Raw genomic sequence first — 271,241 nt, forward strand, 5'->3', positions numbered from 1 at the left:
AACTAAAACTAAACGGAGCCACAGCTGGCTAAGAGTAAAAGGGGAAAATCACAGGGAGTCAAATAATAGGGTAAAGCCACACTTGGAATACGGCATCCAGTTTTGGTCGCCACGATGTAGAAAAGATGTGGAGACTCTAGAACAGTGGTTCTCACCCTTCCCAATGCCATGACCCTTTAATACAATTCCTCAAGTTGCAGTGACCCCTAACCATAAAATTGGTGTCTCGGTTCCTAAGACCATAGAAAATATGTGTTTTCCTATGGTCTTAGGCGACCTCTGTGAAAGGGTCATTCAACCCCCAAAGGGGTCCCGACCCACAGGTTGAGAACCACTGAGCTAGAAAGAGTGCAGAGAAGAGCAACAAAGATGATTAGGGGACTGGAGACTAAAACCTATGAAGAACGGTTGCAGGAACTGGGTATGTCTAGTTTAATGAAAAGAAGGACTAGGGGAGACATGATAGCAGTCTTCCAATATCTCAGGGGTTGCCACAAAGAAGAGGGAGTCAAACTATTCTCCAAAGCACTTGACTGTAGGACTAGAAGCAATGGGTGGAAACTAATCAAGGAGACGCAACTTAGAACTAAGGGGAAATTTCCTGACAATGAGGACAATCGGTGGAACAACTTGCCTTCAGTGAATGCTCCAACACTGTTTTAAAGAAGATTTGATAACCATTTGTCAGAAGTGGTGTAGAGTTTCCTGCCTAAGCAGGTGGTTGGATTAAAAGACCTCCAAGGTCCCTTCCAACTCTTGTTAGTCTATTCTAATATCCTAGAAGAAATGAACAAATGACTTCACTAATGTTACTAAGGAAGCTGCCTGGGTTCACTGTGAGTAGGATTGGGGATGTATGTCCTTTTACAGGTAGTCCTCAACTTGCAACAGTTCATATGTTCGGAGTTACAATGTATGACCATTTTTCACACTCATGACTGCCTGCAGCGTTCCCCATAGTAATGTGATGCTTGGCAATTGGTTCATACTTATGACGATTGCAGTATCCTAGAGTCATGTAGTCTCCTTTTCAAAGTCAATGGGGAAACCAATTTTACTCATTTAAGAACTGCAACGATTCACTTAACAAATGTGGTGAGAAAAGTTGTTAAATGGGACAAAACTCACAACAAATTTCTCACTTAATATAAATTTTGGGCTCAGTTGTGGTCGTATGTTGAGGACTACCTGTACTTCTCTGTACAGCAGAGAAGTACAGCAAATCAAATATCTGGCTTTTTTATTATTGTATCTTGTTTGTTTTTAAATTGGACTATGTACACAACAGTCCCTCAAGCTTTCATGTATTATGATCTTGTCAATTGCCGCTTCTTCCCAGCATCCAGAGACTCAACTGCCCTAGATTATTTCCTGATTCCAGGCATCAGCTTTAATTGAGCCCTTCACATCTATAATGACTTCTCACACATTCCCAGAGAGAAATGGGAAAACTACCTGAAAAACTAGCTTCTTCACCTGAAGTAGTGAAAGGTCTTCAAAGAAAAACCAGAAAATCCAGTTGCCTCTTGAAAAAGCACCTTTGGGGCAACCGTGACCTGCATGACTGAGAATCTCCATAGAGAATGCAAGGAAAGATAATTCAGAGCAAATGCTCTTGAAATCAGACAACTTGATTAAATTAATTTAAAATGTATGCATATTCAGTTGGAAGTCTGTTTATCTCATGAGACCTAGTAGCCTTCTGTTAGGTCATTCCTACAAGAACCACTCTAAGGGAATACTTTCAATTAATGGAGATGGCCCGGAATATGATGGTTGATAGTGTCAAAACACATTGAAATGTCAAGGATCCATAGTGTTACACTCATTCACACCACCAACCAGGAGACAAAAGCAATTTCGTTGTATTTAAGTACAATGACAATAAAGATTATACTTATACTAATCTGACTTTGCTAATTTGTGACAGATTTTAAATCTCTTTGAGCCAATAAATGGTTTTGTGGTGTTCAGGTCTAAAAGGATTATATTGAGTCACTGAATGTTAATGGTTAGTATGACTAATTTACATGGTATAAAAATGCTGTTTTGGCAATTAACAAGCAGCACAGATGTTTTTTTTATTCCTTTGCTATTTTGATCCCCTTCTACTCTTTCCACACTGATCATTCCATTCTTTCCACTGTGATGATCCCATATCAGTTCGCAAAGATTTCCTCAAATTGATTATATTCCACAGGATCCTCCTGACAAAGTGATTTTAAATATTCTGGCAATTTCAACTAGAGAAGCTAGTCTCCAGAGGCTGGGGAGGGTAAAAAATGTGCCCCCCTAGGCCACGCCCACCCAGCAACAGGGAAGCAAATCCGTTGCTGCAATTTTTGAAGCCCACCCCTGCATATATGCATGTATATTTTCATTTTAAGCATATTGCCCCAGATTCCAGAGCAAATCATAAAGATACCTGCAGATTTCTCTCCATCCACAGATTACCCAAAGTCCTCATTCTTTGCATGGAGCTTTTTGTACATTCTCCAACACAGAATATACAGTATATGAACAGCAGTTTTTTTTTTAGTAAGCCTGTTGCAATTCAAGTAATTAAAAACTGTTAATGATTAAACAGGGCTTCATGTGCATCAACCTTGACCTTGACATTCCTGTTTTAATGTATATTGTAATTTATTATAATTTATTGAATTATATTTTATTTAAATCTAAAATGAGAATGACAATTCACATAGTCTCTGAAGATGTACTCAATAAGGTCAGAGGGACGTATCTGGAAGCTATAATTTTCAACATATGTCAAATTATATCATATGATGACTAACAGCATATTTTTCCCTAATGGCAAATGAGTGCATGGGGCAGAGCGTAAAACGTTATTACTTTTATAGAGAAGTTCAATGTTAAAGAGGGTGTAGATTGCCATAATTTCTATTTTTAACCATATACATGAGAACCATCAGTAGCTGGAAGGTATTACCACATATTTCCAAATAATGAAAAATAAAGTTATGTTTGCATAACAGTGTGTTACCTTTTTAAGTGTTACCTGAAAGAGTATAAAGTTGGATTAGGAATATAAATTGAAATATGTGATTTCTGGTAATCTTTAATGGACTTTTACTGATCAAAACTGAAACAATGAAGTTTTAAAGATTTGTTTATAGACAAGAGATGAGCTATGGGTAGAGACTATTCACTGTATTTTAAAAGAAAGTGATAAGTTACTAAAGTTGTTGTTTATACTTGTGATGAAGAGGGAAGTCATTTCTTTATACATTTATTTTTCTTTGTTTTCTATTCTTCCTTTCTGCACTGTGTATGTTTTCTTTTTATTCTTTGTATTAGCTCTGCAATTGTAATTTTTAATAAAACTACTATTAAAAGAGAGAGCGAGAGAGAAAGATGAGTTGAAGATCCTGGGGCACAAATGGCTTGCCACTGCCTTTTTTCTAGGATGTTTTCTTATCTTCCAGTCTATTTTCTGGTGGTCTCCCATCCAAAGATTAATCAAGTTTAATCTTGCAGCCATATTTGAAACAATATAAATTATGTTCTAAATAAGAAATATGCAAAAAAAAAATCTTCTGTATTTGTTCTACAGAATTGGCAAGTCAAATTCACGAAAATCCATACCTTATCAAATTTAAGAATTGATCAAAATCCAAGACACAAGTTGTAAAATCAAATTTTATTTTGATTTTTACATTGAAATGCCTGCTGTTCAAGGAAAAAAATAAAATTTCTGACTCCATATTAAACATTTTAAATTCATTGTTTTAAATAACTGAGGTTCCTGGTTGTCTAAAACACAGCCAGCAAGGTTTTTTTATGCACAGACAAAAGGCAAGAACTCCTTGTTATTTAAACATTCTATCAGTCTGTGTCAGGGGTGTCAAACTTGCAGCCCGCAGGCCGGATGCGTCACGTGCTGGCCACGCCCACCCATTTTAGCGAAGGGGTGAAAAGTCACGATACATCAGATGATGACGACGAGATGATGCGAGTCTGACACCCCTGGTCTATGTGCTTAGATTCAGAGAACATGTCTCCTTATTACTTTAAATATACCTACAACTTATTCTTTATTTCAGACACCATATTGATTGCAGTTAAGCACTTACGGAACCAAATTAAATGTGATGAATAAATATGTCAAACTTATGCTATTTTAAATAAAGGAGATGTATCTCATCCTCAGGAAACAAACTTAAATGGAAAACTAATTCAACAAAAACTTCCATTTTCTATTGCATCTACTTTCAGTTATCTGTTATGTGCGCATCTATTGACTATTTATTATTTACTGAACACAATCTGACACAAAATTATACACCTTATTTTTGTGCTGAACAGACCCCACCATTATCTCTCACATAAGAATTTGCACATCTTATAGGCTTCTGCATTCCTTAAACCTTCTTATTTTTATGTATTTGTATCTTTCAACAATTACCTGGATCCCCAAAGAGTGAAATATCTTAGTAGGATTAACGTCCTCCCTGCCCCTAAAATAGGCATTTTTCAAGGAATTAACTGCCACTCTCCTTTTCAGAGAAACAATGAAAAGTTATTTATGACTGGGTCAATCATAATTTTAAATGACCACTTATCCCTCAGATTTATAAAATTGAATTAATTCTTAGCCTAGTAGTACTCTGGGAAAGTAAATAGGATTCCATATTGCTTTTTGCTCTGTTTTAGAAGCAGATTCAATGTAGCCAATTAACTTGTAGTACAATAAGGCAGGGGGTAGGGAGGGGGGAGAGAGAGAGAGAACAGAAATAATAAATGAATATTATGAGGAGCCAGAAAAAGAGACTCCCATTAAAAATATACAAGTGCCAGAAATTAAGATTACATATTTTGCAGACTAAAGGGAACTTCATGTTCGTCTGCAATTTAATAATTGTAGGCATAGAAATGTTTTTTTTTAAATCATCTAGATATCCAGTCACATGAACCATAATGGTTAAGAACCATAGCGGTCCTAGGGAAAGAAATAAAAAGAAATGAACAGGTTACATTTCTCATAAGCAAAATCGCCATATTTACATACACAGTTTTCGTTAACTTTGCCACAAAATGAGATCTTAACACATGAAGTTTTGTATCCCTAAATTCAGAATTTACAAAACAATTTCTCAATCCTTGGAAAATTAAGATATATTTGTTTCTGAAAACTCTACAGGCATAACTATTGGTTACCGTATTTTTCGGACTATAAGACGCAATGCACTATAAGATGCAGCTAGATTTAGAGGAAGAAAAGAAGAAGAAATAGTTTTTGGCCTCCACACGTCGCCTTTTCGCCCGCCCTGGCCTCCAGAAACACTTGGCAGGCCAAAAACAGGTCCATTTTTGGCCGCCTGAACCTTCTGTCCATCCCATTTTTGGCCTTCAGAGTACTTCTGGGGGCCAAGGGTGAAAACGTGAAGCGCAGAGGGTTGGGGAAGCCAAAAACGGGATCATTTTTACCAAAAATGGGCCATGTGGAGAGTTCAGGAACCCAAAAATAGGCCCATATTCAGTCTATAAGATGCACCAAAATTTTTGCCCACTTTTTTTTTGGGGGGGGGATGCGTTTTATACTCTGAAAAATATGGTAATTAGCTTGGTTCGTAGGCAACTTAATGAAGTAACCTGAAAAAGTGTAAGAACATTTTGTGTTCTTCATTTATTTCACAAGAGTTGTTGACTATCCTAACAAAAAGAGGCTTTCCTTAATTTTTTTAGCTACGCAACAATCCTTCTGTGGCTCTGCATATATTCTCATTGTCAGGTTCACAGTTCTTCATACCAAATGACAGGATTAAACAGTGAGGAAGGCAGCATATGGGACCATTTCATTTGGGAAAGATTCCAAATTCCTAAGTTTACTAACCTGAATAGAGGTCATGACTCCATTTGCCAGGATGGAAAGCTTTCCAGCCACAGACTTTACTCCTTGTTTAAACTGAGTCATATCAGGAGCAGAAGGCAAAACATTTGAAATATTGTAATTGCCTAAAAGACAGAGAGAGATTAAAAAAAAGAAAGGTTTTGGCACGTAGCTCCAAAAAAAAAAAAACCATTTGAAAGGAATAAACTCGACACGACAAATTGAATAAAGTTGATTCTTATCTAAAACATTGTTTTATCTTTGAACAAATAGCCAGCTTCTTATGTAGTTTTTGGTCAGTACTCCTTCTACGCAATAAAGCCTTTCTTTTTAAACAACCGAAGATAATATTAAACCAGAGAAATAAAGCTTGTAGTAACTCCCACAAACTGAAACACAGGGAGTAAGAGAGAGACTTTGCCTACATTGTTCCCAGGCTACAGGATGGATTCCTTCAAAGTGATCACTTTCTCCACCTTTAGATAACCTATAAAGCTTACCCCTCTTTAGCTGGGCTTTTAATGGTTAACGTTTTCCTTATTTGTGTTCCAAATAATTTGTTACTGCTTTTCCTTTTTCTAAATTTTGCATAGCTGTGCTTTAAATTCAAAGCCACCTTTGTAGTTTTTTTTGCAAAAAATGGGGAAGTGGTGTATCACTTTCTTCAAAGATACTGCAACGTTTTGACTTCTCAGTGCAGCTTGCAAGTAGCCCTTGAGTAATGCCCACTCAGTCAGCAACTGTTCAAAATTACGGTTGTGCTAAACAAAGAGGATTTAAGACCCGTCCAGTTCTGGCTATTGCAATTACCCCACAGTCACATGACTGTGATTCAGGGGCTCGGATGCTTGTGATTATGATGTAATGAGCCATGATCATGTGATTGCAATTTACAATCTTTGCATCCCAGCATTTCCTGCTGGCCTCCACAAGCAAAGTCAATGGGGAAGCCAGTAGGATGTCAAAAATGAGTACAGCCACTTTTTTGTCTATGATCCATAGCAATTGCCCGTAATGCTAACTGCCTTCTGCACACCCACCTGCGCTCCCTAGGCCCTGCCTGCAGCAATCGCCTTTCTACGCACCTTCCTGCAGCATCTCTGCATTCTTCTTGCACACTCATCCCTGCTCTCTTGTGGCATCTACCCCTGCCCACAGCACTCATACACTTCCCTGTTGGCCTGGGACTTCCCTATCTTTTCTGCTTCATGATCTGTGAGGTCTTGGGGTTACAACAACCATCAAGACAGCCAGGATCGCCTTTGCTGAGCAGTGCAGTCACATGACATCTCTCTTTAATGACCATTTTGCTTAGGGATGGCAATTCCAGTCCTAATCGCTGTTGTAAGCCAGGGACTCTCTGTACCGCCCTGAAATGTCCAGATGATTTCCCCATTCAAGTACTAATCAGATATTTTCTGCCTCCTAGCCTGAAGTATATAACTAAGTAAAAGAGGGAGGCTATTTCATTGGAAATGAAGTTTCAGAGTTTAGAGCAGCGGTCCCCAACCTTTGTGACATGGCATCCAGAGGTAGGGGTGGAGGGAATGACCCAGGCTGCACAGCAAACCCAGTTTCAAAGTTACAGCCACCGTACGGTTCGGGAGAGAAAGAAACAGAATGAAATCTGATCACAGGCAAGAAAGAATGTGCGGAGGTGGCAGCCCAAAGAGCTTGCAAACAAAGAGGCAGCAAGGTAACATGAGCAATACAAAGCAACATTCTCTGTTACTTTGCCATCCCACACTCTCTTTGCAGGCTGGCAGTCTAAAGAGCTTTTATTTGGCATTTTATTCAGTCAAATAGTATACACTGCAGTTCCTCTTCCCAGGTTCCCCACAACCAGAACTTTGTCAGATGGGTTGGGTTGAGAGAGAGAGCTTTGTGGCTGAGGTTGGACATGAACCCGAATCTTTTCAGTGCCAGTTCAATACCTTAATTGCAACCTCATATTGGGTTTCTGTCAGTGGTGGGTTTCAAAATTTTTTAGAACCTCTTCTGTAGCTGAGGCCTGCTTTGTGGGAGTGGCTTGCCGGCCATGTGACCGGGTGGGAGTGGCTTGCTGGCCTTGTGACTGGGTGGGTGTGGCCAACTTGTAAAATGTGGTGAAACTCACTTAACAACGCTCTTGCTTAACAACCAAAATGTTGGCTCAGGAACTCTGGCATTTGAAGCACGCAAGTCTTAAAGCTGTCAAGTTACAAGACCCTTGCACCCCTAACCCTTTAGAAAAAAAAAAACCCAGGGGTGTTCAAACTTGACAGCTTTAAGACTTGTGGACTTCAACTCCCAGAATTCCTCCTCTCGCTCTTCATCTTGATGATGTGTGGACGGCGGGAAGAGGGAGCTGGAACCGGTTCTAAATGGCACTGTAGATTTGTGGAACCTCTTCTATAGAAGAGGTTAGAACTGGCAGGACCCCACCCCTGGTTTCTGTATAAAGGTAAAGGTTCCCCTCACACATATGTGCTAGTCATTCCTGATTCTATGGGACGGTGTTCATCTCCATTTCAAAGCCAGAGAGCCAGCGCTGTCCAAAGACGTCTCCGTGGTCATATGGCTGGCCTAACCCAACACCGAAGGGACATGGAATGCTGTTGCCTTCCCACCAAAGGTAGTCCCTATTTTTCTACTGCTAGGTTGGCAGAAGCTGGGACAAGTAACGGGAGCTCACCTTGTTACGCAGCAGTAGGGATTTGAACCGCCGAACTGTCAACCTTTCAATCGACAACCTCAGCACTTTAGCCACTGAGCCACTGCGTCCATCTATATGAACACTACTCATTTAAATTCTTTTAAGAGGCAATGGTGGAATGATAGGGCCAACTGCCTTGTCACTCGACTTGTGTATAGGCACAAAAGTCTTCACGGAAAATACTAAGACCCTTAAATAAATGTATCTAGAGATGCACTGTACCTTATTTATTTCCAAATAAATACTTAGTACATTATAGTTAATAAGAATAGCAGGTTTATAAAACTGGTAATACTTGAAACTCAAAGCTTTTTCCTTCCATACCTGATGGCTGCTTCTTTTGTTCTTCAAACAAATCAGCTGAGCTTATGGCAGCATTTCCGGAAAGCCTTTCTAACCGAACTCTAGCTTCATACTATAGAGAGTGAAGGAGGTTTCAGTCATAAAGAATATGTCCATCTTTCCCATCTAGAGAGTGATTTCCAAAATGCCAATCAAATCAAGCATGCAGATGGCTAATTCTCCAACATTCATAAAAAACTAGAAAAATATAGTCCATTATAGTAACCTACAAAACCTACAGGAGCTATCCGCAAGGAGTATTAATTAATTAATGCGTGTGTAATATTCTAATTTTCTGAGATTGTGGATTTGGGGTTTTCATGAGCTGTAAGCCATAATCATCACAATTATGACAAATCACAGCTTGAACTATCTTGCTTTGCATGTAATGAGTCTATCATATATTAGTTTCACCTTTTAAGCTGCATTACTGAAATAAATGAACTTTTGCACGACATTCTAATTTTTTGAGTTTCACATGTATAGCACTGAACATTTTCCCTGAATAAATTAATCCTTCCAAATACAGTTTAAATTCCTTATTCTGTTGACATTGAAATCATTTTCCCTTGGATCCTTCCTCTTGATTTTTCTTACTGTTTTTCCCCTTGAAAAATTTAGATAGTAACTGAAGAAAATATAAAACATAATAATGTTTGTGTAATTCCATGGCTCAGTAAATCTCAGGAGGTCTCTAACCTTGGGAGTAGAGATGGGAAGGCCTATTCCACATCTTTTCTTATTCGGCCAATTGTATTGCGATGGGATGACATTCTGAAACCATAAACAGTGAATAATTTCAGAATGTTTGGCTATACTTACTTCAGCATGGTCTTGCTTTCCAAAATACATATCTGATGAAATAGCTTTTGCATTGCCAAATTTCTTTTGTGCTTCATCTGTGCTTGCAGAGTTTTCATGCTCTGGTTTCCTACGAGATGATGACCTGCAAAATGTTTTAACATGATTATATCTCAGATCAGGGTGGATCAATACAATACAATACAATACAATACAATACAGTATTGGGGCATTCACAACTTCTGGAGGCAAGCTGTTCCACTGATTAATTGTTCTAACTGTCAGGAAATTTCTCCTCAGTTCTAACTTGCTTCTCTCCTTAATTAGTTTCCACCCATTGCTTCTTGTTCTACACTCAGGTGCCTTGGAGAATAGTTTGACTCTTCTTTGTGGCAACCCCTGAGATATTGGAACAATGCTATCATGTCTACCCTAGTCCTTCTTTTCATTAAACTAGACATACCCAGTTCCTGCAACCGTTCTTCATATGTTTTGGTCTCCAGTCCCCTAATCATCCTTGTTGCTCCTCTGCACTCTTTCTAGAGTCCCCACATCTTTTCTACATCGTGGCGACCAAAACTGAATGTAGTATTCCAAGTGTGGCCTTACCAAGGCATTATAAAGTGGTATTAAGACTTCACGTGATCTTGATTCTATCCCTCTGTTTATGCAGCCTAGAACTGTGTTGGCTTTTTTGGCAACTACTGCACACTGCTGGCTCATATTTAAATGGTTGTCCACTAGGGCTCCAAGATCCCTCTCACAGTTACTACTATTGAGCAAGGTACCACCTATACTGTACCTGTGCATTTCGTTTTTCTTGCCTAAATGTAGAACCTTACTCTTTTCATCATTGAATTTCATTTTATTAGCTAGTGCCCAATGTTCAAGTTTGTCAAGATCCATCTGTATCTTTAGCCTATCTTCTGGAGTGTTGGCTATTCCTGCCAGCTTGGTGTCATCTGCAGATTTGATGAGTTCCCCATTTATTCCCTCATCCAAATCATTGATGAAGATGTTGAAGAGTACTGGGCCTAAAACAGAGCCTTGGGGTACTCCACTGCATACTTCCCTCCATGTAGATGTAATTCCATTGAGGACTACACATTGAGTGCTGTTGGTCAGCCAGTTATGAGTCCATACGATCAAAATTGATTTCTTTTTAAAACATTTTTTAAAAATCAGATGTTTTAAAATTTAAAATTTGATTTTTTTTTATTTTTATCAATTTCATTTTAATAAAATACCTTTGGAGTAAAAATCTATCTAAAGATAGTTTTCTATTTAAGATACATTAATAGTTTAGCTTATTCAGCATGAAATGGAGCTTGGTTATAGTTAGCATGAGAGGCTGTATATTCTGCAATATTGGGACTGTCAGTGAGTCAACAGCAAGCCAGAGGAGGAACTGCTGCAGGACAGAGATGACAGTTGTTCTTTAAAAATTATAATTTAAATTGAGTTGATTTAAATCAAGCCTTTTTATTAGTGTTTTAAATTGTGATTTAAATTGACTTGATTTAAATCAAATCCACACTCTCTCAGAGCAATAAAGAAATTTGTATTTTACAAATATCCTTAATACAGGTAGACTTCAACTTATAGTGGCTCATTTAGCAACTGTTTGAAGTTAGGATGGACGTCCTAAAAGGGACTATGACCTGGTTCTGAAGGCCACCCCTTACAGTCATGTGACTGCATTTTGGGTGCTAAACAGCTGGCCTGAATTAATGGCTGTTTCCAGTATCCCATAATCACATGACTGTGATTTCTATTTTGGCTGAAAACTGGTGTTTGCTCCTCTGGTTTGCTCCGCAAGGCAAACCATGGGTTCACTTAATGAGCATGGCAAAAAAAGGTTATAAAATCAGGTAAGTCATGTGGGTGACCTGTTTTATAACCGTCGTGACTTAGGACTTAATGGGCAAGCTCTATTATGGCTGTAAGTAGAGGACTACATTCATTGTGAATGCTATCTTAAGTATGACAGATTCATAAAGACAACTACTTGTTATCTGATTTTTATACTACTAATGATTATACACAAAAGTTGCAATTGTAAAAAAATTATGTTCAGATTGTCCTCCTCACTATGGAATCATTTATGATCAGCACTGAAAACTGAAAATAAGGGTGCAGCATTTATTATTTAAGGAATTTGGAGCTTTATATTCCCTTGATGTTCCTCCTTTCTTTCACAATCACAAGTATAATCTGGTAAAACTGGAAAGCAAGGCATTTTCAATTCTGCTATAAAATCTACACTCCGGATCAGGGATCTCTAACCTTGGCAACTTTAAGACCTGTGAATTTCAACTCCCAGAATTCTGGAAATTGAAGTCCACAAGTCTTAAAGTTGCCAAGGTTGGAGACCCCTGCTCTGGATTGTGCATGCATTCCACTGGCCACTTCCTCATTAGAATGTTTTCCAGAGTTTTCCGATTCCTATCTGCTTTGTCAAAGTATTTTGTCATATACTCATGCAATTTGCTGAAGCCACCAGAAAGCAAAATGTTTTTAGACTCTTGACTCTAAATCCTTCACCACTCATTCCCATTTGCAGAGACGCTAATATAACATTTAGATTTCAAATAGGTAGGTTTCTTTGTTATGTAAATTTTCATTCAAATTCTGGAATTTGAATATTCAAATTCACCCTTATTTTGCAAAGGTGATTTCATAGTGGCAGGTCAGCAAGCAAAGCAATTGACTTCATGTTTACGTCATTATAAGTGTTGATGTTTTGTAAAGAAAAGTTACCTCTCTGAATAGCTTGTAGGCTTGGAAGACAAAATCATATCAATGTCCCTGCTGGTGCTGCTTTCTTTCTTCCAGAAAGAATCAGAATTGTCATCCCATTTAGAAAAAGCACTACTTCTCAAGTCAGGTGTATCAAAATATCTGAACAATCAGGGAAAACAATTCATTGTCATTTGAAGTCTAAGGGGGTAAAATAGGTTATCTTTGGATCCATTCCTCTACAACGGCAAGGACTGTTGTTTTACTAGAAAGCACTGTGCTCTTAATTAGCAAAGGCCTGCTTGGACAATCTAGTTTTCTCCTATTTGCTTACCCCAATTAGCTAATTATTTCTTGCCTGTACCTTAAATACTTGCCCAATACATGCATGTAGCTAATCCTCATTTCATATGTAACCTTACTGTAAGATGCCTAGAGTCACTGGTTGAGAAACTGAATGAATGACTTTCTCTGTGCAATTATTTCCTGATCTTAGATTCCCAAAGCAATCTAAGAGCTGCGGTGGCACAATAGTTAGAATACAATACTGCAAGCTACTTCTGCTGACTGCCAGCTGACTGCAATCTGGCAAATCGTATCTCACCAGCCTTAAAGTTAACTCAGCCTTCCATCCTTCCGAGGTGGGTAAAATGAGGACCTCAGCAAAATGCTGACTCTGTAAACTGCTTAGAGAGGGCTGTAAAAGCAGTTATGAAGTGGTATATAAGTTTAAGTGCTATTGCTAAGCAATCCCAGACGGGAGAGAGGTTGAAGGACTATAAAACCTGGCTAACAATAGCAGTCCTTTGTGGGAGATTTGCCATGGTATGCCCTCCTTGTTGCTCTCCACTGCAGCAGGTAAAGGGAAATTTCCTCTATAAGAATCTAAAATTATTCAATATTTTTTTTATTTCTTTTATACTGGTTTCTGTCATTCGTACATCTTTGGTGCTAGATTTGCAGCCACTTGAGCTGACAACACTTACCTATTTGATGCAATGTATGCTTAAAATTTGATCTCATTTATACTTTGCTCATAGTTCAATAAAAAGAAATAAACATAACAAAAAACAAAATTTTCTTTTTCTGCACATTTAGGACTCCATAGTATTACTTGGCATATATGGACCACCCACTCACCACTCCTAGCAGCCTTCCTGCTACCCTACTGCAACCGCAAGTAGGCATATTCAAAATTGTATCCTTTGTGGAGACATTTTTGGAGAAAATTTAAGAGACAAAGTGGATGTGTAGAGTAAGTTTCACAATGCTTTAAGACAAAACAAAACAAAAAACTAATTTTCCTGCTTGGGCATATTTAAGTAAACACCTTAAACCTTGAAGAACTTAAACCGTTCCTTTTGCACTTTAGCGTTCAGCCAGTGGTGTGGGAAAAATATTGCCATCACTTACACCAATGATATTAACATCCAGAAAACACCTTGTCTCCTAAATTTTCCAATCCTAAGTAACAAATCTACTCTAAGGAAGATGGAGCTAGGACCATTTAAGTGATTTTAAACCCAGCTGCTGAGTAACAGATCAGCAAAGTGTCAAAAACACTAAGCATTTCCAGGACACCTAGGAAAAAGGACACACAACTTTGAGTCAAGCTTGCACCTTGGTGCTATTCTGCTATTTGTTTTTTCTCGAAGTGTTCATCTTCCCAATCTAGGCTAAAATCCTGAGATTTCCTGGTGGTCTTTCATCCCAGCTCTTAAACAGGGTTGACCCTTTTAATATTTAGAGCCCAGGCAGTATTGCTGTTATTTGCTGAAACTCTGTGTCATTAGAAAAGAAAATCTATATGTACCTTAAAATGCGGTAATGGATGCACATGCATGTTAACAATTATTTTCAAAATTTTTTAAATGATTACCTTGAATTGGTGCAAGCAAAATAGAAATCATCTTCATCGTTATACTTTTTTCTCGATTTTGCACTTGTTGGTGTTTCTTGCTGTATGATCTGCATATCTGAACTTACCGAATGGGAAATACCACTGGAGGGAGAAATTGAAATTGAAAATGTTATCTTTAAAAAGAGGGGAAAAACAAATTCAGATTGAAATCAAAAGATGCTTGATGCGCTATAACGGCAGCCAGCACAGTCCAGAACAACAAAGGAAATTTTGCAGCAGAAATCCTATTTCAGACCACCTAAGGGTGGACAATCTGCAGTGTGACCCACAGAACTCCCACTGTGGTTGCTGCAGTGTGAAAAATAGTGTAAACCTAAAAATCAAGGTTAAAAAGAAACTATGAAAAAATATTCAACCTATTGCCCTCATGTATAATGTGCCCCTCCTATTTCTTTGGCCTTATTGTATATTGTATCCTTTAATCACAAAAAGATTGCCAGAAAGTCCTATCTTACTCTGTGACACCAATCTTAAAGCATCCTTGAAAATACTTTTAAAAGTTTTCCCAAGAAGCTGTTGTTTGGGGTACTGTTCTAAACTTTTGATGCCTGACAAGAAGTTTAGACAGAGGGGGAGCACCCAACTCACCCTGAAAGAGCACCCTTTAGAGGTGAAGGTGCTGGACCTTGAGCAAGAAGATCCAAGTACTATACCAGTGCCCCCCTCGGCAAGGGAGGCTTCCTGAGAGACTCTAGGACAGCTCCTTTCCTCTCATCCCAAGAACCAGAGTGGTCCAGGAGTAAAGGTGTTAGGCCAGGCGTGAAGAGACACAGATTCTAGACCTTCTTCAGCCATGAAAGCTCCCTGGGGGATTTTGGCCCAGCATAGAGTAATACTAATTTATTTGTTTGTTTGTTTGTTTGTTTAACATATGGGGATGCTACATTAGCCAGGAGACTACAATGCTAATACAGAGTAGTACAGGGGTGTCAAACTGGATTTTTCTGAGGGCCGGATAAGCATTGTAGTTCTCTGTGGGCCGGCTGGGGGTGGGGAGACTTTACAGACGCCTCCTGCAGCACTCTGTTGACCAAAATGGGGCACGGGGACAGGCATGAGGCCCCTTGTGCCCTGTTTTTTGTCTGGATGTCCTCCTGCAGCCCCCTGCTGGTCAAAATTCATCGCGGGGGGCGTTGCATAGCCTTGGGATCATGTTATCACCTTTTGCGACCTTCTGACAAACAAAGACAATGGGAAATCCAGATTCACATAACAACTGCAGTGATTCACTTAATAATTATGGAAAGGTGTAAAACAGGGCAAAATTTACGTAACAATGTCTCACTTCACAACAAAAATTTTGAGCCTCAATTGTGGCTGTAAATCGAGGATTACCTGTGTTAAGAGAGGTCCAATGAAAAGTGCATACCTTCTACTATTACTGAATCCCATGCCAAGTCTATCTATCTCTGTTTTCTTTTTACCAGGCATATTTAATTTTTCATCCTTCATTTGAATTTCAAGATCTTTGTAGGCCAGTCGTAAAGATGATACCCTAAAAAAGAAAAGCCCACATATAACTTATTTATCTTGAATAAATGCCAGAAATTTTTCTTCATAATAGTACAAAGTAATATTTTTTCAATGCATAAAACAGAAGTACATGACTTAATTGAATAAAATTCCTTTCCTTATCATTCTAAAATCAAAGAGTTCTACCTTTATAAGGTAAAGGTTCCCCTTGTACATATGTGCTAGTCATACCCGACTCTAGGGGGCAGTGCTCATCTCAGCGGTTCAAAGCCGAAGAGCCAGTGCTGTCCAAAGACATCTCCGTGGTCATGTGTCTGGCGTGACTAAATGCCGAAGGCGCACGGAACACTGTTACCTTCCCACCAAAGGTGGTTCCTAATTTTTCTACTTGCATTTTTACATGCTTTCGAACTGCTAGGTTGGCAGAAGCTGGGACAAATAATGAGAGCTCACTCTGTTATGCGATGCTAGGGGTTCGAACTGCTGATCAACAAGCTCAGCGTCTCAGCCACTAAGCCACCCCCGTCCTTTACCTATCTTTATAGGAGGATTCAAATTTAATCAGACTTTGTAATGGGCATTGTATATTATTTTGCTTCTAAAGGATTAGTGGCAAAGGAATAATAAAGAGCAGAACAATGGAAAAACCTAATTGAAAAGAACCACAGGATCAAGGAGAAACAGAATGTATGGTGAAAAGCAGAATTTGAGATAATTTAAAGCTGTAGTAAGAAAAAGAGTTTCTGAACTCAAACTCCAGGGAACAGGACACATCTACAGTCCAAAAGTCAATCAGGAAAAATTGTGGCTATTTTTGTAATATTGCACAAGAAAAGCAGTTTTTCCTGAAGTGGCATTTATGTTATGGCTGCCAATTCTCTTTTCTAAAATAGAGGAGAATATATGTAGCTCAGGGTAAAAGTCCTTGGTGCTAAGCTTGGTGTTAAATCCCTGCTTATCTAGGTGCTGAAAAGGATATATTCTGGTCTTTTTGTTTTCTTCTTGATTTTTATTGTCTGTTTTGAATGGTGTGTACATTTTATCTCAATAAACCTAAAAGACAAACCACATTTTTAAAAATCTCTGTAAACCTAAAAAGAGAAATCCCATCTACGCATTTACACATATGTAAAGATACATATTATTTTATCTATTTGTACCCTGCCTTTATTATATTTACAAAGAATTCAAGGCAGCGAACATATCCAAGGCACCTTCCTCTTCCTATTTTCCCCACATCAACAATCATGTAAGGTGGGTTGGGCTGGGAGACAGTGGCTTCCACAAAGTCACCCTGCTGGCTTTCATGGTTAAGGCCGGACTTCAACTCACTTGTCTCCTGCTTTCTAGCCTGGTGCCCTTAACCACTTGACTAAATTGTCTCTTATATACAGATATGGGAAAGCCAAGGGAAATTATCAAAACCACACAAAAAAAATGAAAGTTAGAATATTTTGGGCATGTGATGCGACACCCAGAAAAATATGGCATACCGTATTTTTTGGAGTATAAGATGCACCAGAGTATAAGACACACCAAGGTTTTGAAGAGGCAATTTTTTAAAAAAAGTAGGTAGGTAGATAGAGGGATAGAGAGGGAGAGAAAGAGAGAGAAATACAGTAGATAGGTAGGGAGAGAGAGTGTGTGTATGTAGGTAGGCAGAGGGATAGAGAGAGAGAAATAGAGAGAAATACAGTAGATAGGTAGGGAAAGAGAGAGAGTAGGTAGGTTGGTAGGTAGAGGGATAGAGAGAGAGAAATATATATATACACGTATGTATATATATGTGTGTGTGTTTGTGTGTATGTATATGTATATATGTGTGTGTGTATGTGTGTGTGTATATATATATATATATATGTTGTATTTGTACTGATAAATAAATAAAGGGAGACTAGTATAGATCTATTTCGAGCTAATTAGCTCTCATCAGCTAGCCATACCCTTACTGGGAGATATATATATATATATATCTATATATATATATATATATTCACAGATTTTCACGGGTGTAGGTATGCTGGTCTTGTTGTATTCGGGTCTTTTCCCATGTAAAATTGAGATTGTCTTGGCAACGTTTCAACGAGGTCTCACTCGCCATCTTCAGGCTGGGTTTTGGGCTTAAAGTGTGATCGGAGCTGCCATCTTTCTATAAACCCCCACCAAGATTATATATATATAATTTACAAATCAGATAGCGACTGTAAAAACCAATGGAGAGAAATGATTTACTTACAGACCTACAAATATGGATATAGATGGTAACTGCAAGCAACATTCCTCTTAGAAGAATAATGTTTGGCTGGCTTTCCAATCTCCTGCAAAGCACACTACAGGAGCCTAGTGACAGGATACTGATGAGTTGTTGATTAAAATGTGTGACATTATAACAGGGAAAGATGGGCATGACTTGCTACCCCCATGCACTGTTTATGATTAAGTCCTACCTTTTCCAGAAGGATTGTGAAGAAAAAGCCAGAAACAATTGTTTCAGATGTCAGTCATTAGAATTAAACTGTGCCTGCACCTAACTATGGTTAGTTGAAACAAATGTAGTTTTACATTTGCTTGCTTCTGCTAATCATAGTTAACAGTAATGTTTTATCCTAATTTAGCTCTGCTGCTAAACTTAGTTAGTCTAAAATGGAAATGAACTTCTTTTTCTTAACTGTTTAGGTGGCAGGAATATATACATCGTGGATTTAATGATCATTTAAATTAATCCCTACTAACAAACACTCCCCTTCCCATATTATTGCCCCTCTCAATAAGTAAAATATAATGCCAATTTAGAAGACACACTGAATAAAAATAATCCTGAATGTTTCTTAGTATTGGAGCATCTTCAATCTGAGGGCAGCTGCTGCAAGTTATAAGTAATTAGAACTCTACACAAATCATAACAGTTGAATAGTACAGTGTATGAAGACATACATATTAGGAAAATAATATGAATCAATTATATCTGATTTTCATAACAAATTACTAGTTTAGCATTTACTCTTGGTATATTTAATGAATCCTTTGTAATGGTGTGGAATAGAAATGAAGATGTATAAAAATGATCTAATAGGAAAGTATCTTAGATTACCAGATACTTTGTTAAATGTATTAAAGAGATAACAGGTAAATGGAAACTAATAGATTACTAATTAGACAAATGACAGCTAACTGAAGAAATCAATTGTCTATGAAGTTCTGTGGTATTAATTCCTATCTTGAAAGCCATGCAAATATGCTACGAAAGCTTTCAATAAATATTGTTTTGAGTTTTCATTTACAAGACAAAAATCACACTTACTGTTATTTCTGTCTGACAGCATTAACAAAATCAAAAATATCAGAACATAGTTCTTCAAAGAGAGATGCAATCATTTTTCCGACCTAACTTTTAGCAGAATTTTAGCAAATTGCAACACAAGCATTTAATCAATGTAACAAAGAAGAAAAGTAAAGTCATTAAGAATAGCTTGGCATCCCATTTTGATAGCTTAGTAAATTTTTGTAGACATAAAACCTGGATAAACATTTCTACAATTGATCAAGAAAAGTGTGTGCTATTTAGAGGAATATTTCCAACTGGCAGCTCTGTTTACAGCAATGGCTATTCTATCCATGAAAGTAATGGAAAAGATATATAGGATGCAAATAATACACAATGTAAACGTTTGCTCCATTTTCTCCTTGCAACCTAAAATAATTAAAAGCATATTCACGTTTTAATGGAATTTTATTATAACTCTGTTCAGTTTCAACTGATTATGAAGCGAATTCAGATTTATTCAGAAATAGACCCATACAGTGCATAATTATGTGGTAAAAGCAGCCTATTAAGTTCTAAGGTATTGGATCAGGTTTTGAAAAATGGTAACATACTATTATTTAGTTCCAGGAAGGAAAGGCATTTTATTCCGCAACTCATTTCCGACTACAGGGGACGGCGTTCATCTACGTTTCGAGCCCATGAGCCACCACTGTCCAAAGACATTTCCGTGGTCATGTGGCCAGCATGATGTCGTGGAGCACTATTTTCTCTCCACTGAGGTGGTATCTATTTATCTACTCGCATTTGCATGCTTTCGAATTGCTAGGTGGGCAGGAGCTAGGTAAAGTCTTGAACCCGGGCTGTCAGCTTTCCAGCCTACAAGCCCAGCATCTTAACTGTTGAACCATCATGCTGCCTTAGTTCCAGCGCCTATACCAGGGGTGTCAAACTCAAGGGCCGCAGGCCGGATCTGGTCTGCAGGGTGCTTAAATCTGGCCCGCGGGGCCGGCCTGGAAATAACAAAGGACTGGCCCGCAGTGCTGCTGGCAGCCAAAACAGGGCACGAAAGGGTGCATATGCCCCCCCTCGCACCCGTTTTGGCTGGCAGGGTGCTGCAGGAGTCATCTGTCCCATCTCCCACCACCAGTCGGCCCACGGAGAACTACAATGCTGATCCAGCCCTCAAAGAAATCCAGTTTGACACCCCTGGCCTATACCAAAGTAAAATAGGCATCATCCCTAAAGTTCCTTGTATCAGAGAGTATTCAAACATTTGCTATTTCAAATACCCATTTAAGTCTGTACAGAGAGAATCTAACAGATGCCAAGACAATTCTACTTACAGTGGTTCCTCCTTCTCTGTTGCTTTGCCAGCTTCCTTCAGTTTATCTACTGCCTGTGCTTGCTTTTCTATCTCGTTAAAACTCTTGCTGCTCAGTTTCTGGGCCCCCAAACCACATTTCTTAGCTCCAACCTTTAGAAAGAAAAATGAAAAAAAAATTATCACAATATAAGAATGCATGTTATTTCATGTTTTCTTTCTTTAAGGGCAAAACGGAAAAGAAACAGCTCTAGTAAAGGCAAGGGAAGCCATACCAGCAATGTCTGGCTTCAGCATTCGTGATGCTTTGCAATTCCTAGGGCAGCCTCAACTGTTCCTGATTTGTGAGCGATGGGCCATTATTACATTTTGATTGCTGGATGAGGTAAATTTACAATTAGTAATTTACCACAGTATTAAAAAAAAGTTGCCGATTCTGCTTTGAAAGCAGTTAATGAACAATTCAGATGTCAAATCTGGTACAGCGACGTTGTAAAAATGAATACAAAAAATGCATTCTAATTGCACCGTTTGTGTGGCTAGATATAAATCATATGAAATACAGCTTACCGTATTTTTGGACTATAAGACGCACCCGAGTATAAGATGCACCATGATTTTGAAGAGGTAATTTTTTTAAAAAAAGTTTTTGCACTCTGCAGGCCTTCCAAACCCTCTGCACGCCTCATTTTTTGCCCCCCCCAAAAGGGAGAGGGGCTTTGGGAGGCTTGTAGAATGTTCCAGGGGGGGGGGCAAAAACAGGCAAAAATTGACACATTTTTTGCAAAAAGGGGGGGCATGCAGAGGGTTTGGGAGGCTTGTAGAGTGCTCCTGGGGGTTGGAAGGGGCAACAACGATAAAAAACAGCCTGTTTTTTGCTCGTTTTTGCCCTCCCCAGCCCTCAGGAGCACTTTGCAAGCCTCCCAAACCCTCTGCACGTCCATTTTTGCAAAGGTGGCGGGGTTTCAGTAGGCCAAAAATGCTGTATTCAGTTTTAAGATGCACCCAGATTTTCACCCTCTTTTTTTGGGGGGGGGGGGGGGGGGAAGGTGTGTCTTATACTCCGAAAAATACAGTACTTCTAAATTACCTTATAGAAAAGAAGACTAGGCATGCATGGAATTAAGAAAACAGCTGATCAAATTACTACCGCTTGCTCCCGAGTCAGTCCTATATAGCATGGCAATAAGACTGGCAAATGTTTCTCTAAATAGATGTCCCAAAGGTGCTTTTTTCAAGAGGCAACCGGGCTTTCTGGTTTTTCTTTGAAGGCGTTTCACTTCTCATCCAAGAAGCTTCTTCAGCTCTGACTGGACGGTGCTGGAAAGTCCAGCTGCCTCTTGAAAATAGCATCTTTGGGTCAACCATGACCTGGATGACTGAGAATCTCCATAGACATCTAAATGGATGTATAACCCAGTCCAGTGATATCTGTAGCAAGCACAAGGAGTCCAATGAGACCATAGGTACATGATGCCTTCCTCATTATTTAACAACTGTTTCCCATTACCTGACTGATGTAAGTTGTTGAATATGCATTATGCCATCATCACTTGCTTTTCATAATTTGCCTCCATACTATTGTAGTGGAGGCTCTGTGGGCCAATTTAAGAGCACTGGGTAAGAATGCCACAAGGTTCAATTCTCCCCCCGCCCCAACATCCCTGCCTCGCTTCAACTACCGTATTTTTTGGAGTGTAAGACGCACCGGAGTATAAGACGCACCGGAGTATAAGACGCACCAAGGTTTTGAAGAGGCAAATAAAAAAAATGTTTCTGCACTCTGCAGACCTCCCAAAAATGGACGGTTTTTCCAAAAACGGGTCTGTTTTTTTTTTTTTTTAAAGGCATGAATAGTCTTTAGGAGGCTTGTAGAGTGCTCCCGGGGGTGGGGTGGGGAGCAAAAACCAGTCCGTTTTTCATCAAAAAAATTACATGAATAGCCTTTAGGACGCTTATAGAACGCTCCTGGGGACTGGGCAAAATTGAGCAAAAAACGTGCCATTTTTCATTTCCGCCCTCCCCAGCCCCCAGGAGCACTCTGAAAGCCTCCTACAGGCTCTGCACGGCCATTTTGGTGGAGGGGGCGGGGTTTCGGGAGGCAAAACATGCTGTATTCAGTGTATATGACACACCCAGATTTTCACCCTTTTTTTTGAGGGAAAAGGGTGCGTCTTGTATAATACTCCGAAAAATATGGTAGTTAATAATAGGATGTCACTTTTTACGAGAGGGTGACCTGCATATAGGCCTAACTACTGAGGACTAATTTGATTAAATTCAGAGCTATACAACTCTTTATATATTAACTTTCACAACCACATAAAAAAGAGCATGAATCTCTTGAACATCCCATTAAAAGAGAGTCTTGAAAATATCAGTCTAAATACTTACTCCCTTTTTTCCTTGGTTTGGTTTCTTCTTCATCACACAGCTGAGTTCTGTAAGAAAAATACACAGCCTATGAATTATATACAAGATGAAATTATCATTAACAATGATATCTGTAAAAGTATAAAACACCAGAATTGCCCATTTAACTTAAAAGAATTAGGAAAAGCAATACAATATAATATGGAATTGGTTTTCAACATTTAAAAATAATATATAATCATCCAGAGAAGGGAAGTCTAAGCACCTGCATATAAATCAATGCATTTCCAAAGTTCTGTATTTTTGAAGAAAATAATTTAGTATAAAAGGGGAAATATGTTTCTCAAGAATGTCTATATAACAGTTTTTTCTTAGGGGAAACTAAGATGATATGTTAAGTTGAATAAAATAACTGAATATTTGTATGCAAGTGAATCAATTAAATCCCTCAACAGTTTACCAACCGACACATTAAATAAACTGCAGTTTTTCAGAATTAGAAATCTGTCCCAACAATCTTTCCTCCAATGTGGTAAATCTCACCAACAAGTTATCTTCATAAAGCCAAGATGGAGTAATATCATATATCTTGGAGGTGAGTATTGTTATGAGGATGGTTCAACTGATGGCGGTGCCAGGCCAGTCCTTACTGATCTCAAAAGACAGGTAGGAGTGACCTGACAACAAGAAAACCCTGGAATATGGATGAGATTGGAAATCCCCCATTTTAAATGAACAAAAAATAATAATCTGGAAGGAGGCAAGCTGAGTTGGTAGCCTTGCCAAGAACATTACATAGATGCAGTCCTTAGGCACTGAGCTTGATTTGGAAATTTCAGTCTTTATAAGTACCGGTAATTCCTGTGCCGCTAAGGTCAGGGGAATTAACTTTTGCGTTAATGTTTATGGAACTATGCAGGCCAAAATAGATACCTCTTGTTTTTCAAAGGAAACAATGACATTAGGACTAGAATAGGGGTGTCCCACTTCCTCTTTAGCAAAGGGGGGGGAAGTAGCAATACGTCATGTGATGACAACCAGGGGTGAAGTTCAGCAGGTTCTGAGAGGTTCTGGAGAACCGGTAGCGGAAACTTTGAGTAGTTTGGAGAACCGGCAAATGCCACCTCTGGCTGGCCCCCGAGTGGGAAGGGAATGGAGATTTGGCAATATCCTTCCCCTGCCACGTCCACCAAACCACGCCCACAGAACAGTAGTAAAAAAAATTGAATTTCACCACATTTGACAACCCTGGACTAAACTAAAGGGTACGTGGTATATTATTAGCTGATAGCTGCAGTGGTTAGAACTGACTTCAGCCACTTCAGCTGACTGCCGGCTGCCAGCAGTTTGCAGTTCAATTCTCACCAGCTCAGCCTTCCATCCTTCCAAAGTCAGTAAAATGAGGACCCAGATTTTTGGGGCAATATGCTGATTCTATAAACCGCTTAGCGGGGGCTATAAAGCACTGTGAAGCAGTATATAAGTCTGAGTGCTACTGCTATTAATATTACAGCAAACAAAATACATATTTATTACTACCAGTTCTGCATAAGTGGTTGATCGCCTTTTTAATGCACTTGGACAGAATAAGTAGAAATGATAGTAGTACGGTTAGGGTGTGGGTGTGTGATTAAAAACAACGGATTGCTGAATTAGTAGAATGTCACTATAGAGTAACCAGTTAATTTCATATGAGACAATGGATGGAAAAGCTAAGAGGGAGCAAAAGGCAGTTGACAAAAGTAAAAGGAATGAGAAGAAAAAGAAGAGGAGATAATTAATACATAGAAAAAATGCAACCCTTGCACAAAACCAGGTAGTGATTCTGTAAATCATGAAATTTTGTACCTCTAAGTATCAACTTAGTATAATACAGTTTTAACTGCTTATGAACAGTTCTCCAAATAAATGAAGGCCAGAACATAATACTTCCCTACATCTAAGACACAACTGTCAGGAAAACATCTGACAAAAGAGAACAACAGGAATATCAATATGGGAACCTTGAATATTTTGAGTGTTGCCAAAGCAAACTTAGAAGAAATTATGCCATTTCTCACCAAGAAAATCCACTTTTGCTACAAGATTTAACTATTAATGTTATCCACAACTACTACTGCTGACCCAAGTCAATGGATCAGATTAAGAATTAGATTCTGTATGCCACTCTAAACTGCTGAAAGAAAGAAAAATAAGAAAGCAGTGCTTTGTTCTATGTAAATAGTGAGAAAAAATTATGGCATCACTTCTAGCTTCTAATAACTTCCTTCAGTGCAGGAGAAACTTGAACCCCATGTAACAGAATAGAATAAGATTCTTCCTTGAAGTCAAAGACCTGAATGGCCTACAAGCAATGAACTGTTCAGAAAATGTAACAGATATCAACACAATAAAACAGATAACAGAGCCTTCATCATCTGTTGCCAGTTCCCTGTCTTGTCACTTGCATGCAAACTAGTTTTGGATCTCCATATGAAAGTCACCTCAAAGATGTAACATGTTAAATACGGGGCTACTGAATAAATCTCACTGCTCTTTAGTTACATCAAGAAAAATAGTAGAAAAAGTCGGTTCAGAAGCAAGAGAAAATTTAAAAAGAAATTAGAAGCATGTAGATATATTTGCTGGAAGTGCTAAACACAAACTAAGTAAATTAATATAATGCTCTATTCCACAGAAGTATGTGGAAACTGAAGCAGCAAAACAGGATAACTAAAACATCCAGTCACCTTTGTTAGGTGCGGTGCCTGAAGTATTTACCTTCTCCAAGTTGGCTAAAATAAGAGATAAAAATATATATATATCACTAACTAAATAAACATATGCATTTATACAAGAATGCAGCTGCATTTGATTCTAACAGCCAATTTACCAAATTGCCCTTCACCCACACCCCAGGAAATAGATATGCTATTTCCGATGTTTGGGAGTTGTGCCATTTCAGAATGAAGGAAGAAACAATTTAAATTTCTCCATCTTGCCAGAATTTCTGATCTCCCAAAAGGAAGTGCGGTTGTATTCTGTTTGTTCATTTAAATTTTATATAGCTTAAACATGGATGCAGCATGTCAGCTGAAAAACAAACATCAGGAATGGAGACTCAGAATACTCTAAGTGGAAAGATATTTCTGACTCAACTGCAAACATGCTAAAGAGAACATCCAGAATCGTGGCTCTATTATATGATGCTAACAATTACATCCTCAAATAAAAACAGCTACAAGTAAACCAGAAGCTATCGGAAGAAGCTCGTGTTCTAAAACATGTCTCAGTAATGTATGTGTAGCAATAATGTGTAATTCTGACTCATGCCATCTTCCGAACTGTAGTAATAGTTAGCTGTTGAGGACTAGGATAATTATTACTATGAAACTGCTGACAAGTCAACAAACACAACATAAGATTTGTACTGTTTTTTTTTTGTCCATCCTGCTACATCTGTAGACATTCAGAGATATTTTCTTCTGTACTGTTTACCTAAAGAAGCTTCAGGCGATACACTAAGGTAATCGACGCTTGGTCCATATTCTGGATCTTCTAGAAATATATATATAAAACAAAACAAAACAAAACAAAACAGCAAGCATATAAATGTTAAAGATTGGTACAGTTCTAAATCCTTGATCCACATACAGTCAATTCAGCTTCCTGTTTTCCCAGTCAGTCAACTTCTGTTCTTACCTATTTGAATTAAAGGCAGTGGCAGTATGCTGAAAATTTATCTTGATCAGAACTGATTACAATAGGCAAATTTAAAGTATATTTTTATCAGAAGCAGTCATATTTCTAGAACTTTTCATGTGTGACAATAACTGGCATGGGTCATAAAGCAGCAAAACTCACCTAGTTTTGAGTAAGTAGTTTTGTATATGTTTTTGAAAGCACTACAATTGATAAAAGCTATTTATCCAACAATCTTATAAAAACACAATCAACAGGATTTAGGAATTTTTACATATTTGCTACCTTTTGTCACACATTTTAGAAATGAAGTTGATAAACTATACCATCTTTGCTTTCTGAATTATTTTCTGAAGAACTCTGCTGTGGATTAATTTTTTCCTGTGGTGATAATTCCTGTGGGTCAATAACCTACCAAGAAAACAAAAAAAACACGTTATTAGCAGTGTTGAAGTCCAAAGAATTAAAATTAAGCTCATCAGAATTAGTTTAGGTACAGACTAATGTTCATGTATATAATATATTAAGTCATATTATAGGTTAAGAAGTTCTTCTGACATCTCATTCAGAAATACAGCTGAAAAATCTATCGGATATGAATAATGAGGAAGTTTTAGTTTCAAGTCCAGGTAGTGAGTGCAGTGAAATATTTTACTATCAATTTGCTTGTACAAAAAATGCATTTACCAGTGGTGGGCTGCTGGAGGTTCGCAGGGGTTCGGAAAACCTCTAGATAAGATTCTGTGCAATTCGGAGAACCCCCAAATCCCACTCCTGGCTGGCCCTGCCCACCCAGCCCCACCCCTCCCAGGAATCGCCATGCGGCCCGTTTTGGATGCAGGTAAGTGCAGGGCGTGCGCAGAGGCTCGGGGAGGGCGAAAAATAGGCTTACTGGAAATTCAGAAAGGCTGGTAGCAGGCCCATTTCCGGCCTCCGGAGTCTGGGGAGGCCGTTTTCGCCCTCCTGGAGACTCAAGGAAAGCCTCCTGCGCCCAGGGAGGGCAAAAACGTGCCCCCCGCTGTGGTGCAGGTGGCCGACTAGGCCATGCCCACCATGGCCACGCCCACACAGCCACTGGGCAGAGAACCCCTTGCTAAAATATTTGAAGCCCACCCCTGATTTAGTCTGTAAGATTTCTTCTAACCCAAATTAAATGGATTTGTATTTGGTTTTAGTGAGCATGTGAAGAGGGACTGAGCAAGGGCTTGAAGGGAATTCAACTGAGACGAAACAGGACAAGGAGAGAGGAGACAGCAGAAGAGCCAGGAAGGTGGAAGGGCTGCTGACTGCTCACTGTGTGACAGATATTGCTTGTTGCTGATTCCGTTCTGAGACAGGTTCAGGGGACAAATAAAGCAGCCAACGTTTCAATCAGCAAGCTTACGGAGTGAACAAACAGGATCTTTTTTTTGCATGAAGGCAAACAGAATTTCTTTTTATGACCTGCAGAGAATGTGTCATGTTTGCTTTCCTTCCACAGACAGAATTTATACACGTTAGAAATGAAGGCCGGTTGCTCTCCTGGAAGAGGAGGTGAAGCACCCTGAGGCAAAGCGGTTCGTCTTCTGTTTTATCAAGGGAAAACGATGAACTCTTGGTTCAGATATAGAAAGCGCTTGAAGAGGGAGAAATGGCATCGAGGAACTTCCCAGGTCAAAGAAGGTAGTCAAAAGAAAAGAAAGAAGAAGAGGAGGAATGCGATGTGTGTGTGTGCATGTGTGTGTGCGTGAGAGAGAGAGAGTGTGTGTGAATGTATGTTATATATGGATTAGAGAACAAATGAAAGTATACAATATCATCAAGAGAGTAAAAGAATGGAAATGGGATGGTCACATACAAGAACGGATGGCCGGGGGGACCAAAGCAGTGATAGAATAGATCCCACTTGATAAAAAGTGCCCACAAAAGAGATCTAAAACAAGATGGATCAACGGCATCAGCAATTATTGTGGGCCCAATTGGCAACCTGATGATGGTGTTGGTGATGAGGAGGAGGCGGCTAGGCATTTAGAAAATGACTGCTTGGATTTAGTACGGATTTGTCAAAAATAAATTAGGCCAGTGAATATCATATGGCCCTGGGATTGTGATGGACCTAGCATATTTTGATTTCAGCGATCCAATAAATTCCCCGTTAGGTTCTACCAGAGAAGCTGACAACAGGTAAATTAGAACATTACTATCTCTAGATAAAAACGAGATGGCTGAACAACTGTAACCATGAATGGATTAAGCTGGAAGGCATCGGGCTGCTTATCACAGGACTTTGTTCTAGGCCAGAGATAGGAAACTATGGCTGGCTCATGCATAGTGGGAGTTGAAGTCCACAAGTCATAAAAGGGCCATAATTCTCCACCTCTCTTCTAGGCTTTGTGCTACTCAACACAAGATTTCAGGAGGGTCTGGAAATCAGCATAAAGAATTTTAGCACGGTTTATGTCACTTCAACGGGAAAAATCAAAGAGAGAAGCATAGGATGAGAAGCAGTACTTACTGTTCCTTTTTATTCTACATTGATCAGAATGTACCTAGACCAGGGATGGCTAACCTTTTTGTCGTCGCGTGCCAAAAGCATGTGCATGCATACGGACGTGTGTGCCCCTGCACCCTTAACGCAATGAGTGTGCAACCCCCCGCCTCCGTGCGCATGTGTGATCCCCCCGTGCTCCCTGCAGCCTCCTGGGACCAAAAACGGGCCGCGGGGAGGGTGCGCTGTATCCCCCACCCCCGTGCATGCGCACACATCTCCAGCATGCATCCTGTCCCTCGCGCATGTGTGACAGAGCCCTAAAATCAGCTGGCTAGCGCAAGGCGCACACACGGTGGAGCTGAGCTGGGGCAACGGCTCCTGTGCCCGCAGAAAGGGCTCTGGATGCCAGCTGTGGAACGCATACCAAAACCCGTCCAAGATGACTGAGAGGCTAAAAAGAAAAACATTAGAAGAACTGCTCGAGACATTGATTTACGTAACTTGGAGAAGACTTTAGGGAGACATGATCAACTTTCAGCAGTTTACTGTGACATACAGGAATGTGACAGGGGTGAACCAATATTTCGGTTGCCGCTGAGACATCTCTAATGATGCCCACGCTATCTTACCTCCTATTGTTCACATATAGACAAAATTCCATGAAATGAAAAACTTTTCAGTTATTCTATACCCGAGTGGAGACGTGAGAGGCAAAGAAGTCTTCTTCTTTCTCTTGAGGTGATAAAGGAGGGGCTCCGGAGCCATCTATCCATAACTAAAATCCACAATAACATAAACATAAAGTGAGACGTTTGTCGGGATTCTCTGCTTTTCTGTTTGTTCAAAGTGCTTGCACTACCTTTTTCGCCTGTTTCCTAATGTAGGAAAACTGTTCAACCGGTTTTTCTGAAACCCTTACACAATACTGGACAAATTGGCTGTGAACAAGATGAAATTGAAGATGCTTGTAATTATAAAGCTTTAAGCTTTTGGGATCCAATTCAGAAAGGGTGTTCTGGAGTGTATCCATTACAGGAAATCCTTGACTTTACAACCATCCATTTAGGGATTGTTCAAAGTTACAACAGCAGTGAAAAAAAAGTGACTTATAGCTATTTTCACATTTATGACTGTTCCAACATCCCCATGGCCACGTGATCAAAATTTGGACTCCTTGCAACTGACCTGTACTTATGACGGTTGCAGTGTCCTCGCTCATGTGACCTTCTGACAAGGCAAGCACAGTCAACGGGACAGTCAGAAGCACTTAACAACTGTTTTCCTAACTTAACAACTGCAGTGATTCACTTAACAACTGTGGCAAGAAAGGCTGCAAAATGGGGCAAAACCAGGGGTGGGCTGCTGGGGATTCAAAGGGGTTCAGGAGAACCTCTAGCTGAGATTCTGTGCAGTTCGGAGAACCCCCAAATTCCACTCATGGCTGTCCCCACCCACCCCACCCTGCCCCTCCCAGGATTCTCCATGAGGCCCATTTTGGATGCAGGTAAGTGCAGGGCGCGCACAGAGGCTTAGGGAGCGTGAAAAATGGGCCGGCCGGAAGTTTGGGAAGGCCGGAAATGAGCCCGTTTCCAGCCTCCAGACAGCCTGGGGAGGCCGTTTTCGCCCTCCCAGAGGCTGGAGGAAAGCTTCCTGACTCTGGGGAGGGCAACCCCCCCTCCCATCGTGCAGGAGACCGACTAGACCACATCTGCCATGGCCATGCCCACCCAGCAACCGGGTAGAGAACCCCTCGCTAAAATTTTTGATTCTGGGCAAAACTCATTTAACTATCTTGCTTAGTAACAGAGATTTTGGGCATAATTGTGGTTGTATATCAAGAGCTATCTGGATAGCTCTTTAAAGCAGATGGACTTCTGCCCAGGTTCTCAGCCCCAGCAACTAGGCTCAATCATTTCAGTCAAACACAACCGTTTTTGCAAATAAATTGTAGGGATCCAACCAGTTGTATGAACACAGCCGTACAACAAGAACAGTATGGTGTATTTTATCTTTGCATATGAACTGGTTATAAAAAGCAGAAAAGCAAAGCTTAAAGATAATAGCACTGATATTAAAAATACAATATTGCTTTCTCTTTTCAAATAACCTGCAGCCTTTTGACATATATGAATACCATGATGCCAATACCATATCATGTTAGCTTTATAAACATTCAGATGACTGAACAAGACAAAATCAGTAAAATATGTACATGACTTACATCTGTGCCATATTTCCGTGTTGCCTGAGCTGCAAGAGATCTAATCTTCTCTCGGTAGAGGTGGGCAGTACGACTGCCATACTTGGCATTGGTATCATTTGTGACGCAACCATGCTGATGAAAGAATGCAGACTAAAAAGAAAACATCGAGAAGGCGTGCTTTTAAAATAATATATTTAAAAATCCTCAATGTCATTGCTGACTAGTTCATTTTCTCAGAAGGCTGAAGAATACATAACAACAGAGTTGGGAGGGACCTTGGAGGTCTTTTGGTCCAACACTCCCCCCCACCCGCTCCCTCTCACAGTTACTGCACCAGGTACCACCTATGCTATACCTGTGCATTTGGTTTTTCTTGCCTAAGTACAAAGTCTTACTTTTCTCAGCACTGAATTACTGTTTGTTGGATAGGGTCCAGTGTTCAAGTCTGTCAAGATCCTTTCGGGTCTTGAGCCTGTCTTCTAAAATGTTGGCTACTCCCCCCAGTTTGGTGTCATCTGCAAATTTGATGAGTTCTAATTTTCTCCCTTCATCTCAACCATTTATGAAGATATGGAAGAGTAGTGGGCCTAAGAAAAGAACCCTACTGCATCCTTCCATCCATGTCAACGTAGTTCCATTGAGGACTACACGTTGAGTGTGATTGGTCAGCCAGTTACATATCCAGCTGGTGGTGATACTGTCGATACCAGGAGTCTCCAACCTTGGCAATTGTAAGACTTGTGGACTTCAACTCCCAGAGTTCCTCAGTCAAAGCCGCCATGTTCACTATCCATACTTCTTTGGTTTTCTTATAGACAATGATTAAGTTTGGTGTTTATTCGCTTTCTTTGGCTGTTGCTACACCCTGGGGGCTCATATTCAAGTGATCATCCACTAGCATTCCAAGGTCCCTCTCACAGTTGCTGCTTTTGAGCCAAGTTTTGCCTAATCTGTACTTGTACCTTTGGTTTTTCCTGCCTCCGTGTAAAACCTTGCTTTTCTTAAGTGTCTTACAACAGTAGCTCTAATTGCAATTGTTAGGTAAATGCTGCATGGTTGTTAAAGAGGTGACATCATATGATTGCCATTTGTGATCTGCCAGCTTGCCGGCTGACGCTGCTTATTTATCGAAAGCCAGTAGTGAAGGTTGCAAATGGCAATTAGGCAACCCTAGGAGGAGGATTGTAATTGCAGGCTTGATTGCCAAGGGCCCAAATCGCAGGGATGCTGTGTCTTCATTCATCACCATCGAAATTCCAGTTGCTGAATGAATGATTGTTTACCGAGGAGTACCTGTCATCAAAGCTTAATCCATAATAGAATTGTGTGCATCAAGAGAATTGATGAGGTGCCATGAAGTGGATATTGACTCTTAATGACCAAACAGATGGACCTTTTCCAGGATGATCTGTCCTCAGCTGGCCTCTTTTAGCTCTTCCAATAGTGCACAGATTCCCGCTGTGAGATTGAATCCATCCATTTTGCTGCTAGAACAAGGCTGAGCTTGAGGGCGGGGTCAAATGCATCATAAGTTTGGAGTCCCCCTTCCCCCCCATGAATTATGTTCTTATCTAGCACCAGTTTGCCTTTTCCGTTAGCAGTTCAGATCCTTGTATATAGGTAGCATAAAATAAACTTGGACTTCTTCTGAATTCTATCCCAGTTCCAGGTTTCTTGCGCTTAACATGAGTTGCTCTCTTTTTCATTCCACATTTCCCAACATGATAAACTTCTCGATAAAGCTGGATGTTTGCATAATGCAGGGGTGTCCAAACTTGGCAACTTTAAGACTTGTGGACTTCAACTCCCAGAATTCCCTAGCCAGCTCTGCTGGCTGGGGAATTCTGGGAGTTGAAGTTCACAAGTCTGGGGAATTCTGGGAGTTGAAGTTCACAAGTCTGGGGAATTCTGGGAGTTGAAGTTCACAAGTCTGGGGAATTCTGGGAGTTGACGTTCACAAGTCTTAAAGTTGTCAAGTTTGGACACCCCTGGCATAATGTATCCAAAATATGATACAGGTTGTCCTTGATGTACGACTATAATTGAGCCTAAAATTTATATTACTAAGTGACACGTTTATTAAGTGAGGTTTGTCCCATTTTACAATCTATTTTGCCACGGTTGTTAAGTGGATCACAGCAATTAAGCTAGTTGTTCAGTGAATCTGGCTTCCTCACTGTCTTTGCTTGCCAGACGTTCACAAAAGGTGATCACTGCAAATGTCATAAATAGGAGTCAGTTGCCAAGCATTTGATCACGTGACCATGGAAATGCTGCAATGGCCATAAGTGTGAAAAATGGGCATAAGTCACTTTTTTTCAGTACCGTTGTAACTTTGAATGGTCACTAAACAAATTGTTGCAAGTCAAGGACAACCTGTAATTTGAGCTTGCTCATTGGTGTGGTGAGTAAGAATTCTGGGTTGATTTATTCTATAATCCAATTCTTTATTTTCTTGGCTATCCTTGGTATATCAGGAGTCTACCTCATCAAGACTGTTTTAAAGAATAGAATAAAATAGAATAGAATAGCATAGCATGAATAGAAGAGTTGGAAGGGACCTTGGAGGTCTTCTATTTTTTTTTTTCAAAAAGTTTTATTGGTTTTTTTTAAAAAACATTTATGTGGAAAAGGGTAAGTGGAATTACAAATTTTGGCAGTTGCAAGTGTGGCAGACGCCCCCTCCCTCCAAACTCCTAGGTTACATCAAAATATCAGATCTTAATACATGATCATAAAAAATCAGCATATTAATTCTAGAAAGAATAATTTTCAATCAATTTATATAGTTATAATATATAGTCTAGTTATAAATTCATTTTTACTTTCGGTCTGTTTATAACATTGTGATTTTCTTATTTATTTTTGTGACCTGAGCTTTCTTGGTGTTGACCCTTCACCCCCCGCTGGCAGAGCTCCGGCCCCTCCCGTGTCCTGTATGACCGTTGTAGTGTCTTCTGTTTTTTCTAGGTTGGCTTTATTTTTTTCCATAAAGGCCTGTGCCTCTATGGGTGTATTAATTCTGATTCTTGTCTCCTCCCAGAATATCAGCATACCTTCAGGCATCAACCATCTAAACCACACCCCCTTCTGGTATAATTTATTCGCCAATTGCGAATAGCTTTTCCTTTTTTCCCTAATTTTTTTGGGAATCTGCTTTAGAATGGTTATCTCCCTGTCACAGTATGTCAATGTTTGCCCCCTTTGTACACCCAGAATTTAATCTCTTGTGGTTTTCCTAAGGAATTTAATGTGAACCTCCCTGGGTACATTATGTGTTCTGGCATATGCTGAATTCACTCTATAAGCTAGGTCTATCTCCCTTGGAGGTCTTCTAGTCTAACCCCCTGCTTAGGCAGGAAATCCTACACCACTTCAGACAAATGGCTATCCAATCTCTTCTTAAAGACTTCCAGTGTTGGGGCATTCACAACTTCTGGAGGCAAGTTGTTCCACTTATTAATTGTTCTAACTGTCAGGAAATTTCTTCTTAGTTCTAGGTTGCTTCTCTCCTTGATTAGTTTCCACCCATTGCTTCTTGTCCTGCCCTCAGGTGCCTTGGAGAATAGCTTGACTCCCTCTTCTTTGTGGCAGCTCCTGAGATATTGGAACACTGCTATCACATCTCCCCTAGTTCTTCTTTTCAACAAACTAGGCATATCCAGTTCCAGCAACTGTTCTTTATAAAACATCAATATTTCAGGATCCAACTTTTCCTTCCTTAGAATGGAATGCCTTGGGGAAAACGACTGCCTGGATGATTCTGATCATAGATGCAAACCAGCATCTGAATATCTTTTCCAGGGCATTCACTGCTACTGTCCTAAATGATAAGACTGTAGTTAGCTCCTTTAATGTTGATAGCTGATCCAAATGGCAGGAGTTATCCATTATTTCAATATCTTCACTATCAATTCTGTTGCTAATCAGTTGTCATTAATTTGCTCTTCTTTGTATTTCATTTTAGTTCCATTTTTTACTGTGCTCCTTTACTTTCAATACTGTGGCTTCCTGTCCAGTGTACAGATTCCACATGAGGACAATGAGATCTCAATTTTATTAAGTACATTCCACAACTGAATATTATCAATACAATTAAAGGTCTTTCCATAATCAATGAAGTACATATTTATTTTCAGTATTCTATACTTTCTCAATTATCCAGTCTTCTTCAGTAATAATGTTTCTGTTTCTTCCCTTTATTTGCTGAAACCAGTATTAATATCTGGCAACTCTACATATGGTCTTAATCTAAATCGGAGGCATTTGTTTGGCTAGCAGGTGAAATTAGGAATATTGTGCAATAGTTTGCACACTCTGTTTAAGATTATATTTTTGAATACTAGTATGCAGACTCACTTCTTCCAATCTTTTGGCCATTGGGTTTTTCTCCACATTTTCTGGCATAATACAGTTCAAACCTTTACCGATTTTTCTTCTATAATTGAAAATATTGGGGGGGGGGGGGGAAACCCTACTCTATTCAGGTAAGTAACATAGTAGCAGTACTACATATCAGAATTTGGACATATAAGTGATGAGATGAATTTAAAGTTTGTCATTTCCTATTTAAATAAGTTCACCCAAGCATAGCTTCACATTTCTAATTAGTAAGACTGAATGCCAACATTTCTGAACCTTTGCATTCCACATTAAAAATCTGCATAATTTAGGCAAAAGAGTATAATTTATTATTTCACTCTTCTAATTTTATTGCTGTTTTGGATCATTACGGAGCCAGGGCACCTCCGCCACCGCCATCCCAGCCTATTTTTTTCCGCGGCTTCCAACCGGAGTCTTTTGGCAGTGGCCACTCTAGGCGCAAGCTCTATGGTTGTGGGCCAGCTGCCTGCAGAGCGTACAACCATAGAGCATGCACCCAGAGTGGCCACTGCCGAAAGACTCAGGTTGGAAGCCGTAGAAAAAGCCAGGCTGGGATGGCGGCAGCGGAGGTGCCCTGGCTCCGTAATGAGAGCTGGGCCATGCATCCTGAGGCTGGGAGTCGGGTGATCAAGAGCAGAACAGCTGCTCGCGCAACCCCCCTCTCCAGCGGTGCAGAGCGCCATTCACTGGCATTTGGAAGGCACCAAGCCGCAGGAGCCGGGCAGCAGCGAACAGGCACTCATGCGGCTTGACGATACCCCTAGGTCAGTGAATGGTGCTGTGCCCGGCTGCAAAGGGGGTTTGCCAGATGGCTGCTCGTGAGCGTGGTCACTTCATGGCTGCTGCGACAGCGCAACACAGCCATTCGTCCATGAGGCTGTGCCCGGCTCTTTGGGAGCCCACTCACAAGAGAGCAGCCACCCGGCAACCCCGAAACAATAAACCCTCCCCCCATAATAAAGCCCAAGCCATATTTTGTAGGTAAAAAGAAAATAAGACCCTGTCGTATTTTCGGGGAAACACGGTAGGGATTCGAACCACCAAACTGCTGAGCCTTTCTGATTGACAAGCTCAGCCTCTTAGCCACTGAACCAGTTAATTACTGCTTCCTAGAAACCAGGAAAAAAAACCAAGCAAGTTTTAATGTACTTACAGCATTTGCATTTCCTCCAACTTGCATGCACCTCAACTGAAACCATGACCAGTTTGAGTCTAATTCTGTGGATCTAAAACCAAAAAAAATAGAAGTAATTTCTGAAGAACCATTTAATACCAATAGCAATTTAGGCTTATATACCTCTTCATCGTGTTTTATAACCTTCTGTAAACAATTTACAGAGTCAGTATATTGTCCGTCCCCCCCAAACAATCTGGGTCCCCCTTTTACCGATTTCAAAAGGATGGAAAGCTGAGTTAACCTTGAGTTGGTGAGACTTGAACTGCCGAACTGCTGACAGTCGGCAGTCAGCAGAATTATCCTACAATGCTGCATTCTAACCACTGCGTCACCATGGCTCTTTTTAAAAAGCAACAATAAAGCAGCGCATCTTTTGAAGCAACAAGGAGGCTTGGGGGCATGTTAAAAATAAAACAAAAGCCAAAGAGGATACAGACCCATTGAAAAAACAAGGTAGTTACTCTTCATCCTAAAAGGAACCTATGTGAAATGTCTTAAGTCAACATTTTAGCAATGTTTTGGATGAGCAGGTTATGAAGGAAGGATGACACAAAATTAAGAAACGCAAATTGTTTAGATGAATATAATGAAATATGGTTATTCTTTATTAAAACCATTGTAGAGATGCAATATAGATGTTTGAAAACCACCCAGAGACACTTAGGCGAGATGGGTGATGTAAAAATTTAATTAAAAAAACAAACGAATAAATAAATAAATAAAATAGAACTATATATACACATACACACAAGGAAAATTTATATCATGGTTATTTTGTTCTCCTTTTTTCTATCATTTTTCCTTATTCCATTTAGTTAAATAAATAAAAGCCACGAAACAAGTTCGAAGAAGGTGCCAAGTGGCTTGAAGTATGGAGTGAAAGGAGTAGAACGGAATTTGATAGAGAATTTAAAGTTCTTTATCTTTGATAGGAAAAATGTATTGTCCTTTTTGGAGTATACGATGCACCAAGATTTTGAAGAGGTAAATTTTTAAAAAAGTTTTTGCACTCTGCAGACCTCCCAAACCCTCTGCACCCCTCATTTTTTGTGAAAAATGGGGCATGCAGAGAGTTTGAGAGGCCTGCAAAGTACTCCTGGGGGTTGGGGGGGGGGGGCAAAAATGATTTTAAAACGGCCCATTTTTTGCTTGTTTTTTGTCCTCCCCAGCCCCCAGGAGCACTTTGCAGGCCTCCCAAAGCCTCTGCATGCAGGGACAGGGTTTCAGGAGGCCAAAACTGCTGTATTCAATGTATAAGATGCACCCAGATTTTCTCTCTCTTTTTGGGGGGAAAAGGTGCGTCTTATACTCCAAAAAATACGGTAAGCTCTGGGTATCCTTGTCAACACAAAGTTAACATTAATTCAGTGTAGTGTGATGCTTTTGCTAAAAACAGCTGCTGTCCTGGCATGTATTATCAAAAATATAAGTTCATATCATAGAAAAAAATGGTTCCAATCCATTTTGCTTTGGTCAGATTTTACAGTTACAGATTAGAACAAGTTGAGAAGCAGATTTCCCAGATGGTGAACAGCCTGGATATCAAGCTCTATATGGAATGGTTAAGGATTTGGTAAGAAAGCTATGATAGTCTTTTTTATTATCCCAGATGTAATATAAGAAGCAGATCTTTTCACCACAATTTAATTGATTAAACGGAACTGAGGAGAGCAACAGGTTGGTAATCTCTTCCATATTTTACACAGAAAAGGTTTATAAGAAATCAAGCATCTCCTTCGCAATGCTTGCTGCATGGTTTTTGAAAATACTGCGAACGGGACAAGAAGAGCCGGGAAAGAGATAAATATTCAAAAAGCATTATTGGCATATGAAACAAATGAAATAATATTCAACTTGAAGGAGAGCCAATGAATTACTGAAAATATTTTAAAAGCTAAATAGTCAATTGCAAAACAATCCCCCACTCAGTATGTGAGTATTCAACTTTACAGGAGTTAGATTGTCAAACAAAAATAGCCAATCTTAACAAAAAACTTTTCAGAAAAAAAAATAGCCAAACTTGGGGAAAGCTACTGCTATATTTGGTACATAAACTTCACCCATTTTAGTTGGAAACGACGAGTATAGGATTGTTCTTTATCAGATCTGCAAAACAATACTCACAGTAAAGTTGAAGATATTTTAATTTATGGAGAGAACTGCAAAGGAGTTACTATTCAAAGGAGTTAAAAGCATAAAGTCCTAAGACATAATAGAAGAGCTGCAATTGATATTTGATACTAGTACAGCTAACAAATCATGCAAACATTTTAAGAACAAACAAAAGCTATGGGAAACATATGTCAGAGTGACCAAAATCAGAGTAAATATTAACCAAAGCTTAGCTTGAAAATGAAATTTTCATCTGATACTCTATATTTTGAAATTCATGTAAGATATACTTTAATGAAAGATGTGCCAGACTATTTCTATTTATTTTATATCGGTGCACCAGAAAGACAGCCAACAAAAACAAGAGTGTTTCGAACCAAGAAGCATCTTTTCTACAAGATGAAGAAATGTATATGTACATATAGACACAAAAACTGAGGAAAATATCTCCCCCCTAAGAATGAACCGCATGCATTGCTAAATGAATTGCTTACCGAATGAAACTCAAGTGAACGCCAAGTGAGCGATGTGTCCCAGAGCAGTCAATACAGAGGAAAACTCCATATGTTATGCTTGCCCAGCTTGGATTTTTTGCTCCACAGTCAAAACATAACTAGAAAACAGTCACAATTTAATTGTTATTACGCAGCATACTTTTGTCTCCTAAATAAGTACGATCTGCTGGTTAACCTACTTGCAAGTTTCCGTGGCACAATGAGGTAAGGGAAGTAACAGAAATACTAAAATCTGACATCTAACATTTAAAATCTGACATTTAAAATATTTTTAACTTAACCAAATATATACAGGTAGCTCTTGTTTAATGATTGCCTTGTTTAGTGACCATTTGAAGCTGTGATAGTGATGAAAAAGTAACATTAAGACCAATCTTCAAATTTGCAACCTTCTGTAAAGGTCTACAAAGCAAAGGAAAGCTGAAATCAGGTGTTAAGTTTCAATTAATGAAACAAAGCCTTCAAATACAATTCAAGTGGCATGTATTTCTGTCGTTGCACCTCTTGGACATTCCTAAGGGGTGCACAGATAGATGAATGGATGGATGGATGCAGATTCAGACATACATATTTGCAAATCAATAAATACAATAAGCAACCTATCATATCCACATGTTGTCTGCAAGGGAGAGAATTCTAAAATATTCAAACAATGGCTTGAAATTACAGGGAAGGCAACAAGTTAATTAACCACCCTGATTAACTGCAAGGTTTCTCCAATAAATTACGTATCTCTCTGATAATTAGGCTGTAGGTCAGAAAAAATGAAAAGTATACCCAAAATTATTTGGGTGCTTTCAGTTCCCGCTAACTTAAAATGGATATGACGACTACTATAGTACAGGTAGTCCTCGATTTACGACCATAATCCAGCCCAAAATTTATGTTGCTAAGTGAAACATCTGTTAAGTGAATTTTGCCCCATTTTACCACCTTTCTTGCCACAGTTAAGTGAATCACGGCAATTATTAAATTAAACATGGTTGTTAAGTGAATCTGGCTTCCCCATTGACTTTGCTTGTCACAAGGTCACAAAACTGGAATCACAGAACTCAAGGACCCTGCAGCTGTCATAAATAATCAGTTGCTAAGAGCCTGAATTTTTATCACATGATATGGGGCTGCTGCAATAGTCTTAAGTATGAGAAACAGTCATAAGTGCCTTTTTTCAGTGCTGTTGTAACGCTGAACAGTCACTAAATGAACTGTGGTAAGTCGAGGACTACCTGAACATACACAAAGGAGATTATGATTTGGTAAAACAACTTATTGACACTGCTGCATCATGCTAGCTTTTCTTACCGTCCAACAACTGCATATGAACATATGTTTCAACCAACATTAAAATGGCACAAAATAGGAAGACTTTACAGACCTTGGATTACTTCAAAAAGCAAAGCAGGGTAAACCTGATTTAAGTCCTGGACACAAGACCATCACAGGTCTCAAGGCTGTAAGCTAATGGGAAGTTAAAATAATTCTTGAAATAGTTAATGCCCGGTCATTTTTGTACTGTGGCCCAGATAACTACATGTAATAGATCCACTAGGAACTGCATTTGATTTTAAGAAGATACTACTTTTATATAAGATACTATTTAAAGAACCTAATCCAAGTATCTCCAACAAAATAAACATGTTTTCCTATTTCTCAGCTCTCCATAGGCAGCTGATCGATCACTGTGAAAATAGAAGACAAAAAAAAAAAACTCAAAGGCTTTTGGTTTGATCCTTCACACTTTACTGGTCTTCAAGATAACTTGTTGGCATTTCTTTGAGAGCAACAGTGAACATATGAAACCCAAATATTCCCTTTTACTGTAGCCCCCACACCTTGTTACGAAACCAACTTGGATAAAATAACCTTGGTCTCAGAATGTAATGGATCCACATTACGGACACAAACTATTGCATTAAAATTCTGTTCAATGCTTAATTAAGTTCAACTAAATAAATTGGCTTGCTCTGCTTCGCAGCTTCCCTTTATTTCTTCATCTTAAAGGGCATTGTATTCTTGTGAACATAATTCATATAGAGCCGTGATGGCGAACCTATGGCACGCGTGCCACAAGTGGCACGTGGAGCCATTTGTCAGGGCACGCGAGGCGCTGCCCTGTCAGCTGGCCAGTGCGCATGCGCGCGCTGGCCAGCTGAATTCATCTTTTTAAAGCTATTTTTCGCCTTCCCCAGGCTCCAGAGGCTTTATAGGAGCCTGGGGAGGGCGAAAAGAGTCTCCCCGCCGCCCCGGAGGCTTCAGGGACCGTCCCTGAAGCCTTCGGCATGCTTAAAACCACCCTCCGAGCAAACCGAAAGTGACTTCCGGTTTGCTCGGAGGGTGGTTTTAAGCACTCCAAAGGCTTCAGGGAAGCCTCTGGACAGTCCCTGAAGCCTCCGGAGGGCCTCCGGTGGGTTGGGGGAGGCCCTTTTCGCCCTCCCCAGGCTCCTATAAAGCCCCTGGAGCATGGGGAGGGCAAAAAAAACATGTAAAAATGGGGGGTCGCGCATTTTGCGCGCATGCGCACTGGGGGGGTCGTGCATTGCATTATGGGTGCGGCACGCCCTGCGCTCCCCCCACTTGTGGCACGCGAGCCAAAAAAGGTTCGCCATCACTGATATAGAGCATTCCATAAGCATTCCTTGCTTAATTCTTGGGAAAAAATTCTGAAACATTCAAAATGAGTGTGCTGCTTCAAAGTTATTTTCAGAGAATGCAAGGGGATAGAATTACTTGATACTTGATTAATCTAATAAAAATAATTTCTGTCTAAACAGTCAGAAGCAAACAAATACCTTAAGATCAACTGGCACTGAAGCTTGCATTGCAAAAACAATTGTTTCTTTTGACACACACACTGAAAAGCCATTTTCAGTCAACGCATCAATTTCTAGCTTAACATTAAAGACTGCATTCCACACAGTGATGTAAACATATGCTACTGGAATCGAAAAAGTGAACTTTGAACTCAGATTCCAGCACAGAGGAAGTGAACATTAACATTATTTTAAAATGATATGGCTAGCAAAGATTTAAATATGCCATAGAAAATATTGTCACAAAGTAGCAACAAAAAATCATTAAAATATTTTTGCCTTGGATTAATATTATTATATTTTGGAGACATGGAAAGATCAGGAAAACCAGCATGTTCTCATGAGTATATAATTACATTAAGTGATTGCTTGCAAATGAATACTGGCTAGAATGTGAGACTGTCAAACGATGGCAACATCCCACAATATACACTGGGGCCAGGAATTAATAGGATTGGAGTTTAGGTGCAACACTTCTGAGTGAAAAAAACAAGACATCTATGCCAGGAAGTCTCTGGTGTTCGTTTGTTTTTTACTATTATTCAATATTGAAAGTGTGCAATCTATTCTGGAAAGTGCATAAGATTTAGTAACTTTGGGAAAACCACTGTGACACAATAGTCGAGTCTTCTTCTAGATGTAGCGATACAGACTCAAAACCATTCTCTTGCACAAGCTGGCTGAAGTTTGCTACTGTGATTTTATTGCAATATTTTCTTCACACAGCTGAGTAAAATTTCGCTTTAGATGCAGCTGAAATAACAGGCATGATCCAAGTCTCAGCATTATTATTATACAACATGCTTTTTTCTCTTGGAGGACCTGAGTGGGGATGGCACCAGTATCTACATACCACCACCCTGCAAGGTGCAGAGACTGGCTTTAAAGTCTTCTACCTGAACGGGGTCTTGACCTTGCCTCTCCCAAGTTCAACACCCAAACCTGTACCTTTATTAGCAGAAAAACAATCTAATGATATTGAAGGCTTTGTGGATACATCCCTATCTAGTCTAGTCTAGAGAATAGAATAGAGAATAGAATAGTAAATAGAATAGAGTAGAGTAGAATAGAATAAATAGAATTCTTTATTGGCAAAGTGTGATTTGGACACATAAGGAATTTGTCTTTGGTGCATTCAGTGTACATAAAGGAACTAAAATAGAATACATTCATCAAGAAGCATAAGAAACAACACTTAGTGATAGTCATAGGTTACTAACAAGCAATCAAATCATATTAGGAAACAAATAAAACAATACAAATTGTAAAGATACAAGCAACATGGTTACAGTCGTAAGTGGGAAGAGATAGGTACTAGGAAGGATAAGAAGAATAACAGTAATACAGTCTTAGTAAATAGTTTGACAGTGTTGTGGGAAATAGTTGTTAAGCAGAGTGATGGCATTTGGGAAAGAACTGTCCTTTTGTCTAATTGTTCTGGTGTGCAGTGCCCTATAGCATCATTTTGAGGGCAGAAATTGAAACAATTTATGTCCAGGATGTGAGGGGTCTGTAGATATTTTCACAGCCCTCTTTTTGACTCGTGCAGTTTACAAGTCCTCAATGGAAGGCAGGTTGGTAGCAAATCAATTGTTTATTGCTTATTGTAGCCTATGACTATCACTAAGTGTTTTTTTATTCTTGAGGAATGTATTTTATTCCCCTTATGTACACTGAGAGCATCTGCACCAAAGACAAATTCCTTGTATGTCCAATCACACTTGGCCAATAAAGAATTCTATTCCATTCTTTCTCCATATTCTATTTTATGCTATGTTCTATTCTATTCAATATTCTATGTTCTATTCTGTTCTATATTCTATTCTATGTTCTATTCTATTCTATATTCTGTTCTGTTCTATTGTATGTTCTATTGTATGTTCTATTCTATTCTATTCTATTCTATATTCTATTCTATATCCTGTTCTATTCTATTGTAGCCAATATTCTATTCTATTTTCTATTCTATTCTAAATGATAGTGCTAGAGAAATGCTTAGCCCCAATGTCTCCCCAGACGGTTCATTTCTCCCCGATTTCCAAGTGTATGATTTCCTACAGCCCCATCCAAATATGAATTCTATTTATAACCCCCCCCCCCCCCAATAAAGCAGTAAATCCTGTAAAATGGATCAACCCATCCAGGCAATGAATGATCCCTTTGGGAACAAGCTGCCTTCTTCGGGGATGTCGCTCAGCAATCTCCCCACCTTCAGGGTTTCATGAGGGTCTCTCTCCCCCCCAGCCCCCCCCCCACCCCTCAGGATAAACACGCTTGGGCTTCCCGGCTCCCCCACACACAACTCCCACTCGCTCCGCCTCTCGCCGCCTTGCAACGTGTCACTCGGAAGCCCGACGCTTCGCTTCCTCTGCCTACCTTGTTCGTGGCGACGGCGCGGAGCCGCTTGAAGACAGTCGCCAAATCGTGCTTGCTAGGTTCGCACATCCCTCCGCGGCGCCCCTATTTTAGGGGGCTCGCTGCCGCTTCAAACGGTAACGCCGCTCCTCCTCCTCCTCCTTCTGCCGTTGCTTTCGCCGCTGCTGCCAGACCGGCAGAAACAAGAGACGGCGACGCAGGCGCGTCGAAGCACCAGGAACCAGGCCGTTTTCGTCCCACCACGCCCCGAGCCCCGCCCACCAAGGGGCAGGGCCCCGGCGCGCTCCCTCACACACACACATCCCACGTCGCGGAGAAAAGCGACCCAGAGAGCCCAGGCGTGCGCGACGGGTCCCTGCCGCTGATTTGTCCGCCGCGGATTGGAGGGCGTCCCTCGGACGATCCCGCCCACCCTTCTTCCCCTCACACCCCCACTAGCCGCACGTGATACAGGAGGCGTCCCGTTGCTAGGAGAGCTTGGAGAACGGAAGTCCGGAGGCCTCGCGGATGACGTCGTTCGTGGGCGGGGCCTACGAGCATTGAAAGACGGGTGAGGAGAGTTCGGCTTGTCTTGTCTTCGCTTGAACGTTGGAAGGCTGGATGGATCGATTTAGGGTGGGGAAGACCGGCAGAATAGCTCCCGGGGCGGTAGAGAATCTCGACAAGATCCGGAAAGAGGGGGAAAGCCGGTTGTTCCCAGGCGAAGGATGCGTTCAACGGTCGACCTCGGTTTGGGAAGGGGCTTCGGTTCGCCCCCTTCGAGTACTTTCCCTCCCCCCTCCTCTGCCGAGAATGCCAGCAGACGGCTGGAGGGGCTCCTGGATTACCTGGAAAATCCTCTGCCCCGAAAGGAACTCGGAGTTGATCTTTTGCGGGGGTTGGAATTTAGGATTGAGTAGGTACAGGTAGTCCTCGAGGTACAACGCTTCGCTTAGTGACCAGAGTTACAACGGCACTGGAAAAAAAGGGACTTACGATCACGGTTCACACTTACGACCGTTGCAGCATTCCACATGATTTACATTCGGATGCTTGACAACCAACAGACTTATAATAGTTGCAGTGTCCTGGGGTCATGTGATCCCCTTTTACGACCTTCTGACAACGGCAGGGATTCACTTAACAAATGTGGCTGGAAGAGATCTTAAAATGGGGCAAAACTCGCTTAACAAACTGCTCACTTAGCAACAGAAATTATGGTCGTAAGTTGAGGACTGCTTGTACTGTTTATGTTGTCATAGGCTGGACGAAGACAATAGCAAACGACTTCTCGATTGTTGTCAAGAGCGTTCTTGAAATCACCAGGAGTTAAGCTTGGTATTGTTAACTAAAACAAGAAACTATTTGTAAACGATGTTTTAATTACTGCTCTTCTGAGCAGAATAGAAGTCAAATCATGGAATGATAAAATGAACAATGATGATCTTCGATTGTCAACAAACATGCATTATTTATTTAGTTGTTTATATTTAGAGGCTGCCAATCTGCCTCATAGAATGACTTTCTATCCCATCTTTATTATTTTTATGCATAGTTCAAGGCTTTATTTTCGCCAGTGAGTTGTAGAAGAATATACTTTTATTTTTATTTTAAAGTAAGTAAACAGCAGCAAGCTTCAGTTACTCTTTAGAGGATAACTAACTTTGCTCTTGTTTAATGAAATACAAACAAGCAACATACAATAAAGCTTTCCCTAGAGGTTTTCTGACAAAACAAGAAACTTTTCTTTTTAAAAAAATCATTATTAGCTAAGTATAGAGATAAATATTTCTGCAGAAGGACTAGGGGAGGTATGATAGCAGTGTCCCAATACTTGAGGGGCCGTCACAAGGACAGGGGAGTCAAACTATTTTCCAAAGCACCAGAAGGCAAAACAAGAATCAGTGGCTGGAAACTAATCAAGGAGAGAAGCAACCTAGAACTGAGGCAAAATTTCTTAACAGTGAGAACAATCAACCCGCCTTACCGTCATAAGTTGTGGGTGCTGCATCACTGGAGGCTTTCAAGAAGAGACTGGACAGTCATTTGTCTGAAATGGTATAGACTCACCTGCTTGTGCAGGGAGTTGGACTAGATGACCTCCAAGGTTAGACATGGTGTAGCGACTATTACTTATTCTATTGGATGGATTTATTTGGGCTCATGACTTTTGTTGCAATTTGGATGAGGGGACAGCCCCCCCCCCCCCATGTACACCTGGTCCTTTCAGACCTCTTAATAGTCTGATAACATCAGTCATAGGGTTCTTGTCCCATATATGAGGGTTAGGAATTGGGAATACCTCTCTTATAGTGGTTTCACACCTTCCTGAGTAGACGATCTTAGGCAATTGTGAGAGGAGTTACGTGTGAGTAGGATACCTCAGGGATCATATCTGCCCTGTTCTTCATCATCTGCAAGAAACCACTAGGAAAGTTTATCATCGGGGTGCTAATAATATCTAGATTTACATTTTCATACCAATCCAATCTAGTGACATTGGGAAAACCTTGATTTGGCGTCTGGAAGCTATGAGGAAGTGGCTGGGAAGTAAAAGTGCAATTTAAATCCTAGCATGTTGAAGGTGGACTACAGCGCCAGCGGTTTCTGCTTGAGAATCAGTTGGCGCTGTAGTGGGGCAAGTGTTACCTAGCTTTGGTTGGTAGATCAGGAATTCCTGCTATAACTCTTTGTGTCACTTCTAGAATATACTAATACACAGCAGTGCTACACATGAGCAGTACCCCATATATGTTCTATGGCAAGGGTGTCAAACTCAATTTCATTGAGGGCCGCATCAGGGCTGTGGTTGACCTCGGAGGGCCAGGTGGGCGTGGCCAACTGGATGAGTGTGGCCAGCTTGACGTCAATCATTGGGCATAGCTGGCTTGGGTGGACGTGGCCAGCTTTATGCCACTCCCCAAACTGCTGGCGTGTTTCCTCTTCGCATTGGGTAGACCAGGCTGAAGCCATGCGGGCCGGCCGCTTACAATTTCCAGGATGGCCCCACGGGCCTGATCTGACCACATCAGACAGGACTTGGCCCACGGGCCTTGTGTTTGACACCCCTGTTCTAAGGGAATTTGGATTTAAGTAAAGGCACCTTTTCTTTTCCCACATTAGTTATTGTGTTTGGGGCTTACTCAGACTAGTCATTATGCATCCAGTACCTTGAATAAATAAGTTTAATTTATCTCAGGCTATAACCAAAAGAATATACAAATACAGTGCTTATGGTTAAAATAATATAGACCTTACGTGGTACTAAAAATTGGTTCAATTTTTTATTTTTAAAATACTGTACTGTCAAAAATATTGTGGACTAATTCTTGACCATTTATTCAAAATTTCCATTTCTGAACAATTATGCTGGAATACCAACACGACAGAGATCGAATACCCACTTAATATAATTAATCTTCAATATCAATAAATATGTAAATTTCCACAGACAAATGGAATAGTCAGGAAGCACTTACAGTATTTTCAGTTTCAACTATCATTTCAATTACAGTGTGATTCCCTAAGACATCATTCTACTGATAAGTTCTACATTTTCTATAAAGCAACATTTGAAACAAAGTTCACAATTTCGCTGTTTAAATTGCCTGCAAATCTATAGAGTCTGACACTTCTACAGCCGATCCGCAAACCAACCAAGTTTGTACAGTGTTTTGCTACAATAATCTACATCGGATTAATGTTAACTTTGGAATCACGTTTTAATCAACAATTATAGGTCTTTAGAATAAAACCCCAATATTATCATTTAAGGACTTAGATCACAGTATACTTTTGTTCTTTTTTTAGTGTGCTTTGGATGCATTTCCTGTCAAAAGAGTCGAAAGGTACACAATGAACTCTGGTCCCAGTGTCAGTTACAAAGCTGTAACAAAGGGAGGACAAACTCACATTTGTGCAAGAGTGGATGTGAGACTGTTCATGCAGACACTTGGGGGTAGGCACAGATGGAATGATAACTACAGTTGATTATAATATAATATGGAATGGAAAACTGAGTTGTTACACCTTAAGAGGAAGGCTACATTCACAGTAGACGGGATGGAGCACAGCTAAGTCTTTTACCTTATACCTAAATGTGTATTTATGAAACAGCAAATTTAAATATGCCTGCATTTTAAGTTGCTTTGCTGACTTTAAAAGCTGCTGTTAACTTTCCACTGAAGTTAATAAAACATTGATATTCTGGTGTCAGATTCAATCTGAAATCTAATGCATATACAATAGATTTTCTAATTAACACATGCTCCTTAATTTTAATATCAAATTATATATACATATATAGACAACTTAAAGAGCATATCAGTAAAAAGGCAGTACATTTTAGACTCTGGCTTGAAAAAATAAACCTCACATTTAACTTTCCAAATCACATAAAATCAGTAACTTACAGAACGTAAGTTTTATAATTGTATATTGTTTTTATAATGACATTCTTAAAATATGGGGAGATCTTTAAAATGTACATGATGTCCTTTAGGAAATCGAGATTTCAAGTGTCAAAATAATATTCACCAAGAAAAACGAATCCTTAAATATTTGCAGATAATTCTACTGGAATCTTTGCAATAGATACTGTAGTATATATGGCATTTTACACTATTAAGCCATGCTGACAGCATGAAAAAAAGGAGTACAGGATTGAGAGGACAATACTTCTGAGTCATTATTCATGTAACAGCTAATGAAGTAGTAGACCATGCAGGAATGAAATGCTACATAACTTTTAAGTTTTAAAAATGCATTTTTCACAGATTGCTAACAAATGCAGCGTTGCAATTAAAAACAATCTAAATTTCAAATGACGAAGATCAAGTCGCCACTGATGGAACGAAACCGAACTTAAGGCAACATCCAAAACAAAGGAAATGAGGCACTGATTTTAGCAAATTATGGAGCAAAATTTAAAAAGTCATCGTAAAATATGATAAAAATGAATGCTGTCACTTTCTTGCTGGCTTTCTGCTATCTTTAAGATGTCAACCTTTTCCTAGGTTTCAGCCTGAAGCATTGGAGATTGCTGAAGGAACATAGGAACCAATCAATTTAATTGCATTAAAAGATATATAGATAGATCAATAGATATATTTCAGTTCCTCTTATACTGAACCACAGGCATCATGTTGACTGATAGTAATTATATCATGTTCAGGATGATTGGTCACTGGATTGGTTCTACATAATTTGCAGGATACAGCCCAACTTGTCCATTGTCCAGACGACCTTTGCACCATCCTTGTTCATCTTCATCTTCTATTTTAGTTAGTTCTTCTCCTACGGGAGAGAAAAAAAGTAGTCTGATAACCCATCTATATACGAGAATGTGAATAAATGTTGTCCTTCTATAGCAGTTACGGTCTTCACTGTTTCTACTAGTAAATTATAAGAAATTATTTACACCCTGCAACAATTCCTCTAACACCATCAAACAACATTGCCTATTTCAGGTTGTTGGGAAGGATTCTATATAGGTGAATAAAAATGCCAAATTCAGTTTGCATATTTGGCATCCTATGCAACCACTCATTATAACAATACTACCATATACAAGTTTCTAGGTTCTATCATATCAAGACTTAAAATGGCATCCGCACATTCATGCATGTGCCTGCATCTTTCAGTTTGGGCATGTGCATGCGCAGTTTGGGCACTTGATGTCTACAAGGTTTGCCATCACTGAACTAGACACAAGGACCATTTTTTTCCGAATGCCATCACTCTGCTAAACAACTAATCCCCTCAACACTGTCAAACTATTTACTAAGACTGTATCACTATTATTCTTCTCTTCCTTCCTAGTATCTATCTCTTCCCACTTATGACTATAACCATGTTGCTTGTACCTTTAAAATTTATATTGTTTTGTTTCCTAGTATAATTTGATTGCTTATTAGTAACTTATCACTTTCACTAAGTGTTGTATCTTATGATTCTTGATGAATGTATTCTATTTTATTTTTCTTTATGTACACTGAGAACATATGCACCAAAGACAAATTCCTTCTGTGTCCAATCACACTTGGCCTATAAAGAATTCTATTCTATTCTATTATTATATTATATCATTGTCTCTTCTTTATATACACTGAGAGCATCTGCACCAAAGACAAATTCCTTGTGTGTCCAATCACACTTGGCCAGTAAAGGATTCTATTCTATTCTATATCTATTTTTACAGATACAGGAATTCCCATATGACATGTGTGCAACTTCATACTTTGTACCTGCGAACTTCCTACAAATTTGAGTGGGAAGGTAATGTCTCTCTACCAGCTGATTTCTAAAAAGCACCACAAACTTGCTTAACAATATATAACTATGTAAAATTAGTATGAGTTTAGCGGGAAACCTGAATCCGGCTCACACTTTGTCCCAAAAATAGGCTTTTTGGGGTGGGGGTGGGGTGACCAATAATGGAATTTTGAAATATGTATACCACTAAAAAGAGGATGTATGTAAAATTATAAATAGGAAAGATGTTTGTTGGAATATAATTATCAATACCAGCAATAGATGGTACCTTGCTCAATAGTAGTAACTGTGAGAGGGATCTTGGAGTCCTAGTGGACAACCATTTAAATATGAGCCAGCCGTGTGCATCAGCTGCCAAAAAAGCCAACACAGTTCTAGGCTACATAAACAGAGGGATAGAATCACGTGAAGTGTTAATACCACTTTATAATGCCTTGGTAAGGCCACACTTGGAATACTGCATTCAGTTTTGGTCGCCAGGATGTAGAAAAGATGTGGAGACTCTAGAAAGAGTGCAGAGAAGAGCAACAAAGATTATTAGGGGACTGGAGACTAAAACCTATGAAGAACAGTTGCAGGAACTGGGTATGTCTAGTTTAATGAAAAGAAGGACTAGGGGAGACATGATAGCAGTCTTCCAATATCTCAGGGGCTGCCACAAAGAAGAGGGAGTCAAGCTATTCTCCAAAGCACCTGAGGGTAGAACAAGAAGCAATGGGTGGAAACTAATCAAGGAGAGAAGCAACTTAGAACTGAGGAGAAATTTCCTGACAGTGAGAACAATTAATCAGTGGAACAGCTTGCCTCCAGAAGTTGTGAATGCCCCAACACTGGAAGTCTTTAAGAAGATGTTGGATAGCCATTTGTCTGAAACGGTATAGGGTTTCCTGCCTAGGCAGGGGGTTGGATTAGAAGACCTCCAAGGTCCCTTCCAACTCTGCTATTGTATTGTATTGTATTGTATTGTATTGTACTGTAAATATTAAATGAAGTGTGCTGAGATGCTAAAATACACCATGTAAATTAATTAGAGAGAGTGGAAAGGAAAGGTAGAGGGAAGGAGAAAGAGAGGAGACAGGAGAGAGGGAAATAGGAGGGAGAGTAGAAGTAGGAGAAAAAGAAGGAGTGGAAAGAGGAGAGAGAAGGCAAGAAGAAGAGGAAATAGAGAAGAGAGAGATAGTAGAGGAAGGAAAGGCGGGAGAGAGGGAGAGGAGATAGGATGGCGGTGAAATAGGGTATAGTATGGTGTATTGAAAGCAGAAGAGCAAATAATAGCTGTTCTGGGTCGAGGAAATGATATAATAATGGACAATACAATTTTTGTTTTGTTCAGATGTAATGGTATACTTGTAGTTACATATAGGGAATTAAAATAAAAAACTTTTTCAAATAAAAAATAAAAAGCACCACAAACCTCCCGAAAAACAGACACATCATAGACTTGAAGTTTCTTGCATTCCCTATGGGAGAAAAAATATGTAACACGACTAGACGGGACCTACCAGTCTTAAAGCTCAATTCATCATGCTCTTGGCCTTCATAATCATAGAGGGCTCGTACTCTCACTTCCACCGTAGAGGAAACATCTTCATCAAATGGATTCGATTCTCCTTGGGCGTCATTGGATGAAAACGGATTGCTGGTCTCTTCATCAGACCATTCAGCCCCCAAACTCTGGTTTTTCTCATAGCTGCTAACACTAAACACAAAGAACACATTATTTTAGCTTGGCTTGGCTGAACTATTGGGCAAGAGCTGTTAATATACCACTATCGCGGCCCACAAGGGCTCCTATTTAATCATGAGATGGTTTGTTATGTCAAACAACCAGAGAAAAGTCAGTATTAACAGTACACGGAGAAGCATATGTAGAGTACGTGTATAAGGTACGAACCAGCAGTTCAACACCAACACTGGGAAGAGAATTCGTTTAAGGAAAAATGTTATGTGATAAAGAGAGAGATTCCTAAGGGAACAGATCCAAACGAATATAGCCAGTGGTAAAAATTCCAGCAATGGTTTCAAAGCACGCTACCAAAGACCATGTCTGTGGAATCAGTGAAGGAAAAAAAAACCAATCCGAAAACGAAACAGGAAGAGAGCACGGGTGGGTTAGTCAAGTCTGCAAAAGGTACGTAACCTCTGAGCAAGGACTTCATGCACACAATGGTTTTGGAGAAGCCCAGAGTTGGAAACCCTGGATAGAGAGAAGTGTAAGCAAGAGGAAAAAAAAAAAGAACAAGTTGAGAACAGTCTTTCACCAACTTTTTGATTTTATTGTCCTCCTTTTCACTGACAGTACTTCCAGAATCGTCTTCGTCTTCAAAGGGATTGTAACTTGACTGTACTGACTGCACTGTGTTACTCGGGACACTAAGGTTGCTATTTGGGAGGGAAAAAAAGGGTTAAGGCGACCCTATCATTTCAGGGAGCCAACACACACATAGATTATAAACAGGTGACAGCAGAAATATACGTTCATCTATTTCTTGCGTTTTGTTATTATTTTTATTATTTATTTATTTATTTATTTATTTGCACTTCTAGACCGCCCCCTCTCCCAAAAGGGACTCGGGGCGGTGTACAGTCCACACAGCAAATACATCATCCACAGTAAAATTCATTAAATAGATAAACAGATGAATAAATAAATAAATCTTTAAAGAGAAAAGTTAGCATGTCTCCATCTTCCTTCTAAGATGGACGTTTTTAATTCATTTCTCCTCAGAAACAGTTTTTCTCAGATACAAGAGTTTATTAAAAAGTACCGTATTTTTCGGAGTATAAGAGCACCGGAGTATAAGACGCACCAAGATTTTGAAGAGGCAAATTTTTTTAAAAAAAACAGTTTTGCACTCTGCAGACCTCCCAAAAATGGCCTGGTTTTTGTGAAAACGGGCCCATTTTTGTTTAAAAAAAGGGAATACCTAGCCTTTAGGAGGCTTATAAAGTGCTCCTGGGGGCTGCGGGGGGGGCAAAAACGAGCAAAAAAAAAAGGGCACTTTTTCGCTTCTTTCTGTCCTCCCCAGCCCCCAGGAGCACTTTGGAAGCCTCCTAAAGGCTATGCACGGTTATTTTGGTGAAGGGGACGTCTTATACACTGAATAAATGCTGTATTCAGTGTATAAGACACACCCAGATTTTCATCCTTTTTTTGAGGGAAAAAGGTCCATCTTATACTCCGAAAAATACGGTGAATCAAATTCAGTTTATACACTGGAAGACAGTGAACAATGAACTGTAATATCTAATATAAAAATAAATCTGCTAAGCAATAAAAATGGAGAGATGCTTCAGAGTTTATGGGTATAAGTACAATTACCAGCAACCTGAAAAGGCCCATGCTTCAGGCCTTATTTATAATATAAATGGAGCCAGCTACTTGGCTAATTTCATGCCAAGAAGGACTGTCACTAAATTTAGCTTTAGGATAATCCCTTTTGGATCTTTGAGTATTTGAAAGCATTTAAAAGTAGCCTCATAATGCAGCACTCATTTTGCAAAGTTCCTATTGATTTTGACAGGTCTTAACTCCCAAGGAAAGCAGCAGTGCATCTCCAAGGAAGCATGAAGTTAAGAGAGAAAAGCATTGAGCAGTTCACACCTATCACAATACAATTAGAATCATAAAACTGGAAGGAACTTTGGAAGTCTTCAGGGGTCTTCAGCCTTGGCAACTTTAAGCCTGGAGGACTTCAACTCCCAGAATTCCTCAGCCAGCTTCGTTGGAACTCTGGGAGTTGAAGCCCACAAGTCTTAAAGCTGCCAAGGTTGGAGACCACTGGACTAGTCTATTCTGCCTAAGGCAAGAGACCTTATACCAGTCTGGACAATCAGTTGTCCAATCTTTTCTTGAAAACCTCCAGCGATGGAGCAGCTCCAGGAGGCAATGCCATCAGTTAATTCAGGGGTGTCCAAACTTGGGAACTTTAAGACTTGTGGACTTCAACTCCCAGAGTTCCAACGAAGCTGGCTGAGGAATTCTGGGAGTTGAAGTCCACAAGTCTTAAAGTTCCCAAGTTTGGACACCCCTGGGTTAATTGCACTGTCAGGAAATTTCTCCTTAGTTGATGGTAGGATCTCTCTTTAACGAGCTTCCAACCTTTGAGTCTTATCATAAGAGAATAAAATGAAATTGAAGACTTCCAGACTTTAAGGAGAATTTTATATGGACGAAACCCTGCTTGTTAAATACGTCGTTCATTTATCAGGATATTTTTCAGTGTACTGGAATACATGCCGATGTACTGAAGGACAGCACAAGATCGCAAGTCATTAACAAACCTTTGAGGCCCTGTATGGTACAAGGCATTTATCTCAGAAACACATTGTGTTATGAAAGTTAAGCAAATCACTTAAAACTTTAATGAAGCCACAAATTAATTGGAAAAAAACGTATTCACCAGAGATGTCGTTAAGTTATGCTTAGCCAGCCCCCTAAACACTAACATGTTAAGTGGGATACTCCTAGCCTAATTTCTACACGTTGGCAATATCTGGAATAATAACAAGAGTTACAGAAATTTCTGTGGTTGCAATTATGACTGCAGGACAGCCCCTCATAGAAAAGTGATTTAGGACACATGGTCCAATTCCCAAGCACAAGAGATGGCAATTGCCCCTTAATATTAACGCACTACAGGTAGTCCTCGACTTACGACCACAATTGAACCCAAGATTTCTGTTCTTAAGTGAGACATTTGTTGAGTTTTGCTCCATTTTATGACCTTTCTTGCCATAGTTGTGAATCGCTGCACTTGTTAAGTTAGTAACACGGTTGTTAAGTGAATGTGGCTTCCCCAGACGACCACTTCCCCTTCGAAGGTCACACAAGGTGACCACATGACCCTGGGACGCTGCAACCGTCATAAATATGAACCAGTTGCCAAGCATCTGGTTTCCGATCACAGGACACGGAGCTGCTGCAATGGTTGTAAGTGTGAAAAACAGTCCTAAGTCATTTTTTTCCATGCCATTGTAACTTTCAACAGTCACTAAATGAATTGTTGTAAGACAAGGACTACCTGCATTAAAATCCTGTTCTATTTATTAATATACGTATGCGCTGACTAATAGTCCTTTCGAATTCATGAAGCTAGATAATTGAATGTAAGTCTATTCCTTGTTTATGAAATGTTAATAAAAGGAAACCAAAAACACCTTGAAAAAGAACACACGCACACACATTGTCAACTCCTAATGTTGCCATAGTGAGGAAAGGGAGGGAGCGTATTCCACGCGTACTTTTGGCTAGAGTCGGATCTCAGATTACCGCAGCAGACTTGGGAGGGGTGCACCTCATTGGGTAATGTGATTTATGACACAGACTGAGGGGAGGGAAGGAACAGGGGTAAAATTCAGTATAAATCAAAATAAGGCTAAGGACTGACTTCACAAACAAGGCATTGCCAAAATGCTCCTAATAAATGACTGGTTTTCTTTTGAAATTTGACTCGAGACTCATGAATCAATTAGGGCATTTTTTGGAAACCTGACACACATATTAGGAGCTGGGGGAAAAATTTTGCAAAAGTCTGTCTTGGCAGCTTAGCTTTCTACACACTAAGCCCCCTTCAAGGAAAGAAAAACTGGTGTAATGCTTTAGTACAACCGTTCGTTTAGTGACTGTTCAAAGTTACAATGGCACTAAAAATGTGACGTACAGCTGTTTTTCATAGTTACGTTTGAGGTATCTCATGATTACATAACCAAAATTCAGAAGCTTGGCTCATATTTATGACGTTGCAGTGTCTTAGGAGGTCAAACCGATCAAGTTTGGTGACCTCCTGACAAGCAAAGTCAATGGGGAAGTTGGATTCACTTAACAACAAAGTTACTAACTTATCAACTTGCAGTGATTCACTCAACAACTGTGGCAAGAAAAGTCATAAAACGGGGCAAAACTCACTCAACAAATGTCTCACTTAACAACAGAAATGTTGGACTTTGTTGCGGTTGTAAGTCAAGGACTAGCTGAATAAGTGCTGCTGAGCAATATTTTTGGTCTAGGGACCTACGGTTTGTATGGGTCATTGCACAGGGGCCACAGCACCAGAAAGGAGGGGGAATATAAAAAAAAAATTGGGGGGGGGAGTGAAGGTGAAATTTTAAAATGTTATGATGTCTGCAACATTTGGGGGCATACATTTCACCTTTTAAAATCCTTTCCAGGGTCATCAGAGATATGTTACTCTGTAACTCTGCTCATATCCCCTCCTAACCCCGATCGTAATTTTTAAAAGTGTGTAAATTGGAAATTAAATTGGGAATTCCCAAGATTCCCAAACTTGCTTTACAGTATCGTAAAGAGACTTTACATGCTCTTCCATTATTTTATTTTGTTCGTTTTGTTTTGCTTGGGCATAGTGGTACATGAGAATGACGGCCCTTGAATTTCCCTTACAGAAGTCTATCATTTGACACAAATGGACATAATATTAGAACAAATAATAATTAACTAATGTAGAAGATTCAAGCATTCAAAAAAAATTGAATCTGGGGCTACAAAGCTTGGGATAAAAGCTCTATTGGGCAAGATATAGTATGCTACTATTCATCCACCACTATTATCTGGCAGAGTATAGAAACCATTTTCCTTTGTTACCCAATTAGACCCAATTACTGTCCTGTACAGCTGTTGTCTCTTTTGTACATTCTTGGCTACAAATCATACTTTGACTATTATCATCAAGTTTAACACCACGATGTCCAGGTAATCTTAAGATTATTTCTCATTTTTCCTTGAGATAGTGGAACTTAAAACCCAAATTCTTCCAATTGACCTAGTTTTAAAATATCCCAAATATTTGCACACCCCAATTTGAAACTTCAGTAAATAAAATTTAAAAAAAAACCATCTACCTGCTATTTTTTTGCGGCGACTGCTGATCCCCCGTTTGGTTAATATTGGTCAAAGTCACACCATCTGCTGCCTTTTTTTTCTCCCTTCTACTCAGAGAACGGTTCAGATCAGCTGACCAGTCCTATTGCAAAGAACCACAAAAACATTTGAAGAAATTTGCTACCAGAGAACATCAGCTTGGAGGTCTCCATTATATTCAAAGACAACATGGTAATTTCTACACAGCTAGGACAAAATCCCTTCTTAATTCCAGGCCTGCTTTTCAGTAAAGATGAATGTCCTCTACTGTGAGAGAGATCCTAAAGAGAAGCAATTTATTAACATTAGAAGGCAACAAAACGAGTTTGAAATATTACACTTGGGTCAAAATTACATCCACCCAAGTAGGAAAGATCCTGTTTGCTAGGTTTATCACAGACGAAAGATGTAATGTATTTTGCCTCTTTAAGCAGTAGTTCAATTGAAGTACTCATCTCAATTGTGCCTATTTTCAGTTTCCACATTTCTAGCCTACTGAAATTAATGGTTTGTCAATGGAGACACATTATATTAAGGATCCATGTCTATGGTTTAGAACAGGGGTGTCAAACTCAAGGCCTGCGGGCTGAATCCAGCCCGTAGAGTGCTTAAATCTGGCCCACGGGGCCGGCCTGTAAATAACAAAGGACACAGTGCCTCTGGCAGCCAAAACGAGGCATGGAGGGGCAAGCATGGCTCCCTTGTGCCACGTTTTCAGCCTGGATGGCCTCCTGCAGCACTTTGCCGGCGAACATGGGGCACGGTGTGGTAGCACACAGCCTACCTATGCCCTGTTTTGGCCAGCAAAGTGCTGCAGGAGGCCATCCAGGCCGAAAACAGAGTACAGGGAGGGTCGCACATGCCCCCCCCCCCACGCTCCGTTTTGGCTGCTAGAGGCACTGTGGGCCGGTCCTTTGCTTACTACCGGTTTGCAATCCGTGCGCGTGCGCTGTTCAATGTAAATTGTTCTTCGCGCATGTGCAGAATAATTTACAGTGAACTGCGCACGGGCAGTCACTAAAAACTAAAATGGCGGCAGCCCAGCAACAGCGAGGGAACCAGTTCTGGATCGTGGCAGGCTAGTTGTTTGACCCAGACCTGAATTCCATTACCAGTTCAGCCGAACCAGCAGCAACACACCTCTGGTGGAGGGGAACTACAATGCTAATCCGGCCTTCGAAGTAATCCAGTTTGACATCTCTGGTTTAGAATAACAAATGAAAGCATTGTTTTGCCCCAGTGCTTTTCTACATATCTTTCTTATTACCCCATCCTGTACGTCAAATTTTCTCATACAAAACATGAAAGAAATAGTATGCCCTTAACACACCTGATATACCCTGAATCATATAAGCCACTGGTTCTCAACCTGTGGGTGGGGACCACTTTGGGGGTCCAACGACCCTTTCACAGGGGTCGCCTAAGAACATCTGAAAACACATATTTTCGATGGTCTTAGAAACCGAGACACCAATTTTATGGTTGGGGGGGGTCACCACAACATGAGGAACTGTATTAAAGGGTCGCGACATTGGGAAGGTTGAGAACCACTGATATGAGCAGAACCAAGGACTCAAGGTTCAAAATGATCTCCGGCATTTAGTATAATTTAAGATTAGGCATATAAAATGTTTATTTGTACATCCTTTGACCTGACATGCCTGTATCACAGCTTCTTCTTCAAAGAGCTTTTTCAAAGGATACTGGCAGAAAGTTCGTTCCCATCTGTTTCCTTTAGGGGGCAGATGTCTGATTTTGGTCCTTAATGTCTTAATCATAAGGCAAACTTATGATTTGGAAAGCCTGCGTCTAAACTTAAGTGTATAAGTGTATTTGAAATAAACCATAATAGAAGGAAGTTGAAAAAGTATACCTAAAATTGAATATGATGCAATGGGTTTTGATGATGATTTATGAAGTTTAAATAAGAAAATTAAAATATTGTGCTACATAAAGTTAACACTTACTTCATCCTTGTTGCATGAAAAGCAAATAAAATGATCGTTAGGAAAAATGATATTTTATTCTAACTCATTTTAAAACTTTTATATGTTTGTTTTTACAAAAACTTGCTGTTTATGTCATTTGAAATAAATGCACAGATTAAAAAGTATGCATGAGATTAAAAGCTATGTTATCCCACTTGAAACAAATGCAATAGTATATTAATACTTCACAATTAGATGAAACACAAAAGACATTTATTTATTTACAATTTATCATATGCCTACTAATTAGAATTAAAAATTAGTGCTATATGCTGGATTTTACCATTAATCAAAAATTAACATGATACCCAATTTCTTTTGCATATTATTTTACCAATATCCTCTGCTCAAATGTATCTCCTCAATCAAATTCTGGATCATTTCATAGCTTTCCCATAACATCCATATAATTTAACGCTGCAGCCTAATTTTATAGAGGTCATCAAGCACACTACAACCAATTTCGTTGTATTTAAATACAATGACAATGAAGATTATACTTATACTACTTTAGAAAAAATACTATATTTATCTGTCAAAGTGCTCCAGAATTTAAGACAATCTTCTCAGCATTAGACAAACAAACCTTTAAATACTAACAGTTATCTTGTTATGTACACCCTGGGTGATCCTTTCTGTTCCCCCTAAATAATCATGTGCCTGTCTGTCTGTCTGTCTGTCTATCTATCTAAATGGCTGTGTGTGTGTGTGTGTGTGTGTGTGTGTGTGTGTGTGTGTGTGTTCCAGCATAACTCTGGAACGCCTCGAGCAATTTCAACCAAATTTGGTACACAGATGACTTACTCTCTGGAGAAAAACACTGTGGGGGTAAGACACTCCTAACACCCCTCAGGGTATGTGTTCTGTTAAGATACAGCCTGTTTTGCCATATTGCCATACTGGCTTCTACTGTACAGCGCAGTGAAGTTGCCATGGTAACAGCTTCACAGTACTCCACAAGGGAACTCCCTCTGGTAATGGGAAAAATCCAACATTAGAAATTCCGTTTGGTCCGGGCAACGCCTGGTTATCAGCTAGTACTATATAAAATAATACTTGTAAAGTATCATTCATATTAACTTTGAATCCAGGGAACTTCAAGGCTAAATTTTGTCCTACGCATTTATGTATTTTAGATTTGTTGAGGCCACACCATTCCCAAAAGAATCTGGCCAGCTTACTGTACATTGTATCTAGTATAGGTATGTAGTCCTCTGCTTATGACGCCAATAGGAACAGGAATCGCTGTCACTAAGCAACACTGTCATAAAATGCAACACCATGTGATTGCGTTGCGCACAGCAATCATCTTTTCCAATTCTATGATTCTGTCTCCACTACCGCCTGGCGTGATATTTTTTCGATTTCCATGAAGTTTCATAAAAGTCTCCCATTCTAGAATGAACCAGGATGAATGCTGCTTATATTTCCAAGTTCAATCAAACTACATTTACCAACACTTTCATTAAAAGCCGTCTCCCTATTTTGCTTCCTAGATTTGTGGTGCTGGGGAAGAATATGTGTTCTCCCTTCATGCCTATGGAGACTCTCAGTCCTCCAGGTCGTCCGAAAGGTGCTTTTTTTTTTCAAGAGGCAACCCGGATTTCCTGTTTTTTCTTTGAAGACGTTTCTCTTCTCATCCGAGAAGCTGCTGAAGAAGCTTCTTGGATGAGAAGTGAAACATCTTCAAAGAAAAAACAGGAAATCCAGGTTGCATCTTGAAAAAAAAAGCACCTTTGGGTTATTCTCCCTAAAGTTAGGCACACCTGTGCTATTCTTCTAAGAACCAAAAGAATATATTTCTTCTCTCATAAGCTTTACAAGAGAAGCTTCCAGAAATTGCAAGAAGGACCACAAGCCAAGTAAAGCCTTTACCTCAAACTGGGGCCAGTTCATAGACATGCCAGGTCCCTGGTTAGCCCTGAACCACCTTAGATCTTCAACCGCATCCGCTGTTTTAATGCTCTGCTCCATTTCACGATAAATATTTTTATAGCTGCAAGAAGAACATTTTTTTACAAATTATTACAGATCCAATTAGAAGAACAGGGCAATCCTTACTTTGCCCAAGGGTCATTTGAGAATTTTCATATGAATATCTACGAATGAGGACATCTCTCTATTTATTTTTTTCTAATACCAGATAACTTCAAAGTATATGAAAATAAAAATTGAACCAACATGCCAAGCCAAAAATAAAATACATCTAATTAAAATGTTGTTGGGAGCATCAGAAAAAAGCACATTATTTGGTTCGATTTTTGTAGCAAAATTACAATTTTAAAGTTTTGCCAAAGTTTACACAGGCCATTCATAAGTATCGACAATATGATTGTGCAAATTTACACAGCCAGTGACAAGAGAATTAACCCAAGGGAATCTGGTTCAGCAGACCTTCGTCAATTCTTGTCTTTCAGTTACTTTTGTGACCTCAATTGATCTTTCACATTCAAAATCAAAAGCTAAACGGAACTTCTTTAAAGCAGACGTTACAATGACATTCACGGAAATTAGATATATAGAATACACTACCCCTGATTCTCAAAACTCAATTGTCTATGCATTGCTAAAGAATATCTGATGTTATATACCAGTATGCCTTACAACAGGGATGGCAAAACTTTTCGGCACCGAGTACCGAGATGGTCATGTGGAAACGTTGCGCGAGTAAGCGCATGCCAGATCATCAGGACCGCACCCTGGAGAAGCCAAACTCCTGGGTTCTAGCAAGCATGATCAGCTGGCTGGCACGCATGCTCAGGCCAGTTTTTGGCACTGCCACGCACACAAAGGTCAGTTGATCATCACATGTGCGCCAGAAATCTGGAAGATAAACAGGCAAGGCTGTGCATGCCAGGCGACATGGCTTCGTGTGCATTTTGAGCACGCGTGCCATAGGCTCTCCATCACGGCCTTACAATGTATGAACATAAAGAATTCCATTTTGTGACATGCTGGACTAACCCATGTTTCACATGATTTGAGTTTTGCTCTCCGCTATGTGAAAGTTAAGAGTAATTGATCATTTCCAGATTCTTGTTACTGAGACCAAGGAAAAGCCTTTTCAGTTTTTCTTTCTCATACTTTTTAAACCTTTTACCTCTCTTCAGGAGGATGACTATAAATTAGCAAATTTATACAAACTTAAGCCATTATTTCTTTAGGACAGAGGACAGTTCTAATAGTTACGCATTGGTAATCTTACGGATTACTTTTAATCGTAGTATTTTTTTAAAAAAAAATTAAAAAACAATAGGTTTTAATAAAGATTAGAATTGACTGCTAAGTTACTTAGCCTTATAAGTATTTTCTTACAAAGTTAAGTACAGCAATGTAGTTTTTAAAATATGTTTATATTGATTTTGATATGTTTACAAAGTAAAATGGTAAGCAGTACCATTTCACAAGCAGGGCAAATATTTTATTACTAATCTATAGCAGCTCTAGAACTAGGCATTCAAAATTCTCTTTAAGTTTTCATGGTCCATCAAAATAAAGTCAGCAGGCAGTCTTACCAAAGGCACACTCTGGGACAGGACATTCTGCCAGCACATGGATTTTCTCAATGGGTGCCTAAGCAGGGCTCCTGTTTTGACTGAGGCTTCCCAAGAGCCTGAAACAAACTCTTTGGCCCAACAAAAACCCCTTTTATTAATTTACCGGGAATTCTGCTCATTGACAGCCGGCAAAGTCTTTCAAGGGAGGATTTTTTGGTCACAGACCTTACCTGGCTTGGAGAGCTGACAGGCCAATATCTGCAGAACTTGGCAAGGAGTCTAAGAAAGTCACGAACCAATTAAGCGAACTAATTGTCTCCTGCAAACTCCCCTCCCCTTTCGCTCCTCTTTTATTTCCTCTGGGAGGGGCCATTCATCATAGTGGCCTTACTCCCAAGTCGACCCTTGTTCTTTAGCTGTTCCCTTCGTCTGGCAGCTCTGCGCATGCGCACGCTGGAAACAGGCTCCAGCTGTTCGTCTGCCTCACTGATGCCTGACTCTGAAGGCATCTAATAACTGTCAGACGGCTCTGGCCCCCTCCCTGCTTCCGACACAGAGCCCTCATCAGAGCCTTCTCCAGACTCCAGGACTGGCCCATGTTCCTCCCCAACCTCCTCATTGTCTGAGCCACAACAGCCCCTGATCTCATTTTAGAAGCCAGGCAGTTTGATAGAGCAGGGTAGGTGATCCAGCAAAACTACACTTTGGGGCTTTAAAAACGAAGTGCTGCCCACAAGCACAGCAGGTACCAAATATACAGTGCATTCTTGACAAAGTATTGTAAATGTGCACCTTGCATTTTGGGAGAGAAAAAAAAACTAGTGCTTCAAAACCATTTTTAAAAAGAATGCTATTTGTATCCTGCAGCATCCTCCACCTTAATTCTTACCTTGAAACAGTAGACAAGTCAAGATGTTTCTGAACTTCTAGCAACACTTCCCGGAAGAAACGCAGGCGTTTTTCCTCGAACTGCTGGCACTGTTCAAATACCTGCTCCATGTTTTCCATATACTGAGGGGTGGTACTGTCCAGCTCTTTAAGAGACTTTTCATACTTCTCTTTCGTCTTTAAAAGTTAAGTGTATCAAGTTGTCAATATGAAATATATAACTTTCCAATGGCTACATAATTAGACAACGGTATTTTCATTATTCAAATCATGCTGCTCTCTCTCTCTCTCTCTCTCTCTCACCAAAACTTTCCTTTAGAGAGGGACTATCTGAAGTCGTTTTGGAAATAAAGAAGGACCTGTATTTGAGATGACAGATCCAAATACAGGTAGTCCTCACTTAACAGCAGCAGCGGTTGGGACTGGAATTTCCATCCCTTAAGCTACGCGGTCGTAAAGGGCGACATCACAGAACTGCATCACTTAGCAACGGCAATCCTGGCCGTTCCTATTGCTGTTATTAAATGAGGATTGCAGGTCGTTAGGTTAGGACCTCACATAACCATGGCGGGTGAGTGGCTTCCAACAAGCAAAGTCAATGGGGAAGTCAGCAGGAAGTTGCTAGTCCTGTGGGGCTTGCAAGCAGGAGAACAGTTAGGCGAGTGCTAGGGAAAGCGGGAAGGAGAAGGGGTGCCGGGGCACCATGCAAATGGGTGAGGGGGGGACACAACGTGGTGTAAGTGGGCGGGGAGGAAATACTGCAAAGTGCAGAAGGCTGCCCAAGTGGCTGCTTTGGTGCGAGAGTAGCGGGCAGGTGGCTGCCGTGGAGTATGGGAGGATGTTGTCACGATTCCATCGGAGCCTGGTTCGGAGGAGGAGTTGAACCAGGAAAATCCAACAGGGATGGCACTCTTGACATGTTTAGAGAGGCCAGGGGCTGAGGACGATGCTGTCTCAGGCTCCTCAGGCATCGGGAGAGATGGTCGAGCTGCCTGCCTTCACAGACCCCGGGGAAGATCGGCTGCTGACAGGCAGTGGTGCTGAGAGGCAGCAGATCCCCTCCGATGAGGAACAGCTGCCTCCTCTACTTGATCCAAGGGCACAGAGAGCAGAGCTTTGGCAAGCTCAGAGAAGGGCTGCCAGGCTACTCAGGAGGAGGCCGCCACACCCATCCTCACAAGGAACACCTGGAGTGGAGTGACTTAAGGAGAAGCCATAGGAAGTTACTGTTTGCCAGGAACAATTGTTTGTTTTGTATTACACTCTCCCGGCTTTGACTCGTGCCTTTTGCCTTGCTTCGAGGCCTGCTTTTCGCCTTTGCTTTGAGGACTGCTGTTTCTTTTGCCCTAACTTTTCCCCTTTCCTTTGCTTCACCTTTGCTTTGTATCCTGTGGTTAGAGTGCAATCCTGCAGGCTACCTCTGCAATTTGGCAGTTCAAATCTCACTAGGCGCAAGGTTGACTCAGCCTTCCATGCTTCCCAGGTGGGTAAAACAAGGACCCAAAATGTTGGGAGCAATAGGCCAACTCTGCAAACCACTTAGAGAGGGCTGTAAAGCGGTATATAAGTCTATGCGCTATTGCTATTTGCTTTACGCCTGGACTTTGGCTTGTGGACTTTCCTGGTAATATATGGGCTGTTCTTTGGGGGACTGAGGGTGGCTGCCTTCAGGGAAGTGTTGGGGTGGAGCCTTACCGGCCGCTGGAGGACCGTTTGTTAAACACTTCTTGAAAGAAATAAAGGCCTCTCTAAAGGCCCGTCTTGCCTTGACCACCTGGGTCATAACCGATGTACATAGAGTGCAGGCATTCACTACAGAGTGCAGGCAAGGGAATGCAAGGAGATGCACACTCCATACAAAAGGTCAGATCTTGCAGTCTGTAGCCGGGTTCCTTGGGGGGAAAAAAGTGGTAGGGGTAGGAGCAACGTATGAGGAGAGCATCTTGTAAGTTTTCCTGCCAGCTTCCCCATTGATTTTGCTTGTGAGAAACCGACAAGGAAGCTCCAACTAATGGCCATACGACTTAAGATGCTACAATCATTGTGCAAGCCAGTTGCCAAGTGGCTGTAATCACGACTGTGGTAGTGTTGGGATCACCAGAACAAGGTTGTAAGTACCCCTTGTTCAGCGCTGCTTGTTTGGCGCTGTCATAACTTTGAATGGTTGCTGAAAAATCAGTCGTTAACTGAGGACTACCTGGAAGTTAAAACAGTGCTCACTAGAGGAAAGATCAATCAATCTTCAACTATGACACGGAAGCACACACGGAGAGAGAGATGCCCTCACATGGCCCTCCTTATATAGACAGCTTCTTAAAGTGGCAGTAACCCTACTGACTCATTCTCATTTCATCATCTCGGTTTACAGCCTTACAACAGCTGGTTAGCTATTAAATCTCAGTACCTTAATACTCCTCCCATTTAAAGCTGAACAGCTGAATGCTTTAACATATTCATGGTGCTTTCTTTTTCCATTATATCCTTGCCTCCTGCTTCGGTTCCTACTCTCATTGCTACTAACACTACTAACTTTGCCTTTTGATCTTGTTCAACTGCAGTGATTCACTTAACAAATGTGGCAAGAAAGTTCGTAAAATGGGGCAAAAATTCACTTAACAAATATTTCACTTAGCAACAAAAATTTGGGCTAAACTGTGATCGTAAGTCGAGGACTACCTGTATATAACAGTTCACTGTATCTTCAAGTTGTAACAAGTTTGCGTTCTGTTTGCAGCAATTAATGCTTCATATCGTTCAGTTTAAATCATCTACTGTTCCCTCTTTCTCTCTCTCTTCTCACGTGACTGTGCAAACACCTATCAAATATGCGGTAACCGAACATGCAACAGCATTAAGATAAATAAAATACGGTCCTTTTTCTTTCCCTGGGATTCATTCACATCTTTATTTATGAATCAAAGGGGAGGCACATTTACTATAAAAGGCTTACAGATTCAGTATGACAGAAGTAATATACAGTTCTCATTAGAAGTAAAAATTGTGATGTTTTCAAGAATTCATACGATTTACCTTAAGCACATCCTGTTTGCTTTTATCAATTTTGTCTTGCAATTTTTTCAGCTGTTCTGGATTCAGCGCTGGGTCCGCTTTGCTATTAGCCTCCCTGGAGACGGCAATTTTTTCTTCCTTGCATGCTGCGTGATGTGCTTTCTTAGAAGCTTCCACCTATGGAAGATGCCTTTTAACAAATGCAAAATCACAATTTCCCAACCCACCCACCCATAGCAAGCTTCAAGGTGAATATTATTACAATTAATAGGAAATGCATCTTGAAAACGATTACGGTGTTTTAGAGCGTGTGGATCATAAAGTCACAGCCTCGAGAATATGATGCTGATGAGGAAACGTAGAAGTCACTGAATCTCTGCCTGACTCAGGTCACTTCTTCTCACTCGGAAGCAAAGCTTTTCAGGCAATGTGTGCAAGATGGTTTTCCCCATCCCTCCAGATTTGCTATACTGGTATCTTAAAGAAGACTCTGTGGAGCAGGGGTGTCAAACTTGATTTCCTTGAGGGCCGCATCAGGGTTGTGTTTGACCTCAGGGGGCTGCGGTGGGCGTGGACAGGGTGGGTGTGGACAGGGTAGGCATGGCCACCTTGACGTCACTTGTGTTGGGAGTGCCTGAGGTGCAGTGGTGGGATTCAAATAATTTAACAACCGGTTCTCTGGCCTAATGACCATCTGGGTGGGCGTGGCTCGGTGGTCATGTGATTGGGTGGGCGTGGCCAACTCAACATCATACACGTTGATGGGCGCTTCGCCTTAGCTGTTACAATGAAATAAGGGTTAACAAGAGAGGCGGTTTCTGTAAGCAGGGCAATAAAGATTAGCCTAGAAACAACACCAGAATGTTTCCTTCCTGCCCTCCTTACAGGATTAGCCTTGTAAAGTGGAAAAAAACAAAATGAAATTTCTTCCAAGAACCGGTTCTCTGAACTGCTTAGAAAGTTAACAACCGGTTCTCCCGAATAGGTGCGAACTGGCTGAATCCCACCTCTGCTGAGGTGGCACTCAAACGGGTTCCCAAGCTCTGCTTTCGGCTGGGATGGCCTCTTGCAACCCTCTGCCAGCGAAAATGGAGCTTGGGAGGGCCCTCCTGAGCTTTAGTTTCACTGGCAGAGGCACTGCAGGCCGTGTCCTTCACTGTTTCCAGGGCGGCCCCGCGGGCCAGATCTAAGCACCCCATGGGCCATTTGACACCCCTGCTGAAGAGGAAAAATTGCTATAGAATAACTACCGTATTTTTTGGAGTATAAGACACACCTTTTTCCTCAAACAAGAGGCTGAAAATCTGGGTGCGTCTTATACACTGAATACAGCATTTTCTGCCTCCTGAAACCTCACCCCTTCACCAAAATGGCCGTGCATAGCTTGTAGGAGGCTTTCCGAGAGCTCCTGGGGACTGGGGAGTGCAGAAATGAACAAAAATGGGCCATTTTTTCTCAATTTTGCCCCCCCCAAGAACACAGTATAAGCTTCCTAATGCCCTTTCTTGACAAAAAACGGCCCGTTTTTGCTCGTTTTTGCCCGCCCCCGGAACACTCTACAAGCTTAAGGGCTATTCATGCCCTTTTTTTAAAAAAAATGGGCCAATTTCTCCGAAAAACAGGCCATTTTTGGGAGGTTTTCAGAGTGCAAAAACTTTTTATTTTATTTCCCTCTTCAAAACCTTGGTGCGTCTTATACTCCGGTGCATCTTATACTCCGAAAAATACGGTAAGTAGTGTTACTGACTTTATATTAACATATACATTCAAAGCTTCCTTGGTTTACCGTGTTTCCCCGAAAATAAGACAGGGTCTTATTTTCTTTTGTGCCTTCCCCCCAAATAAGCGCTTGGCCTTATTTTCGGGAGGTCTTATTATTTTTGAGGTGCAGGACGCCCTTAACCTCGGCCTGCAGCCCGCAGATCAGCGGATCCAGAGAGGGCCAGAAGTTCTGTCTCTGTTTCTGGCACACTCTTGCCAGCCCTAGTGTCCCTGGGCCTGCTACCCTTTTTGCAGCTGCCACTAAGAGAAGGGGCACTGTAGCTAAGGTTTGCAAGAGCGGCCTCCGCAAGGCCATTCCGCGTGGATGGCACGTGCATGCGTGGAACATGTTCCCTCTCCCAGGAAATGGCGGGGACCGGCTGCGCACGTGTTTAAATATTTTAGATGTGGGCTTCTTTTGGGGGAGGGGCTTATTTTAGCGCATGTGCTCAAAAGCCCGATTGGGCTTATTATCCAGGGAGGTCTTATTTTCGGGGAAACAAGGTATTAATCCTGATTTTATTAGTATGTTGTATGGTAAGATGCCATATTTTGTCTATGGGGATTCTCAGTCATCCAGCTCTCAAAGGTGCTTTCAAAAGGCAGCTGGACTGGTTTTTTTGAGGAAGAAGATGTTTCGCTATTTCTTAAAATAAATAGTTCCTGTCCAAAAGCAGACCAACGGCTTCTACACTGGAATCAGTTCAGCCCCGCTTGTTTGAGTAGAAAGCAAACAAGCCATACTTGGAGGCAGCCCAGGCCACCCAAGTGACTGGGAAATGCAGTTTTAGGTTACTCACCTCTTTTAATTTTTTAGCCCATGGTTTCTGAGCCTTCCTAAAGCCGTCTTCCGCTTCCTTCGTTTCCTTAAATCCACCTATCATTTGCTTGTGAAAGGAGTCCTTCTGCCAGTTCTTTATCTTTTCGAAATCCTCGTTCATTAGAGCACTTTTTACTTCTAGGTGTAATTCGCTCACTTTTTCCGCTTCAGTCATAAATGCATGCCAAGCCCTTTCAACGGTCCCATACTGTGGCCCTGAGTGGAATGGAAAAAATGATCTATCTGCAAAATACACACACACACACACACACACACACACACACACACACTAGAAAAACACGTTACTGTTCTTACTATCCCCAAATTACCTCAGGTTGGACAGGAAAGGGAATGGCCAAATGATTAAGGATTTTGTTATTTTGACAGAAGCAGGGTGAGGAAGTAGTGGCACAATGTACACTATTATATAATGATTATATCATGACTATATAAAGATAAAAAGGGACGCAGTGGCTCAGTGGCTAAGATGCTGAGCTCGTCGATCAGAAAGGTCGGCAGTTCGAATCCCTAGCGCCGCGTAACGGAGTGAGCTCCCGTTACTTGTCCCAGCTTCTGCCAACCTAGCAGTTTGAAAGCACGTAAAAATGCAAATAGAAAAATAGGAACCATCTTTGGTGGGAAAGTAACAGCATTCCGCGCACCTTTGGTGTCGAGTTATGCTGGCCACATGACCACGGAGATGTCTTGGGACAGCGCTGGCTCTTCAGCTTTGAAACGGAGATGAGCACCGCCCCTAGATTCGGGAACGACTAGCACATATGTGCGAGGGGAACCTTTACCTTTACATAAAGATTATATAATGACTATGACCAATTGTAAATATCCTAATCTCAAAGTGAGGTATTGCTGTGCAATTTTAGGTATCTTAGATGAAACTTTATCTGAGTTTATTTTAGGTATCTTAGATGAAACTTATCTAACTTTATCCATTTCCTTCTGGCTTCCATATGTAATTTGCTTTGTTTGCATTGATTGGTGAACCCAGAAAGATTATGACCATATGCAGGATTCAGAAGACCAGTTTGTCTTCTCAATGTACTGGTCTGATGACGTATTGCAACAGTACTATGCTTATCATAAAATTCTGAGCTAGTTCAGACAGCAAAATATGGAAGTCTCAATATGCTGACGGTGACTTTATCTCACCGAGATAGAGAACTTACTAGACAGAAGGTGGCCCAACATCAAAAAGTAGTTCAGTTCACTATTATTTATTGAACAAGCCACAGATATATTAGAAACAAAACACTAGAGCCATGATGGCAAACCTATGGCACACGTGCCCAAAGGGCCACACGGAGCATGTCGACTGGCACATGTGGCATCACCCGTTCTGCTTCCGAGTTCCTGGCATGGGTGTGACGATCAGCTAGCCGTCATACATGTGGCAGTTCTGGAAACTGGAAGAGCTGGTCTTCCATTTTCCCGTGTGAGCATGCGCACTGGTCAGCTGTTTGTCACACATGCTTGCACGCCAGTAACCGGAAGACTAGCTGTGTTGGTGCACATGTGCCTCCCGGAAACTGGAAGTTCATTTTCCAGCGTGCACATGGCCCCTGGGCAGCTCCTCTTCCTGGTCGCGGCCACAACACGTGCATGCGCTCCCTTTCCGGCACTCGGTGCCATCACTGCACTAGAGAGTCAGCCACACTCCACCAGGAATTATCCAAAACGAAAGACAAGATACAGAAGGACGAAAGAAACAATGTAATCCTCAAAATCAACTGTAACCATTGCAACCGATTCTACATGGGACAAATATCACGTCAACTAAAAACCAGGATCCACGAACACTGGCTGGCAGTCAAATGCCACGATCCCAAATCTTCAATCTCTACCCACACTGACACAAAAGAGCAGCAGTTTGATTGGAGCAACACAAAAATCATCAGCGGAAGCAGTAAGTTCCGTCCCAGAAGACCAGGATGTCCTGACAAAAAGTATTTCCCCTGGTATAGCCAACAAAGGAAGGAGAACCTGTGGCTTAGAGGTGAATACAGCTATGTAATATGCCAGTAGCCCGGGTTCAAAATCCCAGAAGGGTATGGCTAGCTGATGAGAGCTAAATAGCTTGAAATAGATCTATATTAGTCTCCCTTTATTTCTTTGCCTGTAAAACATAAACTTAGCCATTTTGATCTAAGAGGGAAGTGTTCTTGTGGTCTTTCAACCTTTCTGGAAATGTTCCAAAGTAGAAACAAACTGTTTTAAAATTTAAAATACCCCCAAGTTTGATAAAACAGGCCTGGAGGTCCAAAACATATGCATGATCATGTTTACCTTTTTCTACAAGTTGTCTCCATCGTTTTGCCCATTCGGTTAACTGTTGGGCATAAACCTTCTCTATTCTTGCACGCTCATGAATACAGTTCATAAGATCACCACAAAGTCTGTATCCATCGTCGATGCGCCTCACTGTCCGCTTGTAATTTCCAACCTGTCAAAAGGGTAAAACATTTACAAATACAATGTCAAAACTAGTTTCCAATTTGGTGAAAACCGACTGAACACATTTAAGATGGAATCAAATTGTCTGCGTTTTCTTTAACATACATTATTGAACTTCCAGTAATAAAACTAAACTTGTAAGCTTGATTACCAGTTTCTGATTATCTGAACACCTGCTTTGGCTGCAGTCAAATAAAGCCCATTTCTGATCTCAAATGCTATCCAATATTAGTCAGTTTGGTGTAGGAGGTTAAGGCATCAGGCTAGAAACCCAGGAGAATAGCAATAACACTTAGACTTATATACAACCACACAGCCCTCTCTAAACGGTTTACAGAGTCAGCATATTGTCCCCAACAATCTGGGTCCTCATTTTACCTCAGAAGGACAGAAGGCCGAGTCAACCTTGAGCCTGGTGAGATTTGAACTGCCAAATTGGAACCAGCCAGCAGTCAGCAGAAGTAGCCTACAGGACTGCACTCTAACCACTGAACCACCTTGGTTCCTCCTGCCTTAGGCATGAAAGCCAGTGAGAAAAACTGGCTAAGTGACTTTGGCCCCGTCACTCTCAGCCCAATTCTACTTGAGCTGTAAAACTCTCTTTTTGAAGTAGTTGTCATTTCAATCGATCATTAAATGGTTAGTCATAAATCAGAGACTATCTTTAATGTTTTAATCTCATTTCTGATAAGACGAATACCCCCTATCATGAAATTTATCTTAAAGACTCCTTTAAGATAAATTTAAAGAGTCCCTTGGACTGCAAGGTAATCAAACCGGTCAGTCCTAGAGGGGATCAACCCTGACTGCTCTTTAGAAGGCCAGATCCTGAAGATGAAACTCAAATACTTTGGCCACTTAATGAGAAGGAAGGACTCACTGGAGAAGAGCCCAATGCTGGGAAAAATTGAGGGCAAGAGAAGAATGGGATGACAGAGAATGAGGTGGCTGGTGGAGTCACTGAAGCAGTAGGCATGAGCTTAAATGGACTCCAGAAGATGGTAGTGGACAGGAAGGCCTGGAGGAATGTTTTCCATGGGGTCACAATGGGTCGGACACAACTTTGCAACTAACAACAACACCTGGGTTCCTGTTTCAAGTTCAGAACACTGAAAACATTTTGAGCTCATCGTGTTTTATACAACCCACCTGTCAACATTCTGTTTCAGACACACTTAAACAAAATTATAATTACCTCCCAAAAGCTATCACTAAAAACCTCAACAGAGTCCTCATAGGAGCCAGACATCTCAAGCCACTTGGTCTCAATGCAGGGTCCGTAAATCCTGGTTCTTCAAATTCTGCAAATTAAAAAACAAAACATGGTTTAATAAGAAACACATTTTCTCTCTTTTCTTTTTATAAAAAAAATACAATTTGCTGTCTCTTTTATCCTATCAAACATGGCCTTAAAAAATCCTGGTAACAGCTAACACTAATAAAATATTAAGGTCCACTACACATTTAATATGGGACACTGTGGCTCAGTAGCTAAGACGTTGAGCTTGTTGATCAGAAAGGTCGGTAGTTCGGCGGTTCAAATCCCTAGCACCACGTAACGGAGTGAGCTCCTGTTTCTTGTCTCAGCTTCTGCCAACCTAGCAGTTCGAAAACATGTAAAAATGCAAGTAGAAAAATAGGAACCACCTTTGGTGGGAAGGTAACAGCGTTTCGTGCTCCGTTGGCATTTAGTCATGCCAGGCACATGACTACAGAAACATCTTCTGACAGCACTGGCTCTTTGGCTTTGAAACGGAGATGAGCACTGCCCCCTAGAGTCAGGAATGACTAGCACAGCGATGGCAAATCTTTTTTGGCTCGCGTGCCATAAGCGGGGGGAGTGCAGGGGGGTTGTGCATGGGTGTGCTGCACCCACAATGCAATGTGTGACACCCCCCAGCATGCATGTGCGCATGACAGGCGCAACCCCCCACTTTTTGCATGCTTTTTTCACCCTCCCCAGGCTCCAGAGGCTTTATAGGAGCCTGGGGAAGGCGAAAGCAACCTCCCCCCCCCCCCCGGAGGCGCAAAAAAACGTAAGTGCAAACTGGAATTTCAGGAACAGACTTCCAGTTTGCTCATAGGGCAAATTTAAGCCCTCCGGAGCCTTTCCTAAAGGCTCCGGAAGACTAAAAACGACCCTAGGAGCAAACCCGGTTCCTGAAGCCTCCGGAGGGCCTCCGGGGGGGCGGGGGAGGCTGTTTTCACCCTCCCCAGGCTCCCATAAAGCCTCTGGAGCCTGGGGAGGGCGAAAAATGGCCTCAAAAAAAGGCTAAAGTCAGCTGACCAGTGCGTGCATGCACACTGGCCAGCTGACAGGGCAATGCCTCGCATGCCCTGACAAATGGCTCCGTGTGTCACCTGTGGCACGCGTGCCATAGGTTCACCATCCTGGGACTAGCACATATGTGCGAGGGGAACCTTTACCTTTACCTTATGCATTTAATGTTAAAACTGAAAAACAAAGGCCAAAGTCATGTTGTATCAGAATAGCAGAGGTCTTGATGAGATCTTACAATATAGCAGCTGCCTACGGTAGAAGTGAATTTTTTCAGATAGAGCCACTTAGATCTCTCTGAATGTCACAAGCCACGTCAAAGCCTGGGCACAACTGGTGCTTTCTTGACTATTTGTCAGCGGACATGAACTGTGACACTCTGCCCCAAGAATCCGTTCCAACAATTTCATTCTTGAGAAATGGGGAGGGACTAATTGAAACAACAATTACGTCTCAGAAAACTGCAGAGGAATCAAGAGCTGTAATGTATACGTGTTCCTTCCACTACATAAAATTGCACTCTGAGATCTGCTGATACATACAAATGTCTACTTAGCTTCCAAATTAACATAAAGCTGACTAATCGCTTCCACAGCTTCAGCAGGATTAAAAAAAAAAAAAGCTTAATCTTGAAGTTTAACTTGCAAAATAAACAATCACTTTTTTGACTCTTCATCCCTTATTTCTGCCTTGAAATACAGTTTTTGCTGATTGTATCTAAAAACCCAATAGCTAAGATTCATCAGAAATGTCTTGCCCATTCAATACTATTCATACTATTACCATTTATGTCCAATACTGAGCATACTCCTTAGTAATCTTGTTTTTAGGCTATGCAATGGTCTCTATCGGCATGAATTGCATTTTTATTTTGATTATCTGAGCATATTTGGGAGGGAGGCGGTGGCTCCGTGGCTAAGATGCTGAGCTTGTCGATCAGAAAGGTCGGCAGTTCGGCGGTTCGAATCCCTAGCGCCGCGTAATGGAGTGAGCTCCCATTACTCGTCCCAACTTCTGCGAACCTAGCAGTTTGAAAGCACGTAAAAAATGCAAGTAGAAAAAGAGGGACCACCTTTGGTGGGAAGGTAACAGCTTTCCGTGCACCTTTGGTGTTTAGTCATGCCGGCCACATGACCACAGAGTTGTCTTTGGACAGCGTTCGCTCTTTGGCTTCGAAACGGAGATGAGCCCGCCCCCTAGAATCGGGAACGACTAGCACATGTGTGCAAGGGGAATCTTTACCTTTAGACTAGGCTGGATATCTGGCTCAACAGTAGTAGCTGTAAGAGGGGGTTCTGGGAGCCCCAGCAGACACGCACTTAAGTATGAATCAACAGTGTGTTGCAGCTGCCAAAAAAGCCAAAGCAATCTTCGACTGAATCAACAAAGGAATAATATCAAGATCACATGGAGTGATAATACTGCTGTATATTGCCTTGATAAGACCACACTTGGAATACTGTGTCCAGTTATATCACCATGATACCAAAAAAAAAAGAAATGTTTAAACTTTAGAAAGAGTGTAGAGAAGACCAAAAAGATGTTTAGGGGTTTGGAGGCTAAAACATTTGATGAACGGTCGCAGGAACTGGGTATGTCGAATCCAGGGGTCAGCAACCTGTTGCTCGAGCCGCATGTGGTTCTTTCATTCCTCTGCTTTGGCTCCCTGTCGCCAGTCAGCACCACATTTTGAGAAGAGCTTCCGGTTTGGAGGGGGGGGGAAGCAGGGCACGCCAGGAGGAGACTCTATGGCAAGAGGCGGGTTTTCTGGTCAGCTCCACAATTGATAGGGCTTTCGGTTAGGACGGGTAGAGGAAAAAGGACGCCGTGCTAGGAGGAGACTCTATGGTCTCTATAGTGGGGAAACAGGATTTCCAGTCGGCTTCAGAATTGAATGGGGGGGCTTCCGGTTAGGACCTTTTTGGCTCTTTGAGTGTTTAAGGGTTGCCGACCCCTGGTCCAGTCTAACCAGAAGAAGGATTAGGGATGACATGATAGCAGTCTTCCAATCTTTGAAAGGCTTTCACAAAGAAAAGCAGGACATTCTAATTCTCCAAAGCATTGAGGGCAAGACAAGAAGTAAAGGATGGAAACTTATCCAAGAGAGATCCAACCTAAAACTACGGAGAAATTTCCTGACAGCAAGAACAATTAATCGGTGGAACAACTTGCCTTCAGAAGTTGTGAGGGCGCCATCACTGGAGGTTATTAAGAAGAGACTGGACAGTCATTTGTCTGGAATCAAACAGGGACTCCCAAGTCCCTATATCAGGGGTGTCCAAACTTGGGAACTTTAAGACTTGTGGATTTCAACTCCCAGAATTCCCCAGCTAGCATGGCTGGCTGGGGAATTCTGGGAGTTGAAGTCCACAAGTCTTAAAGTTCCCAAGTTTGGACACCCCTGCCCTATATGATTCCAGACAAAGTGGCAGCGAGTTGAAGTAGAAGACCTCCCAAGTACCTTCCAACTCTTGTTATCTTGCAGAGGGAGACCTCGATTTACAACAGTTCATTTAGTGACCATTTGAAGTTACTAAATAAATGACTTATGGCCATTTTTTAAAACTTATGATTGTTGCAGCATCCCCATGATTGCGTGATTAAAATCCAGATGCTTGGCAACTGTCTCATATTTATGACAGTTGCAATGTCGTGGGGGGACATGGGATCACCTCTTCCAACCTTCTGACAAGCAAAGTCAGTGGGGAAAGCCAGATTCACTTAACAACTGTGTTGTTTACTGAACTGCAGTGATTCACTTTAACAAGTATGACAAGAAAGGTTGTAAAATGAGGCAAAATTCACTTAACTGTCTCAGCAACAGAAATTTTGGGCTCCATTGTGGTTATAAGTTGAGGACTACCTGTATTCTTTATCTTTGGTTATAGAACAAGACACGCCTTGTAGATATTAATTGCAAAGTCATTGCTAACGAAATACTGTACTGAAGCTGTTCAGTAGGATAGGTACACCAAGTGGTATGCTAACAGATCAGGCTACAAACTTCTCTGCATTGCTGAAGCACTTTGATATGGTAAAGGAAAGGTAGACCAAGAAAGATGCAGATCCAGAGAATTTCACTACTTTGTCGTGCCAAGGAAAAATATGCAAGATCTGAAGTCATCCACAATACTGCAAAAGAAGAGGAAGGTGATATGAGATGAATAAAATCACCTATGTGGTATTAAGGCCCAGAAGAAATCCCAGCAAGATTTTCAATCCATTATTTAAATAAGCTGGAAGTGGCAAAGATAAAATTGAAAATTGCAAACAAAATGGTTGAAAATGGAAATAAATGGAAGAATCCAAAAGATTGGGAGAGTTTTAATCCTATATGTGTTTAAACATATCTTAAAATCCGTCATATCATATTTAAAATTATAATTGCGCAAATCACTTAGAACTTTTTGATTTACTTGTACATTAATGATAAAAACATACACATTTTTCAAACAGAGACGTCAAAGCATTTCTATTAATAAACCACTTTCTCATGGACTAAGAATAAATTAATCCTCAAACCTGTTCCCAGCACTAATGCTATGCAATGACGAAATAAAAATAAGCATATTTAGGAAAATATTATGAAGTCATGGCAACACTATTCCACAACAATTTCTGCAGATTTTTAACAAGCAGATAATGAAGCATCAACATTAAACTAGTAATGAGTCACTTCACTTTCTTCAAACATGGTAACTGATTAAAAGAAAAACTGTATTTTAACCAGGATTTAATTTCAGGATTTCATTTCATGTTTTCTCACAGTAAAATACAATGTATTTCATTTGAGATACAGTAAAAAGGTGATATTAAAGAGCCCAAACAATGCCAAGGTTTTAAAAGTGCCATTTCTACAAAGTAAAATGGGCAAGAAGACTGAGATTCAGCTTTTCAGCTAAACGATTTAATTTTTTAAAATGTGCACCATTACGAATACAAATCAGATTACTTTTAAGAATCACACATTTGGTAACTGCTCTGAATACTAAAGAAGAAATGAATCAAGTAAAAATTAGAATAGCTGAAGCAGTTCATGTAGTTTTGTTAATTATGCAGAAATAGTTTGCTATAGTTTCTGAAATGTTTTTGCAACTTCCCGATTCATCCTTTGCAGTTGGGATTTTCTGCTCACCGAAGATCTTCTGATCTGTGGAAACACAGCTCAGGTTCCAAAGATCCAAGATCTATTACTACAGCCCACCAAATAGTTTCTTTCCGTGCCTTGAGGAGAGCAAACTCCTCTAGCAAGATGCAGAGTAGGGATCTCTGATCCCAAAGTTCTCCTTTCCTGCACCTCACTGGAACAATTCCTGTGGAGTTGAACTTCTCCATTAGGATGCAGAAGCAGAATTCAGATTTCAAAGATCTGTTCGCCTTGAGAAATAGTGGGTGCCTCCATCACAGGAGGCTTTTAAGAAACTGGACAGTCACTTGTCTGGAACAGTATAAGCCTCCTGCTTGAGCAGGGGATTGATTGGTCTTTGAAGACCTCCAAGGTCCCATCCAATTCTGTTATTCTGTTGTTCCTATCAATGCCAGCTACATTATTGTGAGGATTCTAATACGTCTTATCCATTCCTCACTGTTCCAACAGTGGTGAAGCCAACTCACATTCTCCTTCAACTCTCATCCAACTGAGGTCAAAGGAGACCAACCAAATCCCCCCATTCCATAGATCAGGGGTCAGCAATCCGCAGCTCTGGAGCCGCATATGGCTCTTTCATCCCTCTGCTGCGGCTCCCTGTTGCCGGTTGGCACCACAATTTTGAGAGGAGCTTCCAGTTAGGTGAGGGGAAAGCATGACGTGCCAAGAGGAGACTCTATGGCAAGGGGTGGGTTTTCCGGTCGGCTCCACAATTGATAGGGCTTTCAGTTAAGGCAGGTAGAGGAAAAAGGACATGGCGCTAGGAGGAGATTCTATGGTGGGAGAACCGGAATTCCTGTCGGCTCCAGAATTGAATGGGGGGCGGGGGGGGGGCTTCCGGTTAGGACCTTTGTGGCTCTTTGAGTGTTTAAGGTTGCCGACCCCCGCCATAGATGAACAAAACATGAGCTTTTAAAATAGCTACAAATATTTTGGTTGCTTGAATAATCAAAAGTATTTTAAGCTGATTATTGGCCAAATGAGCCTCAGATGTCAGTTGGCCAGCTGTCTCTCAGCTAGCAACTCACCTGATTTGTGTCCTGCATTTAATTTGTACATAAGACCCCCTCCTCCTATTTTCTCCACAAGAACAACAACAACTCCTCTGTGAGGTGGGGTGGTTAAGGGAGTGGGTTCTATAAAGGGCAGATACCATCAAGAAACCATTTTAAATGTATAACAAATTATTAATACTCCCATTGAAAACCAAGCATCCACATCCTGAGAAATCATGTTGTTGTTTTTTAAAGTGGAGGTAAGTCAAGGTTGTCCTTGACTTACGACCATAACTGAGCCCAACATTGCTGTTGCTAAGTGAGGCAGATGTAAAGTGAGTGTTGTCCCATTTTACGGCTATTTTTGCCACAATCTTTAAGTGAATCACCGCACTGGTGAAGTGAATCATGAAGTCAATAAGGAAATGGCTTCCGTCATGGACTTTGCTTGTCAGAAACAGGTTGGGAAGGTTAGAAATAATGATCACGTGATCCCAGGACAGTGCAGCTGTCATAAGTACATCCCAGTTGTCAAGCACCTGAATTTTGATCAGGTGACTATGGAAATGCTGCAAGTGTCCTAAGTGAGGAAACTGGTTATGTCAGTTTTTTCAATGCAGTTGTAAATTTGAATAGCAATAGCACTTAGACTTATATACCACTTCATACTTTTACAGCCCTCACTAAGTGGTTTACAGAGTCAGCCTATTGCCCCCAACAATCTAGGTCCTCATTTTACCCACCTCGGAAGGATGGAAGGCTGAGTCAACCTTGAGCTGGTGAGATTTGAACTGTCAAATTGCAGGTAGTCAGCAGAAGTAGCCTGTACTACTGCATTCTAACCACTGTGCCACCATGGCTCATGAATGATACTGTACACGTATTTTATGTACTATAAGCACATTTTTATTTTGGGGAGCAGAAAGGATCACTCAGGGTGTACAAAACAAGATATCTGTATATATTTAAAGGTTTGTTTGTCTAATGCTGCTTTTGGGGGTAAGAAGATTGTCTTACATTCTGGAGCATTTTGACTGATAAATATAGTGGTTTTCCTAATGTACTCTGCTTAGTGACATCAATAAAATTAGGCCACAGCCTTAAATTATATGGATGTTATAGCATAGTTATGAAATGAACTAGAATTAGATTAAGAAGACACACTTGAACAAAGGATATTAGTAAAATAACATGCAAAAGAAATTTGCATTAGTATGTATCATGTTAATGGTTGATTTATGGTAAAATCCAGCATATAGCGCTAATTTTTTAATTCTAATTAGTAGGCCTATGGTACATTGTAAATAAATAAATGTGTTTTGTGTTTCATCTAACTGTGAAGTATTAATATACTATTTGCATTTATTTCAAATGACATAAACAGCAAGCTTTTGTAAAAACAAAAAGATAAAAGTTTTAAAATGAGTTACAATAAAATATCATTTTTTCTAACAATCATTTTATTTGCTTTTCATGCAACAAGGATGAAGTAAGTGTTAACTTTATGTAGAACAATATTTTAATTTTCTTATTTAGACTTCATAAATCATCATCAAAACCCATTGCATCATATTCCATTTTAGGTAAACATTTTCAACTTTCTTCTGTTATGGTTTATTTCAAATGCAGTTACTTATTTAAGTTTAGATGCAGGCTTTCCAAATCATAAGATTGGCTTATGATCTGGGTCCCCATTTTTACCCACTTCCCATATAAAATTCCAATAAATTTAAATCTGAATTTTGTTTCACTTCAATTATACTGATTTGGAAAAATAGTCAAAGTAGATAAGTTGAGAATGAAAACTGTCAATGCTTCTAACAAGCAGGAGAAATTGTAGATTAGAAACCTCTAATCTAACAAATTTCATATTTGAATGAATAGCAATAGCAATAGCACTTAGACTTATATATGGCTTCATAGTGCTTTTACAGCCCTCTTTAAGCGGTTTACAGAGTTAGCATATTGTCACCTCAGAAGGATGGAAGGCTGAGTCAACCTTGAGCCTGGTCAGATTCAAACTGCCAAATTGCAGGAAGCTGGCAGTCAGCACAAGTAGCCTGCAGTACTGCACTCTAACCACTGCCCCAACAAGGCTCTTGTCACTAAACGAATGGTTATAAATCAAAGACTACCTCTGTTGCCTCCAATTTTTTTAAAAAAATTCTATTTTCCAAGATGTGGATGCTTGGTTTTTAATGAGAGCATTAATAATTGGTTATACATTCAAGGAGATATAAATCAAGGAGAGAAGCAACTTAGAATCAAGGAGAGAAGCAACCTAGAACTGAGGAGAAATTTCCTGACAGTTAGAACAATTAATCAGTGGAACAACTTGCCTCCAGATGTTATGAGTGCTCCAACATTGGAAGTTTTTTAAATGTTGGATAATCATTTGTCTGAAGTGATATAGGGTTTGCAGCCTAAGCAGGGGTTTGACTAGAAGACCTCCAAGGTCCCTTCCAACACTGTCACTCTATTCTATTCTATTTAAAATGGTTTCTTTATGGTACAGTATTTCACTTATACCAATGATTCAAAACTGAATTCTCTTTGCACATTTGGTAATTTCTTGTTGACGGCTTAAAATCCCAGTGGCTCAAGATGAAGTCATTCTTTCTGCAGCACGCAATCATTTTTTTCTCCTCCTCTTTAACTATTCGTACTGCTTACGTACTGTACTATGTATCTTAACCTCCCTTTTCTATTTAGTGAAATATTTCTAAAAATAGTATCTTCAATCTTTGATCAAAAACTATTCCATTTGCTTGTTTCCTCTTTCTCCCAAAAATAAAATATACCCACTTTTGGAAAGACGGTTCAAATCCCTGACCACTGTTTTTCGCAGAGATTTGATTTTTATTTTTATTTAATGAACATAAAAATATCATTCGTCTGGCTTATAGCCTATTGGGAAGACAAAGAAATTAGAGCAGATTGTTTTCACTCATTAACAATTGATTAGATTTAAAATTATGTGAGCAACTGGAATGTAAGTAAGTAATTAGGTAATTAAAAGAAATATTTCACTAGAACAAATATCCTACAGCACTGCCTGGAGAAAACAAAGTAAGCACTATCTCAAGGTTATGCAAACATTCCAAAGATAATTTTGTAGCTCCAACAAGCTTTAATCCATTGGAATGAAGAGAAATGACTCACTGATCAAATATATCTTAAAATATGCCAAGGACATTTCTCTTCCTTAGGTATGAAATATTCGTAAGTTACAAGCTTCTCCATGCTTGTCAGGAGCCAGTTGTGAAAAGTGCAAATGGAGATCAGGTGACCACAGGATTCTGCAACAGTCATAAACGCTCATTGATTGGAAGAGCCTGAGAGTCAGCTGTATGACCACAGGAGCGCTGCCATTGTAAATGCGAGGACTGGTCACAAATTTACACAAAATAAGCACATGCATAATGGACACAGCAGAATATATATATATATATATATATATATATATATATATATATATATATATATATATATATATATATATATATATATATATATATATATATATATATATATATATATATATATATGTATTTGTGTTACATATAAGTAAGTAAGGGTATGGCTAGCTGATGAGAGCTAAATAGCTCGAAATAGATCTATACTAGTCTCCCTTTATTTATTTATCAGCACAAATATAACACACACACACACACACACACACACACACACATATATATAGGTAATCCTCAACTCACAATCATTCGCTTAGTGATCATTCGAACTTACAACAGCACTGAAAAAAGTGACTTACAACTGGCAGTTATCATCACTGCAGCATCTCTACAGTCAGAGGATAAAAATTTGGACACTTGGCAACTGGCATGTGCGTGCGTGTGCATGTGTGTGTATACACATACATACATACATGTATATATTTGCACTCACCGTGCTTCTTAGGTTGGGCTGTTTTTTTCCTTTTCAATAAAAACAGATGCAAAGGAGGAATTAAGCAGTTTTGCTTCCTCCCTACAGCCTGTCACCTTCTTGCCATCTGCTTCCATTAGCCCGCAAAACCCAGCCTGAAGATGGCGAGTGAGACCTCGCCAAAACGTTGCCAAGACAATCTCAATCTTACACAGGAAAAGACCCGAATACAACAAGACCAGCATACCTACACCTGTGAAAATCTACAAAATCTATATTTTCATAGATTTTCACAGGTGTAGGTATGCTGGAGACATGAGAGCAGTGTTCCAATATTTGAGGGGCTACCACAGAGAGGAGGGGGTCAAGCTGTTTTCCAAAGCACCCGAAGGCCAGAGAAGGAATAATGGATGGAAACTGACCAAGGAGAGATTCGACCTGGAAATAAGGAGGAACTTTCTGACAGTGAAAACAATCAACCGATGGAACAGAAGTTGCCTTCGGAAGTTGTAGGAGCTTCATCACTGGAGGCTTTCAAGAAGACACTGGACTGCCATCTGTCAGAAATGGTGTAGGGCAGTGAGGGCTAACATTTTTGTTGTTGGGTGCCAAAAATGCAAGCGTGCATGCACAATAGTGTGTGTATGTGCTGGCACCCCTAATGTAAACACTCTCTCACATGCACATGCGCACACAACACACCTCCCATGCTCCCCCCACACTGCTCGCCTCCAACTCTTGGTATTTCCTCCGGGGACTAGGGTAGGCCGAAAATCAGCTGGTTGGCGTGAACATGCGGTCTGGAGCTGACAGCTCGTGTGCCAACAGATATGACTCTGTGTGCCACCTGTGTGCCATCACGGGTGCAGGGTTGGACTAGATGACCTACAAGGTCCCTTCCAACTCTATTAATCTGAGGATGCGTGAAGATTAGGAAAGCGATCCGTTTTGTGCACCAGCTGTGACCTTTCCTGGATTGTGACTCCCTGAGCTAGACAAGACGAGAGTAGCCTAGATATCTCTCGTCCTGACTACTGCAATGCACTCTGCATGGGGCTACCCTTGAAATCCATTTGGAAGCTTCAGTTGGTGCAATTGGTTTGTCCTGTTTATGCTCTTTTCGTTTCTTCCTTTTTATTCTTGTAAGCTGCCTAGCCTTGCAGCGAGATAGACGGCAAATACATTTAATAAACAAACAAACACATACCTACACAAACAAACGTGTGTTGTAATTCAGCTCATTGAATTATGAGAGCAAGCCAATTTTCTATATTCTATCTCCAGTAAATACTCATATTCATGAAAAAAGTAAACAAAAAGAACAGTAAGTTAGCGATAATTTATATTCTCCAAAGTCTGAGCATTTAAAAATCAGCAGTTTTGACTAGCCCAAAATCCCACTAAACTAACCAGTCAGCCAGCATTTTATGTCAGTGGTTAGATCCCTCAGTGTGGAGATGCAAATATCAAAGAATGTCAGCAATACTAGATTTGGAAAACAGTCTGATTACCATCTCAAAGATATAAATTCAAGTGATGCTCAGAAAAAAAAACTTACTAAAATCCACAAGGGATTAATCAAAAGTAAGTTAGAAAATATACACAGAGTCAATCCACTTTATCTTTTGTTGCAAGCTCCATTTATTTTTCCTACATATGTATATGTAAGTGTGCAATCTTGATTTGCAACAGTCTTACGATCAATCTTTTTCCATTCTGCCTTCATTTTATTCATATTCTATGTCTGGAAGTTTGGCTTAGGTTGAGCGATTGGTAACTCCATACTGGCTACCAGCCCATTTTATTTCTAGGCAGTCCAAATAAGTTAATTTGAATGCTAATCATTATGTTAATGTAATTTAAGGCTATGAATTATTAGTTTATTAGTGATACAGTTGAGGCACACTTAATACTTAGATGGTACAGATTTTTATTTCACTGTTTTAATTTCATATTACTGATACATTCTTAGGTTGCATAATTTTTCAGATTAAAAAAAAAACTATGCTAGGCATTGTTTCCATACAACGTTGTTTCCATACAACAGCTGTCCTGCTTGAGCAGGGGGCTGGACTGGAGGATCTCCAAAGTCCCTTCCAGCTTATTCTATTCTATTCTGTTCTGTTGTGTTGTGTTCTGTTCTGTTCTATTCTAACTTTTTAACTATCATTGTTTTCACAAAGACTATGGCAGAATTATTGCAGGATCTACCCGAATAGTTGGAGATAAGTTTTAACTTAACTAAACATTAAGGCCATACGCTGGCCATTTCTGAGAGCATGCGAGGCATTGCTCTGTCAGCTCCAGCGCCCATGTATGCGCTGGCCAGCTGATTTCGGCCTTGATTTTTAGCTGTTTTTCGCCCTCCAGAGGCTTCCCTGAAGGGAGAAAAACAACCCAATGCACAAACCGGAAGTTCAGAAACCAACTTCCGGTTTACGCATTGGGCTGTTTTTCGCCCTCTGCCAACTTCAGGAGGCTTCCCTGAAGCCTCAGGAGGGAGAAAAATGGCCCAACAGGCGATCCAGAAGTCCATTTCCGAACTTTCGGTTTGCACATTGGGCCATTTTTCGCTCTCTGGAGACTTCCCTGAAGCCTCCGAAGGGCGAAAAATGACCCAATGCACAAACTGGAAGTCGGAAAATGGGCTGTTTCTGGCTGCCGCAGAGGCAGGGGGAGGCTGTTTTCACCCTCCCCAGGCTCTTAGAAAGCCTCTGAACCTGGCGAGGGCGAGAAATGGACCTACAGGCCCAGCAGAAGTCGGAAAATCGACTGCTTGCAGCCTCCGAAGGGCTTTGAGGGACCATTTTCACCCTCCCCAGGCTCCAAGAAAGCCGTGCGCGCAGGCATGGGGCAGGGGGGTCATGTGTGCATGCGCAGGTGTATGGCATGGGGGGCATTAAAGTATGAGGGTGGGCATTAACGTGTTTTGGCACCGGAGGAGAAAAAGGTCAGAGGCTCTAAATCTCAAAGATACAGGAACATGCTAACCTGCCTTTCCAGTTGGACTAAAAACTGTTCTTACACAAGATTAAGGTATTTTCCTAGACATTCTTTAGTTCATAGACAGGCATTAATTTCAGTCTTTCTGAGGAACATAATAAATCTGCATGGTTTCCTTCTGAGAATAGAATAAACCTCTTATATATGTTTTCGTAGATTTTCACAGGCGTAGGTATGCTGGTCTTGTTGTATTTGGGTCTTTTCCCACGGAAGATTGAGATTGTTTTGGCAACGTTTCGGCGAGGTCTCACTGTGTGTACGTGTGTGTGTGTGTGTGTGTGTGTGTGTGTGTGTGTGTGTGTGTGTGTGTATTGTGTCACAACCCCTGATATGCCCAAATATGGGAGGGAACACACTGTTTCCCTTTGTCTGTCTTTCGACTCACTCCAGGAGACCATCCAGGCAGAAAACCATATTTTTAATGTTGCCTTTGTTATATTTGTGTTGTATTTGTGTTGATAAATAAATAAAGGGAGACTAGTATAGATCTATTTCAAGCTATTTAGCTCTCATCAGCTAGTTCAAATCCCAGTAAGGGTATGGCTAGCTGATGAGAGCTAAATAGCTTGAAATATATCTATACTAGTCTCCCTTTATTTATTTATCAGTACAAATACAACACAAATATAAAAAGGCAACATTAAAAATAAAAATATGGTTTTCTGCCTGCATGGTCTTCTGTGATAAGCCGAAGGACAGAAAGAGGGAGTAGTGACCTTCCTCCCATATTTAGGCATACCAGGGGTTGTAACACAAATACATACCTATTTCCCTGGCTCAACTGATAAGGAAGTGAGCCCGTGGCTTAGTGGCTAAAACTCCTGCCTAAGATATATACAGCCCGGGTTCAAATCCCAGTAAGGGTATGGCTAGCTGATGAGAGCTAATTAGCTTGAAATAGATCTATACTAGTCTCCCTTTATTTATTTATCAGTACAAATACAACACACACACACACACACACACACATTATATCTTTAAAGCAAGATTTTATAACTGCCAACGGTAACTGCTTATATCAAAGTAGAGCAGAATATCATGCAAAACACTTGGTAAATTAGTTACAACTGCTTAAAAATTCTACAGTCTGTCAAACCATTAAACTGTAATGTCTCCCTGGACTTTCAACTCAATTATGAAATAGAGTTGCATCACACATTAAGATACTACTGTTATTGACCCAGGTCGCTTCCTAGGCTGAAGCAGCAATCAATAGAGTCCTTTATTGCTTTGATTAAAGACCACACCAAATAACCCTACCACAGCTGGTAAGACGCTACCCCACACTAACCTGAAGGCAGCCACCCTCAGTCCCCCAAACAAAAGCCAGTAAACAATAAAGAAAGTCCAAAGAAAAGGTGCAAGGTCCAGAGTCAAGGCCAAAGTCAAGTCCACAAGCCCAAAGGCAAGCCGCAGGCAGGAGCCACGAGTCAAAGCCGGGGGAGTGTAAGTCAACAATTGTTCCTGACAAAGACAACTCCCCCCCCCCCAGCTTATCCTTAAGTCAACCTACACTAGGTGTTCCATATGAGGAGGTGCAGCCTTGCAGTCCTTCTCTGGCCTTGCCTAAGCGCCACTCTTCGTGCCCTTGGATCAAGTGGGGGAGGCAGCTGTTCCTCATCAGAGGGGATCTGCTGACTATCAGCACCACTGCCTGTCAGCAGTGTCTGTGAGGGCAGGCAGCTCTCTGTCCCGTTGACCACCTCCCCCAATGCCTGAGGGGCCTAGGACATTATTGTCCTCAGCCCTTGGCTTCTCCAAGCATCCCAAGGGAGACATGCCATTCCCCATCCGACCGTCCCGGTTCCAACTCCTAACCGGGCTCCGATGATGTCATGGCAACTACGGTATTTTAAAGGATGTTGCCAAAAAATACATCATTTCTAAATATGCAAATACTCGGATGTATGGAATCCTGTTAGAAGGTAAAATCCTCCACATCAAAGCCAGTCAACACGCTAACCGTGTCCATGCCTGACCCCAGGAAACTACAAGTCACAAAACAAAGAACCAACTTGAGCCTTTCGACCGAGTTTGACACTTTGGATGAAACTGATAGGAAGTTGGCGGATATCAGTAACTCAATAAGAACCATCAGAAATTCCCTCAGGATATGAAAATCCTTTACTTTCACATACACACAAACACAAATTCCCCAAACATGGACGCATCACCCAAGGTCAACACCAAGGCACCCAAAGAGGATGAAACTGGACAAATGTGACTGCCATTCAAGTAAACATTTCTTTCATGATATCAGAGATTACGCCAATTAATAAATTAAAGACCCCTTTCTCTGAGAGCTACCTTCAAAATCTGCAGGGGGGATGCTTGACCTTCCCATTTTGGGCTGTTAATTACAATTTCCAATCATTCCTAATTGGCAAGCTCTGTTGCTCGGAGGAGCATATATATAGAAATGTAACTTGGGTAGCCAGCTTTCGACTCCCTATACTGCACATTATGCTGTTGAAATAAACTTTGCTCCAAATAATCTCTCCAGATTTGGTCTGGAGTCGAACGCGGAATTTTCTTCTAATACTAGCCTATCTTTCCAGAAGGCCTTATGAATGCACTCTTTGAAATCCTACCATTTTGTGCAATGTCTTTAGAAAGAAAATGTGATGTGCAATAATAATATACAGCATGTCTGGCCTTCCTCCTGAGCATAGTTTCCCAATACATTCGTGGCTGGGATTTCCTGTAAAAAATTGCAGTGTTCTGATTACACAATAGGAGGATAAAAAATGTGGTGCAAGTATGGTGGTATCTGTATATATAATATTCCCAGTGCAAAATGAAAATGTAAAGGCAGTATCACTAAATTTAGGCTATGCAAGGTTATTCACTATGACCTCTCCGGGTCTTTCCGTCCTTGCAAACCCCGTAGCTTCAATCATATCTAGTATATGCCAATAAAACTACCATCTATCTCTCCCTCTCATCAGTTTGATCATGTCTCTCTAGATCTTCCACCATCTTTCAACATACTGCTTTGAATGTATGTATGTATGTATGTATGTATGTATGTATGTATGTATGGACCATATTTTTTGGACTATAAAACACTCCGGACTATAAGACATACATTAACTTTAGAGGAGGAAAACAAGGAAAAAAAATCTGCCTCTGCCTCCGCAACTCGTTTGCTGCCGCCATGGCCCATTCACCACTGCCGCCGTCTGTTTGCTGCGGCCTATTCGCCGCCACCATCCATTCACTACCTAGAACAGCTGATCAGCGCCACATCAACCCCTCCTCCCCCCGCCACAATATTTGAGGTATAAGATGCACAGACATTTCCACCCACATTTTGAGGGGATGGGGAGTGCGTCTTATAGTCCAAAAATACGGTATGTATGTACGTACTGTATGTATGTAATTTACTCACTGATGCTCTTCATTTAATCTACCAACCTACTTTCTCCCCAAAATGAAAATTATCGGACACTTGTGACATTTTGCTTGTGTCACCTTGTTCATGAAATTCCTTTTCCACAGAGAGTTTAGATTGGGTGTTTTGTACATATTAAGGCCCAATCAAGAGCTTATAATAATCAATCATGTTCTTAGAATTATTATTGCCCTTTGCTTTTACTGTACTTTCATTCATAGGTCATGCAGTTTCCTTTTCGGGTTAAGCGATATTATGAAAAGCCCAGAAAAGGAGTAAAAATAGTCAGCTAAAGAAATTGAAGACATGAGATAAGAAACAGTAAAGGAAATACAACTAAATCTAAACCTCAATATACAATCAAAGTTTGCATGCAAAAGCAAACACAAGAAAAAGATCCATAGCACAATAAATATAATTTTAAAACTGCAAGAAAATTTCAATACAATTAATAATTAATAGCATAAGGGAGGAATCAGATGATTTTTAAGAGCTATAGTTAGCAATATTTTTTTGTGTGACTTTCTTAGATGTTTCTGAAGAGGGATCAGCCTCCTGGTCACAACGGCCATCAAAGATGCTAACAACAACACCTCTTTATACATTGTAAAGGGAGGGGGTGGCCCAGTGGCTAAGAAACTGAGGTTGTTGATCAGAAGCTTGTCAGCAGTTCGGCAGTTTGAATCCCTAGCGCCGTGTAATGGAGTGAGCTCCCGTTACTTGTCCCAGCTTCTGCCAACCTAGCAGTTCAAAAACAAGTAAAAATGCAGGTAGAAAAATAGGAAAGATAACAGCATTTCGTATGCCTTGGGCATTTAGTCATGCCGGCCACATGACCACGGAGACATCTTTGGACAGTGCTGGCTCTTCAGCTTTGAAACGGAGATGAGCACTGCCCCCTAGAGTCGGGAACGACTAGCACGTATGTGCGAGGGGAATCTTTACCTTTACCTTATACATTGTAAACTGTTCTCATTTCTACCAAGTTGCTTAGTATATCAACTTTTTTCTGTTAAACGTCTCATCAATTCCATCCAATTGCTTTTTCTCGTTTCTCTACCTATCCACTCATTTCATCCTCATTCGTTCTCTTTATTCATTTGACAATTCATTGTCAAACTGTCATTGTGATTTGACCAGGAAGATATCAAAGGGATGGATAGCTTCTGCCTTTTAAGCTCAACCTTTAACAACAAGCGAAAAAGCAACCCAGAAATATGCGCAAGCCAGGGCTGGTTAGAACAGCCATAAAAAAGCCCTTGGAAAAGTTATTCAAATGCTGTGGTCAAATCCTGCACCAAAATCATGCAAGCTGCAGAAATTCTCGGTGATATTATGGAAGTAAACGTTGGACTTTGGCCAGCCAAGGAAACAAACCGAAGGATTATCAAACCAATCTACCCAGCGTTTTCACTCCAGGCACAAATCATCAGAGTCAAATTATCCTACTTTGGACACATCCTTTACAGCGTCAACTCTCTGGAAAAGATCAAAGGAAAGAAGAGGACAACCAGCAGCAAGGCGGGTGGATTCGGATACAAAGGCCATGAGTGTACACACTGGGAGGCTTGAAAGAACAGGTTAGGAATGCCTCATCATGGAGAAGATCTATCTATGCAGTTGCTAGGAGTCAAAAATGACTTAATGGCATATACACAATCAATCTATCTCTTTCTATGAGAAAAAAACTCCGCAATGTATTTCCTTGCCACTGGTTAACTCACCAGCCTTTGTATTTAATCCTCAATCGTTCAGGAAATTTTTGCGCAGATTCATCTTGTACAGCGACTGTGTCTTTTCGGGGAGTGGCAGACCATTCTCTCAATAATTCATCATGCCTTAGCTATCTCTTATTTGGAGTAATGCAACGGCCTTTAAATAGACTGCCCTTAAATACAGCATTATCTAGTCCAGAAAGAAGCCATGCAAATGTTACACTGGCGCTCTTCAATATGCTTATTAGATGGCTCCGCATTGTTTAACTAGTTACCAGCTGCTTTTTGGGAGCAATTCAAAGGGCTACAGGTCCATCTTTATAAGCCATTCAAGACCCAGCCCTGGATATTTAGGGATTGCTCATCTCCAATTGTTTCTGTCCACCCTATAAGATCAGATAGGGTTCCTGTATTCTGGGTTCTATATAACAAAATAGTATCATTCTTATTAGAGCCTGTACATCGAGTCCCTTTGGGGAGAGGGGGCGGTATAAAAGTCCAAATAAAGTAAAGTAAAGTAAAGTAAGCCTACAGTAGTCGTGCCAAATCTATGGCACACATGCCAGAGGTGGCACGCACAGCCGTCTCTATGGTCTCTATGGTCGCTCCAGCTCCGCTTTGGGTCTCTGTTGCGCATGCGCACGCACTTCCCACCAGCCAGCTGGTCTTTGGGTTTCTGCTGTGAATGTGTGGGGCGGGCATGTGAGGGGCGTGCATGCACACCTTGTGGTTTTATCGGGGCATGGGTGCATGCGCCCTTACCTTGCAGTTTGGGTGCGCACGTGCACTTTGGGCAGTTGGTGCCTAAAAGATTCACCACCACTGGCTTAGGGACATGCCTTATCTATTGTTGAACCAGTTCTCTGGTATGCCCTCTCGTCTGTTTTTCTCTGACCCAGCTGACCTTCAAGAAAACTGTAAAAAGCCCGGTTATTCCAAGAGGCCCAGGCTAGAATATGAATATGTTCTTTTCAATTTCTGCATTCCTTACTGTAATGCTATTATGTTACAGTGCTTATTCCTCTATAGTTTGCTGCCTTGCTTCTAATCGGACAGCTTTTACACAAAAGTCAAAAAAAAATGTTTGTCTAGCTCGGGGGAGCCCATAGTAGAGCCCCACACACCGAAAAGGGGCAATATATTGGATATTCTGGCCAAAAGTCATTTAGGAAAAAGCTGGTACACCAAATTGTAGCCAAAACAGCACAGAAGCTCATGCAAGATTCTATGCACAAGTGATAGAAACTTGACAACAATACCCATACTTCCAAAAAGTATGAGGAGGTGTAAGGTTCACAGGTTAACAGAATTTAATCAATGTTGTTTTAGCAGAACTTGAGAAGAGATTCAACTGTCATGTTTTTAATAAACAGTAGGTCAATAAACTATGCTTTAAAACAGAAATGACTGCTGGAGGAAGCATCATTAGTGGTGGTGGTAGGGGATTTAAGAGAATCTCAAAACAGCATAACTGTTATGAAATAATCAGTTTCTATATTTCTATTAGAAATATTCTATTAGAAACTGAAATAATCCATTTCTATATTTCTATTTCCAATTTGATCCATTTGCTGCTGTTCAAGCAGGATCTTCCGACTTATCAGGATTAAGCCTCGGTTTATCCATTCATATTTACTCCTTCGCAGAGTTCATTTAACACTTCGTACTATATGTTAGAATTTATAATCTACAAACTCAGTCGAGATATAAAAAAGCATGAAAGACCACAGAACTTTCAGGATTTCAAATTGCTATTGAACAAGAGTTTTGGGGGGAAAAACACTCAATATCACTACCTATAGATAACCCTGCAAGAAATTGTCTCCACATTCCACATTGGTCAAATCTCCCAGATGGATCCCATGGTTAATGGCATGAAATATAGAGCATTCAATAGGAGCCCACTCCCCTTACTATTATTAGTAATCCTAACAAGAATCTGAAGACCGACAGTCACGATGTTAACATAAAATGAACAATTGTGGTCAGCAAAATCAAGATAGCTTACTGATCTGTATCTTCGTATGTCTATTCTTTTACCCTATTTGCCATACCTTGAATAATATCATACTTCTTTTTTCTTTTCCATGGTTTGGATCTCATCAAATCAAGGGTGTTTTTCCACCAAATATCTAAACATTACTAGGTATCCTGGACCTATAGGGTTAATTTTGAATCTAGGTGGTGTTTCTTCTAAAATTGCAAATATGTCTCATTCCACATATATAATTACTACTGTATTTATCCCCACATCTACAACTTTGGCTTGTAAACTATTTTTTTTTCCTATTCAACCATCCTAATTCTCAGACTGCCTGGACAGGTCTCTGCAGTTTTCTTGAAAAGGTTCTTCAGAAGTAGTTTGCCATTTCCTCCTTCCTAGGGTTGAGACAAAGTGACTGGCTCAAGGACACCCAGGTGGCTGTGTGCCTAAGTCAAGACTAGAACTCAGAGTCTCCTGGTTTATAACATGGTGCTTTCATAATTAAAAGCCAAATCCAAGACAAGGTTTACGAGGAAAAGTTGAAAGATAGGCTAACTAAAGAACTTTTTCATTAACTGAATGCCAATCCAGATTGATAGATTCAGTGTTAGCACATTATTCTAATGTTCATACTATTGAATCATATTCTAAGCTACAGACTGTATGCATGCAGCCTCTGGTTTGTTAATGTTTGGTATATCATGCAAACCCAGATAATTTTATAATTCAATTAACCATGGTTAAGGTAACCAGAGGTGTGATTACAGACCGAGCAGTGAGCAAGTGCTTCAATTCCAAAGCAACCATCAGGCTGCAAGGTAGAATATATTTGTCTAATATATTCCATGCAAGAAGGAAAATATTATGAAATCAATGAATACTAATTTATAATCTTTCTCATTAAGCCAGACTACAAGTAGTCCTCAATTTACAATCATAATTGAGCCCAAAATTTATTGCTAAGTGAGAAATTCATTAAGTCAGTTTTGCCCCATTTTATGACTTTGCCTGCCACATCTGTTAAGCGAATCTTAAATTAGTAACACAGTTGTTAAATGAATCTGGTTTCCCCATTGATTTTGCTTGTCAGAAGATCACTAAAGGGAATCCTATGATCCCAGGACACTGCAACAGTCATGTCAGTTGTCATGTCAGTTGTCAGGCATCCAAATGTAAATCACACATGACCATGGGGATCTGCAACTGTCATAAGTGTGAAAAATGGTCATGTGTTACTTTTTTTTCACTGCTGTTGTAACTTTGAATGGTCAACTAAATGAACTGCTGTAAGCTGAGGACTACCTATACTGCCAATCTTTGTTATTACATTCTCATTAGCCGTGGCGGCACAGTGGTTAGAGTGCAGTAATGCAGGCTACTTCTGCTGACTACTTGCAATTTGGCAGTTCGAATCTCACCAGGCTCAAGGTTGACTCAGCCTTCCATCCTTCTCAGGTGAGTAAAATGAGAACCTAGATTGTTGGGGGCAATATGCTGACTCTGTAAACCTCTTAGAGAGGGCTGTAAAGTGGTATATAAGTCTACTGCTACTTCTAACTGAATTCACTGCCAGGAGTTCGAACCTCATCAGGCTCAAGGTTGACTCAGCCTTCCATCCTTCCCAAATGAGTAAAATGAGGACCCAGATTGCTGGGGGCAATAGGCTGACTCTGTAAACCTCTTAGAGAGTGCTGTAAAGCGGTATATAAGTCTAAGCAATATTGCTATTGGTCATTAGTTTTTACTAACAACATTTTTTAAAGGAAACTTGTCCATTTATCTCTTAGATGCCAGAAGACTCCTGGCCTTTTAAGCTTTCTCCTTTTCATCCTTTTATTACCACCGATCTTCTCCTGAAGGAGTTTTTTTCTCCCTTCATTTTAAACCAGAAACGAGTTTTGACTCACAAGTCATCCAGGCAATTTTGCAGGCTGAAGGTGCAACCCTACACACAGACCCACAGACAACCTCGACCCGTTGCCACAAACGGAGGGCTGGGTCAGCCACCACTCCCACTCCTCCTGGCGGAGGGTGGGCTTATAGGAGGAATTCCCCCCGCGAGGCAAAGCTGGATCCTCGATCCGCCCTCCCCAGCCTTGGGCGAGGCTCATTGGCCGATGACCTTGAACCAATCGACTTCTTCTTCGACCTACAAGGAGCTCCTTCCAAAAAGGGGGGGGGGGACCAAAAGGTGATCACAGGAGGATCGCGAGTGGGAAAAGTCCACTTTCACACTTGTCGGACGACCGGCAGCCTCCACCACCCTGCCAGATCCCCCCCCCCCCGGGATCCATCCCACTAGCCTGCGACCCATCTTCGCTATAGGCTGAATGGGAAAAGTCTCTCGACAGGAAGCCGATCTCCCTTCTTCGCTTACTTACCGGTCCACGAAGTTCCCCGGCTCCAAGCGGCGAAGAGGAGGGTCCGCCTCAGCCCTTCGCCTCCACGGCGGCTTCCCCGGGGCAGCTCGAATGGCCAAGCAACTCCGATCCCAGCCCCCGCCCCCCTCCCTCCCTCCCTTCCCGTCGCCAGTTCGGAGAGGCAAAGGACTCCTTTCACGGCCTCCGCCGTTCTCTCCCGGGCTCTCATTGGCCGCCTCGAGAAGCGGCCCCTCCCGATTGGATGACGGCGAGAACTGCAGGATATCCGCATCCGCCCCGCTTTTAAGGCGCTCCCTTCGCTTCTGGTGTGGCTTATTTTTATTTTTTTTAAAACGAAAGGACCCCATCCCGTTGGTTCTCCTCGCGAACCAATCGGCTTCAACTTCCTACTTCGACGGCGGAGAAGTAGGACGCATGCGCGGAGCGAACCTGGAAACCGGGCTGATCACCGTTTCCAAGGCTTGGATTTGGTGGGATGGGAAGATCCTTTTCCAAGGTGGTTCTCGGTGATCTCTGAACTTGGTGGTTGGCTTGTACGCACGTTTTGTTACCCGGTTAGGTAACCAAGCGCCTGCAAGCAAACCTCCAAGCTAGGCAGGACCAAGGAGTCCACACTCCGACCCTGATCTATAGTGATTTTCTTCTAATTGGATCCCTTCTAATTTTGTAAACGATCCCGTCTCCTGTTTAGCCAATCAGAGTCGTGCTTTTTTTCCCAGCTGCTAATCGACGTTAAATTTCTAGATTTATTATTTTTTTCCCCCAAGAGATTGTTCAACTTTGCTTGGGATCCGAGTTGTCCAAGGAGAGGATTGTGGAAGCAGCATCGAAGTTTGGCTGTGACTTGATTTCTTTATTCTCCTCCACCCTTAGCTTTCATTCAGGTAGGAGGAATGACGAATAGTTATAAATCAGCTCACAAGAAATCGGACTAGTTTCAATTACAACAGCCAGCCAATCAAACAATCCAAAATCAGACCATGACTCAGAAGTATCTGAACGAACAACATTCAGACTAAATTGCATCACATAAAAAGGTATTTAAAGGCTTGTGTTCTGACAGACGAGCACAATTCAAAGTGCACTGATGAGGTCTCCTCAAATAGTGACAAAACTCAACCAGAGCTCGAACCAACAGCCCCAACCAACAATGCATAGATTCGAACCTCGGCCTTTGAGACCAGCAGACATCCCTGGGTCTCGGGAGCTCAGCAGGACGAGAAGATTCCGGGAATTTCAGCACTAGAATCTTGGCTGAGAAAATGAAAATCCAGAAAGGCGGCAAACGTTAAGCCAGTCTCATCTTGTTGCTAAATAATTTGTATGAACATACTAGGAGTCACACTTTAAAGCTTATAGGCTCTAACATCTCCACGTCTGGAACATCAAAGCCATTCTAGGAAGCTACAGAAAAGCCATTTCAGGGTAAAATAAAACATTCTACCCAGGCTTACATTTCAGGAGGCACCCTTATCCAGAAAGAAAAAGAAGCTGGTATGATACAGATAATCCCTAACCAATTGCACTTTCCTAAATTGTATTAACAGTCACACAAAGTTTGGTGACCTCCTGAGCGTATTACTGAAATATACTGCATATGGGGGCCCTTAAAGAGCATCCAGAATATCTTGTTCAAGAGCTATTTGTTAAAAGTCAGCTCTCTTAAAGTCCAAAACACTAGTCTGACTAGTTATCTGTGGTTGCATTATGGTGAATTCAAGTATGACATTGACGCTTTTCCTCAAAGTTCCTATAACTTCTCCCTCAATGATTTCATCCCTATTGGTAAAATTAAGTCCAGTATAACTGTCCCTCTTGTTCCCTCCTCTTATCTTTTGTATGACGAAGTTGTTAGCTAGCCATGAATTTGCAGGATCCAGTCTGGGTCAGTTACCAGGACCAGAGGTTTACTCTTCTGAGCGTTCAGCAATGCTGGAGCCCATCTTGGGGGAATTCAAGTTCCCTGAAGACGGGTTCCAGCACAAGTCCTAAAGCTTGGAAGACTAAATCTCTGGGCCTGGTGTGTGACCCAGGTTGGATCCTGCGACATTATCCTGGGACATGTATATGTGCCTTCATTCATGTCAGGAACCTGTTTGATCTCACATTCCCTGCAGAGTTAATGTCAGAGTAGTTAAAATCCCCCATTACTACAGTGACTAATCAGCTGCACACCTCAGGTAACTGATTAGCAAAGAGCTTATCTATTTCCTCACATTGGATTTCAGTGAGAGAACAGTTCCTGAGAGGCAAGTATGATACTTCTAAGTAAAAATAATAGTGTGGATAAAACCCATGTTTTAAGAGGTACAATATTTATTTGTCAAATCTACTGCAACATGTCAGCATTTGGGTGTATCTGCCAGATTAGCCATTGAAGAATTATTTTTAAAGTTCAACTCTAGTCTTTAGCCAGTAGAAGCAATGCAGCAAATTGTGGGGAAAGAGTTGTGTGTTTGAGGCCTATATGCAGAGCAATCTGTGATATACCCATGATGGCGAACCTATGGCAGAGCCCTCTGTGGGCACATGAGCCGTCACCCCAGGGTGGCTCCACCGTGCATGTGGCACACCTCCCACTCACCACCTGATTTTCGGGTTTCTGCCACGCATGCATGGGGGACAGAGAGCATGCAAATGTGTGTGCCTCTGCGGGGGGAGTGCCCCGTTTTTGGTGCCAGGAGGCTTCAGGGAGGTCTGCTAGGCCCAAAACAGGCCACGGGGGTACGGCGCCCCCTCCATGCCCCATTTTTGGTACCAGGAGGCTTCATGGAGGCCTGCTAGGCCCAAAACAGGCCATGGAGGTACAGCGCCCCCTCCGTGCCCCATTTTTGGTACCAGGAGGCCTCAGGGAGGCATGTTAGGCCCAAAACAGACTATCAGGGTATGGCGCCCCCTCCATGCCCCATTTTTGGTACCAGGAGGCTTCATGGAGGCCTGCTAGGCCCAAAACAGGCCACGGAGGTACGGCGCCCCCTCCATGCCCCATTTTTGATACCAGGAGGCCTCAGGGAGGCATGTTAGGCCCAAAACAGGCTATCAGGGTATGGCGCCCCTTCCATGCCCCATTTTTGGTACTAGGAGGCTTCAGGGAGGCCTGCTAGGCCCAAAACAGGCCCCAGGGGGGATCGCATGCATGGGGGGGGGGGGTTGCGCACGCATTGCATTATGGGGTGGGCATGTGCGCACGTACTTTGGCGCATGAGGAGAAAAAGGTTAGCCACTACTGTGATATACTATCACAATTAACCTCTCATAGCATTCCCAATAGAAAGTTTAAGATACCTTTTCACCCAAGCATATGTTATTTTTAAATTTTTATTTATATTTAATTTTGAAGAGAACAACAGCATGCCTTATAAATAAATAAAATTTCTAATATATTGATACTGGTTTGCAATAAATACTTAGGCTTTGAACAGTTTGCTTTAGAATTCTAGAACAATTCAGAAAAAAAATACTAATCTTGGAATGCATATTTCTGTTGCAGTGCTTGAGATAGCAGTTGTTGCTTCAAAGAAAGTAGTTTGACTTGGAAACTATTTTGTTTGTATTAATTCATTGCATTTTCTACTATAACATGCAGCATGATAATCTTGCATTAATAGTAAGTTTGCAATAACATTACAATGGATCCTGTCATCTTTGAGCAATATTCTTTTCTCTGGACTAGTATTTAGCAAATAAAATAAAATAAAATAAAAGATATCCACACAGAATTTCCAAAAAAATAATAATCTCAATTTATTCTACTACTTCCAAGTCCCTGTTTTTCCAGGATCTCTGGCTCGGTTTCCTTTAAATCCAACAGACTGTCCAGAGCGGCTTCGCAAATCCCGATCTGACATTTCACTTTGTGCCATCTCTTCATCATATCTAACAGAAGAGAGATAAACATCAATGTCTGATTTGGATCAAAAGGCTTGATTTTTTTTCTCGAGTTGAATTGCAACAGCTGCCGGATGAAGAAATTGTAGACAATTATGGAGTGCTCCAACCATGTATTAGGCAGGAGAAATCTCCTCAATACAGAACACCAGATGAGGAAAACAGCTTGTTCTTTTATTTTCTTTATTTAAAGTACGTAAAGTTTCAATGTATCCCCTTGAGGATATTTCAAAAATAATGAATCCATATAATATAATCAATAGCTCTAACATTTGGGGAAAACACTGACTCCTATTCACAAAGTTAAGGGATAATCTATATACATGGCTGCCACTCTTTTATGTATACAGATCAGTGGTGGGTTCCGGATTCCGTTCTAACCAGTATGATTGAAACGGCCCCGGCGTCACCAACATGGACGTACTTACGTGCGACGCTTCCGCAAGCCTCCGCAACACTCCAGCTGCTCGGCACAGCGTTGCGCAGGCGCCCTACACACCGTGCGCGGAAGCACCAAAGGCTTAAAAGACAGGTAAGGAGCTCGGGCGGGCGGATGGGCCCGCCAGAGCAGGCTCCGGTACACCCGTACCGGGGCATACCACCTGCAACCCACCACTGATACAGATAGACCTCAACTTACAACCATTTGTTTAATAATCATTCCAAGTTACAACAGCACTGAAAAAAAGTGATGTATGATCATTTTTCATACTTACAATCATTGCAGCATCCCTGTGGTCACATAATCAACATTGAGGTGATTGGCAACTGGCATATATTTATGACAGTTGAACTCTTCTGGGATCACGTGATCACCCTTTGTAATCTTCCCAGCCGGCCTCCAACAAGCAAACTCAATGAAGGAAGCCAAATTCACTTAACAACTGTACAACTCACTTAACAACTGCACTGACTTGCTTAAAAATTATGGGAAAATGTTGTAAAATGAGACAACGCACTTAACAACCACTTTGTTTAGCAACAAAAATGTTGGTGATTATCGTAAGTCGAGGACTATCTGTACACACAAATAACACACGGATAAAAGTAAAGGTTCCCCTCGCACATATGTGCCAGACGTTCCTGACTCTAGGGGGCGGTGATCATCTCCATTTCAAAGCGGAAGAGTCAGTGCTGTCCGAAGACTTCTCCATGGTTATGTGGCCAGCATGACTAAATGCCGAAGGTGCATGGAATGCTGTTGCCTTCCCACCAAAGGTGGTTCCTATTTTTCTATTTGCATTTTTTACATGCTTTCGAACTGCTAGGTTGGCAAAAGCCGGGATGCTCACTCTGTTACGCGGCACTAGGGATTCGAACCGCCAAATTGCCGACCTTTCTGATCGACAAGCTCAGCGTCTTAATACACACACACACCACATATCCAAGCAAAATAAGGAAAAATATCTTCCTCCTACAAGAAAAGGGATTAAGTATGTATTCTAAATAGCAAGGCAATAATGGTTAAGACATCATTAATTATACTTCTCTTGACTTACAACTAATGAGGATTCATTGTGAAACCTTCATAGATAAGTAAGATCTTGGCCCAACAGAACTCTAGATATTTGTATCTCTATTCTTAAACACTTACAAAATTTCATAATTCCCAAGAGCTTCTTTGGGGGGCGGTTTATTCCATTTGCAATCAGGAATTTCTCCATTGGGCACAGCAATATTAAGCGTGTCATTTATCAGATTGTACTTGAGTATACGGTCATTTGCAGTACTGGAAGTAAGAGATGGGGAAGCATTAACCTATGGAGAAAGCAGGGAAGAGAAAACAGATACTGTATTTTTCAGAGTATAAGACGCATCGGAGTATAAGACGCACCAAGGTTTTGAAGAGGCAAATAAAAAAAAAAAGTTTTTGGTCTCTGCAGAACTCCCAAAATGGCCCGTTTTGTTGTTGTTGTTGTTTTGTTTAAAAGGGCATAAATAGCCTTTAGGAGATTTGTAGAGTGCTCGGGTGGGTGGGGGAGACGAGCAAAAAATGGCCTGTTTTTTTGTGAAAACGGGCCCGTTTTTTGTCAAAAAAAGGGCACACATAGCCTTTAGGAGGCTTATAGAGTGTTCCTCGGGGTGCAAGATTTCTGTCCTCCCCAGCCTCCAGGAGCACTCTGCAAGGTTCCTAAAGTCTATGCACAGCCATTTTGGTGAAGGGGGCAGGGTTTCGGGAGGCAAAAAATGCTGTATTCAGTATATAGGATGCACCCAGATTTTCAGCCTCTTTTTTGAGGGAAAAAGGTGCGTCTTATACTCTGAAAAATCCATGGTCACCATTTGCTAAATAAGTAACAGCTTATGAAATAAAATCACTCCAAAATTTCTACTTCAGATAAAATAGGGAGTGATCTGGTAGCACTGTTTTTTCTGATTAACAGATCTGCAGCTTACCGAATCTTCTACCTTCTAATAACACCTGTTAGTTGAAAAAGTGCTACCGAAGTCTTCTGATTTTTTGTTACCATGCACTAATATGTCTCTCTTCCTACTAAGTATACAGTAATTTAGATTTCTATACTGAGCTTGGAATTTGAAATAAATAGCCCCTTCCAACTTTTGGATTCTAAGTGTGCAGAGTTCTATCAATAGTAATTCAGTGATTTAACACCTTCCTTACTGATTCAATAAGGCCAATTACATGAAGCACTTAGAAAAGATTCTAAGTTAATTAAGAAAACATTAAATTGAAGAATTGAAATTGCTTGGGAAGTTATTTTTTATGATTTATGAGTTTTCTCAAATAAGTACAAAAGTGTTGGAATTTCCTTTACAGATTTTGTGTTTGATTGATTTTGCATTCTATGCCTTTCTAAACTGTCTTTCAACAACTAAAAAAAAGTAATTCTTTTTTCTACAGTTCTGAAAAACAGCACTTTAAAGACAATGTAAATTTATTTACCTCAATAAGCCATGGCTTAAGCTTGTCATCAATAATGATGTCATATCCGTAGCATTCAAAGCAATGTTTATCGTTGTTCATCACAGGCTGTAAGTAAATGAATGACGAAAGAAAGTAAACATGAGAAGAAGGATGTGTGATCAGATCATCTTCACAGTGTATTGCAGACTATTTAAAATAATGGATAGAAGACATTTCAAATATAATCTGGATATTTACAAAGAAGTTGTGCAAGTTTATCGATCATACAATTGGTAACAATACAAATCCTTAAATATAAATAGGAAGAATATGAAGTCAAACAAGATTCACAATTTGTTTGTGAACAAATAAATAAAATGAAGACCTACAATTCCAGAAGGCAGATTGTTCTACTGCTTAATATTTTGGCAGTCATGAAACTCCTCCTTTTTTGCTCTTAGTAGAATACTCTTGATTGAATGTCCTTATCTTTTCCTTATTTAAACATTCTCAGGAAGGCTATCAAATTTTATGTAGCATTTTTATTTTGAAGGCTAATACACTTGTAATTCCTAATACAGAAAGCTATATTGATAGCTTTCTCCCATAATCTAATAAGATGGTTTAGATTCAGTAAATCATTCACCTTGAGCTATTTTTTTAGAATCCGTATTTGTAGCTGTACATCTTTTTGCAAGGTTGCTAAATGTCGTATTTTTCCAGATTTTATTTTTGTTTATAAAGATCAGTGGAATGCATACCATAAAAATATTGTCCTATATGTATTTATCTGAGTATATTTCTGCATAAATACCTCCACCATCTAGCCTATAAATTTTACATTCTTTTTTTAAAGTCAGAGACCAGTACATGCAAGGAAGGAAGAGGAGGAGGAAATATTTTTGGTTTTTTTACTGGTTTTAAATATGTATTGTACTTTTATATCACAAAGCTCCCCTTATGTTTGACATTCAACATGCCAGAATAGCAGAAAATGTAAAATAGTGGGTCACAAAATATAAGGAATAAAAAATATGTCAAACATTTACTATGATACTTCTTCAAGTTTCAGGAACAAATGTATCTTGTATAAATAACCATTGGAAAGAATCTGAATGGTCTTTTGTATTACTTAATAATAATAATAATAATAAATAATAAATTTTATTTGATTAGCCGCAACCCTCTCCCGAAGGACTCGGGGCGGCGTACAATCAAAAGGATAAAATACACATAGGACACACATACATACGAAAAAACAAGGACAATTACATTTGTGCATGAAGGAGAGTGGACTTGTAAGTGAAGGACAATAAAGACAGCTAAAAACACAATTAAAACGCAGTTTAAAATCCCCTTAAATAAAATTGCTAAATTAAAAACCCCTCAGGAGCGTAACGAAGTTATGGTTGAGCCAGGCCAGATATTTGAAAAAGGTGGGTCTTGAACTTAACTTTCCTTCACCATAAACTTGTTTTTCTACTCACTGCAACTGCTTTCAATGACTGTACAATTATCCAATGTATTTCATCAAACAGCTTGTTTGTGACATCTTTCCCTCGAGTGCTTTCTAGATACAAACGCAAATTATTGACTGTCCATTTGCCGCCGTGGATGTGGTTGTAATCATCCTACAAAGATACATCAAATTATCATTTTTACTTTCAAAAGACTTTTCAGAACCAGACGTCTTCATTAAATTGGATTGCGCACAAAAACAACCACCAAAAAGTATAGACTTTATGTAGACTTTAATACATTTTTATCCTGTCAGGACACATCCTAAAGCCTTTTAATATTAATTGAAGGACAAAATTGAGAAATTCCACGCCTAATAAACAGAATAATTAAAAGATGATTTCAATCTAGGTGGGTTAAAATGTTTATGTTGTAGGAGAGCAAAGGTCTATGTCAACTGTTCATTGGCTACTTGTTTCAAAAAAAGAGCCCTATAGTTGGGAAAATGGATTGTTAGTTAAAATGTACAATAAAAAAAACTAAAATAGAATATATTTCAAATAAAAAGAAGACAAAGGAATAGCCAGTAACAAAACAGTCAGGAGAATACAAAAATGTTTCATCTCCATGATGATAATTTTGGCATTTAGAAATCTGTTTTTTATGTGCCTTCAGGCAGCAGTTGGAAGCAGCTGGCTAAGGGGATGAAGCATTCTGTAGTTTAGCGTTCATATGATAGATTTAATCCTTCATATTCTAGAATATTGCTTTATGGTTTTTGTGGCCTAAAGTCCCAGGAGGCAGCTGCATATAAATTATTACAAATAAATAAATATAGAACAGAAGATAATATTTTTTATATTATCAAGATTTCGTTGCCGACAGCAGCCTTGGTGAAACGCTCTCTAGTAGTTTTGATGTTTTTAAATATTTTTCGTGACTCATTGTGAATTACATACACAAGGGATGATATTCTGAATATAAGTGAGCAACTTTATTTTTGTTGCACGTTTTAATTAATTCCAAATAATTTAGATCTGTATTATAAAAGGATCTTACCCCATGTTTCTGAATGGCAACATTTGTAAGATGGACAAACATGTTATCCAATTCGCTTGTACTTGGGGTATATTTTACTGTGCAAAATCGGCAAAACCCAAGTTTATACCTTAAATACAAAGAGAAGACATATAATAATTTAAATATTCTTAAAGAGACAGCTTCTTTGACAGCAGTTACTGTGATCTTTCTTTTTTTCCCTATTTAATGCGAGTTTGTAACATGTTTAACTTCATGTAATTGATTTTCAATGCAAAGGGGAGGGTATTTTTTACTTTGATCTCTTTCTGAATGTCTTGTTACTATTTTAATCTTTATTGTTTCCTATTGTGTTGTTGTTTTCATTTATCAATTGCACTGACAGAGGTTATTATTTTAGAGTCCAATTCAAATTCAATAAGTGGTGAACCAAATATGGTTCAATACATAAAATGGAAATCTGGTGGGATTTGTTAGAATATAAATAGAAAAAGAACATAGAAAAGAACATAGGAAATTAAAAGCCTTTGATCTGCCCCACCACCACTACTCTCCTTTCAGCAACCTCCATCCCCTGAATAAACATACAATCCCAACACTTATTCTAGCAGCTCACTGGCTCCATCAAAAATCCCCAAGATAAGGAAAGAAGCCAAACCCCATCATAATAATCCACCCCGGAAGGATCTTCCTTCCTGGACTTCACACATCCTCAGCTCAATATCTTATACACATCTAAACATACAACTCACAATCAAAGCCTAGGGCCGTGATGGCGAACCTATGGCACACCGCAGGGCCTTGTCTGCTGCATAGCGAGCTGCCACCTCAGCTCAGCTCCACCGCGCATGTGCATGTACCTCCCGCCAGCTAGCTGGTTTTCGAGTACCTGCTGCACATGCGTGGGGGCAGGGCACATGTGGGAGGTGCGCATGCATATGCGGGGTGGGGGTTGCATTTGCATGCGCAGGGGCGGGGGTTGCAGGGGTCGCGTATGCATGCACAGGGGGACCGCAGGAGGGTCACGCATGCATGTAGGGGGATAAGGAGCGCAGGGGGCGGCACATATACCTCTACTAGTACAACTCTAACATTGTAGGCCCAGGATGGCGAACCTATGGCACGCATGCCACATGTGGCACGTGGAGCCAGTTATCAGGGCACGCGAGGTGTTGCTCTGTCAGGTGGCCAGCGCACGCATTCGAGCTGGCCAGCTGAGTTCAGCCTTTCTTAAAGCCATTTTTTGCCCTTCCCAGGCTCCAGAGGCTTTATAGGAGCCTGGGGAGGGTGAAAATAGCCTTGCCCCCCCTCCCCCGAGGCCATCCGGAGGCTTCAGGAGCTTCCCTGAAGCCTCCAGAGTGCAAAAAAATGGCCCTACAGGCAAACCGGAAGTTCAGGAACGGACTTCTGGTTACCTCATAGGGCCGTTACGACCCTATGAGCAAATCGGAAGTCACTTCTGAACTGGAGCAGCAGTTAATCAGGTGAAAATCTCTTTATTAACCTGTTTAAACAGGTTAAGCTAAACAGACATCTATCCTGAATGGCTGGATTTTTCAGTACTGGTCTTGCTGGCCTAAATGGCTACTTTCAACTGTAAGGTAAAGGTTCCCCCGCATATGCGTGCTAATTGTTTCCGGCTCTAGGGACGGTGCTCATCTCCGTTTCTAAGTCAAAGAGCCAGCACTGTCCGAAGACGTCTCCGTGGTCATGTGGCTGGCATAACTAAACGCCAAAGGTGCACCGAGTGCTGTTACTTTCCCACCAAAGGCGGTTCCTATTTTTCTACTTGCATTTTTTATGTGCTTTCGAACTGCTAGGTTGGCAGAAGCTGGGACAAGTAACGGGAGCTCACTCCGTTACGCGGCGCCTTCTGATCGACAAGCTCAGCATCTTAGCCACTGAGCCACCGTGTCCCTTTCAACTGTACAATTCTACAATTCCCCACCCCCACTGTCACCCAGCAAATAGAACAAAAACTGAACTTACATATAGCACCTCAAAGGACGGTACGTAGATACTAAAACGTACAAGCGTAGATCAAATTTCTTCCCACCAATCAGAAGTGGATTGCTGATGTACAGGGAAATCACGTAGGCTTCTTTGGTGGACTGAGATACAAACCTAAAGATATATATATTTCATTATTTCAATGCATTAAATTAGTTTCCTTCTTTTAAATGTAATCAAGGCAAAGCCATGTACATGTAGTTTTCTTTTTCTGCCAGAGCCATGATGGTTTTCAACCACGGGCAAAATTGTACGTAAGCATCCATATGTAAGTTTGCTGCTGGCTTGCTGCCTTACTGCATTGTAAAGTGCTTCCTTTTTTTCTAAAGATAGCATGGAAACACAGCACACAGACAACATGGGGAATGAGTCATCTTTTCATCCATCCCCATCTCCCCCCCTCCCCAATCTTATTAAAAAGGAAATAAATTTTCTTTTCCTTTCGGGAAAGAAAAGGATGCCACAAAGTAATTGATTTCTTTCATTACTGAATCTTTGTGTTGTGGATATTTAATGGTAGTTTTGATATATTTTCTCTCTTTTTTTCTGGGAGGGCAAAAACTGCTTCCCCCAGGTTCTGGAGGCCCTCCGGGCCCCGTTTCCGCCTTAAAGGAGGCCCGTTTTACCCCCTCCCCGAACAGTGGTGGGTTCCGGATCCTGTTGCAATCGATATGCTGCAACGGGGCCCAGCGTCCACCATGTGCACGCGTGCAGCACACGCATGCGTACTTACCGCCCATGACGCTCCAGCTGCTCAGTGGAACATCACGCCGGCGCTGTACGCTCCGTGTGTGCGCGAAAGCCCCGATTGGCTCAAATACAGTTGAGGAGTGCGAGCAGGCCCTCCGGAGCACCATACCGGAATGGTACCCAGTGCTCCCAGCAGGCACCGGTCCGCCCATACCAGGCGTACCCACCACTGTCCCCGAGCCTCCGCATGGGCCCTGCACTTATCTCACATCCAAAACAGGCTGCGTAGAGACTCCTGGAAGGGAAGGGGTAGGCGGGGCAGGGCAGGGACAGCCAGGGGTGGGATTTGGAGATTCTCCAAACCAGCTGTAACATTAGCTACTGGTTCTCCTGAACCTGGACGAACCCATAGCAGCCCACCCCTGCCTGGGACTAACAGGCTTCTGATCGAAAACAGGAGGCAGGGCTATGGTGTGAAAAGTCAGAAAGTTTTGGGAAACTAGGTTTTGAGACCTCCAGGATTCTATAGTAAACCTTTTTGCTATAATTGTGCATTACAAATTTCAAACACATTTCTCAATCTATGTATTCGTTCCTAAATATGTCCTAAGTAGCAATCAGTTTCAAGTGCCATGAATACAGAGAACTGCCCTTCAGGCATGGGAGTATTTATCTGCATCTGGCAAAAGGATATGCATTTAATAATTTTTCCCCATATGTTTTAATTTAATGTTTCCTAAGCAAATTTCCTTTTTAGCAATAGCACTTATATACCGCTTTATAGTGCTTTTGCAGCCCCCTCTAAGTGGTTTGCAGAGTCAGTATATTGCCCCCAACAATCTGGGTCCACATTTTACCCACCTTGGAAGGATGGAAGGATGAGTCAACCTCGAGCCAGTGAGAAAGTCTTCCTTTTTTTAAAACCAAGTCTTTACGACAAACTAATTAAATTAAGACAAACTCAATGCCACAACGTAAGTGTAAAGTGCAAATTTATTTTAGGTTTAACATATAAAAGTGTCTGCAAAATTTTACCATAAAACTTTATCAGGTTTTTAAAGAAGTTACAAATTAGTTCCTGATGAAGGCTAAATCTGGAATAGAACTTATTTAATCAAATGTGGTACAATGAGGCACAATATCAAACGGAAAGATTTTTTTTCCCCCTAAGAAACTTACGTAGATGTTTTGCTGTCTCGAGACCATTTTTTAATTTGGGAAAGCTTATTGATGAGAAAAATTCCTTTCCCTTGAGCTTTTCCACAAGGTTTCATAATCCATGTACTGGAAGGGTTTTTTCGGAATTCTTCAACAAATAAATTATAATCAGCCGGAAGCATAAAGGTGACAGGAACAAAGTCTAAAAGGGATACAAGAGAGTTTAAAATAGAATATTAAATCAAATAAAGAGACAGACAGATGGTAGAGGATGAGCCCTCTGTTCAATTATTTACCCATTTCATTCTTTTTTAATTTAAGATAGGATGAAAATGAGCATCAGAGCTCCCTCTAACTTTCCAGTTTAAAATAAAAATAAACAGAAGTGGAGGTAACTCAGTTTAATTCCATGAACAAATTACATAAAATGTTGTATGACAATCACTTTTTTAATCTTAAAAGCCTCACGTGAATCTAAGAATATGCATAACATTTTCCATGTTTCATCTTTTAAGATGAGGATAGAAACAACACCAGAATGTTTCCTTCCTGCCTTCCTTACAGGATTAGCCCTGTAAAGTGGGGAAAAAAAGAAAATAAGATTTCTTCCAACAACCGGTTCTCCAAACTGCTTAGAAAGTTCACAACCGGTTGTCCCGAATAAGTGCGAACCGGCTGAATCCCACCTCTGGATGCAGGCAACCATGCCTCCTCCTCCTGCTGAAAAAACTATCTACCAAACCGGTCCCTGGTGCCCCAAAGGTTGGGGGCCACTGCTGTAAACCACATAAAGCAATGGTATTGACCTTCCTGCACTATAGTTTGACTATACAGCCATGTCACCCTCCCCACTTTTTTCTGTGGTGTTAACCTACTCATCAGTTTATGCCAAGTCCCAGCATCCTATACCCCAGCCACCAATGGAATCCAGCAGATGCAATGCCATCCCCGTCCTTTCTCCCCACTAAATCTGTGCTGGTATTTTTCACACATTGCTTCCTTGGTCTTCTGTTTCTCCCTTGTTAATCCTCAGTTGGTTTGTAAGATTTTTGACTGGCATGGCTGTGTGCTCCTGTTGCTTCCCACTAATTGCAGCAGTACCTGTGGCCGAAGGCCGTTTTGTAATTAGGGAGTGGGTGCAATTGCAATTAAGAAAGGCGTTCGAAAGACAGGATGCTGCCAAACTTTTTTTTTAAAGTCTGCCCAAATCATGCTAACACGAAGGCATCCAACAATGTTTCGTTCTGTCTCCTAAACGCAAGGAGTATTGTTAGAGAGTCTGATGGCAGATACTGTGATTTCCAAGAATGAGACAACTGATATGTAAGTTACAATAAAAGCAGATTGAAACAGCCGGGAAAACAACATGGAAGTGTTCATGAAGTCACTACAAGTCAAACTTCTACATCTGCACCAGAAAATTATGGCTAATCTTTGCCCTGAAAATAGGATTGCAAATCAGGCTCTGATCATGACTTCTGTCCTGATTTCCAGGAAAAGAAAAACTGTATTTTGCCCAGAAGGGACATCATGAGGGACCAAAGTCTTAAGCTGGACCATAAAGGCAGCAATGAAAAACAATTTCTCCTCCATTGCCAAAAGGTTGCTCCATAAAAGTGTGTCCATGAAGTTGAGTTTAGTAAAACCTAAAGAAAACTTTTAAGCAGATGTAAGGATGCAGCCTTAGCATACCTGGTATTCAAAGTTAGATGTAAATAATTCTAATGATCTAAACCAACTCACCTAAATAAAGATATTTTCCATTCTCATCCTTCTCTGCAAGAGGACTACCTTCTTTTTCCAGTTCTTTTCTGTACCTTTTAATATTTTTCACCATTAAGTCCTTCCGGGTCAGCTCGTAATGGTTAGGGAAATGATTGACAATCTGGTCATCAGAGAGACGATAACCAGTTTCTACACTGAAAACATTCCGAATAGTCTGTACGCTCATCCTGTAAAGACAAATTGATTACTCAGGATGCTTCCAAACGCTGATTCAGTTTAGTTATGCATCCAGTGTTTTATTACCACTTTTTCATCCTTAAAAAAATTGCAACAATAAAAGAAATCTAGTCCCGGCGAAAAATTAAAACTACTGTACAATATATATTGAATAATATGCAAGTGCCATAAGTCATGAAACATGTTGGATCATCACAAAACAACTAAATCTGCAATAGAAATAAAGATCATGGGTTCAATATGTTTAGCAAAAGAAACTGAAAAAAATTTAAAGGCATAAAAGAAAACTGTTTCAACCCTTCCCTGCAATCACATCTCCGATAATCTTTCGCATTTGTTTTGATTATAACACAAGTACAGGCGTTATTAGCTATTTGGATGTAATTCTACCTCTGAGGAATCAGGGACACGAAGCACTTGGCACAATGTTATCTTTGAAGCACAGAAAGCATAGGAAACCAGGAGGGAGTTTTAGAAATTTAACTTAATTTTCCGAGTATGATCAATTGTGGGGGGAAATAGAGTTTGTCAATAGAATGAGTGTTTCCTAAAATTTAATTAAAAAGGACTTTTATTGAATGGAATAAAATAAATTAAAATAAATAAAATAAGGGTTAACGTACTTATCAAAGCATCAAAAGGCAGAACAAAAAGCAACGAATGGAAAACAATCAAGCAGAGAAGCAACTTAGAACTAAGGAGAAATTTCCTGACAGTTAGAACAATTAACCAATGGAATGGTTTGCCTTCAGAAACGGTGGGTGCTCTTATCACTAGAGGTTTTTAAGAAGAGACTGGACAGCCATTTGTCCAGAATGTATAGGGTATTCTGCTTGTGCAAGGGGTTGGACTAGAAGACCTCCAAGGTCCCTTCCAACTCTGTTATTCTGTTGTATTCATGTATAAACTATTGATGCACTAAATCCACTGAGCCATTCTGATATGCTTAAGTGTACAGCAATTTAATAAATTGAAATTTGCTTTGTTTAGTTTAAAAAAAATAAAAATTGAAAAAATAGTTTATTTTAATTTTTAGAAATTTAAAAAATTTTAATGAACGAAAAAAAAGGGGGGGGGCAAAGCCACAGAAAGAGACTGACACTTCACAACAGGGAAGGTAGTGATGAATTTTCAAGGCAGAGAACAGAGGGCCAAGAACTTAAATTTTTAAATTTTCGCACTTTTTAAATTTTACAATTTTTATTTTTTTTCTTAATTTTTTTTAAAAAGAAACAAAACAAGAACAGCTATTTAATTTTTAGAATTTTTTTTTAACAAACTAATTCAAAAAAAAACCAAACACTAAGTCATGGAAAGAGAGTGACATTGTGATGACTTGCAAAATGTCACGTTATAGCTTATGCCCACAGAAAAACCAAACTATGTATGTACCAAATGTAGATTATATGAATTATTAGAAGAAAAATAAAGGGTCTAAAGGCAACTGTAGCTACTCTGAAACTCAACCAACCAAGTAAGAAACCCCAACCTACACAAAAATTAAACACAATAGGGAACAAACAGCATCTTTAAAAAATGACCCCATATATGAACCTAAAGAAGAAAAATGATACACCCAAATTGAACATGATAGGGAACAAAGTAGCTTCCATAAAAATTGACCTTATATACCAGTGATGGCTACCTTTTCCGGACTGAGTGCCCAAAGCGTACAGGCATGCTCCCAAACCCCCAAAATGCAATGCGTGCGTTCTCCCCATGCATGCGCCCCGGCCCCTGCACATGCGCCCCTGCACGCGCCCCCCGCATGCACGCACAGCCACTTGCACATGCCCCGCCCCCGCAGGCCCCCCGCAATGCGCACATACCCCCCCACATGCACGACAGAGACCCAAAGACCAGCTAGCTGGTGGGAGGCAGGCGTGCCTATGCAGCAGAGCTGAACTGGAGCGACGGCTCATGTGCCATCAGGAAGGGCTCTGATGCATGCCATAGGTTCGCCATCATGGCTACATACAAACCTAAAGAGAAAGACCGATGGAAACATGACACTTTTAGAAGAAAACAACAACCAAGAGCAAAGCCCCTACTGTTTCCCCAATCCCATGCCAATGAAGCCTTCTGGAACTGAGCAATCGTTTTCATGGAGAAAAATAAGGTTTTACACTTAGATAGGAAAAACCAAACGTACAAGTACAGATTAGGTGAAACCTGGCTCAAAAGGAGTAACTAGGAGAGGGATCTTGGAGTCCTAGAAGACAATCACTTAAATATGAACCAACGATGCAGCAGCAGCCAAAAAAGCCATTGCAATCCCAGGCTGCATTAACAGAAGGATAGAATCAAGGTCACATGAAGTTTTAGTACCACTTCACAAAGCCTTGGTAAGGCCACACTTGGAATACTATAAGAATTACTACCATTGAAATTAATTAACCGATAAAGCCGTTAGCAAACCGTTAGCAAAAAGTATGATTTTGGGACAATTTTCCTAAATCCTGGGAGAAGGGAGACTAATTGCATTTCCTTCAACAAACTGGTGTTGAGCACCCAAAATGTGACCACTTGACCACAGGGGAGCCCTGACCATTAGAACTTTGAATCGGACTCGTAAGTAGTCCTGAAGAGCTCCATCATAACTTCAAGCAGTTGATAAGCGACTAGTCGTAAGTCAAGGACTATCTGCCATTAATCAATCACCTTTAAGAGCTGTGTACTTAATACTCCATGATATACATTAAAAAATGTGGCTTACCAGTAGAAGTTCCAGTCTTCGTTTTCAGCCACTGGGATCCACCCTCGCTTTTCAAAATTGTTTATTAATACAGATTTCTCTATGTCAGTCACCCATTTTACTTTTCCTGCCATTATCCTAAAAAAAAAGCCATCAATACACCCCAATCAATATCTAAAAACCACACACAACAGGCACTATAAATACCACACAGAACAGCACACACTCTGCTAGAGAGAAGTTCCCTGAAGATGGGCTAAAGGCTTCTTGAAACTAATAGCACTTAACTATTATCACTTTGACAAAGTAGACTAAAGCAAACTTCTTGGTAAGATAGAACAATGCGGGTTAGACAATGATGGATTTGCGGTTGGCTGACCTGCCACACTTACTGTGTAGTCTTCAATGGAACTACGTCTATCTGGAGGGAAGTATCCAGTGAGGTACCCCAAAGTTGTCGGGGGCCCCAGTATTCTTCACCATTTTCATAAATGATCTAGATGAGAAGAGCGAAGGGAACTCATCAGATTTCCAGATGACACCATTGCTGGGGGTGGGACTGCTAACACTTTGGAAGAATGACTCAAGATTCAGAAGGATCTTACAGACTTGGACGCTGGGCCCTATCCAACAAAATGCAATTTGGGGGTGAGGAAGGTAGAGTCCTGCACTTAGGCAAGAAAAACCAAAATGCACAGATATAGAATAAGTGGTACCTGGCTGAACAATAGTACCGTATTTTTCAGACTATAAGACGCACAGGTGTATAAGACGCACCAAGGTTTTGAAGAGGTAAATTTTTAAAAAAACGTTTTTGCACCTTTTGCAGGCCTCCCAAACCCTCTGCAAGCCTCATTTTTTTGTGAAAAACGGGGCATGCAGAGAGTTTGAGAGGCCTGCAAAGTGTTCCTGGGGGCTGAGGGGGGCAAGCAAAAAACTGCCCATTTTTCACTCGTTTTTGCCCTCCCCAGCCCCTAGGAGCACTTTGCAGGCCTCCCAAACCCTCTCCATGTCCATTTTTTTGAAGAGGGTAGGGTTTTGGAAGGCCCAAAATGCTGTATTCAGTCTATAAGACGCACCCAGATTTTCACCTTCTTTTTGGGGGGGAGAAAATGCGTCTTATACTCTGAAAAATACGGTAATTATGAGAGGGATGTAAGTGACCTAGTAGAACAGCATTTAGGTATGAGCCAGCAATGTGCTGAAGGAGGCAAAAAGTCAACGTAGGGCTAGGCTGCATCAACAAAAGGACAGTAGTAGGATCATGAGAAATGATAGTGCTCCTTTATAATGCATTAGTGATGCCACACTTGGAATACTGCGTCAAGTTCTGGTTACTATGATACAAAAAAGATGCTGAGACCCTACAAAGCGTGCAGAGAAGGACAACAAAGATGAGGAAGAGTCTAGACTCTAGAAGCTAAACTATACAAAGGATGGTTGCAGAAACTAGGTATGTCTAGTCTAACGAAGAGAAGGTCTACAGGTGACATAGCTGTCCTTCCAATACTTGAGGGGCTCCCAGAGGGAAGAGGAGGTCACTTTATTCTCCAAAGCATCTGAGAGCAAGACAAGGAGTAACAGGTTGAAGATTGCTAAAGAGAGATCCAACCTATTCAGTTATCTGTCAGTGAGAACAATTAAATGGTGGAACTGCTGCTGTCTACCAGATGTTGTGATACTCCAACACTAGATGTTTTTAAGAAGACACTGGACAGCTACTTGTCTGGAATAAAATAGGATCTCCTGTTTGAGAAGAGGACTAGGAGACCTGCAAAGTGCCTTCCCACTTAGTGCAGAGAAGAGCAACAAAGTTGGTTAGGGGACTGGAGGCTAAAACATATGAGCAACGGTTGCAGGAACTGGGTCTGTCTAATTTAATGAAAAGAACGACTAGGGGAGACATGATAGCAGTGTTCCAATATCTCAGGGGTTGCCACAAAGAAGAGGGAGTCAAGCTATTCTCCAAGGCACCTGAGGGTAGAACAAGAAGCAATGGGTGGAAACTAATCAAGGAGAGAAGCAACTTAGAACTAAGGAGGAATTTCCTGACAGTTAGAACAATTAATCAGTGGAACAGAAGTTGCCTCCAGAAGTTGTGAATGCCCCAACACAGGAAGTCTTTGAGAAGATGTTGGATAGCCATTTGTCTGAAATGGTATTCTATTTATTCTATTTCTTTTTTATTTATGATTCTATTCTATTCAAAATGGTATAGGCCTTCCCGCCTGAGCAGGGGGTTAGACTAGAAGACCTCCAAGGTCCCTTCCAACTCTGTTATCCTGTATTGTCATTCTATCTGTAAGATGCCAGAACTGGAAGACAGAAGTGCTGGAAGCTCTTTTAAATGACCCCCCGTGGCTTTCGGCAGACAGCAGAGCGCCCTTTCCTCAATGGGAACCCCAAGAAAAATGTTCCATATATATATGTGTGTGTGTGTGTGTGTGTGTGTGTGTGTGTATGTATGTGTATATATACACGTATGTATATACACATATCTTTGTGTATGTGTGTATGTGTATATGTGTATGTATATATATGTGTGTGCATGTGTGCATATATATGTATATATGTATGTGTATATGTATGTGTATGTATGTATGTGTATATGTATTTGTATGTATGTACGTATATGTGTATATATGTATGTGTGTGTATGCGTATACACGTATGTATATACACGTGTACGTGTGTATGTATATATGTGTATATGTGTGTATGTATGTGTGTATGTATGTGTGTGTATGTATGTACGTATATATGTGTATATATGTATATGTATGTGTATGCGTATACACATATGTATATACACGTGTATGTGTGTATGTATATATGTGTGTGTATATATGTGTATGCGTATATATGCATGTGTGTGTATGTGTGTATATATACACGTATGTATATACACATGTGTATGTATATATGTATGTGTATGTTTATATGTATGTGTATGCGTATATATGTATGTATATACACATGTATGTGTATGTATGTATATATGTATGTGTATATGTGTGTGAATTGCACACGCACGGATTTGCTTTTACTGTATACACGAAGCCCTGTTTCGTTATGACTTCCATCGCTAAGGAAATCCTCCCTATCCGCGCTCCGAGTCCGCCTCCACCCCACGCCCACCCAAAACGGCCTCGGAAATGGGCTCTCGCTCACCGTCCCTAACCGAGAAGCGACGCCGCGTTCTTTATCTTCGCCGTCTCGGCCCCTCCTGTTTCGGGCAGCGCTTCCGGAACGTTACCAGACAACCGGGACGCCGCGCGAGTTCCGGCTCTGGGAGCGCCCCCTGCCGTCCCGAGCGAGAGGATGCAAGAAACGGCCCTCCGTTGGAGGCTCAGCGACTCTCGCGTTTCTCGTTTGGGACAAAAGGGGGCAAAGCTTAAGCCTCCTCGTGCAATTGTGCGGGAGACCCAATCAAATGCAAGACCCAATCAAATGCGAGTAATACTTTTTATTAGTATGATTTTTTATTAAGCTTTAGTTAATTTTTTACTACCACTATAAAATGCAAGTGAAAATAAGAAAGTGGAGAAGAGTGAAAAGGGGGAGAGAAATGTAAGGTAAAAGGGGAAAACATTACTTCTGTCTCTTCACTGCACTAGAATAAAAATATAAAATTATAGCCTCAACATTTACTTTTGCATATTTAACATTTATTAGCTATTTTTATAGCAACAAACTAATCAGCAAATCAATATTTCATTTTTTTTAAGCTCAAGTGCAAGATCTAGAATGGTATCCAAATAAAAATGAAGTTTGATGTATTTTTTTCTTTGATGTAAAGTGGTTAATTTAGCCATCTCGGTTAATTCCATCAGTTTTTCAACCATTCTTCCATGATGGGAATTAATGTATCTTTCCATATTTGTCCATAGAGCACTCTTGTTGCTGTCAACATGTATAACAAGAAAATTCCCCCCTTTCTTTTCCAAGTTCCATTAAATCTGAAGAAAAGTCTCTGGTTTGATGTTTATAGTCATTTTGAGAATCTTTTGTAGTAAAATATGAATCTTACCCCAGTATTTCTTTGCTTTGTCTTAAGCAAAGATGGAAAAAAAGATCTTTCTTTATAGTAATATTTCCAACACATTTGTACATCTTTGACAATTTATTAGGTGTTAAATATCAACGGTATATCATTTTATAATGTTTTCTTTTAGATTATAATTCAGCATAAACCTCAAACCCTTCATCCACATTTTTTGCATTGTTCAAACATTATATGATACCCAAAGTTCTCTGTTAGTTGAAACATGCATTATTACACGTTCATTTTCCAAAATCAATTTCAGTAACAATTTATAAACCTTGGTATAATGTGTCCATCATTACCACACAAATATGATTTCAAATTCATTTTTTACAGAGTCAAACCTATTTTTGTCTAGTTTAAATCTTTCTTTCAATTGTAAATATGAAAGCACCTAAAGCAATACTTAAGAGAAAACCCCACTGTTGCTTCTTTATTAAAAAAAAAAACACTTTTCTTTTCTAAATTGTCAAAATGTAGTGGTGTTATATTATAGGTAGAGACTTTAATTGTATTGCAGAGGCTGTTAGATAAAAATATGTCCCAAAATACACTCTGCAGACAAAAACATAATTCATTAATGAGGTTTTCACTCCATTTTCTCTAATTGATGTTTGAAAGAAAATGAATTCAATAGCTATATATTATACATATTATTCCCCCAAATCCAAGATATATTCTAGGAATAGATTATATATTTCTGATTCTTTAAATTTATCAGTTATTTCAGTCACTTTTGGGTTTGCTGGCCTATTTGATCATGCCCCATTATCCAGGATGGACATACAAAACAGGGAATTTAATCCATTCAATTTAGATAAAACTGATGCAGTGAACTGAATTAAAAAGCCATCTCACAATCTTATCATTAAGTGACAATTGAAACACCTCTAAGCAATTACTATATTGGTGGGGGGGCTACTATGAGAGGAGTTTGCATTAAAGCATATTCTTATTTAAAAAGAAAAATGCAGAATATATGCTAAATTTTCTTATCAAATTCAATGGACTGCATCATGGCCTGGAACTGGCTGACCATCTCAGCCCACTGGCCTTGCACTCCCACAGGTCTTCCCTGTGCTTGCAAAGGCTATGCTCATAGTCCTCAGTGAGGTGCTTCTGCTGAGCCTCATTCTCCGTCAGATCCAATTTGAACTGAGCCAGCTGTTTTGCCAACTCTTTCTCGTGGTGGCTGCTTAGCTCCAACAACTGCTTCCTGTTGGGACCCTAAGGAGCCCAAGCAGGGAGGCAAGGAGTGGCTGGGTGGGGAGGGGCGAGTAGAGGCTGGCGAGGCGCCCCTTGACATGAGTGACATCGAGTTGGCCACACCCACCGAGTCACATGTCCACCTAGCCACGCCCACCCAGTCATTAGGCAGATCATATTAGTGGTCTGCGGGATTTAAAATTATGAATTTAGTGGTCCCTGAGGTCCGAAAGGTTGGTGACCCCTGCCCTGGAGGCCTTAGGCCTGTTTCCAACCCTATTGGGTCCCACCCTCGGTCACTTAACTTTTAACTGTAGATATCATTCTGGAAGCTCCAAAGATCCTTTTGGGGAAGGACAGCAAGCTGCTCCCATCTCTTGACCGCCTCGCAGGCCACGTGGCTCCATCCTGGAAGCATGTGCTATTTGGGGAGTGGCTGCTCTGGTATTAGCTTCACTTTGCAAATTGAACTTTGCACATGTAATAAAATATTTAAAATGAAAATCAGGAAATGGGTAAATGTAAAGTTATCACGGCTGGAAAGAATTACAACCACTAAAACAGTACTCCCTTAATTATTATTTTTATTTCATCCTTTGCCAGTTCATTTAATTTCATTAAACTTTTGACGACAACAATAATATTTATTGATTTTTATACTTTCTGGGAAAAGATTTGAGGCTTTGTAAAAAGAAGTGTTATATTTAAAAAATAAAGGATTAGAATGCCAAACCTATCTTTTTATTACAAGGCTTTCCAGTTACAGAATGCCACATGGTTATTAGCAGAGGTAATCTGAGTTAAAATGGAAGCCAGGGAAAGCATTACTGAGATAATAATTTTATTTTATTTTTATTTCATTTTATTTATTTCGTCAAGCATGAATTAGGTAACAGATATAAGTATAAACATGTTTATGAATACATGAAATGAATACGAATACAAGGCAATGATTAATGGTGTTACTTAAAATTAAAGCAACTTTAAGAGCCTTGGAAAATCCTCTGGGAAAAATTATCTTTTTTATTTGATGCCCCAGATAAGTGTTTTTTTTAATAAAGAAATAACAGTGTGGTTTTCTCTCTATTGTTTATTTGGTTTTCATTTTATATGCAGGATGGAACAAGCCACAATTGTTTGTAAATTATGAATTACTGTATGGGTGAACCACCTGTTGTTTAAGGTTAGAGCAGTGGTGAAATTCATTTTTTTTTACTACTGGTTCTGTGGGCGTGGCAGGGAAAGGATACTGCAAAATCTCCATTTCCCTCCCCACTCCAAGGAAAGGATACTGCAAAATCCCTTGGATATTGCAAAATCTCCATGCCCACCCTGCTCTGGGGCCAGCCAGAGGTGGTATTTGCTGGTTCTCCGAACTACTCAAAATTTCTGCTACCCCAGAACTGGTCAGAACCGACAGAATTTCACCCCTGGGTTAGTGTCACTTTTTAGGGTGTGTTTTTTCATGGTTAGCATGTCATACTTTCCCTGTTTGTAATCTGGATAGGAAACAGTTGATCCCAAACACAAGAAGCTTAGACTTCTGATTAATAGCCTTTATTAGAAAGAAGGTTAAGAATACAGTACAAGAACTCCAGTGAATGATCTCAGATGAAAAAAAAAAAAAACCCACCACAATATACTATTAGAAGTTAAGACGTTCATTTCCAAACTAGGCTACAATAGACAGTAGTGACATTTGTGGAAGGATCAGGAACCGGTCAATAGCAGAACCCAAATCAGTAGGCTGACATGATGGACGACCACATTGGGACCATTCCTCGCCATTCTCTTATAGATCTCTAATTCAAAAGCTTGAGCCAATCATTAACCATGAAGGTGTGAGGCATTAGCCTATATAGCACATGCAGCACTGGCCAGCTGACTTCAGCTTTCATTTTCGGCTGTTTTTCGCCCTCCAGAGGCTTAGCCTTCGGAGGGGAGGGCAAAAAGCATGTCCATCGCACGGCAAAAGCAGGAGGAGGGCGGGGGTCGGCACGCATGCGTGCGGGTGGTCGCGCACATAGAATTATGGGTGAGGAGGGCATGCCTGTGCACGACCCCCCCCTGCGCTTTTGGCACGCGATGGGGAAAAGGTTAGCCATCCCTGGTCTATAGCATACACTACTCCCCTCACCTGTTACGTTTTTTATGAGCATACCTCACGTGCCATTGCCCTCCCCTCTTACCTGTAGCTAACCACAGACACAGCACCTGCACTAGACCACTTTCGTCTTTGTTTCACACACGTTTTGCAATGCGCTCATTTTACCCATGGCAGAGCTAGCTCTTCATTTTACCCATGGCAGAGCTAGCAAAATTCCCAGATCTTAACTGGCTAACGTCTCACCCGTTCTTAGGGCTATTTTATATTGTATTACGTTATAATGCAACAAGTTAATAGTTTTATTTGTTTACAATAAACTATGGTGGCTGAACCCGTCTGCTTCCTTGTGCTTTTGGAGGGCAAAGGATAGAGTTGTGTTTGTGTGTTTGTGTGTGTGTGAAGCTGGCACACTATATAAAGCATCTCATCCTTCTTTTGCTAAGGCATCCTGCAAGTAGAAAAATGAACTTGATTTGTTACCTGCAAATTCTGTATTAGGAAGAAATGGGGCCATTTGTCTTGCTGGTAGTGAGAGAATATGTTTGGCCAACAACAACTAAACTATGAACGTCTTGCATTATAACGCAATAAAACATAAAGTTATTTCTCTAGGAAGCATTTTCTTTCATCCAATGGTAGATAATCCGCAAAAGGGAACCTGGAGCTTCATAGCCAGAAACGGAAGGGGACACCCAGCCTGGCTTGGTTCCTGGGCCGCCGCTGGACGGGGGTAGGAGGGCAGGGCCAAGCGGGGCGAGGCGGGGGGCTGGCTAAGCGACGTTGCGGTAAATCCCGCGCCCGGCTTCGCTCGGCCCTCCCTTCTTGGTTTTCAATCGCCGCAACGAGATTTAGCGGCGATGTTGTCGCCTGCTTCCGCCGGCCTCTCCCAGTCCTCGGTTGCGTCTGGCGCGGCTGCAGGACAGCTGGCGCTCGGCGGCGTGGAGAGGAGAGGAGGCCGAGGTGAGACGCGCGGCTGCCGGTTGGATGGGGACCTGAGGAGGGGGCAGTCCCGGCAGGGCGCAGAGGGGGTCGGTGGGGCTGAAAAGGGAGCGCTGGAGTAGTTGCCCCGCTCTTGAGGATTCCCTTTTCCTTCTCTTCCTCGCTCCTTCCTTCTTTATTCCTTCCCGCCTTCCTCCTCCCTCCCTTGCTTCCTTCCTCCTTTCTTTCCTCTTTCTTTCCCCTTCCCTTCCTCCCTCTTCTACTACTTTTTTCCTTCCTCCCTCCCTTCCCTACCGCTTTCTTCCTTCCTTTTCCTTCCTTTCTTCCTCTCTCCCCTACCCCTTCGTTCCTTTTCCTCCCTCCCTCCCTTGCTTCCTTCCTCCTTTCTTTCCTCTTTCTTTCCCCTTCCCTTCCTCCCTCTTCTACCCCTTTTTCCTCCCTCCCTCCCTCCCTCCCTCCCTTTTCCTTCCTTTCTTCCTCCCCCCTTACCCCTTCCTTTCCTTTCTTCCTCCCTCCCCTACCCCTTTCTTCCCTCCTTTTCCTTCCTTTCTTCCTCCCTTCCCTACCTCTTCCTTCCCTTCCCTTTCCTTCCTTCCTTTTCCTTCCTTTCTTCCTCCATTCCCTATCCCTTCCTTCTCCTTCCTTTCTTCCTCCTTCCCCTACCCCTTCCTTCCTTCTCCTTCTTTCCTTTTCCTTCCTCCCTCCCTCCCTCCCTCCCCTACCCCTTCTTTCCTTCCTTTCTTCCTCCCTTCCCTACCCCTTCCTTCCTTCCTTCTTTCCTTTTCCTTCCTTTCTTCCTCCCTTCCTTACCCCTCCCTTCCTTTCTTCTCACGTCTGAACAATTTCAACCCCTGGAGGTTTGTGCTGGTTGCGAAGAGCCTCCGCCCTAGTGATGGGGAGGGGAGGACTCTCCAGGTTCTGAAAACATCGCCCTTATAAGGTGCCCAGGTGCAGGAATATAAATATTGTGTAACACATTAACTTAGGGATCTGCAGCATTGACTTGACTCATTCCTTTGAGGGAAGAAAACTTTTGGTTGGGAAAAGTTGATCCTTTGAAAAAAAAATTTAAAAAGTCCGGTTTTAATGCAATCGCTGGGCGAACCAAAATGCTTCAGGCTGTTTGACAGGTGCCATCTTATAAATAAATAAATAAATATTTATTTATTTCTTAGCCGCACCCTCTCCCGAAGGACTCGGGGCGCACCCTCTCCCGAAGGACTCTTAAACATCGCATTCCTCTTTTCCTCCAGCATAGGAGGAAATGCTTTTTATAGGATGTCTGCTGTGACAGGTGGGTGCCTGTTTGCATCCCGCAAAAGCAGAGGAAAGAAAACAAACTTTTTTTTCCCTAAGAGATTTTTGTAGAGTTAAATAGATTAACAGAGAGATAGTTCTTTTGCTGAGGTTGGTGTCAGTGAAAGGAAAAAGGCAGAGAGACTCCATTTTGAGATCATTTGGCCCATCAGGTGCCAAAAGGGGCATTCTGCCCCAGGGAGTCATTGAGGAAGGCTGGCCTGTTTATATTGCACCTGTTGATGGAAAACAGGAAGAAAAATAGCTGTGGTTATGTGAAAAACACCTATGAATTACGCCTCCACCCTAAGGCTCATCTAGTTTCACTTCACTTTGCAATATGTTTTCCAGTCAACGGGGGTAAATCATGCCCCCTCTTTTACTGCTACATATATATATATTTTGTTACCTGAGAGATTGGCAACATGACTTTTTAAATATAACGTTATCCTGCCAGCTTAAGTGTATTTTTTTTAACTGAAAACAGGATTGCAAAGGCATTGCACAATTTTCAAAAGCAGATTTTGTATGCTTTTGCATTCTTTTTTATAAAGAAGTTTGGAAATTTAGAAATCAATATAATACCTGTTCAGCTTGCATGCTCTTTACATTTTTGTTCTCATAAACAAAAGACCTTAAAATAAGTTAGATGTTCTAAAGTCCCAGTCAGACAAGCCACTTCAAAGAATATCCTGTAGAGAAATTAAAGGAAATAAATTACCAGGGTTTGGGGGGAGGGTTTTTTTTTTTTTTTGGCTTTGTTTGTATTCCCATTTGGATTCTCTTCCTTGGGTCTTCTTGGGTTGCTTGCGTTCACTTCGCAGTCTGAAATGCAAATACCTAATTTTATATTCTGAAGGGAGGTTTCTTTTTTATCCGTGGATCATAGATCAAAGAAAAAGGGACCGTCAGACCTTTTTCCGCATGAGAAAAAGAGAGCCATTATCTGCTCTCTCTTTTTTTTTTTTGGAAGAACTTGTGAACAGTTTTGAAAGGTGTGCAAATGCCAAATGAGACTCCTTTATTGGGAAGTATCTGTTGTGGTGATGCAAAATGAGGCTCGCTTGCTGGGGAGGGGTGGAAATAAAAAAAAACCTTGAGGGTTGGTTTTCTCCAGCCTGCTCTGACCCACCCCACCCCACCCCAGTCCAAACGGTCCCTCACCACACAGCGTAACACCTCCCCGTGGCCAGTCAGCCTCACCACCTACCCCCGGAAGCTTCGCTCCTCTCCCCCACACTAAAATCCAAGCTAAGCCCCAGAGCAAAGCAAACCTCCCAGCCCCACTTCTCTGCCTGCCAGCTGGGGAGGGTCTTCCCAAGCTGGCCACTGGGGAAGCAACCAAAGCAACAGCAGCCATCCGGATGGCGCGTAAAGACGCAACAGGACTGGGTACGATTAAGGCAGTCAGCTAGGACAGTTGCAAGCTCAGGCAGGCAGGCAGACAGGCATCTGTCTGACTCAGCTGGCAGCTGCCTTTTCTCCCCGGTGACCCTACCTGCCACTGAATCAAGCCTTGGACCCCCCGAGACTACAACTGACACCAAATCTAGGTCTTTCCATGCCTTGCCATCCTACACCATTGCTGCCGGCCGGGTGAGTTGCGGGGCTGCTGGCTTCCATCTCCCCTCCTGACTTTGTTCACCCGCCTGCAGCCTTGCTGGCTTGCCCAGGCTTGTAGAAGCTGGGTGAGAGCGACCAGGCACTGGGAACCGGGGAGAGGGGGATGTATCAGAGGACTAGCCAGGGTTTGGGGCTCCTGGAGAAAAGGGGTCTCTGAACGATCCAAAGCCAAACACTTTCTAAGCTCTTTCACCCTTCAGAACTCCAGTTGCAGCAATCGGCAGAGGCAGCCTCGGGGACCCGTCACCCCATCTGCCCTTACGCTGTCCCGAGTCTTTCACCTGCTTCAGGTACTCACCCTCTTTCCAGACACCTCCTGCTGCTTCAACCAGAATTCCAAAGGGCGAAAGAGCTTCAATGGGGACAATTAAAGCAATGGCTGTGCGTCTTCTCACTCCCGGCCCACCCTTGCCTGCCTGCCACAGATGCCCACAGCCCCCTGTCTGAGACCCGTTTCTCTGTCAAGAGCACAGAGTCCTCCCATCCCAATTCTCCACAACGTTTTCTCCCTCCTCATGCCTCCACCCCATCCCCACACTGGAGGAGGAGCCTGGACATTTTCCAGCAAGGTGAAGAAAGTCTCTCATTCAGCCCCATCTGTTGTCGTCTTCTTGTGCCACATCCATCGTCGGACGTTGGCGATCATGTTGGCAATCCTATTTTTGTCAACAGCCGCATGAAAAAGTGCTGATGAGTTTTGTCCAAATCAGTCCCTTAGGTTTTGAAGCCATGATGTTCTTCTTCTGCTTGGACCTCGTTTGCCTTCAGTTTTTCCCTGGAGGATTAAGTGAAGGATGCTGTATTTTTCTGGGTGTCACATCACATGTCCAAAACACTCTAACTTTCGCTTTCTAATGGCTCTGATTATTTCTCTTGGCTTTCCCAGGCGGCTTTTCACCACCTCATTTGTGATTTTGTCAACCCAGCTTATACGTAACTGCCGTCTGCAAATCCACATTTCAAATGCTTCTAGTTCCATCAAGTGGTTTTCTGTCAAAGTCCAACTCTCTACTCCATTAGAGCAGAATAGAAAAGATGTAACATCTGACCAGCCTGATTTTCAGTCTTAGGGTTATGTCGTGACTGCAGAAGACTCTTTTCATTTTGAAGAATGCTGTTGGAGGTTTCTCTATCCTTGTCTTTACTTCACTGATCATGCTCAAGCTTTCATGTAAATTAAAACCGAGGTACAGACCCAGGAAATTTCAGTAGTTCAGAGAACTACTGCAATGCTCTCTACATGGGGCTGCCCTTGAAGAGCACCCGGGGGCTTCAGCTGGTCCAGAATGCGGCCGCACGGGTTATCAGGGGGGTACCTAGGTGCTCCCATGTTACACCCCTTTTAGACGGCCTGGACTGGTTGCCGGTTGTTTTCCGGGTGCGATTCAAGGTACTAATTATGACCTTTAAAGCACTCCATGGCTTAGGCCCAGGGTACCTGCGAGATCACCTACTGCCACCAGTAGCCTCCCACCGTCCAGTGCGATCCCACAGAGTTGGCCTTCTCAGGGTGCCGTCGGCCAGACAGTGTAGGCTAGCGACTCCCAGGGGGAGAACCTTCTCTATGGGAGCGCCTTCCCTCTGGAATGAGCTGCCCCCGGAGCTTCATATAATCCCCGACCTCCGGTCCTTCTGACGCGCCCTAAAAAGTTGGCTTTTCCAGCAAGCCAGCCTGGCCTGTTAATTTTATCTAATTTTAAAAATGTTATTGTTATATTAATTGGGTTTGTTTTTTGGATTGTTTCTAATTTCCTTTTAACTTTGGTGATATGTGTTTTTTTAATGTTGTACGCCGCCTTGAGTCCTTTGGGAGAAGGGTGGCATATAAATCCAATAAACAAACAAACAAACAAACAAACAAACCGGCAAATGCCACCTCTGGCTAACCCCCGAGTGGGGTGGGAATGGAGATTTTGCAATATCCTTCCCCTGCACTGCTAATTGTCCTGCACTGAGAAATGGCTGGGGACAAGTGTCCCTCGGTAAATCACCTGGGACAAGAGTGTGTGGAAGGAATGTGAGTGAAGAGTCCCAGGGGAGGAGGAGCGCCAGAGGAAAGGCAGCGAAGAATGAATGGCCGCGGTGGGCCAGCAATGGTAGGGTGGCAGCGTGAAGTGGGTACCACCATGTGGCCGCAACCAATTGTCCCATTCCGTCTTATCAGGCAGTTTCACAAGTATTAAAAGGGGAAACGAGGATCCCAAGTGGTTTTTAAGACTCATGTTGCATTTTAAAACTTTGCACCCTCAATTTTTGGGCCCCATTCAGTTGACGAGGCTCTGAAGACTATCAAAAAGATTTGAATGGTGCACATAGCCAGGCTGTACATTTTATGCCTCTTCTTTATCCGGTAGCCAAGATGATTTGCATTGCAAAAATTAGGAGCAGGAGGAAAAAAAAAACACCGTAGGAGAATGGGCTAAGTTGGAAATGTATAAATGTTCGTTGCAGGGGAAAATGTGTTTTAAAAGTTAAATTCAATCTTTGTTAGGAATTGTTTGAAATATAAACAATGACTCAAGATCACTGACTTTGGCGTTGTCACAGGAAATAACACATGGAGGGATGAGAAGACAAGCTGGGAAATATTCTGGGAAATAAGCAACAGAAAATAGGGTTTTTTTAATTGATATGATTGATAAAATAATAATTTCTTTCCAATACGGAGTACGTTTAGTATTTGCAAAGGTGTGACAGTATCATTTAAAAATAATTATTTACACTTCAGAGGAATATATACATATTTCTTGAATAGCATGTTTTATTATTTAAAGGAACCTAGCCAGGATTGTGTGTCCAGACAGCATGGGCAAGCTTATATGTAGCAGATTCAGTTGCTTCCTTTATCCATGAGATAGCTTTTTGCCTTTTAATGTTATGTGTGAATGCAATGATTACATAAGTATACCTATTTGGTATTTTATTTACTGCTTCTTGAAATGCAGTAAAACTCTGGAAGATTTGTGCTCTTGAACCTTATTGTTTTCGCTCCACATTATAAAATTATTTTACTTTATAAAGTAAAGTGCTAGTTTTACTTTACTTTATATTTCTTTCATTTGTTTCACAGGAAACTTATGAACCTGCCATCTTCAAGCGTGGGCTTAAAAACCAGCATACCTACACCCGTGAAAATCTACGAAAACATATATATATATATATATATATATATATATATATATATATATATATATATATATATATATATATATATATATATATATATATATATATATATATATATATATATATATATATACACATACATACATACATACATACACACAGACACACAGACACAGACACACACACACACACACACACACACACACACACATATATATATATATATATATACTGTTTTTGTTGTATTCGGGTCTTTTCCCGTGTAAGGTTGAGATTGTCTTTGCAACGTTTCAGCGGGATCTCACCTGCCATCTTCAAGCGTGGGCTTAAAAACCAGCATACCTACACCCGTGAAAATCTACGAAAACAAATATATATATATGTATGTATGTATGTATGTATGTATGTATGTATGTATGTATTAGTGTTACAACCCCTGGTATGTCTCCCTTTATTTATTTATCAGTACAAATATAACACACACACACACACACACACACACACACACGCGCATATATATATATATATATATATATATATATATATATATATATATATATACACATACATACATACATACATACATACATACATACATACATACAAACATTATATTGTAGAATTCAGTTCTGTAGCTAAGCAATGAAAATAAATCAGCACTTGTTAATTGTTTTCCCCCTATTTCTACTACAGAGGGTTTATTCTGTAGTAGAAACAGGAATATAGTGAATAGAATAGAATAGAATAGAATAGAAGGAAACAAAAAGGATAGGATAGGAACCTTAAAGGACTTCTGGTTCAACCTCCGCCTCAGGCAGGAAACCCTGTACCTGTGATGGCAAATCTAGCTCTGCTCCACCGTGCATGCACCTCCTACTAGCCAGCTGGTTTTCAGGTCTCTGCTGTACATGCACAGGAGGAGGGGCGCATGCAGGATGGGTGCACGCATGTGCAGGGGGTGGGGAAATGCGAGGGGGGGTCATGTGCGGGGTGCATATATTGCATTATGGGTGTCTGCACGTGCACACTTTCGGCACACAGCGACGAAAAGATTAGCCATCAGTGCCCTATACCTTTTCAGACAAGATGAACATACTCTGATTTTCTTGTGTTTTCTTCAGGCAGATGAAACTGTGGCTCAGACAGGACAGATCTCTAGGCACTTTCTTCTCTCCACCTTTGAAGACATGAATGCAGTTCTGGAAGAGGAGCCCCCCAAAAGATCTGTGTTCATAACAGACTTTGCAGAGCAAGTGGAAATGAATATCAGGTATTGCATATTTTGGGTGATTAGGCACCCCAGTTTTGTAAGGCATCCATCCTAGACACTGGGCAAATCAATACAAAGCAGAACCATCTCCTAATTTCTAGGCTCCTATGTCAGCTGGCTGGTAGCACCAGGGTGAGTAGCAGGAAGTTATTGTCGTTTGCAGCCACAGCACAGAAACAGTTTCTGTGTTTGCTGCTCATTGTTCCTGTGTGAACATAGAATCGTAGGGCTGGAAGGGGCCTCAGAGGTCTTCTAGTCCAACCCCTGCTTAAGGCAGGAGCCTAACACCATTCCAGGAAAATACTTGACCAGTCTACTTGAAAACCTTTAGTGATAGAGAAAACATGACTCCAGAGGCAACCTATTCCATTGATTTTGCTATTAAATCTTTGGTTGATGATTGTAATAGAATTTAAAATTAAATACACTGTTGCAGCTTGGTCTGCAAACTGATCCTTGGATCTCCTCAGCAGGAAATATCCCATCATACCTTTGTTCCAGGGCTGAAATGCTATTGGTTTGGACCGGTTCGCCCGAAGTGGTAATAAAAAATGTTACCAGTTTGGATGAACTGGTATTTCCGACGATCAGCTGGGCAACGATCAGCTTTGACACGCAATTTATATTAACTAGAATCATCGGATTTCCTGCTTTTTAGCTAATCTCATGTGGCACAGCGGATCCCCCACCCCCTCACTGCTCTACTTACCTTTGCAGACTTGGAAGGCTTCAAAATGTTCCTTTCTTAGCGCTGCTCGGGCGCGCCTCACATGTTCAGTAGCAGATTTCAGAGGATTACAGCACTGCTTTGCTCAAATTGGTTCTTGGGCATTTGATCTTTATGTGTATTCATTTTTCAGATCTATAATCCAAGTTGGTCACCAGCTTGCAGTAATTGGAGATGAGTGTAACAGGAGATACAGTGGAAAATTGAAGGATCCATTATTTCAACTTGCTAAAGGGTAATATTCAATATTCTAATTCTTACGTGTTTAGGAATATAGTTAGAATATGAATGGGAGATTATTTTTGAATGTTCTCGAACTTTTTTAAAAAAAAAACAATCTTGCAATTACAAGCAACAGAGACCTTGACACTTAAAAATATTTATCATTTATTTATTATTAATTTTAGATTAATGATAAATAGGGACAGAAATGTTCTGTATCAGTTAATTCTTTGTCCCCGCTGTTCAGTTTAAATGTTTATCCAGAAAATCTGTGATTTTAATGCCAAGTAACTCAGTCCCTTTCTTGGGTGGATGCAAACCATCTCTTGTAGTTTTTCATTGGACCAGCTGCAGACATCATGACTAATAAAACCAAAGCCTTCCCTTTTACACCACTCCTTTAGCCACACATTAAACTCCGCTACACTCTGGCCAGAAGTTGTGAATGCTCCAACACTAGAAGTTTTTAAGAAGATGTTGGATAACCATTTGTCTGAAGTGATGTAGGATTTCCTGCCTAGGCAGGGGGTTGGTCTAGAAGACCTCCAAGGTCCCTTCCAACTCTATTCTATTCTATATATGCCCAGTTGCCTATCTCACGTGAAAATGATGTTTTGGTAAGATAAAGAAAGAATTTACACACCTTAGATGGCCTGGAGCTCCTCATAGCATTCCCTTCTAAAATTGTGGCTAGTACTGCTGAATTTTGACACATTTTTACCATGATGCCACAAGCGCATGTTTGTATTGCATGTGTGTGAAAAGTAGGATATCTAATTTAGAGACTATTTACATCCTATTACAAATACAGTATGTAACATGCTGACAGAAGTAAATTTTTAATAAATGATAGAGCAACCATAATTAACAGCATCACAGTAAACTAAGAGAGCCAGTGTAACAATTTTTGCCTCACGTAGCATTCCTTTGAAGATTTGATATTTTGTTTTTAATCATGCATTTTGGGCTATAATATATCCTGGTATCAAAAACCTGAAATATTTGGCACAAATAATAAAACAGAGTGCAAGATTGAAAAAAGGGGCCTGTGCTTAGTTCCCTTTTTTAAAAAAAATATTGTTATTTTATTAAAAAGAAAGTTAAAATACAAAACTCCAAAAATTATAAAACAAAAAAAGCCCATAAACAATCAAGACATTTTTAAAAAGTTCATTGAAAAGAACAGAAAACAAAGGACCTTGCTATCACACCAGATGTTTGTTTTAGTAAAACCTATTTATTGCTTGCTTACTGCTTATAAGAACCATTATATTTTAATAATGAATGTTTTGTTTCCTTTTAAATAGAATAGTGGCCTGTGTTTTCCAGACTCGGTTTAGGGACATGAAAACCGTTGGGAGTGCTTTGGACAAGAGCTGGAGAAAGAAGATTATTGACTATGTCTGGGTAAATTTCATTTATTTTTATTATTGCAGTCATAATTATACTGTTAAACAATGAGACAACTAAATTAGCAAAAGAGTTTTTGTTTCTTATAATGCAATTCTGTTTCTATTCTGTTCCTCATTGCTTGGTGTCGAAAGAAATGGATAGCTGTTGATGAAGGTGCAAAACCCTCCCATATTCTGGGTGATAACACGCTGCCTTCCAGTTGATGGTAGATAAGAGGTAGATAAGATAATAAGTTGGATAACCTATACCAGTGATGGCGAACCTATGGCAGGCGTGCCACAGGTGGCACACGGAGCCATTTGTCAGGGCATGCGCGCGCTGGCCAGCTGAGTTCACCCTTTTTTAAAGCCATTTTTCACCCTCCACAGACTCCAGAGGCTTTATAGGAGCCTGGGGAGGGCGAAAAGAGCCCCCCCCCCCCCGCCCTCCTGGAGGCCCTCCGGAGGCTTCATGAGCTTCCCTGAAGCCTCTGGAGCACAAAAAAACGGCCCTACAGGCAAACCGGAAGTTTGGGAACGGACTTTCTGTTTGCTCGGAGGGTCGTTTTGACTGCTCCGGAGGTTTCAGGGAAGCTTCCTGAAGGTCCCTGAAGCCTTCGGAGCGCTTAAAACGACCCTCCGAGCAAACCGAAAGTGACTTCCGGTTTGCTCAGAGGGTCATTTTGACTGCTTCGGAGGCTTCAGGGAAGCCTCCTGAAGGTCCCTGAAGCCTTCAGAGGGCTTGCGGGGGGGGACTGTTTTCGCCCTCCCCACAGTCCTATAAAGCCTCTGGAACGTGAGGAGGGCGAAAAAAGCATGCAAAAATGGGAGGGGATTGCACCTGTAGTGCGCGCATTCACACTGGGGTGTGTGTGGCACATTGCATTATGGGTGCGGCATGCCTGCACATGACCCCCCTGCGCTCCCCCCACTTATGGCACGCGAGCCAAAAAAATGTTCGCCATCGTTGACCTATACCAGTGATGGCGAACCTATGGCACGCGTGCCACAAGTGGCACGCGGAGCCATTTGTCAGGGCACGCGAGGCGCTGCCCTGTCAGCTGGCCAGCGCGCATGCGCATGCTGGCCACCTGAGTTCACCTTTTTAAAAGCTATTTTTCGCCTTCCCCAGGCTCCAGAGGCTTTATCGGAGCCTGGGGAGGGGGAAAAGAGCCTCCCCCGCCCCCCCAGAGGCTTCAGGGACCATCCCTGAAGCCTTCGGAACGCTTAAAACCACCCTCCGAGTAAACCGGAAGTGACTTCCGGGTTGCTCGGAGCGTCGTTTTAAGCATTCTGAAGGCTTCAGGGACCGTCCGAGGCTTCCCTGATGCCTTCGGAGCGCTTAAAACGACCCTCCGAGCAACCCGGAAGTCACTTCCGGGTTGCTTGGAGGGTGGTTTTAAGCGCTCCGAAGGCTTCAGGGAAGCCTCGGACGGTCCCTGAAGCCTCCGGAGGGCCTCTGGGGAGGCTCTTTTCGCCCTCCCCAGGCTCCTATAAAGCCCCTGGAGCCTGGGGAGGGCGAAAAAAGCATGTAAAAATGGGGGGGTCGCGCGTTGTGCGTGCATTGGCACTGGGGGGGTCGCGCATTGCATTATGGGTGCGGCACGCCCGCACTCGACCCCCCTGCGCTCCCCCCACTTGTGGCACGCGAGCCAAAAAAGGTTCGCCATCACTGACCTATACATTACTAAAATGTCCGTACCTTTTAAATGGGTGAAATGGTGCATCCTAGGACAAAATGTTTTGGATCAAGGTACTTCAAAAGGGCTAACTTACAGAATGCACCCAAAATCTGGGACCCATGCCTACCATGGAATTGAAATTTGGCAAATTTTACAAAATATTTATGACATAAAATTATAATGAAGCATTTATGGCATAATATAACTTAAAACATTTGCTACGGTCAACTCCTGATGTTTGACTTTCAAGACAGATACATCTTTTGAATACCGGTAGTCCTCCACTTACGACCATAGTTGAGGCCAACATTTATATTACTAAGTGAGAAATTTGTTAAGTGAATTTGGCCACGTTTTACGACTTTTCTTGCCATATTTGTTAACTGACTCACTGCAGCTGTTAAATTAGTCACACGGTCGTTAAGTGAGTCTGGTTTCCCCATTGACTTTGCTTGTCAAACGGTTGCAGAAGAGGATCGCATCCCGGGACATTGCAATGGTCATAAATATGAGTCAGTTGTCAAGCATCCAAATATAAATTACATGACCATGGGGATGCTGCGATGGTTGTAAGTGTGAAAAATGGTCGCAAGTCACTTTTCCCAGTGCCGTTGCAACTTTGTACGGTCACTAAATGAAAGGTTGTAAGTCGAGGACTAACTATATCTCCCTGAATTTTAAATAACTTTTCAAATACATTAGAAATTCAGCCATTGTTGAATATATTGAGATATCTGGTTAGAAAATATATTTGAAATGGTGGCCCAGTGTCATGGGTTGTCTAGTAATGAGATACCGTATTTTTCAGAATATAAGACGCATCTTTTTTCCTCAAAAAAGAGGCTGAAAATCTGGGTGCATCTTATACACTGAATACAGCATTTTTGGCCTCCTGAAACCCCGCCGCCTTCGCAAAAATGGCTGTGCATAGCCTTTAGGAGGCTTTCAGAGAGCTCCTGGGGCTGGGGAGGGCAGAAACGAGCAAAAAATGGGCCGTTTTTTGCTCAATTTTGCCCTCCCCCCAGCCCCCAGGAGCACTCTATAAGCCTCCATAAGGCTATGCATGCAATTTTTTTGACAAAAAACAGGGCCATTTTCGCAAAAAAACCAGGCCATTTTTTGCTCGTTTTTTGGGGGGGTCACCCCCCAGGAGCAGTCTGCAAGCCCCCCCAAGGCTATTCATGCCTTTTAAAAAAAACTGGCCCATTTTTGCAAAAAACGGGCTGTTTGGGGGAGGTTTGCAAAGTGCAAAAACTTTCCCCCCCCTTTCGGAAAGCTCTTTAACTGATTGATGAGAATTAGATTGATCAAGTGCTGTGCCAGCAGAAACCAAGTCTTAGGTGCTGCAGATTGTCAGCAATTTCCTTCTCCAGCACATGGATAAATACACCTGGAAACATCTACCTGCCTACCTACTCTCTCTCTCTCTCCCTACCTACTGTATTTCTCTCTCTCTCTCTCCACCTACCTACCCACTTTCTCTCTCCCTATCTACTGTATTTCTCTATTTCTCTCTCTATCCACCTACCTACCTTACCTACACTCTCTCTCTCTCTCTCCCTATCTACCGTATTTCTTTCTCTCCCTCTCTATCCCTCTATCTACCTACCTACTTTTTTAAAAAAAATTGCCTCTTCAAAACCTTGGTGCGTCTTATACTCTGAAAAATATGGTAGGAGTTGGAGGTGTAAATTCCTAAAAGCCAAATTAAAGTTTTATACCGCATTATTATTTAAAAAGCGAGACTGATTTAGAAGGCTTTGCGACCTGAGGGAAGAACCTTCCTGCTTTTGTATGCTCATAAAAATTTAAATTTTTCTTCCCACATGCTCTTCCATTAAAACTCATAAACAGAATATGCTGTACTGATTATCATTCCCCTTTCGTTTGTAACTTTTAACAATTCTTAATCAGATTTTTTATTCTCCCCACAAACAGCTTGTTTGGATTCCTCTGAATTGTGCATTCCAGAAATGGTGGCCGGGCCTCCTGATGGCCGCTTTTACCTGGTGGCTCCTTGAGCTGCAGAACTGACGCTGAATTTCCATAGATGGTCATTGCTGGACATTGACCAGTCTGCGACTCACCCTGGAGGTGGCCTTGACTTTGTTTGCATTCTTAAAAGTTGCCTATGAAAAGCTGTTTTTTTTTCTATTTAAAGTGTAAGGTAGTGCTGGGTCACTGCTATTTTTCATACTTTTAAAAACAGAATTATTAATATGGGTTTGTTGCTGGGTAACTACCTTGTTTTAATATATGCCTGTAGGGTTAATTAATATCTGTCTTTTATACATTTATAAGCTATCTATTTCATGGAGAGATTTTATGTATTAGAAAGATAATGGGAGGAATGCTGGCCATCCTTTTAAATTGTATTTGCAGTATAAAATGTCAAAAGCAATTTGTAGTCTTACCAACTTAAAAATAAAACTAATGTTCCATTTATAATTCTTAGATGTATTGGCTGTTTTGTGTGTCTTTCATGCTCTAGGCAATATTGCAGAAAGGGGATTTTCATCCTTGAGCTGTGTTTTCAACCAGGAATATGGTGATTGTTTTCTTTTTTTTGTTGCTATAGTCCAGTGATGGCGAATCCGGTTTGCTCGGAGGGTCCTTTTGACTGCTCCGGAGGCTTCAGGGAAGCCTCCTGAAGGTCCCTGAAGCCTCCGGAGGGCTTCCGGGGGAGGCTGTTTTCGCCCTCCCCAGGCTCCTATATAGCCTCTGGAGCCTGGGGAGGGCGAAAAAAGCATGCACAAAATGAGGGGTCGCGCCTGTAGTGCACACATGCACACTGGGGGGGGGGGAGTTGCACATTGCATTATGGGTGTGGCACGCCCGCACATGCCCCCCCCTGCGCTTCCCCAACTTATGGCACGCAAGCCAAAAAAGGTTCAGAGAGATCAATGCTGCATCACCTCAAGAAGGAATGCTTGCTTCAGGGGTGTCCAAACTTGGGAACTTTAAGACTTGTGGACTTCAACTCCTAGAATTCCCCAGCCGGCTGGCTGGGGAATTCTGGGAGTTGAAGTCCTCAAGTCTTAAAGTTCCCAAGTTTGGACACCCCTGGCTTGCTTCCATGATACTTGGATATCAATTCCACAAATAGTTCAAAATTAGGACTCCAAAACAAGGCAAACACAGCACATAAAACCATGTTTAACTGGGCTTCATTCAGAAAGTACCAGTGGCTGGCAAGACCATATATGTAAACACCGGTCAAACATGCTTACTTAAATGTGTGAAGAATAACACATTGATAGTTCTTCCCTTTTGATATAATCAGACGCTTCCACTTACAAGTTTCTTTCTCTTGGCTGCATTTTCCCCAGCCTGACATAAAGTACATCAGTGATGTAATCGGGACAAAATTATTTATTGCCTGACATCGTTAAAGATAATGGGCCTGATATGCACACGTGAGCATTTAATCTGTTCCAGTAGAGCTGATCAAATAGGTTTCCATGTTATTGAAATCATCATAAAAATATAAGCATACTTATGGCAGGGAAAATATCCAACCAATGAACAATGGTGATAGCTTCATTCAAGCTGCCTTTAGGAAGAGCTTAAGAACATTATTGCTGATGTACCCTGGAAAACTGATAAGCTAAAGAATACCCCAAAGAAATCATTATGTGCTTCATTGATTATAGAAACGTCTTTTTATTGTGTCAATCTGTGGAATACGCTCAGAAATGCCAGAATACTTCATTATCCTCATGAAATGTACACGTCAGGAAGCCACACTATAGACAACCTTGTGGAACTGGTTCTGGGTTGTCAAAGAATACAACCAGACTAGCTCTACATACCGGTGTTGTCATATAAGCTTACATTTTACTAGCTCTACATACTGGTGTTGTCATATAAGCTTACATTTTACTAGCTCTACATACCGGTGTTGTCATATAAGCTTACATTTTACTCAGGTGAAAGAAAACGCTCCATAAGGTCAGGCAGACTGCAAATGTAGTTTTTACTCTTCACTTGTGTCACCGGGACAACTAAGTGAAGGGGATTAGTCCTGCTAAATAGGTACATATCAAATACATGTAAGGCACTTGCAGCCAAATATGTTAATTTGACGAGAGGTTCAGAAATACAATGGAGCATACTTTCAACTCCAGGCATGGCAATAAACCTGTGCAACGAAGTTAAGCAGGCAGCAAGTTACTTTCCATTTCTTGCAAGGATCTCTACGTTTCTTCATCTGTTTCATCTTCAGAAACATCAATATTACTATAATATTTTGAAGCCTTTAAATTGCAACCTCTTAGAATTGCACCTAACTGTTTTCCAGGTCCCACTTCATATGTATAAGGAAACATTTTTCCTTTATTCCTTTCATAGATTGTGTGCATTATTTGCTCCCATTTTACTGGTGAAACCAATTGCTCCACTAAACAACGCTGAATCTGTTCCGGTTGCCTGTATTTTTGGCTATCCACATTTGAATAGACAGGGATGAGGGGTGGTTGGAAGCTGACTGATTCAAGAGCTTCGGATAAAGGTTGCATTGCTGATTTCATTAGGCGGGTATGAAAAGCACCACTCACAGGTAGCATTTTTAGACGTGCAAATGAGAATTTCCTTGAATTTTTCTGTAGAAATTCCAAAGCCTAAGATTAAAAAATAAAAAATAATAATTATTTCACTCATTTAGAACTGCTTTAGTACACTTCACTTTTTAAAGAATTCTGAATAAACAGCTGCACACTGATGAAACGTGATCCCAGAAAAACAAGAGAAAAAGATGTTTCAGAAGCATGTAACTGGTCAGTATTACTACAAGCACAAAAAATTAGGCCAGAAATATAAAAGTCTTAATGTACATTCATCATTGTTAGAGATGTAACCCTAGGCTTGGCTTGGCAATGTTTATTAAGCTATGATTATGTTACTGTTACTTTAAATGTTAGAGAAATGTAATTGGCTTGTTACCTCAAGCAGCTATAAGAGGGAGCCAGAATGGCTGTTAAATCTCTCTCTCTCTGTTTTGTTAGAAGCTGATCAGGTGTATTTTGAGGTATTGTGGTTTGCTACTGTTTAGCTATATTTTGTATGTTAGACTGACTATTTGATAACTGAATTACTGAACCGTGTATGACTTGGTGCTCAGCAGAGTGATGGCATTAGGGGGGGAGTTTTTGGGTCTAGTTGTTTTGGCATGCAATCAGAGCTTTTATTAATGCAACTAATTAGTTATTGTTATTGTAATAATTATTTGTACTTATATAATATATAAATGATAATATTTATAAATTATAATATACAGGTAGTCCTCAACATATGATCACAACTGAGCCCATAATTTATGTTGCTAAGTGAGAAATTTGTTAAGTGAGTTTGGCCCCATTTTACGACTTTTCTTGCCACATTTGTTAAGGGAATCTTAAATTGGTAACAAGGTTGTTAAGTGAATCTGGCTTCCCCCATTGACTTTGCTTGTCAGAAGGTCACAAAAGGGGAACGCATGACCCCGGGACACCGCAACCGTCATAAATATGAACCACTGGCCAAGCATCCAAATGTAAATCACATGACCATAGGAATGCTGCAATGGTCATAAGTGTGAAAAATAGTCATAAGTCACTTTTTTCAGTGCTGTTGTAACTTCGAACAATCACTAAGCAAACTATATATATGTGTGTGTGTGTGTGTATTACAATGGTGGGTTCCAACCGGTATAGCCCGGTATGGCCGTACCGGTAGTCGTCTGGAGCAGCGGCCACCATAGCGGTACGGTGGCTCATTTGTCCCACCCGCATTCCATATCTGTTTTTGAAGCAACCGGGGCAATTGCGCATGTGCGCCCAGCGTGCGGCTCCTGCGCAACCTCCAACAACCAGCTGGGTGTTGCAGGGGCAGTGGGGTGTGCATTTTTGCACGGCGCACGTCAGGTGCATGCACAGCACATGTCCGGCACATGCACAGACAGACAAGAAGCAGTGTACCGGTAGTGATGGGAGGAGCAACCCACCACTGGTATACTATACATTACTATTATCATTGCAGTAATTATTATTGCAATTAGTAATTAATTAATGCAATTAGAGCATCTCAAGCTGGGAAAGATGACTTCTTCTCTGAGTCATCTTTACACCGTCACCTACAATTGCTTTTTAATAATACCTGTAAGTGTCCTGCAATGACTCTGCTGTCTGGAAACAAGTAGTTTGAAACTTCACATACAGGGTCTTCTATGCCCAACGTCTTGCAGTATTCACGAGCTTCCAAACAAGCAGTTTTATAATCGGAATCTCTTCGGCCAACAACCGAGAGCATCCCACTTGGTATGGCTTCGGACGCCTCTTGCATGGCTTCAGCCCGTATCTTGACAGCATACAGGGCTGCGGAAAAGAAAAAAAATATCTCTAGAGCAGCTTACCCAAGTTTAAGATTGTTGCTACAGAGCAAAAATGGCTGTGGCAGTAGAAAACCTAAAACATATTTACACAATCACAACTACAAGGACCCACCACTGTGGTCATTGGAAGAAAAAAAGCAGATGATATAATCTTATGTATTTCTTCTATATTGTATTCATAGTTATGCAATGGTTTCCCCCAAATGTATGTCATATATTGTGAATTTAAGTAGTGATGTTTTTTACAGCGTCAGTATGAAACAACTCTCTCTTTTATATATCTGGCACATAGAACAGGGTATTTAAAAATGGGTGTTTTTAAAATTGACGTCAATATATTGTTAAAAATTGCCTCTTTATATGAGAGAGGGGGAGAAAAATCTTGATAGCAATGTATTGGTTCTTGTAAAGAAAAGTGCTGGAAATTAACTTTTAAAATCTCCAGGGAATTCTTTTCATGTCATATTTGGCTACCACAGATTTCTCATGCAGAAGATATTACAGAGCCTTCTCTGCGGGCACACCAGCCGTCGCCCCAGCTCAGCTTCACCGTGCATGTGCTGTGCACCGGCCAACTTGTCTCTGGGTCTCTGCTGTGCATGCATTGGGGGTGGGGGACACTTGTGCATAAGCGCGGGAAGGTGAGGTGCATGCATGGGGTAACTCGCATTCCGTTCACGCCACACCCCGTTTTGGGCCTGGAAGGCCTCCTGCACCAACCTGGAAGCAGGGGGTGGGGTGCATGCGCAGGGGACATGCATTCATGTGCGTGAGCATGTGCTTGGGGGGACACTCACATTGCTTTTTGGATGCGTGTGCATGCGCTTTGGGCACTCGGCACCAAAAAGTTTTGCCATCACTGTCCTATATTTCAGACAAGTGACTGTCCAGTCTCTTCTTTAAAAATCTCCCGGGATGAAGCACCCACAACTTCTGTAGGCAACCTGTTCCACTGTTCAATATAAGTAAAGGGTCTCCCTTCCCCAAATCATAGTAAGTGAGGAACGTAAAGAATCTTAAAGACCTTCTAATCCAACTCCCTAACACAGGAAATATGTTTTGTTTCAGTTCTTTCAGTATGGTATTTCCCTCCCTCACACTTTCACTTTGGTTATCAATTGCTGCAGCTGTGCAAAGCATTTCCAGGATATTTTACAAAAAAAAAATGCTGGCACAACCAAAGCCTTTTTCTTCAAAGCCCAGAGGAAGTCGTTCTGAAAGGATACTCAGCCTGTTGCACTGGCAGCCCCAACATAAATGTCACCCAAATACCCTTATGCACAACTTGAGAAAACCAAATCACGGTAAAGGAAGTTGAAATGACATTATTTGAAATAATGTCTGCCTGTGTAAGTTACAGTTTTCTACTCATCCATTTAGAATTTGACAAATAAACACAGGAATCCTAAGGAGGCTTTGCAGGCATAACTTCTGACTGAGCAAAACAGACAGTGAAACAAATGTATCTTTACTTCAAAATGCAACTGAATTTTGGAGACAATGAAGCCAAGTGATGAGAAGACATGAAGCAAAAGGAGATGAATAGATTTACTATTTAAAAGCTTACATCATGGATTATCGTAGACCAAAATTAAATAGAACATCCCACCTGAATTACTTTTTTTACGAAGAAACCTGCACTAAATATTTCACTTGATTCTTTAAATTTAAAATTTCACAAGAATTGCTTTTGAAGATTAAGGTTTTAAATATACTAACACAATATATATTCATTTTTTTGGCAAATGCATAACTGTATTGAAAATGAATGCATATACAACATATTTCAAGTGTATCAAATGGATGCAAAGTTCCAAGGATGTGCTGTGTAAGGTCTATGAATTATAATTCCTGTACTTCAAAGAGGCACTTCTACATCTGCTTTTTTTCATCGAAGCAAACTCTGCAATAAGTTTTCATATTTCAACAAAAGTAAATCATGAGCAACTTTTCTTATTTAACTTTAGTAAATAAAAATTTCCCTTTTGACATTCTTGGAAAAAGTAAAATCAGGATTTTGTATTTCATCAATTTGTAAAACGAACAAACAGAAATATGTGAATCAACAAATATATCAGAGATATATTAAACAATAGATTGTAGAATGTAACATGTACACTAGAACGTAAGATACATGGGAGGCCCAGTACTCTCTTGATACTGTTGCATAAGGGTACAATGCATACTATCGTTACCACCTCCCTCATTCTGCCACCTTGTTTTATTTTTGCTAATCAAGAATTTTCTTAATCACACATTTTAGTCACACATATTTTAGGAGAATTATAATGAACTTTTTTATTCCTCATGTGCATTCCTTTAATGCACATATTTATTTCAGTGCCAAAGTGTTGTTCAGGCTGGGGTAGCCCTAAGCGGAACAAAAATTGCGTATCCCAATGTTACAAAAAGAGAAAATAAAATATTTCTGTATATTGATACTTGCTTTATATACCTTCTGCATAATCTATGGCTCCTGCAAAAACAAGGGCAGCATATTCTCCAATGCTGAATCCAGCAGCCGCAACACAGCTCTCAACAACCTGTAAAAAAAATTTTTTTTAAATCACTTTTGAAAATATGTTTAGAAAAAATACACCGATGACATCATGTAGTTTATAAGGAAACACCTGCAAGAAAAGTACCAAGCTCAGAGAGTACCTAGGATCTTAGGTATTCAGAAAGATAAACTGTACAATTTCTAGAAAGTTCTAAATTGAAAACAATCAATCGGACTTTTTGCCTAATCTTAAAACACTAAGGAATGAATGCTTTGCTCTCACAAGGAGAATTTTCAGGTATTTCTTTAGGCCTTAACATCTTTAGCAGAACACAATTCCAAGAATCAATATTTATATGAAACACGCCAGTGCCCAGGAGCATCTTTGCCTCCCCATTAGTCTCAGATAGGTGAAAATGATAATGATAAAACATCTTCTGTAACTGTCTTTAGGAGAGTTTTCTCATTTCCATTTTCAGCTCCAAACTCAAAAGATTCTCAGATTGAATATTGTCTCAATTAAGCACTGTCTGGTAATATATGTATGTGTTTGGGTCTAGTATTTCCCCCCACCCCAAAATTACAGATGTATACATATTGCAAAGCACAGGTAAATAAATAAACTGAGATAAACCCAAATAATCACAGCTCTTCTGCAAGTAGGTGTAAATCTGTTGATCATATACAGATAGCCATCACTTAACATTTATAATTGTGAGCTGCAACTTTCACTGATCAACACAGTTGTAAAGTGTGACTCTCCCAGAGTCACAGCAGCGTCCCACAGCCCTGTGGTTATCAATCTCCAGCCAGCTTCCTCGTTTACATTTCCCCACAAACGGGCAATCACAAATGGGCAATCACAATCACGTGACTGTGGATACTGCATTGTAATTGCAAGTTGTTTTTCAACTGCCCGGGTACAATCACATGATCCTGGGGGCGTTGTGGCAGTCAAAACTACAAGGAAGTGCTCCTCGTTCAGGGCTGGGGAAACGGGTCGCTCAGCAAGCGGGTGCAAGAACTACCTGTAAGTCATTCAGCTTTTATGTTGCAATTTTAAGAAATCAGGGGTTGCCATACAGTTTTGAAAAGTTTTCAAAATCCTGATATATATATATATATATATTAGCACTTGTTAAAGATAGTTAAAAAATAAATATACTCCAGCAACATGAGTTAAGTTTAGTTAACTTTTTCAGGCTGACCTTCCGTAATATGTTACCTGTCTGTTTCCAGAGAGAGAACACTTGTTCAGATCTCTCAACAACTTCACCTGGATTATTTTCCAAATACTACAGCTTCTCTCTGGCTGGCGAGATCGACTTTAGCCTTTTAAAATCATTTTGATCGATATTCCCCCGTCAAACAGCTCGGATCCAAATAATTCTAATCTGCCTCTTCAGAGTTTACCCGTTTACCTTAAACAGAATTAACCCTGAAGCCAGTGGTTCCCAATGTGGGGCCCACAGGGTGGGGGCAATTTGATTTTTAATGGGGGCAATTTGAACCTTGTTTAAACCAGGTGAATGGCCTCTTGGGCTTCCTCTGCATGAGTAGAGTTCACTTTTTGAATAAAGTACGAATTATATGTCACAGGGGGAGTGGGGGGAGGCATCAGGATTTTAGAGATGCTTTGGTGGGGCACGCCCCCCCCCCCAAAAAAAAAGGCTGGGAACCATTGCCTTAGAAGTTTCGCACCCTTGCAAGGGAGGCTCCCGATTTTAGGCAAGAACATAATATGCCAAAGAGATAATAAGAGATCATGATTTTAGGCGAGAACATAATGTGCTAAGAGATCATAAGGTGCCAAAGCTTAATTGTTACCTTCCACAGAAAAAAAATAATTTGGATTCCCTTCTTTTAAGTGATAACCGCTGCAGGGGTGGATTTTGGGAGAACACTCCCTGAATCCCGAAAAACATCATTAAAAAAAAAACCCTCCATCAAGCAGCTTGGATGTCTTCTGCCGCGGGAACAGCTCAGAGTCCTAGAACTGGAAGGGACCTTGGGAGGCCATCTAGTCCAGCCTCCTGCCCGCAAGCAAGGGGCTGTTGGAAAGGCTCCAGGAACGGGGTCCCCCAACCCCCAACCCCCCAAAAAACACCTTCGGATTCTTTTCGCTCCTCGCCTTCGGGGCTCTCCCCCACCCAGAGACCCTTCCTCACCCAGGGCTGCTGATGGTGCAGCTTCTCCACGGCAGCCAAAGAGCAGACGAAGACGGCGGGCTGGCTGTGGACGGTGCGGTGCAGCCGGGCGTCGGGCCCGTCCCGGCAGAGGCTCCACAGGTCGTAGCCGAGCACGGCTTCGGCCACGCGGAAAAGCTCCCGCACGTTTGGGTAGCGCAGCAGCCCGCGGCCCATTCCCACGTACTGGCTGCCCTGGCCGGGGAAGAGCAGCACGGAGGTTTCCTCGGGGGCGGCACGCTGCGTCTTCCGCGGCTGCTCGTCCGCCTCGACGGTGGCGTTTTGCAGCAGCTCTTGCACGTCGGCCACCCCTTGACCTCCGGGAGGCTGAGTGAACGGCTGCCGACCGAGCCAGCGCCGCGGAGCCAGCCGTATTGCCATGCTAGGCCCGCGCAAGCGCATCCCGGCGGTTGCCACGGCAACTCTTCCTTCCCGGACTAGGCCTCGTTTTAAAAAAAAAACGTCCGCCAAAAGATCATGAAAAACCTTCCCGCTTTGCCGGGAACGGAGGTTCCGCGGCTCACAAAAAAGCGTGACGTCAGTCCGGGCGCAAGCGCAGTGACGGCCCCTTCCTAGTTAAGCCTCTAGGAAGGGGGGGGGGGGGGCAGGCAGGATAGGAGAACTCTCCACAGGCAATTCGCCACAGGACAAACTCCACGCAGGAAAATTCAGCAATTCAATTTAATTATTTGAAATATTTTTTAAAAAATATTTTACTTTCTGTCGTTTACATTTTATTTAATCCCTCCTTTGGCACCCTTTCTTCCAGAATACAATAGAACAGAACAGGATAGAATTATGAATAGGATTAAGAATGGAATGGAATGGAATAGGACAGAATTAGGAATAGAATTAAGAATGGAATGAAATAGAATTAGGAATAAGAATAGAATAGAATTAATAGGATTAAGAATAGGATTAAGAATGGAAAGGAATAGAATAGAATTAGGAATAGAATTAATGGAATGAAACAGAATTAGGAATAGGATTAAGAATAGAATAGAATTAATAGGATTAAGAATGGAATGGAATAGAATTAGGAATAGGATTAAGAATGGAATGAAATAGAATAGAATTAGGAATAGAATTAATGGAATGAAACAGAATTAGGAATAGGATTAAGAATAGAATAGAATTAGGAATAGGATTAAGAATGGAATGAAACAGAATTAGGAATAGGATTAAGAATAGAATAGAATTAATAGGATTAAGAATGGAATAGAATAGAATTAGGAATAGGATTAAGAATGGAATGAAATAGAATTAGGAATAGGATTAAGAATGGAATGAAATAGAATTAGGAATAGGATTAAGAATGGAATAGAATTAATAGGATTAAGAATAGGATTAAGAATGGAATGAAATAGAATTAGGAATAGGATTAAGAATGGAATGAAATAGAATTAGGAATAGGATTAAGAATGGAATGAAATAGAATTAGGAATAGGATTAAGAATGGAATGAAATAGAATTAGGAATAGGATTAAGAATGGAATGAAATAGAATTAGGAATAGGATTAAGAATGGAATGAAATAGAATTAGGAATAGGATTAAGAATAGAATAGAATTAATAGGATTAAGAATAGGATTAAGAATGGAATGAAATAGAATTAGGATTAGGATTAAGAATAGAATAGAATTAATAGGATTAAGAATAGGATTAAGAATGGAATGAAATAGAATTAGGAATAGGATTAAGAATGGAATGGAATAGAATAGAGAATAGAATAGAATTCTTTATTGGCTAAGTATGATTGACCGCACAAGGAATTTGTCTTTGGTGCAGATGCTCTCAGTGTACATAAGGGGAATAAAATACATTCCTCAAGAATAAAAAGATAACAACACTTAGTGATAGTCAAGGTTACTAATAAGCTATCAAATCATACTAGGAAACAAAAACAATATAAATTGACAGATACAAGCAACATGGTTATAGTCATAAGTGGGGAGAGATATTTCTTCAATATTAGTGTAACTCTTAACCAGCAGCGAGTTGTCTCATGGTGTGTTGCCTTGTAGCACTGGGGTGCAACTTTATGACTTGTGGACTTCAACTCCCAGAATTCTTCAGCCAAAGCTGGCTGAGGAATTCTGGGAGTTGAAGTCCACAAGTCATAAGGTTTCCAAGCTTGGGAGTCCCCTGCTGTAGCGAGTTCGTTATGGCGAGTTGGCCGTGATGGTTTGACTGCGACAAGTTGACTGCAGCAAGTTGTCATAGACTTCCCCAGGAAGATGTGGGAGAAATAGGTTGCTCTGAGGTGCTGAAGGGCTTAAGCATTTGTTCACAGGGATGGGGCATCCTTGCTTGGCTTTGCCCTTGAAGTTCTTTCTCTCAGATCATGGCGTGTGGCAAAGCCAACTCGAGACCGGGCAAATTGGCTTTGCTGGAGTTTGAGTGATGGGACAATTCTGGCTTTCAGGAGTAATAATTCTCTGTTCCTTCTTCTGTCACGCCTTGTGCTTCAAACTTCTTCCATTGGCCTTGATAACATAAAAGATGGCATGTGTATAACCAGCTATTGAAGTAAACTGAGGCAGAGGAGCAATGTGATGGTAGCAGGATGGTGGGAGGCTTCAGGTTACGTTATTGCTACTATTATTATTTTATCATATTTCCACTCAAGGTGGTGAACACACAGGTAGTCCTTGACTCACTACCACAAGTGAGCCCAAAAGTTCTGTTGTGACGTGAGATATTTGTTAAGCGAGTGTTGCCCCCATTTTGCAACCTTTCTTGCCACAGTTGTGAAGTGAATCACTGCAGTTGTTAAATTTGCCACTTAAGGCTGTTAAGTGAATCTGGCTTCCCCATTGACTTTGCTTTGTTGTAAAAGGAGATATCACATGACTTTGGGACACGGCAATAGTCATAAACCCGTTGTAGACCCATTGCCAAGCATCTGAATTTTAATTATGTGATCATGGGGCCGTTACATAGTTGTAAGACTGAAAAATGGTTATTATAAATCACTTTTTTGCAGTGAGGTAACTTTGAACAATCACTAAATGGATTGTTGTAAGTCAAGGATATGTTGTAGCCCGCCAGCAGAGCTGGCAGCAGATTCGGACAGTGAGGAGGTTGGGGAGGAACATGGGCCGGGCCTGGAGTCTGGGGAAGGCTCTGATGAGGGCTCTGTGTCGGAGGCAGAGAGGGGGCCAGGGCCGTATGCCAGTTATCAGCTGCCTTCAGAGTCAGACATCAATGAGGCAGACAAATAGCCGGAGCCTGTTCCGAGTTGCGCATGCACAGAGTTGCCAGACGAAGGGAACAGCTAAAGAACAAGTGTCGACTTGGGAGTAAGGCCACAGGTGGATGATAAATGGCCCCTCCCAAAGGAAATAAAAGAAGAGCAAAAGGGGAGTGGCGTTTGCAGGAGACAATTAGTTCGCTTAATTGGTTTGTGACTCTCGAGACTCCTTGCCAAATTTGGCAGAAATACGTCCTGTCAGCTCTCCAAGCCAGATAAGGTCTATAAATCCCCCCTTGAAAGACTTTATTGGATGTGAATGAGCAGAATTCACAGTAAACTAATAAAAGGGGTTTTTTTTCAGGACAAGGAGTTTGTTTCATGCTCCCGGGAAGCCTCAGTCAGAACAGAATACCGGTACTGACCTCCTGCTTCCTCTTTCCCCCCACAAAAATAACCTGTGAGGTACATTGAGCTGATGGAGGGACTGACTATAAGCCATTCAGCTGACTTTCATGACGAAGGAAGGAATAAAGAATGCAACCTTTGGAGATGCAACCAAGGAAAGATTGGTTGCTCTCTTGAAAGAAATAGAAACTTATACTTTGGGCACACAAGCAAGCAATTAATAGAAAAATGCCAATGATTGGCAAGTTGAAGAAAGTGGAAGTCTGTTAAACCAGAGAAATTACTGGAATGTTCTTGAAAGAGCTGCAGACGGGCAAAGAACAAGAAAAGAATTGAACTAAAAAAAATCTTATCAAGTGAAACTTGCTTCTATATGTTATATATACGAATTGTATAACCATGTTGTTTTCATGGCAGCTGTTTGTAAGGATATAGCTTAATTTCCTAATCTAGCCTACAGCTCTGGGAGTTCCTGGCAATCTGATCAAAATTCAGATCAACTTTGAAAACGTGTCTCTATATTTTTCCTGATAGCAGTGCAGAAGATCTAAAGTCATTCCCATGGCCTTCTGAGCTGTTTTATTTTAAAAAAAAACCATACAGGTTTCTATAGTTACAAAGCAACTTCATATGCAAGTGTTAAGAGATAAGTAAAGAATTAGAAGTTCCTATAATGTATTGCCTGGACAATGGGGGAGGGTGTTTTAACTTCTTTAGCGTGCCAGTTGATCTTCATCTATGACTTATAAATTACAGCAAATATTTAGTGACTTAGCCTTACATAGTAATATTTAGAATCTATTGGACTTCATTAAATGTGATTAAAAAAAGAACGTCATAATGGCAGCACCGCCCCAGTACAAGGGTGTAGCTTCTAGCAACCGGCCCCCATATATATGTGGGGCATTCCAAGCCGCACCCCAATTTTTCCGAACTGCCAGTAGGAGAGGCATTCATCTCCTTCAGCCGTGACTTGGAGGAGGGTGGCAGCGATGCCAGGTAAGCTATTTTCCTCCTGGTGGTCTCCAATCTTTGACTCTTGCAGTGAAAGGTGTGCCTGCCCACATGTTTTTTTAAATTCCTCAATCAAAAAAGACTTCAAAAGTTTGGCCAACTAAAAGAAGTGGGGAGAGGTCCCCTTTCAGTCTGCCACAGATCTCTCCAAGCATCCTGGAGTCCTTCAGGTGTTCCTTCAATTGTTCCCAATGGGCTATGTAGCCACATTTGCTGTGTATTTTAGGAAGTGCTTACAATCTTCTGCAAAAACTCCTTGTAAAGTACTCTAGCAGGGTCTCCTGGCCCAGAAAAGGTACGCTTATCTGTATGATGTACCCAGAAGGCAATTAACCGAGAAATACTCCAGATTAGATGTTTTAGCTGGTAATACAAAAAGCAATGGGGATGAAGAAAAGGGATCCTTCCACCAGTGGCTTTTTGGGGGAGACAAACCTCACTTCTTTTAGGGAGGCTTCCAGGTACTGAAACACTTCAAAGGTAGTTTTGCCTAGCCACCTGTCAAGCTCTCGACAGCCAAATAGCAATAGACTATTATATATGTCACAACCATGTGTCTCATAGAGGCTTCTATAACCAGATTGATTAGAAGATAAGCAATTATAATAGGTGGCAGAAATTGCAGGCTGAATACTTCCACTTTCCCCTAGAGCCTTATGTAACCCTCCTAAAGAGAGCATATTTCATTCTCTTGGTTTGAAAAAAGAGAGAAGTGTGCCGAGATTCTGAATTTGCAGTGTTTTTCAAAAGCCTGTGCTTTTTCCTGGGCACTGAAAAGACCTTAACCTCAGCCTCAGTTGTTCTCAAATACACCTTGTGCTGGGATGGGGGATCACCTCTCCAAGGACTAAACTGAGAAGTTGAAAAAAAAACTTCAGAAAGAAGGCACCGGCAAATCTTTTCTTCACGGTTGCCAAGAAAACTACAGGAGCTTGTCCATGAAATCACCAAGAGGTTGACTCAAGATAGTCTTTTAAAAACTGAATACTGTATGTTCTTTTTTAGTATCTAGATGGGAGACCACCAGGAAAAAATACGAATATAATGGCATATAATTTCCATCAGTATGTGAACAATACTATATAATTACAAGGAAAGCAACGTAGGAGATTTTATACATATTCTAACTGATCTCCAAATGGAGATTGGCTGACTGGCAAACATTATAAACATTTTTATTATTGTAATGATTAATCCCTGGCTATCTGAACAGAAGCGAAGAGCTGGATTGTTCTGTTCTTTTTTTTAAAAGTGTTTTATGCTGGGTTCTAAATCTCTTGCTTTCTCTGGATGGGTCAACATAAAATGTTTGTGTATGACTGATTTAAAATACTCTTAAGGCTTAATTGTTCAAAAACTGAACTTTTGGGGAATTCTTTAAAGATTCATATTACAGTAAAGAGAGCTAATTCTCTTTATCAGCTACTTAATTTTTAAGAAACGTGGATAAATAGTCCCCCCTAGAAGTAAGGGATGTTGTTGTTAGTTGCGAAGTCATGTCTCACCCATCGTGACCGCATGGACAACGTTCCTCCAGGCCTTTCTGTCCTCTACCATCCTCTGGAGTCCATTTAAGCTCATGCCTACTGCTTCAGTGACTCCATCCAGCCACCTCATTCTCTGTCATCCCATTCTTCTTTTGCCCTCAATCTTTCCCAGCATCAGGCTCTTCTCCAGTGAGTCCTTCTCATTAGGTGGCCAAAGTACTTGAGTTTCATCTTCAGGATCTGGCCTTCTAAAGATCAGCCAGGGTTGATCTCCTCTAGGACTGACCAGTTTGATGCCTTGCAGTCCAAGGGACTAGCAGGAGTCTTCTCCAGCACCAGAGTTCAAAGGCCTCCATTCTTTGGCGCTCAGCCTTTCTTATGGTCCAACCTTCACAGCCATACATTGCAACTGGGAAAACCAGAGCCTTGACTATACACACTTTTGTTGGCAGGGTGATGTCTCTGCTTTTTAGTATGCTGTCTAGATTTGCCATAGCTTTCCTCCCCAGGAGCAAGCCTCTTTTAATTTCTTGGGATGTAGGTAATATATAAGGATATAAGTATGGAATATACCACTTTAAAAAAGCAAAACATGGCTCTTCTTTCTAGCATTTAATGAAACGTCCCCAAGGGCAGCTGGGACCTTAATAAAAGGAATATGTTAGGCACACCCTGGTTGTCAGAAACTCTTTCTAACAACTAGAACAGAAATTGCCCAGGTGCAACTGCAACAATTCCAGATGCCTCTAGGTAATCCTGAACATTTATTCCTGTCAATGACTGGGTTCATCTAGCATATTAAATAGACTTTTCAGGAAGCCATTCTCTTGAGCTCAGGCAAAGAACTAGGATATAAACCTTGGCCTATAACAACAGTGTCATTCTTGGGCAACAAGACAGCATTTTTGCCACTGCCTTGTCCTGGGATGTTTTTTCAATGTCCTGGTCTAACCTAGAACCTGGTGATTTCCCAACTTGTTTGAAACCAGCCAAGTTACTCTCCGCCAAAGTTCCCCAACCTTTCAAGGTTGGCAGCCTGGAGCAGGGAGGAGGGGATAGTTTTGTGGGAGAGGCAGGTGCGCATGCATACGAGAAAACCCATTGCTCACACGAGTGGGTCCACGGGTGCCCATGGCACTCACACGAGTGAGGCCCCAAGCACCCACCACACTCATGTGAGTGGAACTGTGAGTTCCTGTTATGCTCACATGAGGGGGGCTATGTGCGCACTCACATGGCTCAGTTGTGAATAGGCCGCGGCCCGGTAGTTGGGCCACAGCTCACAGGTTGCGGACCGGACCTTTGCTCTACACAACTCGTGAATCCGTACCTGGTTTGGTTGGGCTTACTCAGTGCAAAGATGCCATTTGTATAAGTTGAAAATCTGGGTGCGTCTTATACACTGAATACAGCATTTTTTGCCTCCTGAAACCCTGCCCCCTTTACCAAAATGGCCGTGCATAGCCTTTAGGAGGCTTTCAGAGGGCTCCTGGGGGTTGGGGAGAGCAGAAATGAGTGAAAAATGGGCCATCTTTTGCTCAATTTTGCCCTCCCAGCCCCCAGGAGCACTCTATAGCCTCCATAAGGTTATCCATGCCTTTTTTTTGACGAAAAACGGGCCCGTTTTTGCAAAAAACAGGCTATTTTTTGCTTGTTTTTGCGCCCCCCCCCCCACTGCCCAGGAGCACTCTACAAGCCTCCTAAGGGCTATTCATGCCCCCTTTTTAAAAAAAAGGGTCAATTTTCATGAAAAACAGGCTGTTTTTTGGGAGGTTTGCATAGTGCAAAACCTTTTTTTTTAATTTGCCTTTTCAAAACCTTGCTGCGTCTTATACTCCAAAAATACGATATTTACAAATCTAGCACTGACCCGTCTGACAGCTGGCCCTTTTATAGGGAGCTGTCAGATGGCTCGGCCAATCGGCTTTGATTATTTCCCCGCTGGAATGGAGCCCATTTCTTGGCTGTCAGTATGTAACGCTTCCCCTGGAGTGGGGAGGGAAGAAAGATTTTACAGTATCCTTCCCCTGCCATGCCCACCAAGCCATGCCCACCAAGCCATGCCCACCAAGCCATGCCATGCAACGGTTCTAAGTCTTCCTTTAATGTGCTGTTTTCCTGGCTTTTCTTGAAATTGTGCATTTTGCAAAATCTATTTTCATTCAGTTTTCTATGTGCTTTCATTTCAGGAGCCATAATGGAAGGGATTTCATCCTGGATCCCAGCTATTGGCTTCACAATCTTGCCTAATATAGGGGGTTTTTTGACAGCCCCAATAGTCAAGAGGGCGATGAAGTGGTATAGATCCTTGAAGCTGCCGCCCTGGCGTCCACCCAACTGGTTGTTTGGACCTGTGTGGGGAATTTTGTATACATCAATGGGGTAAGCATTCTCTTTATTTGGTTAATTACAGAGCAATTTGTCTGTCATGGCGAATCTCTAAAAATTATGTCCATGTGGTTAGCTGATGTCAGTCCATGGAGTAAAAGTACCCAGCTTTTAACTGACGTCAGTTGAAGCTGCTGCCCTCCATTTAATTACTCAATTAAACAAATTTGTAGGTCAGCCTAGTTATTCTAGGAGACTCACCAAGGGCTAAATTAACACTCAAGGAGAAAACAAGTAATTACAAGCGACAATACTAAATTCTCACATTGGGGAATTGTGGCATCCTGAATAGTTTGGAGTCAGATCATCTTTTCCTCCCATGTTTTCTTGCCCAGATGCTCAGGAGACCCAAATAATAGGTTACCTCATCCAAGAAGAACTCACTTTGAACTTCTTTTCAGTCCCAGCTTCTGCCAACCTAGCAGTTCGAAAGCACGTAAAAATGCAAGTAGAAAAATAGGAACCACCTTTGGTGGGAAGGTAACAGCATTCCGTGCGCCTTCGGCATTTAGTCATGCCAGCCACATGACCACGGAGACATCTTCGGACAGTGCTGGCTCTTCGGCTTTGAAATGGAGATGAGCACTGCCCCCTAGAGTCGGGAACGACTAGCACATATGTGCGAGGGGAACCTTTACCTTTACCTAAGTTCTTTGCATCGTTATTGCTTTCTGTTGCCTCTTTGTTCCGATTTTAATTTTCAAATTTTAAGGATTGTTACTATGTTTTGTTTCATTTTTTTCACTTTAGTTTTGGGGTAAGCCCTGTCACAGGTCCTTCCTTTAACTCACATGCAAATTATTTCCCTACTGTGTAAAAAAAAAGTCAAGTCCCCTTTGAGATAAACTCAACTCTTGCTAATTTAATGGATATATCCAAGCTGCTTGCTTGGATGTTTTGTGGCAGTCTACTCTAAAGTCCTGGGATTTCCTAAATATAGTAATCTCCCATTCAAGTATTAACCAACAACCCCTGAATGCTAGGAGTTTCAAGAAGGGTTTTTTGTCAATCCTACCTGAAAATTTTAGGGTTTGAAATTGAAACGAAGGAAATGTTTCTTCATTTCTTAAAGGGGTTGCTTGTCTTCGAATGCATCTTTCAGCACCATCTAAAGGGGGAAAAACCCCTGAAATGATGTCATCTAAAAGAAAATTTATTTCATTCTTTTTCAGATAGGCGATCTCCCTTTACTGTATGTCTAGATAAATTCCATGTCAACATCTGATAAAGGATTAAATATATGCACCAAGGCCACATTTTAAGGGACATCCCAGTTCAAAATGCTCTATTTTTCAGTTTCTATATTTAGCTGAAATCATAATGCGCTTCTCACCCTACCCAATCCTGGCTCAGCTGACAGCATCTAGCTGGCAGGCTGATCTCAAAAATCTTAAGAAGGGTTAGTCTTATTTAATATTGGATGGAAAAGTACTAAGCTAGACTGGGAGGCTGTGGGAAATGAGTTTCCTATGGCTGCCTGGACAGGTTTCTACAAAGACCAGTTGAGTTTGATTTCAGAGTGCCTTTGATCTTAGCTGATCTTGAAAAAACAATCATGGTCGGGCTTAATTAGTGGTTCCCTGGAAAATCAAAGAAATGCCAGGGCTTAGACTCCACAGAGAGCCCCAGGAAAACGCCATGTCCTTGATTAACTTGGTTATTATTACGCAAATTGCAAGACTATTGCATATGTAGGAACAGAATTGAGTTTGGAGATTTGTGATTGTGGAGAAGAAATATGATACCAGCATTTTTCTAATGAGTTGTAGAAAAAAGAATGAAAATATCTCTTTGACGTATATTCCATATACATATATATATTATACATATATATACATATATATATACATGTTTTCGTAGATTTTCACGGGTGTAGGTATGCTGGTTTTGTTGTATTCGGGTCTTTTCCCGTGTAAGGTTGAGATTGTCTTTGCAACGTTTCGGCAAGATCTCACTTGCCATCTTCAAGCGTGGGCTTAAAATTTTAAGCCCACGCTTGAAGATGGCAAGTGAGATCTTGCCGAAACGTTGCAAAGACAATCTCAACCTTACACGGGAAAAGACCCGAATACAGCAAAACCAGCATATATATACATACATATATACATATACATATACATATACATATATATATATATATATGCTGGTTTTGTTGTATTCGGGTCTTTTCCCGTGTCAAGTTACAACTTTACACGGGAAAAGACCCGAATACAACAAAACCAATTGGAAGTATCTTCACGACGTTTCGATGAAGTCTCATTCATCATCTTCAGGCTGCTGCTTCCGGCTTGGTGCTTCCAGGAGCAATGTGAGATCTCAGCCGGTTCCTCTTTTTAACTGCCAGTGGGGGTTTGTGCTGATTGGGTGGGAGCTTGGCTGCATTCTGATTGGGTGGAGGTGTATTATATATATTATATATATATATATATACATATATATATATATATTATATATGTGTGTGTGTGTGTGTGTGTACACACACACACACACACACACACACACACACACACACACACACACACACACACACACACACACACACACACACACACACACATATATATATATATATATATATATATATATATATATATACATATACACACACACACACACACACACACATATATGGCTCTGTTTGTGTCTGTGTGTCTGTGTCTGTGTGTGTATGTTCCAGCATAACTCTGGAACACCTCGAGCAATTTCAACCAAACTTGGTACACAGATGACTTACTCTCTGGAAACAAATACTGTAGGTGTGTGTGTGTTCTGTTAAGATACAGCCTGTTGTGCCTTAAAATGGCTTCTACTGTACAGCACAGAGGAATTGCCATGGTAACGGCTTCAGAGTAGTCCACAAGGGGGTTCCCCCTGGTAAGGGGAAAAATCTAACATTAGAAATTACGTTTGGTCCGGATATTTGTGAATGTCTAATACAGGATTGGGATAAACAATACCTGGGCAATGCCGAGTTAACAGCTAGTTGGTCTTAAAAATCAGTATATGTGGTTTATTTTCTGACTGTATCTTCCATCCTTATAGATATGGATCTTACCTGATATGGAGGGACTTGGGAGGTTTCAATAAAAGGTCATTTGCTCCACTGGGACTATATGTGGGACAATTAGCCTTAAACTGGTCATGGACTCCCATCTTCTTTGGACAACGCAGAATAGGACTGGTAAATATATGCACACTGTACATGTCATTTGGCTCATTGGAGCCTTGAGTTGTGTGTCTGTGGGGGGGGGGGGGAGAGGGGTTCAGGACAATACAACATAAAACAATTTATGTGCCACAATACTATTTATTGCAGAGCTTGGGGAAACTGAGTTTCCTTTTATAAACAAACAAACCTACCTACCTACCTTCTGGCCTGTCACTCAAATACTGCCAATAATGCAAAATATGTTCTGTCTACTAAGGAACAGTTATGGAAAACCCAACTTTTAAAATATTATATTTTTCAGAGTATAAAACGTACCTCCACCCCCCAAAAGTGGGTGAAAATTTTGATGCATTTTATAGAGAGAATACGGGCCTGTCTTGGGGGTCCGAAACCTTCCGCGTGTCATGTTTTCGCCCTCTCCAACTCCCAGAAGCTCTCTGCAATGCTCCACCTATCCCATTTTTGCCAAAAACGGGCCTGTTTTTTGGGCTCCCAGACCCTCCGCGCATCACGTTTTCGCCCTTCTGGAAGTCTGGAAACTAACCAAGAAGAGAAGCAACCTGGAATTAAAGAGAAACTTCCTGACAGGGGGAACAATTAACCAGTGGAATACCTTGCCTTCAAAAGTCAATGGGTGCCCCATTGTGAAGGCTTTTAAGAAGAGACTGGACCGCCACTTGTCTATAATGGTCTCCTGCTTGAGCAGGGTTTTTTACTAAAAGACCTCCAAGGTCCCTTACACTTCTATTATTCCATGTTGTATGTTCTAAAGGGCATGGCAACTTTAATGTATTTCCAAAAGCACCTTTTCCATATACACACAGCAGGGAAATGCACACACCTGAAGTTTACTAAGGCTTGTGAGATTGTGCACGTCATTTCCGGTGAAGTGGGAGTGAAGGGCCACCTCTTTGTAAACCAGCAGGTGAGAAATCACTTTGGCACAAGCAGTGGTCTGCATTTGCTGATTCTATGCCCCTTGAGACCTTCCATCCAATGCGAAAGGCAGCCTCTATTCAATTCTTGGGTTGCTTCCAGGTGGCTTTCAATTTTACACCCTCTTGCCTCACTGACACAACTTTTGTGGGTCTCCAGGAGCTCAAAACGACATAGCCAGCACTGCCTCTTCCCACAACCATTCTGGGATTGAGTTGAGAGAAAATGAGTGAGGGACCAAAGTCCCCTAGCAGCTTCTCTGGGACCAGCCCAAATTCCTCCCGATCATCTCCCACTGGCCTTTACTTAAATTGGCTGCTGTCTCAGCTCCCTTTCTCCCAGCTCTGTCCACCCATTGGGGGACCCTGCAGTGATCAGTGCAATGCCACCTGTCAGGAGAGAATGGTGACAAAACAAATGTACTGTAGCACTGTTCTTTCTTACTTTTAATTCAAGAGTAAAATATATCTTCATTTTTCTATTTCAGGCGCTGGTCGTCCTATTTCTTATTACAGGAGCAGCAACGGCTACAACGGTGTCTTGGTATCATGTGAACAAAGCTGCAGCATGTTTGATGTATCCATATATAGCTTGGTTAACGCTTGCCTTTCTGCTCAATTACCGCATCTGGAGGGATAATCCCGATAAGAGAAACTAGGGTGCAGTTCTTTTAACTATAGATTTTCCAGTTAAAGTTTCACCATCATTAACTGCAGTTATATAATCCCACTATTCCATTGTTTGACTTAGTAGATCATGTTAATAGAGATTTGGGAAATGAAATAAAAAAGGGGAAACTGAGTCCGTATCTGTAATCAAGTTGATATTAAGCCCACAGAGACTTCTATACGAGCAGAAGCAAAGTGCTGCCGGAGACTGTCCAGGCCGAAAATGGAGTGGTGGTAGGGGACAGTGGTGGGATTCAATTTTTTTTACTACTGGTTCTGAGGGCATGGCAGGGAAAGGATACTGTAAAATCTCCATTCCCACCCCACTCCAAGGGAAGGTTACTGCAAAATCCCCATTCCCTCCTGATCAACTGAGACTCGGGAGGCAAAGAATAGATGGGGGCATGGCCAGCCAGAGGTGGTATTTACCAGTTTTCCAAACTACTCAAAATTTCCGCTACCAGTTCTCCACTGCTCAGAACCTGCTGAATACCACTTTTTTGGGGGGGGGGGATTTTGGCCGGCAAAGTGCTGCAGGAGGCATCTGTCCCGTCTCCCATCTCCCCACCCCACCCCGGCCGACCCACAGAGGACTACAATGCTAATCTGGCCCATGAAGAAATCAAGTTTAACACCATTGCTCTAAGCAAACGTCCCCATGAGAGCACTGACTATTTCTACAAGGAATTCTCCTTATGGGGCAACTGTGTGCAAACCAAATTCATGAGTTTTCTAAGGAGACGTAAACAATTCATCTGGTTTATCAAGACCACAAAATGCAGAAGGTTCCATTTTGAGCATCTGGGCATCATGCTGTCTGATCCAAGTGATGCATCCAGTCCAGGTTGTTTCGAACACCTAGGAAAGTTCAACAACAACTCTCTCTTTGGTAAAGGCGCCCAATATATGCCAGCTGTCACAAACTGTTTTGAAGCCAAGATGTTGGCACGGCTCCTATAGGAGCTCAGTTAAACCCAGACACCAATTATGATAAAATAATCAGGATCTAAACCATCTTCTTAGGAAAGATACACTATGTTGCCAAAAGTATTCGCTCACCCATCCAAATAATCAGAATCAGGTGTTCCAATCACTTCCATGGCCACAGGTGTATAAAACCAAGTACCTAGGCATGCAGACTGTTTTTGCAAACCTTTGTGAAAGAATGGGTCGCTCTCAGGAGCTCAGTGAATTCCAGCATGGAACTGTGATAGGATGCCACCTGTGCAACAAATCCAGTCGTGACATTTCCTCGCTCCTAAATATTCCACAGTCGACTGTCAGCTGTATTATAAGAACGTGGAAGTGTTTGGGAACGACAGCAACTCAGCCACAAAGTGGTAGGCCACGTAAACTCATCCCACATCAGTGTGTGACCTCACAAATGCGCTTCTGGAAGAATGGTCAAAAATTCCCATAAACACACTCCTGAACCTTGTGGACAGCCTTCCCAGAAGAGTTGAGGCTGTTATAGCTGCCAAGGATGGACCGATGTCATATTGAACCCCATGGATTATGAATGGGAGGTCACTGACAGTAAGTTCATATGCGAGTAAAGGCAGGTGAGCAAATACTTTTGGCAATATAGTGTATTCCGAGTGGTGAAATGTGTGACCTGGTCAGAAGAAAGAATTCTACATTCAGGCTCTTTTGGCAAAAAAAAAAAAAGATCCTAAAACAATTCAGAGTTTAAAGAATCTGTGCTTTACCAATTGCAAAGCAGACCAAGCATGTTCACAGGTCTTTTTTTAACTCCCCAGAATGATCTGTAAAGAAATGAAAAGAAACGGCTCTTATAATGGCATTACCGTATTTTTCGGAGTATAAGACACACCAAGGTTTTGAAGAGGCAAATTAAAAAAAATATTTTTGCACTCTGCAAACCTCCCAAACATGGTGTTTTTTGCGAAAACGGGCCTGTTTTCTTAAAAAAAAAAAAAGGACATGAATAGCCCTTAGGAGGCTTATAGAGTGCGCCTGGGGGATGGGGGGCAAAATTGAGCAAAAAACATCCCGTTTTTTGCTCATTTCTGCCCTCCCCAGCCCCCAGAAGCACTCTAAAAGCCTCCTAAAACTATGCATGGCCATTTTGGTGAAGGGGTTGGGGTTTCGGGAGGCAAAAATTGCTGTATTCAGTGTATAAGACACACCCAGATTTTCAGCCTCTTTTTTGAGGGGAAAAAGTGCATCTTATATTCTGAAAAATACGGTAATTAAAAGCTGACTGGTGGACATGCATATATTTAATATTGGCAACTGAGCCATTGTTTGAATTTTTCATCCTAATGGAAACATCTCAAAGAAACATCTTTGAGATATTTTGAGAGCACCTTTGGCTTTTCCCACTGCATCTTTATCTTAAAATTCAAATATTGGACGTGACATCAAAGTCAAAGTATTCATACTTTGCTGGTAATTCTTTATTTTAAAAAAATGAAATAACATTGGTCATATGAGCCAGCTGAAGCTTTTGAGATGATTCTTTCATATTATTATTATTTAAGCAAAGCATCTTAAAGGAAGGAGGTGAGAACATAATTCCATTGGATAAAATAATGGCTTCAATTACATCAAATGCAGTATAGCAAGAAAGTAAAGCAGGCTGAAAAACGCTGTACAGATATACTTCCACAGGGAAAAAATAAAATAAAAACGTGCTAATTATAGCAAAAAATAAAAAATGAAATCGGTTTGCAACTAAACTTCAGTGATCTTCAATATATATAAAAGCATCCTTTGTGAAATCGACAAACTGAGCAGACTGATGCGAATGTTTTCAAAAGCAAACTACTTCTTGCATGTAAATTACACATATTTTCTATATGACACAAGGGACATTTTGCTCTGGCCGACGGTAAAGGAAAAAAATATTTGCACAAGCAGCTCATAGAACTGAAATATACCATTCTTAACTACCAAATTATGCTAGGTGGACCTAAACAATAGAAGTCACATGGCAGTTGTTGGGCTCATCCAAAAACAGAGTAGAGAAAACATCATTGAAGAACGAAGGATGATATTTGCATGCTCTGTCACAATCAGGGTTGAAATTCACCTCTAGTATCTGGGGTTGCATATGTTGCTTCCCTAGAAGACAGATAAGTACAAAAATACCAGGTGAATTATATAAAAAAAGGAAAAGCAAGCAGAAACTGGTACTAATCGGAAACGGGCCAATCAGATGAAGCCTTCCTCTGCAATTCCCTAAGGAAGAAGCCCTCCCCCCCAATCGATTTTCCTCTTGTCACAGCGCTGCAGAAGGAATCCTTTCCCCTCCCCTTTTCCTGGAACAGAAAATGCCTTTCTCTAAATTGCAGTAGCTCAGGTGTCAGGCCTGCAAGCCATCTTTTCTTTTGAATCTTTGGCCTGCTACACTTTCTATTATTCTACTATGCATTTTCTATTGCGGGAAAATGGGAAGGGGGATTGTAAGGCGTTAGATGCGATGTAGCCATAACAAAATTCTTTCTAGAAAGCCAAGGTCATCTTTTGTCTTTGCACCTGACCGGGACTGGATGGATGGAACTGCCAGCATGGCAGTGGGAGATTGGACCATGTGATGGACTTGTGGGTGTGGGAGCACGATCTTGAACTTTCAACTGGGTGGGGAAAACTGGGAAGATTTCAGATTAGGGTTTTCCCAGATATGCCAACATGGCTCTCTTAATAAATTGGAACTTTGAGGACTCATTTGCTTTGGACTCTGATTTACTTTTGGATGCTATTTGGAACCCTGACATCATGGGTGTCAAACCCGCCACATCACGTTGCCGTCACATGAAGTTTCACAACTTTTTTCCCATTTGTGGAGCTGGGGAGGGTGTGGTCTATGCGTGATGCATCTGGCCTAAAGGGCCGCCAGTTTGACACCCCTGCAATCGCCCTCCTTTTCACTGTCAGAGACCTTCAGGAACTTCTTTGGCTTGGGATAGTTTCAGCCAGGCCTTGCACAGGCCTCGGCTCATTTCTTCTGCAGCTAACAAGGCTGTCCTGAAGACCTCTGTAGCCAATAGCAGAGCTTTGGTGGGAGTGAAAGGGGAGTGGAGTTTGCAGGAGACAAGTAGTTTGATTTGTGACTCTCCGAGACTCCTTGCCAAGTTTTGCAGATATTGGCCTGGCAGCTCTCCAAGCCAGAGAAGGTCTGTGACAGTAAATCCTCCCTTGAAAGACTTTGCTGGATGTGAATGAGCAGAACTCATGGTAAATTAATAAAAGGGGTTTTTGTCGGGACAAGGAGTTTGCTTTGTGCAACTCTCGTTCAGAACAGACCTGGCTGCAACTATCCGAAGATAAATAGGAGGGCAGCTCCACCCCACCTCCCATCCTCACCCTAGCTTAATTTTTACCCGTGCACCCTAGAGTAGCTGGGGTCTTAATTAGGGCTTATTTTGGGGGGGGGGTTATATTGGGCGCACATATAAAAATCAAGCTAGGACTTACTTTCTTGTGTTGTATTTCCAGGAAACATGATAATAACAGGAATAAATACCCCGCCCAGATGGTTGGGATTATATTCCAGTTTCAGAGGTGGGTTCCTACCGGTTCAGCCCGGTTCGGCTGAACTGGCAGTGGTATGCTGGCCTGGGTCGCAGAATTCGCAGCGACCCAGGCTGGCCACGTCCCCGGACCAGTTCCCGCCGTCGCCTTTTTTGGGAGTTCTGTGTATGTGCAGAACAATTTTCATTGAACTGGACATACGCGCAACAGCGTGTGCCCAAAGCGTGTGCATAAGCGAATCGGCAGTAACGCTGGCTAGGACCCACCCCTGACCAACTTTATTTATTTTTGACACTTTGTTGAGTTTCAGAACAGTACCCCAAACCGTCTGTGGGTAGAATGAAACAGGCGCGAAAGACTCACCGTTACCAGATGGTTCCCATTTCAGCATCAGGTCAATGGCATAGACAGCTCGTGAAGACGGATAATCACAGATGCCAAGGGGTGCCGGCTTGGCGCAAGCTGCTCGGAATAACTCAACAAATGCCTTAAAGATGTCTTCCTGAGGACAAGAAGAAATGCAGAGGTTGATGCACCTGGGCACTTTTTCATGTTTAACAATCAAGAGGGGTTAAAACACGACTTGAGATAGGATGGGTATCTATGCATTTCCTTTTGCAAAAGGACAAGCTGCCAACACTGACATGAACTTCTTGACATGAACTTCTCCGACAAGAATTCCCCAGAGCTCCAACCAGCATGACCTCCCCCCCATGCGAAGTGGGGATTAGGAGAGCTGGAACCCAAAACTTCTGCTAATGCTGATGTAGGGGGTATTTGAAGCAAGAAACAGCCTATCCCTTGGTTTTGGTCAACCAAACTTGGTACACAGATGATTTACTCTTTGGAGAAAAATAGTGTGGTGGTAAGACACCCCTAGGGGTGTGTGTTCTGTTAAGATGCAGCCTGTTGGGCCTTAAAATGGCTTCTACTGTACAGCGCAGGGAGTTGCCATGGTAATGGCTTCACAGTACTCCACAAGGGGGTTCCCTCTGGTAAGGGGGAAAACCCAACATTAGAAATTAAGTTTGGTCTGGACATTCTCCCCCTATAAATAAATACCCGTGCAATCCTGGGTTATAAGCTAGTTTATTGATAAAACTATTTTAGATTTAAAAAATAGTTTTCTTTAAAACAATGTAGTGTAGGGTAGCAATAACATCTCCACTTGGGATGTCATCAAATTTGTGATCTTGTAGATATGGAGCAAAACCTAGTGTGTATCACTACCCCAACTGTACAAACTAAAAGAGTGGATTTATTTTGGGCAACACAGTTTTTTGCACACACCCACACACAAAACATGAATAGTGTGGCATCTGGGTATTGTTAGTTTTGACACGTAATAATAGTTGTAATATTGATAATATTAGTTACATTAATAATACCCATATAATTATAATATTATAAATATTAAAAATGAAGTTATTAACACGTTAGTATTTGCTCCATCAATGCATATAATCCTACATCATTTCAATATATCATTCAATATTTTAATACACAATACTAATAACAATAGTAATATTGTTTAAGTATACATAGTAAAATCATCTTTCAACGTTTACCTTTTACACCTACATATTCTTTTTCAAATATTGTATAGGAATATGCATAATAATATTTTCCCCCTTTCTAATTTCTACCTCTATTCTAATTCTTAATAGAACAAATCTTATATTAGGAAGTATTCTATTTCGAACCATCATCTCTTGCCCGTTTTAGTATTTCAATTCTTGTGGTTTTTTTTTGACATGTCTCCCATACTTCTCCCTTGGGATTTTGTATCTCTAGGCATCATTTGTATTTGATCTAAGGGCAATACAGATGGTCCTTTGTTTAATTGACCATTTGTTCAGCAACTATTCAAATTTATGACGGCACGGAATAAGTAGTATGCATAGTCCTTGACTTATGACCGTTCATTTAGCAATTGTTTGAAGTTCTGACTGGTCCTTGCGCCTGGGAGCATCACAGGGGGCCACGATTCAGGCGCTTGGCAATCAGCATGAATTTGAGACAGCTGCAGCATCACTTAATCACATAAACACCTGCCAGCTGACTTTTGACAATCTTTTTTTTTGAAGACTATGTTTTTTCTTCTTGCAGTTTTAAGGTATGGTCTTATTTTTTTAGCCTTTTCCCTAATTTTGTAGCCTTGGGATCCTTCTTTCTTTAAAGAGTCCTTTTATATTAATTTTTTAAAGGATCTTTTCAATACTGCATCATTTGCGTCCCTTCTTTTAAAATTAGACTTCCGCTCCCTCTTGTGGTTAAAGTTGAAATGATAATTAAAAGTTTACTTTTGCTTATTTTTAATGACTTTTTAAACTTTTAAATTTAATGGTTTTTATTCAAATTAGATTTTAAGTCATTTGTAACAGCAAATGGAAGCAAGGTAAGAAAAAAAAAATTAAATCAAAAGTAACTTACTTCAACAGTTTTCCAAGAATATTCTGAGTACTGCTTCTCAAAAAGTGGAATAAATTCATTATAATGGATCTGCAAATAAAAAACAGTTTGATTACTATTTTCTCCCTGGCTTTTATTTTAACCTTCTGAGGTAGAATTTCTTCTTTCCTCACTTGTTCTATAAAAATCTGAAAGACTTACGAAGAACATCTAGCATTTCAAGCAATGAATCTCATGGCTGATTTCGAAATGCTTACTCAATGTTATTAATTTTACAATACAATACAATAGCAGATTTGGAAGGCACCTTGGAGGTCTTCTAGTCCAACCCCCTGCCTAGGCAGGAAACCCTATACCATTTAAGACAAATGGCTATCCAACATCTTCTCATAGATCTCCAGTGTTGGGGCATTCACAACTTCTGGAGGCAACTTCTGTTCCACTGATTAATTGTTCTAACTGTCAGGAAATTTCTCCTCAGTTCTAAGTTGCTTCTCTCCTTGATTAATTTCCACCCATTGCTTCTTGTTCTACCCTCAGGTGCCTTGGAGAATAGTTTGACTCCCTCTTCTTTGTGGCAGCCCCTGAGATATTGGAACACTGCTATCACGTCTCCCCTAGTCCTTCTTTTCATTAAACTAGACATACCCAGTTCCTGCAACCGTTCTTCATGTTTTAGCCTCCAGTCCCCTAATCATCTTTGTTGCTCTTCTCTGCACTCTTTTTGTCAGTTTGTCCAAAGATTAAGGCAAAGAAACTCAGCTTGGTCAATCAGCCTTCCTTTCATCGTAACATTTGGCTGTCTCATTACAGATTAACTGTACTGTGCCTCAACAAGTTTTTCTTGGAATGTGTATTAAAACTTGTTTAGCACACTCATTTACTCAAATATCAATCCATACTGTTGTGTTATGAGAAACAATACAAACTACAATTCCTGGAATGATATTTTTTAAAGCTTTGGTAGATATTTTACACACGTGATGGCGAACCTATCACATGCGTGCCACAGGTGACACACAGAGCCCTCTTTACAGGACCGCGAGCCGTCACACAGCTCAGCTCCACCTTGCATGTCCGCCTCCCGCCGGCCAGCCGATCTTTGGGTCTCTTCTGCGCATGCCGGAGATGTGCATGCATGGGGGAAGGGGCGCATGCATGCGTGGGGCATTGGAGAGCTCACGTTTTTTTGTTTCAGGAGGCTTTAGGGAGGCCTGCTAGGCCCAAAATGGGCCGCGAGGAGATGGGGCTCCAGTCCCCCCTGCGACCCATTTTTGGTCCCAGGTGGCTTCAGGGAGGCCGCGCACATGCGCAGGTGTCATGCAGGGGGTTGCCAGGGGGTTGTGCATGCATGCGCAGGGGGGGGGCGCATCACATTGTGGGTGTGGGCATGTGATTTCAGCACGCGAGGACAAAAATGTTAGCTATCACTGTTTTGTATCTTCTAAGAAATAAAGGCAGCACTACGGATATTTCTGGACCATCTTTTAAAGTTAGATGTGCTTATCTTCCAAATATCTTCCATAAGCACTCCTGCCTGATTCAGTCCTACGGCCTCACCTTCAACCTAATATGCATCGTGATATACTAACGTCATCACAGTTTGACGGTAACTTCTCATTTTCCTTTATCATTTACTTACTTGCTTTAAAGGTATCTCAGGGGCGTAATTCATAACAGTAAAATGCTTCTCATAATCGTCTAAATCGTCAAGTGAAAATGGCCTTTAAGAGGGGGGGGGGGGGGGAAACCATACAGGGACACAAAGTTAGTTTATGAAATTCAGAAATCTCACAAGCTTAATACCGCTGTAGAAGCTGATGATTTTACCTATTTGAGAACCGGAGCCAAAACACATCGTAAACGTACAGTTTGAGTGGGTTAACTGATCTCAGCATCACGATATATCGGACATCAAATTTAACCAGTCCCACATCTTCAAGGTGAAACAAAACCGGATTTTCAATATATTTAGACACTACCTAAAAGAGCAGAAATTGTTTTTTTTTTAAAGATAGAAATAAATGTTGCTTAGAATACAGCCAATCCTGGGCAGGCAAGATAGCTTACAATTCTGAACCAACTCTTCCAAAACAAGATAGCGGCTACAGATTCTAAAGAAATTTAAAACATGCCATTTTGAAAGATGAGAAACTCGAAACCCTCTAAATAGGTGAACTGTGTCAACTTCCCAGAATAATTAAAACAAAAAAACACAGTAGAATTTAGGAACATAAAGAGAAAAAATGAATGCAATCTACATAATACTTAAGAGTCCTTGACTTACAATCGTTCATTTAGTGACTTTTCAAAGTTTCCCACTTATGTCCATTGCAACATCCCCTTGGCCACATAATTTATTCATTTATTAAGATTTATTTAGGTGGTTGCAGTGTCACAGGGTCATGTGACCTCCTCCCCTTTTTTGACCTTCTGACAAGCAAAATCAATGGGGAAGCCAGATTCAATTAACAACTGTGTTACTAACTTACCAACTGCAGTGTTGCAAGAAAGGTTGTAAAATGGGGGACAAAACACACTTAACAACTGCCTTGCTTAGCAACAAAAATTTTGGGTTCAATGGTGGTGATAAGTCAAGGACTGCCTGTAGTAAACTATTTCCTGTAACCTTTAATTGGGTGAAGTGATGATGTACCTTAGGGCAAAACATTTTCAAGCAAGGTACCTCAGATGGGCTAAGTCACAGAATGCACCCAAAATCCGGCATCCTAATGAGTCCTGTGTGGAATTTTGCAAATTTTACAAAACATGTTATGACCTCAGTAGGATCAGTTTACGACACGATACAAAACGTCACAAGGGATCTGCCATTTGGGTTCTTTAGCAACCTCGAATCCATGGGTGGGCAGTACCGTAACAGAAGTGATGGCTATACAAAATATACCCTTGCTTGCTCTAGGAACGTACTGCATTTTCTGCAAAGTACGCAATTGTACTATATATTTTACAGCAGGAAGAATGAGATGGTGGGAAATAAGGAACTGAAAGTAAGAAATGGCTGAGAGCTTCAAATGTACATGGGTGTTTGCAGAAAGTGACGGTCAGTAAGAATGTAGGAAAGTACAAGGAAGTGAAACTATGGAATGCGTAAGGTAAAGGTTCCCCTAAACACATATGTGCTAGTCGTTCCCGACTCTAGGGGGCAGTGCTCATCTCCGTTTCAAAGCCAAAGAGCCAGCGCTGTCCGAAGACGTCTCCGTGGTCATGCGGACGGCATGACTAAATGCTGAAGACGCACAGAACGCTGTTACTTTCCCACCAAAGGTGGTCCCTATTTTTCTACTTGCATTTTTACATGCTTTTGAACTGCTAGGTTGGCAGAAGAATGCATAGGTCAGCAAAAAAGAAGATGTAAGAAATGTGACTTCAGATGAGAATGGGATCCTTTGCCCAATAGGAGTCCTGGTAGGACCCGCTATCTGTCATTTGGACCCCATTGCAATGGTTCAATAATGTAGGTTTTGTGGTGGACTTGCATTGCTATGTTGGCTATTCATGTTCCAAATTGCTCATGAAATAAATCTCTGCTCTTAAAGCAACATTCATTGCTTGTGGTTTCCCCTTTTTTTTTTTTTAATTGGAGTACTTTTACGACAGCATCTTTTGTTCTGACCTTAGGGATGCTCTCTCTCTGTCTGATGATGTTGTTAAGATTCTTGGTGATGTGAGTGTCCAGACCTCTGGCCAGATTCCATGGTTTGCAGATCCAATGGTTGTCTTTTCCTCTAGATTAGAATCCACAGAAGAAAGGACATTGCGTTTAATGTTTCAAGGTAAGCGTCTTTTCCTCAGATCAAACTTTTTAATCATGGTATCACAAGTTTGCATGTTTGTTTTATTTAATTCCAATCCTTTGATTAAGAAACCCACATTATTCCTGTAGAGATATATGTAGAAAATCAGCATGGCACATGAATTTAGGGGTTGGACCAGGACTGAGGAGACAGGATCAAATCCATTCCTTAGCCATGGGGTCTCACAAGGTGACTTTGAATTAACCGCTCTCTAGGTCCAATCTACCATTACGGGAAATTGGAGCGGGGAAAGCTGTTTTGAGCTCCTGGAATAAAAGGCACAGTGTAAATCTAAATACGTACCTATAAACACATACATAGAAATTTAAATAAATGCACTAGTCCCCGGTCAGCTAGTAACCATCATAATTACAAGATGAAGTATCTGTAGCAGAAATACCTCTTTGCTATTTGAATGCTTCCACGGGAACTGGATTCCTACTCATGTGGAAGCTTCAAGCTGTTTATGCCGACTGATGATTCTGCTGTGCCCATGAATTCCCATCAACATATAGTAACATCAGCATATCTGATCTAAAGGGAGAGGCCCACTCATGCTAGTCACATGTTCAACTGAAGGTATGTGAAAAGGGCTATTGTCAGGGGTGTGATTCAAATATTTTAGCAATCAGTTCTCCGCCCAGTTGCTGGGTGGGCGTGGCCATGATGGGCGTAGCCTCCTGCACCATGGCGGGGGTGGGGTGGGGGTTTCGCTCTCCCCAAGCTCAGGTTTTTCTCGAGCCTCCGGGAGGGCGAGAATGCCCCCCCCCCGGCTTTGGGAGTCCCGTTTCTGGACTTCCGTAACTTCCAGGAGACCCATTTTTCGCCCTTCTCAGGATCCCGAGGCTTTCCTCGAGCCTCCGGGAGGGCGAAAATGGTCTCCCTTGGGCTAGGGAGGCCCGTTTCCGGACTTCAGGAAGGCCAGTTTTTTGCCCTCCCAGAGCCTCCGCACGGGCCCTGCACTTACCTGGCATCCAAAATGGACCATGTGGAGACTCCTGGGAAGGGTGGGGTGGGCGGGCCCAACCAGTCCTTGCAACTACCGGTTCGGTGAACCAGATGTAAAATTAGCATCTGATTCACCAGGAACGGTCCGAACCAGCTGAATCTCACCCCTGGCTATTGTCTAACGTAAGGTAACCGGAGCCTGAATCAATAAGAAACTTGAGTTCTAGTAAGTTTTGTGATGGACTTGTTTTCTCTGTAGGCAACACTTAGGTTGGTGTGTGTGTGTGTGTGTGTGTGTGTGTGTGTGTGTGCAGGCAAGCAGGCAGACCAGCAGGGAGGGAGGTACAATATGTCTATATCTAATTTTCTGTCCCTTTCTCTCTCCATGTTATAAAACTGGAGAACTTCAGCGGCATCACCCAGAATGAGGCATTATCCCACCTCCCGTCTCTAGGAAAAATGAGTATTCTTGGAGGTGTCATAAAGACTCCTTTTATTTCTCTCCATCTGACATCTGCAAAGTTAAGAATGAGAGCTAACATTAAGGAAGATGAAAAGGCATAGCTGCCCTGTACCTGCTTTCACACTGCCGAAAGAAACTGATGAACTGTGGCAGTTCCGTACAAAGGTTGAAAGTATGAGGCAGCCATTTCGGGCCCTCCGAATCCCCAACTCTTCTTGAAATGGAGGCCAGGCAGTCCTTCACCGTGAGGAGATTTTCACACGGAAACTGATTCACCATCACGCGAGGTTTTTCTTCACTTAGTTTTCTGAAAGAGCAGGAAGGCATTTAGCACGGGAGACGCCTTGGTCAAAATATACAGATACTGAGTAGGTTGAGAATAATTGTTACTTGCAGGGAAATAGCTGTGTAACCTGTAATCTTTGAAGTGGGAGAAGACGTAGAGAATGTCAGCCTCTTGCTCCAAGTCCGTAAACTCAAAACGGGGGTGACTCAGGTACTGACGCACCTGCTGGAGATCGGTGTAAACTCTAAGAGAAAGATTGGGGAGGCAAACAGAGATGATGCAATTCGGAAGTTGTGACACACCTGATGCTCCTGAGAAATATTTCTATTCTACTGTGGAGAGTAATTTGTATACCTCAACCCTTCTGAGTTGCTGTCAGCCAGCAGTCACCAATTGGTTTTCTGTGAACAGTGGTGGGTTCTGGATCCTGTTCCAACCGGTATGGTTGGAACGGACGGGGCATCACCCACATGGACGCACACCCAAGTGCCAAAGGCTTAAAGGACAGGTAAGGAGCTCAGGCGGGCGGGCCCTCTGGAGCACCGTACCGGAAGGGTACCCGGTGCTCCGGGCAGGCTCCGGTATGCCTGTACCGGGGAGTACCGCCTGCAATCCACCACTGTCCGTGAACCACTGGTGGTCCGCAATAAAATTTTGGTGGCCCACAGAAAAACTTTTGCATTGCACTAAATCAGGGATCCTCAAACTATGGTCCCTGGGCTGAATACGGCCTGCCGAAGCAACTACTCCTGCTCACTGATGGGATGGGGTCCTTCAGGCACTTAGCTTGGCTGCCTGTTTAGTAGCTCCAGCCCTTCCTTCCCTCCCTCGGAGTCCAGGCGCTTCAGTGAGCGGTGCACGAAACTTTGGCCAAGCTCCTCGAAAATAGAGTTTCTAGCGCCTGGGCTGGCTACAAGACAAACATTCATTCTTGGCCATATTTGAAATTCCTAGTTGCAGTGGAGAGCAAACCTAGGATTGACCCTGGGCGTTTCTCTCTGCTAACAGACGGCCAAGCTAAGTGCCTGAAGGACCCCATTCCATCATTAATTCATATTAGTGATCCACGGGAATTAGAATTATGAATTTAGTGGTTCCTGAATGTCCAAAAGGTTGGTGACCCCTGGTCTAAACCATGTAATATTAGCGGTTGGTCAGACATATGAGAATTTTTTTCCAATAATTTATGTCAGGCAATTTAAGTTAATAGCAGCAGTTCAAAATGGGCTTGAAAACTGACTGGAAGACAATACAAGTCACCAAAAAGTCACGTAAGAGTGTCACCTCTCGTGTTAGCGTGTCTATTTTTCACATTTTTGAACTGCTCATCTCCCTCAGACAGGGATTCTGGGAAGTATGTACAATAAAATGTTAAAATATAAAACAGTGTATATAAAAGCTAAAAACGATAAGGAGACAAGGGTGATGAAACCCTATTAAAATTAGTTAAAGGGCAAAGGGGAGATTTTCAGGGCTAAAGGAAAGCTGCCGAGAGATCCAGAAGAGTAAGGATGGACGTACCACCTCTATTCTGCTCTTGCCAGAGATCATTCATGAGTGTGACCAATGCTGAAACGTAACTGAAAAGGATCCAGATAATCTATTTCTCCCCAGGATCCACTGAAGTTGCAATTCAAATGCCTTCTCAAACACCTTTCCTAAAATGGGGAGGTGGGAGACTGGACGAAATTGTTTAGAATGGGAGGGTTCAGTGAACACAATCAAAGCCCCTTTTTTCTTTTACTTTTTTCACAGTAATATATTTTCTATCTACTCCCATCATCTTTTCTTTGTGTGCTCCCGAACAAGTTCATTGTTGCAAAAAGTTTAAGAGTAACACTCTTCATTTCTGCCTCTCTGTATCTTGTTGCATTGCCCATTCTATAAGAACAAGGATTAATTAGAATTTACATCGGGGATGTCAAACTCAAGGCCCGTGGGCCGGATCCGACCCATGGGGTGCTTAGATCTGGCTCACCGGGCCGCCCTGGAAACAGTGAAGGATTGGCCCGCGGTGCCTCTGCCAGTGAAAACAGAGCTCTGTTTTCGTTGTCAGAGGGCTGCAGGAGGCCATCCCAGCCGAAAACGGAGCTGGAGACAATGGATACTCCCAGGCCACCACAGGTGACCCTGGCACGAGTGATGTTGAGCTGGGCATGCCCATCCTACCCCCCACCCAAGGTAAAACACAACCCTGATGCAGCCCTCAATGAAATTGAGTTTGACACCCATGATCTACATCTTAGATCACCAAATAATTAGATAAAACGGAATCTATCATTCTTTGAAAAGCTGCTTTAATTGTTTAAACCTAACCAAGGTGGTTAGATGCTTATCTAGAAGGCAAAAACACTTGGAAATACGTACTTGAAGATTTTGTTCTTCTCATAAATGGGGAGCTTTATTGACGTAGGCAGTTTTTCTTTGTTTTCAGTTAATATAGCCTAAAATGCATACAAATATAGAAGAAGCCCATCAGTTTTAATTTCACGTTATCCTTTGCAAGCAATTACTTCTGAACTTCAGCATGAACAAACTGTCTACTTTGTAGCCTATTGGGCAAAAAATGGTGATGCGGTCAGAAAAAAGAACTGGCTACAATTACAGCTACCCAATAAATAACCAAAGAACATCGCCTTGGTTAAAAAAAAAACATTTCCCATGGTGTCTACACTAGATTTACCATGCTTGTTAAGAACAAGTTTCAGTCTCCAACACCATATCACCCAGAAAAATGGGTCTACCTCCTCATCTAGATCATTTATGAAGATGTTGAAGGCTGTTGAACCCAATACTGAACTTTGAGATATCCTGCTGCATTCTCCCCTCCATGTAGATTAAGGTTTAGCAGAGACATCATCCTGCCAACAAAAGTGTGTATAGTCAAGGCTATGGTTTTCCCAGTTGCAATGGATGGCTGTGAAAGTTGGACCATAAGGAAGGCTGAGCGCCAAAGAATGGAGGCCTTTGATCTCTGGTGCTGGAGAAGACTCCTATGAATCCCTTGAACTGCAAAGCGATCAAACTGGTCAGACCTAGAGGAGATCAACCCTGACTGCTCTTTAGAAGGCCAGATCCTGAAGATGAAACTCAAGTACTTTGGCCACCTAATGAGTATGAAGGACTCATTGGAGAAGAGCCTCATGCTGGGAACAATTGAGGGCAAAAGAAGAAGGGGACGGCAGAGAAGGAGGTGGCTGGATGGAGTCACCAAAGCAGTAGGCATGAGCTTAAACGGACTCCAGAGGATGGCAGAGGACAGGAAGGCCTGGAGGAACGTTGTCCATGGGGTCACAATGGATATGACTTCGCAACTAACAACAACAACAAAATACTGAGTGTGGTTAATCAGCCAACTGTGAATCCACCTGGTGGTGGAACTGTCTATCCCACATAGTTCTATTTTACCAAGAAGTAGTCTATTTTTATCACATGCCTTACTGAAGTCTACGTATATTATATTCACAAAATTTTCCTGATGCAGAAATTTAGGCCTCTGCGCATTGCATTTTAGGCTTCCACACACCCTATTTTTGGCCTCTGTGCGTCATGTTTTCGGCGGCAATGTGTTTTGGCGATCCCCACAGACTTGAACGGGTTTCAAACGGAGCATTGGATCTGAAAACGTGAGGCATAGAGCCTTGTCTTACCACTTACACACTTTGCCTGCTTTACTAACTGGAGCTCCCTATGATGATCAACTGTGCTTTAGAAGCTGCCTTTCATTCCCAACAAGACGTGCACGCACACAGTGACAACCAGAGAACTGATGAGCTGAAGCTGAGACTAAGGACGCTAGCTAGATGAATACTTGGTAGGCAGAATTTCCCCCCCCCCCCCATACACATTTTCTTCCTCAAAAACTAAGGTGTGTCTTATACTCTGAAAAATATGGTAATTAAAAGAATGGAATGTGTGAAACCACAAAAAATGTCTGTCTCTTACCTCCAGATGAAAAGTCATCATTAGCTTCCTAGAATGAAGCTCTGGTAGGTCTATACCGTTTCCCCGAAAATCAGACCTCCCCGGATAATAAGCCCATTCAGACTTTTGAGTACATGCGCTAAAATTAGCCCTCCCCCAAAATATTGCAGCACAGCAGCAGCCATGAGGTGACCACACTTGCTGCCTCCTGTAGCTCAAAAATAATAAGGCCAAGCGCTTATTTCGGGGGGTCAAAAGAAAATAAGACCCTGTCTTATTTTGGGGGGAAAGACGGTAGGTAAATGAGATGAATTATTAACTAGCTTTTCTTATTTTAAAAAAATTGTACCTGATAGTGATCATCTGAGGGTTCAGTGATAAAACAGCTGATATTGAGCAGCTCACTGGATTTCCATGGCAGCAGCCGACATTTTCTAATTAAACTGTCAGTTTCCCCATAGGCGTAATCCCGGGTGACTTCCTCTGCAAAGGAAAGAATTGAAAGAATTCAAAACTCTGCAGTGAACATAGAAGTAGACAAAAGAACAGACTTCTGAGAGTCTCCCCAAAACCTGGCTGATAGAATAGGCATCTATTTGAGGTTGCATAAGACTGAATGTGAAAAGTTGTGGTGAATTCCAGAAGTGAACTGAACTCACAATCCTTCACTGCCAAATATGCATTCATGCTGATGCATTCTGCATTTCAACAGAAATGCAATTTTGGGGATGGAGGTGAAGGAGAAGGGGATATGTTGCTGTTGCCCCTTTTTGAACAATTGAGACTTAAAATCACCCCAAATCTACCAGCAGAGCAAAATCTTATTACCTGTATTTTGGTTTAGTGGGGATATTCTTTTCAGAGAAAAGAGCTGGAATTAAATGTCGCAGTTGGTAGAAAAAGAAATTGGTGGTTATCCATTTTGGGGAAGTATGGTAACCAAGAGAGAGAGAGAGACAGACTGAAAATACCTACAGACCCCTGACATACATCCTGGATATAAATTGTTTCCGCTTCTACCCTCAAAACAACGCTGTAGAGCATTGCACACCAGAATAACTAGACACAAGGACAGTTTTTCCCTGAATGCCATCACTCTGCTAAACAACTAATCACGGCAACACTGTCAAATTATTTACTAAGACTGTATTACTATTCTTCTTCTCATCCTTCCTAGTACCTATCTCTTTCCACTTATAATAACCATGTTGCTTGTATCTTTACAATTTATATTTTTTATTTGTTTCCTGGTATGATTTGATTGCTTATCAGTAAGCTATGGCTATCACTAAGTGTTGTATCCTATGATGCTTGATGAATGTATTCTACTCTGTTTCCCTGAAAATAAGACCTCCCTGGATAATAAGCCCAATCGGGCTTTTGAGCGCATGCACTAAAATAAGCCCTCCCTGAAAATGTTGCAACACAGCAGCAGCCATGAGGTGACCACGGACATATGTACCAAAGACAAATTCCTTGTGTGTCCAATCACACTTGGCCAATAAAAAATTGGATTCGATTCGATTCGATTCGATTCGATTCGAGTCTAGTCTAACTGCACCAGACCTCTGGAATGGCCTCCCACTACACCTTAGCTAGGCTTGACTTTAGCCATCTTCTGGAAGCAGGTAAACTGAGATCTTCTAGAGTAGGGCTGTGAAACATGCAGCACCTGGTCCAGATGGGGAGAAAAGTCGCATTATGTCACATGATGCCGCAGGTTTGACACCCCTGTTCTAGAGTATGTTTGGGATTTGATGCCAGGATTTTTTTTTTTAGTTTTGGATGTTTTTAAGGAAGTATGTGGTTCTGGATCGGGACTATAAACGCATACATACAAACACGATCTCCATTCTCCTTCCAATACAGATTTCAACGACAAAAGCAGTGCTTTGAAGGAAGGCCATAAAAATGCACCCCCTCTCTCCAGTTTTCAAAGAATCCATGTTGAATTGACAAGCAGATGATATACTGAACACCTACTTACCACCATTCTCAAGGTCTCTTAAGGGCCAGAGGATAGTAAAAGCAATTTGTTGTGGCATGTAAAACAAAGGTGCAGTTGCAAAAGTGGGCTTGTCTGAATGCTGGATACGGGATCCAAATTCATCCATAATGTACCAAACTGGGACTTTCTCCTCAGCTGTCTATAAAAAAAAAAGCAAAAAAAAAAAAGATGCATCAATAGGAAGTTACCTTATATATATTCAATACAACGTGAGGGAAATAGATTAAAATTATTACTTGTGGATAACTAAATGAAATTTTTACTACATAAAATTAAATGTGAGGAGACATGTTATTAACAGGAAAACAGAATAATAGATGGAAATGATACGTTAAATTTGACTAATTTGGAGAGGCATATAATGATATTGTCTATATATTAAGAAGAAATTAAAATTAAGGGGGGGGGAATATGGAATGAAAATAAGATGGCTGAAATGTAAAATGGAAATATGATGTAAAATGTACTATGCATAATAGAAGACGTAAAGGGGGGGTGGGGTGGAAACCAGGACAACACTTTGTTTATAAAAGAAGTTAAAATATGTAACAAAAAAGTTAAAAAAAACTTTGTTTGAAAAAAAAATAAGTTACCTTACTATACCATGGCAACACAATGTACTTCTACTACACTTCATTTGTTTAAAAATAATTCCCTCCCTAATCATCTCAACAATTTTTAAAACCACAATCAAGTCTCAAGATAAATGTTTTTTCTGATTACTTCATGATCCTATAGCACTAACAGACTTATATGCCTTGCAGCCCTCCCTAAGCCGTTTACAGAGTCAGCCTACTCCCCCCAACAATCTGGGTCCTCATTTTACCCACCTAAGGAGGATGGAAGGCTGAGTCAACCTTGAGCCTGGTGAGATTCGAACTGCCAAATTGCAGGCAGCCAGCAGTTAGCAGAAGTAGTACTGCACTCTAACCACTGCACCACTGTGACTCAATATACTTGTACTTTTCTTGGCAAGAATATGGGGGGAAAAATATATTACTGCCTTTTTTAGAATGTTTTGGCTTTCCAATATAGTTTGAGATCCCTTGAAGGTTTCCCATTCACACGAATCACTCCGACCTTGTTTAGCTTTCAAGTTCAGACAGGATGCCCACGTCTTTCTGCCGAGATTGCTCTTTGTATCCTCGTAAATATTAGAACCTCCGGCTGAACAAGTGGAGGCACTGTGTTGCTAAAGTTCTCTTCCTTCCTGGATGGTTGATTTCAGAAGGGAGTTCTGGGTGACCCTTTGGCATTTAGCGCTATGAAATCCCAGTTTTCTGATGTACTTTTCTTGTTACCGTATTTTTCGGAGTATAAGACGCACCACAGTATAAGACGCACCAAGATTTGGAAAAAAGAGTTTTTGCACCCTGCAGGCCTCCCAAACCCTCTGCACGCCTCATTTTTTTGTGAAAAAAGTGACATGCAGAGAGTTTGAGAGGCCTGCAAAGTGCTGCTGGGGGCTGGGGCAAAAATGAGAAAAAAACAGGCCGTTTTTCGTTCGTTTTTGCCCTCCCCAGCCCCCAGGAGCACTTTGCAGGCCTCCCAAACCCTCTTCATGTCCCTTTTTTGTGAAGGGACGGGGTTTCGGGAGACCCAAAATGCTGCATTCAGTGTATAAGATGCACCCAGATTTTCACCATCTATTTTTGGGAGGAAAAGGTGTGTCTTATATTCCGAAAAATACGGTATTTAACATTACACAAATATATCCAGTGAAGGTCATACAGATAACTAGAATCATAGACTCATACGGCTGGAAGGGACTTTGGAGGTCCTCTAGTCCAACCCCCTACCTATCAAAGGCAGGAGTCCTTATAGTATAAAGCTTATACTATCCTAAAGAAATAAATGTCGAATCTTTTCTTGATTGCCTCCAGCGAGGTAAGCTGCTTCATTGGTTAATTGTTCTCACTCTCAGAAAATTTCTCCTAAATTCCAAGTATGCACCAAAGACAAATTCCTTGTGTGTCCAATCACACTTGGCCAATAAAGAATTCTATTCTATTCTATTCTGTTCTATTCAGATCTCTAACAAATTTCTTCTCACTGTGTCTTGTCCTCCCCTCGGGTGCTTGGAAAAATCAATCAACTCTGTTATCTCTGTGATTGCCTCTCAAGTACAGGAAAATAGGTATGTTATCCCTAATTCTTCTCTTCCTTATACTAGACAATAGATATACCTAGTTCTCTTAATGTTTCATTATACGGTTTCTCCTCTAAACCCCTTATCATTTTTGTTGCTCTTCTCTCTACTCTTTTTAAGGTCTCACCATCTTTTTTGTATTGTGGCGACCAGAATAAAACAGTTTTCCAAGTGTGGCCTCAGTAGAGCAGTGTAAAACTATAGCATCACTTCTTGTGATCTTGATGCTATCCCTCTATTGATGCATCCTAGGACTGCATTGGCTTTTTTTGTTTGGCAACTGCAGCACCCTGCTGGCTCATAGTTAAGTACAAACACACTTCCTCCTACCTCTTGAGACATATTTAACACCCGCCTCTGAATAAAGCTGTAATGTTTTGATAAATTTGAATTCTTGATGTTGGGTTGGAAAGCTACAACTATTCAGTACTGGTTAGGGCCAGGGGTGTCCAAACTTGGGAACTTTAAGACTTGTGGACTTCAACTCCCAACTGAATTCTGGCAGTTGAAGTCCATAACTCCATAAGTCTTAAAAGCTCCCAAGTTTGGACACCCTTGGGTTAGGCTGTCTGGTAATCATGGGGATCAAATCCAATTCTATTGGAGGGCAGTAGGTTGGAAAAGGCAACCCTAAAATCCTGCAGCTGAAAGTTATGTTCTGCAGATATCTCTTCTTTACAAGATGAAATGTCTCTGCTCATCACGCTTTCAGAAGATAGTTGACTTACAACACCAAAGCTTTAACAGTTTCAGTCACTCTCTTATGACCGTACCCCACATGAGAGCTGATAGGTCTGGTTGTATCTCCACATTTCTTCTAACACTTGGTTGACCACTGCCTCATCTGGAACCTCTCCATGGAAGTCTATTCCCATCAAGTTGGCCATTCGGTGGAGCAGGCCAGGAACCTGCATCAGCTGTTGGCGGGCATGTTCCACACGGTAAGTCCAGGCATGATCAACAAGAAAAATGCTTTGGGAGACAAAGATATGTTAAACCTGAAAGCTCACAGAACATAAGACTTCTGCAGTGATATACCGTATTTTTCAGAGTATAAGACGCACCGGAGTATAAGACACGCTAAGATTTTGAAGAGGTAAATTTAAAAAAAAGGTTTTGCACTCTGCAGACCTCCCAAAAACGGGCCGTTTTTAGGAGGCTTGTAGAGTGCACCTGGGGGTTTTTTGGGGGGGGGGAAATGAGCAAAAAATTGCCAATTTTGAGCTCATTTTTGCCCTCCCCAGCCCTCAGGAGCACTCTGGAAGCCTCCTAAAGGCTATGCACGGTCATTTTGGTGAAGAGGACGTCTTATACACTGAATAAATGCTGTATTCAGTGTATAAGACACACACAGATTTTCACCCTTTTTTGAGGGAAAAAGGTGCATCTTATACTCTGAAAAATACAGTAAGTCTAAAAGCAAAGCAATATTATTATGAAGTTTAGTTTTATTCCTTTTCCACTTCAGACTGCAGGTAGTCTTTGACTTAAGGTCACAATTGAGCCCAACATTTCTATGGTTAAGTGAGGGAGTTTCGCCTCATTTGATCATCCTTCTTGGATGATCAAATCCGCCACAGTTGTTAAGTGAATCACTGCAGTGGTTAAATTAATAACATGATTGTTAAGAGGAGTTGGCTTCTCCACCGATTGCAACCATCATAAATATGAACCGGGTGCCAAGTCTCTGAACTTTGATCATGTGAACATGGGGGTGCTGAAATGGTTGTAAGTGTGAAAAACTGTCATAAGTCACAGTTTTCAGTGCTGTTGTAACTTCGAATGGTCACTCCATAAACTGTTGTAAGTGTTCCACCTGGTCCAATCTTTCACTGCCACGAAGATCGATTCCTCCCATCCAGATCCGGCCAGGTGCAGAAACAAAAACGACCTTGACTTTCTAAGAAGAATGTTATTATGGCTACATATCACCCTCCCATTTTCCCACAGTAGAAAGTGTGGGAGGCCTGAAATCCAAAAAGAAAAGATGGCTTGCAGGTCTGACAGGAAGTGAAAGACTATCTGTATTCCCCACACACCTTACATACAATTTTATTGAAGTTATCATAATATACAGTAAAATTGATAATGATATTTAAAACAATTACCTAGTCCACCTAAAATTCAGAGGACCTTATTTCAGGTAACAAAAAAAGAGCAACCCCAAAATAAAATGAAAGCCAAGTAAATAAATAACAAAATGCAGTAAGAACAAATATATTAGCACCAATCTGCTCTCTCCAAGAAAAGAATATTGGGATCATTTGGTGCAATGACAGAGAAGATCTTCTCTCACACCACACATTCCGGATCTCTCACAATTGTGGAAAACTGAGGCACCTACCCAATTTCCCAATCTTAACAAGGGGGGGATGCTCTCTTTAAGAATCAATAACTGGCATTAAACTATTAAATCAGTTAGCATCAGTGTTAACATTCTGAAGTTTAACTTCAAGCAAAATATTCGGTAGCAAGACACATTTGAAAACACATGTGCAAAATGATGTGACAGCTGAATACACTCAGCTTGCATGTGACGCTTTCGGCATTCATGCTGCTACAAGTATGCAGCAAAATGTATGTGATATTCATGTGTGTGTGTTTTTTTCATTGTGGTCACAACGACATATATCCTGAGGTGATGTTAAGGATGTGAATTAGAACCGATTGCCCCTGGCCCACTCCTTCCCCCATTAAGCTGGGAAGCTAACTAGAATCCTGATCCTGCAAATACTTTGAAAACATCACAACATTTGAAAGTATTTTCAAGCAATAACTCACCTATCACAACTTGATGCCTGAAGGCCATTTTCATTTGTGACTATCACTTTGTAGCAAAGTTCATTACCAAGATTGGATTTCCTTTTCCGTTCCTCCTCTGTTTCTTCGTTACCTCTTTGTTCATCTGCTTCCTCCACCTGCATTATCCCAAAATATTCACCAGCATCGAAGATCTAGAATCATAAGCAAAGATATTGACAACTGAAGAGGAAACAGCACAAATTGATATGCTGCTTGTTAAATATTCTTCTAAGTCAAAGAGCAGTTAGGAGCACCAATCAAACTTGGCTACCCGTATTTTTCAGAGTATAAGACGCACCAAGGTTTTGAAGAAGCAAATAAAAAAAAAAAGGTTTTGCACTTTGCAAACTTCCAAAAACGGCCTGTTTTTCGTGAAAATGGGGCCGTTCCCCCCCCAAAAGGGCATGAATTTAGGAGGCTTGTAGAGTGTTCCAGGGGGAGGGGGGGCAAAAACGAGCAAAAATGGCCTGTTTTTCGTGGAACTGCGTGCCTTCGCCGAACGGAGCTGGAAGGAAACGAGCGATTTTAAAGTTACAGCTGAAGTGCGGTGAGGCGGGAGGTCTCCCCAAGTCTTTTATTGCTTTATTCAATTGACTGAATTGCAGTTTTTTTAGGACTTTGTTTCAACCTTTGGAAGAGTTGAGATTGGAGGGGGGGGGGAATTTCCACCCCTCTCGGAAAAGCGGCACTTGCAAAAAAAACTTACTTTCACTTCCCTTAAACAATGGGGAAAATTTTTCTTTGACCACAATTGCGAGAGAAAGGATGGTTGAACTGACTCTTCTTTAAACTATGTATGGAAACTTTGAACTTGTTGTTTTCTGACCATCTGTAAAGGCTGAGCCAAGATGGCCAACTTCCTCTTTCTTCATTGTCTTTATGAATGAGACTCCCCCCTGGGAAGATTTTATGGCTCTGAACTAGTTTCCACCCCAGAGATCTCCAGGAGCCTCTCTAAATGCGTTTTCCCCTTGGATTTGGAATATTTTGATCTACTTATTTGATCTATCTCTGTATTAGAAGATTTTTTCCGTCTTGGATTTGCCTGCCTTGTGATCTCTACCGGCTGTGCTTCTCTACAGACGCCATTTCTTTGTATAGATTAATAACTATTTCTGAGCTTCATGATGGGTCCAAAAAAGCTACCACCTGGCAAGGTTTCGTCGGCCCTGACATCTTCCACGTCAAGTCCAATTGCGCAGCAGTCACAACTGGGGTCATTTCTACAACCTAAAGCCCCTGAGGAGAGTGCAAGGGATTTGTCTACTCACCAGATGCTTCAATCTATTTTAAAGGGACAGGACGAAATAAAAAAACAACTACAAGACTTAAATGATCAGCTCAGAGAAACGAAACAACAAGCCACACGGAATGAACAGAGAATAGGTGTACTGGAAGAGGGTGCGGTTGGGATTAGGGACGAGGTGAAGACAATTCAAAGGGGGAATGTAGAATTTGAAAACCACATGATAAAAATGGAATTTGAAAGATGTCTTTTTTCCTTAGGTTCCAAAACCTGCCAGAAGTTGAGAAGAAGATCTTAAGGAGATTATGACCACAATATTAGCAGAATACATTAATAGAGATAAACAACAGCTGTGATGGGACATTGACCTGATCTATAGGATTAACTCAGCCTATGCAAGAACACACAATGTTCCAAGGGAAGTTCATGTTAAATTTCTTAGAAAGACCACAAGAGATGAGATCCTAGGAACTCAAAGGGGAGGGCCATTAAAATATAAAGATAAAGAAATAACCATTCTCAAGCAGATCCCAAAGAAAGTAAGAGATAAGAGGAAGAAATATTCCTCTTTAGCAAAAAAAAAAAAATATGACAAAGAGGTCTGGTTCAGGTGGCTATTACCAGAGGGCATGTTGATTTTCTGGGAGGGCAGCAGAATAAGAATTAACAGTTGTGGAGGCGGAGGCTTTCACTAGAAAACATAATGCTCTCCTAGATGAAATGGGGGATGGTACACAAGAGATGAGGGAGGGAGGGGCTGAGGCTCTGCCAGCAGGCGCGGGGGGGGAGGATGCAACAATTAGAAGACTCAGGTCACAAAAGTGATTTGAAACATTATTGCAATTGTTGTTACAATGTACCTTTACGGAAGTGATACAAAACAAAATGATTGAAACATACTGATGATTTAGTGTTAAACTCAAAACTGCTAATATACATTCAAATGTTGAGGTTTTTCTTTTAACTCTTGTTTGTAAAAGTTGTGAGACTTGGGGGGACTGCTCTCCCCTGCACGATGTAGCTGTCAAAATGTTATTACACCCCTTTGAACCCCTTTTCCTTGGAAAATTTGTAAAAATCAATAAAACTTGTCTAAAATAAAAATAAAGGAGCTAGATGGCATGTGTTTTTAAACAGTAATAATAACAAAAAAAGAAATTAGGCTGTTGGTTTGAGTTCCAAGCTTGGCAATCTGGCTGCAAATATTTTGTCACCATTCGAGGAGACGTCGTCAATGTGTTTTGGATTGTGCTCATCTGTCAGAACACAGGGCCTTTAAATACCTTTTTATGAGATGCAGATTACTCTGAATGTGATTTGTTCGGATATTTCTGAGTCGTAAAAATTAAATTTTATTTTGTTGGCTAGGTTCCAGTGTTCAAGTCTGTTAAGATCCATCTGGATCTAGAGCGTATCTTCTGGAGTGTTGGCTATTCCTGCCAGTTGAGTGTCATCTGCAAATTTGACGAGTTCCACTTCTATTCCTTCATCTAGATCAGTGTTTCTCAAACTTGGCGACTTTAAGTCCTGTGGACTTCAACTCCCAGAATCCCCCAGCCAGCTGGCTGGGGAATTCTGGGAGTTGAAGTCCACAGGACTTAAAGTCGCCAAGTTTGAGAAACACTGATCTAGATTGTTTATGAAGATGTGGAAGGATATTGGGCCTAAAAGGGAACCATGGAATACCCCACTGCTTCCTTCCTTCCATGTAAATGTCTTTCCATTGAGGGCTAAATGCTGAGTGTGATTTGTCGGCCAGTTACAAATCCATCTGGTGGTGATGTTGTCTATCTTTTATGTATGTATGTATGTATGTATGTATGTATGTATGTATGTATGTATGTATGTATGTATGTGTATATATATATATATATATATATATATATATATATATATATATATATATATATATATATATATATATATATATATATATATATATATATATATATATATATATATTTGTTCTCTATATACAATTATAGGTATACATTCACATAGTTATTATTCTTTTTTTACATTCATGGTTCTTATACATTTGTCATTCCATTTATAGAATTATAATATTTCATTTGGGTTGTTTTGTTTACCATCCATCGCCTGTTTTGACACCACCTTCTCCCTTTCTTTTCTCCCTCCCTCTTCTCTACTTATTTCCTTCCTCCTTTCTCTTCCTTCTTCCCTTACCTCTCCCCTCCTCCTCTCTTCCTCTTCCCCTTCCTACCCTCTCTCCTTCTCCCTTCCATCTTCCTCTCCTCATCTCTATCTTCCTTCCCTTCTCTTCCTCTCATCTCCTCTCTTCGTTTCTCTCCCTCCCTCCCTTCTCGACTTTCTTCTTTCCTCGTCTCCTTTCCCTTCCTTCTTCCCTTATCTCTCCCCTACTTCTCTCTACCTCTTCCCCTTCCTACCCTCTCTCCTTCTCTCCCTCTCCCATCTTCTTCTCTTCACCTCTCTCTTCCTTCCCTCCTTTTCCTATCTATCTTTTTCTTTTTAAAGCATCCAACCCAAGATTTCTGCATGACTGCAGAGAACAAAAGTGGTAATTATTAAACTTTGGTTCAATCTATGACTCACTATGTGTATCTAATTGCTTCACTTCCCACAAAATCAATGAGCCAGTACAGAGTTTGGATAGAAAAATAGCTCAGTCTCACAAGCATTGCGTGACGTTATGGCTGTATTGAGTTTCAGCTCGGTGAACTTCTTTGTTAAAGGATTTAACTGTTTGGACTTGGCTTCCCGGGTGTTGCCCTTAACTTGCCTGTTTTGCTTTCTTTATTCTACCCTTCCTCCCACCCAAGCCATCACAGCCAGAGTTACAGGTAGTTCTCAAACTTACGACCACAATTCAGCCCAAAATTTCTATTGCTAAGCAAGACAATTAAGTGAGTTTTGCCCCATTTTATGGCCTTTCTTGCCACCATTGTTAACTGCAGTTCTTCACTTGGTAACACGGTTGTTAATTGAATGTGGCATTGATTTTGCTTATTAGAACGTCATAAAAGTTCACACGACTCCAGGACATTACAACTGACATAAATACATGCCAGTTGCCAAGCGTCTGGATTTTGATCATGTGACCATGGGGATGTTGCAATGGTCATATGAAAATCGGTCATAAGTCACTTTTTGCAGTATCATTATAACTTCAATGGGCCACCAAAGGAATGGTTACAAATCAAGGACTATCAGTACTTCAAAACACCCCAACAGCGTTTGCTTGGGATTCATTAAAGCAGCTACATCTTTTTCTGAGATCAGAGCTGGGGAAGCTTCTGCTGTAGCTGTTCAATCTTGGAAAGAGACATGGTTGCTTTATTGCAGGGATCACCAACTTTTTGGACTTCAGGGACCACTAAATTCATAATTTTAAATCCCATGTACTACTAATATGATCTGCCTAATGACCGGCTGGGTGGGCATGGCAAGGTGGTCATGTGACTGGGTGGGCAGGGCCAACTCGATGTCACTCACGTCGAGGGGCGCCTTGCCAGCCTCTACTCGCCACTCCTCGCCTACCCACCCAGGCTCCTTAGAGCCCCAACAGGAAGCAGTTGCTGGAGCTAAGCAGCCACCATGAGAAAGAGTTGGCAAAACAGCTCAGTTCAAATTGGATCTGACCGAGAAGGAGACTCAGCAGACACCCCTCACTGAGGACTACGAGCATGGGCTTTGCAAGCAGAGGGAAGACCTACAGGAGTGCAAGGCCAAGTACCGGCGCCTCAGCGGGCTGAGATGGTCAGCCAGTTCCAGGCCATGATGCAGTCCCACTGGAACAAGGCCCTCTTTGCCACCAACGGCACTTTCCTCCAGCCCTAGCCTAAAGCTCCACACCAGGAGGTTGAAGCAGACCCCAAGTTGGAATTTCTGCCCCCCTGTGACCCATACAAAAAGACCCCGAAGGGGGAGACTCTCTGCAGCAACACAAACATTCATTGCACGCATGCGACCCAGGGGGCGTAGTTTGAGGACTCCTGATTTAGTGCAATGTGAAAAATGCAAATAATTTTTCTGCGGAGCATCAAAATTTTATCATGGGCCCCCAGTTGGTGACTGCTGTTTTATTGAGTCTAAGTTTGTACAGTAGAACCTCTGGTCACAACCATAATCTGTTCCATAACTTTGGTCGCAAACCGATTTGGTTGTGAACTGAACCTAGTTTTGGAAATTCGGTGCTTACAAAAAAAAAATGGTGTGAAAGGGGGAATCGGCCGCAAAAAAAAATTGTTAATTTTTTGGTTGGAATTATATTTGGTTGTGGTCAGAAGCATTCGTGACCAGAGTTTCTACTGTACTCTGAATTGAATTCACTGTTCTACCCAATTCTCTTGTGGGCAATTGTGGCATAATAAAGAAATCTTACTTTAGTTCTGCCTTACATTTGGTTGTTTAGAGAAATGATTAGAGCTAACATAGACATCGTTGGCATTGGTCAGTTACACTAGACAGGCAGTGGTCAGTTCAAATCAGACAATTTTATGGTCCTGGATCAGGGGTGAAATTCAGCAGGTTCTGACAAGTTCTGGAGAACCGGTAGTGGAAATTTTGAGTAGTTCGGAGAACTGGCAAATACCACTTTTGGCTGGCCCCAGAGTCGGGTGGGAATGGAGATTTTGCAGTATCTTTTCCCCCTGCCAAGCCCACCAAGCCACACCCACAGAACCGGTAGTAAAAAAAAATTGAATTTCACCACTGTCATGGATAAATGGAAACGATATCATCAGATGAAAATAAGTAGCTAAATGTGTTGAGAATCACAGAATATATAGCGATTGCATAATATCCACATTCAAAGCAAGCCATTGAACATCACCCTACTACAAATTTACGCCACCCACTGTGGACTCAAATGACTATGAAATTAAAACTTTAAATTTACAGTGAGATCCAATGTGCTCTCAAGCAAATATAAAAAAAGGATCTTTGATATATTATGGGCAATTTCAGTGTAAAGGTAGGCGAAGGAGAATTTGCAAGCATCCAAGTTTGGACTTGCTGAATGGAATGAAGTTAGCAATTGTCTACTGGAATTTTGCCAGGAAAAACATGTCAGCATAACAAACCCATGGCTTATGTAACACAAGCAAATTTTATGCACATGGACGGAACCAAATGGACAACACTGAAACCAGACAGACTTCATTTTATGCCAACAATTCTGGAAAGTTTCAGTTACATCTGTTAAGATACTTCCTGGTGCTGACTGTAACTCGGACCAACCGCTATTTGTGGCTAAACTGACGCTTAAACTGTGCAAGGTGAAAAAAAGGAAGTATCTCCCACAAATTCAATGTGAACAACATCTAACTTACAGGCGAAACTCGAAAAATTAGAATATCGTGCAAAAGTTCATTTATTTCAATAATGCAACTTAAAAGGTGAAACTAATATATGAAAGAAGACTCATTACATGCAAAGCAAGATAGTTCAAGCTGTGATTTGTCAATCATTGTGATGATTATGGCGTACAGCTCATGAAAACCCCAAATCCACCATCTCAGAAAATTAGAATATTACATTACAACAATATTACAACTTTTGCCAAAAGCACCAAAAACTGGTTCAATGACCATGGGATTTTTGTGCTTGATTGGCCTCTCCATTCTCCATTCTCTGGGTCCTTGGTTTCCAAATGAGATGCAAAAGTTGCTCTCATCAGAAAAGAGGACTTTGGACCACTGAGCAACAGGACTTTGGACCACTGTGCTTCATTAAGAGCAGGGTCGACGAGGCGGCCTACCAGGAGATTTTGGAGCACTTCGTGCTTCCTTCTGCAGACGAGATTTATGGGGATGCTGACTTCATTTTCCAGCCAAAAGCACCAAAACCTGGTTTTAAAATGGTAGTTCTACTCCTAAAATCAAACGCAGCATAACCTTAGACTGCTCTGCAATGTTTATCATGAATAAGATCTGGAAAAGCAATGATATTGATTGAAATATAAAAAACAGGCTAATTAGAGCAATAGTCTTCCCTACAATGATCAATGGGTGTAGAGTTGGACACTACAAATGGCTGATTGAAGAATTGATGCCTTTGAACTGTAGTGTTGGCGTATGCCAAGGACAGCCAGAGTAACTGACAGAGGAGTGCTAAATTGTATAAAAACCAGACACATCACAAGAAGCTAAATTCATAAACCATGTCGGATTTTAATTTGGCAATGTCATGCATGCAAATTCATTGGAGAAGGCAACGGTGCTAGAAATGGTTAGAGGACAAAGAAGAAAAGCCAACGCAAAGAACACACTGGCTTCACAATATCAAACCTGATGCAAAGTTGAACATACAATTGAAACAAAGGTGGGTAACCTGAAGATCACTTGCCTATAAAGTCACCAAGAGTCAGACACCATTACATACTAAACCACCATAATTGGTATAGTACATAAATTTGTATACATATACATAGTACATGACTATAGTACATGATTTGATTATTATTATTTTTGTCTCGGAGTCATCCTTTTTCTTTTAGCCAACCTGTTGCCCCAAGCAACTAACCATCCATCCAACTGAGCTAAGCAGCCTCAGCCAGTAGGTAGCCAGAAGGGCAAGATTTCTCTCTCATCCATTGCACCACAAAGGCCGGAGGCGTTTGTATAAGTCCAAACACCTGGATTTCTCCACTCTTGGGTCTTTTCGCTCTTTTTATGAGAGTCAGCAAGGAAAGTCAAACCTCCACATGAGTTAAAATCCCCTGAGAAGAAAGAGGGGGAAGCGGAGCCAACAAAAATAGAATGGAATAGGATTAGGATAGGAATAGGATAGGATAGGAATAGGAAAGAATGTAATATAATAGAACAGAGCAGAACAGGAATAGGAAAGAATAGAATACAATAGGGATAGGATAGGACAGGATAGAACAGAGCAGAATAGGAAAAGGAAAAAGTAGAATAGAATAGAATAGAACATGTATAGGTATGGGATAGGGATAGGAATTAGAATAGACTAGAACAGGAATAGGAAAGAACAGAACAGAACAGGTATATAATAGGAATAGGATAGGAACAAAATAGAATAGAATGGGACCTTGGAGGTCTTCTAGTCCAACCCCCTGCTTAGGCAGGAAATCCTACATTACTTCAAACGATTATCCAACACCATTAGCCAACATTAAGAGGCCAAAGCTTCCCAAAAGGACTACTGGTGGAAACTTCCCGGGCGCAGCAGTTTAACCCCCCCCCCCCCCAACGTCCAAAGCCATCGCAGCGCAGAAACCTTCCTCCTCTCCCCGCCGGACTCCCCTCCTTGGCCCCGTCCGGAGAGGCCGTTCGCAGCGCGCCTTTCATCAGAGGACCTCGGCGGGCCTCCCGAGACTTCAGGCCCCTTTAAGCCCCGCCGGCTCTTTACCTCCCGGGGGAAGCGCAGCCCGGCACCCACCTCGTTTTCCAGCTTTCGCCACAGGCTGGGCCAGTAGCGCTGGGGCACCGCGGAGGCGCTGAGCGCGGGCCCGTGCAGAGCCGCGAAGGCCACGTACGCCTCGTTCTCGCCCGCCGCCATGCCGCCGCTCGGCTTCCTCGCCCGCCTTCTCCCCCGTCTCTGGCCGCGGCCCAGGCGGGCGGAGCCTTAAAGGAAAAGCCCGGGCTTGCCCTGGAGGCGGTGTGGTTGCGGAAGCAGAGGCGTCGGGACCTTCATCGGGCCTCAAGGCTCCTTGGGTGCCCCTGTCCCCGATGCGCCTCCTTTCTTTGCGGGCCGAGTCCAGCGGCAGCTTCTTTATTTAGCAGCAGGCCGTTTTACGTCCCGTCGGATCCCTAATGGGGCTTTGGCCGAATCTCTTCAAAGCAGCTGGGAGGAAACTGAGGGACGAAGCTGCTTTGAAGAGATTGTGCATAAGCGCACCAGCGTGCATAAGCGCACCAGCGTGCATAAGTGCATAAATGCACCAGTGTGCATAAGTGCACCAGTGTATATAAGTGCACCAGCATGCATAAGCGCACCAGCATGTATAAGTGCACCAGCGTGCATAAGTGCATAAATGCACCAGTGTGCATAAGTGCACCAGTGTATATAAGTGCACCAGCATGCATAAGCGCACCAGAGTGCATAAATGCACCAGCATGCATGTGCATAAGTGCACCAGAGTATATAAGTGCACTAGCATACATAAGCACACCAGCGTGCATAAACACACCAGCTTGCATAAGCACACCAGCATGCATAAGTGCATAGGTGCACCAGCGTGCATAAGTGCATAAGCACACCAGTGTTCATAAATGCACCAGCTTGCATAAGCACACCAGCATGCATAAGTGCATAAGTGCACCAGCGTGCATAAGTGCATAAGCACACCAGTGTTCATAAATGCACCAGCGTGCATAAGTGCACCAGATTGTATGTGCACCAGTGCACATAAGTGCATAAGTGCACCAGCGTGCATAAACACACAGCATGCATAAGTGCATAAGCGTACCAGCATGCATAAACACACCAGCATGCATAAATGCACCAGCGTGCATAAGTGCCTAAGCGCACCAGCATGCCGATTGTCCCTGTCCTAATATTCCCTTCTATTCGTATTCATTTCATGTATACACAATCATTTTTATACTTATATCTGGTATCTAATTCATGCTTGACGAAAATAAATGAATAAAGAATAAAATAAATTGTGGAACAAAAAGGGGTGGTGGCAGAGGGGGGGTCCCAAGAGCTCGAGGTGGTGGCCGTGACGGGGCATTTAAAAAGTCCCAGGTTTTAAGTGTTTCACATGTTAAACAAACATGGCGAGGCTGCTGCTATCTTAACTCTTTTGACCCCCAAAGTCTGGAAAACGAACCCGGAGGGCTGCAGTGCCATAGGATTTAGCTTACAAATGTGGGTAAAGGGTATGCGTGTTGCAGGATTCAGTGAAGGTTTCAGGGAACTGTAGGAAGTTATCACCTAGCCCTCTCCCAGAAAAATGAAATATCCTAGGAAATATTGATAAGGCAGAATATTATATTTTCCTGGATGTGAAAAAGGGAGAAACACATTTTAAACACAGAGTAAATTCCTGCAGCTTCCCCGCTTTGTCAATGGGCCATTAAGAAGGCCAAGCTAGTCCACTTTACATAATAAAGAGTTCTCCTCTTAACTCCAGAGTGATGGGGTAAGGCAGGATAAGCCTTTATTCAAATGACCACATGGCAGCTGAACTCAATCAAACCTGAATTCAAAACAGCCTAGAGGGTTGCCCCTGCATGGGCCCATGTGAGTCTGGCAACCAATCAGAATACATTTCTTACACAGGAACAGGAAACAGATAGGTGGGACTGAACAGGTTATAAAAATCCCTGCAAGCCCTTCTTCACCCCTTCTCTTCCCTTCTCTTCTTCTACACCAACATTGAAGCATGTGATCGCCTTTTCTGTTCAGGGCTCGGGCCATGTGGTCCTGTCCACCATTAAACCATCTTTCCAAGCAGCCTCCATGTCTCCAGTGTCTTTTTCCCCACTTGGAGCCGAACCCAGAAGGACATTTCTTTCAACAGAACCTTGCCAGAAAATTAGTCAGGTAAGTTGCACATTTCAGGGTTTTAGTTTTTGCACATTCTGAGTCTGAATAAACATAGGCGAGCGGCCTTAGAAGTCTTATAATGTTGCAGAAAATCAGGAGACTCGGACGGCGAGATCAAGAAATAGCTTTATTTGGCCAAATGGCTCAGACAGTGTAAACCTACAATTGACGTCGGAGCGAGGTTCTTAGGGAGAAGCGTGTTCTTATACCTTCCTCAAAACAGCTAACACGGAAATATGAAAGCATTTCAATTGGCTAAGTTTCTTATTGCTAGGCAGAAAAGCATACAGGAAACACTTCTTTTTAACTTTTGGGATGTGTGTTTTTTAATGTTGTACGCTGCCCTGAGTCCTTTGGGCAAAGGGCGGCATATAAATCCAATAAAAACAAAACAAAACAAAAACAAAACAAAAACATATGTGGTTAAAGCCCTGTGTCTGACTTGCCAGCGAGACCTCCAACTGACTCCACCTACTTACAAGCAGGTGTTGTGGTTTGACATTTGCATTTCCTGAGTTCAAGTTTCCGGTTTTACTTCAAGACACAGTAAATGTATGACAAAATAGAAGGGATAAATGGGTCCCCCAGGAGATCCTCTAGTCTGACCCCGTCGCATGTTCACTCTTATGTCCAAAATCTTGCTTTATGCCCTGCCTTAATAAAGATCTCTCTTTCTGACATTCTGGGTCACTCCACTGAAAGAAAGAAAGCTCCAAAGGCAGCACCGTGGTCCCCTGCCAGGCTTGGAGTTCAAAATAATGAAGTTCTAGCATTAATAACATAGGAAGGGAGGAAGATACAGGTAGTCCTCCACTTACAACAGTTCATTTAGTGGCCAAAGTTACAACGGCACTGAAAAAAGTGTTTGATGACCCTTTCTCAGAGTTGTGACCCTTGCAGCATCTCCATGGTCAATGCCATCAAAATTCAGAGGCTTGGCATTTATGACGTCATAATATTTATGACGGTTGCAGTGTCCACGGAGTCGTGTGAATCCCCTTTTGTGGACAAGCAAAGTCAATAGGGAAGCCAGCCTTCTCTTAACAGCCTTGTGACTAATGTGCCAACTGCAGTGATTCACGTAGCAACTGCAGTAAGAAAGGTCGTAAAATGGAACAAAGTTCACTTCACAAATGTTTCGCTTTGCAACAGAAATTTTGGGCTTAATTGTGGTCCTATGTCAAGGACCACCTGTATAAGAAAGCAGAAAGGGTAGTCCAGCCTTTACTGTGTGCATCGGAGTCAGGTGAGCCTGGCGTGAGATGCAGCCATTCAAATAGCCATTGGGTTGTTTTAACTGCAACCCAAGTCCACAATTGTTCCCCTCTACCCTAGTCGGAGTCCCACATCCAGTTCTGGCATCACAATTCTAAAAGGACTGGGATCAGCTGGAGCAGTTTCAGTGGTGGGTTACGACCAGTACGCCCCGGTATGGGCATACCAGTGCCTGCCAGGAGCACCGGGTACCGTTCCGGTACGGTGCTCCAGAGGGCCTACCCGCCTGCCTGCACTCCTTACTGGTATTTGAGCTCTCCGGGGCTTCCGCGCATACACACAGAGCGTATGGCGCCTGCGTGACACTCCACCGAGCAGCTGGAGCGTTGTGGAGGTGTTGCGGAGCATTGCAGATGGCAAGTATGCATGCACGTGCTGCGCGCATGAGCGCATTCATGTGGTGGACACTGGACACCGTTGCACCGTACTGGTTGCACTGGGATCCGGAACCCACCACTGAGCAGTTTATAGGTAGGCTACCAGAAACCAGACCTGGCAGGAAGCAGATCAAGACTTTATATGCACCACTCTAACCATCCGGGCGATCCTCTAGCTAGGATTCTGCCCAGTTCGGCGAACCTGTTTGAGAGACATTACAGTAAATATTTTGAGCAAATCATGGATGGATCTCAGGTGCGGCCTGTTCAGATGATATGTTGCTGATTGTGCAAAAACAGTGATTGGAGAAAAGGAGTAGACATATCTGATTCAGCAGTCACTATACAGAGTTGGTACTGAATATTTCTAAAAGACAGTATGCAAACGTCTCCATTCTTGTCTCTTTAATTCCTCCAGGGGTATCCATAGGTGGAGGGTCATAAAAGTAAAGATAACAGGCACAGCTATGCAAAGCCCCACTACCATGGTAGTGACCAGGGGTGGGATTCAGCCGCTTCGGACTGGTTCGGGAGAACCAGATGCTAATTTTACATATGGTTTGCCAAACTGGTAGTTGAAAGGACTGGCTGGCCGCGCCCACTCTGCTCCACCCCTCCCAGGAGTCTCCACCTGGGCTGTTTTGGATGCCAGGCAAGTGCAGGGCCTGCGCGGAGGCTCTGGGAGTGTGAAAAACAGGCCTCCCGGAAGTCTGGAAACATTTCCGGCCTCTGGAGGACCTCCGGAGCATCTCCAGAGCTCAGGGGAGGCCGTTGTTGCCCTCCCGGAGGCTCAAGAAAAGCCTCCAGAGCCTGGGGAGGGCGAAAATGCCCCCCTTGCCGCTGTGGTGCAGGAGGCTGAGTAGGCCACATCCACCACGGCCACGGCCACCCAGCAACCAGGCAGAGAACCGGTTGCTACAATTTTTCAATCCCCCCCCCCCCCATTCTTACTACCATCTTGGGAAAGTTGTTTTTTATTTTGAACCCCAGATTTTGTCCTCTCCATTCTATTCTAAATGTCTTCAGACAATAGAGTGAATGGCTGGTTAGCAATGTTCAGTTAACAGCCTTTTCAGTCAGCAAGGATGGCGCCAAACTTCCTATAATAAACTGGAAAAAACTGTTTAGAGCAGACATCAGTTCACCTTAGCTTGCAATCAGTTTTTAACACCTGTCCTTTTAAAAAAAATAAGCTAAATGTAAAAATGTCCCTATGTGGTATGAACATACTTTCATTTTAGATTATTTGGAAGTAATAGTTTTGTCACCTCATTCAGATTAATTTCCATAAAAGGCAGGGGGAATGTTCAGTTAGCTTGCAAATGAGCTCACACTTGCACCAGGCTAGGGGTATTGCTTGTGCAGATAGAATAAAAGGGTTGCCTTTTTTCTAATTACTAAATTGAATCCCAAGGGGTTTACATAAATTCATACAAAGGAAAAATGTATAATTAGATTGATTTTTACAAGTCATATATTAGCAGCATTAACTTTAGAAGTTAAATGAAGCCCACTGCAGATTCCTCATTGCTCAATTCAGGTGTATGAATATTCATAAACTTGTCTTAGTTCTGCATAAACAGGACCAGGGGTGGGCTGCCCGGGTTCGGGAGAACCAGTAGCTAACGTTATGGCTGGTTTGGAGAACCTCCAAATCCCACCCCTGGCTGGCCCCACCCACACACCCCACCCCTGCCATCCCGCCATGCCTCTCCCAGGAGTCTCCACGTCGCTCGTTTTGGGTGCAAGGTAAGTGCAGGGCCTGCGCGGAGGCTTGGGAAGGAGGTAAAGCGGGCCTCCCAGAAGGCCTCCAGAGCTCGGGGAGCACGTCAGGAGGGGAGTTGGTCGATGGCTCCAAGGAGCTGCCTGAGAAGGATTTGGCTGAAGCACAGCTGTAAACAGGACAGCCCTGAGCCTTCAGGTGGGGAAAGCACACAGCTGCAGCCAGTCCATGATGAGGAAGAGGAACTGCCTTCGGACTTGATCCAAGAACATGTAGGACAGTGAGAAGGCAGGCACGGAGAAGGTTAGCCAGATTACTTGTGAGGAGGCAGCCTCACCCCTCTTGATGGGCTGCACCAAGCGCTAGCTATTTAGCACAGCAGACAGATGGAGACGATGCTGGAAACATGTTTATTTCTTTGTTGTGTGTTCTTGCCTTGACCTTGTGTCTCTTCAGCTGTTGTCTTTGCTTTGCCTTTGCCTCGGGAACTTGCTTTTGCCTCGGGATTGGCCTTTGCCTTGAAGTGTTGGCTTCATTTGAGTAGCTTTGGAACTCATTGGGGTTGAGCTGGTGCTAGTAGAATTGCGGGGAATACCAATTGGAAGCCTTAAGACTCCTTACACCTGTGGTATGTGTGTGTGCATGAGTGGGACAACAGACACTGTCCCAGGATTATGGGATCACCATTTGTAACCTTCCCAGATAGCTTCTGACAAGCAAAGGCAATGGGAGAAACCAGATTCACTTAATGACCGTGCAATTCACTTAATCAAAGCTATTCACTTCACAGCTGTGGCAAAAAGATCTTAAGGGGGGGGGGGACTCACTTAACAATTGCCTTGCTTAACAACAGAAATTTGGACTCAATGAAGTCCTTCCTTAATCAGTGGAGCTTTCCCCCCCCCACTCCGTTGGCAGATAGTTGGTTTTGCTGCCAAAACTTGTCCAATTGCTGTCTGCATTTTAGGAGGTGCTGATTTCTGCTTTTAACTTGCACTTTACAATTTTTCTTTTTGTTTTTCATCCTTGATGAGTGGATTATAAATTAATTGCCTGGATGAGTGGGGTTAAGAATGACATCCTCTTGATGGATTGCAATTAAGGACTTCACTTCAGCCTTTTGCCTTAGGGTGATAGGGGACTTCAATTACTTTAGTTACTCATCGAAATGTTGTATATAATGTATTAATTTCAAAGAACTCTTAGTATTTTATTTATTTTTTCTCTATATATTCCTGCCTCTGGTTCTTTAGACCAAGGAGGAACATTTTTTTTAAAAAAAAATTCTTCTCTTTTCTCACTGTGGTGTTATCTAGCTTATTTTATTTTAATTTTTTAAATTTTATTTACAAACATGTAAAATACACACACACAAAACTTAGACAATAATACAATACGAACAAGAGCTTCCTGTTCTTTCTAATAGCAATTGCCAAACGATATCGCTCACCTTATATTGTTTCCCCTTCTATTATATTTCATTTGTATTTCACCATTCTTAACCCTCTTATCTTACTCATCTGTCTGCTATATTGGCTGATTACCTCTAATAAATTTAAACCACTTGGATACATACATGTGTGTTAATTCTCCTTAACTACTATTTTTGGGCTTTGTTGTCTTCCTTCATTGCTCCTTGTTTCTTTCCTCCATCCACCTATACCATTTATCCCATATCTGGTAGTATTCTGTTTCTTCTTTTCCCTGGATTTCTTTTGTTAATTTGTCCATTTCAACATAGTCCATAACCTTTCTTATTATTTCATCTTCGCTTGGAATTAATTTGTTTTTCCATTTCTGGGCAAAGGCGATCCTTGCCGCTGTAATTATATGTAATATTAAATACTGAATTTCTTTTTTATATTTCACACTCATTATTCCTAATAAAAAAAACCTTCAGGTTTCCATTCTATTTTAACACCTGTTATTACCTCTAGCCACTTTTTGATCCTTTTCCAAAAATTTTTAGCCTCCTCACAAGTCCACCATAAGTGGTAGTATGTTCCATGTATTTCACATTTCCAGCATTTTGGAGAGGCATTTGTTGAGATTTTAGCTAATCTTGTTGGTGCCAGGTGCCATCTGTAAAACATTTTGTACTGGTTTTCCTTGTATGCAACTGATAGTGTCATTTTTAAGTTTGTTCCCCAAAATTTTCCCATTTATCCAATTCAATATTATCTAGCTTATTTTAAAGTGGTTGTTTGAGAGTTGAATGCTAGGTAGTGGCAGATATTTCTCTCCTAGGGTGCAAAAAATAATAATCTGAGAACTCCATGTGGTGTCAGGAAGGGATCCAGCTAGTAAACGCTCAGTTTTATTCAGTCGCCCCAACTCTACTCCAAATTAAGGGAGTAGAGAGTTGTAAAAAGGGAGTTTATATAAGAAGAAGTTGTATTGTTTGGGAACACACTGAAATCCTTTTGGCCTCGAGCATTGCCCAGTGACTGTTTATCTTGTGTACTAAATAACTGGCCATATAGGCATTGAAGCCTATTGAGAAACAAAACAATTGAAAGGAGTGTTTTTAATATTATATATTAAGTAAAATTTAAGAGTTATCCAGTGGTGAGATGGGTGCCCAATACATTTAATAAATAACAAATATAAAAAGATATTAAGTAAAACGCCCCCAGAGAAAAAAGGAGGCAAAAAGAGAATCAGAGGACTTTATTGTTCAACTTTTTATGAAGAATTTTGAGCAGAAAATGCTCCTGAATTTACAAACAAATTTACAAATTTACAAAAAAAAAAAAAAGATGACTGCACTAATTGACTAGTAAATTGTCTGATAAATTTGATTTAATGGATAACAGTCTAAATGAAAAATTAGATCAAAAGCTTGAAGAATTTGCAAGAGTTAAACCAACTGAAAAAGGATGTTAAGAATATTCATATGAGCAGAAAAGTCAGATATGCAAATGGGAGCAATCAATTTATTATTAATGGATTTGAAGGAGAAAGCTTTATTTGAGAATTAGGGACTTGCCAGAAAGTGGGGTAAAAGGTGAAAGACATAATTATAACATTGATTACAAAATGGATGAAAAATGATAATTTGGATGTTCCTAGAAAAGTTGATAAAATCTATAGAGTAAGTTCAACCTGTGCAATTAGAAGCCAATGGCCAAGAGACCTTTTGATCCAATTTGTAAGAAAATCTTCTAAAAGAACAAGCATTGCAGAGGGCTTAAACTGACCCTATGAGCAAACTGGAAGTGACTTCCTGTTTGCTCGTAAGGTCGTTTTTAGTTCTCCGGAGGCTTCAGGGAAGCCTCCTGAAGGTCCCTGAAGCCTCAGGAGGGCTTAAACTAACCTTACGAGCAAACCGGAAGTCTGTTCCCGAACTTCCGGTTTGTCCATAGGGCTGGTTTTTTGCGCTCTGGAGGCTTCAGGGAAGTTCCTGAAACCTCCAAAGGGCCTCTGGGGGGGGGAGTGGGAAGGAGGCTCTTTTCGCCCTCCCCAGGCTCCTATAAAGCCTGGGGAGGGCAAAAAATGGCTTTAAAAAAAGCTGAACTCAGCTGGCCAGCGTGCGCATGCACGCTGGCCAGCTGACAGGGCAATGCCTCACGTGCCCTGACAAATGGTTACACGTGCCACGCGTGCCATAGGTTTGCCATCCTGGCTTTAGACTAAATTCTATAGCACAAAGCACAGCATTTTGTGACAGATACAGAACTATAACATTTTTCAAAAGATCCAAATTCTGAAGACCAATTTCTGAAAGAACACAGAAGGACAATGGCAAAGATACAGGTTCAGGACCGGGGTGGGATTCTACCGCTTCGGACCAGTTCGCCTGAACCAGTAGTGGGTGGCCCCACCCACCCGCCCCGTCTCTATGGCATCCCATTTAGGCCCTTTTTTCGCCCAAAGCGCATGCGCAAAAGGCTGACCGCATGTGCGGAGGTGGTCTCACATTTGGAAAATGGTAGGGAATGCAAGTGAATGCCACCCCTGTTCAGGACGTGCCACGGAGATGGGAACAACCATAGTTGGAACATTGGAAAGTTTGTTATGATAAACAGGATGGATTGTAACTTGGAATGTAAGGGGGGCAAAATCCCCGGAAAAAAAAACAAAAAAACTCCAACAATCCTTTTTTGTTATTTAGCAAAAAATTGAATCGAGATATAATATCTTTGTAAGAAAAGATATAGGCAGAAAGTATTTAGACAACAAAACATTGGGTTTGGAATATATTTCTGCCAGTCACAAAAATAAGATTAATGTAGTTTTATACATAATTCTTCAGTTACAACTACAACTCTTACTAGCTGATGGCCAAGGCAGATATGTTCAAATTGAACTACAAGGAATAAAATTCATTGTTATTGGTTTATATCACCCATATCAAGAAAAGGCTAATTTTTCTGAACATTTACTCTAAACAGTTATTTTCTTTTTCTTGGTACATTGGTACATTCTTGGAGATTGGAATCGGTAGCAACCCTATAATTGGACATATTTGTCCTTAAAGGGATAAAAGTAATGCAAGGAAAACTACTCCAAATATTTTTAGTTGACAGATTCTCTAGGTATACTTAATGTATGGAGGTACAAAAATGGACTCACAAAAGACTGTATCTTTTTTCTCAGATAGACAAATCTTTGACATGATATGGACTACCAAAAATTTGGCTGATAAGATAATTGAAATGGACATTCTTCCAAAATCTTTTTCAGATCACAATCCAGTGACAGTACATTTTAAATTCAGATTGCAGTCTTTTAAGTGGAGGTTTAATGAATCCATCTTGCAAAGACCACAAATGGTCAAAGAATGTAAAAAGTATTTCAGGATTATTTTAATAATATGGGTAAGGGACCCAACTTGACCACAGTTTGGGAGGCCTATAAAACTGTGATAAGAGATTACTTGATACAGTATGATACATGGATTGAGAGGAAATCATCTGGAAAAATCCAAAATGTTTTAGATGAGATTAAAGGGGGGAAAATCAAAAATCATTGGAAGACCAAAACATATTTAATCAATTAAAATTATTGCAACAACAAATTTCTATGTTAACAATTTCACACATGAAAAAGAAATTGAAATATACAAAGCAGATTTTTTTAAACATGCAAATAAAGGGATGGCTGTACAAATTAAGAAAACAAACTGAAAAAAACAACAACTAAAATTTGTTAAGACTCACATGGATAATAAAAATATCCAAAGACTTTTTGGGACTTAATTTATAGGAGGAGCAAGAAGTTTCATTGGAACAAATGAATGACTATGTACAAAATCAAAATTTACCTAAATTATTGGAAGAACAAAAGAAAATTATGAACAGTCCAGTAACAACCTTTGAAATAACAGAAGCAAATTAAACAGCTAAGATAGTTAAAGCACCGGGACCAGATGGTTTACTGAGTGGGTTTTTAAAAAAATGTTTGAAGATCAATTATTATTTTCAATGAAAGTTTTAATGAATTCTATTTTACAAGGTCAGTCTATGCTTGATTCATGGAAAGAAGCCTACATTGCTCTCATGCTCAAGGAAGGGCAAAACTTAACTCTTACCATATATTATAGTCTTCTTAATGACCATGAACTTTTTACATCCATCCTAGCTGAAAGACTAAAAAATGTTTTACAAGTTGATGTCCATGAAGATCATCAGTGTGATTTATTACCTAAAAGACAACTAAAGGACAATGTGAGAATCATCTAAGATATAACTGGATATTTACAACAATGCAAGGACAAATAGGCTGTACATTTTTTTAGATGCAGAGAAAGTGTTTGATAATCTGAATTGGGATTTTATGTTTAAAGTAGTTGAGAATATGGACTTCAGACTGAGTGCTATACAAAGAATGAAATCTATTTATACACCACAGAAGGCCGAGATTATGGTCAATGAAGAATTGATGAAACCATGTGAGATTCAGAAAGGGAAAGGCAGGGAAGATCAAAGAAAACTGGAAAACAAAACTGGATTTAAGATTGTAAAAAAGGTAAAATACCTTGGTGTAACTCTAATAAAAATTCTATATTGTTTAAAGCTAACTATATTAAAATGTGGAATGAGATAAAACTGGATTTTCACAGATGGGGAAAACTAGATTTGTCACCAATGGGAAGAATTTCTGTTATTAAAATGACTGTTTTACCCAAAATGTTGTTTGACTCAATTTTACCAATTCTGATAAAAGATCTGTCTTTTAAACAAGGGCAGGAGGATATTTCCAGATTTGACTTCCTCTCAAGATGGTTGTTGCATGATAAGGGCTCCCCCCCTTACTGACAATCTGCTGATTTCACTGCCAAAGCTGACTTCGTCTACCTTAAAAGGCCGACATTTTCTTTTCTCACCGTTTTGGATAGCACTGTTATTGATGGAAAAGTATAGCGCAATTCTTCTGGTCTTACTAGAGCATTGATTCTCCTGATAATTGTCTTTAAATCAAAAGAGGACATTGTTCCTCTATTAAAACGAACAGATTAATCAAGAGGACCCCTATTTTGCTGAGGTTTCATGAAAAAATATCCAGATATATTCTTCCTGAGGGAAACACTTACAACTCAGTCAGTCTGCTGTTGTGTTCAATGATTCCATTATGCAATCAGGAGACTAGGCATGTCACCACTCATGTCAGTAATTAGAAGCTGTTCTCTGAAGGTCCTTGGATTTGGTTCTATCCTTACTACAGATTTCAATCAAAATATTGTCCATTCACACTGTATATATTGTTCAGTAATCTGGTGTGAAAGTCAGTTGTACATTGTATAAGTAGCGTCGACTTGTTATGGAACCATGACTCCTGGATCGCTGATCACCTAATCCCTTGTCATTCTTTCAGTGGCATTCTCCCTGACAAATAGGCTGGAATTAGCCACCAAGGCAATAAATGATATACCCCGATAGTACCATTCAGCACCATTAGCAAGCAGAACTGGAACTAGAGTTAGGCAGTAATTTCATGATTTCAGTATAGAGCTATGGTGGCACAGTGGTTAGAATCAGGGGTGAAATCAACTTACCTTCGCTACCAGTTCGCAAATGTGAGCCTGTGCATGCGCAGGACCTTTGATTTCTGACGATCAGCAGTGATGCGTGACTTAGATTAGCTAGAACAGTAGTTCTCAACCTTCCCAATGCTGCGACCCTTTAATACAGTTCCTCATGTTGTGGTGACCCCCAACCATAAAATTGGTGTCTTGGTTCCTGAGACCATAGAAAATATGTGTTTTCCGATGGTCTTAGGCGACCCCTGTGAAAGGGTTGTTCGACCCCCAAAGGGGTCCCGGCCCACAGGTTGAGAACCACTGAGCTAGAAAGTAGGAAATGCGACAATTCTAGCTAATATAAATCATGCATCACAGCTGATTGTCGGAATACCAATTCACCCAAACCAGTAGCATTTTTTTACTATCGATTCGGGGGAATTGGTCCAAACCAGTAGCATTTGACCCCCGGTTAGAATGCAGTACTGCAGGGCTAACTCACTGTTCACTCTAAGAGTTCAATCTGAATGGCTCAAGGTTAACTCAGCCTTGCATCCTTCCGAGGTTGGTAAAATGAGGACTCGGATTGTTGGGGGCAATAAACTGACTCTGTAAACTGCTTAGAGAGGGCTGTAAAAGCACTATGAAGCAGTAAGTTCTAAGTGCTTTTGCTATTTTCCATTAGTGGAAGAGGGCTTTGAAAAGCATTTTAAGGGGCATTATTTGTAGGGAAGTTTTTTTTTTTTTATCATTCATTAGATTTCTTATCCTCAGAATTCGCTTAGGTTCACCTGAAATTAAAAAGATGTACAGATGTACAGAAGTCCTTCAAATTGGACTAGCAATTATTTCTTTATCACACTTGAGTTGAGATTTTCTCCAGACCGTATTTGCATTTGATCTTCACTTGGCATTAGAGCGCTGTTTAGCTATTCTGCCACATTTGCTCCATTATTAGTCTGAGCAACTATCAACTTAACCTACCACCCAGGAGTCTTGAGAGAAAATGTAGAAGTTCTTCAAGGGAGATGACATACAGATCAGAGATTGTATTCTGCCAGATCTTACCGGTTCGGGCGAACCAATGCGCGACTTTCTGTGCATGCAAATTTGTGAACCAGTAGCAAAAGTAAGTAAATCCCACCACTGAGGCAGATGATGAGAAATAAAATGTTAGATTTAGTCAATATTGTAAAAAAAAAAAAAAAAAACCCGGTAAGACTTTTTGGGGAACAAACAACTCACTGAGGTTAAAGTTTTTATAAGTGTGCTTAGCTTCTTAAAATAACTTCATGGATATATTTACGAATTCTTATGGCAACAGTTGTTTCAGAACATTTCTTAATTTCTCAGCATACGATTTTCTAGTGATCTCCCAGTTATAAAGAAATCCAACCTTCCTTAGTGTTTAGTTAAGTTCATCTAGATACTTCCGGGTAGCTAGGATAATTTAAAATGCTAACATCCTGTTACCGATTTTTAAAATAAATATTGTATGGATTTGTCAGAAGGCATAATCTTTAATCTAACAGGGAATAACAACACTGCTCTGAATTATGAGGCCAAGAATAAAAAAGCAGTGAATCTATGTAGCTGTGATAATACTAGAAAATGGACAATAATCTTTTTTCTTTGCTTCTGTATATTATTTATCTTTGAAAGCCGAATGCTATTTGAAAGAAATTCCTGTATTTTCCTGTTAGGAGTAGTTTCTCAGCGCTCCTAAGTCTATGTCAGAGCAGGGTTGTCTTAACAGCATTATGGGCCCCAGGCAAAGCAGTGTACTGGGGCCCCTATGACAACTACTCACAGGACACTGAAAATGAAAATGGTCGATAAAATTAAACATATATTTGCATGTTAGTATTAATAAAAAGATAAGGGACGCGGTGGCTCAGCGGCTAAGGTGCTGAGCTTGTCGATCAGAAAGTTCGGCAGTTCAGCGGTTCAAATCCATAGTGCCATGTAGCGAAGTGGGCTCCCATTACTTGTCCCACTTTCTGCCAACCTAGCAGTTCGCAAGCACATAAAAATGCAAGTAGAAAAATAGGGACCGCCGTTGGTGGGAAGGTAGCAGCGTTCCGTGCGCCTTCAGCATTTAGTCCTGCAGGCCACAAGACCTCGAAGACATCTTTGGACAGCGCTGGCTCTTCGGCTTTGAAACGGAGATGAGCACCGCCCCCCTAGAGTCGGGAACAACTTGGACATATGTGCGAGGGGAACCTTTACCTATTTTATTAATTAAAAATGCAGTAAAATGTAATAAATATGTTGCTGTATTTATATGATACAAGGTGCATTGAAAAGTTAACATACACAGATTAGTATGGGGCCCCTATGCTCATGGGGCCCACGGGCAAGTACCCATCAGGCCCATGTGTTAAGATAGCCCTATGTCAGAGTGCTGTGAAAAGTTCAAAAATTTACTGGTTTACACATAGAAGAGTAGTTCTGTTCTTCCTCCCAATTTTTGCCTGGTGATTTATTATCGAAAACATTTTGATTACAACATCTACTGTGTTTCCCTGGAAATAAGACCAGGACTTATATTAATTTTTGCTCCAAAAGATGCAATAGGGTTTAATTTCTGGTTAGGTCTTATTTTAGGGGAAATATGGCACTAAAATGCTTTTGTCTGGTTGACTGGGGCTTATTTTGGGGTAGGGCTTATATTACAAGCATCCTGAAAAATCATGCTAGGGCTTATTTTCTGGTTGAGTCTTATTTGCGGGGAAACCCGGTAGCAGGATGGAAGGAAGGAAGACTACTTTTATGGCTAATTTAATCATTGTCCTAGTTCTTTGGACATGTAAGAGAACTTGGGATCTTCAATTCTTGTCAATTTTCTTCGCTGATCAAATCGCGTTAAACTCTCTGCTCATGGTTGGAGATGCCAACAACAGCAGGTATTGAAGTCAGCTTTGATGCCAAGAAGTAGAGTAGGATCATGTATTTCTCCTCCACAACTCAGGGATTCATAATAAAACAGTTATGATAAGCAGATCATATTGAGCAAGGATTATAGAGCCGTCAACCAATGAATGCACACATGAAAGGACAAAATAATTTATCTTTCTCAAGAAAAAAAACTCTAGTCCTTTGCGAAGCAAGAGAGGGAGGGAGGGAGGGAGGGAGGGAGGGAGGGAGAGAAAACATGAATCTCTCACTCCACTTCATCACACCTTGTACCAAGCATCTGAGCTGTGGTTTATGCCTCTGAAAAACATTATTATATGAGTGATATTTCTGTTGCCTTGGTATTCACAAACAGATGCCTATTAGATTTTATACATATTTCGATATTCAGTTAAGAGCAAGAAAACTAGCTACTGGTGTCCATCCCACCCCCTTAAGATCGTTCCTTCTTGGTATAATATTTAGCAGAGAAACCAATTCTGTGTCTAATTCAACCATTGCATTCCATTTTCAAAATAGACTTTTAAAAATGTTATATTGGGAGCAAGAAATCTATGGATTGTAGGATTATTCTTGCCTAACCCATTAAACAAAAGTTAAGGCAGCTATATTTTATCCCCACCTTCTTTTTGGTTTATAAAAAAAAGTCTCCATAAAACCACCAAAAGGAAAACAATGAAGTTTAGATTCCCCTTCTGAAAATTTCACATATAAAGTTCAAGTGCAATTCAAAATCCAAGTATCATTTATACTACATACTTTTTCTATCAATAATTCTTCTTTTCAGGTAGTTTCTTCAAAAAAGAACAGGTTTCTTCTTTATGTGGTAGTTAAACAAGGTTCCTTTTCTAAAACAAATGCTTCTCTATGATAAACTGAAAATAAAATCGTGTTCTCTGGAATTCCGAGTTACTTTTCTTTTGAGGTGGAAAAAAAAATCCCATCAAATATTGGAGATTATAAAACAATAGTTATCTTCAATATACAATTTCAGATAAAGATGGGCAGGAAATCTTAAAATCAGCAAAACTGTTTCTACAGTCAAACCCAATACAATATTTGACAGGAATGCAAAAGAACCAAAAATAAAACAAAAGTTCCTGAAAAAGCACTAGAAGTTATTTGTATGGTCGTAGAAATCTGGAAACTTTTGACCGCAATAGTTTTATAAACGACCTTGGAAACATCTCCTTTGATTCTTGTGCTGTGTACTTGAAATAGTTTTGAGGATGTGCCAATACATCAAATAGGGCTTTAATCAATTTCTTGTCCTGTGGGAGACAGAAGCAGCAAAAGCACATCAAAAGCATACAAAACCTTTGCCAGACCAATTCTTGAATACAGCTAGTCTGCCTGGAATCCATACTGTTTATCGGACATTAATTGAGCAGAGTCCAGATGTATTTCACAAGAAGAGTACTCCACTCCTCTGCTCACAATAGAATCCCTTACACCACCAGGTTCAAAATGTTGGGCTTAGACAACCTGGAACTACGCCACCTACAGTCTGATCTAAGCATAGTACACAAAATTATCTGCTACAACATCCTACCTATCAAGGACTACTTCAGCTTCAACCTCAATAACACTCGAGCAAACAATAGATACAAACTCAAGGTAAATCGCTCCAAACTTGATTGCAGAAAATATGACTTCAGCAACAGAGTGGTCAACGCCTGGAATTACATCCTCAAACCCTCACAGCTTCAACCTTAAATTGTATACCGTAGACCTCACCCCATTCCTAAGAGGTCCATAAAGGAGGCATGCATAAGCGCACCAGTGTGCCAACCATCCCTGTCCCACTCTCCTCATTTATTTGTCCTCATTTCCTTTGTTCATGTCCATGTTTATACCTATAGCTGTTATTTTGTACATGTTTGACAAACTAAATAAATAAAATAAATAAGAATTTCGCAATGGCTCTCCTGCCCTCCCATTTGGCCCTCCTACCCAGCCTCCCTCACTGGGTAAGATTTCCTTCCCCTTAGAATGGAATTCCGGTTTTCAGTCTTCCAATTTTAAGAAGCACTCTGCAACCTCTTAAATAAAAGTCACTAGGAAAAGACTAAGTATGGAAAGCTTACTTTTAAAATTTCTTGGTGATTTTCTGAAGCATATAAACGCCCATCGCGAACAATGTCTTCTATTAACTGCTGATAGTCCTCTGAAAAGTGAATGGAGAAAGGACCAAATCAATGATTTATTTTTACTGGCAACAATGTCCAGGCACATTAGCCACATGTTTTGAAGCGATCCTGAATTTAAACACAGGGTTTTTGTTTATTTAGCTGTATTTTGTTTATTTATTAAATGTATATGGCGCTTCCCTCCTTCACCATTTTGGCATCAAGATACAGTCCAGGGGTGGGTTCCGGCTTCTATTACTGCTGGTTTGTTCAGGGATGTGCTTCGGGCATGCATGCGCTTTGGGTGCATGGGCAATGCTCACATGCACAGTAGTTAAAAAATTGCTTCTGCGCATGCGCAGAAGCAAATAACAAGAAGGAATAGACCGGTAGAACCGGTTCAGGGAGTGTTGTGTCCGGCTGAGTTACTACCTCCTACTACCTCCTACTACTCCACTCCTTCCGTCAGAAACTCAAAACCCACCTGTTCCAGCTAGCCGGCCTGGCCTAATTCCAGCCTTCCCACCTCAGTTTTGGTTTTTAAATTTTATGATTGGTTTTATGGGCTAGTTTTAATTTTTATAAATTGTACAGGGGTTATTTAATTTAATTTTAATTATGTATATTATTGTTTGGATGGGTTTTTAAAATTTATACCTGTACACCGCCCCGAGTCCCTCCGGGGAGAGGGGGCGGTCTAGAAATCTAATTAATAAATAAATAATACCTATTGGGCCGAACCAGTACGAACCGATAGGAACCCACTTCTGGTGCAGTCCAATAGCCTTTTAGGACAATATCCCAGGAACTACAGGATATGTAGATAGAAGATCTTAGAAGAGAAACTAATAGAAATCCCTTTTTGTGTCTGATCTCAAAGAATTGGGAAGTTTCTCAAAAATGTCCCCTGTCAGGCTCTCTCTCTGCGAATTATTTTTAGATTTTTATATGATTTTTAAAAAAATCTCAGCTAGGTTTCATGCATAAGGGAGGCATAGAGTTCTCAGGGTCTCCTGATTTCTAGACCAGAGCCTAAACTACCCTATCAAACTGATTCTATGAATGCTGAATGGTGGCTTTGCATGGGTTTTGACCAGCTTGAGGTAAAGTTCCTTCATTACTCACAAAAACTAACAAAAACAATCCCTCTCACTGCTACCCCAAAAGGGCAGATATAGATATCTCTGTTGTTATTTCAGACCAATAAACAACAACTAGACCAATTGTAAAATTGATGCTCAAAAGAAATAATAGGTTATTTTCTCTTTGGATTATTACGTTTTTTTCTGTGAGAATGTAAAGATCACAGGGAATAGAGCAGGTTCTGACCGCTTCTGGAGAACCGGTACCAGAAATTTTCAGTAGTTCGGAGAACTGGCAAATACCACCTCTGTCTGGCCCTAGAGTGGGGTGGGAATGGAGATTTTGCAATATCTTTCCCCCAGGAGTGGGGAGGGAATGGGAATTTTGCAGTATCCTTCCCCTACCACGCCCACCAAGCCACGTCCACAGAACCGTTCGTAAAAAAATTTGAATTTCACCACTGGAATAGAGGGAGGGATGGTGGATGGATAGACAGGCTGTGAATAGACACTGTCCACAGATTCTATACAAAAATCAAATTAATAAATTAAATCTGTTTGACAAAAAAAGTTTGGGGTTAATATAGCTATATTGATTAAAGTTTAACCCAGCTGAGATTGTCATCGATTGGGATTTGCAAATCAGCTTCAAATGTTGATTGCAAATGGATATAAAATTAATATTCCGCTTAACCAAATCCCGTGGATGTTATATTGTGAAGAAGACAAAAACGAAGAGAGAATTCCAAAGTCCTTTTGAATTTTGGAGCATGTTGAAGAGGAAAGGAAAGGAAATGTTTTCTCCTCAATGCATAAAACAAATAAATATGACTGCATTTAATTAAAAAAAACATGAATTAGTATAAAGGCATCTCCTTTCTAGGTAGAAATATGATTAAGTCTCTCTTGAGTTTTAAGCATGGTTAAACATTTCATACAACAAATGGTTTGTAAAATTGTATGATCATCCTTCATCAGTAAAAGAACAAGGGAAAGGGAGCCAAATAGGTTTTTAGCTATTAAAAATGCTTTCTGAGTACTTTCTGGGTATTTAAGTAAAATAACTTGTAAATAGCAATTATATATTGCTTCCGTGCATGTGTGCGGCCTTCCGTATATGCGCTTTGCTTGTGCACGTGGCATGCACGCATGCGCAGTGTCATAAACGAGGCTACATAGGATGTTTTGGAGCCTGGGTGGGGGGGCAGGGGGGCGGTAAGGCGGGCCCACCCACAGGTCACCACTACCGGTTCGGGAGAATCTGTCCGAACAGGCTGAATACCACCTTGGGTTCCTGTATGGAAAATCATTACCAATATTGATTCTAAAAAGCCCAAAGGAAAAGGAGAAACCAGGAAATTTTATATCCCTTCTTCTCTATTACACCTATTAATATTTTGGCTTATTTATGCATACCCCTACTCAGGGCCGGATTTAGATGAAAAGAGGCCCTAGGCTATTCCACTTATGGGGCCCTTTCACCTCCCATTTTTAAGTTTGTAAATTACACATGAGAGATAATAAAATACATCATTACTGTGATATATATATCAATATATTAAATGAAACGTGTTGTAATTGGTACTAACCTTTATAAAAAAATGTGGCACGGATAATAAATAAAAATCAAAGGCCCCTCTTGATCTTGAGGCCCTAGGCTGAAGCCTAGTTAGCCTATAGGAAAATCCGGCCCTGCACCTACTGTATATTAGATTACAATACTGGTATAAATATTACCGTCGTATGTTACATAGGGCACTTGAAATCCTTTGCCACTGTTTCCTTCATTTGATTTGAACTGAATCCACAATTTCCGGGACCGGGAGGTGAATGCTATGGGTCTCTCATAGGTTTGGCAGGTTTCATACGTAGTAATTGATGTAGGTGAAGCTTAAACATAAAACAAAAAATAAACATATAGATTCTTGTAAAAATAAAATTTGATTTTCCAAGATGTGTGAAGTGCTACATTTAGCATTCTCTCTAGTCCAAGATTAGCAAGACCGGCTACATCTCTATGTAGCCTTTCAGAGAGAAATGTTTCCTAATTATCCGGCGACCATGTTTTTCTGGGGACTGAACACTGAACCTCCCTTATGTAAAACTTGTATTCTGTCACTGAGTTAAGACCATTATTCAAACTACTGGTAGATCCCACTATCTTGCAGCTGATCTAATTAAATTACCATTTTTTATGGAGTATAAGATGCTTTGGAGTATAAGATGCAAATTAGTTTTGGGGGAGGAAAACAAGAAAAAGAAATTCTGCCTCCGCCTACCAGCATCCATCGGTATTAATTTGGCCAGCCTCCTTGCAGCAAACATCAATCAGCCCGGTCAGCTTCAACACATTATTGCAGCCTGATTCAGCACAAGCAGCTGATTGGGGGTTGGATCGGCCTCTTGGAATACCCCCAATCAGCTGTTCCAGGCTGCGAGGATCACCATAGCCCATTGCCACCTCCAAGTGTTACGTTTTTGGTCTCCGCGCATCATTTTTTCAGCCTCCACATGCTGAGTTTTAGACTTGTTCCAGGCTGCGGGGATCGCCACAGAACATCGCCGCCTGTCAGAACATCGCCAACGCCGGCGATGTTCTAGACTAGCACAGGGGTCTCCAACCTTGGCAACTTTAAGCCTGGTGGACTTCAACTCTGGGAATGCTCGGACTTGAAATCCTCCAGGCTTAAAGTTGCCAAGGTTGGAGATCCCTGGACTAACATAATCATGAGTCCAAACAAGATTTACAAATGATTCCCTAACTTCTGCCAATGAAAGTTACCATATTTTTTGGGTATAAGATGCACCCCCCCCAAAATGTGGGTGGAAATGTCTGTGCGTCTTATACAGCATATGTTGCTGAAGCCCCACCCTCCACCTGCCCACCACCCTTCAACCATTTTCAGCCTCCATGCTTCACATTTTTTCAGCCCCCGCGTGCTGAGTTTTAGACTTGTTCCAGGCTGCGGGGATCGCCACAGAACATCGGCGCCTGTCAGTGCCTTCGTGCATTGTGTTTTCAGTCTCCGCACGGAATGCGTGGAGGTGGTGATCGGCGTGATGTGCTGTGGCAATCTGCGCAGCCTGGAACAGGTCTAAAACGGAGCGTGCGGAGGCCAAAAATGTGAAGCATGGAGGCTGAAAATGGCTGAAGGGTGGTGGGCGGGTGGAGGGTGGGGCTTCGGCAACATACGCTGTATAAGACGCACAGACATTTCCACCCACATTTTTTTGGGGTGCATCTTATACCCAAAAAATATGGTAACTTTCATTGGCAGAAGTTAGGGAATCATTTGTAAATCTTGTTTGGACTCATGATTATGTTAGTCCAGGGGTCTCCAACCTTGGCAACTTTAAGCCTGGAGGACTTCAAGTCCAAGCATTCCCAAAGTTGAAGTCCGCTAGGCTTAACGTTGCCAAGGTTGGAGACCCCTGTGCTAGTCTATGCTAGTAATATTAAATAATTTCATTTAATATTGTTTTGGAGGTAGAAATAAATTGGACGGTAGAAAGCAAAAAGAGACCCAGAAGTGATTATTATATTGCAATCCTACAGAAAACATGGTCATTATCCAACACCAGGCATTTAGACACTACTGAAAGTGTTATATAGGAAATGTGACAAAATCTTTGTCAGATGTTGAATTTAGAGTCAGTTCTCCCTGCAGATGTAGCTTCTAAATGCTAAGAGCTAAGTCAACACTGTGAAGTTTTACATAAATAAACATTACTTCTGAATCAGATAAATTATTCAGTGACTGTCTTCTGAGATGACAGACTTCTAGGGACAGGCTTTTCTAGGGACGAAGCTTACCACTTTTTCTCATTACTAAAACATCACCACACTCATCTTCAATTGGGAGAAAGATCTCCGGGACTACAATGAGGATCCGTCTCTTTGGAGGTGGGCTTATATTCCAAGTGCATTCGACATTGGCTGGGTAATCTCCTGGATAGTTTGGGGATTCAATGAACCCTGTATAGTCTCCAAGTTCTCCACCACACTGTTGATCTACAGAGAGAGAGAGAAAGAAAGAGAGGGAGACCAGGAGTGAGGAAGAGATGAAGTCAGACTGACCTGATCTACTCATGTTTTACTTCTCTGTTTCTACAAAAGGGGTTTTCTTCACTGGTTTTACTTTAAGAAGCTATACAACAGTAAATCATTTTGCAAATTAAAAAATTGCTTCGTGAATATCATTTTGGATGATTTTCCTTTGGGGTCTTGATCTAACTATAAATCTGATTGTGCTACGTTCTGTAAGCTGGGAGTGAATAGCTGCCTTTGGCTGTGCTTTGAAATGGGTGGGAGGGGAAACACTGTTCTTCTTTGCAACTCCTTAAGTTCTTAGGGAAGATACAGATGCTTCTAAGAATGATGATGGGGCTATATTTATGCTCTCCAAAGCATCCAATTTTTTTGCTTCCAAATACAAGCTGTAGCACAGCTCTAATCTCTTCTTGTATGTAAAGACTCAAGTGGTAAAAACTCTTTCATCAGTTCAGATGGGATGCATCGTGCTGCCTTTTAAAAGTTTCTTTCTTTTTCTTCCTTCCTTCCTTCCTTCCTTCCTTCCTTCCTTCCTTCCTTCCTTCCTTCCTTCCCTTCCCTTCCCTTCCCTTCCCTTCCCTTCCTTTCTTTCTCTAAGCCAAAGCCAAATTTGATAAATAGATTGTGAATGTTTCCTCTTCCTGAAAAACAACAACAACCCCTTCCTATTTGGGAAGAAAATGAAAATCTATAGAGTAGATGTGATTTTTCCTTTCCTCCTAGTGAGCCCATATTTCCCCTCTACTACACATGCTTGCTATGGTTAGCAAGCATATGTGAACCCTTGCTCTAAATTAGCTTGATTTAATGTGAGTGACAGCATCATAGAACCAACCCAGTTGATTAGGTATCAACACTGTTTACTTCCTTCTGCCAAGGAAGAGTAAAGTTATACATGCAAATGTATATTTTATTATGTATCCTATGTAGGAGATATCATTTTATAGCTGCATCCTGTTTCAGCAGACAGCAGCAATAGCTGTTCTCAGCTGGACTCAAAAAAGCTAAGCAGGGTCAAGCTGGGTTAATGCTTGGATGGGATGCCTCTGGAAAATCCCAGTGCTATCCCTAGATCCTCCAACCCTGGGAGTAGGCCATGGCAAAAAAAAAGTTCTACCTTCTTGCCAAGAAAATCGCATATGTCCATCAGGTCATCAGAAATCACACTTGGTCTAAAAAACTTTTTTCTAATTCAGCTAATAATTAAATACGGATGATATACAGATTACAACTAAATAATTATACTTGTAAATGAGCAATAAATAACCAATGAACAATATTATTAATGTACAAAAATGAACCAATGTCAGTCGTTTGTACCTGTTTAAACTCCAGCATCTTCCTCAAGTAAAAATTGTAAAATAATACACTAGGTTGTTATATTTCTTTGCATCACAGAGAGGGTTAATGCAGCCATTCCTATAACAGAGTTGAAAGGGACCTTGGAGGTCTTCTAGTCCAACCTCCTGCTCAAGCAGGAGATACGACACCATTCTGGACAAATGGTTATCCAATTTCTTCTTAAAAACCTCTAGTGATGAAGCAACCACAACTTCTGAAGGCAAGCTGTTCTACTGGTTAATTGTTCTCACTGTCAGAAAATTTCTCCTTAGTTTTAGGCTGTTTCTCTCCTTGATTAGTTTCTACATCATGCTGCTTCTTCCTTCTGGTGCTTTGGTAAATAGGGTCTCTTTTTTGTAGCAGCCCCTTAAATATTGGAACACTGCTTTCATGTCATCCCTGCTCCTTCTTTTCATTACACTAGACTTATCCAATTCCTGAAACCGTTCTTCATGTTTCAGCCTCCAGTCCCCTAATCATCTTTCTTACTCTTCTCTGCACTCTTTCTAGAGTCTCAACATCTTTTTTACATCATGGCAACAAAAACTGGATGCAGTATTCCAACTGTGGCCTTACCAAGGCATTATAAAGTGGTATTAACATCTCTGTTGCTTTCTCTCTGCACTCTTTCTAGAGTCATGAACCCTTAGGATATCTCCTTTGCTAAAGAAGGCATTTCTTCTTTCTAACACAGAGAACAGACTGCTAAGATAGTGCTTCTATAATCCTTATATGATTTTAAAGGAAGTGAAAACACATTGGAGACACACTGCAATGTTCAATTTTATTGCAGAAGCAAGAAGGATTTTGTATGGAAAAATTGCCTCGATGCTCAAAAACAGTTTACTTGATGTGAGCTGAGGCTGAAATCCTTCACACCCCACTGTCTTACTCTATGCTAAGGATAAATCAGGTTTTAGACTGGCTGAGTTTAGAGGTGAGTGAATTCTGCATTTTGATAATATTTACACAGTGGTCAAGCAAATAATCATTGAATTTCATCTGTAAGATTTTCAAATTCAACTCAATTATATAGTACAAGTGTAGCTTACAGATGGGCTATGACTGGCAATAAGATTTAAGATTAACTCATTTAGCAACCTGCTCACAGGGCATTCAAGGCAATATTGCAAGTAAGGCTGATCATAGGGAAAACTTACTTTTACAGTGTGTAACGTTAGTGGAACCATCAAAATCTGTACTTGTATTTCCAGGGCAAGTGATGCAATAATTCTGGCCAAATTCAGGTTGGTAAGTTCCTACAGGACACCTGATACATCTGTGGGTTGTAGAGTTGTAGTAATGGCCAGGAGAACAATGAACTGTTTAGAAGAGAGGCAGGTTGTTTTATAATGTATGCAAGATAAAAGAAGCAAAAAGAGAGAAAAATAGAAACACATCAGGCTGGCACTAGGCAAAAAGTCTTATCCAAGATGCATTTGCAACTTTTTAAGGTTAATAAAATACCTGTTCTATTCAGGGGTGGGATTGAAAATTTTTAGCAACCGTTTCTCTGCCCGGTTGTTGGGTGGGCGTGGCCATGGTGGGTGTGGCCTATTCAGCCTCCTGCACCACGGCAGTGGGGGAGGGGAAAATTTCACCCTCCCCAGGCTCCGGAGGCTTTTCTCAAGCCTCCGGCAGGGTGAAAACAGCCTCCTTCGGGCTCTGGAGGCTGGAAACGGACCCATTTCTGGATTTCTGGGAGGCCCATTTTTTGCCCTTCCAGAGCCTCCCTGTGGGCCCTGCACTTACCTGGCATCCAAAACAGGCCGCGTGGAGACTCTTGGGAGAGGCGGAGCGGGGTGGGCGAGGCCTTGCAACTACTGGTTTGGCGAACCAAATGTAAAATTAGCATCCCGTTTGCCTCAACCTGTCCGAACTGGCTGAATCCCATCCCTGGTTCTATTACAAATCAACCCAAATCCTCACTCAAGGCATTAAAAAACAGCTTTAAATTATCATACGTTGGATGCATTATTAAAAGACCCAGTTCTTTGGAAAAGGCTCTGATGATGGAAGGAAAGAGAAGGAAGAGGATAACCAACAGCAAGAGGGGGATGGACTCCTTAGTTGTGAGACTTGGAAGAACAGGTTAGGGTTACAACATCATGGAGAAGATCTATTTGTGTTGTTGCTAAGAGTTGAAAAAAACTTGATGAACCATAAGCAAACCATCATTGTATGGTATATTTTATTTTGAGGTTCCCTAATAATACATGGAATGACAGAACATAAACTTACCTTTAGTTTCACAGTCTTGAAATGAAGCTGCGCCCTCGTATTTGGTCCCCAGCCCTCCACCACAGGGGAAACAGAGGGTCCTCCCTGGTTCAGACTGATAAGTACCAAGTGGACACAGTCTGCAAGGTTTAAAACCATCAAAAGAAAACTGCCCAGGAGAACACTGCCCTAGAAAAGGAATAAATCTATGGTTTACACATAAATATATCGTATTTTTCAGAGTATAAGACGCACCTTTTTCCCTCAAAAGAGGCTGAAAATCTGGGTGCGTCTTATACACTGAATACAGCATTTTTGCCTCCTGAAACCCTGCCCCCTTCACCAAAATGGCCGTGCATAGCCTTTAGGAGGCTTTTAGAGTGCTCCTGGGGGCTGGGGAGGGCAGAAATGAGCAAAAAATGGCCCATTTTTTGCTCAATTTTTCCGCCACCCCAGCTCCCAAGAGCACTTTTTAAGCCTCCGTAAGGCTATCCATGCCCCTTTTTTGATGAAAAACGGGCCCGTTTTCGTTTTTGCCCCCCCCATCCCCCAGGAGTACTCTACAAGTCTCCTAAGGGCTATTCATGCCCTTTAAAAAAAAACAGGCCTGTTTTCACGAAAAATGGGTCATTTTTGGAAAGTTTGCAGAGTGCAAAAACTTTTTTTTTTATTTGCCTCTTCAAAACCTTGGTGCGTCTTGTACTCCGGTGCGTCTTATACTCCAAAAAAATACGGTAGTTAAGGCACAGTCCCAAAGGTGCTTTTCAAGAGACATCTGGACTTCATGGTTTTTCTTCTCAGAGCTGAAGAAGCTTCTTGGATGAGAAGCGAAATGTCTTCAAAGAAAAGCCAGAAAGTTCAGTTGCCTCTTGAAAAAGCACCTTTGGGACAACCATAACCTGGATGACTGAGAATCTCCATAGACAACTAAGGCACAGCTTATCAGTTACCAAATGCCTCAGTGTCTGTGGCATTTGCTCTCTGGGATTCCTATGGGATTTTTATTTATTTATTTTTATTGCTTTTTTCTGCTAGAAAACAACAAAGGACTTTGGAAGTTGCAATCATGTGATTGTGGGGCAGTGCAACTGGCTGTAAATGTGAGCCTGTTACCAAGCTCCCGAAATAGGATTGCATGACTTTGTGCATGACTGTGCATGCACACAGCAGTCATAACTTTGAGGATGGGTGGTCAGTAGCTGTGAAATTTGTTGTAACTCAATGTTATAAGCGATCAGATGTAGGTTGAGGACTATCAAGATATACCCGTATTCTAGGACCTTCAGAGTAATCCGATTGATGCTTCACAAGAACCGATTATGCAGGATCTAAGCATATCCCAAGAAACATTTAGAATATAAAATACAGAATAACAGAGTTGGAAGGGACCTTGGAGGTCTTCTAATCCAACCCCCTGCTTAGGCAGGAAGCCCTATACCACTTCAGACAAATGGTTATCCAACATCTTCCTAAAAACTTCCAGTGTTGGAACATTCACAACACTGATTCATTGTTCTAACTGTCAGGAAATTTCTCCTTAATTCTAATTTGCTTCTCTCCGTGATTTGTTTCTACCCATTGCTTCTTGCCCTGCCTTCACGTGTTTTGGAGAATAGCAGGCACAACACACAAGTCAATATAAAACAATGATTTACAACTCAGGTCACAAGTTCAGATTTCTCCTTTTTCCTATTTTCAGTTAAGTTTTCAGTCCAGTTTCTGAATGAAGTTTGTGAAATGAAATGCTGAATCAGTCATAACTTTGAGGAGGGTCATATGTAGCTTTGAAATCTGTTGTAACTTCAAATGGTTGGTAAGCGATCGAATATAGGTTGAGGACTACCGTATATTCTAGGACAGGGGTTTCAATCTTGCAATGACATGTCATCAAGTGATGTATCACAACGATTCCCCCCTTCGCTAAAATGGGGGTGGGGTGGCCAGGGTGTGATGCATCTGGCCCGCAGGCTGCGAGTTTGAGACCCCTGTTCTAGGACATTCAGAGCATAAGTGGGTTCCTACCGGTTTGGACCGGTTCGGACGCAGGTAGTAACTCGGCTGCCGATGCCCCCGAACTGGTTCTATCGGCAGTGCCTATGGCGCTGCCATCTTGTTTTTTGCTTCTGAAGCAATTTTTTCATTACTGCGCATGCGCAAAGCGTGCACACTCCTAAAGCGCGCCACCCTGAAGTGCACGTGCCCCCGAAACTTGTGCACACCCAAAGCGTGTCCCTGAGCGAACCGGCAGTAAAAGAATCCGGAACCCATCCCTGGTTCAGAGTAACCTGATTGGTGCTTCACATTAACTGATTACGTACGACTTAAGCATATCCCAGAAAACATTTATCAGGCACAACAAACAAGTCAGTACAAAACAAAGATTTACCGTTCAGGTCATAGCCTCAGATTTCTCCTTTTTCCTATTTCTAAATAACTTTTCACTCCAGTTTCTGAATGAAATTTATGACAATGAAATGCGACTTGCCTCCACATTCTAACACACTTCGTGCACCTGCGATGCCTTGTCCATCATTCACTGGACAAGGTTCACAGGAGAGCTGACCTTCCGTGTCTTGATATGTCCCCGGTGAGCAAGGGATGCATTGATTATGTTCTCCACTATAATAGGTGCCAATGCTGCAGGTAACTGGGAAAATAAAAATCAATTCTATGTTTATTACTGTTTCATTATCACAGTGTCTTCATAGTACTACTGATCACTGGCAACCATCCCTTTAAACTGATCACACCCTTGTTCAGCTTTACAGTAGATAAGATCTTGCAATCTTTTTTTTTTAATATTTTAAAATTATTTTTACATTTAAAACAATGCAGTACCGCGAAGTCGAAGTGACCATACATTCACATTATATACAGCTAGTCTCAACCATTAACTATTAGCCTACTTAATACATTGTCTATCCTTCTGTCCAATCACAATATATACAGTTTGTTCCAGTCTTGTCATCTTGTCTTATACCAATCATAAAATCTGTTCCATACTTCAAAATATTCTGATTCCCCTTTATTTTTAAGTTCAAGAGTGAGCCTATCTGCTTCCGCACAGGACAACACTTTTCTGATTATATCTAGCTCTGATGGTGTATTTTCTTTTTTCCAATACTGTGCATAAGTTATGCACGCTGCAGTTAGTACATGTATAATTAGATAAAGTGTATCTTTCTTAAACCCCTCCGGTATTATACCTAGGAGAAAAATTTCTGGTTTAAACAAGATTTGGTCTCCCACCATTTGTTCTAACCACGATTGAATCATTTTCCAATGTTTTTTTTTGCTTCATTGCACGTCCACCACGTATGATAAAAGTGCCTGGTGTTTTTTTACACTTCCAAAAAATTGGGGCCAGATTTTTAAACATTTTGGAGAGGCATGCTGGGGGGAGATGCCATATGTAGAACATCTTATAAAGATTTTCTTTATACGCCGCAGCCATTGTTAGTTTCTGATTAAGTATCCAAAGTTTTTCCCACTTAGCCAATTCCACATTATAACCGAAATTTTTCACACAGGCGACCATAGTTTCTTTGACATGTTCCTCCTCTAGCTTATATTCCAACAAAACTCTATACAACACTTCGATCAGCCTGTTTTCTGTCTGTATCAAAAGTTTATCTAATATTGTGTAATCTTTGGCAATACCTTCCTTCTTCTTATCATGTGCAAACCTTGATTGTATCTGTAAGTAGGACCACCATTCTACTTGTACCCCCTGTGATGCCAATTCTAATCTAGTTTGCAATCTTTGAGTAATATTTTAAATCCCCACATAGCATCGTTGCTAATATTAAGAACACATTTTTACATCTATACATAAAACAAGCTCTGAAATGTGTACATTGTCAGGCCTGCAGCCATCTCTTTGGCCTGCCACACTTTCTATTATTCTACTATGCATTTTCTATTGTGGAAAAATGGGAAGGGGGATTGTACAGAGTTAGATGCTATGTAGCCATAACAAAATTCTTTCTAGAAAGCCAAGGTCATTCTTTGTCTTTGCACCTCTGCCCTTGGCCAGAACTGGATGGGTGGAAGCTGCCAAGCATGGCAGTGGGAGATTGGACCATGTGATGGACTTGTGGGTGTGGGGGCAAGATCATGAACTTTCAACTGGGTGGGGGAAACCGGAAAGCTTTCAGATTCGGGTTTTCCCAGATGTGCCAACATGGCTCTCTTAATAAATTGGAACTTTGAGCAATACTTTGCCTTGGACTCTGATTTACTTTGGGGTGCTATTTGGAACCCTGGCCAAGGGTGTCAAACTTGATTTCATTAAGGGACGCATCAGGGTTGTATTTGACCTTGGGGGGGGCAGGGGGCCATGGCTAGGGTAGGCATGACCAGGGTGGGCGTGGCTAGCTCAACATCACGTGTGCCAGGGCCCCTGTGGTAGTCCAAGCAAATTACCAGCAAAAACAGGCTCCCAAGCTAGGTTTTCGACTACGAAGGCTTCCTGCAACCCTCTGCCAGCAAAAATGGAGCTCTGGGTGGGGGCGCCTGAGGCCTTCCATTTTCACTGACAGAGGCACCAATGGATAGTTCTTGCTGTTTCCAGGATGGCCCTACAGGCCAGATCTAAGCACCCCAGGGGTCAGATGTGGGCCCCAGGCCTTGAGTTTGACACCCCTGTTGTAGACAATACAGTCAAAGATCAGGCTTCTAATTTGTTCAGTTTAGGGAAAAAAATATTAACCAGAACTGCAATAAAAACATCTGGAAAACCCTCTCATGAGAAAACAGTTTTTCTGGGCCTGTGAAGTAAAGCATTTTATTCGAATCTTACCACATTTTCCATCTTGCTGCACTTGCCCAGTGCTGCAGGAATGTCCTTCGCTGACAATTTTAGCTGCCTTTTGAGCTACTTCGTACTCTGTCCCGGAAAACTGAATGTAAAATTGCTGCTTGTTAATAGATTTTCTCAAGGTTTTGATAGCCGTCTGTAGTTTCTGCTCCATCCTTTTTCTCAAACAGTCAACATTGCAAGTGTCTAAAAGGGAGAAATAGAAATGTTAGAATCGATTGAGAGCTGAATTAGAACACAGTTTTCAGAGTCGCCTTGCTACCTCGTTGTTCCTCTAATTTGTCTGGAGTAAAATACATTCCTGAAGTCACTGACACCGTCAAGAAAAGGAAGGCATTCATATCAATAATTGAATTAATCTATCTCAATTAACAAAGGATTCCGTCTTAGACAATGTTGCCTGCTACACCTATGATATCTGAATCAGTATGTTGAAATTCCATAGCCTTAGAAACCTTGCTTGTGATTTGCTAACTCATTACCTAGAATCTACAGAAATCTATTCACAGATTCAGTAGATTCAACTCTCCCACGCTATTTCTAGACCTGTTTTTTCCCCACTAGATGCCCCTCCTGCAGCCCAGCTGTCTCTGTTCTAAGTCAACACTCAATTCCTCAACCTCAAACTCTCGCTTCTGTATAACATCATAACCTTATACAGTTTAGGGTTTGGTATATGTTTGTTTTTGTTTTTCTTTGGACTATTTATTATACGCAGACGAATCTGGTGACTATCAGTTATTTTTAGGCGGTACTCACACACATATTCATACCCATGTACATACATACCCTGTTTCCCCAAAAATAAGACCTCCCCGGTTAATAAGCCCAATTGGACTTTTGAGCGCATGCGCTAATGAGCCTTCCCCCCAAAATAAGCCCTCCCCAAAAATATTGCAACACAGTAGCAGCCTTGAGGTGACCACACTTGCCGCCTCCTGCACCTCAAAAATAATAAGACCTCCCCACAAATAAGGCCAAGCGCTTATTTTGGGGGTCAAAAGAAAATAAGACCCTGTCTTATTTTGGGGGGAAAGACAGTACATGCATACCAGTGGTGGGATTCAAAAAAATTAGCAACTGGTTCTCTGCCCTAATGACCGGCTGGGTGGGCATAGCCATGGTGGGTATGGCCAGGGGGTGTGACAGGCAGCACTTAGCTTCCTGCACATCCCTGAGAGCAAAAATGGGCAGCGGGGGGAGCGACCCTCCTGCACCCCATTTTGGGCCTACTAGGGCTCCCTGCAGCCTCCTGGGAGCAAAAATGGGCTGTGGAGGGCCTGTTTTCCACCTCCCCGGGCTTCGGAGGCTCTCTGAAGGCAGGAAAAAGGCCCATTTTCACCCTCCATGAGCCTCCGGGAGACGCGTTTTCCACCTCCCCAGGCTCCACACCCCCTGAACTTACCTGGCATCCAAAACGGGCTGCATGTGGACTCCTGGGAGGGGCAGGGCAGTGTCAGCTGATTGTTGGAACTACCGGTTCACTGAACCGGACATAAAATTAATAACTGGTTCACCTGAACCAGTCCAAACTGGCTGAATCCCACCTCTGATACATACATACATACATACATACATACTACATGTATGCATGCATGCATGCATGCATTCCAATATTATAAAAACCAAATCAGATAATTATTTCTACAGACAGATTCCCAGTAGCAGAAACTTCTAGGAATATGAGTCAAGTTTAACGTTGACCTCAGTATGGAGTTTTGATTTCCCCGCCAAAAAATGAATAGTCGAATTAAGAAAAGCTACATTTGGGGGATCACATCAAGTAGTATAAAAGAAACCCCTTGGAAGAGCTTCTGGGGAACAAGCCATACATTTGTGGAATATTTGTCATCACAATTGTATGTGTGCCCTCATATTAATACATATATCATGCTGATTAATCAATATCTAATAATAGGGATGCTGAAGAATGTTTGGACTGTGCAATGGAATGTAAATAAGTCTTTATAAATGCATGAAGGTGGCATTAGTTCTAAGCATTAAAATTGGCTCAAAGGAATAACACAAACATATTTCACTAACCTGAGACTTCTTCAGACTTCATCTCCATTTCAAACTCAGCCGTGATATGGGATACTTCTTTTGATGGGGATTTTCGCCCACGGCGTTTTTTCTTAGAGGAATCACATTTGAGATTTACAAAAGTTATGTGGCAATTGTCTGCACAGGGGAACTGACCTCCTTTGCACAACGGAAACAACACGGGAAAAAATTAAGCTGTGTAATAGCGTTATTTCAGTGGCATCGGCTGCATTAGCTTTAGTATGGCTGGTATATTAAAAAAATATCTTCATACACTATTAATGTTTTATGAATCAGGGTTAGAGAAACCCTCCAAAACCATTTATTGAAAGGTGTCAGTACCTTTAAGAAAACCATACCGTTGCAGCCCACCCCTGATTAATGTCCTAATGGTTCCTTTAGTAATATCAAGAGATACTAACACATGGTTTAATTAGACTGAGCTACCCATTTATTTGACACCAGGAAAAAAGGCTTTTCAAAATTGTAGCCCTGATATATGAACTATCCACTTAATTTTCTTCTCTTTCATTCATTTCCCACTCCCTCGACTTCATTTCCTTTTTTCTTTGCAGAGTTTGAACTTTTTTCCCCTTCAGAATTAAAACACAGGCCTCAGTTGGTTAACTGAGCCCTTTTGGATTATGCACAGATAGTCCTTGATTTATATCCACAATTGGGACCAGAATTTCTGTTGTTAAGCAAAGTGGTTGTAAGTTGAGCCCAATTTTATGACCTCTTTTGGCCATGGTTATTAAGTGAATCACAGTTTTAAAGCTAATCTGGCTTCCTCCATTGACTACATTTGTCAGAAGCCATACAGGGAGGTCACCAGTGGCAATCAAAAGACCCTGGGACCAGGGTTGGGATTCAGCTGGTTCGGATGGGTTTGAGTGAACCGGATGCTAATCTTACATCTGGTTCGCCAAACCGGTAGTTGCAAGGGCTAGCTGACTTCACCTACCCTGCTCTGCCCCTCCCAGGAATCTCCACGCGGCCCGTTTTGGATGCCAGGTAAGTGCAGAGCCCGGGCGGAGACTCTGGGAGGGCAAAAAATGGGCATACTGGAAGTTCCGGAAGTCTGGAAATGAGCCTATTTCCAGCCTCTGGAGGGGCCTCCTGAGCCCAGGGGAGGCCATTTTCGCCCTCCCGGAGGCTTGCCAAGAGCCTCTGGAACCTGGAGAGGGTGAAAACGCCTTCCCCCACCGTGGTGCAGGAGGCTGAGTAGGCCAGCCCAACATGGCTATGTCCACCCAGCAATTGGGCAGAGAACCGGTTGCTAACATTTTTCAATCCCACCCCTGCCTGGGACACTGCAATCATTCTAAATATACTTCTTGCCAAGTGTCCGAATTTTGATGACGTGATTATGGGGATGCTTCAGGGATCATAGGTGTGAGGACCTGTCATGGTGGACTTCTCATACATCTCTGCTTTCAACCAGGCAACAGAAAATAGGGAGGGTGGAAGGGAGTAATTGGAATGTACAGAGAGATGGGAGGGACTTGAGGAATTCAAGAGCAAAGTCTGTGTCCTGAAAGAATTTCTACCACCTCAAGGTCAAATGCTGGGAAACCTCCCAAAGGTGCAGATTGTTCTCAAAACAAACTGATTGTATATGCTTGGTGGACAATGGGTGGCCCAATTGGTGGGAAAAAGGGGACTTTACTAAGCTGCTTTTTTGAGCAAAAACTTCAGAACTGGCTTTGCATCTTCTGTACCTACGTGGAATTGACAGTAAAGTTATACGCTTGGAAAAACAATGCCTTGGGAATTTCTTTTGCTGCCTGTGCAAAACAAGACAGTTGACTGGACCAGAAAAATGTCACTTTTTTCAATGCTGTTAAAACTTGGAATGGTCGCTACACAAATATTGTAAGTTGAGGACTACCTGTAATATATTCCTATTACTGTATCACTAGCAATCAAATTAAAAGAAAACAATTAGGGCCGTTCCCACAACTTGTAAAACAGAATTAAGCAAAACCGCAAATGTTAATTTATACCAAATTGAGAAAAAAATGCAGTGTTTCACTAGGCTTTAAAAAAGAAGGATTAAGATTAATGATTAGTCTCTTGTACCTAGAAGAGTTTGCTGCTTTCCAACTTCCTTAATCTTCTCTTTGTTGCGGGGCCTTAAGTGACACTTGGCATCTTTAATTTTAAAGCGAGCCTTCTGTTTGATGGGTGGCATTAAGATGTCTAAAGAAAGAAAAGAAATGATAATCTATTCCATATTTTTAAGAAACTAAAAGATAGCCCAGTAGAGCTTTGTAAATAAATGAGAGACAAGTGAAACCATAATTTTACATAACTATTTTTAATGCTGGCATTCTGAGTAGCGTAAAATTTGATGAAACCAAACATCACATGTTTCATACTAACGTTTATGTTTTTTTTACTGAGCCATGTTAATGAAACAATAACCATGATGAGTTAGTAACAGGAATTCTGGAAGTTTGGTAGATAAGAAAAAAGTTATTTTTTTTGGAAAGCAATCAAAGGCTTATTTATTTACTTATTTACGATGCTTATACCCTAATCCAGAGATAGGTTCCTACTGGTTGGGACTGGTTCAGCTGAGTAGGTAGTAACTCGGCCTGCCATGCCCCCCGAACTGGTTCTCTCGGCGGCCCCATACATGCCACCATTTTGTTTTTTGCTTCTGTGCATGCGCAGAAGCATTTTTTTTAGTACTGCGGATGCGTAGTGCGTCCCTGAGCGAACCAGCAGTAGCAGCAGCAGGAATCTACCCCTGCCCTAATCCCAGTGAATCCAGGCAGAATATAACAGTTCCCCAAATAAGATGCATAGTCAAAGAACCCCAAGGTATCACATAGATAGATGAAGTATGCCATGTCTCAGAACTCCAAGGGACTGAAGCTCACCAAAGCAATACAGCCTGGGCTTCCTTTTGGAATATTGACAATATAGATGCTACATGTACCTTCAAGGAGGAGACAAAGTGGGAACTGTCCCGGTCTATTATATAAGCCCATATCACATAAACTTCATGGGGGAGGAGTTTTCAACAGGCCCTTTTTAAAGGACTGGATTAGATGGGCAGATGTCCTAGTACTGATTTCTATAGGGCTTCAAAGGTAATGAGCAGAAGTCTATTGGCAACCAATTCAGGCCCTCCAAAATAGGTGTTATTCCACATTAGTGAAATTGTCTTGCCTGTAGGTTTTCATGACTCTGATTCAGAGGTGGGTTCCTACTGGTTCGGGCCGGTTCGGCTAAGTAGGTTATAACTCGGCCGGACACATGCCCGAATTAGTTCTATAGGCGGTGCAATAGGTGCTGCCATCTTGTTTTTTGCTTCTGTACATGCACAGAAGCATTTTTTTTACTTCTGTGCATGCACTCGTAGCGTGCATCAAGCACCCGCCCACCCGAAGCGCGTATGAAGCATGCACATGCCCGAAGAGTGTCCCTGAGTGAACCGGCAGTAAAATAAGCCAGAACCCACCCCTGCTCTGATTAGTATTAGTTGTAGTTTCTGGGGCATCTCTAAAAACAGTCCTATGTAGGAAAAGTTGCAACAGTCAAATCAGATGATGGTGTGAGTTACAAAGAGGGTTGTAACTGGTACACCAGCCAAAACTAAGAATTCAGAAGCAAACCCAAGTCACAGAATCTTTTAGTTCCATAAGTGGGCCTGAATCCTGACTCAAAATGATCCAGATAGCATATTTCCTCTAGGATTGTCTGCAACTGATTTTGCAATATTTTCTCAACAATCTTCCTCGGGTACGGCATGTTGGAGCAAACATGAAAGTTATAAATATAGAAGGCCTCTAGAAGAGCTCTACCCCTTCTCTCAAAGTAATAGTGATTGCCTCCTCACACCCACCTAGCCACCCAAAGGACCCAGCAGGAGCATGGATCTAGCCCACAACTGACAGAATTCAAATTTTCAAGAAAACCTTTCTAATTCCTCCAGCTCTAGAAAAAAAAAACCAGGTCCCTCCACAGATGCCACATGGCCCTGATCAGAGACTCTACCCAACTGCCATCCAGCCCAGAGCAACATTCTGCCAAGAAATCTACAAATTTTATTTGTAAACTGCTCAGAGTCACGCAAGTGTGATCGGCGGTATATACCGTATTTTTTGCTCCATAAGACGCACCTGACCATAAAATGCACTCCCATTTTTGGCATATGAGCATCTCGTTTTTTGGTCTCCGCGCGTCCTATTTTCCACCTCTGTGTGTCCCATTTTTGGCCTCCATGCCCCATTTTTGCCCTCCGCACGTCCCATTTTTGCCCTCCTTCACGGAGGCCAAAAACAGGGACATGTGGAGGCCAAAAACGGCCAAAGGGTGGGGGCCAGCGGGTGGGCAGGGATTTGGCAATATTTTCTCCATAAGATGCACAGATATGAGTTACAAAGAGGGTTGTAACTGGCATACCAGCCAAAACTGAGAATCCAGAAGCAACCCCAGCCACTTTTGGGAGACAAAAAAGTGCATCTTATGGAATGAAAAATACGGTACATTTATTAAATAAATTTTATCTGGTATGCCTGTAGGCAGGATTCTATCTGTCTTTCCACCAAAGGGTTTGAATAATTCTTAGCAAGGCCACTAGATTAGGACCTGCAATTGTGGTCAGGGTGGAAAAGAATGTTCCCTTCACAATGCAAGGCTAAACGTGACTTCTTACCAGAGCTCACTCGCGTCCATATCTGATTTGCCACTATTGATGTCAGTGACGTGCGGTGAGGTTTATGGCTGGTGAGGCTGGTGACATCATCCACGCGAGCTGCGGTCCCCTTCATGTTGACTCAGGAAGGCGGGGAATGGGACCACGTGTGCAGGAGGGAGGCTGAGGCTAGAGGAGCCTCCTGCACACGTGGTCCCATTCCCGGACTACGTGTGCAGAAGGCTCCTCAGCGCCTTTTCCCTTTTTTTATTTCCATGATGAGAGCGGTGAGGCTCTGTCTCCCCTGCCTCCCCTGATCGCACGTCCCTGATTGATGTTCTACAGGTCTTTTCAGTCGTTTTATTTCCTTCAGTTCCCAGGAACTTAGGAATTTCTGGGTTGATGGCAGTGCAACGGCCTTGCTGGAGCAATCTCGTCAAGGGCTCTGCACATCCCACAGATTAACCGGGCGCAAGTTGATGAAATTGTTGGGGAAGCCCTCCCCCCTCAGGTGCTTTCCGGATAGGGCAATGTTTTAAGTTGAAAGGAAAATGTGCCCAGCTTTGGCACATGCTGGGATCCACCTAAGGGTGAACCCACATTTTTCCACTGAATTTCATTGCAGGCACTCGCACCATCATCTTGAGAAAATGTGCAGCTGCTGTAAGGAGTTCATACAAGGTGACCAGCTCTCTTGAGCACGGCTGTCAAACTCCGAGCCTGTGCGCTGGATGCTTCAAACACTGCCCATACCCACACCAGTTTCGTGAAGGGGAAAATAGTCCCGATACCAGTGCTGGGTTCCTACTGGTTTGGACTGGTTTGGCCAAACTGGTAGTGGTTTTTCGGCTGGAACCAGCAGCAAACCAGGACAGCCACACCCCCAAACCGGTTCTCCTATGGCACCGCCATCTTGATTTTCGGTTCTGCGCATGCACAGAACAATTTTCATTGCACAATTTTTTTAATGTTTTGCGCATGCGCAGACCTATTTATGTGCAAATGGACACACACACACAATTTGTGCGTGCACCGAACCAGCAGTAATACCGGCAGCAATCCACTCCTGCCCGATATGTCATATGACACCACTGTGACGATGGGAGTTTGACACCGCTGCTCTAGAGAATTTCTCTTCTTCTTCCGATTTGAAGTACTACAATGGTATATTACTTTATATTTCCTTAAAGAAGCTTCCCTTTAAAATCATATATCCAGGAGACAGAACAGGTTCACTCACCAAAATTATTAGGATGCAGGTGTTAAAGTAAATACGTCAACAAATTGCAGAGAGTGTTCTTACCCATACAACCTGGAAGGGTGCTGTTGTGTTTTTGTTGTGACTTGCCCTGTTGCACTGGCACTCCACAGCTTACTGAATAGCTATTTTCCGAGTCTGAGCAAAAATGAAAAGAGAAATATATATCTCAGTATATTCTTATCCTTCCACTGATTTATAAAAAAATAGTGTTAAAATCTATTCAAGTTAATTCAAGTAGTTGGGTACAAAGCTGGTTTGACATCCAGATGGTCCCAATCAGCTTTGTCCCATATTTATTTGACCAAGATAATCACAAAGAAATGAGTCATTTATATCTGTAAATAACTTTCCCCTCATAGCTGCTAGCTTTGGGATAGGATGAAGCCAGAGAAAAGCTTAGATTAAGAGTTGCATAAGGATTCTTTCTACGGGTTCTGGGACAGAAGAAAAATTTGCTGTTCTCACACACACACACACACACACACACACACACACACACACACACACACACACACACACACACCTGCCCTGCCCTGCCCTGCCCTGCCCTGCCCATGCTACTGTTTTTCTTCACAGACTATAAAGCAAATTAAGAGCAGGGATTTTATTTCCTTCGCCTCCCACCAAAATGTTAATCAGCCTATGAAGAAACTTCTGTCCCAGGATTGGGCTAAAGTCAAGCGCTTTGCACGAGCACTTTACACATGCATTCCAAGATAGCCCTAGTATGGGTTGCTACCAGCTGCTAGTTGGGATGCTTTTGTCTATGATTTCTGGAACAGAGGTTGACTCAGCCTTCTTCCATCCTTCCAAGGTGAGTAAAATGAGGACCCAGATTGTTGGGGGCCATAGGCTGACTCTGTCAAGTGCTTAGAGAGGGCTGTAAAAGCACTGCGAAGTGGTATAATAAGTCTAAGTGCTATTGCTATACCTTGAAAATACCTCTGTGCAACTTATTTTATGGACCAGGGGAAAAATGCTTTTAGATACCCACCTGGAACGAAAAGGGTGTTGGAAGGGCAGAATAAGAAACAGTTCTCAATTCCTCCTGATTTGCTACAGAGCAACTGAGCTTTGGGAACAGGATTGGCACCAGGCAAACATTTCACCATCTCTGAGGAAGAAAAAAGCAGGAAGGAAGTGACTAATTCAGATGACTGAAGGATGGATCTTTACTTCACTTTACTTCCAATGGGGGGTAGCAGAGCAAGCAGGTGAGCCAGGCTGAAACAAATTGAATACGTCCTATGAGCATAACCCTAAATGTAAATTTTAAAAAAAAATCCAATGGTCTAGTTCACGAGTGTCAAACACGCCATGCCACATTGATGTCATGTGACGTGTATCACGATGTTTTTTTGACTTCATGGAGCTGGGGCGGGCATGGCCTGCATGTGATGCATCCAGTCCACGGGCCGCCAGTTTGACACCCCTGGTTCTAGTTCATGGGATTCCTTTTAAACACGTTTCTAAGATGTATTTATGTAGCCAGAATGAAAGATAAGTGCACACAGAATTGGAAAAATAAATACATACCAACAGAAGAAAATGTAATAAAAAAAATGCTGGAATGTGCCAAGGTGGATAGGCTTACGATGGAATTAAAAGATAAAGAAGAATCGGAATATTACTCAATATGGGACTTTTGGTATAATTGGCTAGAGGGAAAAGGAAAAAAAGTAGGAAAGCAATAAAGAAAAGAAGAAAGGTCAAGAAATTAAAAAACAATTACAAAACCGGAAAATGAATAAAAAGGTAGAAATACAAAATAGACTGTAGATAATAAATAGTAGGAAATGGATATAAGATGATTTAAATGTATATAAAGGTTGTTATATATAGAATGGATAGAAAAGATATATGAAATAAAATATGTATGTATGTATGTATATATATTTTCTCTGTGTTTCTCTGAAATTATGACATGTCCGGATAATAAGGCCATGCCATATTTTTCCTGTGGGCAGAAATATACACCCCCCCCAATAATAAACTCCCTGGACAACCCCCCCCTCCAGCCAGGCAGAGCGCCACTCACCAACCTAGCGATATCCCTTAGGCGCAAAGCCGCAGGAGCTGGGAGGGAGGGGGGCAAAGACGCTTACATTGCTTGACGCCTTTGGGATACTGCTAGGTTGGTTGGTGGCGCTGTGCCCAGCTGGAGCCAGGGGTTGCCGGGCAGCTGCTCTCATGAGCAGCCGCCTGGCAACACCCCTTTCCAGCTGGGCAGAGCGCAACTCATCAACCCAATAATATCCTAAAGACGCTAAGCCGCATGGCACTCTGCCCGGCTGGAAAGAGAGGTTACGCGAGCACTTGTTCTGCCCCCAGCTTGTATGCCTTCCTGCGCAACACAGCCATTTGCCCCTGAGGCTGTGCCTGTCTCTTCGGGCACCCATTCGTAAGAGAGCAGCCACCTGGCAACCCTAAACCAATAAGCCCCCCCCTCCAATAATAAGGCCCAAGCAACATTTGGTGGGTCTAAAGAAAATAAGACCCTGTTACTTACCAACACAATCTTTTTTATTCCAATGTAATTTTCGTCCAGGTGGACATAAACATTCATAAGTTCCCACAGTATTAAGGCATCCATAATCACAGCTTCCATGGTTGATGCTACATTCATCTACATCTGAAAATATATTTAAATTAAATAGCATTGCCTTGTAAGGGTTTGTTTTCATTCGCTTAACAATATTTAAGAAGTACTACATTGTATTCTAATATTTAATAATACTAAATGCAATATTTCGTATCAATGTCCATTGTTTCTAAAAAAAAACAACCAATCACAATCTGCAAAATTAGTATTTGGGTGCCAAACAACCTGGAAATTATGGAAAGCGTGTAGACTATACCGGTGTTTCTCAATTTTGGCAGCTTGAAAATGTTTCGACGTCAATTCCCAGAACAGCATGCTGGTTGGGGAATTCTGGGAGTTGAAGTCCACATATCTTCAAAAGTGCCAAGTGTGAGCAACGTTAGACTAAAAACACCTCAAAACTCTCACCATAAAACAGTGTTGGTGAACCTTTTCGGCACCAAGTGCCGGAAACCAGAAGAGCAGCTGCCCAGTGCGTGGGAGTGCCAAAACCAGAAGAGCAGCTGGCAATGGCGCACATGCCCAGAGAGAGCGCTCTGCATGTCACCTCTGGCACACCTGCCATAGGTTCACCTTCACCGTCACTGCCATAGAAGATAGCCAAGCACTTCTATATCATTGTCAAGAAAATTGCAAAGATAATTTGGAAACTTTCACTTCAGCAAAACAAATGACTAGCTGCCGTTCAGTTTAATAGTTGTCATTATTTCTTTACAGATGACTCCCATGCTATGCTATCCTCCGCTTTGCCAATAACTATTTCATCATTCAGTTCAGCAGCCCCCAATCTTTTGGGGATCAGGGACCGGTTCCTTGGAGAGAGGGACCAGAGGGAGTGTGGTTTCCCATGCCTGTATCCCATGAATGGGGCATTGCTTGTTTGCGCAGCCCAGTTTTTGGTGTGCCATGGACCAGTGCCAGTGCCAGAGGGTTGAGGATCCCTGATTTAATTAATATTTACAGGTTTTCTCTATGGCAATTTAGACTAGTTTGAAACTACTTTAGATCATATGTCCCCCTAAAGAATTAAATTCTTTATATTGTAATTCTCTACAATAGAGGGAATGTCTTCTGCAGAGTCACAGATAAGGACTTCTCAGTTGCTATCTCCTTCTGGAATACTGTCATTCTGGAAATCAGGCTGGGTGTTACCCTCCTGAGTTTAAAAAAACACAAGAAAACTGAAGGCTTTTGGCTTTTCCAGCATGTTTTGGGAGTTGGAGGTGCAATCCGATCACTCCTACAGAAGAGGAGGGCAGTTTAAGTTGAGAGGTCTACGCATTTAAGTATTCAATAAATGGGCCTAGCAAATAAATAAAATCTGCTGTGTTTTTAAGATTCTTTGCCTACTTCAAAATCTGCCCTGTTGTTAATGCAATTTTGTCAACATTGCTTTATGAAAAAATGTCATACAAAAAGAATAAAAAAGAGTCAATCTTCCAACCTCCACAATGTGTCATTCCATATAACGTATAACCCTTGTGACACAAGCATTCAAAACTTCCAGGATAGTTGATGCAGGTATGGTCACAGGTCCTTTCAAATGAACATTCGTCTATATCTTGATTTGAAAGAAGGGAAAGAGGAAGTAGTGTAAGAAATTGTAAATTTAACCAACAGATATATTGAAAATATCCATGTTTCTTAACATCCTGTCATAAATCATGGTTAACAGCTGTCAAGTTATGAACAAAATATACAAGCATTGATTTTCTTTGTGTCTTCCTTGTGGAACAAATTGTCCACATGCAATCAATGGCATACATTTCTGTATTTTCTTTTCCAGAAATTATTCCCATTAAAACGTCACTTAAGTTGAAATGTAATATTCAGCTGTAGTGTTCATTTTGACCACAGAGAGTCACCACTGAATCTCTATCTCGTATCACACCAGAAAATTAACTTTGCAATCTGGGATTTCAGTTTCATTAAATTTATTTAAATAGCCCTCCCTAATAGTTACACGTATGAAAATCCATGCTGCTTATAGTTGTATATAATGTTCTTTTTCTAAGTACTCCAAATGTTTCACACCCATACTCATTCTTGAGATACTTAAAGCAACAGATAATTTGGATATATTACTATGTGCAGATCCCTTTTGGGGAAGATTCCATAGTCACTTTGGGAGGAACTTTTCAATTTGCACTGAAAAGTTCTGAGCAAAGAAAGTGCCATTTGAGACTATGAAAAAGAAATCTTTGATTCTGATTTGAAGTTTATAAAAATAGATGAAGCCATGGATGAGCAACCTAAGGATGGTACTGACTCATAGTCTCCAAATCTCTGTTTTGTGACTCTCAGATTGAAGAAAATAGGGGAAAATGATTTCTTGGCACTTTTCTTTTCTCATTATCCTTAAATGTGCCTATCTTTAGATGACTTTCCGTAAATGTAGTGAGGAAAAAAAAAGAAGACAACCCTGGTTTTACTCACCTGTCTTAGTCACCCCAACAAGACTTGTTTCACTGGCTAACTATCTGTATCACTTTCATTCCCCCAAATGTCAGGTGCATTGAAAGATAGCCTGATGCTAATAATAATTTAATCTCTATTTCTAAACAGTATGCCCAAAACATTGTCAATGTGCGTACAGTGTAACGATGTGAGACTACCCAGGAACAAATACATCAGACAGAGATTTGTAATAATAAATAGTGGTTTATATCTACAAAGCATATACATACATGTACTAGGCAAAGGTTAAACAATCAATCAGCAATTACAGCACGGAAGCACACACACAGAGAGATATAAGCCCCAATAGGGCCTCTCTTATAATACCGACTCTTAAAGTGGTAACAGTCAAATAACACTGCTGACTCATTCCTCTTCATTGCATCATTTCAGTATTGCAGCATTACAGCAGCTGGTCAGCTATTAAATCATCATTACAAACATATGAGAAGAATTGATTATTAACTGTTTCTTTGAGAAGCCATCCGTAAATATATACACAGGGCATCCATGCCTGTATGAATCCCCATTCAGATGAGTTTTTTCTGTCTTTCTAATGGATATTTTTCAAAATTCTGTGGTGGCTTATTTAAAGTCAGAGCTACTCCAGTTGGAACTGACAAGATTTTACGTCACCCTTCCTACCCCATCCAATTCTTATATCTCTGCTGCACCATGGGAAGACAAATGGAGTTCCTAGAGAGGCTCATTTTTGTGTGGCTACCCTGTGACTTTTTTCTGATCTTGAAAGTCAGCCCTCTCTCAGTCTTATTTGCACAACAGAGCTGATGGGAGGAGGGGATTACTGTGGGTCTTAAACAAGGGCATTTTGGGATTAAAATTATACCCTCCCCCCAAATTCTCTTGTTCCTTTGGTTTTGGTGTCCACATAGCCCTTGTGTATTATCTTCTTATGATCCTGAGAATATTAAGGGAGAACAACTTAAAAACAATTAGAGCCATTTTATGTACTCCAAAGCAATCCTTTTCTAGGTAATCCTGGCTTTATTTCCCTTTCTTTTAGGCTTTAGATGCCTACAACTTTATAAACTCTTTTGAGTTTTAGTAAAACCTGCTGCTAGGCTGTAGTTAAGCCTCCACATTTTCTGCAATCTTTCTCTCTAGACTCCCCAGTCTGTTGTGGAATTCAACACTTTGTATAGAAAAGAGAAAGGTATTTCCCTACCTTAAGTCTACAGAAAAGAAACATATTATGAGATAAAGAAAGAACTCCAGAATTTATCCAGGACTCATTCTCTTAACCAGCCTCTCATTTTCAACCATTTGTTTGATTGATGCAGGAACTGGGCTTTAAAAAGTCTCAGTATATCCTCTAATTCTTAATCCTATTCAGTATTGGCAAGCAAAGGTTGCAAGGAGGATGAGAGGATGCGCTTCACACAACTCCTCAGACTAATGTTGGGCAGCTGTACTTTTGCTTGTAGTTTTTCACTTATTTGGAGCAAAATGAAACTGAGCAACATGTCTTTTCTAATATAGAAAGTATATGGCTATAGTGAAAAGAGGTGAAGCTCAAATATTTGTTGTAAGCATCCAGAGTTGCTTAAAATTGGTGGCCATATTTTTACATACATACTTTACATATGTACATACATACGGTATGTATGTATGTATTTATTTATTTGTGTTACAACCCCTGGTATGGCCAAATATGGGAGGGAACTCACTACTCCCCCTTTCTGTCTATCGGCTCACTGCAGGAGACCATCCAGGCAGAAAACCATATTTTTAATGTTGCCTTTTTAATATTTATTTATTTATCAGCACAAATACAACACACACACACACACACACACACACACAAACACACACACACACACCAGAGGTGGTATTCAGCAGGTTCTGACCAGTTCTGGAGAACCAGTAGCGAACATTTTGAGTAGTTTGGAGAACCGGTAAATATCACCTCTGACTGGCCCTGGCCCCATCTATTCTCTGCCTCCCGAGTCCCAGGTGATTGGGAGGAATTGGGGATTTTGCAGTAACCTTCACCTGGAGTAGGGAAGGAATGGGGATTTTAAAATATCCTTTCCTTGGAGTGGGGAAGGAATGGAGATTTTACAGTATCCTTCCCCTGGAGTGGGGTGGGAATGGAGATTTTACAGTATCCTTCCCCTGCCATGCCCACCAAGCCACGCCCACAGAAGCGGTGGTAAAATCTTTTGAATCCTACCACTGATACATAAATATTATTGCATGAAGGTAAATTGTAGTTTCATGGAATCTAAGAAATCATCTAGTCTAACCTTTGTTTGAGACAGGTTCTATTAAAGCTTTTAGACTAGGGGTGTCAAACTCGATTTCATTGAGGGCCGCAAAAGGGTTGTGTTTGACCTGGGGGGGGGGGCTGGGTGTGGCCAGAGAGTGTGCATTAAATTCCTAAATTATATTCTTAGAAAAAGAATGGACGATCTTATATTTCTCTAGCCGAATTGCTATGAATTTATCTGGCTCTTCAACGTGATTGCCTTCTGGAATTCTGCTTGTTTGCTTAACGAGTCTCCCTATTCGCTTGCATTCTTTACATGAAATGCTTAGGGCTTTACATCTGTTCCCTTTGCTGGAACTTGAGATGTATGTGAATTTGTAGTAACGTTAAGGCTGGGAAACAGCTCGGTTTTTTTGGCATTAGATTTGAATTTCGCCAGCAGCTTTCTGAAACTGGACTTCTCTGTATTTCCCAAATCATGAAGGTGAATCTTCTGTCTTTGTTATATCATTTTCCCATATTTGCAAAACTGCCTCACTCATTTGTGATTATTCTCTCTTTACACATTCTTGGTTAGATTTAACAGCACAAATAAGTAACATTAGGAAATTACAGCATGAATTTCATTAACACTGCCTGGCAGTAATTAAATTATTGTTCTCAAAGTAATTTTATATTCTTCTTGATACAAGCTTGCTATTGTTTTTATTAGTTATTTGCAAAAAAGCTTCCAGCAAAACAGTGTTAGCATAGGAGGTAAATTGTTAAGTATCATTATAGTATAAGTATCATTTGTTCCAAAAAAAAAACCAGTTATCACATCATTGAAGAGAATCTATCTAATTGATCTGACTGTGCACCAATATTCCCTTCAATGCATTTTGGTACATTTTAATATTCAAGAAATTTTGGGAAGGGGTGTTTTATTCTAGCTTCATGAGCAGTTCAATTTATTGCAATAGGCAAAGCATTAGCCCTAGATGAGGAAGACCCAGTCAGTGTCTTTCCCAGAGGTGGGTTTCTACCGGTTTGGCCTGGTTTGGCCAAGTAGGCATCCCACCACACCCCTGAACCAGTTCTATTGGTGGCGCCGTAGGTGCCGTCATCTTGTTTTTTGCTTCTGCGCATGCACAGAAGCATTTTTTACTACTGTGCATGCGAGCACAGTCTGCATTGAGCAAACAGGCAGTAATAGAAGCTGGAACCCACCCCTGGTCTTACCAATTAGTTGTGAAGATAATAAAGTAACCATTGAAGTTGGATTAAGCACAACACATGGTTATTGCCTGATGGGTTGGAGACCCATTAGACAATATGACACCTGTCCATTAGCATCTTTGATGTATTTGCTGAAATGAGAGGGCTTTGGTAGCCTCTGAACTTGGTTGTTTTCTTGCAGATGTTTCATTATGCAAACTAGATAACAGAGCAACCTTCATAATTATAAACATTCCTCAATCCAACGCAAGTTCTCCAGGCCACTCTGCTTTTGTAAATTAAAACCACAGATCTTTAACACTAAAGCTATCTAAGTCCATTTTAGTTGAAACCATTACATTCCAGTTCTCCTTCTTTCTTCTTCTCAGTTTCTGTTGATTTCTTAAGAACCCCCCCCCCCTCTAAAGTCATCTTCAGCCTCATCTTTCTCTCTAATGAGAATCTTTCTTATGAGGACTAAACTATCTCTACTCTCTTTATCAGCAACTAGTTGATAACCCGGCGTTGCCCACGTATTTACAGATGTCGAAGCGTTTGTCTGACAGGGAGCCATTGAGAGGGGACTTTCTTCCCCCTACTGCCATGACCATCATCCCTGCCCACTCCTTCCCCCTCCCGTGCACTCCTCTTTCCTGCCCTGTCTATGATCCTGGCATTTGCACCAAATCCATGAGGCGCTTCCCCATTGGTCCACTGGGAGGTGAATGTCACACCTGGCTTTCCAGAGGAAGCTGCGAAAGAACTGACATCACAAACAATTGCTGCTCTAGGATGCCATACTCACTTTCCTTAATGGGCCAGGCGTTCCAGAGTTATGCTGGAACACACAAACACAGACATACACACACACACACACACACACACACACCAGGGGTGTCTTCCCCCCCTCTCCCCCCGTATTTGTTTCCAGAGGGTAAGTCATCTGTGTACCAAGTCTGGTTGAAATTGCTCAAGGCGCTCCAAAGTTATGCTGGAACATACATACATACACACATACATACAGCCTTTTTAATATAAATTTTAAAAGAAAGAAAGAAGGATAGATAGATGAAGATGCTAGAACACACTAACAGAAATGGCTTGTTTGCATCACTTAAAACCAAAATCCTGAGAAATCAGAGAGAAGCATGGCAACTGTACAAATGTCACTATTTTCTTACTCAGTCTTCCTTCATGTGAAGTAATTCATAGCTATGGGGATATATGACGATAAAATAAATATAAGTCACCTTATGTTATGAAACGTCATCTGTGTTGTATGTTCTTAAAGATAACAAAGATGAAAAGAATGCTTTATGTCAATTTGGAATCCTTCTTTCAAATACAGAATTCACAATCTTTTTTTGACAGAAACTTTTCAAACGTTATCTTGAACCAGGAGTTTCTGTGGTCTTCCTTTGCCTTTCTTAGGAATAGAGTGAAGCAGATAGTTCAACTTCTGGAGCATATCACACCCTGTGTTCTAGTAGATATACTCCGAATCCAGTCACTATTTTTTTTTTGTTCAAACAAGAGGGTTTGTGTGAGTTTAAATAAAATGAGTCTTCAACATGTTTTTGTGTTTGGATGTAAACCTTCTCCCCTATTTTTGTAAAAGCATCCTGTGCAATCTTTTGAGTGCTGCCCACTGGATGCCCTCCTCTTTCATCACATTTCCACCTAAGTGAAAGAGGTACGTTCAGTCATTCTTCTTTCTGCAAATTCTACATCTTCATGCAGACATATTTTCGCTAATAAGATCTCAAAACGTTTTCACACACAACTAGAAGACATGAAGGTCCTCATTTCTGGTTGAAAGTTCAAGGAGGAATAATTCATTCGCCTTGTAATAAAAATAAAATGTAGAAAAGTTTTCTAGTGAGAAGCGGAGCCTTCTCTCTGCTGAATTGTTAACTGTTTCTCATCTCCCCTTCAAAAGTCAGAATGAAAAGAAGTTGTGAGGCTTAAATTAGCCTGTATCACTCTTAATCACCCACTAGATCAAGTGTCAAACTTGATTTCATTGAGGGCTGCATCAGGATTGTGTTTGACTTTGGGGCTGGGGGCCGGAGGGGTCATGGCCAGGTTAGGACAGAGAGTCTTCTGGACAGAGAGTCTTCCAGCAGCCAGCCCACAACCATAGAGCGCACTCCTAGAGTGGCCACTGCCGAGTTTTGGAGTTTGGAAGCCAGAGAAGTTATGCTCGGAGCTCGGCCGTGGCGGCGCCGCCGCCCTGGCCCTGCAGGGAGAGCTGGGCCAGGGTATGTTGAGGCTGGGAGGCATGCTTGCTGGGGGCGGAACAGGCGTTTGCGCAACCCCCCTCTCCAGCCAGGCAGAGCTCCATGCACTGACCTAGGGAGTATCCCTAATGTGCCAAGCCGCGGGAGCTGGGGCGCGAGCAGAGTGCCACATGGCTTGGCGCCTTAGGGATACCCCCTAGGTCAGTGAATGGCGCTCTGCCTGGCTGGAGAGGGGGTTTGCCGGGCAGCTGCTTGTGAGCATGGTCACCTCATGGCTCCTTCGCCCCTGAGGCTGTGCCCGGTTCTTCGGGAGCCCACTCGCAAGGGATCAGCAACTCCCCCTTTGGCCAGGCAGAACGCCACTCCCCAACCTAGCTGTATCCCAAAGGCGTCAAGCAACGTGAACACGGCTCCTGCGGCTTGGTGCCTTCAGGATACCGCTAGGTCAATGAGCAGTGCTCTGCCTGGCCAGAGGGGGGGTGTTTGTCCAGGGGGCTTATTTTCGGGGGTGGGCTTATATTTTTGCCCACGTGAAAAATATGGCAAGGCATTAGTTTCAGGACAGGTTGTATTTTCAGGGAAACACAGTATTTGAAAAACAAAAACCTTGTTAAAAAAGCCTAAGTCTTGACTAGTAACCTCAAAGCACTCTTGCTTCTTCTACTGAAAACAAATAACAGCACATTTTGCCAGTAAAGGAAGAAAGGAAATATGGTGATTTATACTTTACTGATTGCTTGATCTCTATCAGCCTTCCTTCTTCCCTCCTTCCCTCCCTTGCTCACCAATTATCCTTCTGGAAATCATGACAAGACTAAATCCATAAATCACAGTTTTGATCAGTCAACGCTAAGCATATATCCCACAGCAAGAATAACATTTGTTATTCATCAACACAGCATATTGTAATAATGACAAATTATTGTTCTTTCCCCAGCCAAACTCTAAGGGCCAGATGAGGGCACTTCCAAAGAAGGGGAGTGAGCTCAGAATGGGCTCTTTTCCTGCGCTTTGCTCCCCTCTGGAGTCTTAGCAGGATGACCTGACTCTTTGAACAACTGCCTGTTCTTAGATACAGTGAACATGATAAAAATCTTCACGACACTTTCCTATTTTAGGCATGAAAGTCCTTTTGGAGAAGGAAAGAAATATTTTCTGCATGAAGAGATATTTCAAACAAATCAGACGAAAAAATAAAATCATTGGTCACTTCTCATAGGCTTCTCTGTGTTTTAAAATAGGAGCCGAGTTTCAGAGCCAGCATCTTAGGTCTATTGATTCTTGTTGTTTTCTTTTTTATCACACATACTAGCTTACAACTGGGTGTTGCCCGGGTATTTATTTATTTATAGGGGTAAAAGGTCCGGACCAAACGTAATTTCTAATGTTGGATTTCCCCCCTCCCCTTGTGGAGTACTGTGAAGCCGTTACTCGGGGAGAGGGGGCAGTCTATAAATCTAATAAATCTAATAAACTTAAACTTAAACCCACTGCGCTGTACAGTAGAAGCCATTTTACGGCAGTACAGGAAAAGCCATTTTAAAGCACAATAGGCTGTATCGTAACAGAAGACCCCCCCAAGGGCTGTTATGGGTGTCTTCCCCCCCTCCCCCCAGTATTTGTTTCCCATGTATGTATGTATGTATGTATGTATGTATGTATGTATGTATGTGTTTCCCAACTTTTTAGAATTCTTCTTTAAGCCCTTAAAAAAAAATCCTGGAACTAATTTTCTGATCATATGAGTTTCAAAGGGAAAATCCTCCAGAACTTTAGCAAGTTTCTTTCATAACAATAAGTACAATTTAATTTCCTCCATGGAGATTCTCAGTCATCCAGGTCAAGATTATCCCAAAGGTGCTTGGTTTTCTTTTCTTCAAGAGGCAACTGGACTTTCTGGTTTTTCTTTGAAGACATTTCACTTCTATATAATAGCAGAGTTGGAAGGGACTTTGGAGGTCTTCTAGTCCAACCCCCTGCCTAGGCAGGAAACCCTATACCGTTTCAGACAAACGACTATCGAACATCTTCTTAAAGACTTCCAGTGTTGGGGCATTCACAACTTCTGGAGGCAACTTCTGTTCCACTGATTAATTGTTCTAACTGTCAGGAAGTTTCTCCTCAGTTCAAAATTGCTTATCTCCTTGATTAGTTTCCACCCATTGCTTCTTGTTCTATCCTCAGGTGCCTTGGAAAATAGTTTGACTCCCTCTTCTTTGTGGCAACCCCTGAGATATTGAAACACTGCTATCATGTCTCCCCTAGTCCTACTTTTCATTAAACTAGACATACCCAGTTCCTGCAACCGTTCTTCATATGTTTTAGTCTCCAGTCCCCTAATCATCATGGTTGCTCTTCTCTGCACTCTTTCTAGAGTCTCCACATCTTTTCTACATCGTGGTGACCAAAACTGAATGCAGTATTCCAAGTGTGGCCTTACCAAGGCATTATAAAGTGGTATTAACACTTCACGTGATCTTGATTCAAGGAATGAAAAACAATACCCAGGAACATTTTGATGGGCACTCATTGCCCTCCCTAAGTAAGAAGAGAGGAATTGAAATTTAATTTAAGCAATTACCTTGGCAGGTCCGTTCATTCGTTAGTAATTTGTAGCCCTTTTGGCAGCTGCATTCAAAGCTTCCCACTGTGTTCCTGCAGAAGTGATCACAGCCACCGTTGTTCATCAGGCATTCATCTATATCTGTCAAAAACAGCAGGTGAAGAGACCAGAATAAGAGATCAGTCTTGTATTTCTAAGAGAAATTACCTATGAATATTATATGTCATCCTAAATTTGGGGGTGGGGGCGGGGGACAGGAACATTTCACTTGAGTGAAGATTCCCATATCTGCCCACAGTGGAAGAGGGGGGGAAAAACATTTTAACAGACCGGAAGATTTGTGTAAAAAAACCCAGAACAGTTGAACATAAACTTTTCCCCCATGGTGCAAGTAAAATGGGAAATATATTGAGGAAAGCAAATGAAGAGCAAATAAACTGCAAATAAAATGTGCAATCACATTCTACTTAAGATTGCTTCAGCCTATACATTGTGTTCATGGGTCTTAACAGAGTTAAAATTCTTCAGTTAACATATATTTGAACCTTCTATCAATATCTTCCATTTCCAAGATGTTTAGTGTAGAATGCCTTCTGCAAAATCTTTCCTAGCTACTTGGAAACGTTTTCTCTCACCTTTCCCATGATTTAGTCTTCATTCTTTCATGTCTGTCCACTGTTCTGTCCAAACTATGCACCTTTTCTTGCTTATCCCTTCTCTTTAACCTTTGCACCGGCTTTGGTCATGCCCACATTCCTTGCTCTTCTGCCATCCATCCCATTTAATTTAATTAGCAAAAAAGGACTCCCGGTTCATTTCCCTCCCCAAGAAATGGAAATTGAGAACAAAGCGGTTACAGATTAGAGCAGGCAGAATCTGTTGGCTTGGCACAAAAAAAAAAAGGGATGGAATTCACCTTCCTTTTCCCCCTAGCCATCCATCCCCATTATCAGTCAATGTTCAATTAAAAGTTCTCAGGTTGTTTTGGAAACAGAGCCTTTCCCATCCCCACATTCCTTTTGCTGAGCTTGTGCTTGACTGGTGCTCCTCATAGTCAGGGCAGGCTCTCCTTCAAACCCAACCACATTTCAATCTCTCCCTCTCCTGCCGTTGTTGATGTCATGCGAAGGAAGCAGCACAATGGCATCTGTGACACTTCCCCTTCAAACTGTGACACTTTCCCTCTTGGGCTGCGTATCAGGGGTGGGCTTCAAAAATGTTAGCAATGGATTCTCTGCCTGGTTGCTGGGTGGGAGTGGCATGGTGGGTGTGGCCTAGCTGGCCTCCTGCACCACAGGCTCCAGAGGCTTTTGCTCTCCCCAGGCTCCGGAGGCTTTCTTTGAGTCTCCGGGAGGGTGAAAATGCCCCCCCTCCAGGCTCCAGAGGCCCTCTGGAGGTCAGAACAAGCTCATTTCTGGACTTCCAGAACTTCTGGGAGGCCCGTTTTTTGCCCTCCCCAGGCTCCGGAGGCTTTCTTTGAATCTCCGGGAGGGCGAAAATGGCCTCCCCCAGGCTCCGGAGGCCCTCCAGATGCCAGAAACGAACTTCTGGGAGGCCCGTTTTTCACCCTCGCCTAGCCTCCACGCAGGCCCTGTACTTACCTGGCATCCCAAACAGGCTGCGGGAGACTCCTGGGAGGAGAGGGGTAGGGTGGGCGGGGCCAGCAAGGGGTAGGATTTGTGGGTTCACCGAACTGGGGAGATCCTTAGCTAGAGGATCACCCGAGCCCGTGTGGACTCACAGTAGCCCACCCCTGCTGTGTACCTTCATGTTTTGCTGGACTGGGCATCTGAACTCTTCTAAAGTTTTCCTGCTTTGTCCTCCCTCTATCCTTTCTATCTTTCCTGCTTGTTGTGAAATGTTCTGGGTGTTTAAAATATTTTTTTTAATGTTTCCACAAAAATATCTCCAGTAGTGGTGTTTTCCCTCTGTCAAAGGGTAAATTGTAACTCCTGAGAGGAAAGAAATCCCCATCTGCTGTCTGAACAGTATCTTGATGCTGAGCTCTGGGAGAAATGATCGGTTTTAAAATTTACCAAGGAAGCATGTCCATCAAGCCAAATGTGTAATTATTATAATGTTTTGCATTTTCTAAGCATCATTAACCAAATGACTTGGGATTCTGGTTTAGAGATGTGAATTCCCTCACCCCCTTTTAAATGATACAGCGGTTATGTTCCTTCCATGCTAGTATCAGTGCTGCTAAATTGAAGGCAATCAAATAGATTATCTGAGATGGTTGTGCCATATGAATCACACTTGGGGAACGGCATAATCCTCAAATAATAGGAACTGGAAGAGTCAGTTACTAAAATTTCAGTAAGTCCCCATCAACGTCTGTATTCTTCTTTTCACTTTCAGCTCTTAACATGCAGCATTTTAAAACAAGAAATTGTTAATTGTACCGTGTCTGAAATCAACTGAAGCATATCAAAACCTAGAATCTAGTTGGCTCAGTAAATTATAAAGTGATTACATTTTTATAACTAGCATTGTGAGTTTAATTGAATAACTTTAGCCACAAATATTGAAACTAGCCTAGCAGTCTATTAGCTTGTTTCTGACAAGTGTTTTCCATTCAACATTTTCTTTTAATTTTGCCAAATTTTGAATTTTTGTATTTATTACAAGATGCCCCATCCAAAGCATCTGAATCTTAGTTTATTGGAGTAAAACTAATTGATATCTCAGTGATAAAATAGAGAGAACGATAGTTGTAAAAAAAATCAAAACCCATAAATAAGACGAAAGGCAGCTATAATTTTTAAAAGAAAATTAAAAAAATATTTGAATATCTGCTGGACAAAAGTTCTTTAGGCAAACTTTTCCAATTATAAAAATAGAATGTTAGTCATCTTTACTGAAAGCATTTAAAGAAAGATAAAAACAAGAGAAAGGCAAAGTAAAAAGCAGAGAGAAAGCAAAAAGAAGAATAGAAACAGAGAAAAGAAAGAAGATAGATACAAAGATGTGACTTTTGATATTCTTCACAGTAGTTCATAAATACAATTACACTTTAACCTCTCTTTCATGTTACATCATAATACTCTTTTGTTGATAATCTATCCCCGCGAAGGCGAACCTATGGCACATGTGCCATAGATGGCATGCATATTCGCCGGCATGCCAGCCATCAGATCCGGTGTGCATGTGTGCACCAGCCAGCTGATTTTCACTCTTCTGGAAGGCCAGGGGAGGTTGTTTTCACCATCCCCAGGCTTCAGGAAAGCCTCGGGAGGCTGGGGAGGGTGAAAAACACCCCCAATGGGCCAACTGGAAGTTCAGGAACGAACTTCCGTTTGGCCTGTTGGGCCATTTTTTTCACCCTCCCCAGCCTCTGGAGGCTCTCCTGAAGCCTGGGGAGGGCGAATACGGCCTTTCCCACCTCCCGGAGGCTCCCCAGAAGCCAGAAACGGATTGATTCCAAACTTCTGGTTGGCCTGTTGAGGCAGTTTTTCACCCTCCCCAGCCTCCGGAGGCTCTCCTGAAGCCTGGGGAGGCCGAAAAAGAGCCCCAACAGCCCAACCGGAAGTTCAGAAACAATCCGTTTCCAGCTTCCAGAAATCCTCTGGGGGCCCGGAGGAGGCCATTTTCACTCTCCCCAGGCTTCAGGAAAGCCTCCTGAGCCTGGGGAGGGGTCATGCGCACATGTGTGGGGGGGACATGTGCGCATGCACAGATGGGTGGGGAGGATTGAATTGGTGTGGGTACGCACGTGTGCATGATAGCGCATGCCATAAGAAAAAGGTTTGCCGTCACTGATCTATCCTGTCTAATCATCTCAGCCATAAATCGCAAGCTCGTTTTTTAAATTTTTACCCAAAAAGTCCATAAGAGGTTTCCAGTCATGACCATATGTCAGCATGTTATCTACTTGAAGAGATGAATATGCCTTTCAAACATTGCATATGGTTTGATATAATGCTTTAATACAGGTAGTCCTCAAATTACGACCATAATTGAGCCCAACATTTCTGTTGCTAAGTGAAACATTTGATAAGTGAATTTGTCCCATTTTCTACTAGCTGGATACCCATGCTTTGCTATGAAACCATTGATCGGGGCCATTCCACATGCCGGATGAGTCATGCGTTGGCCATGCCTATATAAAGCAACAGGCAGTTGGAACAGAGTTCTTTTCAGGTGGGGAGGGCGAGTAGAATGTCTAATTCCTTAGCATTGACGTGTATTAATATAATACTGTATAAGAAATACTGATGATCTGATGATCATTTTGAAAAATCCTTTCTTAGCGAGCACCTAGAAGTCAAGAGGAAGATACATGCCAAATTTCAACTTTGTAGGCTTTACAGGTCTGGAGATTTCGTGATGCGTGAGTGGTATTTGGCTTTTATATAGAGAGATTGACTGATTACATGAGGAAATGGAATAACATCAACACTCTTTGATGCTGTATTAAGCAGGAACTCAAAGAATTAGCATAAGATTGGAAAAGGACCAAGTTATTTATTGATTTGAATTCTAGAACTGATAAACCCTATTTTGAAGCTACAATCCTGCACTGCAGTGATGTTGTACGAAACTCTGCATCCTGAACAAGCAAGGTCAGCTCTGGAAAAACATAGTGAGCAACATGAATAATTCACTGTATTTCTTTCCATATAGTTGCAACACTCTGAGCAAGTGAGCGAAATTACAACCATCCTTGGAAAAAGTGTCTTTCTCTAAAGTAGACTTTGATGCCAAAAAGGTTGGGAACCACTGATGTACATGATCATTTGGGTCCCCCAGTCCCTTGGAGCTGCATTGAGGGAGTGGTCTTCCTTATTTACCACTGTGTATTCTACTTAGTATCTGTAAAATAACACACTAAAAAAAACCAAAGGTTTTGGGAGAGAAAAAACATGAGTGAACGTAAGAGGAAGAGCAAAAGGGGGTGGGGGTGGGGGAAATGGTGCTAAGCCAAAACTTACTGTACAAATTCTTCACATGTCAATCAGAGGTGGGTTCCTACCTGTTTGGACCGGTTTGGCTGAGTAGATAGTAACCCAGCTGGCCACACCCCTGAACCGGTTCTATCGGCAGTGCCATAGGAGCCGCCATCTTGTTTTTTGCTTCTGTGCATGCGCAGAAACATTTTTTTACTACTGTGCATGCACACATAGCGTGCATTAAGCGCGCACACGTGCAAAGCACATCCCTGAGCAAACTGGCAGTAATAGAAGCCGGAACTCACCCCTGATGTAAATATACCACAGGTGGAGTGATACAGAGCAAAAGAACCAAACAACCAAAACAGCATAGTGTAAAAATGGAATAGTGGGTGAAGGGGCAGGAGTATTTGTTTTGTTACTAAGATTTTTTTCCTATTGCCCATTTCTTCCCACTTATGACTGTATGACTGTAACTTTGTTGCTTGTATCCTTATGATTTATATTGATCGTTTCCTAGTATGATTTGATTGTTTATTTGTACCTTATGACTATCATTAAGTGATAGTTGTGACGAATATTTCTTTTCTTTTATGTACACTGAGAGCATATGTACCAAAGACAAATTCCTTGTTTGTCCAATCACACATGTCCAATAAAGAATTCTATTCTGTTCTGTTCTGTTCTGTTCTACTCTACTCTACTCTACTCTACTCTACTCTACTCTACTCTACTCTACTCTATTCTATTCTATTTAATTGGCCTCAACCTGGTTCTTTTTAATAGATTGTGAAACTGGTTCTATTTTTAACCTTCTTCACTGCCCAGAGTGCTTTTCATGGATGGTTGCCCATGTAAATGTGGTAAATAAGTCAATTAAAAATAAAAATACATGCACATTCTTGTCCTGGTTTCTCCAATCACATATATTCTAATGCATAGATATGGGTTAGATATTTGGGAAACAACACAAATAAAATAGTCTTGGTGGGCACAGCAAGGGCGTATTTTTGACAGGTTAAAAAGCAATAGGGAAACTTAAGTGTCAAAACTTAATGGCATTTTCACTTGGGGGGGGGGAGGAATCACAGGAGCACAGGCAAGGCAATATCAGAGTTTGCACTCATGGGAAACTCCACTGCAATTCCTGAGGAAACTCAGCAAAATTATTCTCTGCATTTCCTCTTGATTAACTCCACTAATTATCAGTTAACTTCTAAAGTTAATTGCTTCATTGTGTACCTCCCCCTAAGCCCCACAACATTGTGGGACACATTCATGTCAGAGGCCCCTAATTATGTACCCATTGAATTTCTACCTGACATCATGGCACAGTCAAAGATACAACTATTTCAAAAGAAAGAAGACAAAAGACTACACTTAAGAAGTTGGATTGAATTGGCAGACATGATCTCAGAACCATTGTACCATATCTTTCAAAGTTCTTAGAGCACTGGGAAACTAACTGTGGATTAGAAAAAAGCTGATATGGTTCCCATCTTCAAGAAAAAGAGGGGGGGACAGATCCAGGAAATTACAGACCAATCAGCCTGTCATGAATACCTGAGAAAATCTTGGAAAAGATAATCAAGCAACAAATCTGAGAACATCTAGAAGCAAACAAAGTTATAACCAGAAGCCAACATGTCAAGACAGATCATGCCAAATAAATCATATTTCATTATTTGACAAAGTGACTAAATTAGTGGGTCAGTGAAATGCTGTGGTTGTAGTATACTTATATTTCAGTAAAGCATTTGATAAGGTAGACCACAACCTACTTCTTGCTAAACAAGAAAAATGTAGGATAGACAGCACTATCACCACCAGATGGGTTTGTAATTGGCTGATGAACAGTCCTCAATGTGTAGTCCTCAATGGAACTACATCGATATGGAGGGAAGTAAGCAGTGGGGTACTTCAGGGTTTCAGTACTCTGATATCTTCATAAACAATTTAGACGAGAGAATACAAGGGGAAGTCATCAAATTTGTAGATGACACTAAGGTGGCATGGATAGCCTACACCCCAGAAGAGAATCTCAAAATCCAAAAAGAACTTGACATACTTGAATACTAGGCTCTATCTAACAAAATAAAATTCAACATAGATAAAAATAAAGTTTTAAACTTAGGCAAGAAAAGCCAACAGTAGAGGTCCAGTCTAGGTGAAACTTGGGCTTAATGCAAGTAGCTGTGAGAGGGATCTTGGATTCCTAGTGTACAATCACTTAAATATGAGCCAACAGTGTGCAGCGGCAGCCAAAAAAGCCAATGCAATCATAGGCTGCATTAACAGAGAGGTAGTATCAAGATCACATGAGGTTCTACTACTGCTTTACAAAGCCTTTGTAATAAAGCCTTATTCACACTTGGAATAATGTATCCAGTTCTGGTCATCACCATATAACTAAGATGTTGAGACTGGAGTTCAGAGAGCAACAAAATGATTAGGGGACTGGAGGCTAAGACATATGAAGAACAGTTGCAAGAACTGGGTATGTCTAATCTAGTAAGAGAAGGACCAGGGGAGACATGACGATAGCAGTGTTCCAATATTTGAGGGGTTCCTACATAGATCTATTTTACAAAGCAGAAGGCAAGAGAAGAAACAATGAATGGGAACTAACCAAGGAGAGAAGCAATCTAGAACCAAGGAGAAATTTCCTAATGGTGAGAGCAATCAATCCATTGAATTACTTACTTTCAAAAGTTGTAGGTACTCCAACACGAGGCTTTTCTGGAACTGTTGAAAGGACTGCGTTGTAGATTGGAGATAGACAGAAAGGACAACATAGTCCTTTCAACAGTTCCAAGAAGGCCCCACATCAATTTGTATCACTCATGTGACCCAGAGGATACAGATGTGACCACAATGACTCTCTAAAAGAATGCAAATGTCCAGCTGTCTGTAAGGAATATAAATCATTCCATTTCCTACCATCCAGTCAGAGCTGAAGAAGCTTCTTGGATGAGAAGCAAAACATCTTCAAAGAAAAAAAACAGAAAAACCAGTTGCCTCTTGGGGGAAAAAAAAGCATCTTTGGGACTCCTTCTACTGACCTTCTCTTTTCCAAATTTTATTTTTCTACTTTCTTTCATCCTTTTGCTGTTGTATACAGTATAAGGACATAGAATCATCTTTACAACTACCTTGTAAAGTTGAGCCTCTATACCTACCTTTTCTTCAGTCCCAGCTCTTTCGCTCACACATGCACACAGAGTCAATGCATTCAAGCATTTGAAAATACAAGTGGCATTTGTAGCTGCTGTTGTTGCATCTGAAAGCACAATGGTAAGTAGGCAGTGTATTATGGAGCTGGGAGACCATGACAATGAGACAGAAAGAACAAGAACTGTTTGCTTAAAATGGCATCCAGTTAAGCCATCTCTCCATCCCCTCCTTGGTTAAATAATGCATGAGAAAATTAAGAAGAGCTCATATATACTAAAATGTATCCTTGTACAAAATTCGCTGAGATGTCAAAATAAGTATATACACTATCAATAAATTTTTGTTTCAAATTTGCAATTGTTCTTATTAAAGTATTAAACGGAAATATATATTACAGGTCATCCTTGTTTGATGACGGTCACTTAGAAACCTTCAAAGTTATGATGGTCTTCAAAAAAGCTTTAAAAACATTCTAAGTTATGAAGGACTTTAAAAAAGTGGTTACTTCAAGTGCACTAAGGTTTGCATTTATGACCAGAGGCATGTCCTATGGCCAAGTGACTGTGATTTGCGACAAAAAAGTGCTGGATTTGCTTAACAACCATGGGTTTGCTTAATGATTTAATAAACAACGGTTGTAAAAACAGTCACAAAATTGAGTCAGGTCCTATGGTGACTCGCTTAATGCTCACGAGGTACGACCAAACATCCAGGCTTAATTGGGGTCATGATCCCATACCACCTATAACCCTGAAAAAAATAATTACCGTGTTTTTCAGACTATAAGACGCACAGGAGTATAAGACGCATCATGATTTTGAAGAGGTAAATTAAAAAAAAGTTTTTGCACTCTGCAGGCCTCCCAAACCCTCTGTATTCCTTGTTTTTTGCAAAAAAAAAAAAAAAGGCCATGCAGAGCTTTGGGATGCTTGTAGAGTGCTCCTGGGGGTGGGGGGGTGGGGGGAACCAAGCAAAAAACGGCCAGTTATTCACAAAAACAGGCTGTTTTTTGCAAAAAAAAGGGGGGGGCATGCAGAGACTTTGGGAGGCTTGTAGAGTGCTCCTAGGGGCTGGGGGGGGGCTGGGGGGCAAAAACAGCCTGTCTTTTGCTCATTTTTGGCCTCCCCAGCCCCCAGGAGCACTTTGCAAGCCTCCCAAACCCTCTGCACAACCATTTTTGCAAAGGGGGAGGGGTTCAGGTGGGCAAAAAAATGCTGTATTCAGTGTATAAGACGCACCCAGATTTTCACCCTCTTTTTTGGGGGGGAAAAGATGGGTCTTATACTCCGAAAAATACAGTATGCCCTGTTTTAATAACAGGAAACTCTAGAGATTATTGAAATCTGTTTGCTATCAATTATTGAAACATTATTGAAAGTCGTTGAGTTCTAAAGTTCTAATTTCTTGATCTCCATTTTAGACCTGCAGGATAAAGGAAGAATTCTCAAGAAGGAGTAAAAAAATAAATAATCCCCCAAGCATTGAAATGCCCAAACTAAATCTGGGTTCAAAAAATAATCTGTTGAGATTATTGAGATTCATTAGAAAAGCTAAAAACTTCAGAGTAGATATTGATATCAATGTCAAGATCAATAACAGTATTGTTACTGTTATAATATCAACCTCAAGATCAATATTGGGTGAGAATGCTATGTACAGCTCCGTGAGCCGGAGAATGAACGGTAGAATATAAAGCTATTGTTTGTTGATTTGGATCAATTTAAATTGGAAGAGAGAGGAAATCTTCATTTCCCACTGGTTTTACCTGACATTTTGCAAAATTTATTCTGTAAACTATTTGGCTTTTGCAGTTCATTAGGGATTATATTGAAGTCTGAGACAGATTAAAATGCAACTGTTTGCTACTCTGCCAATGTTGCTTCTCATTTTGAGGCCTGAAAAGATTTCCAATTTGGATAAGTTTTCATCCTCCACTAAAATGGGAAGGCTGCCTGGTTATCCTGGGATATCCAGCATAATTGAAGCAGAATCCAATTCCAGGGATAACTCGGGAAAAATAGGAAATCTCATTTATCATTTAAAGGAAAGGGAGGGGCAGATGTATTTTATTCACACTTTTAAACATTGCGGAATATTAAAAACCTGAAGCTGAATGATTAAAATACCACAATCTGCACAAAACATTTTTTTATTGGAGACAGTTGATAAACACGAAAAATTAATTTTAGATAATCCTGTGTGCACCAATAAAATATTTATTTGGATATAATACCACCACTTCAATATAAACTCCCTAATCCCGTGATGGCGAACCTATGACATCTGTGCCAGAGGTAGCACGCAGAGCCCTCTCTGTGGGGGCACATGTGCCATCGTCAGCTGCTCTTCCAGTTTTGTCGGCCAGCTGGTCTTCACGTACACTGGAGGGCCAGAAACCTGAAAACTAGCCGGCTGGTGCGCATGCCCATGCCGGAAACCAGAAAAGCAGCTGGCCAGTGTGCGCATGCACACCGGACAGCTAGTCTTTGGGTTTCTGGCACTCTGGTGCTCAGGCACATGTGCACATGTGCACATGCGCACATTCCAGTTTGGGCACTCAGTGCTGAAAAGGTTCAGCATCACTGCCCTACTCCTTTTAAGTTCATATAGAGCCATGATGGCAAACGTATGGCAGTCGTCTCTGCGGGCATGCGAGCCGTTGCCCCAGCTCAGTTATACCACGCAGGCGCAGGCATCTCCCGCCGACCAGCTGATTTTCAGGTCTCTGCCGCGCATGCGTGGGGCTGGGGCACATGCAAGAGGTGTATGTGCAGAGGGGGGCATGGCCCTCCCTTAGCCCATTTTTGCTCCCAGGAGGCTGCAAGGAGGACTACTAGGCCCAAGATGGGGCACAAGGGGGTGCGGCGCCCCCCCACCCCCATGGCCCATTTTTGCTCCTAGGAGCCTACTAGGTTCAAAACGGGGCACGAGGGGCGCGTAGGGGGGTCGCATGCGGATGTGGGGGGGAGGGATATCACAGATGCATGCGCATGGGGGGGGCAGGGCACGTGGGTGGTCACGTGCACATTGCATTATGGGTGCAAATGGGCACGCGCAGCAGCACACGCACATACACACTTTCAGCACATGACGACAAAAAGGTTAGCCATCACTGATATAGACTATATTTTGAACAAGAGTATGAAAGTGAGTATCTGTATGGAAAAATACAATAGAGGGGAAAGCTGCCCCCACGATCCAACCCCAAAATTTCAATTTAGGCTGCTGTGAGAAGAAACCCTGTTTGATAGGGCTCTAACTACTCATTGTCTCCCTGGGTTTTTTGGAATCTTACTAAAGCTCAATTAAATGAATCTTATAATGAAAAGAATTATGGTTTCCTCTGTCCGATGTTAGAATGAACGTGAGACATTATTATTATGAATTTCTCCTCTCGGTTTGGCAAATATACTCAGTTCCCTTCAGTTCTTCAAGACATGTAAGGTAATGGGCACAGAGAGGAATTCTGTTGTTTTTTTTATGCATTTACACCTTTTCTTCTTAAACTTTTCATCAGCCTGAAATTAATCCACCCATTTCATTGTCCTCTTATAAATTACTTTGGTTCTAAAATGGTATCGAAATAAAATAAGTAAATAATAGATTTCACAATTGCATTAATTATATTTCATTATATGCAAACAATGCTAGAAATGGAACTGAAAACGTCTCTCATTTGGAACCATTAAGTCATTTTAGACTCTTTTGAAATATGCATATGCGGTCTTTCCAAGAATGGTAAAGCAAGATTGTTTTCCTTCTGAAATTGCTTCCCTATACAGAACAGCGCAGCTCATTCCCTTTTAACCACCCATTTGGATAAAGCACATATTGTCCTGCACCTATTTTCACCAATGTAAATCCATTCCACCATAAAGAACATGATGTTGATGGTATGCAGTCTTCTTTTGTTCCTCTGCGGAATGAATAGGCACCCTAAAAGAAGCGAAGGATATATCTAATCATATAGAACAGCGATGGCGAACCTTTTTTGGCTTGCGTGCCATAAGTGGGGGGAGCGCAGGGGGGTCATGTGCTGGCATGCCACACCCATAATGCAATGCACGACCCCTCCCAGTGCACATGCGTGTACTACAGGAGTGACCCCCCCATTTTTGCATGCTTTTTTCGCCCTCCCCAGGCTCCAGAGGCTTTATAGGAGCCTGGGGAGGGCGAAAACAGCCTCTCCCGCCCCCCCCGGAAGCCCTCCGGAGCAGTCAAAATGACCCTCTGAGCAAACCGGAAGTCTGTTCCCGAACTTCCGGTTTGCCCGTAGGGCCAGTTTTTTGTGCTCCGGCGGCTTCAGGGAAGCTCATGAGGGTGTCCGGGGGGGGGAGGCTCTTTTCACCCTCCCCAGGCTCCTATAAAGCCTCTGGAGCCTGGGGAGGGTGAAAAATGGCTTTAAAAAAGGATGAGCGCACGCTGGCCAGCTGACAGGGCAGTGCCTCGCGTGCCCTGACAAATGGCTCCGCGTGCCACAGGTTCGCCATCACTGATATAGAATGACTATAGTTAAAAAATAAAGCTGAAAGCACTTGCTCCATTTTGGAGCTCACCTAAAAGATACTGATGGTGATTTTCAGCAGAGACTGCTTACTGACTATAAAGATGTGGAAAAAGAAGGCATGTCCATGCCCTAAACCAGAAAGTGGCAACGGGTCTATCTGAGCGACATACTGAACTGAGTTATGTGGGAGGAAGCCAGCGAGGTGATGTTAATAATTCAGAGAAGCTAATCCAATCAAATCAGCCTGTGCCTCTTTGGGCTAATTGCCTCCCCACCCAGTTGCATTGTTTCTGGGAATTTAGCTAACTCTCCCCTTCCGAGGCAAAGATCACATCCTTGAGGGGCCTCATGAAAATGAGGTAACCTTCAGCCAGAAGTTAGCAACCCACGGCTCTGGAGCTGCATGTGGCTCTTTCATCCCCCTGCTGAGGCTCCCTGTCACTCCAAATATGTGCCACAACCACCAATGTGCAACACCTGCCAGCACGCAATTTATTGAGCTTTGGGACCCCTGGTAGCTTTTGTGGCTTTCCGTGTTTTCTTTTCTGTGGGAAACGGATTCAAATGGCTCTTTGAGTGTTTAAGGTTGCCGACTCCTGCCTTAGGCCTTCTGTCTTTATTTACGTCCACATTGGAGGTGGCAAGGAATGGAAAGGCAGGGGACAAGTGGTAAACTCTATCTAGGATAGTTGCATCCCCCAGGAGGGAGACTGGAGTGGTAGTTTCTGCAAGGATTAAAAATGGTCTTGTAGAAAGTTAGCACCCACCCTTCTCCTAGAAAAATGAAATATTTTAGGAAATATTAAAAGGGCAGAATATTTCCCCTAAAAGGGAGGCAGAAACTCAGCCCCCCCTTTGTCAATGGGCCATTAAGGCCTGAGCCAGTCTATTCTACCTTCTTAAGGCAGATCCATAATAGGAATCCCAAAGTCCTTTCATTAAATCATCACCCAGCAAGGCTCAACCAAGCTTGGGACTGAGGACAGCCTATAGAGTTTCCCCTGTATGGACCCATGGGAGGCTGACAACCAATCAGAATACAAACTCAAATTCAAAAGCCCAGAGAAGGCATTAAACCAAGGCACTCTCAGCATCTCTTCTCTTTTCCCCACCCACAGGACCTCAAACCATGTGGTCCTGTCCACCATTAAAATCATCTTTCCAAGCAGCCTCCATGTTTCCAGTGTCTTTTTCCCCACTTGGAACTGAACCCAAATGAACATTTCTTCCAACAATCTTCCAGCAAAAACGGATGACTAAGGGGCTGGCTGGGATCTTCTGTTATTTACAGATGTACAGAAATAATAGCTTGCCACTTAGGCATACAGAAACAAAATTTTGCAAATCACAGAAAAAAAACCCCGAAAAGCTTTTTAAAAAAGTTTCTTCACAGCAATTGCTTGGAATCCAAAGAAAATTTCCTCCTGCCCTTTATATTTTATTATATATTAAATATATTAGAAGCCACTGGTCTTGCATGTGAAGGCAGCATAAATATTTTGTCTATAATAATAAAGGGAAGGGAGGAAGATAAAAGAAATTAAAGGGAAACCATAGACTGTCTGGAAAAAAGATTGCAATAAAAAATCTGGCTTGTCAAAAAAAGAAAAGAAATGATGCTAGTTTTCAATTGTACTGCTTCTCGACTTCTGTAAACCTTGCTAGTGGATACAATCTCATATATGCAGATAATTCCACTCTAATGGCAGAAAGTGAAGAGGAACTAAAGGGTCTCTTGATGTGGGTGAAGAAGGAGAGTGCAAAAGTTGGCTTGAAACTCAACTTTTAAGAAAACTAAGATCATGGCATCCATCCCTCTCAATTCCTGGCAAATAGATGGGGAAGAAATGGAGGTAGTGACAGTTTTCATTTTCCTGGGCTCCAAGATCACCGCAGATGGGGACTGCAGCCAAGAAATTAAAATCTCTTACTCCTGAGGAGGAAAGCTATGGCAAATCTAGACAGCATACTAAAAAGCAGAGACATCACCCTGCCAACAAAAGTGTGTATAGTTAAGGCTCTGGTTTTCCCAGTTGCAATGGATGGCTGTGAAAGTTGGACCATAAGAAAGGCTGAGCTTCAAAGAACTGAGGCCCTTGAACTATGGTGCTGGAGAAGACTCCTGTGAGTCCCTTGGACTGCAAGGTGATCAAACCGGTCAGTCCTAGAGGAGATCAACCCTGACTCCTCTCGTAGTTCTATGAAAGCTGTGTATAACAAACTAAAGGAACAAAAGCAGTGATAGTAGCTGTTTCTTTTGCTTCCTTCTGGGAGGAGGTTTCAAAGTATTTTTAGCAGGACTACCAGATTCTACAACAGCTTTGCTCCCGATGCCATCCGTCTGGTAAACTCACAAGATCCATTTTTCTCGCCACGTCCATCTATTCATCCGAACTAGACTGTGTTGTTTCTCTATGTCATATAATATATACGGGTATATGCATAATTTCGCATTCAATCCAGTGGTGGGTTCCGGATTCCATTGCAACCGGTACGATGCAATGGGGCCCGGCATCCACCACATGAATGCGCGCAGTGCATGCACACATGCACGCGTCCTTACATCCTGTGACGCTCCGTGATGCCTCTGCAACGCTCCAGTTGCTCGGCGGAGCGTTGCAAAGGCGCCGTACACTCCATGCGCGTGTGCGAAAGCGCCAAAGAGCTCAAATACTGGTAAGGAGCTCGGGTGAGCGGGTGGACCCTCTGGAGCACCATACCAGAACGGTACCCGGTGCTCCCGGCAGACACTGGTACACCCATACCGGGGCGTAACCCACCACTGAGTCAATCATTCATTTATTTTGTCATGTTTATATAGTGTATATTGGAGGTGGTGACCCTTTGAGAGCTGTATGCAATGAAATTTCGTTTTAATGTATGCCGATTAGTGTACGTTCAAAGTGACAACAAAGTCTATAACAGCACAATGAGATTTTTAAGTGTGTAAAACTCCATGAGTTTGATTATAATTATGGGCATTTAAGCTCCGGTACTGAAGCTGGTAAAGGGAAGTGATGCATTGCAAAGCAAACAGAAGCTGACCTTTGCATGTTTTCCCATCGGGCTGCAAGGTAAATCCAACTGGGCAACTGCAGCGGACTCCTGTGGCTGTATCCTTGCAAGTCCGGTCACAGCCTCCGTTATTAACTGCGCATGTTTCTGAGAAATAAAGAGACAGGGAAAAAAGAGAAGAGGGAGGGAGAGAGAAAAAAATAAAAAAAAAATACATTGTAGTCTCCTATGTGATCTGCATACCATAACAGATACAAATATATTCTTAAGCATACGCCATTATATTTCTGCCTAAGGCCAGCCAAGTTACAGAGAACACTCTAGGACGGTGATGTCTAATCTTTTACATCACCACATGCCGACCTGCGTGCCAGAAATGGCACGCAAAACCATCCCGCCTGGACCGTGCGACTTCACTGGCATTCGCACACGCAGGTATGCAGAAACCCAGAAGAGCAGCATTACGGCACATATGTCCGCTCCAGCATGGGTGCGTGCCCGACAAACAGCTGACCATTGCGCATGTGCGCGATGAAAACCTGGAAGTTTGAGTGCGGTGTGCACATATGTGCTGGAACGGTACTCTTCTCTGGGTTTTGGCATTCCTGAGCATGCAAAGGCCGGGTGACTGCGGACGAGGATGCGTGCCATAGGTTGTAGGAAAAGCCATATAAAATCAGTTTTTGTTCCAAGAGATTTCTACATAGATTGGAGGGTACCTCTTAACCAAAGTTACCTCAGGTATTTATTACAGAGGTTTTAAGCTTTCTCCAGCTTTAGTCCCAAAACATATTAAATCCAAATCTGAACTGATTTCTAATCTGAGTTGGAAATTAAATTTGCGCAAAATTCAGTGCGGCTGATTCTCCAAGCATTTTGCCAAAGTTGCAGCTTACTAGGGAGCCTCAGATTAATTAATTTGATTTTTTTTCAAGTGAACCCATTTAGGACTAATGAAACACAACTTATTATCAACTGTTTTTATACGAAACGCCTTTAATGAATATAATGATTTTAAAGATATATTTTGGAAGGATATCATTTCAAAAAACAAATGCCTGCTATGTTGTTAAGTCCCTGAGATTTCAGCAGCACTTCCTTTCAAGTAATGTCTTTGATACCCTGCACTTACAAACTACTCACTAGTGGTAACTTTTTAATACTCGTTTTGGAGGAAAAGCTGCTCTTGATGAACTGCTGAATTTGCAAAATAAAGGAGCTCAGAAAACAAACCCGGGCAGCGCTGGGCTCCCAACTGACATTTTAAATCTTTTTCCTCATGGAAAGAGTTAATAGAAGATGAACTACATACATCACTTTGACAGGAATCTACAAGTCCAATCGGTCCCTACTGAAGTACAAGAAAAAAGGCATCTGGGTTTTGTCCACTTAAAGCTTTTTGCAAATTGAAAGGAGTTCTGGAGTGGGTGGGTGGGGGCATGATTGAGGTCACTGAACCCATTCCAAGCTGTGTCATTGAAATTTCCCAGGGCTTGTAGAATGTCAAATGGTAGATAGGCAAACATTGGGAAGAGGAGGCTGAAGCACTTTTTTGTAACTTTTACAATAATGGGAAATGGTTATTAGGTACCACTTCAGCAGGAGGAGAAGGAGGAGGAGCAGGCAACTTTATTACAAACAAACCCAAAGGATGGAATCCAGTTTTTGTGAGCTAAATCATTAAAAAAACAACAACCAGGAAACCACATTACTTTTATCTTTGTAGACCAGAGAAGTAGCTATATTCATTTGACCATGGTTTTGTTCAATGCATATTTCATGGCCTGGAGTTCTATATGATGGCCCTAGTATAGGATGTCTTCTCTATCTGAATTCACATTTATGCCACACTGCTATACATTGTGTATTGTTGTCGGAGTGGAGAAAGCTGCAGCTTTACACACAGATGGTGTCAACAAACTTTCAAGCTGTAAGTAGGTGCAATTTATCACCTCCTTCCTATTGAGTTATATTAACTACTTGTTTAAAAGGTAAAGGTTCCCCTCACACATATGTGCTAGTGGTTTCTGACTCTAGGGGGCAGTGCTCATCTCTGTTTCAAAACTGAAGAGCCAATCTGTCCAAAGATCTCTCCATGATCATGTGGCCAACATGACTGAACACCGAAGGCGCACGGAATGCTGTTAACTTCCCACCAAAGGTGGTCCCTGTTTTTTTTACTTGCATTTCTACATGCTAGGTTGGCAGAAGCTGGGACAAGTAGCAGGAGCTCACTCCGTTACCTGGCGCTAGGGATTCGAACCACTGAACTGCCAACCTTTCTCAATGACAAGCTCAGCGTCTTAGCCACTGAGTCACTGCGTCCCACAAACTACTTCTTTATGTTTAGGAAATCTCATTGAATTTGCCTTGGTTCCAGTGACAGAGTTAAGACTAAATTGTACATTAAGCTGAATGTCATCAAAGTCAATAAGTAATTTATTTTTTAAGGAAAGGCAGCTTCAGAATAGTGGATTTAGAAGAGAAAATGGAGATTTGGGATGAAATATTTCATACATACCCTGATTTCTTTTTTTTTTGTTAAAGACCCTGCCCCTTGAAATTTCAGATCAGTATTTATCCTTGTTCATTATATATTTTTTAATGTCCTGAAATATTATTTCATGAAGATCTCCATTCATTTTATCGCTACAGCAACTGCTCCATCTGTTACATCAGGCTGAAGGAGAAGGACTAGTCTAAAGTTATGCAATGAGTGTGATGGCTGAAGATGAACTTGAATGTAGACCATCAACTTAAATCATATAGTGTATTGACCTTTAATTATGCCATGCAAAAAATAAAAAAAATACATTTTGATATCTATTGAGGAACACCTGAACCAACCCAAGGATCAATACAGGAAAGATTGTTATATGGTGATGATGGAAGTGACTTAATGCTTACTAATGGAGATGAAATGATAGAAGGGGTTGAAGTTGCAGGAACTTTTGGGAAACAGTATCATATTGGAATTCATCATAATGCAGACACAAACAATAGAACAAAGTCAAACTAGTGTCTTAGAATTTAAAGAGCTGGTTTCAACAAACCCAGAGTGTGCTTGTGAAGGATTCCATGGATGAAAATCTGAAAGGGGAAAAACAACTCAAGAAGCTTGGGAAACTCTGAAAAATGAAATTATAAAAGCCCAGGCTAGCACAATACCATTAAGAAAGAGAAACAAGACGACCCAGACAAAACCAGCATAGTTATACAAGGAACTCCCCGATAAACTAAATGACAAAAAGGACAAGTACAAAAATGGGAAGGGGGACAGAAGAACACTAACAAATTGCTGAAATCTGAAAAGCTGAGGTTAGGAAAGCTAAGGCTCAGAATGAATTAAGACTTACAAAAAAATGTCAGAAATAATAATTAAAAAGTTTCTTTTAATATGTAGGGGGGGGAGAAAAAAGTCAAGGAAACAATTGGTCTAATAATGGGAGAAGATGGTAAGAAGGAATGGGCAGCAAGGAAAAAGTGGAACTGCTTAATTCATTCTTTGCATCTGTCTTTACACAAAAGAAAAAATAATAATCCAATTTAACAAAAATAGTACTGCAAAAGATAGATTAGGAATAGAAGTCAAAATAGGGAACAAAATGGTGAGACCACACCTATCCATGACTGGAAAAGAATACAGAATATGGAATAACAGAGTTGGAAGGGATCTTGGAGGTTTTCTAGTTCAACCCTCTGTTCAAGCAGAACCTTTTGGCAAAATAGGATGAAGTCTGTTTAAGCAGAGCTCAGCTCCTGGGGATTTACATGGACACATGGAAGTGGTTTATAATTGCTTTCTTTTGGTCTGCGTTCTCTCTCTCTCTCTCTCTCTCTCTCTCTCTCTCTCTCTCTCTCTCTCTCTCTCTCTTTCTCTCTCTTTTTCTTTCTCGTGCGCGCGCGCGCGCATTTTAAAATTTCCATTCTGACACTTATTTTCATTACTGTCTGGTTAATAACAGCAGAGCAGAAAATATCCTATCATCAAAATCTGGCAGTTTTGAGAATTAATTTTAATGGCAGTCATGAATGCAATACTATACATCTCCTAGTTCTAGTACTTTGTTGGATTCTATAAAACATAGAACATCAAGCATCTTCAAGTATAATACGTGGTTACTATCATATGTATTGATATTTGTATTTATATTTGAATAATACATTACATTCAAATATAAATACCTATGATATCAGCCATGTATTCTTATGTGTTTATTTATTAATTAAATTTAGGTACTACACATCTCACTCTTTATTCTTATATAGAATTATTTTAACCGGATCCCCATTGAACAATTTCCTTTGAAATTGGGTTAATACCCAGTTGCAAAGAGACATACCAAAATAAAGCATATTTTGAAAACTGTGAAATAACTTTACAATATCATAGGACTGGTTAAGGTATGGTCCTGCTACAGGAATAGCCATAGGATTTCATCTTGCCACAAGAGCCTCTTTTTAAATCTAGTCCACCAATTCAGTTATTAAAAAAAAAAGAAAATAAACGATAAGCAATAATGAATAGAATAATGTTTCCCATATCAATGCTTCATGTTTTTACACATGCTTGATGGGTAAAACATAATCCCAAATTGGATGTCATTACCAACTGTCATTAGTCAATTTTTATATTATTCTCATTTTTAAACAAAACAATGGAATTATGTTCCACAGCAAAGTATGCTTTCATGGCAGGTGAAAGCATGAATACTTTACAGCAGGTGTGTCCAACTCACAGACACCTAGCAATGTAGACCCATAAATTAATGAAAATATTTTAAAAATAAAATACATTTGTTATTTATATACATTAACTACATTATATATTTTATAAGTAGCCCAACACAATACAATACAATACAATACAATAGCAGAGTTGGAAGGGACCTTGGAGGTCTTCTAGTCCAACCCCTTGCCTAGGCAGGAAACCCTTTACCATTTCAGACAAATGACTATCCAACATCTTTTTAAAAACTTCCAGTGTTGGGGCATTCACAACTTCTGGAGGCAAGCTGTTCCACTGATTAATTGTTCTAACTGTCAGGAAATTTCTCCTCAGTTGTAGGTTGCTTCTCTCCTTAGTTACTTTCCACCCATTGCTTCTTGTTCTACCCTCAGGTGCCTTGGAGAATAGCTTGACTCCCTCTTCTTTGTGGCAACCCCTGAGATATTGGAAGACTGCTATCATGTCTCCCCTAGTCCTTCTTTTCATTAAACTAGACATACCCAGTTTCTGCAACTGTTCTTCATATGTTTTAGCCTCCAGTCCCCTAATCATCTTTGTTGCTCTTCTCTGCACTCTTTCTAGAGTCTCCACATCTTTTCTACATCGTGGGCGACCAAAACTGAATGCAGTATTCCAAGTGTGGCCTTGCCAAGGCATTATAAAGTGGTATTAAACACTTAAAACACAATTCCTCTTCACTCAATGTGGCCAAGGCAAGACAACAGATTCGACAACCATGCTTTATGTTTACTCCAGAACACAAAGCTGATAAATTTTTAACATATGCCATATTTTGTAACTGTTGTGGATATTTCTTTTGCAGAAAAGCACACTTTTTTCCAGAGACTGATCAAATGAAGGTAACAACTTACTCATTTCTATTTTATCCTCTACTGAAAGCTTAGCAGCAGGGGTGGGTTTCAGCCGGTCTGGAACGGTTTGGGTGAACTGGTAGTTCCGGTGAGTGGTTGGCCATGCCCGCCCACCCACCTGTGCTCTTTGCTGTCCTATATTTCCCTGTTTTTTAGCTCAGCTGATTTGTGCGGCACAGCAGATTGCTGCGCATCAGATGTTTTACTCAACAGTGCTGACATACAAGGTAAGTTTTAAAGCTTAAAATAAGTGGCTTTTGAACGCTGCGTGTGCAAAGCACACATTAGGTGTGCGTGTGCGTGCAAAGTGTGCATGCGCGCCCTCACCGAACCAGTTGTTAAACTGATTGCATCCCACCACTGCTTAGCAGTTAAACTGCAGTTGGAAGATGTCCCTCTGAACGTTTCAACTGATTATGTAATGGAAACCCATAGAATCCGTGTACTTTTTACCTAACTTGTAAAGGAATTTCAAAAGTCATTATGAAATTTTACATTATTCCTCCACCCCACCCCCATCTTGGTTGTGTTGTTTATGTTGTAAAACCTAAAGGTAAGGAATGTTATGCCTTGAGTTAGCCTATGGGCTTAGTTAGGGCTTTCAAAATTATAACTCCCCATGATATATTCCAGTTCTTTTTATGACATTTCTAAGGCACCAGGACCATAAACAGAGGGGGTAATAGCAGGTGAAGGAAACTCAAAGCAGAAATACAGGGGAGGGGGTAAAAAAAGCTTCAGCCACGGTGGCACAGTGGTTAGAATGCAGTACTGCAGGGCGACTTCTGCTGACTGCCAGCTGACTGCAATTTGGCAGTATAAATCTTACCGGGCTCAAGGTTGACTCAGCCTTCCATCCTTCCGAGGTGGGTAAAATGAGGACCCAGATTGTTGGGGGAAATAGGCTGACTCTGTAAACTGCTTAGAGAGGGCTACAACCTGGAGTGAAAAGAAACCTCCTTGGAGGAAAGCTACAGTAAAGAATTTGGCCAGAGTGAGGCCAGCTTCAGGGTTGACAAAAGCACTTTTAAGCGGTATATAAGTCTGAGTGCTATTGCTATTGGTATTAGGGCCTACCACTTGTAGAAATTGTCATCTTATTCTAGTTTTCCATTGTTAGAGGACCAGGAAAGATGACGGCTGGAGAATAAGATGTTTTTGGAAACAAAACCAGAAACCCACTACACCAGATTTTGTTCCATTTCAAATGAATATTTATTCTTATTACACCTTTGCTGAAGAGTGTAGCTAATTTATCAGCAGCTAAATTTAAAATAAGACTTTAATTATGCCATTTTAATTACACTGTAGTAGCATACCTTTAAGCCCATCATCTCCAGCCAACACAGACTCTTTGTTTATGGGTGGCCTTTACTGAGATAGACAAAAAGACACTCAGTGCCACTTAAAGTTTATTAGAATTTGGGCAGGCAGGTAATGGCAACAACAAACCCATCTTTTGAGAATCAGGACGTATTTGTTGCCAAAATCTTTTTGGTTCTAGCAAAAAGTACAATTAACACTTTTCAAGAGAAACAGTATTATGATTGTAAATGGTTTAGTAGTGCTTTGTTGTAAAGTTGTGATTTACAGAAAGCATTCTGTGGGTCATACAGACTTCTTGAAGAGGTCAGATGCAGGTGTTTTCACATTTTCAGCTTAGTTTGTACAATAGTCCTGAACTTTTAAAATAATTTTTCAGTTGAGTCTTGATTTGATTGCATAAAAAGAATACCTAGTATCTAAATTAGGGGTATCAAACTCAAAGCCCGTGGGCCAGATCCAGCCTGTGGGGTTCTTAGATCTGGGCCACCAGGCCGCCATGAAAACAATGAAATACTGGCCTGCAGGGCCTCTGACAGTGAAAATGAAGATCGGGAGGGCCGTGCACAGCCGAAATCAAGCTCATGAGGGAGGCAGGCGGCTCTCCTGAGTTCCATTTTTGCTGGCAGAGGGTTGCAGGAGGCCATCACAGCCGAAAATGGAGTTTGGGACCTCGTTTTCACTGGCAGAGTGCTCGGGCCACCACAGGTGCTGGCACAAATGACATCAAGCTGGACATGTCCACCCTGGCCACGCCCACTCCACCCTCCCACCCCCTGAGGTCAAACACAAGCCTGATGCGGACCTCAATGAAATCGAGTTTGACACTCCTGAGCTAAATGAACTCACTTTACTAAATGGAGATAGTGTTGGTCATGCTTGTCAATGACCTTTGATGGACTCAGGAAGGATGTGTTGTATCTACCCTAGTGCTCCTTGATTCCTCAGTGACTTTTGGTACCATCAACCATGGTATTCTTCTGGATTGGCTGTGGGAGTAAGGACTAAGAGCTGTGGTGGCGCAATGGTTAGAATGCAGTATTGCAGGCTACGTCTGCTTCCTGCCGGCTGTCTGTCGGCTGCCTGCAGTTCAGCAGTTCAATTCTCACTGGCTCAAGGTTAACTCAGCCTTCCATTCTTCAGAAGTGGGTAAAATGAGGTTGCGGCCAATAGGCTGACTCTGTAAACAGCTTAGAGAGGGCTGTAAAGCAATGTGAAGCGACATATAAGCCTAGGTCTGGAGTGGGATTCAGCCGGTTTGGGCGAACCGGTAGTTCCAGCAATCAATTGGCCCTGCCCACCCACCCCTGCGCTAGTCTGTCCTATATTTCCTTTGTTTGAAGCCCAGCCGATAGGCATGGCAGAGCAGATTGCCACGCCTCAGCTGTTCTACTCACCAGGGCTACAGTAGAAGGTAAGTTTTAGAGCTGTTTTAAAACGCACCGCACGCGCGCACAAAGTGTGCACTCAGCAAACCGGTTGTTACACCGATTGAATCCCACCACTGGTCTAAGCGCTATTGCTCCTGTGTTGCAGGGGTTTGCCGCCTTCCTTAGTGGTGTTAAATGATGTTCTCAGAAGAGTAGAGATTGCATCCATGGTCCCTCATTAGCAGGGCTTGAACTTCTACATGAAAGTACTGGGTTAGATTATCCATCAGTTTAGAGCAGTGTTTCTCAAACTTGGCGACTTTAAGTCCTGTGGACTTCAACTCCCAGAATTCCCCAGCCAGCTATGCTGGCTGGGGGATTCTGGGAGTTGAAGTCCACAGGACTTAAAGTTGCCAAGTTTGAGAAACACTGGTTTAGAGTTTGGTATCAACTTTGGTATCAACTGTGCAGGTGAAGCTGTCAATGTACTGAGTCAATATCTTGAGGCTGTTTGGCTCTGGATGGGGAGCAATCAATCAATCAATCAAACAGCAAGTTTCACTTTCAGTTTAAGCGAGCCTCCCGATCATCAGCTGTTTCAGGCTGAAGAGATTGCTATAACCTATTGCTGCCTCCGCAAGCCCCATTTTCCCTGTTGCTGCAAGGAGGTAAATTGCTGGGAGGAAGAGGCCAAAGGGTGGGGGCTGGTGGGTGGGTGGGGCTATATTCAGTGTATAAGACGCACCCAAATTACCCCCCTCTTTTAGGGGGGAAAAGGTGCATTTTATATTCTGAAAAATACGGTATTTGTGATCTGGTTAGCTTGTGATTGGACAACTGCAATACTTTCTACATGAGACAGCAGCCCTTAAAAACCATCTAAAAACTACAGAACGTTCAAAATGCAGCAGCCTGAGCAGGAACAAACAATTCTCGCTATACGTGAAAAGCTATTATTTATAGCAGAAATGAAGGAGAAAATTTTAGAAAGGCATATGGAATTTGATCTATCATCTATCATCTATCTATCTATCTATCTATCTATCTATCTATCTATCTATCTATCATCTGTCTGTCTGTCTGTCTGTCTGTCTGTCTGTCTGTCTGTCTGTATACACACAGAGAGATACCAGACACACCAGGTTTAGCAGTTCAAGATTATTACTGGTAGTCCTCGACTTACAACAAGTTCTTTAATGACTGTTCAAAATTATAATGGCACTGAAAAAAGTGACATGACCAGTTTTCCCGGAATCATGTGTTCCCCATTTGTAACCTTCTGACAAGCAAAGTCAGTGGGGAAACCAGATTCATTTCACAACTGTGTTATTAATTTAAGAACAGTGATTCACTTAACAAATGTGGTGAGAAAAGTCGTAAAATGGGGCAAAACTCACTTTAAAAATTTCTCTCTTAGCAACATAAATTTAGATAGACAGACAGACAGACTGACAGACAGACAGATTGACAGACATCTTCATATAACCCCTGGAAGCAAGATTTGGAAGAAGAAAGCGGAAAATCATCACCAACTCAGCGAAGTCAGTCAGTCTCAGTGACGTGCGGTGAGGTTTATAGCTGGTGAGGCAGCAATTTTTTTAGATTTGTGGACTTCAACTCCCAGAATTCCACAGTCAGGCATGCTCAGTTGCGACCTGCCGCCCTCCGCCCTGGGATTCGGCCACGGCACCGCCTGCCAGAGCTGCACGGAATCCGGGGCGTGCTTGTCGGGCGAGGGCAGCGCAGATGGGGAGCGGACGGAGCGGAGGAAGCCTCTCCCCCCCGCTTCCCGCACCCGAAAGAACAAAGGGAACCTCTGCCGCCACCCGGGCAACCTGGCCGGCCTCTCTCGCGGCGGCTCTCTGGTGCTGAGCTTGGGAGTCCCTGGAGGAGCTGGCGGGGGATGCAAGCACCGCAGGCTGGACTGGAGCCTCGAGTCTATGGCAGTGAGTCATTCGATAGGAAACTTGCCTCTTGGAAGGAATGACTCGGCTTGGCTCCTGCTTTGTCTCTCCTGCCTCTTCGCTTCTCCGTTCGGTCGTTGGGCGGCAGATCAAAAGCGGGAGCCAAGCTGGGTCATTCCTCCCAAAAGGCAAGTTTCCCATCGAATGACTCGCTGCCCTGATGATGAGAGGTTACGCTGTGCCTCACTTGCCTCACCTGACTGCACGTCACTGGTCTGTCTGTCTGTCTGTCTGTCTGTCTCTTGCTGTATGTGTAAAAAAGTCAAAAAAGTTGTTGGATATAATGGGGGAAGCTTTGATCACGACACTGGTTTCTATGTTGACTTTCAACTATCAGATCATACATAATGAAGGTAATGTGTCAGTTGAACTATCACAACTATATTATTTTTGAACGATGGACCAGGTTTCTACAACTATCTACAATCTGTTTTTTCCACTTGCCTTGGGACTCTCAATATTTCCACCCTGTATGTTTAGATAGAAGGTTGGTATTCTAAATGAATTGTAACTTTCTGTACAATAGAGATGCACAGGTTAAGGCAACAAGCTCATGGGAAATTTGAACTCCATGTGAATACATTCTTTTTACTTTGGATAATTGTTCATAGGTAAAATGACTAAATATGTCTACAATTCTAATTAAATGCTATGTAAAAGGAAGGAATAATCCCACAAGAGCAATAAGTAATTACCATTTCTGCATTTACCAGCTTTAAATACTTAAAATAAAGTAGAAAAAACAGCAGCTATTGCATTTGGCTATATTTGTATAGTATCTTGATTAGGGGGAAAAAAGCACATGAGAGCTTATTGACTACTGTAGGCAAGGAGTATTTTCCAATAATTTCAAAATTACTTCAAGGAAACATATATTATTCTATGACCAAAGTAGAATGAAAACCATTGTTTTAAAGACTCACATAAAAGAGATCAATTATTTATATCACTGTTTTAACCTAAAGCTCAAGAGTTGTGTCAATATGCATGTTATGTGTATCATATCATAATGTCATAATGCATCATCATCAATAGAGGGATTCAGCCAGTTCGCACCTATTCGGGAGAACCGGTTGTTAACTTTCTAAGCAGTTCGGAGAACCAATTGTTGGAGGAAATCTCCTTTTGTTTTTTCCCCACTTTACAGGGCTAATCCTGTAAGGAAGGCAGGAAGGAAACATTCTGGTGTTGTTTCTAGCCTAATCTTTATTGCCCTGCTTACAGAAACTGCCTCTCCGGTTAACCCTTATTACATTGTCACAGCTAAGGCGAAGCGCCCATTGACGCGAATGATGTTGAGTTGGCCACACCCACCCAGTCACATGATCACCGAGCCCCACCTACTCAGTTGGTCATTTGGGCAGAGAATCAGTTGTAAAATTAATTCAATCCCACCACTGATCATTATGTATCAAATATGCATTTGATAGGTTTGTAGTCATACGTGATACAAGTCATATGTGAAAAGGGAGTATGCGCCAGATAAGTAAGTTAGTGGCCAATATTTTCTTCTCTGCAGCAAATGCATTCAACATTTAACATTACAAGGTTATAAACAGATTGTGTGTACAGAGAAAGCTGATGTAAAATGTAAAAAAAAAAAAGATTCCCCCCCCCCACAATGAAAACTCAAGATTCTTAACCAATTAGGAACCTCATCCCCACAGAGATAGACAAAGTTGGGAGCACATCAAAGGAAGTGGAAGAAAAGTGTTACCCATAAGTAGCCGCCGTTTCACCCGCTTGTCCACATCAGCTACTGACGTGGCATTGAACTGAGAGCTCTCAATTGCAGCCTCATCCTTCTCTAAAACAAAGGAAGGGACAAACATGGAGCACTTGGTTAATGAGAAGCCCAGTTTTCCACTGTGGAAGACAGTCTCTTGGCTTTGGGAAACTAAAGCATGAAAACATGAAAAACCCCATTGAGAATTGTGATTCAAATCCCAGACACAAACCAAGGTGTGTTGGAGGAAGGGAGGGAGGAAGGTACTAGAGGTGGTAGAAGGTGGGTGAAAACGAAGTCATTCACCAGCCAATACTTAAGGAGCAGATCTCCCACTAATAAAAACACACACACACACACACCTTGTTTTCCCCAAAAATAAGACATCCCCGGATAATAAGCCCAACCGGGCTTTTGAGCGCATGCGCTAAAATAAGCCCTCCCCTGAAAATAAACCCTGCCCGAAAATATTGCGATGCAGCAGCAGCCATGAGGTGACCACGCTCGCTGCCTCCTGCACCTCAAAAATAATAAGACCTCCCTGAAAATAAGGCCAAGCACTTATTTTGGGGGTCAAAAGAAAATAATACCCTGACTTATTTGGGGGAAAACACAGTATGCAAGAAAGGATGCCCCAGACGGGTGTTAATTTAGAAACGTAATTTACAACACTTAAAGTAAACATATTGTTAAAAAAGGAGGGGAAAAGATAAGTATGACATGTTGACAAGTGCAAGTTTTTGAATATAGAACAGAGCGACAAGAATCCGGTGATGGGTGGGCATGGAAATGTGCTCATGTTGATTTTTTAAAATAAATAAATAAATAAAACACAAGAAATAAAAAATGCATGCATTAAAATAATAAAATGTAAAAGGAACACAAACTTAAAAATGAAACAAATTGGGCAGTGCTGGTTGCCTGCTTGTCTAATGGAACACAACTAGCTAAACATTCAGGGCTACAAAAAAAGATGTCATAGGAAGAGACTAATAATTTTTCAAGCATGCGGTACAGCAGAAGGCGGTGTTAGTGATATGGCATCTTGCAGGTAAATTTCTGATGTTTGGTATATGAAAAGCTCCAATTCAGCATTACAGCAAATTAATGTAGTATTTCAAAATACATCTCAAATGATCCATTTGCAGGGATGAGAAGAGATGATATGAGTAAAGCAGGTTAAATCATACGGAAAGCAGTGGTGGCGGGATTAAAATTGTATAAAACGGAGGACTGCATTTTAAAGAAAAAACAAAACACAAGGGGGGGGATGTGTACATGCAGCAGACATAAAATAAGAGACTAAGCCAAAGAAACAAAAACAAAATGGATTAGACCAGGGGTGTCAAACTCAAGGCCCACAGGCCAGATCCGGCCCACAAGCTGTTTAGATCTGGCCTGCAGGACCACCCTGGAAACAGTGAAGGACCAGCTCGCGGTGCCTCTGCCAGCCCGCAACCCTCCGAGCTCCATTTTCGCTGGCAGAGGGCTGCAGGAGGCCATCATGGCCAAAAATGGAGGTCACGAGACTACATGCATCCCTCCCGAGATCTGTTTTTACTGGCAGAGGGCTGCAAGCGGTTGTTGCAGCTGAAAACGGAGCTTGGGAGTCTGTTTTTGCTGGCAGAGCACTCAGGCCACCACGGGCGCCCCCGACAAGAGTGACCTCAAGCTGGCCACACACACCCTGCCCCCCCCTGAGGTCAAACAAAACCCGGATGTGGCCCTCAATGAAATCGAGTTTGACACCCCTGGATTAGACAAACACATAACATCGGCGCCTTTGCAAATATTTGCATCTGTGCAGTGATGCCAGAATTGGAGACATCACTGAAGAGAGGAAGGAGAAAGGAGAAACAAGGAGCAAAAGAAATCACAGGAAGGGGAAAAAGCTGGCAGGGTTTATCTGTGGAAATGC

General features: G+C 41.4%; 8 protein-coding genes across 19 annotated transcripts in view; 2 read left to right on the forward strand and 6 right to left on the reverse strand.

Moving 5' to 3' along the window:
- Positions 1 to 3,642: 3,642 nt before the first annotated feature.
- On the reverse strand, positions 3,643 to 44,749 carry ARFGAP3 (ARF GTPase activating protein 3). Of its 4 annotated transcripts, none has more exons than XM_081957031.1 (17): positions 44,509 to 44,749; positions 39,302 to 39,420; positions 36,672 to 36,744; positions 31,154 to 31,285; positions 29,624 to 29,707; positions 26,789 to 26,873; positions 26,259 to 26,315; positions 25,511 to 25,555; positions 22,803 to 22,849; positions 20,431 to 20,561; positions 15,719 to 15,844; positions 14,308 to 14,430; positions 12,450 to 12,590; positions 9,711 to 9,834; positions 8,871 to 8,961; positions 5,855 to 5,976; positions 3,643 to 4,960 (listed from the first exon to the last, which is right to left on the reverse strand). In XM_081957031.1, the coding sequence occupies exons 1-17, from the start codon at positions 44,575 to 44,577 to the stop codon at positions 4,943 to 4,945; spliced, it is 1,587 nt and encodes a 528-aa protein (XP_081813157.1). In that variant the 5' UTR covers positions 44,578 to 44,749; the 3' UTR covers positions 3,643 to 4,942. The 4 variants fall into 4 exon arrangements, with proteins under 4 accessions (XP_081813157.1, XP_081813156.1, XP_081813159.1 ...); XM_081957030.1 differs by having other exon boundaries at positions 26,259 to 26,318; XM_081957033.1 differs by lacking the exon at positions 25,511 to 25,555 and having other exon boundaries at positions 44,509 to 44,748.
- A 3,009-nt stretch (positions 44,750 to 47,758) lies between these two features.
- On the reverse strand, positions 47,759 to 95,983 carry PACSIN2 (protein kinase C and casein kinase substrate in neurons 2). 3 transcript variants are annotated; one of them, XM_081956700.1, is made up of 12 exons: positions 95,855 to 95,958; positions 92,252 to 92,404; positions 73,268 to 73,373; positions 71,905 to 72,061; positions 69,584 to 69,819; positions 67,044 to 67,199; positions 64,015 to 64,190; positions 61,504 to 61,624; positions 57,622 to 57,743; positions 53,026 to 53,142; positions 52,263 to 52,459; positions 47,759 to 49,782 (listed from the first exon to the last, which is right to left on the reverse strand). In XM_081956700.1, exons 3-12 carry the CDS (start codon positions 73,319 to 73,321, stop codon positions 49,670 to 49,672), a joined length of 1,449 nt encoding a protein of 482 aa, XP_081812826.1. In that variant the 5' UTR covers positions 73,322 to 73,373; positions 92,252 to 92,404; positions 95,855 to 95,958; the 3' UTR covers positions 47,759 to 49,669. The 3 variants fall into 3 exon arrangements, with proteins under 3 accessions (XP_081812826.1, XP_081812825.1, XP_081812827.1); XM_081956699.1 differs by lacking the exon at positions 92,252 to 92,404 and having other exon boundaries at positions 95,855 to 95,983; XM_081956701.1 differs by lacking the exons at positions 53,026 to 53,142; positions 92,252 to 92,404 and having other exon boundaries at positions 95,855 to 95,983.
- A 3,609-nt stretch (positions 95,984 to 99,592) lies between these two features.
- TTLL1 (TTL family tubulin polyglutamylase complex subunit L1) lies at positions 99,593 to 116,914 on the reverse strand. 4 transcript variants are annotated; one of them, XM_081957356.1, is made up of 11 exons: positions 116,791 to 116,866; positions 114,012 to 114,115; positions 113,641 to 113,757; positions 110,706 to 110,914; positions 108,984 to 109,164; positions 107,094 to 107,228; positions 105,126 to 105,234; positions 104,096 to 104,239; positions 102,648 to 102,734; positions 101,337 to 101,500; positions 99,593 to 99,730 (listed from the first exon to the last, which is right to left on the reverse strand). In XM_081957356.1, the coding sequence occupies exons 3-11, from the start codon at positions 113,751 to 113,753 to the stop codon at positions 99,607 to 99,609; spliced, it is 1,266 nt and encodes a 421-aa protein (XP_081813482.1). In that variant the 5' UTR covers positions 113,754 to 113,757; positions 114,012 to 114,115; positions 116,791 to 116,866; the 3' UTR covers positions 99,593 to 99,606. The 4 variants fall into 4 exon arrangements, with proteins under 4 accessions (XP_081813482.1, XP_081813484.1, XP_081813481.1 ...); XM_081957358.1 differs by having other exon boundaries at positions 113,999 to 114,115; XM_081957355.1 differs by lacking the exon at positions 114,012 to 114,115 and having other exon boundaries at positions 116,791 to 116,914.
- Positions 116,915 to 121,699: 4,785 nt separating this feature from the next.
- On the forward strand, positions 121,700 to 135,747 carry LOC309394399 (uncharacterized protein). Its single transcript, XM_081957500.1, has 5 exons — positions 121,700 to 121,937; positions 129,087 to 129,231; positions 130,092 to 130,193; positions 131,488 to 131,587; positions 135,192 to 135,747. The coding sequence occupies exons 1-5, from the start codon at positions 121,835 to 121,837 to the stop codon at positions 135,285 to 135,287; spliced, it is 546 nt and encodes a 181-aa protein (XP_081813626.1). The 5' UTR covers positions 121,700 to 121,834; the 3' UTR covers positions 135,288 to 135,747.
- Positions 135,748 to 136,896: 1,149 nt separating this feature from the next.
- Positions 136,897 to 144,832, reverse strand: MCAT (malonyl-CoA-acyl carrier protein transacylase). The gene is made up of 4 exons (XM_081957486.1): positions 144,289 to 144,832; positions 142,076 to 142,163; positions 139,386 to 139,603; positions 136,897 to 137,872 (listed from the first exon to the last, which is right to left on the reverse strand). Exons 1-4 carry the CDS (start codon positions 144,706 to 144,708, stop codon positions 137,450 to 137,452), a joined length of 1,149 nt encoding a protein of 382 aa, XP_081813612.1. The 5' UTR covers positions 144,709 to 144,832; the 3' UTR covers positions 136,897 to 137,449.
- A 3,981-nt stretch (positions 144,833 to 148,813) lies between these two features.
- TSPO (translocator protein) lies at positions 148,814 to 157,701 on the forward strand. Its single transcript, XM_081957501.1, has 4 exons — positions 148,814 to 148,905; positions 152,597 to 152,789; positions 155,838 to 155,976; positions 157,388 to 157,701. Exons 1-4 carry the CDS (start codon positions 148,899 to 148,901, stop codon positions 157,556 to 157,558), a joined length of 510 nt encoding a protein of 169 aa, XP_081813627.1. The 5' UTR covers positions 148,814 to 148,898; the 3' UTR covers positions 157,559 to 157,701.
- A 2,265-nt stretch (positions 157,702 to 159,966) lies between these two features.
- Positions 159,967 to 189,688, reverse strand: TTLL12 (tubulin tyrosine ligase like 12). The gene is made up of 14 exons (XM_081956890.1): positions 189,502 to 189,688; positions 180,852 to 181,024; positions 178,844 to 179,042; positions 175,901 to 176,060; positions 174,263 to 174,396; positions 172,357 to 172,433; positions 170,117 to 170,233; positions 169,816 to 170,010; positions 168,112 to 168,223; positions 166,308 to 166,459; positions 166,120 to 166,201; positions 164,499 to 164,567; positions 162,429 to 162,567; positions 159,967 to 160,655 (listed from the first exon to the last, which is right to left on the reverse strand). Exons 1-14 carry the CDS (start codon positions 189,619 to 189,621, stop codon positions 160,504 to 160,506), a joined length of 1,881 nt encoding a protein of 626 aa, XP_081813016.1. The 5' UTR covers positions 189,622 to 189,688; the 3' UTR covers positions 159,967 to 160,503.
- A 14,986-nt stretch (positions 189,689 to 204,674) lies between these two features.
- The window catches only part of SCUBE1 (signal peptide, CUB domain and EGF like domain containing 1), a 177,250-nt gene continuing 110,683 nt past the window's right edge, over positions 204,675 to 271,241 (reverse strand). The window contains exons 6-22 of one of the 4 annotated variants that reach the window (XM_081957479.1): positions 269,315 to 269,404; positions 257,370 to 257,486; positions 241,770 to 241,892; positions 232,509 to 232,625; positions 230,972 to 231,094; positions 229,457 to 229,576; positions 228,505 to 228,597; positions 224,636 to 224,755; positions 222,554 to 222,712; positions 220,493 to 220,696; positions 218,177 to 218,338; positions 215,713 to 215,880; positions 214,632 to 214,793; positions 211,894 to 212,091; positions 209,817 to 209,969; positions 206,956 to 207,035; positions 204,675 to 206,139 (exon numbers count right to left, since the gene is read on the reverse strand). In XM_081957479.1, coding sequence (XP_081813605.1) covers positions 205,987 to 206,139; positions 206,956 to 207,035; positions 209,817 to 209,969; positions 211,894 to 212,091; positions 214,632 to 214,793; positions 215,713 to 215,880; positions 218,177 to 218,338; positions 220,493 to 220,696; positions 222,554 to 222,712; positions 224,636 to 224,755; positions 228,505 to 228,597; positions 229,457 to 229,576; positions 230,972 to 231,094; positions 232,509 to 232,625; positions 241,770 to 241,892; positions 257,370 to 257,486; positions 269,315 to 269,404 — 2,342 coding nt within the window. In that variant the 3' untranslated portion in view covers positions 204,675 to 205,986. Of the gene's footprint in view, positions 206,140 to 206,955; positions 207,036 to 209,777; positions 209,970 to 211,893; positions 212,092 to 214,631; positions 214,794 to 215,712; positions 215,881 to 218,176; positions 218,339 to 220,492; positions 220,697 to 222,553; positions 222,713 to 224,635; positions 224,756 to 228,504; positions 228,598 to 229,456; positions 229,577 to 230,971; positions 231,095 to 232,508; positions 232,626 to 241,769; positions 241,893 to 257,369; positions 257,487 to 269,314; positions 269,405 to 271,241 lie in introns of those variants that run through there. The other 3 variants (XM_081957477.1, XM_081957478.1, XM_081957480.1) reach the window with 3 other exon arrangements.

Source organism: Natrix helvetica (genome assembly GCF_964273705.1).
Source record: "Natrix helvetica genome assembly, chromosome: 6".
NCBI classification, from domain to species: Eukaryota; Metazoa; Chordata; class Lepidosauria; order Squamata; family Natricidae; genus Natrix; species Natrix helvetica.

Excerpts from the sequence above, each read along its gene's own strand:
- TSPO (XM_081957501.1), top strand. Across the intron at positions 152,790-155,837 it reads ATTTTGTATACATCAATGGG|ATATGGATCTTACCTGATAT; the intron begins GTAAGCATTCTC and ends CCATCCTTATAG. Across the intron at positions 155,977-157,387 it reads GACAACGCAGAATAGGACTG|GCGCTGGTCGTCCTATTTCT; the intron begins GTAAATATATGC and ends TTTCTATTTCAG.
- MCAT (XM_081957486.1), bottom strand. The coding sequence starts at position 144,708 with ATGCGCTTGCGCGGGCCTAGCATGGCAATACGGCTGGCTCCGCGGCGC. Across the intron at positions 142,164-144,288 it reads TGCACCATCAGCAGCCCTGG|GTTGTTGAGAGCTGTGTTGC; the intron begins GTGAGGAAGGGT and ends TTTTTTTTACAG. Across the intron at positions 137,873-139,385 it reads TCATTGCAGGACACTTACAG|GCTTTGGAATTTCTACAGAA; the intron begins GTATTATTAAAA and ends TTTTAATCTTAG.
- PACSIN2 (XM_081956699.1), bottom strand. The coding sequence starts at position 73,321 with ATGTCTGGCTCCTATGAGGACTCTGTTGAGGTTTTTAGTGATAGCTTT. Across the intron at positions 61,625-64,014 it reads GACTTGTCTACTGTTTCAAG|CTATAAAAATATTTATCGTG; the intron begins GTAAGAATTAAG and ends TTCTTCTTGCAG. Across the intron at positions 49,783-52,262 it reads TGAATTGAGCTTTAAGACTG|GAGAAGAACTAACTAAAATA; the intron begins GTAGGTCCCGTC and ends TCTCTCCCGTAG.
- TTLL1 (XM_081957355.1), bottom strand. The coding sequence starts at position 113,753 with ATGGCAGGAAAAGTAAAATGGGTGACTGACATAGAGAAATCTGTATTA. Across the intron at positions 104,240-105,125 it reads TTGCCATTCAGAAACATGGG|GATGATTACAACCACATCCA; the intron begins GTAAGATCCTTT and ends GTATCTTTGTAG. Across the intron at positions 102,735-104,095 it reads AGTCATTGAAAGCAGTTGCA|CCTGTGATGAACAACGATAA; the intron begins GTGAGTAGAAAA and ends ATTTACTTACAG.
- ARFGAP3 (XM_081957030.1), bottom strand. The coding sequence starts at position 44,577 with ATGTGCGAACCTAGCAAGCACGATTTGGCGACTGTCTTCAAGCGGCTC. Across the intron at positions 39,421-44,508 it reads GCGCCGTCGCCACGAACAAG|TTATGTTTTGACTGTGGAGC; the intron begins GTAGGCAGAGGA and ends ACTGTTTTCTAG. Across the intron at positions 25,556-26,258 it reads ATCGCCTGAAGCTTCTTTAG|CCAACTTGGAGAAGGTAAAT; the intron begins GTAAACAGTACA and ends CTCTTATTTTAG.
- LOC309394399 (XM_081957500.1), top strand. The coding sequence starts at position 121,835 with ATGTTGTCGCCTGCTTCCGCCGGCCTCTCCCAGTCCTCGGTTGCGTCT. Across the intron at positions 129,232-130,091 it reads CAAGTGGAAATGAATATCAG|ATCTATAATCCAAGTTGGTC; the intron begins GTATTGCATATT and ends TTCATTTTTCAG. Across the intron at positions 131,588-135,191 it reads AGATTATTGACTATGTCTGG|CTTGTTTGGATTCCTCTGAA; the intron begins GTAAATTTCATT and ends CCCCACAAACAG.
- TTLL12 (XM_081956890.1), bottom strand. The coding sequence starts at position 189,621 with ATGGCGGCGGGCGAGAACGAGGCGTACGTGGCCTTCGCGGCTCTGCAC. Across the intron at positions 170,011-170,116 it reads TCCCACTTCAAAGATTACAG|AAAACTAAGTGAAGAAAAAC; the intron begins GTTACACAGCTA and ends CTGCTCTTTCAG. Across the intron at positions 164,568-166,119 it reads CTGAGATACCTTTAAAGCAA|ATCCATTATAATGAATTTAT; the intron begins GTAAGTAAATGA and ends TTTTATTTGCAG.